Consider the following 288,358-nt stretch of genomic DNA (forward strand, 5'->3'; position numbering starts at 1 on the left):
AACAACAATAACAACAACAACAAAAATACTTCAGTATTATATAACATCAAAGAATGTAGTTCTGTAAGATGTACTTGTGCAAGATGACTTCTTTTGGTTTCCAATTGGGATGATGACGATTTCCAAGCGTACGTCATGGCAGAGAACAAATGGCTCAGCGCATCTTGTGTACCATCATCCATCTTCAGCACTCACCAGTTCTGGCCAGTCAGGCTTCATCTGGATCCTCACCCACATCCCCACCCTCGTGTTAGTTTCAGGTGAACCCAGTACAACGACCAGGCCTGCCACAAGTGCTGATGGTGGGGGAAAACTTGGTAAACAGAGTAACAGAAAATTTTGGAAAAATGCTTTCAAGATTTATGTATTTGAAAGGCACAGTGGCAGAGAGAGAGAGAGAGAGAGAGAGAGAGAGAGAGAGAGAGAGAACCTCCCATCTGCTGGCTCACTCCCCAGATAGCCTCAACAGCCAGAGCTGGGTTAGGCTGAAGCCAGGAGCCAGGAACTCCATCTGGGTCTCCCACAAGTACTTGGGTCATCATCCACTGCATCCCAGGTGCATGAGCAAGAAGTTGGATCAGAAGCAGAGCAGCTAGGACTCAAACTGGCACTCTGATATGGGATGTGGGGATCCCAAGGAGCACGTTAACCCACTAGGCCAGAAGGCCTGCTCCTGAAAAAAAGATGCTTTAAATAGACTTAAACATTTAAATCTGTAGTGGTAAATGTAAAATGTAGAACATATATTTTGTAATAATGAAGTAAAAAGCCACTCATAACTAAGACATTCATAAAAATACAGAGTTTATTATACAAAAGACTTAAATTTTATGTACAAGGAAATACTCTAAAGAGTTAGAGAAGAATGGTCTTGGAGGAAAATTTCACAGTATGTGTAAAAGACAGATTAATATGCATAACTGGGTAAGGCGCTCTGACAAATCAGTGAGGAACACAATAGAAAAATGGGTGAAAGATATGAAACTGAGACAGATAATTTACAAAAGAACTATGAATGGTAAAGAAACATAAGGAGGGGCCAGCACTGTGGCATAGTGGGCTAGGCCTCTGCCTGCAGTGCCATCATCCCATATGGGTGCTGGTTTGAGTCCTATCTGCCCCTTTTCCAATCCAGTTCTCTGCTATATTCCGGGAAAGCAATAAAAAATGCCCCAGGTGCTTGAGCCACTGCACCTGTGTGGGAGCTACAGAAGAAGCTCCTGGTTCCTGGCTTCGGATCGGCCCAGCTCCAGCTGTGGCAGCCATTTGGGAAGTGAATGTTTCTCTGTCTCTTGCTCTCAAGTAAATAAAATCTTAAAAAAAAAAAAAAGAAACATATGGGAAGTTGCTAAGCCTCACAATTTGGGAAATGAAAATTAAAAGACCTATGGAAAGAGGTTTTTAACTATCAAACTCTCAAGAATATCCTGATAATATTGAGGATGGTGAGATTATAATATGAAGGGAAACTCTCATATACTGCTACAATGTTACAATATGTATAAATTGGTAAGATCATTTTGAAGGGCACATTTCCAGAGTGGATGAAAATTAAAAATCCACGTGCTCTTTGATTCAGTAATGTAATTTTAAGGGACCTATCCTCTGGAAACATAAATGCATGTGAAGTTGTATACTCAGGATATGCATTTGAAGTCTTGTTTGAAACAACAAAAACTGGGAATAACCTAAATATTTAATAATCAGGACTGGCTAAATAATAAATAATTACTCACCATATATATGGAATACCATGCATTGGAATTATTTCCAGATACATTAATGAAAAATATGAATGTTATATAGATTATGATATCATTTATGTTAAAAAAAAAAACTAGTATTTGTGGTGGTAGTAAGTTTATGTGTATAGAAAGAATAGAACCTCTCTCATTTTTCTGGTTTCTGTTTTGAATCTCCACAGTACCAGCCTTGTGGATATACTCTCAGTGGATTTGGAATTTCTCATTCCATTTCTCCTGGAATGTGTCTGAGTTCCAATGCACTGGGGTGGCAGCCAGTTCACCGATACTTGAGGTCATCAGTACTTACTTCTTGTCCAATTGGTCATCAGTTTACCCAAGTGTCCCTGTCCTACAGGCCCAGTGATTCTCTAGCCTTATTCCACCCTCCCCACCCGCACAGAAATCATTCTGCAGACCTAGGACTCATCTCAGTGCTCCTACTCTCTAGAAACTTCCATGTCTTGGGGTTGGCGCTGTGGCGGAGCAGGTAAAGCTGCCACCTGCAGTGCCAGCATCCCCTATGGGCGCTGGTTCGAGTCCTGGCTGCTCCACTTCCGATCCCGATCTCTATTATGACCTGGAAGAGCAGATGAAGAAGGCCCAAGTCCTTGGGCCCATGCACTCATGTGGGAGACCTGGAAGAAGCTCTTGGCTCCTGGCTTTGGATTGGTGCAGCTCCGGCCGCTGTGGCCAACTAGGGAGTGAATCAGCAGATGGCCTCTTCTCTCTGTGTTACTCTGACTTTCAAATAAATAAATAAATCTTTAGAAACTTCCATGTCTGAGAGATACTCTACAGGCAACTTCTCCAGGTCTGCCTCAGACCCAGGTTGCCAACCCCCTCGTTCTCAAACCCTCCAAAGTCTGTGATTTTTAGACCACTCTCCATCTCCCCAGGCAATAGTCAAGGGTGGGGAAAATGAGAACTCTCCTTATTTATTGTATTTTCCCAAAGGCTGTAGAGGTAGCAGGATTCATCCTCATGCTGAAGGTTTTTGACTTTGGGAAACCAAAACGTGGTTTTTCTTTCCCTTCTTTTCCTAAGGAAATGAACTTAAAAGAGCTAAGCTATTTGGATTGAAGAGTTGCACCAAGGGACAAATTTAGTTCCTGTTTCTAAATATTTTCCTGCCATATATTTTGCAAATATTTATTTACGTTCAGAAATGCAGAGGAAAGGTCAGGAGAGGTGTACGTGGGAGTCACCAGTGGCTGCCTCTGTGGAGGCAGTGAAAAGCGAGCAAATGCAACCCAGCCTTGTGCCTGAGGGAGACAGAGTCTGACATTTGTGAACCCTACCATGTTTAAAATTTTTAAATGCAAAATTATGTACCTTTATTTATTTGAAAGGTGAAGGAACACACAGAAAGAGACACAGAGAGAGAGGAACAGAGAGAAATCTTCAACCTCTGGGTTCATTTCTCAGTGTCTGCAACAGCCAAGGCTGTGGGCAGGCTGAAGGCAGGAGTCAGGAACTCAGTCTGGGTCTTCCAAGTTGTTGGGTGGCAGGGACCCAGCTACCTGAGCCATCATCTGCTGCCTCCCGGAATGCACATTAGTGTGAAGCTGAAATAAGAAGCAGAGCCAGGACTTAAACCCAAGCACTGTGATGCAGGATGCAAACGTCCCCATCTTAAGTGCTGTGCAAAATATCCGCCCTCTGTGAACCTCATTATGGACTCCACACACTCCAAACTAGAGGTTCAGAACCAAAATGAAGAGTTTCACAACCAGGGGATATGCTTTGTTCCCTGCCTTGCTTGCTGATTGCTAAGAGACGAGGAGTCACCGCTCTTTCATCTCCACCTGACTAGGGATACATTCAATAAATGATGGATCCATCAAGCGAATTTCTGGCTGGTATTTGATTTCCAATGGGACTCTTCAGTGAATTTCAAAGCCCTGTTTATTGTTTCAAATCCCTCTTGCTGAGAAGTAGAAAAGGAAAGTGGTACATTCTCTCCATCATGACTTTTGACTGTCTTTTAGTTCAAGTCTAAGCATGAAGTTCTAAAACGGGAAGAAGGAAAGCAAAGGATAAGGATCCAATAGAACCAGTATTCTCAGAATAAGACTCTTGTGAAGACTTGTGGGAGGGGAAGCAGATCCATGTGTTTGGAGCAAGGTCACACCTATTTCATCGTATCCAAGCCTCCATTCTTGGCCTCAGATGCTTCAGTGACTTAGATGGAAGTAAAATCATATTGATGGAGTCATAGCTGGGAAGGACCATGATCTGGATTAAACAATCAAGACTTCAAAATATCTTTAGTCTAGATCAGAACAACAAAATGCAATTTAATGGAAATAGTGCTGAATTCTATATGTAGGTTTAAAAATTCAGTTACATAGTATAGAATTGGGAACATTATAATAATTTACATTAAAAGATTCTGAGATTTTAGATGATATTGCCCTAGCTCAACCCAATATTAAGAAATATGCGGGGCCGGCACTGTGGTTTAGTGGGTTAAGCCTCTGTCTGCATTGCTGGCATCACATATGGGTGCTGGTTTGAGTCTTGGCTGCTCCACTTCTGATCCAGATCTCTGCTATGGCCTGGGAAAACAGTGGAAGATGGCCCAAGTGCTTGGGCCCCTGCACCCACGTGCGAGACCCGGTAAAAGCTCCTGGATCTTGGCTTCTAATGGGCCCAGCTGCAGCTGTTGCGGCCATTTGGGGAGTGAACCAACAGATGGAAGATCTTTTTCTCTCTCTCCCTCCCTTTTTCTCTCTCACCTTCTGTAATTCTGCCTCTCAAATAAATAAATAGATATTCATTAAAAAAATAAATATTACCCTGGGAGACAATGGTGAAGACTTAAATAACTAAAGGTCTCTGCCATCCATGTAAGAGACCTGGATTGAGTTTTGGTTCCTGGTTTCAGCCAGGGCTTAGTTCTGGCTGTCACAATCATTTGGATAGTGAGCCAACAGAAGAGAGCTCTCTGTCCATCTGCATCTATAACCAGATAATTTTTAGAAAAATAATTAAAGGGTCAGCACTGTGGCATAGTGGGTAAAGCCACCACCTGCAGTGCTGGCATCCCATATGGGCACCTGTTCGAGTCCCTATTGCTCCACTTCTGATCCAGCTCTCTGCTATGGCCTGGGAAAGCAGTGGAAGACAATCCAAATCCTTGGGCCCCTGCACCCACATGGGAGACCCAGAGGAAGCTCCTGGCTTTGGATCAGGAGATGACTTACTACTTGGATCCCTGCCGCCCACAGGAGAGACCCACACTGGGCTCCCACCCACAGTTTTAGTCTTGTCCATCCCCAGCTGTTACAGGAGTAAGCCAGCTGACTTGCTCTCTCTTTTTCTCTTTATTCTTCCAAAATAAAGAAATATAATTTTTAAAATAAATAATAGAGACAAAATTCAGTTGCAGAGTTAACTTTCATGAATGACTTTTTGAACATGCTATGTGTCTTAGTAAACATTGAATAGTTGGGCAATTTCTGAACTCCACAGGAAGGTTCTGCATTCTATTTCTTAGAAGGTTAATATGAAAGAAGAAAACAGTCAAAGACAAAAATATTTGAAAGAGAGTAAACAGGATGTAGAAGGAGCAGAAGGAGGGTGTGAAAGGGCAAAGGTCAAATTTTAGTGTTCACATCTACTGAAGAGCTGTAATGAGCAGCCCAAGCCAGAACTAAGACCTGTGACTAAATACTTTGAGAAGATCTGTGATTAGTACAGTTGTAGCTATGCCATTAAAAATAAAGCTGAGGGGGCCGGTGCTGTGGCGCAGAGGGTTAAAACCCTAGCCTGAAGCGCCAGCACCTCATATGGGTGCCAGTTCTAGTCCCAGCTGCTCCTCTTCTGATCCAGCTCTCTGCTGTGGCCTGAGAAAGCAGTAGAAGATGGCCCAAGTCCTTGGGTCCCTGCACCCACATGGGAGACCTGAAAGAAGCTCCTGGCTCCTGGCTTCGGATTGGCACAGTTCTGGTTGTTGCGGCCATCTGGGGAGTGAACCAGTGGATGGAAGGCCTCTTTCTCTATCTATCTCTACCTCTCTCTGTAACTCTCTGTAACTCTGTTACTCAGCCAATTGGGCTGATGGTGCTTGGGTCCCTGCACCCACATTGGAGACCTGAAAGAACCTCTCGACTCCTGGATTCAGATCGGCTCAGCTCTGGTTGTTGCGGCCATCTGGGGAGTGAACCAGCAGATGGAAGACCTCTCTCTCTGTCTCTACCTCTCTCTGTAACTCTTTCAAATAAATAAAAATATTTTAAAAAATGAAGCTTAGTTCTTCCCATTTTGTCTCTTGCCAGGTGGGAGGATGATCATGAGGTGAACAACATTGGTTACCTATTGAATGCTTGCCAAATATTTTCACGCATTATCTCATTTAATACTTGCAACAATGCTGTGAGGGTCAGAAGGTTTAGGTAATTTGCTCTAGTGTGTGCCCATGCACATGTTGGCAAAAGAGGGGGTCAACACTATTTGTCCACATTTCAAATATTTTTTGATTTAACTATCTAAGACTTTTTAGCGAAATGGTGGTTTAGCCTATTTGAATGAGAACCATTTTTGAAGTAACACCTTGACAGAAAGGACTTCATTTTGGAGCACCTGAAGCTCCATCTTGAGAAAGCACCCCCACCTCCCACCATGAGACTCTGGTATGAAACTATGATCTAAAGCCCTCAGACAATAGCAGTCCCCTACATCACACTTGGCAACCTGCATCACACTTGGCAAAGCATAGAAACCCCCTAGCATGATCACTCCAGCTTAAAAACAGATAGGCTGCACCTGGGTTAATGATAAGATTGTAATTTGTCTATGTCCTATGTATGATTTAGGCCAATACCTGGATTAATGTCAAGATTTTAATTGAAGCCGGCGCCGTGGCTCAACAGGCTAATCCTCCACCTTGAGGTGCTGGCACACCAGGTTCTAGTCCCGGTCGGGGTACCGGATTCTGTCCCGGTTGCCCCTCTTCCAGGCCAGCTCTCTGCTATGGCCCAGGAGTACAGTGGAGGATGGCCCAAGTGCTTGGGCCCTGCACCCCATGGGAAACCAGGAGAAGCACCTGGCTCCTGTCTTCGGATCAGCGCGGTGCGCCGGCCACAGCGCGCTGGCCGTGGCGGCCATTGAAGGGTGAACCAACAGCAAAAGGAAGACCTTTCTCTCTGTCTCTCTCTCTCACTGTCCACTCTGCCTGTCAAAAAAAAAAAAAAAAAAAAAAAGAAAAAGAAAAAAGATTTTAATTGAAATTGTTAAAATTATAACTGATATTAATTTCACATAGGCTTTAGGTTAGCTTGAACCCAGTAACCATGTATTCCTCCCTGATCCTAGCAACCATGTATTCCCTTCCCGATTCTGTGGTTTTTGCCTTTATAAACCCTGTTGCTTTGAGCTTCAGTGTCGAGAGTTCTTTAGGGCATGAGCCCACTCTCCACCGCTGGCCATAAAGGACCATCACATTTTATCAGTGTGTGGTGCTTCTCTGTTTGCACTCACTCAGGTACATGTTAAAGTTCTGACCTACAGCAGGTGTTCATTTATATGTTAGCTAATGGAGAATCTGTGAATGCGAGTGAACCACAGTGAAATAGGAGGGGCTGTGAAATAAAATCCACGCTGGTCTCTGCTGTGATTACAGATCTTGAAATGAGCCTCAGGGGGCCTGAAGCATGTTTTCAGAGCAGAGCTTGTCCAGTAGAACTTTCTGCATTGATGGAAAATGTTCTATCAGTGTGTTGTCCAATGGGTAGCCACTAGTCACATGAGCTATTGAGTACTTGAAATGTGGCTAGTTCAACTGAAGAGCTGACTTTTTAATTATTTAATTCAATTTTTAGTTATTTAATTAGGTTAAATAGCCACATGTGGCTAGTGATACCATATTGCCAGTGTTGCTCTAGAAGCTTCCATTTCCCTTCACACGGACTGCAGGAAGGGAGCAGGCTTTATACATGGTGCAAAGAAAGCACGTGAGAGAAACGATTGTGCTGACAGAGTTAGATATAGTCAACTCACCCTAGCTCATCTGGGAGGTATATCAGACTGACTGTGTGGCCAGCACAGCACCAGCAAAACTCACTTCTGAGGGTGACAGGGACTTGGAACTTGCTGGTATAATACCAGGTGGCACCTGGGGCAGATCAACCTGAAGAATTGGTGGCCGGGAGGCTGTACATAATACTAACAGGGAAGGAGCTCCTCCCCATCACCTGCTGGCTATGGCTCCCTGGGGGCACAGAGTTTATGGTAACAGAACAGAAACCAAGAAGCTTATGAAATTTTAGGGGATTTTACTGACCTATTTCACAGTTTTCCCAGCCTTTTCCATAACAGAATTCCCCAACCCATATCTCTTTTGCTTCACCTTGTGCTACTTCCTCCATTGCTCACCCAGCTTTGGATGCACAGGTTTTCTCTGTGCCCCTCTAGACTGCACTAAGTCCAGAAGAGCAACTTGATTAAGAGTGTGAACTTTGGAGCCAGATCACTTGCTTTGCCGTTCATTAGCAACTTTGTAACATTTCCATGCCTGTTTTTTCCTTTGTAAGATGAGAATCATAATAGTACTTATTTCATAGGACTTCAAGGAGGATTAAATGCATTAATACATGTGAAGTAGTTAGCCAAGTACCTAACACATAGTAAGTATTATAAAAGTTAGTTACTATTGTCGGTAATAGTAGTCCTCCTAGTATTGTTTCCTCTGCCTGGAGTATTTTTCTCCTAGACAACTGGCCATCCTGCATATTTCAAAGATGATGTCATTTTTGTTTTTAAAAAATTCAATCTTTTTATTTTTTGAAAGGCAGAGAGAGGGAGAGAGAGAGAGAGGAGGAAAGAGAGGGGGGGGGTATTCCATCTGCTGGTTCAGTCCCTAAATTCCTGCAATGGCTGGGGCTGGGCCAGTTTGAAATCGGAAGGCAGGAACTCAATCCAAGTCTCCCACACGGGTGGCAAGAACTTAACTACTTGAACCATCACCTGCTGCCTCCCAGGGTGTACATTAACAGGAGGCTGGAATTGGAAGCAAAGCTAAGACTTGAACCCAGGTACTCAAATATGGGAATATGGATGGGGGCACCCCAAATAGTATCTTTGTATTTTTTTATAAAGATTTATTTATTTACTTGAAAGGCAGAATTACAGAGAGAGGGAGAGACAGAGAGATCAATCTTCCATTTGCTGGTTCAACCCCAAATGGCTGCAAAGCCAGAGCTGGGCAGTTCTGAAGCCAGGAGCCAGGAACTTCTTCCTAATCTCCACGTGAGTGGCAGAGACCCCAGGACTTGGGCCATCTTCCGCTGGTTTACCAGGCACATTAGCAGGGAGCTGGATTGGAAGTAGAGCAGCCAGGACTCGAACCAGTGCCCATATGGGATGCTGGCATTGCGGGTGGTGGCTTTACCCTCTATATGACAACACTGGTCCCTTAAAGCAGTTTTTAAAGGAAAGATTTAATGTATGCATATCAGTATCAGAGGAGAAGGCAAACCAAGCTGAGCTCATGGAAGTAAGCGTTCCCAAATACCCTTCTCCACTTTGCAAACACCTTTCTCTCTGTTCTCCCAGTTCACTTTCCTCCATCATCATAGGCAACCCACAGCTGATAATAAAGAATGGTTACTCATGGAAGTGGTCATATAAATCAGTCCATGTAATTCAGAGAAAGTTGTCCTCTGGGGTCTCATCAAATGATCTTATTTGCTTCTCGTGGCCCCTTGGGAGATGTTAATATGCAACTCTAGTTAATCTTCCCTTGGAAGTGTTCATGGGGCACCACGTTGCCGGGGATACCACTCAGAGTTAGGCATTTTTCCCTGGTTGTCCAGTTCTACAGGTATATTCATAAGATTAATTTTTTTTGACAGGCAGAGTTAGACAGTGAGAGAGAGAGAGAGACAGAGAGAAAGGTCTTCCTTCCGTTGGTTCACCCCCCAAATGGCTGCTACGGCTGGCACGCTACACCGATCCGAAGCCAGGAGCCAGGTGCTTCCTCCTGGTCTCCCATGCAGGTGCAGGGTCCAAGCACCTGGGCCAGCCTCCACTGGCTTCCCGGGCCACAGCAGAGAGCTGGACTGGAAGAGGAGCAACCAGGACAGAACCGGCGACCCAACCAGGACTAGAACCCAGAGTGCCGGTGCCGCAGGTGGAGGATTAGCCTAGTGAGCCACGGCGCCAGCCCAGAAGATTAATTCTAACTGCTGTAACACACAGCTGTAGAAGCTTGGCTCTGGATACAGCACACGTGTTTCATGCTCAGATGGCCTTCTGTGCTACTGATGGAGAAGGGGTAGGGATTTGTTTTGTACAGGCATTCAGGGACCCAGGCTCCTCCAACTGGCAGACCCACCAGCCTCCAGGCCTCACAGTCCATTACTGGATTTCGTGCCTCTGGCCAGCTATTTAAACAGAAAGATGGTGTGGAGGGTTCTGTGAGAGATTTGTGTATATTATTTCTCCTCCATTCCTTTAGCCAGACTTGGTCATGTAACTATGACCAACTGCAAAACTAGGAACATCCCTGCACTTGGTGAGCAGGGTAAGGCAAACGTTATCATTCCCAATTTACAGATGTGGAAAGTGAGACTCAGAGAAATCAAGTGATTTGTGTAAGGCTAGTTTAAAATAATATATTTTATCTTTTTCAAGATTTTATTTACTGGGGCTGGCACTGTGGCATAGTGGGTAAAACCGCCACCTGCAGTGCCAGCATCCCATAAGGCACTGGTTCAAGTCCCAGCTACTCCACTTCCAATGCAACTCTCTGCTATAGCCTGGGAAAGTAGGGAAAATTGGCCCAACTAATTGGGCCCCTGCACCTGCGTGGGAGACCCAGAAGAATCTCCTGGATCAGCGCAGCTCTGGATGTTGCGGCCAGTTGGGGAGTGAACCAACAGATGGAAGACCTCTCTTTCTCTGCTTCTCTCTCTCTGTAACTCTGCCTTTCAAATAAATAAATAAATAAATATTAAAAAAAAAAAAAAAGGCCAGCGCCGCGGCTCACTAGGCTAATCCTCCGCCTGCGGCGCCAGCACCCCAGGTTCTAGTCCCGGTCCGGGCACCAGATTCTGTCCTGGTTGCTCCTCTTCCAGTCCAGCTCTCTGCTGTGGCCCAGGAAGGCAGTGGAGGATGGCCCAAGTGCTTGGACCCTGCACCCGCATGGGAGACCAGGAAGAAGCACCTGGCTCCTGGCTTCGGATCGGTGCAGCGTGCCAGCCATAGCGGCCATTTGGGGGGTGAACCAACGGAAGGAAGACCTTTCTCTCTCTCTCTCTCATTGTCTAACTCTGCCTGTCAAAAAAAAAAAAAGATTTTACTTATTTATTTGAGAGGTAGAGTTATAGACAGAGGGAGGGAGAGACAAAGAAAAAGGTCTTTCATCCACTGGTTCACTCCCCAAATGGGTGCAATGGCCGGAGCTGGGCCCAGCTGAAGCCAGGAGCTTGTTCTGGGTCTCCCAGGTGGGTACAGGGGCCCAAGCATTTGGACCATTTTCCACTGCTTTCCAGGACATAAACAGAGAGCTGGATCAGAAGAGGAGCCGCTGGGCCATGAACTGCTGCCCATATTGGGATGCCTGCACTGCAGGCAGAGGCTTGGCCCACTATGTCACACCGCCGGCCCCATGTGTAAGGCTATTAATTTGACAAGTAAGTTAGACTCTATCCACACTAAGCCTGATGCTGTTTTAGCTTCACTCAGTGGTAGAGATGAGGCACAAAGCTTAGTTTAAGTACCATGGTGCTCCAAAGAGATTTCTAGGTTGCTGATGGTTGAAAGTGATTTTATTTTGCCTTGGAATGATTTACTGTAACTTGAGCCTGATTCCCCATTTAGTGGGCCTTTTCCAGAATGCCTCCCTCTCAGGGTGATGAGTCTTCACTCATCCCGATGTATCCGATCCCTGTTTATGAATCCCTTGCTGGTTAACTGGTGAGGACCTGTGTTGGCTAGTCTCTGAAGATGACCTTGGACCATTCTGTCCTCATATGTGCATGTCCCTCCTGCCATCCAGAGTGGAGCTTAGGACTCCTCTCTTGAACAGCCAAGCCTGTGAATGATTTGAGGAGTGTGCAATAAGTTGTTTTGGGGAAACTTTTGTGTTTTTCTTTTTAAAGATTTGCTTATTTTGAAAGGCAGAGTTACAGAGAGAGAGAGAGAGAGAGAGAGAGGAGTTCACAGGGAGAGAGGTTCACAGAGAGAGATATCTTTCATCTGTTGGTTCACTCCCCAGATGGCTGTAACAGCCAGGGCTGGGCCAGGCTGAAGCTAGGAGATTCATCTGCGTCTCCCATGTGGGTGGCAGGGGCCCAAGCACTTGGGCTATCTTCTGCTGCTTTTCCCAGGCATATTAGTAGGGAGCTGGATAGGAAGTGGAGCAGCCAGGACATGAATTGTTCCCCATATGGCATGGTGGCACTACAGGTGATAGCTTTATCTGCTATGCTACAACACCAGTTCATTTTTTGGAGGAACTTTGAGTCAAGACTTTGAGAAAGCCTTGCAGCTCTAATTTCCTGCTTTTGGGGCCGAGCTACCATGCTGTGAGGAAGCCCATGCAACCAAGGCTTGTAGCTGGGCTCCCAGCTGAGAGCCAGAACTATCTTGTTAGCCATGGATGTGAGCCACCTAAGAAGTGAATCTTTAAGCCTTGAGCAACCCCAGCTGACACCATGTGGAAGAGAAATTAGCTACCCTCTCTGAGGCCTTCCTAAATGGCAAGATCATTAGTAAATGGGTGATTGTTACTGCCTGAAGCCAGTAAGTTTTGGGTGCTTTATATCAATAGATAATTGAAAGAAATTGCTTAGAAGCCTTGATCCATTTTACATGAGCAGTTTTCTCTCTTCTTACAGCAGGAACACTGCTGAAAATTTTGTAGCTGGGAAACTTTATGTAGGCATTGTTCTTTCATCTGGTGAACTTGTAGAATTTTATGTTGAAAATAAATTTAAAGTGGAGACTACTCTTGAGTGTTTCATATACTAATAATAATGCCATTGGCATTGCCATTGGGGCATTTGAAATGTGAAACAACACTATTGGTTGCAATGATTCTAGAGGCAGTGTGTTTACTTATTTATCTTATTTTCAATTGAAAACATTTATTTAAAAAGGAGAGAGAAAGGGAAAGAGAGAGAGAGAGAGAGAGAGAGAGAGAGAGAGAGAGAGAGAGATTTTCTATCTCTGGTTCACTCTCCAAATGCCTGCAACAGTTGCAGCTGGGCCAGGTCAATATTAAGAGTCTAATACAGGTCTTCCACATGAATGGCAGAGACCAAAGTACTTGAGCCATCACCTGCTGCCTCCCAGTGTGCATATCAGCCGGGAGGGAGCTGGATTTGGAAAGGGAGGCAAGACTTGATCCCACGCACTGTGGTATGGGATGCAGTCATTCCACGCAGGATCTGAACTACTGTGCCAAATGCCTGCCCCCATCCAGAGGCACTCTAGATGCCTTTAGGTTATATGCTTTAGTGGATAGTCTAGAATTTTTGTAAAGATGGTGGATAATAGAGTCACATGGGCATAATAGAAGAGTGACATAGATTTAAATCATGAAGTTTGAAGAACTTGACTTTTGCCAAAAAGCAGCTTTGTCATTTATCTCTCCTTTCTGTCCATCCATCCACACACATGGTGATTGACTGTTGTGTTGTAAAAATACATGCCATTCCTTTTCGTCTGTCTGTCTAAATTGACATACGATTATAATAAGCCACACTGTTTTGAACCTATTTGATTCTTTGCTTATATAGTGGTAAAATTTAGCACAACTATGAGGTAGGTATTATTTATTATTTCTACTTGACATCTGGAGAAACTGAGATGTAGACAAGTTAGGCCAGCTGGCCAGAGTCTCACAGTAAGTGGCAGAGCCAGGGGTCTCACAGCTCTGCCTACCACTCCTTGACTCACACCACACTTCTCCCCGACCCTCACAAATCTTGACTTTGAGGACTGTCAAAGTCCTTGACTTTGAAGACTGTCATTTTTACATTTCTGGACCTAGTTTTGTAAACACAATGACATGAATGGAATTCAGGGTTTTTTTTTTTTTTTTTTTTCTCTTTGCCCAGTGAGCCAGAGGTACAAATAAGTGGGCTTGTATGTTTTGCTGACATTTGAAAAGAAATTCCATGTTGCTAATGCCCATGAATGTGCTTCAGGGCACCTGGGTGTTTCCATTGTTGGAAGATCTTCTCTCAGCCTACATTCTTTTCCCAGGGACTGGAGGGACAGTGAAGAGGGCTGCCCACTGGATCTGCCTGGAGCAGGCTGTGACCGTGGGAGCCTAGGGTTTCTGGCCTTGTTTCAGGCCCAAGCTGGAAGAGTGCCATGAAGTCACATGATGTTTGCTCTAAAAGGGCAAGCTGAGGAGTGTCCACCCGCCTTTCCCTGATGGGTGAAGTCTAAGCCGTGAGCCAGTAGGTCCCTGCAAGGAGCTGTTTCAGTCCACTGGATTTGCCAGGACAATGGAAGACGCGGTGAGTCTCTAAGACAGGCTCTCCAGGGCTATTCACACTTACCAGGATTTCAAAAGCAGTTAGTGAGCATCAGGATCAACAGGGAAGAAGGGTGGGACTCCTTGGAAGGAAATTTCTAGGTCAACTGGTTACATCCCCTCCATTAATGTGAATAGTGGTGGAGGTTAAAATAGGAAGCCAGGAGGTGGAGGGACATAACCAGTATTTCACAGATGGTTTGGGCAACCAGGAATGGAGCCCAAGTGTCCTTACCCAGGTAAGAAGTCTAGGAGCAGAGGGGAAGCTTGGTCTAGGGAATTAGTTGGTGGAATATCAGCCCTTATTCCTGAGTAGCTTTGTGAATTAGATCACTTCTTCCAAAAGCCTGTTTCTTCAGTTTGGTGCCATGGACAATGAAAGTTGCTGTAGAAGAAAACAGCTTACTACTGAGAGAGAGAAAGAGAGAAAGATGAGAGAGAAAGAGAGAGGCATCTCTCCTCTTTCCAGCCTCTCCTATGTTGCTTATTCATTCCATATTTTTATCTTCCTATTCTTCTGAATTAGAGAAAAAATTTCATAGGGCTGTCCTATAATGAATTTTGGAATGTGACTTATTGAGTCCACTAAGGCCTCATTCTAAGGGGAGTCGTGTAGCCTCCCCCCCCATATACGTTGTGCCCTGTGACCTCTCGGAGTCCTCCAGATCTCTAGCCTGGGACTTAGGGGATGTGCTTGGCCTCCTTCAGTGAATTGAGGGTCACTGGGACATCGAATGTAGCTGTGAATATGCGGGTTTAGGTTGAATTATGGCTGAACCATACTTCAGATTTTGGATTAAACCCTATGAAATTGCAAGATATGCAATTAAAAAATAAATTGTTTTATTTTAAGATAATTGTGGATTCATATACAGTTGTAAGAAATAATCATGTTTCTTTTTACCCATTTTCCCCTAATGGTAACAGTATGCAACACTATCATTCTAGTATCACAGTGTATTGACATTGATACAGTGAAGACACGAGACAGCCTTATGTTCACCAGATCCCTCTGATTACTCTTTAATAGCCACACCCACCTTCCTCTCTCCTCCCTGGTCACCACTATTCTGTCTTCTCTTTCTATAACTTTGCCATTTCCAAAACGTTGCACAGCAACAGTGTGTAACCTTAGAGACTGGCTTTTTTTGCCTCAGCCAAAAAAAATCACCTGGGATTCGTTGAGATTCTTGGGCGTACTGACAGTTCACTGTTTTTCATTGCTGAGGATTATTCCATGGCATAGATGTACCACAGCTTCTTAAACTATTGCTCATTAAACAACATCTGGCTTGTTTCAGTGTTTGGCTATTAAGCTGCTAGAAACATTTGTATGTGGGTTTTTTTTTTTTTTTAAAGATTTATTTGAAAGGCAGAGTTACAGAGAGGCAGAGGCAGAGAGAGAGGGTTCTTCCATCCCCGGTTCACTCCCCAGATGGTCACAATGGCTGGAGCTGCGCCAATCTGAAGCCAGGAGCCAGGAGTTTCTTCTGGGCCTCCCAGACAGGTGCAGGGGCCCAAGGACTTGGGCCATCTTCCACTGCTTTCCCAGCATAGCAGAGAGCTGGATAGGAAGTGGAGCAGCTAGGACTCAAACTGGTGTCCATATGGGATGCCAGTGCTGCAGGCAGTGGCTTTACCAGCTATGCCAGAGTGCCAGCCCCAGTATGTAGGTTTTTGTGTGAGCATGTTTTTACTTTTTTCTCATTTAAGTATCCAAGACTGTAATTGCTGGATTGAATGGTAACTGTGTTTTTAGATTTGTAAAAAACTGCTGGGGCCGGTGCTATGGTGCAGTGGGTTAAGCCATCATCTGTAGTTTGAGTCCTGGCCATTCCACTTCTGATCTACCTCTCTGCTAATGATCTGGGAAAGCAATGGAAGATAGCTCAAGTCCTATACTCACGTGGAAGGCCCTATACCCACATGGAAGACCCTGAAGAAGCTCCTAGCTTCTGGCTTTGGCCTGGCCTAGCCCTGGCCATTGCAGCCATTTGGGGAGTGAACCAGCAGATGGAAGATCTCTCTTTCTCTCTGTGTCTCCCTCTCTCTCTATGTAACTCTATCTTTCAAATAAATAAATTAGTTAAAAAAAAAAAAAGAAAGAAAGAAACTGCTAAATCCTTCCAGAGTGGCTATATCATTTTATATTCTTACCAGTGTTCGGATTTTCTAGATTCTCCCTCTGTATCCTTGCCTACTCTCACTATTTTTCATTTAAGTCATCCTCATAGGTGTGTAGTGATATCTTATGGTTTTAATTTGTATTTTCCTAATGGCTAATGATACTGAATTTCTTTTCCTTTGCTTATTTTCCATCTGTGTGTCCTCTTTAGTGAAATAGCTGTTCATAGCTTTTGCACATTTTATTACGTTTTAATTTTTTTTTTTTTTTAAAGATTTCATCTGTGGATTCACTGCCCAAATGGCCACAACAGCCAGAGCTGGGTCAGGCTGAAGCCAGGAGCCAGGAACTCCATTCAGGTGTCCCATGTGAGTGCAGGGGCCCAAGGACTTGGTCCATCTTCTGCTGTTTTCCTGGGTAGCTTAACACTTTTTATTTATTTAAAAGGCAGAATGACAGAGAGAAAGAAAGGGGCGGGGGGAGAAAGAGAGAGAGAGAGAGTCTTCCACCCAGGGGTTTATTCCCCAAATGCTTGCAACAGCCCAGGCTGGATCAGGCCAAAGCTAAAAGCCAGAAGCTCCATCTGGATCCCCCATGAAGGTGGCAGGAACCCAAGCACTTGGGCCATCTTACAGCATTTTCCCAAGTTCATTAGCAGGTGCTGGATTGGAAGTGGAACAGCACCCACAGGAGATGCCAGAGTTACAGCTAGCAGCTTAATTCGCTGGGCCACAACACCAGTCATAACTGACTTTAATTTTCATCACCTGGTGAAGCTCTTGTGTGAAATTTAAAATTGTGTGGGACCAGGGCTTGTGGCTGTAGCATAGTGGGTTATGCCACTGCCTTCCCTGCTGGCATCCCATGTGGACACTGGTTGGAGTGGGAGACCTGGACCCACTTTGGAGACCTGGAAGAAGCTCCAGGCTCCTGGCTTCCGCCTGGTCCAGCCTCAGCTGTTGCAGCTACTTGGGGAATGATCCTGCAGGTAGAAGATCTGTCTTTCAAATAGATTCAAAATAAGCAAATTAATCTTAAAAAAAAATTATGTGAGCCACCAACAGTTTACCCACCTTAAATTCTTGCAATAGCGATTTTAGATACGCCACCTGCCCTGTTCCATGCTCAGACTCTCCTTTGCTGAGCTTAAATACTAAGAGTGCCCGCATGGCTACCCCTGGGAGGGTTAAATAAGATCAAGTCTTATGCGCTCCATCAGTAGTAGCTATTATTACTGCAGCCAGCCAGTGTGGCGGGGTCTTGGTTTTGATCTTCGTGTCAGTATTTCCCTACTATTACAAGATCGTGGGGGTGGGGAGAGCCTCAGCTGTGCGATTCCAGGGCCCAGGGCCCTCATCCGAGAAATGGGCAAACGTCTGAGGACGTACGCAGGTACAAGTGGCGGGACATAGAACAGGGATTCGAACAATCAGGGGCTCGTGATCCACAATCTCTTACCCGTGTCCGCGTTTTTTTTTTTTTTTAAACTTAACTTGCAACATGTGGTTACACTCCGAGGCAGCAGCGAGGTGTGCAAGCGGAGTTAACCTCTCAGAGCCTCGACGTTCCGGCTCTCCATATGCGGGCAGAGTGAGCGCGCAGCCTCCCGGGCTTCCCCGCGTGGAGCCGCGGCGTCCAGCCGCCCCTGAGCCCTCCCCGTACACCTCGGACCCGGCCAGGGCGAGCGACGCTGGCGGCGAGCGCGGCGCAGCGCTGCCCACCGCCCGCCGCCCGTGCCCGTGCCGGGCCGCAAGCTCCTCCCCCGGCGGCCGCATCTACCCCGCGGCGCCCGGGGCTCTGACAGACGCGCGGCGGCGGCGGAGGCGGCGGCGGCGGCGACCCTCGGGCCGGGAGGCGGCGGGGGAGGGGCGCGGGCGCACCGATGGGCGCCACTGAGAAAGGAGGCCAGAAGAGCCGGAGGCTGTTTCCCTCTCTGCGGCCCTGGAAGGCGACCCGGCGGCTGTGGAGGACGCGCTCGGCTCGCAAGGCGGCGCAGGGTGAGTGTGGGCGCGGCCGGCCGAGACCTGTTACCCGCGCGCTGGCGCCGGCTTCCCGCTGCGGGGCGCCGCGGTGTCTCCGCTGTCCCCGCGGCCTCTCGGGCCGTGTTCTCGGGGTCCCGGACCCGTGGTCGGGAGGCCACTGCGCGGGAGACCCTCGGTCGCGGGGACCAGACTCGCGCCCGAGCCCCTCCTGGGTCGCCCGGCACGGCCGTCCTCCCAACGTCCCGCGGCCCGGGTCTGTCCGTTTGGCTCAGCACTGAGAGAATCCAGGATGACGGGGTCACAAAATTCGGTTTGCATCGCCCCCTCCCCGCCGCGCCCCCAACACCTGGACGGGCGCCCGCAATGCAGTACCTGTTAGGGGGATAAATCCCAGCCCCAGGCTCCCTTCGAGGTCCTCCGCGTCCGGACCCACCCCTTTACCAACCTGTCTGCTGTGACTGCCGGGGATCCCAAGCCGGATAACTCACATCGATTCAGTTACGGACTCACACCATTCATTCATTGCACTATTTTTAGGGCGTCCCTCAGCCCGCCAGCCCCTGTAGAGAACACGACAGGCCAGGCCACTGCTGCTAGAACTACTTGTAGAGAGGGAGACAGGCATTGCACACAGAGAGCAGAAATCCCCATTGCACACTGGGAAGCAGTCAGTTTGCCGGGAGGGGACAGAAGGCCCGGGTGTCCGGCTCCCAGGGCGGGGGTGGGGGTGGAGGGTGGGTGAACGCTGTGCGATCCAGTCTGCAGGACTGACGGGGCTACTCCAGCGTGGAGGGAAGGGACACATGGAGAGGCTCCCGCTGTGCCTGGAGCTGGGCAAGGGGTTAAATGAGGCATGCAGGGCCGGGCTCTAGGTCTGGGCAGGCTGCGAGGAGGAGTTGGGGTTGTAAGCTAAGTGTGCTGGGAAGCCATGAAGTGCTCTAAGCCAGAAAGTAACACGATTTGCTGGCTCATGGCTTCCCTCTATCTGCAATGGCTATGCCCTCCTCTCTCAGCCTGTCCGATTCCTACCCATGGACTCGCACCAGCACACACACAGTCTCCTCCGGGAAGCCATTTCCGGGTTCCTGCCACCTGTAACCTGTCCTTTAGGGTTTGATCACTTGTGGGGCCTGTCACTGTTGGTCAGGTATTGCCCCTCCCACCTTCAAGGCCACTGCATCTCTGCAGCCCCCAGGAGGCTACCTGGTTTGTGTGTGTGTGTGTGTGTGTACTGGCTTGTCCTTTTTGTCTATCCCCATCATCTTCGGCTCTGTGGGCTCCTTCCTCTGAGAGGCTGACAAGCCCTGGTGTCTAAAATGGCCGACCTCATCCCCTCTGCAGAAGGGATGGCACCAAGGTCCTGGCAGTATTGTGTATTGTGGTCCCCTCATCACCCCCCTCCCCATTTTTCGAGGATTCAGTAAATTAAAGAACTAAATGAGTTATGGAGAGCAGGCACACGGTAAGCATTATACAAATTGAAAAAGACCAGCAGTAATTATCTTGCAATTTTCTATTGCCTTGGAAACAAGCTTTTCTCTTGGTGGTAGTCAGGGAGGCTTTGCAGCATGGCAAAAGTGTGCCTTCCTACTTTTAGTCAGTCTGGGCACCCACGGGGCTCCTTCCCCACTGCCACCAAGGACTGTTGCTGACTCGGTAGGCTGAGGGCTTTACCACCTCTTTTCTGTGGCTTGGTACCTGCAACAGGTATTCCTGGAGGGCTGGTCCCAGGCACCGTGTGATTCCAGGTGCTGAGTGAAGTTAGACAAAAGAGCAATAGCCGGATATTGGCACTGTAGTGACTTTGGTTAGAATAAGCATTCTATTTTCACAATTTTAAGAACTCCATCTATCTGCGTGTACAGCTACTCTCTCATCTTTCTTTCTCTGTTCCTGCCCTATTGCTCACCCATGCTTTCCAGGGCCCATGGCCAGCTGACATGCCTCTCTCTTCTTAGGCAGGAGCTTTCCTGCCCACTACTTCTCACTGTTTCTTTTCTTCTTCCCCTATGTGTCCTGAGGATAAGGCCATTATAATGTATTAATGTCATAGTTTATAGTTTATAGGATATCTGCAAGATCTTCTTTAGCTCTTTTAAAGAATTAATTAATTAATTTGAGAGGCAGAGTTGCAGACAAAGAGGGGGAGAGACAGAGAGAAAGGTCTTCCATCTGCTGGTTCGCTTCCCAAATGGCTGCAATGGCCAGAGTTGGGCTAATCTGAAGCCAGGGGCCAGGAGCTTCTACCTGGTCTCCCACGAGGGTGCAGGGGCCCAAGGACTTGGGCCATCTTCTACTGCTTTCCCAGGCCATAGCAGAGAGCTGGATTGGAAGAGGAGCAGCTGGAACTTGAACCAGGCCCCGTATGGGATGCCGGTGCTGCAGGTTACCCCCTACGCCATAGCGCTGGCCCCCTTGTTTAGCTCTTGACAACACCCTTGGAAGGAGGGAGGGTAGATGTTATTTCTGTTTTCCTCATTTTATACCTGAGGGAGGTGAAGCAAGAGACACGGAGTGACTTGCAGGAGGTTGCATGGCTGTTAACTGGTGGACTTGGGCCTGACTACCTGTTTAGTACCCTTCCTGCCACATCTCTGTGCACAAAATTAGCAGGATCTGTATACATGGAAGGAAGAAGTAAAATCAGTAAATGTCAGGCAATGAGAGAATTCCATAGTTCAGCTTTATTTCATTTTTTAAAGATTTAATTATTTATTTGAAAGGCAGAGTTACAGAGAAAAAGAAAGATTTTCCATCCAGTGATTCACTCCTGAAATGGTCACAATAGCTGGGAGTGGGCCAGACTGAAGTCAGGAGACAGGAGCTCCATCTGGGTCTCCCACATGGGTTCAGGGACCCAGGACTTTGGCCATCTTCTGTTGCTTTCTCAGGTGCATTAGCAGGGAGCTGGATTAGAAGTAGAGTAGCCAGGACTTGAACAGGTGCTCATATGGTATGCTGGCATTGCAGGCAGTGGCTTAACCCATTGTATCACAATGCCAATCTCTATTTTATTTTCTAGATGTGGCCTGAATTGTTCATCATTTGGTTAATATGACTTGGGCATCCGGAATCATGTTGCTTTAATGTTAGGCTATGATTTGATTCTGCCACTAAGAAGGGGCACACTGATAACCTGTGGTTCTGGCCAGGACATTTAATCTTTTTAAAATTCAATTATACATCAACTGCAAAAAATCCCTATGTTGTCATGCTGCTGTGATTATTTAATGAGTTCCTGGTACATAGAGGCTCACAGAGGGTGAGTTTGTTATTTTTACTAATGTTAGTCCAGATCTTTGACCATAATATGGTTAGTCATGCGGCTGGAAAATTCAGTGAGCTATGGGGAAAGACTACAGCTGGAAGCTCGTTTAGGGTAGCTCACTCTACTGGGCCTGCATCTGTATCCTTTCTTCCATCTTTTTATTTGTTTTTTCTCCAGGAGACTGCAAGTGAAAAGTAGCATAGTTTCTAGGGACTCCAGCATTTTTTTTGGTTCTAATACTGTGTCCTGAATGTGGCAGACATTGAATAAATGTTTGGAACAAATGGATCCTTCTATTTATATACAAGTATACCTCCAAAGAGAGTGAGTCTAAAATTTACAGTCTGAACACTTACTACTATAATATAGGATAGATATATAAAAAGATAATTACTGGGTCAAAGAGTATGTGCTGTTTTAATTTTGAAAAAGATTGCCAAGTTGACCTCCATACATTTGTGCTAATTCAGTTCCCATCAGCAGTGTGTGAAATGCTGATTCTTTATTGAGCATATCAGATTTTTAAATGCTTGCCAGTGTGATGAGTGGTTGCTTTATATTAAATTTCCTTGACAAATAATGAGGCTAAGTCTCTTTTCATGTGAATATTGGCCATTCCTGTGTGAAACTCCGTGAAATGCCTGTTGATAATTTTTGTCCCATTTTTCACTTGGTTTATCTCTTCCTTATCCATTTATAGGAGTTCTTTAAATAGTTTGGGTACCAGTCATTTGTTGGTTTGGATGTCTGAGCAACTTTTTAAAAATATACCTAGCCATGAGAATATGTGAGTAGTTCTGAATGGGAATATGAACAAGCTTAGCTGAGTGGAAATGAACCCTCCGAATGCCTCTGTCCTTTCCAGAGAACCGTATTCTAGTAAAATATTAAAGCTTTGGGGTTACAGCAAAGGGGCACATAGACAGTGGAAGTATTTTGTGAACTGTAGACTTCTTCAGCCCTTGAGATGATGATAGATAATTAGCCCTGAGTTCCTCCCAGGAGAAGTTACCTTCTGCAAACCCTTGAGGGGTAAAAAACCCTTTTCTGAACTGTGGCATGATCTGGGAAGACACAGGTTGAAGCTAGAGTGTGTTTCCAGCAGCAGGTAGTACATTCCAGGCCAGGTTACTTGGAGAGGAGGACAGAACACTTGTCAGGTGATTGCTGGTTTATTCCTTGTTGCTGTCTTTTACCCTATCTCCCTAAACGCAAATCTCATTGAATGGATCCTTACCTTACCTATTCCCAAAGATATTGGAAAGACCAAATGAGACCATAAATATGAAAGGGCTAAGTAAATACAAGATGAATTACCTAGGTTCTGGGAACTGATCAGCACTTTGCCAGAGCAGGAGCACCTCACTGACTGCCACCTCATTGACTCTTGTGGCCCTATCCCTTCTACTGCCTGTTGTACACAGAGGTACATGATTATTATTATTTTAAAATTTGTTTATTTAAACATTTTTTCAAGGTGAACAGATTTCACGTATTTCACATATACAGATTTAGGAGCATAGTGACACTTCCCACTTTACCCTCCCTCTCGCCCACGCTCCCACTCTTCCTCCTCCTCCCTTTCTTATTCTTTGTCTTAAAGGTACATAATTATTGACCCATGGTCCTCATCAGCATCCCCTGGGAACTTGTTAGTGCAAATTCTCTACTTCCACTTCAGAGCTACCAAATTAGCAACCCTGGGGGTGGGGCCAGAGTTTGAAGAAGCCCGACAACAATGCTGGTGCATGCTAAAGTTTGGCCCTAACCTACGGGGATGAGAAGGGCTTTAAAGCCAGCGAATGGATTTCAATCTCAACTCTCTCACTTGCCAACTTGTGACATGAATAAATTAGCAGACCTGCCCCTCAGCTTTCCAAGCGCTCCCCATTAGGAGGAGGATGATAGGATGACATCATTTCCCTCACTGGGTTGTTGTGAAATGTAAATGACACAAAGCATCCTGGCACTGCTGCTTTTTAGCTGTGTGTCTTTTGGCAAACCCCCTTGCCTACCTCTGCCTTCTTTTTCTCATCTTACACAATGGGAACAGCGAGAGTTAACACATGTGTACTGTTCACTGCGTGCCAACCATTGACCTGAACAGTGTGCACGTTTTTTATTTTTTTATTTCTACAATAATCCTGGGTGACAGCCTCTATTTTACAAAAGAGAAAGACTGAATCAGGGAGAGAGTAGTGTTTCCAAAGTTACACGACTAGTAAGCTGGGATTCAGACCCTGACAGTCTGCTGTGAGTCCTTGCAGGAGGGAGGGTGGGGTGACAAGTATCACTGTGTTCCTAAATCTGTATGAAATACATGAAACTTGTATAACTTAAAAAAAAAAATCCTCCTTGGCAAATGGGAAGTCCTTAATAAACGCATGATGATGTGACAAGGCAGGGACTTTGTTAATGAATCCCCTTCTTGCCTGGTAGCGTGGTTTCCTGGGGGTTTAACCCAGTGTTTTCCGTAGCCACAATGCCCTCTTCTGCAGTTCGCTGTATCATATAACCCACCCCCGCTCAGTTAGCACTTTCTCTGCAGCTCACCTCAGCTGTGGACATTTGGATGCCCTGAGCAAAGCAGACGGAGGCTTGGCTGGATACAGAGACTGACTGTGGTGGTGCAGGTGAAGCCAGTGCCCCTGCTCTCTACCCCGGCCTGTTTGGGGAATGATGGACTAAGCTGGAAGAGGCTGCAGAGAAATCATTGAAAGGTCATTTGGTCTGCCTCATTTGGGACATAACTTCTGAGTCGGTCTTTGTTTAACCTACCCATTAGTCATGAAATCAAATGCTTTGAAGATCTAGAAAAAATGTGAAAGGTCCTCCCCCCCCCCCCATCCTGCACAATTCTTTTCTAAAGTGAAACATGCAATGCAGCTGGAAAGCTTATGACTACATAATATTACAGCAGTATTTTTTGTTTTCTTTCATTTTTGTTTTGGTAGGACAATAAAAAGCCTTATTCCTTTCAGTTCAGGGCTGCACTCATTGTTCTTGGAAATTTTCTTTGGTTTTCCTTTCAAGATGGCCTCGCTGGCTGGGCATGACTCACCAGTCTAGTGACTCAGAAGTGGCATCTAACAAGACAAGGACTGTCAGAGCTGTGCAGGGACTGCATGGGCATGGAGCTCGCCTGAAGCTTGCTCTAAACCCAGTTTTTGAAATTCAGTGTCATGTCCATAATTGGCTGCTCACAATGGTCCTTGGTACCGGTTTGTTTGAAGTTTAGGGTCTGCCAGCCACATTGCCTGTGGAAAGCTACAAGGCTTGAATTCATCGTTGTCCCTCAACTGATGCGACCTGGAAGTTTATGATGAGACCTCTGAGAATTCACCTGCTTAGAATGGCCATAGAATCAAAGGATCTCCACTTTCTGTAAATATTGTGTCGGGAAAGAAAGTAAAGGCTCTTCTTACTTTAAGAGATGCCTTGAAATCTGTTTCAATTTTTTAATTTTTGTAAATAAAAAGATCAATTAAGGATGGGTATAAAGATGGATGAAACTGGAAAAGATCATAGTTAGTAAAATAAGCCAGTCCCAAAGGGACAAATACCATATGTTCTCCCTGATAATAGAGCACCTAAAAGGTAATCTACGGAAGTGAAGTTGCTACTTTGGGATGCAATGACTTTGAACAGCCCTTGTCTTGATTGTTGAGGAACAGTTTTTTTCTTTTTCTTTCATACTATTTGTTGAACTGTTTACTTAATATAGAGTTAATCTTATGTGTATAAAATTAATTGAAAATAGATCTTAGTAAAAAATAAGAATAGGAATAGGAGAGGGAGGAGGAAGAAACGTGGGAGTGTGGGTGGGAGGATGGGTAGGGTGGGAAGAAACACCATGTTCCTGAAGTTGTATTTATGAAATGTGTGAAGTTTGTATTCCTTAAATGAAAGGTTTATGGAGAGGGGGAGAAGGATAGGTAGAGAGATGGACACAAGTGATGAAGCAAATATATCAAAATGTACTTGTATGTAGGCTTCTCTGCACAGTTCTTTAAGCTTTTTTGTATGTTTGCAACTTCCCAAAATACAATGTTGGATAAAACACAAGTATTCCCAGAAATGACTAATGTTTGAAGCTATTATGTGCTATTTAGTACAAATGAAGCCATTCTCCCATTCTCCCACTTCTTTTTTATTTTATTTTATTTTTTTAATTTTTGACAGGCAGAGTGGACAGCGAGAGAGAGACAATGGCCGCCGTGGCGGGCGCACTGCAGCCAGTGCACTGCACTGATCCGAAGCCAGGAGCCAGGTGCCTCTCCTGGTCTCCCATGCGGGTGCAGGGCTCAAGCACTTGGGCCATCCTCCACTGCACTCCCAGGCCACAGCAGAGAGCTGGACTGGAAAAGGGGCAACCGGGACAGAATCAGGCGCCCCGACTTGGGCTAGAACCCCGTGTGCCGGTGCCACAAGGTGGAGGATTAGCCTATTGAGCCGCGGCGCCGGCCCCATTCTCCCTCTTCTTATGACTCCAGCATCAGTGTTGTCGCTATAAGACTGCTTGATCAAAAAGGGCCTGGCGAGGGCCTGGCACTGTGGAATAGCAGATAAAGCCTCTGCCTGTGGTGCCAGCATCCTATATGGGTGCCAGTTTGAGTCCTGGCTGCTCCTCTTCTGATCCAGCTCCCTGTTGATGGTCAGAGAAAGCAGTAGGGGATGACCCAAGTGCCTGAGTCTCTCCACCCACTTGGGAGACTGGAGGAAGCTCCTAGCTCCTGGCTCCTGGCTTTGGATTAGCCCAGCTCTGGCTATTGCAGCCATTTGGGGGAGTGAACCAGCAGATGGAAGACCTCTCTCTCTGTCTCTTCTTCTCCTTGTAACTCTGCCTCTCTAATGAATGGATAAATCTTTAAAAAACAAAAGTGAGGCGGGGGGCTTTGCTAGAGACTAGCTGGTGATTAGCTATCCCTTTATGCCAAGGGCTGTTCTTCATGATATGTGATTCTCACAATAGCCCTATAAACTAGTTATTATGTTCTCTATTTTATGGGGAAACTGAGGCCTGGAGGGATAAACATGACCTGGGTCACAGGTAATAATATTAATCTCACAGCATTTATGAAGGCCTAACTTTGTTTCAGGCTTTGTGCCATGCTCTTTGTGTGTATCAACTCCTTGGAGCATCACCCAGCCATCAGGAGGTAGATGCCATCATCTTCATCTTACAGATCAGGAAATGGAAACTTGGGGAGGTACAAGAACTTGTCTCAGATTATTCTAGGGGCCAGTAAATAAATGGTAGAGTCCACATTTGAATCCAGATTCTTCTGCTGTAACCTGTACGCTGTTGTTCAAACCCAAGCCTGTACTTTCCTTTGCCCAGTTCAGTAAATCAGCATACCTTGGAGAGCTCTTGACCTGAGACCCACAAGCTCCTGAGGACAAAGAAAGAATGTTTTGTTCAATATTGTGTCATTCCCAGTGTTTAGAGTCATGGCTGGCACGATAAATATTAATGAATGAAAGAGTGCGTGAATGTGGCTTCTCATTACATATTTCCTTACCCTCTCAGCCTCAGTAGTGCTAGTGGGGCACATTTTGGCTGTCCTGGACATGGTCCTTGGTGAGGGAGATGCCCATGTCTTTGGTGTGATTTACAGGTCAGTAGCTCATTTTGGTGGCTGGTAAGGAGTTATGTGAAGGTAGATTTTCCTCGTTGGTTTTAAGTCATCAAAGAAAGAAAGATATTGCAGAAAGGTATTATCTACTGCCAAGGACAGATGAAAACCAAAACCAAATACAAACATTTCCCCAGACTTTTAGGAAGCCTTCAGATTGTGGTAGCTAGAAATCAATTTTAGAGCCCCTAGTGACCAAGTTGGTCTCTTGCTATGATAATGAGCAGGTGAACCCTACTAATTAGTTCTTTTATTTATTTTTTAAAGATTTATTTATTATTTGAAAGAGTAACAGAGAGGAGAGAGAGAGAGAAAGAGAGAGAAGGAGAGGGAGAGGGAGAGGGAGAGGGAGAGGGAGAGGGAGAGGGAGAGGGAGAGGGAGAGGGAGAGGGAGAGGGAGGTCTTCCATGTGCTGGTTCACTCCCCAATTGGCTGCAGTGGCTGGAACTGGACTGATCCAAAGCCAGGAGCCAGGAGCTTCCTCTGGGTCTCCCACATGGGTGCAGGGGCCCAACAGCTTGGGCCATCTAATTAGTCCTTTTAAATGTGCCCAACCAGTTGGTAATTCTACCCTATATTTACATAGCACCTAATTTATGAAGTTACTGCATCTGTCTTCCCTTTTGATCTTCCAAACAGCTTGGTACACATACAGGGCAGGTGTGATTAGCACCACTTTACAGATGAGGAAACTGATGCCAGAGAGGTTAAGTCATCCGCCTTACACCACTCAGTTAATAAATGGTGGAGAGAGGTCTTCAACCCTTGTATCTCAACTCCTGGTGCAGCAAATTTTCCATGTCACTGTCACATGTAACCCAGCAATTTCTGGGGATGAGAGCATCATGGAGATATTTTTGTTGCTTTTCTCCCAATTTAGGTTGTGAATTAGACCAATTACTCTTTCTGAGTAATGGGAAATAAACCCCACCCATCAGTGAGGAAGTTGAGAGGGTTCAGAACTGAATTCCTGAGTGAACGTGTTTGGAAGACACTATGATAACCCTTACCCATTTTTATAAAACATATTAAATGTCATCTCACCTAGCCACTCTAAAATGGCACCTGGGACCTCATTACCATGCTTCATTTTTTTCATTTATTGCCACTTATCATATGTTTATATTTGTTTATTTATTGTCTGTTTGAATTCTCCTTCCAGAATACAACATTCACAAGAGCAGGGATTTGGTCTGTTTTCTGTACTCCTAAAACCCTAACAAGTGGAAGGAATAGTGCCTAACGTAACAATTTAAGTGAGTGAGTGAAGCAATGATAGGAGCTGTATAATGATTCAGTTTGCATTGCATTGAAGGATTGACAGACTTGCTTGAATCTTCCTTGCTTTCCAATAGAGGGGTCTCATGGTCTGGCTTCCTCATCCCTATATCTGGCGCAGTGATTCAGTGGCTTATCCTTGAATATCAACAGATGCCTGGGTGAAATGGGTTCAGTAACCTGTGCCCAGGGAGAGACACAGGTCATGGCATTGCATGGTATGCCTCTGTATTGTCACAGCCTTAGAGCAGCTGGAGTCTTGGGGGTTGGTCCTGTATACTATTGTATCTCTAGCTCTTAGTATAGTGTCTGACCCACAGAGAGATAAAAGAAATGTTTGTTGAATAAATGAATGGCTCAGTGAATGAATGTGTAAGAGGAAACAGCACAGGAGGCTTTTAATTGCCCTCCCAAGTTGAGGTTACCATTTGAAAATAAACCTGGCTCAGACATTCTCAAACAAAACCTCTCCAGAGGCACTGAGACACTGAACAATTGGTTCCCTGCCCTGAGGAAAGGCAAGGCAAGGCTGGGCTCCAGATCCGGTTCCATGCCACGTTTTGGAATTTGTGTTTACGTCTCCCTTCATCCCCATCCTTTCGGCTCTAGCATAAGCAAAATTATAACCCCTGCACACCGACTCCGACTCGCATGCAATTAGCTTAGCCCGGGTGCTCCAGTGTGGAGGGACTTTGCCCCCGAGACCGCTGACTGTGAACGACAAATCAAAAGTCAGGGTTGCAGAGTCAGCCGGACTTTCCTGCTCATTTGCAGCAGAGGGAGGAGGCAGAGAATGAAAGATTCTGAAAATAAAGGTAAGGGGCCCGCTGCAAAGGGGGAGGCTAAAGGATGCTAGGGATGCGGTGTCACCTCACTGACAGGCTTAGTCTGTGTTAACGGCTGGCTTGAAATATACTCTGCATATATTTAAGCATCCTAGTTATATAATAAATATGACTTTTTAAAGTGACTGGCTTCTGGTTTCCAAATACTGTGTCACTTAATTTCCCATAATTGTAGTAGTAAATATAACTGTTTTTGTACCCATTGAATCTTGGCTGAGTGTCACAGATTTCTTTATGCTAGCTCTCAGCGTTTTGATAATTTTATTTTGGGGACGTTCACAGTGATCAGGAATTTAAATGTAGGATTTTAATGCATCATTGAATTGGAACACCTGAAATACTTGGGCAGTTTGGGTTCTCAGACAAACGTGCCAGAGAATCCCTTGATGAGAGTTAATCTTTGCAGGAAGGCCCTGCGGGGAGCGTCGCTGACCTTCAGAACTGTTTATCTCGCAGAGATATTCGGAAGGAAGCAAACTCCCTTTGCTCTGCCTGTCGCTAACCTCTCCACATCCCTGAAACAAACACCACTTCATCCCCCCACCCCCCAACAATCTGATTCTGGGGAGGGATGGGTGAGCAGGGAGCCATTTCAATGAAAACTCACGAAAGGACAGGACTTCCTGTAAATGAGCCAACTGAATTTCAACTTCGACAACAAGGCTTTGCAGGATTCTGGGGGTTCAAATTCCGAGGCTCCTTAAATTTTCTGCCGCAGTTGGGGGAGGAGCGCTAGACCCCTGGGTCTCTGGAGGCTACACGTGTTCCCGGATCCTCTTTCCCGGAGGGAGCCTTTCCTCCTGTGAGGTTCGTCCTCCTGCTCCGCGTGCGCGAGAAGGGCGCAGAGGGGCGCGCGCCCCGGCAGACGACTCCATGTCGGAGCCGCGGTGCAGACCGCTAATTTTAGGGTTCACCGCTTCCCCCTCTGCCCGAGGCTTTCAGCTTTCGTGCTCCCTAGCCGCCGCGTAGCAGTTAGCACCGCACCCTCCCCGCCTGCCATGCTGTTTCCAGGAGGTTCCAGCGCTTTGCCCTTGGGCTTGAGGGGCTTGGGTGCATGCAGGTGGAGGCTGGCACACAGCGCCTGGTGCGATGCTCTTGCCGTGCGCCCTGCAACCCTTCACTGGCAACCACACAGGCCCCAAACCTTCCTACACGCAGGGCCGCCGGGTTTGGCCTTCACCAGTCCGCAGGAGTCCCGCCTTGTGATGGGCATATTCCATATTAAAAAAGAAAAAGCAGGGCGGAGGGAGGGGTAGGGACGGGGGAGGGGGGGTAGGCGCGCACAGCCGGATGCCATTGGAGAGACTGCTGTTTTAATCTACTAAATGTGCTTGTAATGAAGGCTCTTAAGCAAGCCCACATTCTATAATTGAGGATGTACAAGGGTCCAGGGTAGATAGGGTTGCTGGTAGACTCTGGATCATTCACTTCCACCTATTGATCTCTGTGGTTTTTGATGTTGAAACTTTAATTTAGCAGCCACCATGGTTAAGCAAATAGCTATGCATGGGCGTGGTGAGTGCAGGGAGGGCCCATTCACTCCTCAGCTAATCTGTCGTAGACAAATAATGTGTGTGTGTGTGTGTGTACCCAAAGTGTTTAAAATTAACTCTTAGAACAATGTTGGCTTTTCTTGTGCTGTTTTCAGTGGCTGGTGAAAAGGGTTTCTGGAAAGAAAAAATTGTGCTCGTTTGCCAAGTCATGGTAGGCCATGGCATGATTTAGAAAAAAATAAAGCTGCGTGAGGTTAAGTTAAGCTCAGGTTGAGGTTAATGTTCACCATTGTTTGGGACTGAAACACTCCCATTTGCTCAGTCTGTTTTAAGGTTCAAATCCCCAACTTCTTTTGAGCTGACTTGGTTTTCAGAATTGTTTTGCACTCTGTATGAGGCAGACCCCTGGGTTAGGAGTCGGGTAGTTTTCAGGAGTCTGTGAAATGCAGCTTTGTATATACCTATATGCACGTGTACACATGTATTTTCATACAATGAGATGTTTTCTTCTAAGACTCCAAACTATTTCCTAGTTCCCCCAACTCTTTTCCCGAGATGGGTATGTGTTGGCATCACTTGAGTGTCATGTAAGGTGTGTGTGTGTGTTAAGGGGAAGATGTGACCATGACCAAACACTGAGGGCTATTGGTGATCTGAGGATGACACAAAAATACACTAAGGATTAGAGTCTTTGTGATGAAAAGAACCACAGAAAAACTATGAAAATATTATGAGTTGTTTGGAGGTTAACTCTCCTTGAAAAGACTGACAAAAATTTGGAAGGTTTGATGTGATAAATAAATCATTAGGATGCTTTGGTAGGCAGAAACTGAATTTTTATCTCCTACCATCACATGACTGGTGTTGAGTAAGTGCTGGATTGTGGTTTAATAACCGCCTCCCTCTCTTTTCCCTCTTTAGCACATCTTAAGATGGTCCAGTGAGGGTTTTTTTTTTTTTTGACAGGCAGAGTGGACAGTGAGAGAGAGACAGAGAGAAAGGTCTTCCTTTTGCCGTTGGTTCACCCTCCAATGGCTGCCGCGGCCGGCGTGCTGCGGCCGGCGCATCGCACTGAACCGATGGCAGGAGCCAGGTGCTTCTCCTGGTCTCCCCTGGGGTGCAGGGCCCAAGTACTTGGGCCATCCTCCACTGCACCTCCCTGGCCACAGCAGAGAGCTGGCCTGGAAGAGGGGCAACCGGGACAGGATCGGTGCCCCGACCGGGACTAGAACCCGGTGTGCCGGTGCCGCAAGGCGGAGGATTAGCCTAGTGAGCCGCAGCGCCGGCTCCAGTGAGGTTTTTAATCCAAAAGGCATTGCATACCATTTATCAGCTTATCTCAAGATGTTTGTAAGCCAGAAGAAAACATTATGTGTGAGGCAACTAAAACGAAAATAGTTGAATGAGTTAATAAGTAGATATTGGCAAACATGACAGCTAATTATAATAATAACCATAGCTCCTATTTAGTGAACAGCTAGTATGTGAAAAGCTCTCTGTGAGGTGCTTTACATATTGTCATAACACTGGAAGGTAGGTAGTATTTTACTTGTAGTGAAATGGATCAAGAATTTGTACAGGGACACATGGTAAGTGGCAGAGCCAGAATTCAAATGTAGATGTTCTTGCCTCTGAATCTTTCACATAGTAGGCAAGGATTTGAAAATAAGTAGCGTTGTAAAATTACAGAATTTTTAATAAAATTGTCAATATTGTTCATTGTTGGAACCAGTCTACGTATTATATAACGGGACATATCAACTGTAGGAAATGATTACTTTTTACTAGTTTTCTAGGATATTTTTATTTGAAAAAAATTTAACTCTTCAAATTCACCTCCAAATTTCCTTTTGCAGGTAAGTTCTTTGAATAATTTTTAAAAGGATTTATTTGGAAGTCAGAATTACAAAGAGAGAGAGACAGAGAGAGATCTTCCGTCTGCTAGTTCACTCCACAAATGGCTGCAACTACTAGCCATTTGTGGGCCAGGTTGAAGCTAGGAGTTTCATCTGGGTCTCTCAAATGGGTGGCAGGGGCCCAAGCACTTGGACCATCCTCTGCTGCTTTCCCAGGTGCATTAGCAGGGAGCTGGATCAGAAGCAGAGCAGTCAAGACACAAACCGGCCCATACAGGATGTAGTTGGTGGTTTTACCCGCTATGCCACGATGCCAGTCCCAGTTCTTTGACTATTTTATGCAGCAAGGTCTTAGAGATATATAAAAGAATTAAAGATATGAAAGAATTAGGAGTAGAGAATTTGAAAATTTGGGTTAATTTTTTTTTGTGCATTAAGAGGTGAGAAAATTGTTCCTTTTAGTGTTCCACAGTTTTTCTGGTTTTTATTTCCAAATAACAAACATGACATTTTGTGAGCAAATTAGGTTATACATGACATTTTAGTAAATCCTGGATATGATTATTGTCTATGCCAGTGGTTCCTGAAAGAATTTTTCAGGGAAAATTATTATGGAATTTAGACTGGAAGGCCCTCCAGATTAAGAATTAGCATGGTGTCCATCTCTCAATCTTTAATTCAAAGTAAGTATAAGGAAATCTCAAAGTGTTGTGATTTTTCTTACCATTATGACTACTTTGACTGGTGGGTTGGTAAATGATGCTTTAGCTGGAGGGGGTCTGTAAGTGAGTGAGTTCTCGTGGTCTCAGACCTAGCTAGTGATAAAGCTGGAACTTGCCCATGCCCATGGTTTTAGTGGGAAACACGTTAGAAATTTTCAGATGTGTGTTTCGATTCTCATAATATTGCGGGGCTGCAGTAACATTCACGTGCAGAAAACCAGAAATGCCAAATGCCCTGCAGCGTTCTGCACTGTTCCGTACAGTGATGAATTAGCTCGGGTCCTGTGCAGCTGTCATAGGTTGTGCTGCAGAGGTACATGAGAACTTTCCATACTTTTCTTTTTTTGTTAAAGTATTGAAGATTTTTTTTTAAGATTTTTAAAATTTATTTGAAAGGCAGAGTTAGAGAGAGAGAGAGAGAGCAGAGAGAGCATATCTTCCATCTGGTGGTTCACCCTCTAAATGGCCACAATGGCAGGAGCTGGGCCAGTCTGGAGCCAGGAGCTTCTTCTGGATCTCCCACATAGGTGCAGGGGCCCAAGCACTTGGGCCATCTTCCACTGCTTTCCCAAGAGGATTAGCAGGGAGCTGGGTCAGAAATAGGGCAGCTGGGGCTTGAACTGGCACCCATATGAGATGCTAGCACCACAAGCAGTGGCTTTACTTGTTACACCATAGCACCGGTTCCTTTCCATACTTTTCTAAGTCTAGAACATGAATTGGTTATATTGATTTTATATATATATACACACACATACCTATATACATATATATGAATTTCCTGACTCAAAAATACTACGTAAATCTAAGAAACACTATATTTAATTTTGTTCAGAGAAATCATTTGCTCAGAGTAGTACTGCATGTGTTTGAGACACCAACACAACACATGTCTCGTTGAATCTACATACAGGCACCGTGTCTGATAACTTTGTCATGTTGTCTAATGGAGCCCTGCCTTACATATTAAAAAAAACATGTTGTTTTCATGTAATGGAATTATTTCCCTTCTCCCTAATGTTACAGTTGAAAAATATGCATACACAGAGTTTAATTTTGTGGTGTTGCTTGGGTTATTTTACCTTTGAATTTCATCTTGAGATACTACACAAGGAAATATAAAATATGTGTATATTTTATGTATTTGTGTTACTAAGAGTTTAAAAAATGGCTTGATTTTGGCCATCTTTATGTTTAAAAGAATTTGTGCCAACATTAAAACTTGGAGACTATACTTGTATATTCAATTCTGTATTTCCTCCTTTTAAAAATTATCAGAACAGTCTTCTCTCTGTCTCTCTCTCTCACTATCCACTCTGCCTGTCAAAAAAATAAATAAATAAATAAAAAATTATCAGAACAGTCGACAACAATGTAGCTGAGGTAAGCATAAGCTACCCTCTATAAGGGGCCAAGATCCTGGGCTGTGAGGGTTAAAAATCTGCTAAAGAGTGATGCTAATTGTCACCAATTTTTTTTTCTATGCTACTGCTGTAACTGGCATTTTTTAAAAAAGGTTTATTTATGTATTGAAAGTCAGAATTACACACAGAGAGAAGGAGAGGCAGAGAGAGAGAAAGAAAGAGAGAGGTCTTCTATCTGCTGGTTCATTCCACAGTTGGCTGCAATAGCCAGAGCTGTGCTGGTCTGAAGCCAGGAGCTTCTTCCAGGTCTCCCATGCAGTTACAGGGGCCCAAGGACTTGGGTTATCTTCTGTTGCTTTCCCAGGCCATAGCAGAGAGTTGGATCAGAAGTGGAGCAGTCGGGACTCGAACTGACATCCATATGGGATGCTGGCACTGCAGGTGATGGCTTTACCTGCTATGCCACAGATCCGGCCCCATAACTGGCTTTTTTAAATCTCATTTTCTAATTGCTTATTCCTAGAATATAGAAATATAGTTAATTTTTATATTGACCTTATTTCAGTGACTTTACTAAATTTGCTCAGTAATTTAAATAGTTTTTTTGATGGGGGGATTTCTGTGTAGACATCTCATTCTGTGAATAATGACAGTTTTATTTCTTCCTTTCTAATCCTTATGCTTTTTATCTTTGACTTACTGCAATAGCTGAGTTTTCTCTTAAAATATTAACTAGAAGTAGTAATGGTGAGTATCTTCATCTTGTTCTTAATCTCAGGAAAAGCTATTAATTTTCACAACTAAGTATAATATTTTATGTGAGATTCATATAGATACTTTACTTTTTAAAATTTTATTTAAGGTGTACCTATTTCATGTGTACAGATTTAGGAACATAGTGATACTGTCCATTCTACCCTCTTTCCTGCCCATGTTCCCACCCTGCCTTCTCCTTCCTCTCCTGAGCCCTCTCTTAATTTTTACAATGATCTACTTTCAGTTCACATTTTTACGTTTCATCAATCTTTTTATATCTAAACATACATACATTTTAAAAAAAGATTTATTTATTTGAAAGGCAGAGTTACAGAGACGCAAAGGCAGAGAGAGAAAGAGAGAAAGAGTGAGTCAGAGACAGAGAGAGGTTTTCCATCTGCTGGTTCACTCCCCCAACTGTCCACAATGACCAGAGCTGGGTTGCTCTGAAGCCAGGAGCCAGGAGTTTCCTCCAGATCTCCCACATTGGTGCAGGAGTCCAAGGACTTGGACCATCCTCTACTGCTTTCCCAGGCCATAGCACAAAGCTGGATCGAAAGTGGAGCAACTGGGACTAGAACTGGCACCCATATGGGATGCCGGCTTCACTCACTATGCCAAAGCTCTGGCCCCTAGTTTACTTTATAATCATAACATTAACTCTACACTAAGTAAAGAATTCAACAAATAAGAAGAAGGAAAAAAAGGGCTATAAACAATCATCGAAGTTCAAAATGTCAGTTTCACTCCTATACATTACATTTTTGGACTCTGTTAATTAACGAAAGATCAGAGAAAACAAGGTATTTGTCTTTTGGGGACTGGCTTTTTTCACTAAGTATAATGATTTCCAGTTGCATTCATTTTGTTGCAAAAGACAGGATTTCATTTGATTATATGGCTGAATGGTATTCCAGTATATGTGTGTGTGTGTGTGTGTGTATCATGACTTCTTTATCCAGTCATCAGTTGATGGACATCTGGGTTGATTCCATATCTTAGCTATTGTGAATTAAGCTACAATAAACATGGGGGTACAGATAACTCTTTCATATGTTGAATTTGTTTTATTTGAATAAATTCCCAGGAGTGGGATGAACTGGGTCATATGGTAGGTCTATATTTAGATTTCTGAGGTATTTCCATACTGTCTTCCACAGTGTCTGTGCTAGTTTACAATCCCACCAACATTGGATTCAGGTACCTTTTTCCCCTAATCCTTGCCAGCATTTATTGCTTGTTGATTTCTGTATGAGAGCCATTCTCACTGGAGTGAGGTGAAACCTCATTGTGGTTTTGATTTGCATTTGCCTGATGGAGTGATCCTGAGCATTTTTTCATGTGTCTGTTGCCATTTGAATTTCAACTTTGAAAAAATGCCTGTTCAAGTCCTCTGCCCATATCTTAACTGGATTGTTTGTTTTGTCATTGTTGAGATTCTTGAGCTCTTTATAGATCCTGGATATCAATCCTTTGTCAGTTTCATAGTTCTCAAATATTTTCTCCCATTCTGTCAGTTGCCTTTTCACTTTGCTGAATGTTTATTTTGCAATGCAGAAGCTTCTCAGCTTGATGTAATTCCATTTGTCCATTTTACTTTGATTGCCTGTGCTTCTGGGATCTTTTCCAATAAGTCTTTACCTATGCCAATACCTTGCAGTGTTTCCACAGTATTCTCTAGTACAGATCATAGATTTATATCCTTGATCCATTGTGAGTTTACTTTTTAAAAAAATATTTATTTATTTGAATGGAAGAGTTATAGGCAAAGGCAGAGGCAGAGAAGAGAGATCTTCCATCCACTGGTTCACTTCCCAAGTGGCCAAAACAGCTGGAGCTGAGCTGATCCAAAGCCAGGAGCTAGGAGCTTCCTCTGAGTGGGTGAAAGGGCCCAAGGACTTGGGCCATCCTCTACTACTTTCCATGGCACATTAGCAGGGAGCTGGATTGGAAGTGGAGCAGCCAGGACTTGAACTGGTGCCCATATGTGATGCTGGCACTGCAGGCAATGGCTTTAACCGCTACTCCACATCTCCGGCCCTGTGAATTGATTTTTTTTATAAGGTGTAAGGTAGGGGTTTTGTTTCATTCTTCTGCATGCAAAGATCCAGTTTTCCCAGCACCATTTGTTGAAGAGATGGTCCTTTCTTCAGGGATTGGTTTTAGGTCCTTTGTCAAAGATTAGTTGGTTGTAGATGTGTAGATTGACTTCTGGAGTTTCTATTCTGTTCCATTGGTCTACATGTCTATTTTTGTGCCAGTACCAGGCTGTTTTGATTGTAACTGCCCTGCAATATGTCTTGAAATCTGGTATTGTGTTGCCTCTGGCTTTATTTTTGTTGTATGAGATTGCTTTATCTATTAAAGGTCTTGTGTTTCCATCTGAATTCTAGCATCATTTTTTCTAGATTTAAGAAGAATGTTATTGGCATTTTGAATGGGATTGCATTGAATCCGTAAATTGCTTTTGGTAATGTGGACATTTTAATGATACTAATTCTTCCAATCCACGAATATGGAAGATTTTTCATTTTTTGGTGTCTTCTATTTCTTTTTTTAATGTTTTATAATTTTCATTGTAGAGATCTTTCACATCCTTAGTTAAATGTATTCCAAGGTATTTAATTTTTTTTGTAGCTATTGTGAATGGGTTTGATCTTAGAAGTTCATTCTTAGCCATGAAGGAAGTTATTTTCTGTTCCTAGAGTATGAATTTTATTTTTTATGAATATCATGAAATGGTAGTCAAGTATCTTCCTGTATTGTTCTGATAGTTGTTCTACTTTACTCTATTAATAATGTTAAGCCTTCACATTTCTGGCATAAATTCAACTTACGCATTCTATATATTTCTGGTACTCACTCGCTAATGTCAGATTGGAGAGTGTCTTTGTTCCTAAGAGAGATTAACGTATAATTTTTCTGTGTTATGGTGCTCTTCCTAGGTGCTGGCATCAAGGATATGCTGATATTATAAAATAAACTAAGAAATATTCCCTCTTTTTCTGTCCTCTGGAAGTCTTGTAATGTTGGAAATTCATTCTTTGAATGTTAGGAAAAATTCACTGGTGAATAATTTGGGCTTGGAAATTTTGTTGTTGGAAACATTTAAGATCTAGATTCAGTTTTTTTTTTTTTTTGACAGGCAGAGTGGACAGTGAGAGAGAGAGACAGAGAGAAAGGTCTTCCTTTTGCCGTTGGTTCACCCTCCAATGGCTGCTGCGGTAGGCGTGCTGCGGCTGGCGCACTGCGCTGATCCGATGGCAGGAGCCAGGTGCTTCTCCTGGTCTCCCATGGGGTGCAGGGCCAAGTACTTGGGCCATCCTCCACTGCACTCCCTGGCCACAGCAGAGAGCTAGCCTGGAAGAGGGGCAACTGGGACAGGATCAGTGCCCCGACCGGGACTAGAACCCGGTGTGCAGGCGCACACCCAGAAGAAGCTCCTGGCTCCTGGCTTCAGATCATGCAGCTCTGGCCATTGCAGCCAGTTGGGAGGTGAACCAGCAGATGGAAGACCACTCTCTCTCTCTCTTTTTCGCTGCCTCTCCTTTTCTCTGAGTAACTCTGACTTTCAAATAAATAATAATAAAAAAGGAATATCTCTTCTTTTTCTAGTAATATTTCCTGCATTAATGTCTGCCTTTTGGTATTTTTTTTAGAAAACTTTTGTTTAATAAATATAAATTTCAAAAGTACAACTTTTGGGTCATAGCAGTTTTTCCCCCCATAACAAGCCTATCACCTGTGTCTTTTGGTATTACTGTAGTCATATCAGTCTTTTTTGAGTTCATAGACGTATGATATATCTTTTCCCATATATACAAATATAAATATTTCAGTTTTTCTTTGCTTTTTTTATTTAATCTTCATTTTTGATAAGCAATAAATGAGTTTTTTTTCTAAGACTTTTTTTTTTTTTGGACAGGCAAAGTGGATAGTGAGAGAGAGAGAGACAGAGAGAAAGGTCTTCCTTTTTGCCGTTGGTTCACTCTCCAATGGCTGCTGCGGCCGGCGCATCTCGCTGATCCAAAGCCAGGAGCCAGGTACTTCTCCTGGTCTCCCATGCGGGTGCAGGGCCCAAGCACTTGTGCTATCTTCCACTGCCTTCCCGGGCCATAGCAGAGAGCTGGCCTGGAAGAGGGGCAACCGGGATAGAATCTGGCACCCCGACTGGGACTAGAACCTGGTGTGCCGGCACCGCAAGGCGGAGGATTAGCCTGTTAAGCCATGGCGCCGGCCAATAAATGAGTTTTTAAAAATCTAGTCTTACAGTTCAGTCCTTAATTGGAGCATTTAAATCATTTAAGGTAATTGTTAATATATTAAGGTTTGGGCTGGCCCTGTGGTGTAGTAGGTTAACCATCTACCTATGGTGCCAGTATCCCATTTGGGCTAGTTCGAGTCCTGGCTGCTCTACTTCCAATCCAGCATCCCTGCTCATGGCCTGGGAAAACAGTGGAGGATGACTCAAATGCTTGGGCCCCTGCACACCCCTGGGAGAAGCTCCTGGCTCCTGGCTTCAGATTGGCTCAGCTCCGGCTGCTGCAGCCATTTAGGGAGTGAACCAGTGGATGAAAGACCTCCCTCTCTATCTCTCCCTTTCTCTCTCTCTAACTGTGCCTCTCAAGTAAATAAACAAATCATACACACACACACACATACACACACATAAAGGTATCCAGTTATTAACTTGTTGTTAACTTGTTTCTTATTTGTGTCCCACCTGTTTTATGTACAACTTTCTTTTTCTTTTGGATTAACCAAGCATTATTTTAAACTTTCTGTTTTTCCTCTCTATAAGGATATTAGTTGTTTAATTGTTGTTTTCGTTATTCTTGTGTGTGTGTGTATGTGTGTGTCTGCATAATGAATATGTGGTGGTACGTGATTACCCTAATGCTCCTGTACTTTGACATAATGTTATGATCTTAGAATTCTAACTCCATTTATCCTGTCTTCTTCCTATTTCCCCTCACCTTCTGCCTTTTGTGTAATTTTCTTTATTTATCCTTTATTTTCTGCCTTTTGTGTTATACAAAATTAATTTTGTATAATTAATTTTAATTATGTAGGTATTTAAATTCTCATAAGACACTGGAATTTATTTTGTAGAATCAATCTTCCTTTAGATTTATCCAAATAGTTATCCTGTCCATTGTTTTTTATTTCTTCCTGAATTTCTTTTTTTTTTTTCTACGATTTATTTATTTATTTGAAAGGTGAAGTTACAGAGAGGCAGAGGCAAAGGCAGAGAGATAGAGAGATCTTTCATCTGCTGGTTCACTCCCCAGATGGCTGCAACAGACGGAACTGCACCAATCCGAAGCCAGGAGCCAGGAGCCAGGAGCTTCTTCCAGGTTTCCCACGCGGGTGCAGGAGCCCAAGGACTTGGGCCATTTTCTGCTGCTTTCCCAGGCCACAGCAGAGAGCTGGATTGGAAGTAGAGCAACTGGGAATCGAACCGGCGCCCATGTGGGATGCTGGCGCTCCAGGCGGTGGTCTTACCTGCTACCCCACAGCACTGGCCCCTCTGTGCTCTTCAAAGATATTGTTCCATTGTCTTCTGGCATTCATGCTTTCTTGGAAAAGCTGGCTATTGGTCTGTTTGTTGCTATTTGATTTTGCATCTCTTTGCTTTGGCTGCTGTTAAGGCTTTTCTCTCTATAGTTGGTTTTCAACAGTTTTTCTAGGTGTGGTTTTTCCTTATGTATGTCTTCCAATACTGTTTTGCTCCTTTCTTACCTGTCTTTCTAGAACTACAGTTACTTTTATGTTGAAACTTTTTTTTCAAGTTTTATTTATTTATTTATTTGACAGGTAGAGCTACAGAGAGAGAGAGAGAGAGAGAGAGAGAGAGAGACAGAGAGAAAAGTCTTCCTTCCATTGGTTCACCCCCCAAATGGCTGCTATGGCCGGCACGCTGCACCGATCCAAAGCCAGGAGCCAGGTGTTTCCTCCTGGTCTCCCAAGTGGGTGCAGGGCCCAAGCACTTGGGCCATCCTCCACTACCTTCCCAGGCCACAGCAGAGACCTGGACTGGAAGAGGAGCAACCAGGACTAGAACCCAGCACCCATATGGTATGCTGGCCCCACAGACGGAGGATTAACCCAGTGAGCCACGGTGCTGGCCCCTATGTTGAAACTTTTTACCATGTACTCTTCCTTTGTTTTCTGTTTTTAGTCCTTCTTCTCTTTTTCAGTTTGGTTATTTTTTGCTGATCTGTCTCAAAGCTCACTAGCTTTCTGTTATAGCTGATTTGTTGTTGTACAATCTTTTAATTTCATAATTTTATTTTTTAGTTCTGGAGTTTTTATTCTTTTAAAACAATAAATCCTTCACCTTGTCATCTATTTTTTTCAAATACAAAAATCATAGTCATTCTAAAAATCATGTTTCTGGGCCACTTTTGAATCTATCTTTTCTGTTTTTCTCTTGATTATCTATCTTCATATGCCTGGAATTTTCTTTCTTTCTTTCTTTTTTTTTTTTTTATTTGACAGATAGAGTTAGACAATGAGAGAAAGAGAGAGACAGGAAGGTCTTCCTTCCGTTGGTTCACCCCCTAAATGGCCACTATGACCGGAGCTACGCCGATCCAAAGCCAGGAGCCAGGTGCTTCTTCTTGGTCTCCCATGCAAGTGCAGGCGCCCAAGCACTTGGGCCATCCTCCACTGCCCTCCAGGGCCACAGCAGAGAGCTAGACTGGAAGAGGAGCAACTGAGACTAGAACCCGGTGCCCATATGGGATGGGGAGGATTATTTACTCTCAAGTAAATAAAGAAATCATACACACACACACACACACATATAAAGGTCTACAGTTACTAACTTGTTGCTAACTTGTTTCTTATTTGTGTCCCACCTGTTTTATGTAACTTTCTTTCACAGGTGGAGGATTAACCTAGTGAGCCACGGCTGGCCCCTGGAATTTTCTTTCCTTTTTCTTTTTTAAAAATTTATTTACTTGTTTGAGAGGCAGAGTTACAGACAGAAGGAGAGACAGAGAAGTCTTCCATCCACTGGTTTATTCCCCAGATGGTTGAAGCTGCGCCCATCTGAAGCTGAGAGCCAGGAACTTCTTCCAGATCTCTCATGTAGGTGCAGGGGCCCAAGGACTTAGGCCATCTTCTGTTGCTTTCCCATGCCATAGTAGAGAGCTGAATTGGAAGTGGAGCAGCCGAAACTCGAACTGGCACTCATATGGGATGCCAGCACTGCAGGCGGCGGCTTTCCCACTATGTCATATAGTCAGCTCCTTGGAATTTTCTTAATTATATGAAAGGCAGTTACAAAGAGCAAAAGAGACAGATACAGAAAAACGTCTTCCCTGTTCTTGTTCACTCTTCACAAATGGCCACAACAGCTGTGGCTGAGTCATGCTGAAGCCAGGAGCTTGGAACTCCATGTAGGTTTCCCATGTGGATTGTAGGGGCCTATGCACTTGAGCCATCTTCTGCTGTTTTTCTAGGAGCATTAGCAGGGAACTGGATCAGAAGTGGGGCAATTAGGACACAAACCAACACCCATATGGGACACAATTGTCACAGGTAATGGCTTAACCCATCGTATTACAATACCAGTCCCATAGAGGTTTTAAATTAAATACCCAACATTGTGTGTGAAGATGCTCTGGGTGCTGTCATCTCTTGGATGAGAGTATTTATCTTTTTCTTTGTCAGCGATGGGAAGGAGAACACATCAGTGCAGTCAGACAGTCCAGTTGAGGTTGCTTTGCAGAGTTCTAAGGTTTGGTCTATTCTGGCTTCTCCCAGCCCTAGGCTCCCAGGGGAATTGACTAGGAACCTGCCTCTTGACAGATCTTAAAGTGCAATTCTTGCTTCTTCGCACTGGGAGTCTGCTGAAAACTCCCGTGTGCAAAATGTACATTAATGCTTTTTGTCTGCCTTTGTCCTAAGCAGCTGAGTCGGTGCTACCACAAGGAGAAAAGTCCTGTTGGTCTACTTCTCTGAGCCACCCTAAGATGTGCCTTTTCATCCCTGAACTCCACTTTTTGTTGCTGCAGTCTAAACTTTCTATTCAAATTCAGTCTGAAATTCTGTAGGCTTCTCTGCCTCTTAGCAGCCACCCTCTGCCAGGGAGCTGCTCAGCTTGTGCCCCATGCCAGAGCTGGCAGAACCCCTGGTAGGAAATGAACTTGCAGGAAATTGTACCCACTTCAGAGAGCCTCTCTTGCTAAGATCTGGCTCCTTAAATCCTGGCTGATTAATAGCTCTCCTATGACTTCAAGCAGATGTTGGGGGATTTTATCTGACTTTTCTATTTGCCCTCAGCAGAACCGTTGGTCTGCTACAATCCACTATGATAGCGGAAGGTTGAATCTGACTGTTGTTTTTTGATGTGAACTATGATTGTGGTGAAAAAACACCCCTCTCTCCCCCTGCCCCCCCAAATGGCTGATATATCAATGACATTGCATGGATGGTGCCAGAGAGGTGGGGGACCCTGGAGCAATTCCACTTTTCCCATAGAGCCAGAGGGCTGGGTAGGGGTGGGTGGCGCAGGTGTCACCGAGACCAAGGATCTGAACCCAGTCTCTGCTGTATGTGAATAGAGAATGAAGGCAATTGATTGCTGGTTATTCTTTCTTGCTTATGGAAAGCTTGTATCTTCTGTATTTTCTCAGAAATGCCTATTTAATTTTCTTTAAAGATTTATTTATTTTTATTTGAAAGACAGTGTCACAGAGAGAGGAGGAGGAAGAAGAGGAGGTGGAAGAGAGAGAGAGAGAGAGAGAGAGAGAGAGAGAGAGAGAGAGAATCTTCTATCTGCTGTTTTACTTCCCAAATGGCTGCAGGGGCTAGGGCTGGGCCAGGCTGAAGCCACAAGCCCAGAGCTGCTTTGGGTCACCCACGTGAGTGCAGGACCCCAAGGACTTGCATTGTCTTCTGCTTTCCCAGATACATCAGCAGGGAGCTGGATGGGAAGTGGAGCAGCTGGGTCTTGAACTGGCACCCTTATGGGAAGCTGGTGTTGCAGGTGGAGGCTTAGCCTACTATGCCACAGTGCTGGCCCTGCCTGTGGATTTATGTTGCTTTGTTCCAGAGACTACACGTGCTAAAAGACCTTTTCATTTTCTTGAGTCTGGTCCTCCATCCAAATGTTTAATACTTTTTTGATTTTTATGATTTGGAATAGTCAGCTCTTCCCTCCCAAGTTCAATATGATTCTGAAATTTCCAAAATCATTTGAATGATTAAGTTACAGAAGGTTTTATACAACTTGACCCAAGGTTTTTACTGTGGCTGAGTTGGATAGCTTTTGACCATCCTTCCCAGGATGCACAGCTGTGTGTAGAGCTAGGTGTAGCCATGAGCTTCACGACACTGCCCTTGGCCTCAGCCTCTCAAATGCAGGTTCAGTTGGGATATTTACTCATCTCAGCTCTTGAGCACTTTTGCCTTCTGCCCTCCTTTCTCCCTAGATGCGTATTAGGGTGTTCTAGGAGTTGGTCAGGGAACTAAGTAGCTCCAGCCGTGTGTGACATAGAGCTGAAGGGTGACAAAGTGATTGGTCCAGTTGTGGAAGTGTTTTTCATATTTCCCCAGAATTTCTGTTAAAATTAAAGAAACCAACTAGTACTTGTTCTTGTCTTTTCAGATGAGCTCCCCTGCTCCAATTCTACTATTTAAAAATATGCTTCTCCAAGGGACTGTGGAATGCTGGTGATATTCTCTTACTTGTTCTGGTTGCTGGTTCTCAACACTTTTTAAATTTATTTTTTATTTGTTAAAGAGAATGAGAATTCATGTGCTTCCATCTCCTGGCTCACTCCCCAAATGTCTTATTTTTTTTTTGAAGATTTATTTATTTATTTGAAGTCAGAGTTACACAGAGAGGAGAAGCAGAGAGAGAGAGAAAGTGTGTGTGTGAGAGAGAAAGAGGTTTTCCATCCGCTGGTTCACTCCCCAGTTGGCTGCAATGGCTGGAGCTGTGCTGATCTGAATCCAGGAGCCAGGAGCTCCTTCTGGGTCTCCCACGTGGATACAGGGGCCCAAGCAATTGGGCCATCTTCTACTGCTTTCCCAGGCCATAGCAGAGAGCTGGATTGGAAGAGGAGCAGCTGGAACTAGAACTGGTGCCCATATGGGATTCCGGCGCTTCAAGCCAAGTTGTTAACCCACTGTGCCCCAGCACCAGCCCCAACCCCGAAATGTCTTAAAGTCAGGAGCCTGGCTCTGGGAACTTGACTGAAATCTCCTGCAAGGGTGGCTGGAACCCAATCACCAAAGCTGTTATCTGCTGCCTCCCAGGGTTTGCATTAGCAGGAGCTGGAATTAGAAGCAGAGTTGGGACTCCAGCATAGGCACTCTAACATGGTATATGCAGGTGGTATCTTAGCTGCTGTGCCAAATGCCTGGCCCTGGGTACGGGCTTTTAAGTACATTCAGTTTGTGAAAATTCATTGAGTTAAACTCATGATTTGTTCATTTTTTCAGTATGTTTCTTACACTAAAATAAAAAGATTGAACTTTTTAAAATGTAAATTAAAAAATAAAGTGCCAAGGATTAAAAAAAAGTTTAAGAGCCGCTGATTTCAGTTAAGTCTCCTCATTTTATGTATGAAGTCGCTGAAGCTTGGCCAGGGGAAATTACCTGGGAGTTCGGGGAAATGTCTCATCCCTGAGACTGGTGGTTGATCTTCTCACTCCTCGTTCTGTCTTTTCTAAACTGTTCAACAGAACAGAGGTGAGGAAAAATCCGGTATGCACTGCTAACTGGATGGAACCGGATGACGTTCTGGGAATCTCAGGTGCGTCTTGTATGAGTCAGCACCTCACTGTCTATTCTTTTTCTGCCTTCCACTTTTCCCTCCTTGGCCATTTAAGAACATAAACTTTTTATCTCATATGAATGTGGGAGATGGTTGCTTTATCACCCAAGAATCACTTGACTATATAAGCTTAGCAAAATGGGAAATTTGTGCCTGTGAAATCTAACAGGAGACCAGCACAAGGTATGTTTGTTCCTCTCTCTAAGCCATTTTTAGTTTGAGGCTGTGTTGTTTAAATTTAGAATACTTTTTCCAGTTTGGGGGTAGCGGGTGAGAGGGGAATGGCATTCAGAATTGAAACCCAGCTGTGACTCCTGCTGCTGAGAGATAAATGGAAAAATCTGGGAACCAGTGTTAAGAGGGCTCTCAAGAGAGGTGCCTAGAGGGAAGGGGACTTACCTTAACGAGGATAGGGGTCGGGTAAGGAGAAAGAAACTGGGGGAGCTCTCCTTCCTTCTCCTGCCCTTGTAAGACTTGGCCTATGGAGATTATAATGAGATTATTTCTGATTTGATCTGGGAATCCAGGATTTAAATATTAAAACATATATTAAATATTTCACGAAACAAATCTAATGCATTAATAATACATGTTAATATATTAATATTTGATGTTATAAAAATATTAAAATGCATGTCTAAGTATATATTCACATGTACATGTACATGCATATACACAGACATATGTACATAATAGGTTAGAATTGGTAGTAAGCCTCCCTGGGTTCATTTTATTTGCTCAAGGGCTAGATTTTGAGTTTCTGGCACACTGTTCCTTCTACCCAGAATATAGTTACCCTCTGTTGCCTAGCTCAGTTCTGTTCCTCTTTGTAGCAATTGCTTCCCCTGCAAGGCTTTCTCTGACCCCTGCTCCCCTCCCCATACCTGCCCCATATGAAGCTCCCAGAATATTCTGTGCCTTGCCTTTTGTGTCACCTCCTATGCTTTTAATTGCAAGGAACCTTGGGTACCTTCTAGTTCCTCATATGGACTGTAAGATGCAGGGAGAGACAGCAAAAGGGCAGCAGAGGACTGGAGGGAGACAGGGAAAACAAACGAAGCTACGTTTGGATCTCTCCTCTTAAACTTAACAAGCAAAGCACCTAGCATAGTGTCTGACACATAGTAGGTAAAAATGTATATGCTCTCAAAGGAAATTATGTAAATTCAGAAAGGCACAAAGGAAACTTTGAAGACCCTCCATTAGTCCATCTTATAGAAATAACTTGATAAAACTTGAATATATCCCCTTTGTGTGCATATCTGTGTATATCTTTCTATCCATAAATATCTGTCTATCCATAGATAGATATACTTAGTTGAAATTATATTTTTTTCACTTAACATCACCTAAACACTATATATTTTTGGAGTCTATAATATTTCTATATTCATGGTGTTTCATAATAATAAAAACTAGATCTTCAGTTATTGAAGAAGATTTGGAAACTGATGGTTTAGCGATTCAAACTCTAATTTTAATGAACAATATGTCTATGAGTTAGAAGAATAACTAAAGTGGGTAAATCACTGACATGATGGGTAAGATACAAACTGTCTTTTCCTCCCTCAGCAGCTCATCCCCCCACCCCATTTTCTTCATGACTTCCTTGCTTATGCCAGTGCCTTGGAGGGTTATTTTAGGTTTTTAAAGAAATGAAGTAGCCTGGTAGAATGAAAAAATCCTTTGGCCTAGAAGTTAAGAGACTAAAATTTTCCTTCTTACTAACCAGTCACCGATGCTCCTTGAGGCAGTCATTTCATACTCTGGTCTAATTTTTTCCATTTGTAAAAATAAGAGCAGTTTTTATTATGAAGATTTTCTTTCTTTTTTTATTTTCTGTACAGTTTTTATTTCATTTTGCTTTGCTTTTGTCAGATTCTTTTTTTTGTCTCATACAATGGAAAAAAGTAGCCCTCAATACGAGTTAAAACAATAGTATTAATAGTTTACTTCATCATTTGCAAAGATAAATAAATACTGAGTGTCCATTCTTTATGCTCTTACACCTCATACTATTATGGCTTTTTTTTCTTTTTTTTTTTAACTTTTATTTAGTAAATATAAATTTCCAAAGTACAGTTTATGGATTACAATGGCTTCCCCCCGCCCCATAACTTCCCTCCCACTTGCACCCCTCCCATCTCCTGCTCCCTCTCACATTCCATTCACATCAAGATTCATTTTTAATTATCTTTATATACAGAAGATCGATTTAGTATTTATTGAGTAAAGATTTCATCAGTCTGCACCCACACAGAAACACAAGGTGTAAAAATACTGTTTCAGTACTAGTTATAGCATTACTTCACATTGGACAACACATTAAAGACAGATCCCACATGAGGAGTAAGTACACAGTGACTCCTGTTGTTGACTTAACAATTTGACACTCTTGTTTATGGTGTCAATAATCTCCCTAGGCTCTAGTCATGAGTTGCCAAGGCTATGGAAGCCTTTAGGGTTCGCTGAGTTCGATCTTATTCCAACAGGGTCATAGTCAAAGTGGAAGTTCTCTCCTCTCTTCAGAGAAAGGCACCTCCTTCTTTGATGGCCCCGTTCTTTCCACTGGGATCTCACTCGCAGAAATCTTTCATTTAGGGTTTTTTTTTTTTTTCCAGAGTGTCTTGGCTTTCCATGCCTACAATAGTCTCATGAGCTCTTCAGCCAGATCCAAATGCCTTAAGGGCTGATTCTGAGGCCAGAGTGCTGTTTAAGACATCTGCCATTCTGAGTCTGCTGTGTATCCTGCTTCCCATGATGGATCATTCTCTCCATTTTTTATTCTATCAGTTAGTATTAGCAGACACTAGTCTTGTTTGTATGATCCCTTTGACTCTTAGACCTATCAGTGTGATCAATTGTGAACTGAAGATGATCACTTGGACTAGTGAGATGGCATTGGTACATGCCACCTTGATGGGATTGAATTGGAATCCCCTGGTACGTTTCTAACTCCACCATTTGGGGCAGGTCCGATTGAGCATGTCCCAAATTGTACATCACCTCCCTCTCTTATTCCCACTCTTATATTTAACAGGGATCACTTTTCAGTTAAAATTTAAACATCTAAGAATAATTGTGTGTTAATTACAGAGTTCAACCAATAGTACTGGAACTCATAGAAGAGTTTGGTAAGGTAGCAGGATATAAAATCAATGCACAAAAATCAACAGCCATTGTATACACAGACAATGCCACGGCTGAGAAAGAATTGCTAAGATCAATCCCATTCAAAATAGCTACAAAAACAATCAAATACCTTGGAATAAACGTAACCAAGGATGTTAAAGATCTCTACGACAAAAATTACAAAACTTTAAAGAAAGAAATAGAAGAGGATACCAAAAAATGGAAAAATCTCCATGCTCATGGATTGGAAGAATCAATATCATCAAAATGTCCATTCTCCCAAAAGCAATTTATAGATTCAATGCAATACCAATCAAAATACTGAAGACATTGGAAAAAATGATGCTGAAATTCATATGGAGACACAGGAGACGTCGAATAGCTAAAGCAATCTTGTACAACAGAAACAAAGCTGGAGGCATCACCATACCAGATTTCAGGACATACTACAGGGCAGTTGTTATCAAAACAGCGTGGTACTGGTACAGAAACAGATGGATAGACCAATGGAACAGAATAGAAACACCAGAAATCAATCCAAGCATCTACAGCCAACTTATATTTGATCAATGAGCCAAAACCAATCCCTGGAGTAAGGACAGTCTATTCAATAAATAGTGCTGGGAAAATTGGATTTCCACGTGCAGAAGCATGAAGCAAGACCCCTGTCTTTCACCTTACACAAAAATCCACTCAACATGGATTAAAGACTTAAATCTACAACCCGACACCATCAAATTATTAGAGAACGTTGGAGAAACCCTGCAAGATATAGGTACCGGCAAAGACTTCTTGGAAAAGACCCCGGAAGCACAGGCAGTCAAAGCCAAAATTAACATTTAGGATTGCATCAAATTGAGAAGTTTTTGTACTTCAAAAGAAACAGTCAGGAAAGTGAAGAGGCAACCGACAGAATGGGAAAAAATATTTGCAAACTATGCAACAGATAAAGGGTTGATAACCAGAATCTACAAAGAAATCAAGAAACTCTACAACATCAAAACAAACAACCCACTTAAGAGATGGGCCAAGGACCTCAATAGATATTTTTCAAAAGAGGAAATCCAAATGGCCAACTGACACTTGAAAAAATGTTCAAGATCACTAGCAATCAGGGAAATGCAAATCAAAACCACAATGAGGTTTCACCTCACCCCAGTTAGAATGGCTCACATTCAGAAATCTACCAATAAAAGGTGCTGGAGAGAATGTGGGGAAAAAGGGACACTAACCCACTGTTGGTGGGAATGCAAACTGGTTAAGCCACTATGGAAGTCAGTCTGGAGATTCCTCAGAAACCTGAACATGACCCTACTATACAACCCAGCCATCCCACTCCTTGGAATTTACCCAAAGGAAATTAAATTGGCAAACAAAAAAGCCATCTGCACGTTAATGTTTATTGCAGCTCAATTCACAATAGCTAAGACCTGGAACCAACCCAAATGCCCATCAACAGTAGACTGGACAAAGAAATTATGGGACATGCACTCTATAGAATAGTATACAGCAGTCAAAAACAATGAAATCCAGTCATTTGCAACAAGATGGAGGAATCTGGAAAACATTATGCTGAGTGAATTAAGCCAGTCTCAATGGGACAAATATCATATGTTCTCTCTGATCGGCGATAACTAACTGAGCACCAAAGGGGAAACCTGTTGAAGTGAAATGGACACTATGAGAAACAGTGACTTGATCAGCTCTTGTGCTGACTGTTGTTGTACAAGGTAATACTTTATCCATTTTAGTCTGGTTTTTGTTATTTCTTTTTTTTTAAAATTAAGATTTATTTATTTGAAAGTCAGAGTTACACAGAGAGAGAGAGATGTCTTCCATCTGCTGGTTCACTCCCCAGTTGGCCGTAACGGCTGGAGCTGCGCTGATCGGAAACCAGGAGCCAGGAGCTTCTTCTGGTCTCCCACCAGGGTGCAGGGGCCCAAGGACTTGGACCATCTTCTACTGCTTTCCCAGGCCATAGCAGAGAGCTGGATCAGAAGTGGAGTGTTAACGTGCTGCACCACAGTGCCAGCCGCTATGAAGCTTTTCAAATTGGGTTTTTCTGAGAGTTCAAGTTCTGGGGAGACCTTTTGTGTATTGAATTAGCTTTCATGTTGGGAAAGAACTAAAAAATTAAGTTTAAAATTTTCTGCGAAAATTGTAGTATACTTTTTTTTATATTGAGATACAATTCACATATGTAAAATTCACCCTTTTAAGACAGTTTAGTAGTTTTTAGTATATTCATAAAGTTGAGCATTGATTATTAGTACTTAATTTTATAACATTTGCATAACTCCAGAGGAAACCTGGTACCCATGAATAGTTATCATCCTTCTCCCGCCTCTCAACCCCTGCCAATCACTAACTGTTTCTGTGAATTTTCTTATTCTGGATATTTCATGATATTTTGTGTCTGGCTGCTCTCATTTAGCACTATTCTTTCAATATTTTCTCATTTTGTAACATGTAAAAAATTACTGTGTTCCTTTTTTATTTATGCATTTTAGGTAAATTTTCCCCAAAATTTGGAAAGTAAGTTGGTCTCACTATAAGAGGAAGTCACATGGCAATAGGGTGCTCTGTCCCTCATGTTCACTGACATGTAAAGCTATTTCAGAGTTTTAAATTGATGCTGTATTTTGTGCATGTGAAAATGTTTTAAGTACATTTAGGAGACTAATGTACTGATTGACCAGTCTTGTTTTCCTCCTCTGGATAAGGAGAAGGACATTGGGTTCAGTCTCATCAGATGAGGGTAGTGATGGTGGTAGGGAAATCAAGACATTAATACTATATCACCAGAATAAGGAGGTTTGGGTGGTGGGCAAGGAAAAACAACAGGTGTCATGTGTACATGTTGAGGGTAGGCTTCATCTGCTGGGCTGCAGGGCATAGTCCCTTCCTTCTATGTGACATTACATAGTGCCTTAGTTTTCTGTTGTGATAATAAAATACTTGATGTTGAGTATTTTATTTAAAAAAGTTTGTTTAGCTCACAGTTTTATAGTTTGAAAGTCCGTGATCATGCAGCCCCATCTTATTGACCTCTGGTGAGTCTTCATGGTGAGTGGCAGTTATCAGAATGGTGGGAGCAGGTGTGGAAGACATCACATCACATAAGGAAGCTAGAGAGATTTGGAGGTCAAGCTCACTTGTTTTTATAACAACCTACTCTTGTGGGAACTAAGTAGAATACCATGAAAACTACATTAATCCCTTCTCAGCGTGATGCCCATGGTCTAATTGCCTTGCCCTAGGCCCCACCTCTGAATGGTTCCACCACCTTCCGACATTGCTACCAGGAACATGTACATACAAACACATGTACATACAAACACATACTCAGTTAGATAAGACACAGAAAGCTCCCATCCACTGGTTCATTCCCCAGATGCCTACATCGGACAGCCAGGGATGGGTTGGGCTTAAACTGGGAGCTAGGAACTCAGTACAGGTCTCTCACATGGGTGGCAGGGACCCAACTACTTCAGCCTTTACCACTGCCTCCAAGGGTCTACGTCAGCAGGAAGGTGGAATCTCAAGGGAAGTCAGGACTCCAGCTTGGACACTGCCATTGGGATGTGGCGTCCCAACCAGTACCTTAACCACTAGTTCAAACACCTGCCCCGATTTTTAATTTTGAAGGGACCTGCCAAGTTACTGTCCATAATGTCTACCACTTTACATTCCTACCTCACTCTGTATGTCTTCTAGTTTCTCCATATTGTTGCCAGCAATTGGTATTATCACTATTTTTTCTTTTAGCCATTATTATGGGTGTGTAGTGATATAGTGATCACTTTTTTCCCCCTTCTCCTACCAAAGAAACATGTAATTTCTTCATCCAGCTTCTAATTCTATTTTTAATAGATTTATTTATTTATTTGGAAGGTAAAGTTACACAGAAGGAAATGGAGATGGAGACGGTGAGGGAGAGGGAGAGAGAGAGAGAGAGAGAGAGAGAGAGAGAATGAATCTTCCATCTGTTGGTTCAATCCCCAAGTGGCTGCAATGGCTGGAGCTGGGCCAGGTCAAAACCTGGATCCAGGAGCTTCTTCTGGGTATCCAACATGGGTGCAGGGGCCCAAGGACTTGGGCTATCTTCCACTGCTCTCCCATGCACATCATTACGGAGCTGGATTGGAAGTGGAGCAGCTGGGGCTTGAACTGTCACCCAGATGGTTTGCTGGCACTGCCGACAGTGGTGGCTTCACCTACTAAGCCACAGCACTGGCCTCCAGCTTCTAATTCTTACTGGGCCTATTCTGTGATTTCCACAGGCCTCCAAGTTTCTATTCTTCTCTTAATCATGAACTTGACTTTTAGTGAATACTAATTTGAATTAGCAGGTTGCCTTGGGAATGTAGTTTGAATCCTGCTTTTTGGTCTGATCAGCTTCATTTTATGCACTCTGACACTCTAACTGCATTGCCTAAATAGTGTCAGTTGCTCCCCTTCCTTGCAAGGAGGAAGGAATATCCCCAGTATGGATATCACTTGCTTTCCCAGCTTTGGCTTCCACCAACCTCTTATACATGAGTCATGTGGCCACCATAATACCTGATGTAGAATTGCCTGCACCCACCAAGTGGCTTTGGGTTCTGTGATTTTGCCTTGGGTTACTGTCCTTGCTTTGAAAGTGCCTCCTCCTATTCGATCTTTGATCAAGTACAATTTATTCTTTGTTAAAGACCCTTTTCCAAGGGTATGTTCTGTGCAGCCTTTTCTGAATCGTGCCATGATCTGTATTTTCATTCGTAACAATGTGTCCTGCACACAAAGATAAGCAGTGTCCTGAATCATGATGACAGAAGTGAGTAGGAAATAATCTTTGCCTCTCCTTGATGTTCCCAACTATTTTTCCCGTCTGCAATCTCCCATAGCTCTGCTTCCCAACCCCTTATGGAATTTACCTTATTTTTAAATTTTTTTTTGACAGAGTGGACAGTGAGAGAGAGAGATACAGAGAAAGGTCTTCCTTTTTGCCGTTGGTTCACCCTCCAATGGCCGCCGCGGTAGGCACGCTGCGGCTGGCGCACTGCGCTGATCTGATGGCAGGAGCCAGGTGCTTCTCCTGGTCTCCCATGGGGTGCAGGGCCCAAGCACTTGGGCCATCCTCCACTGCAATCCCTGGCCACAGCAGAGAGCTGGCCTGGAAGAGGGGCAACCGGGACAGGATCGGGGCCCCGACCGGGACTAGAACCCGGTGTGCCGGCGCCGCAAGGCGGAGGATTAGCCTATTGAGCCGCGGCGCCGGCCTGAATTTACCTTATTTTAGGCTGTATCCTTTGGGGGTATTTTTTGCCTAATCCAGGACCCAATGCTATGCCTGTCCCAAAGTCAAAGTCCAAGGTACATTTGTGGAATAATTTTTCATCTCCTTCCTCACTCATCAGTGCTCCCAAAGCAACTTGGGAGATGAAGGAGGATGTGCTGACTTAACCTGACTCTTACTGTGTTTGCATTCTTCTTTCATATAACCAGCACCTACTTTTTGGGTTGGTATATACTAGTCAGTATTTGCCTTTTGAATAGCGGAATTCCAAGGTATATGGAGTAGTGGTCATCGGATTTTTCTTTTTTGGTTGTTGTTTGTTTTTGTTTTTGTTTTCTGATCACCTGCATGTTACTTGAAAAGTTCATTGGTCATCTCTAACATCTTGTTTGGTAAATGTAGAAAGCCACAATGGAAATAAGGAGGGAATGTGCTAGGTTTTATGTAAATCTAGGAAGGTGATGTATTTAAAATCTTAGATATAAAAAGTAGCTTATTAACACAGTTAAACTGTAAAGTTACTGTTTACTTACCCTTTAATGTTAATATTTAGCTAGAATTATGCTCAGTGCTTAGCATATACTGTCTCATTTACACCTAGCATTAATCCTGAGAGGTGGGTATTGCTACATCCATTTTATTGGTGATGGTATTGCAGATCAGAGTTGCAAATAGCCTGCTTAAAGGCAGTCAGTCAGTTACTTGGTCGATCAGGATTCTAGCATAGGCTTCTTCGATCCCACAACCTATACTCTCTGCAGTTTTGCTTCTCTAGATAAAAGCAGAAGCTGTCATATTGTAAGAGTTATGCCTGCCTGAAAAATTACATTTTCAAAATTACCATCATTAAACTATTTCTGACCCATATGCAAATGCCTGACTCAGTGAGTGAGTGAGTGAGTGAATGAATGGAGTAGTTTGGAGGTGCCACGTGTATTACTCTCCCAGATACACTAATGCACTTATCATATATTTATGGAGGCAGATTTGCTGGAATATCATCCTGAAAGATACTAAAAACCCATTCAAAAATGCAGACAAAGGAGGTCATTCAATGTCGAAACATGGAGAAGATGAAGAACTTATGTACAAGACACTTAAAAATGGATACTTCCAGGCATGTGAATCAGCAACATAGCGAGACGTGGCTGCAGTTCATTTAGTCCTCTCTCCTCTGCATTTCATCTTAAAAGCCCTTCCTCAGTGGCTCTTGAATGAGTAGTGACTTATTCCTCATTACAATGCATTTCTTTTCATTCATTTTATCTTTCTAGTCTCTGGGAAAAGGCCCATTTTGTTAAGTCTCAAGATATTGAATGAACAGTAATTGCTTGCCCATGTGACCTCTTCCATTTGCTAAGCCATTCAATTTAAGAGGATGCCATGGACTGCTGGGAAGAACACCGGGGGTCTTAACATTCAGAATGTGAACATTTATAGAAAGTCTTCAAAAAGTTCCTGGAAAATATATATTATAGAAAATTTATGCATACACTTCAAGATTTGTTCGAAACAAAGGAAACTTCTCTTCCAGCCAATTTTCCATGAACTTTTGGATGTCCCTTTGTATTTTAGCTCCATTTTCATTGTAATACTTCGGCCTTAAACATTGCCTGATGTTGCCCCCACTAGGGAATAATCCTCTGGTCTTCTGCTAGGGTTGGGGAATGGCAGCTTTATATAGATGCATGGCCCAGGGAGGGGATTATAAACACTTTCAGCCAACCATACCTATAGATTTTAAATATCAAATTTTGTTTAGTTATTTGAAAGACAGAGTGATAAGAGAAAGAGACTGACTTTCCCATCTGCTGGTTCACTCCCCAAATGCCTGTAACATCCAGGGCTGGGCCAGGCTGAAGGCTGGAGCCTAGAATTCAATCTGGGTCTCCCATGTAAGTGGCTGCAGCCTAAGCACTTTAATCATAACCTAATGCCTCAAGGATGCATTAGCAGGAAGCTGGATCAGAAGTGGAGTAACTGGGATTCTAACCAGTGCTCCAATATAGGATGCATGTGTCCCAAAGGAAAGTTCAAGTCACTGCACTGCAACACCAGTGCTCTTACTTCTGTTTTTAATCTTGCCCTCACCCTTTACTCCTTTGCTGTGAGTTGGATGTACTGAGTCCTTAGGGCATTCTGTATTGTAATTCAGCATGCTGGATTAGGATTTAGCTTGCTTAATTCTGTTTTTATCCTTCAAAATTTGTTGTGGATTTCCTTTGAATCCATGAGTTAAAAAGTTTGAAGGAAAAGCAAAGCCAAGAAGCTTTAGTTTAACATGATAAATTTATTACTAATCATGGCATTGAGACAAAGCAAAATTGTCCACAAATAAAAGTAAGGACGTTGCACAAATGGTCACGGTCTTCTCAGGAGACAAACTGCTAAACTTTGGCTTTAGAATTCTTTACAGTGATTTGTCAGTATGATTATGCCCAAAGAACATTGAGGAGAGCTTTTTGTGTGTTCTTTCTTTTGGATTTTTTTTTTAATAGAGAGCAAGAGAGAGAGAGGTCTTCCATCCACTGGTTCACTTCCCAAATGGCCGCAACGGCTGGAGCCGGGAACCAGGAGCTTCTTCCGTGTCTCCCACTCAGGTACAGGGGCCCAAGGACTTGGGCCACCTTCTACTGCTTCCCCAGGCCACAGCAGAGAGCTGGATCAGAAGTGGAGCATCCAGGACTCAAACTGGTGCCCATATGGGATGCCGGTACTGCAGGTGGTGGCTTTACCTGCTTTGCCACAGCGCCGGCGCTGGCTCCAAACCACCACTTGTGACACTGGCATCCCGTATCAAGGCCTGTCTACTCTACTTCTGATCTAGCTCCCTATTAATGTGCCTGGGAAAGTAGCAGATGATGTCCCAAGTACTTGGGCTCCTGCCACCATGTGCAAAATCAGGATGAAGTTCATGGGTCCTGGCTTGTGGCCATCTGGGGAGTGAACCAGCAGATGGAAGATCTGTCTCTCTCACGCCACCCTTCCCCCTTCTCACCCCATTACTCTTTCAAACAAAAAAATAAATCTTAAAAAAATTAAATGCTTTTGTTCAGGTATCAACCTGATCTATTGAAAATAGCTAGAAATTTAAATAAGTTTAAATAATGCCTTTGCCTTTGATGCATTTCAATTTTTGTTTTTTGACAGGCTGAGTTAGACAGTGAGAGAGAAAGAGACAGAGAGAAAGGACTTCCTTTCCGTTGGTTCACCCTCCAATGGCCGCTACAGCTGGTGCGCTGCACCGATCTGAAGCCAGGAGCCAGGTGCTTCTTCCTGGTCTCCAATGCGGGTGCAGGGCCCAAGCACTTGGACCATCCTCCACTGCCTTCCTGGGCCACAGCAGAGAGCTGGACTGGAAGAGGAGCAACCGGGACAGAACCGGTACCCCAACTGGAACTAGAACCCGGGGTGCTGGCGCCGCAGGCGGAGGATTAGCCAAGTGAGCCGCGGCGCTGGCCTCAATTTTTTTAATGATTAGAAAATTGTATTTATTGTATACAGCATTATGTTTTGCTATATATGTACATTGTGGAATGGTTGAATCTAGTTACTTAACAAATAAATTACCACACGTAGTTGTGATCATTTTTATGGTGAAAACCTTTACATACACTTTCTTTTTTTTTTTTTCCCCCATAAAACACAGCATGTTTGAATGAATGCATTTCTCTCATTTCATCCCACGTTAGGATTGCTCAAGGACACAAAATCATTGCTTATCTTGATTTGCCGCCAGGAATTTAAAAGAGAGCAACAGAAATATTACACTACTTAGTGTTTCCTAATGAAAAATATTTTACTAACTATGTAAAAAATTCTATTCTTTTGCAGAAATTGACATAACAGTACATTGCCTTTGTATCTTAAATGCTCATTATGCTGAGAAACAGTTCTTCCTTAGAGCAAAATATCCAATGAAATGTGTAGTATTACAAATTGGGTTCTGAATTACTACAGATAGACAGTATGGTAAGAAAAGACAAGTAGGATGAAAGGAATGTTCTGGATAATATGGGAGACCTAGCTTTGGGTGGTATAGATACAGATCACAGTGACTTCCCCAGACCAGATGGGGCTTTGTGCAATGGACCTCCAGTAGTGACGAGGTGGTTAACGGCTTCCAGAGGAAGGTACTCAAGCTGGTGTCCGGTGGCCATTATTTGTGAAAATTGTACACTGAAGCTGAGTTAGCAGTGATTATTTACCCCAAGGCCTAGGTCAGTTTCAGGGCACAAATGCTAAGCCCCAAAAGCCCCTCCTCTCTGTCTCTGAGGGTGGTCTCCTAGCTGCTTGGGGTGCAAATATTTTCCCTGTGCTTCTAGCCCCCTGTCATCACCTGCCTCCCCTTGAATTCCTTCCGTGTTCCTCCAGGACTGGTAGCAGCCTGGCCTAGCTCGAGTGCTGTATGTCAAAGCCAGGTTCACGTAGAGGAGATACAAGTAACCGTAGACCCTACACAAGGAAACTGCTCGGCTTTGGTCTAAATGACTTACATTTTTCCTTGTCCAAATTAGCTGGTAATTGCATGTGGGCAGACTTAGCCAGAATGGTCTAAAAGATCAATTAGAAGGCAAAAAGGAGTTCCTTTCTTCAACGTTCAAGGATCCCTGTCGAAGAGCCCTACTTCCTAAGTTATGCTCCAATGGGCCTGTGCCCAGCTCTCTGCAATGCCTGAATAGACTGTACATTTGCCTAATGATAATGAATTGAGTACTTATTTTGCAGGAAAATATATGGCATTTCCATTGCATGCAGTCAAGCAAAAAGGCTGCAAAATGTGCCACTGCATTAATTCTAAACTGAATTCTTCTCAAATGTCACCTTGAAACGAGAGTATGGGATGATTAGAAATCTGAAGGAATTAAGGGTAATTTTCATTTCTACAAAGAATTTGAAGGACGTGACTCCTGCCACACAGACACACACACACTATTAGTCTGGTTAAATTCGACTTGCTAGTTTCAGTCTGAATCCCTAATCTTGACCTGGGCTACCCTGATGGTGAGAGTATAGGGGTTCTGGTCTTCTCTGAGTCTTTGCGTTCTTTCAAAGATAAAATATATTGTCATTAACTGTGGCCCCCATGCTGTTTGAGAGATCTCTTGAACGTATTCCTCTTATCTAATTGTAATTATGTGACTTTTCACCAGTATATCCCCAACTCCTCCACCCCAGCCATCCCACCTTCTAATAACCACCTTCTACTCTCTGTCCTATGAAATCAACTTTGTAAAATTTCACATACATGTTATTATGCAGTATTTCTCTTTCTGTGCCTGGCTCATGTGACTTAACATAATGTCCTTTAGGTTCATCCATGGCCCTGCAAATGACAGGATTTCCTTCTCTTTTATGGCTGAATAGTATTCTGTTGTGCATCATATACCATATTTTCTTTATCTGTTTATGTGTTGATGGATGTGTATGTTGGTTCCATATCTTAGCTATTGTGAGCAGTGCTGCAGTAAACATGAGAGTGCAGATGTTTTGTCAGCATATTTGTTCAATTTCCTTTGTGTGTGTGTGTATATGTATGTATATATATATGCCCAGTAATGGCATTGCTGGATTATGTGGTAAATCTGTTTTTAATTGAAAATAAGCCTCAGGGCTGGCCATGTGGTCGGGGAGGTTAAGCCACTGTCTCTAACACTGGCATCCTATGTGAGCATAGTTCAAGTCTCTGCTGCTCCACTTCCGATTCAGCTGTCTGTTAATGGCCTGTGAAAGTAAAAAAGATGGCCTGAATGCTCCCACATGGGAGACCGGAAGAAGCTCCTGGCTCCTAGCTTCAGCCTGGCCCAGCCATTGTGGCCATCTGGGGAATGAACCGACGGATGGCAGATCTCGCTCTCTCTGTCTCTTCCTGATTTTCTCAAATAAATAAATAAATAAGTAAATCTTAAAAAAATAGCCATAAAAGAAACAGAAGTGAGATGATATCTTATTGTGATTTTGATTGATTTACATTTCTCTGATGATTAGTGATTTGAGCATTTTCAATATCCTTGTTGACTATTTTTATGTCTGATTTTGAGAAATGTCTATTTAGGTCTTCTGCCTATTTTAAAATCAGATTATTTCTTTTCTTACTTTTGAGTTGTTTGAGTTCTTTGTATATTTTAATATTAACCCCAATCAGATATATATTTTGCAGCTATTTTTTCCTATTCTGCAGATTCTTTACTCTGTTGATTGCTTCCTTTGCTGTGTGGAAATTTATTTGATATAATCCAGTTGTTCTTTGTGTGTGTGTGTGTGTATTTCAACTTTTATTTAATAAATATAAATTTCCAAAGTACAACTTTTGGATTATAGTGACTTTTCCCCCCATAACCTCCCTCCCACCCGCAACCATCCCATCTCCCACTCCTTCTCCCATCCCGTTCTTCATTAAGATTCATTTTCAATTATCTTTATATACAGAAGATCAACTTAGTATATACTAAGTAAAGATTTCAACAGACTGCACCCTCACAGACACACAAAGTATAGAGTACTGTTTGAGTAGTAGTTTTACGGTTAATTTGCATAGTACAACACATTAGGGGCAGAGGTCCTACATGGGGAGCAGGTGCACAGTGACTCCTGTTATTGATTTAACAATTGACACTCTTATTTATGACATCAGTAATCACCCGAGGCTCTTGTCATGAGCTGCCAAGGCTATGGAAGCCTCTTGAGTTCACCAACTCTGATCTTATTTAGACAAGGCCCTCATCAAAGTGAAAGTTCTCTCCTCCCTTCAGAGAAAGGTACCTCCTTCTATGATGGCCTGTTCTTTCCACTGGGATCTTATTCACAGAGATCTTTCATTTAGGTAATTTTTTTTTCACAATGTCTTGGCTTTCCATGACTAAGAAACTCTCATGGGTTTTTTAGCCATATCTGAATGCCTTAAGGGCTGATTCTGAGGCCAGAGTGCTGTTTAGGGCATTTACCATTCTATGAGTCTGCTGTGTATCCCACTTCCCATGTAGGACCATTCTCTCCTTTTTAATTATATCAATTATTATTAGCAGACACTGATCTTATTTATGTAATCCCTTTGATACTTAATCCTATCTTTCTGATCAATTATGAACTTAAACTGATCACTTTAACAAGTAAGATGGCATTGGTACATGCCACCTTGATGGGAGATATAATCCTATTTTTCCTTTTGTTGCTTGTGCTTTTGATATCTTTTCAGAAAAATATTTGCCTGGATCAATGTCATAAAAATTTTCCTTATGTTTTCTTCTAGTAATTTTATAGTTTTAGTCCTTATATTTAAGTCTGTAGTCTAGTTTGAGTTGGTTTTTCTTATGCGGTGATAGATAAGGATCTAGTTTCATTTTTCTTTGTATGGACATCCAGGAGACTGCCCTTTCCCCATTGTGAATTCTTGGAACTTTTGCTGAAGGTCAGTTGGAGGCAAATGTGTGGATTCATTTCTAGGCTCTCTATTCAGTTCTGTTGGTCTAGATGCCTATTATTGTGTGAGTACCATATGGTTTTGGTTATAACTTCATAGTGTATTTTGAAGTTAGGTAATGTGATGCTTCTAGCTTTTTTTCTTTTTGCTCAAGATTGTTTTGGCTGTTGGAGGTCTTTATGTCTCCATATGAATTTTAGGATTCTTTTTGTGAAGAATATCATTGGTATTTTGACAGATTGCGTTGACTCTATAGATTGCTTTAGTTTGTATAGACATTTTAACAATATTAATCCTTCTACTTCATGAACACAGCTTATCTTTCTATTTGTATCTTCTTTAATTTCTTTCATTGGTGTTTTATAGTTTTCAGTGTGGAGATCTTTTATTTCTGTGATGGTTAAATTTAGGTGTCACCCTGGCTGGATTAAGGAATATATAGAGAACTGGTAAGTATGAGTAGGGGTGTGTCTGTGAAGGTGCTGACAGATGAGATTGGGATTTGAGTCAGTAGATTGGGTAAGGAAGATCTGTCCTCACTGTGGGTGGGAACCATTCAATCACCTGGGAACTGGGATATAATAAGAAGACTTTGGATCTGTCTTTTAGGGTTGGGGCACAAATCTCTTCTCTTGGTCTTAGACAGCAGAATTTTGGATTTTGGGATTTGCACCAGCAGCTCCTCTCCTCACCTGTCACCCCCACCCCCATGATTCTTAGGCCTTCAGTATTGCACTATGAGTTACATTGTTGGCTTCTCTGGTTCTGAGGCTTTAGGATCTGAACTGAGCTGTCCTAACGGCACCCAAGGTACATAATAATTAAAAGAATTTTGAGTCACTTATTCTATCTTGGAATGGGGGGTGAACATGAATTAAGAATAAAATATAAGCAGTAGCATTGCATGCTCAAATAAGATAAAGCTAAGCCATCAAAATGTAGGCATAGTAGGAAATATAAGGAAAGAGAAGGTAAGGAAGGGACCTGAGATGTACTGAGTGCCATTAAGTGTCAGATACTCTGATGGGTGCTATAAATGTTACCACCTTTCATTTAAAAAGTTCTGTGAGGTAATATTAGAAAAGTTTGTTAAGTGTTGGCCGGCGCCGCGGCTCACTAGGCTAATCCTCCGCCTTGCGGCACCGGCACACCGGGTTCTAGTCCCGGTCAGGGCACCGATCCTGTCCCGGTTGCCCCTCTTCCAGGCCAGCTCTCTTCTGTGGCCAGGGAGTGCAGTGGAGGATGGCCCAAGTGCTTGGGCCCTGCACCCCATGGGAGACCAGGAGAAGCACCTGGCTCCTGCCATCGGATCAGCGCGGTGCGCCAGCCGCAGCGCGCCTACCGCGGCGGCCATTGGAGGGTGAACCAACGGCAAAAGGAAGACCTTTCTCTCTGTCTCCCTCTACTGTCCACTCTGCCTGTAAAAAAAAAAAAAAGAAAGAAAAAGAAAAGTTTGTTAAGTGTTGAATACTTAATTAACACAGCTGCTGGATGGTGGAAACAGGATCTGAAACCAGTTCACATGTTTGGTTTTCTTTCCTTCCTACTTTCTCCCTCCTTCCCTCTGATGTTCTTTTCCCTGCTCCTTCATTCCCTTTCCTTTTATGGTTTTCATTATACCAACTCTGGAACACACATACCTATCAATTAGGTTTTGCTGTATAATAAGCCAGCCTAAAACTTAGTGGCTTAAGACACTATACATTTATGTAGGTCACAATTCTGCTGGCAGTAATTTAGGTGGGCTCAGGTGGGCATTTCTGCTCTGAGCCCAGTGGGACTGCTGCCCAATGGGGCTCACTCACATATCTGGAGTGTTCACTGGAATGTTGGGGTCAGCTCCTGTGTGTGAGCTCTCATTCTGTAGTCATCTAGTTTGGGCAGCCCCTGGAGAAGGAGCAGAGGACCCAAGAGAGCAAGCAGAAGTCCACAAGCCTCTTGGACCTAGGCTCCGAACAGGTACAATAGCACTTCCCCTATGTGAGGCTGGGATGTCCAAAGATCAAGGTGCTGGCAGATTTGGTTCCTGGTGAAAGCCCTCTTCCTGGTTTTCAGAAGGCTCCATTCTTTCTGTGTCTTCATGTGGTAGATGCTCAAGTATTTATGTCCCTCCCTCCCTCCCTCTCTCCCTCCCTCTCTCCCTCCCTCTCTCCCTCCCTTTCACTCTCTCTTTCTTCTCCTCTGTCTTCCTTTTCTTCTTCCTCTTCTTCTTCTTCTCTTCCTTCTCCTTCTTACCCCCTCTTCCCTCCCCCTCCTCCCCTTCTTTCTTCAATTTATTTATTCATTTCAAAGGCAGAATTAGAGGGAAAGAGAGTCACACACACACACACACACACACAGGTCTTCCATTCTCTGGTTCACTCCCCAAATGGCCGCAATGACCAGGACCAGGCCAGGCTGAAGTCAGGAGCCAGGAGCTTCTTCAGGATCTCCCACATGGGTGCAGGGGTCCAAGCACTTGGGCCATCTGCTACTGCTTTCCCAGATGGCACTAGTGGGGAGCTGGATCAGAGGTGGAGCAGCCGGGAAATAGCTGCCCATATGCAATGTTGGCATTGTAGGTGGTAGCTTAACCTGCAATGCCACATCATCGGCTCCTCTGTTTCTTCTTATAAGGACCTAATGCCATCATGAGGGCCTAACCCTTATAGTCTCTTCTAAATCTCCCAGAGGCCCCCCTCTCTAAATACCATCACACTGGGGAGTAGGGCTTCAACATTGGAATTTGGAGGAATCTGAAGATATTGAGGGAAAACAAACTCAGTTCTACTATCTGCTCACAATACAGATCAATTTCATGATCTGTGTATGTATGGGAATTTCATCCCACCAGCAATCAAGCAGTCAATTTTACAGCAACACCAGCTGGGCATTCTCTAATTCAATTACATTCTACACTGTCTTCCTGGAGTAGTGTCTGATCCCACAGGTTGAAGCCTCAGCCTTGTAGGATTGCTGCATTCAGATATCAGTTACCCATGGAGTTGGTCCTCTGTATATAAAATCAAACTAAAATGAACCATAAGGAAGAAGGGGATGGGAGAGGGAGAGGGAGGTGGGATGGGAGTTGGGGTGGGAGGGTGGTTATGGGGAAAAAAGCCACTATATTCCTAAAGTTGTACCTATGAAAAATGCATTTATTAAGTAGAAACTTAAAAAGGTATGTTACCAATCTGGGCCACTGGAACTTCTTCTTCTTTTTAAAGATTTATTTATTTATTTGAAAGAGTTACACAGAGAGAAGGAGAGGCAGAAAGAAAGAGATCGAGAGATCGAGAGAGAGAGAGAGAGAGGTCTTCCATCTGCTGGTTCACTTCCCAATTGGCTGCAATTGGCTGGAACTGTGCCAATCCGAAGCCAGGAGCTTCCTGTGGGTCTTCCATGTGGGTGCAAGGGCCCATCTTCTACTGCCTTCCTAGGCCATAGCAGAGAGCTGATCGGAAGTGGAGCAGCCAGGACTTGAACCGGCACCCATATGGGATGCTGGCACTGCAGGGAATGGCTTTACCCACTATGCCACAGTGCTGGCTCCGCCACTGGAACTTCTGACTGACCTAGTTCTTTGGCCCGACTAATGTGCTGTAGCTGAGGGGACTGAGGGAAAGACGCTTCCTGGTTTAGAGTGAAGGAGATTTTCAAGGCTACAATTAAATAGCTACATTGGATGGGAAGGCTCCTAAGCACAGGACCTTTTGTCCCTGTGGAGTTGGCATGTGCAGCCTTCCTGGAGCGTAGTTCTTAGCACTGTCCTGCAAGCCTTTATGTGTTCAGTGTTCAGAAGTTCTCTGAACTCTGTCCTTTGGGTTTTATGGAGAATTCACTGGAAAGGCACGAGTGAAGCATGTACAAATGTGATTGGATAAAAAAGTGAACAGCTAATAGATGAGGTGGGGAAACCTGGCAAGGCCTGTCTGTCCAGATTCTTCTTGGCTTCTCTGTGCAGCATTCCTTCCTGCCAAGTTTAGGGAAAGACCCTTTCTGAAGTGGGAGTCTTCTAATCTATCATTCAATGTAGGTCAGAGATTTTTCTTTATGTATCAAGAAACAAAGGTGCGGGAAGATTAGTGTGTATTTGTCATTTTTTATGACCTGCCTTGGGTTGGACAAATTCTAGTTTCTATGACCTGCCCTGGGGAGGAAAAGCAGCCGGTAAAAGGACAGCAGGAATAGATCAGAGAAAAAGATTTTGCTTTCTGAGTCCTGAAGGGTTCTGACAGTATAACGAAAGCCAGTCTTCCCCCTTTCTCACACTGAAGCTATTCTATTCTGCTACAGCATCCAAAGACAAAAGTCAAAAGCTTAAAAAAATATGCTTATTGTTCTAGTCATGCAGGAAATAATAACAGCCATGGGAGTGTGAGCCAGGAATTGTGGATGAAAACCAGACTACATAGACTATTACGGGGGCACACAAATGTTCTGTCCACGACAGCCTCTGTTGTTCAGAGCAAGTCACAAGGCGAGTCCAAATTCAAAGAGTAAAGAAGTACACTTGGTGTGTTGATGGGGAAAGATGGAATGATGCAGTGTTGGTGAATGAGAACTGCTGGTGTAATGCGAGTGAAAAGGTGGGGGTGAGTGACCACAGCCATTTTCTCAGAGAGTCTTCCAGGACACACAAAATAAATGTCCTTTCAGTCATTCCTAACAAGAGCTGAGTATTTTAATAGGTTGGTATATATATATATATTTTTTTATAAAATATTTATTTGAGAGGCAGAGTTACAAAAAGAGGGAGAAGTCTTCCATCTGCTGGTTCATTCCCCAAATGGCTGCAAGAGCCAGTGCTGGGCCGATCCAAAGCCAGGAACCAGGAACTTCTTCTGAGTCTCCCATGTAGATGCACGGGCCCGAGGACTTGGGCCATCTTCTGCTGCTTTCCCAGGCCATTAACAGAGTGCTGGATTGGAAGAGGAGTAGCCAAGACATGAACTGGCTTCCGTATGAGATGTCAATGCCGCAGGCAGAGGCTTAGCCTACTACACCACAGTGCTGGCCCTCTTTATTTTATTTATGCACATCTAATCATATTCTATTTTTAAAAACTATAATTCACATTTTAGAATCATATTTCTATTCTGTTGGTGTTATTTAATATTACATTGTACATATTTTTCCACACATTAAATTTTCCTTGAAAAACGTGTTTGCTTTATAATGCAAGGGAAAACCAGCATAAATTGCTGTGTTCCAGGCACTTTGCTAAATAATTTTGCATAGTTTTCTTCACTAAAGAACAGATTTCTCAATTTGAACCAAACAAGGAATTCATTTATTGCTGTAAAGAAAAAGCAGTGAATGGATTTCATGAAAAGGTCTTGAGGAAATAATAGTGAATATGTATCAGCAGTGTCCATTTTTCTTTTGAAGCCTGACCTTCAGATCCTAACTGCTTAGGATAGGGAAGTTTCTCTTTTGTAAATGGTGGGGGGTTGGTGCATTGGCAGTGGATGAAGGTATGTGCTCTCCTTTTCTCCCTGTTGCTTACAGAGTGCATTTCGCTGGACTAACTCACATGTTCAAATTACATTGAAGTTTGTTGTAGGCTGTTTCATCACACAACTTTATCTGCAAAAGTTTTGACTTTGTGCACAGATGAATAGCTTGTCAGAGGAAAAGTTGTGGTAAAGAGAATACCTCTGTGATGTTTACTTTCATGAGTCAATAAAGACGTGTGGAACTGGGAGGGTTGTTTTCATTTAAACGATTCTGTCCCATTGGCAGGCTGTGTGGCCTGAGTGATCAGATCACTATAGTTTATACCTATCGACTGTATGTCCAACCTTTTCATTTTATAGGTGAAGCTTTGTTATTATTTATTTGATTAAACTAGTTATACTTCAGGGTAATATTAGCCATCGGCTCTTTTTTTTATTTACTTATTTGAAAGTCAGAAATCACAGAGAGAGGGAGAGACAAAGAGAGAGATCTTCCATCCACTGGTTCATTCCCCAAATAGCCACAACAGCCAGGCCTGGGCCATGCTGAAGCCTAGAGCCAGGAGCTTCTTCCAAGTCTCCCACGTGGGTATAGGAGCCCAAGTACTTGGGCCATTTGCTGCTTTCCCAGGTGCATCAGCAGGGAGCTGGATCAGAAGTGGAGCAACCAGGACTTGAACTGGTGTCCATATGGGATGCAGGCATCACAGGTGGTGGCTCAGCTCGCTATGCCACAGCACCAGCCCCGACCATGAACTCTTAGTTATATAGAAAGCATAGTGAGGGCCGGCGCTGCGGCTCAATAGGCTAATCCTCCGCCTTGCGGCGCTGGCACACCGGGTTCTAGTCCCGGTCGGGGTGCCGGATTCTGTCCCAGTTGCCCCTCTTCCAGGCCAGCTCTCTGCTGTGGTCCAGGAAAGCAGATGGAGGATGCTTGGGCCCTGCACCCCATGGGAGACCAGGAGAAGCACCTGGCTCCTGGCTTCAGATCAGCGTGGTGCGCCGGCAGTGGTGGCCATTGGAGGGTGAACCAATGGCAAAAGGAAGACCTTTCTCTCTGTCTCTTTCTCTCTCACTGTCCACTCTGCCTGTAAAAAAGTAAAAAAAAAAAAAAAAAAAAAAAGGCATAGAGAAAGCAGGAACAAAATGTGGAATCCATGGGCCAGGGTTTGATCCTGAGCTTTGCATTGTTTAGCTGTTGACTGAGAGAAAAATTACTTAATTTTGTTGGACTACAGTTTTCTTGTCAATAATTACAAAAGCTTTAACCTTAGACTTGTTGGGAAGATTGACCCAACAGTTGGCTAATGGTACCATTAATGATAAGTGGCTACTGAGCATTTGGAATGTGGCTAGTCCAAATTGAGCTATGCTGTAAGTGTAAAATGCACAATAGATTATAAACACTTAGTATGAAAATCATATAAAATATTAATTACACACTGAAATTATAATATATTTATTGAGTTAAGTAGCACTTATTGTTAAAATTAATCCTCTCTGTTAATGTGACTACATTAAAATTTAAAATCACAAATGTAACTCACATTTATGGCTTGCATAGTATTTCAACTGGACAATGCTATACTTTGTGAAAATTTTCTATAGACCATAGAGTTTTGCATGTTAGTTAAAACCAGAAAAATGTGTTGAAACTTAAGTTGAATGGATAGATTTTAAGTGATAGCATGAAGCTTATTATTTTTAGTGAATTTTTAATGTAAGCTTTTATTCAAGCACCTTAATTTTTTGTCTTTGCATGTAATAGAGAAGTAGGAGTGTGAATGACAGTGCATTATATAAGCAAACAATAATAACGTCATGCATTAAGCTACAGTGATGAAGGCATTGTGCTGTGTGCTATGTTAAAAGTGGAAGAGAAGCAATGTGAATGAATGAAGTGAAAAAAGGACGTCTTGTAATTGTGGAAAATAGCAGAGCTACCCATGGTCTTCCTGAATTTCTAGAATGTAAACACTGTCTTCCCTGTGTCCCTCTCTCAAATGTACTTTTTCCTCCTTGGCAACATTGTTCTTCACATTCACCTGTACCTGCTTCTTGGAAGCAGGACTTTACAACTCCTGTCTGTAGCTGCTCCAGGGAGAGACCGATTCGCTCTTTCTGATTTAGAGTTGCAAAGTCCCATGACAAGGCCATGCTTGACCTCACTTGGAGTCAGTACCATTCATTCCTGGGTGGTGATAGCTCTAACTCCAGGCACAGAGGGGGAGACTTTCCCAGAAAGTGAATGCTCTTGGTTGATAAGATAATAAATTTCCAGACATCTGCTGATATTTGGTGTAGTATGTTCCCCAAAGGTTGACTTGCTGGAGCCATGGTCCCTAGTGTCGCATTAGTGGAACATTTATGATCTGGGGCCTAGTGGAAGTAATTAGGTCAGGGGGATTCATCCTTCTGAACAGATTACTGCTGTCTCCAGGGAGTGGGTTAGGAGTGGATTAGTACCTGAGAGAGCAGGTGCTTGTGGAAGTGCGAACCTGAACCCTCTCCAGTCTTTTGCTTCCTACTAATCCATGTGCTCCTTTGGCCAGTACCTAGTTCCCTTTCTCTCTTTCTGCCATGTTGGGATGCAGCCAGGGGACCCTCACCAGGACGCTGACATTATACTCTTTGGATCTGTCAGCCACCAGAATCATGAGTTAAATAAACCTCTTTCCTTTAGACAGCACTGTTTTGTTATAGAAACAACAGCAACAACAACAACAAAACGGACTAAGATACCTACACTAGATAATTTTTGTCCAGCCAATCACTGGGGAAATACCTCAACTTAGAAATGAGGAAATCAAATCTCAAAGAAGTTGCCCAAGTTCATATGTCTATTCTGGAAGCTCAGGTCTGTCTGTTTCCAAAACCCACATTATTTATTTATTTATTTATTTTTAAAGATTTACTTTATTTATTTGAAAGACAGAGTTACAGAGCCAGAGAGAGAGAGAGAGAGAGAGGTCTTCCATCTGATGGTTCACTCCCCAGTTGGCCACAGTTGCCGGCGCTGTGCCTATCCAAAGTCAGGAGCCAGGAGCCTCCTCTGGGTCTCCCACGCGGTTGCAGGGGTCCAACCTGGGCCATCTTCCACTGCTTTCCCAGGTCATAGCAGAGAGCTGGAAAGGAAGTGGAGCAGCCAGGTCTCGAACTGGCACCCATATGGGATGCTGGTGCCGCAGGCCAGTGCTTTACCCCACTGCGCCACAGCACTGGCCCCAGCTTACATTCTTAACCATTAAGAGTTCTGGTAAAATTGGTTTGTGTTGACTTAAATTTTACTGAATTAACTTTTTCTATTTTTAGCCTTACCAGATTTCTTCCCATTGAAACTTATGATGGGAATGCAGATAAGGGAACTGGCTCTGTGATAGCACTCAGTAAATATTCCTGGAATTGGGAGCCAGCACCACCGCACTCTCCAGTCTTGCAACCAAAACTTAAAGGTGGTAGAAAAGTACTGCAATTGCTATCTCCATACTAATGAGTTCAAAACATATCTACTGCTGTTTGGACATTCATCTTTATAATTTTCAACTTTCTACCTTTTGAAATATCACCATCTTATTTTCCACCAGCGCATGGTTCTTTGTAGTCTATATCACATGGGCATAGTGATTTCAGAGGCAAAGATGAAAGAATCATCTTCTGTTATCCATAAACAGTATTTGACCCAAAGAAATAGTCTTTAAAAATGGTAATCTAGGGTTTGGCATTTAGCACAGTGGCTAAGCTGTCACTTGTGATGCCTACACCCCATATCAGTGTGCCTGGGTTTGAGTTCTGGCTCCGCTTCCAATTCCAGCTTCCTGCTACTGGGCACCCTGGGAAGCAGTGGTTTATAGCTCAAGTACTTGGATATCTACCACCCACTGCGAGACCTTATATGAGTTTCTGGCTCCTGACAGCCACTTGGCCCAGTCCTGGCTGTTGCGTTTGGAGAGTAATGGGATATCTGTTTTTGTGACTCTCTGCCTTTCAAATAAATTTTTTAAAGTTTTTAAAAGTGATGATCCATAAGTATTTCAGAAGAATGGCCTGGAGTATCTAAATCTTCTATTCAAGTCAAAAGTAAAATAAAAAATATCAAATAAAATGATTTCAAAGGCCACAAGTCTGTCATCTTTAATATAGCTAAAGTAGAAAATAACAGCATGTGATAGGTTTCTTGGCTGACTTAATATTGCACAGTGTGATGAAATGCTTAGAGTTCTGACCTGGACTCAGAAAATCAGTTTCCTGTATAGGGAGTGTTGTGGTCTTAATCTGTAGCAAATGCAATGGTTAGATTTAGTATGCAGAGCACTTTCCTATAGGTTGTTCACTGACTTTCCTGTGGCAGCTATTCATTGATTTAACAAGTCTTTATCAGGTGTCTACAATGTGTCAGGCATGGATTTGGGTACTAAACTTGACCCTGCCACTGTAGATCTTACAGTCCAATGTGGGAAGTAGTACACAAGAATAGGTAATTTCAATGTAATGTGTTGCAAGTCTGTGTTGGAAGATGTACAGTGTTCTATGGGACTTCACAAAGTTCTATGTAATCTGTTTTTTGAGATCTTTATTTTTAAATTTTTTTTTTTACTTTTATTTAATGAATATAAATTTCCAGTGTACAGCTTATGGATTACAATGGCTTCCCCCTCCCAAGGCTTCCCTCCCACCCGCAACCCTCCCCTCTCCCGCTCCCTCTCCCCTTCCATTTGCATCAAGATTCATTTTCAATTCTCTTTATATACAGAAGATCAATTTAGTATAAAGATTTCAACAGTTTGCACCCACATAGAAACACAAAGTGAAACATACTATTTGAGTACTAGTTATAGCATTAAATCACAATGTACAGCACATTAAGGACAGAGATCCCACATGAGGAGCAAGTGCACAGTGGCTCCTGTTGTTGACCCAACAAATTGACACTCTAGTTTATGGCGCCAGTAACCACCCTAGGCTGTCGTCATGAGTTGCCAAGGCTATGGAAGCCTTCCAAGTTTGCCGACTCTGATCATATTTAGACAAGGTCATAAAAGACAGAGTGAGGATAGTAACCAATGATCCTAAGAGTGGCATTTACCAGGTTTGAACAATTATACAGCATTAAGTGGGGAAGAGGACCATCAGTACACACAGGTTGGGAGTAGAGCCATTGGTGGTAGAGTAGAGGTTATGATTACGAAGGAATGAGGCCCAAGTGCACTAGACAGGGTCTAGAATAAAGGACAGAGTCATTATTAGAGGAGCTAAGAAAGGTGCTGTCTAAGCTACAATTAAGTTTTCTGATTTAGAGGCAAATAGAACCTGATAGAAGGGGCTTGATAATAATCTGGTGGGCTTTAGTTAATTTTTTTATTTATTTGAAATGCAGAATGTCACATAGAGAGAGAGAGAGCGAGAGCGCGAGCGAGCGAGCTTCTTTTTGTTTGTTCCCTTCCCAAATGCCCAAAAACAATTAGGGCTAGGACAGACCAAAGCTAGGAGTTAGGAACTCCATCCAGGTCTCTCACAAGGGTGGTAGGGACCCAAGCTCTCTCCAAGGGTTTGCATGAGTAGGAAGCTGGGTCAGAGGGAAGATTTGATCCCAGGCACTCTGATAGGGGATACAGGTGTCTCAAGCAACAACTTAACCTTCAGTGCCACAATGCTTGCCCTGATTTTGAGAACTTTGACAGTTTCTTGGGGAAAGAGCTTTCCATGCAGGGATCAGATGAGCATGCTTGAATTTTTAGGCAGGGGACTCACAAAGAAGCTCTGTCTAGATTAGAGAGACGATGAGGAAAAAGAAGTGGTGAGGGCTGAGTCTTGAGGGGGAAGTAACTGATTCTAGAATACCAAGGGTCCATCATGCTAAATACCATAGACTGACAACAATAGGAAATCCTTGAATAGTTTTAAGCAGTTGACTTACATAATAGGATTTGTATTTTAGAATGTTCAAGTGTGAATCAATTTGCTCACTTCTCTGAATTTTCTTATCTGTAAATTGAATGGGATAGTCTACCCTTCATAGCTCCTTTAAACTTTAATATTCTATAATTTTTTTCTTCATTCTGGAACAGTTTAATTCCATGCTGATTTCCAGATCTCTTGGGTAACTGGTCTTAAGGTTGCAACTACTGCTTGAAGGAAATGAGTTTTGTGGGGATAGAGTGGGCAGGGGTATGAGTGAGCTAGGGACGGGAAGCTGAATGGATGATGTATCATTTCCACTGAAAGTCAGGCAAGGGGAAGGCATACAGCTTCCTCTGATAGTCTCTGGAAAGAACCTGACGGATAGCTTTGGCCTCTTAGCAAGCAGGTAGAATGGCACCTTGCCCTGGTTCTAGTGCAGAAGATATATGATAGCTTTTACTCAAAATTAAAATGCTGCATACTGTTATATTTAAATGAAAATTAAATGATATGAAATCTGGAATTTGCTTAAAAGTAGTTAGGGGTCTTTACATATGAAATAAGGTTGGCCTGCTGATTGGTATGTACGAAGGGGTCCATTATATAATTTCTGTGTTTTTGTATATGTTTGAAGAGTTCCATAATAGAAAGTAAAAAAAAAAAGAATGCTCTCACTCATTACCTAAACTCTTTGTTTACTTTTAGCACAGTGGAGAATGAGTCAGATTCTCTAACATGGCCATATTGAAGCAAATTGTCTCAGAATCTCTGTATCATAAACAATGACATTTTGCTTTTAGATCTTTATCAACTTTGATGGCTTAAAATGGTCCAGACTGCATTGAGATTGTATAGGTGATCAAATAAAAAGAATTATACACAAAGAGACGGGGCAGGGGCCGCCATTGTAGCATAGTGAATAAAGCTGTTGCTTGCAATGCTGGCCTGCCATATGGGCTCCAATTCAATTCCTGGCTTCTCCTTTTCTGATCCAGCTCCCTGTTAATGTGCCTGGGAAAGTGGCAGAAGATGGCTGAGAGTTTGGGCCCCTGTACCTACATGGGAGACCCAGAAGAAGCTCCTGGCTTCTGGCTTTGGCCTGGCCCAGCCCTGGCTGTTGTGGCCATTTGGGGAGTGAACTAGCTGATGGATTATCTTGATGTTGAGGTCCTTTTCTCCCTCTGTCTCTGTAACTGTGCCTTTCAAATAAACTAATAAATCTTTTAAAAAGTGGAAAGGAGTAGCTTGACTGGAGAGTTCTGATGACATGGCAGGGCTCTGCAGCTCTGGGCCAGGTCCTGAGAGACAATCTTTGCATAGGTGAAAAGACCATTGGTTTTTGGAGTCGGGCATAATAGACTCACTTATGTATCTGTTGAAGGGTGATGACAAGAAATAACAAATAGGTGACATTCATTGAACCCTCACTACATGGCAGGCAGAATATAAAACTCTTAATGAACTTTGTATCATGTAGTTTTAATGACTGCCCTGTTAGTTAGATGTACCTATTTATGGAGGAGGATATAGACTTAGAGAAATTAATTTGTCCATGACTACATGGACATGCAATTCCCAGTAAAGATTGTAATATAAATAAATAATTAAAATTCTATGGTTAGGCTACAGTTTATATCCCTGTAAGGATTAGTTTTGCTGCACATAACAGGAATAAGCAAAGTAACAATGGCTTAAAAGAAACTAGTTTGTTTCCATGTCGCCATTAATTAATCCAGAAGGAATTAGACCAGGGCTGCCATAGCTCTCTGGGGCTCAGGATCCTTCTATTTTATTGCTTCACAATGAAAGTCTTCCATATTCAAGGTCACTGCATGATCCAAGATTCCTGCTAGTGTTCCATATTCCAACAAGAAGAAAAGGAAGAGGATTAAAAGAGGGTATAGCACCTACCCACCTTCTCTTTGAAGGATGCATACCAGAAATTGCATGTGTCCCTTCTACTTATATTACCGTGGCTACAACTTAGTCCCATGTACATACCCAAGAAAGGGAAAGAGAATTAGAAATATATTTTCTATTTTACATAGCTATGTGCCAAGTCAAAGGAGTTCTATGAGCATACAAGATGGAGGGCACTACCAGGGGTCCCTAGCAATGACTGCTTAGCCCACAGTCAGCTACAGTCCGGAGCTCTGGCCTCCCTGACTATGAAATAGGCATAATAATCCTTCTCATGAAACCTTTTACATTTCCTTAGGTAAGTGCATGAAAAAAACCCAGACATTTAGTTTAGGTTTCAGGAAAGGCTGGTTCCTTCCAACCAGTTAGGTGTGGTGAAGTGGGCAGCAGAGGAGACTCTGCCATGGAGATGCTCAGCACCCTGAGAAGACTGCCTGAGTCTGGTTGCTCACTGTCTTCTGGATCATCATCATAGAGGATATGCCACGGGAGTTGTGTGCTCTAGAGCCTAGCACTTTTTTAAGCACAATGGCATTACAGAGAGTAAGATTGCAAATTTTAAGGATCTTGGATATAAAATCGTATATAATAAACTCAGGGCCAAACATAGGAATATCCAAGACCTAAAGAAACTTTCACTTCAGTGTTGGTTTGCATCTGTCTTTGGGAACTGTTTACCACAGAAACACTTTCTGTCTGTTTTCTCCCAGACTGAGAGCAGTTGAGCACAGGGCCAGCCTGTGATAGTCTATTAGTGTCTGTCCCTGAGAGAAGCTGATTTGCAAGGTAATATATGCAAAGGACAAGTTACTCTTGAAATGATGATGTAGGTGTAACATTGTTATACCATGAGCCTGTCCTTGAAAAGTCAAGGATAGCTCAAATGTTAGCAAATGGATCTATGTTCTAAGGGAGCTTGCTAAGAAAACCCAGGTGAAACATTTTCGTAAGTAAAATGATCTCCCACATTCAATGAGCAGATAGTGACTAGTTACTTATTACTTGGCAGGTACTATGCTAGGCCTGGCAAAACATGATGAGCGCTGTCTGTCTACCAGAGCTGCTCAAAATGCTTGAATTGTAAATGGATAAATATGTTTGCAGGCTAATATATGTTCAAATAATTATAACATTTGTTAATTCTCAGGTTTTAAAAACAGGTTAATATTTATGAAATCTTGAGGCATCTAAAAGTGATAGTATATCCTACTTTCATTGGTAGCATATTTTTCTTTCTTAATGTTATGACTTAAAATGAATGGTTGATTTGATAAAATTCAGTATTTGAGTAGGGTTTTAGTATTCACTGTGTGCTTTCATATAGTTTATTTGACCTTCCCAACAAGATGAGGACAGGTAGTCTCCTCCACCACACAGAAAGGGCACATGGCTCTGAGTGGCTAAGCAGATTCTATAAAACTTGCATATGGAAGGCCTATAACTCAAGCATAGTTCTAATTCCTTCTCCAAAGCTTGGGTTTCCCACTATAGTTTGATGTCTCTAATCAGTCACACATACAAACACAACAGAGGTGAAACTTCTTTTAAAGTTAGGAGCTGCCACTGAGTCATTGCAGCCATCTGGGGAGTGAACCAGCGAATGGAAGACCTATCTCTTTCTCTCTAACTCTGTTTTTCAAATAAATAAATCTTTCCAAAAAAAAAAAAAAAAAAAAAAAGGAGCTAGCTTTAAAGCGAAAATAAAGATTTTTTTCTCCTCTGGTGATTTCAAACTAGACCATAGAGTAGCCAGTATCAGTTTTTAGGAATACACATTAAAAAGTCTTTGAGCCATTTGTTTGCAAAAATAAAATTGCCCACTGGGAAGCTACATTAATTGAAAACTTTCAGGTATTACTGAGTAGGAGTGGATAGCAAAGCAAGGGTGATGCCCATAAAGTTTCTGGATCAGTTTTCTTTTAAGATGTATTTATTTGGAGAAAGAGGAAAATGACAACTAACATTCTGAGAAAGAGAAATATTTGAGAACTGGAGAGGATCCTATAATTTAGTCCCTTGGGTTCTACTGCTAAGAGAATGCAAAAGAGTCAAGGCCACCTGCTGATTAGGAATGTGTTCTTAGTCTCTTTCTTTTGCACTGTGGTCCAAGATGTGGCTCTTGGCAACAGTATTGGTGATGTTGCTCCTTCAGCTTTTAACATCAGCTTTAGCTGAGACACTACCCTGCAGGTCTCAAAATCTAATGCCCGCAGGGCTAATTGATAGTGGGAATGAGTGGAGTGACCTTGGTATCAAACATTGGAAAATGGTGGTGAAGTATGGCACTCATACTGGAACCTGTGTACCCTCTGTACAGATGTCTAAACAAAAAGTTTTTTTTTTCTTCATTTTTTTTTGTGACGTACTGGACAAATAAAATGTTCTGGGAGCCAGATATGGCGTGTTGCTATGCCTTGTACCATCTTATCCATAGGCTTTCTTCAGTAACCTGAATTATGATATAACCAAAGTATGTTTTTTTTATTAAACTTTTATTTAATGAATATAAATTTCCAAAGTATAGCTTATGGGTTACAATGGCTTCCCCCCTCCCATAACAAAGTATGTTTTACTACTATTCATTGGTTTATGTTAGTTAAAGCAGAAAAATTAAAGGAATGTGCTTTAGAAATCTCAAAATACATTTTGTAATAGAAAGGATACAGTGCGAGCTGGCTGGCATTTACTATCTGGTTAGCTAGAACTCTGTTGTCCACTTATCCACAGCAGAAATACATTTATATAATTTCTGAGTAGAAACACACACAGACACACACACACACACCAAACAAGCCACAAGCAGTATTTTAAGAAACTGGTGCTGCCGTTGTGATGTAGTGAGTTCAGCCACTGCCTGAGATGTAGGCATCCCATATGGGCGCCAGTTCAATTCCTGGCTGCCTCACTTCTGATCCAGCTCCCTGCTAATGCACCTAGGAAAGCAGCAGAAGATGGCACAAGTATTTGGGCCCCTGCATCCATGTGGAAGGCCTGGAAGAAGCTCCTGGCTTTGGCCTGGCCCAGCTCTGGCCACTGGAGCAATAGGGCCATTTGGGGAATGAACCAATGGATGGAAGATCTCTGTCCCTTTATCTCTGTAACTGTGTCTTTCAAATAAATAAATCAATCTTTTTAAAAAAGAAATGACATCTTACCATGTTCCAAAAACTTTTTCTAGTTGATTTCATTTTTATGAAAATAATGGTCATGAATTTCTAAGTTTATTTTATAATCTACTAGTAGGCCACAACATGTAATTTTGTTTTTTTTTTCTAATTTTATTTAAAAATGTTTATTTTCATCTATTTCAGAGATAGAGAGACAGAGATTTTCTATCTGCTGGCTCACTTTCCAGATGCCCTCAACAGCTATGGCTGAGCTAGTCTGAAGCCAGGAGTTAGGAACTCCATCTGGATCTCCCAAGTAGGTGGCAGGGACCCAACTACTTGGCCCATCATCTGCTGCCTTCCCAGATGCATTAGCAAGAGGTTGGAATGGAAATGTAATGTACTGGAGTGAAATTGACGTTTTGAGATTAGATGATTGTGTACAGCCTTTATCTCTACTGTTGAAGAACAGTGTTTTTTTTTTTTTTTCTCCATAATATTTGTTGAACTCTTTACTTAGTGTAGGGTTAATCTTATGAGTATAAAGTAAACTGAAAATAGATCTTTCTAACAGTTAAAACTGGGACTAGGAGAGGAAGGAGGAAGAAGGGTGCAGTGCAGGCAGGAGGGATGGTAGGGTGGAAAGTATCACTATGTTCCTAAATCTGTATATGTGAAGTACATGAGATTTGTATGCCTTCAATAAAATTTTAAAAAGAAGTTGGAAGTGCAGAGTAGGTGGGATTTGCACCAGGCACTCCCGAATGGGATGCAGGAGTTCCAAGCCGTGGCTGAAGCCCCGGCACTACAATGCCTGCCCTTTGTTTTATTTTTAAAGAAAATCACTTCACACAGGTGATGTTTTGACATTCTGTTTATTTATTAGTTCGTTAGGTATTTAATTAAATGTCTAATGAGAGTGAGGTGCTATTCTGGGTTTAAGGGGGAATACAAACTTGAACAAAACAGAAGTTTTTGTCCTTAAGGAGTCCAGATCCCAAAGGAAAGACAGACTTGAAAATATCTAAAAATTCAAGGCAGAATATTCCCTTTATATTATATAAAGTGCTTTTATACTATCATACATCATAATGATAACAAATCTCTTAGGCAGGCAGGGCAAACTTTAGACTAATTTTATAGACAGGAAATAGCTTTTTTTTTTTTGGAAAAAGTGACTCATTCATATAAAAATAGAACAGTAATAGTAATAATCACATTTGATAAGCACTCACTATATATTAGGAACTAATTTAATTCTCACTACAACCTTATATGATGGCACTATTACTACACTCATTCAACAGAGTAGAAAAATGATGCAGAGAGGTTAGGTAACTTGGCCAAGGTCATAGAGCCAACAGTTGATGGATTCCAGAATTCAGTCATAGATGATATGGGCCCAGGGCCTAATGTATTATATATTTTGGGAGTCAAAAAGCCCAGATCTTATTCCCAAATAGGTTCCAAGATGGCTAGGTCATCATAGACCCACTGCAAAAACTGTGTTGTGATTGCTGTGGGAGGAGAGCATGCTGGGGCTGGGGTGTGTGTGAATGGGATGAGGAGGAGTGGAAACTGGCTCCTGACTGTTCCTCAGCTGGATAAGGTTCCTGGCGTTAATTGAAGCAACTGAAGCTAGCAATAGAGAAGACAAAGGAAAAAGCATGTTCTCCGCCAAAGAGGGTATCTTGACCCTTGCCTCTGACCCAAATACAATGTGGTATTTTTGGGATAAAATAAATTAAGGAGCAGTCTTTTTTTTTTAGCACTAAAGTTTTTTTTAAAGATTTATTTATTTATTTGAAAGGCTGAGTTACAGAGAGGCAGAGGCAGAGAGAGAGAGAGAGAGAGAGAGAGAGAGTCGGTCTTCCATCCACTGGTTCACTTCCCAGATGGCCTCAACGGCCTGAGCTGTGCTGATCTAAAACCAGGAGCTAGGAGCTACATCTGGGTCTACCATGTGGGTGCAGGGGCCCAAGGACTTGGGCCATCCTCTACTGCTTCCCCAGGCCATAGCAGAGAGCTGGATCAGAAGTGGAGCAGCTGGGACTCTAACCAGCCACCCATATGGGATGCCGGGCACTGCAGGCGACAACTTTACCCGCTAGGGCGTAGCTCTGGCCCCTGGAGCAGTCTTGATCCTGGAAAAACAGGAGATTTAGCTTCTGAATGTTCACCTTGGATTTTTGCAGTGCCACCTCCCTTCATTAAGCCCAGTTCTTATTCATCATCACATAGACTTATCATCCTTCTGGAAAAAATACTTAGCCTTGAAAGCTGTCCTGCCACAGGAGGCACTAGGACTGCTAGGCACTGAGGATAGTGCTGTACTTAAGACAGATGAATACTAGTAATAACAGAGAACGTTTGTTAAGTACTTACTATATATGTTAGGTACTAATTTAATTCCTACTTCAACTGTATAATGATGGTACTCTTATTATTGCCATTTTATAGAGAACAGTGAGATCTTCATGGATAAGTGAACTCTTTATGAATTTGATCTTTATAATTGTAAAGAAAAAAAATTAGTGCTGAAATTGGTACATGTTCTACATGTTCCACTTTAGGCCCCAAATTCTAGGTTTTACACTGTTGAAAATTAATCTAGTCATTGTATTTCCATGCTGTCATGTGTTATTTATATTCTTAATTTGGGAGAGCTATTAGTAGTTACTGATTTTATTAATATGAAATTATGTGTAAAGATTAAAAATAAAATGATCTTTGGAACTTATTCATGTTTTCCTTTAAATTTTCAAACTTATGAGATGGATATGCAAAAATACAAAGGCATGTGTATCTTCCAGCAACTGTGAAGTTGAGCAATAATAGCTAAGAGTGCTCTTTTTGAAACTAATAATTTTTGTATTTCAAGAAACAATCTTGTCTAAATTCTCTATTTCTAATTATTATAAACCCATCATTTGAGGAATTTTTTAAAGTAACAATTAGATTTTTTTTTTCATTTTATTTGAAAGGCAGAGAGAGAGAGAGAGAGAGAGAGAGAGAGAGAGAGAGAAATCTTCGATCTGGTGGTTTACTCTCCAGATGCCCACAACAGCCGGGGCCAGGTTGAAGCAAGGAGCCCCAGACTCAATCTGGGTCTCCTGTATGGGTTGCAGGGACCCAAGTACTTGAGCTGTCATCTGCTGCCTGGGGAAGGTGGAGGAAGGTATGGGGTCCCAGAAAGCTGGAATCTGAAGCAAAGCTGTAACTTGAGCCCAGGCACTCTGATATGAGATGTGGGTGTTCCAAGTGGTGTCTTAACTGCTGCACCAAGCACCATCTCAGAAAAAGCTTTTAAATAAAATGTTATTGGGAAAGATTTCTTTACTAGACTTTATTGAGTTATTATTGTAATCAAGTAACTAAAAGAGCTGAATCAGATAGATTGGGAAAATTGAAAGTATAAAATTTGTGTTTAAAATTCTATTAGAGTCTCTCCCGCCACCATTCAAGTTTTTTGTTCTTGTTATAAATGAGCATTAACTCTGATTAGTGATTCAGGTGACTCCACACCTTGATCAGATAACACAGTTGGGAAAACAATTGATCAGGAAGTTTAGCTTTTCTCCTAAGGTGGCACTCTTGGCCTTTCCTGATTCGTCTTCTTTCTACAGGAGTCTATGTTCAAGTGACACCCGAACAGGAAAATGCCCATCAATCCAGTTAGGTTATTTTTATTTAGGCCTTTGTGGAGCTGGAGCTTCCAGGAAACCCTTGGGTCCAAAATGATCTGGAGTGAAGCCTCTTGGATGCTGTCCTTTGGTTTTGTGTTCTTAGATGATAAAACAATAACGGCAAGAAGAAAGTCTTGTAAGGTGAGCAGACAGTAAAGCTGGCATCCTGTATGGACTCCAGCAAACTTTACAAGCAGGCACTTTTTTTTTTTTTTCCTCCTGGTGAGGAAATGCTGTCAAAACACTTTGAAAGGTTCCTCTTGTAGGGACTCAGAATTTTTAACCAAGATGCATGGTGTCCACCTGAGACACTGGGAATGAGGATTCTCTAAGATCTTATTTATAGGTGAAAATTAACATTAGGTAGGTGACTTTTGAGACTGAACAGAGTTTATTCGGGTTTTCCTGTAAGGACTCAAACTTTTACAATGCTGAGATCTTATTTAAGAATACAATATAAAATTAGGTACACATGGGGACTTGGTGTTGTGGTGCAGTGGGTTAAGGGGCCAGTCTGCATGCCAGCTGTTCCTTATCAGAGTACAAGTTTGAGTCCTGGCCACCCTGCTTCCCACCAAGTTTCCTGCTAATGTGCCTGGGAAGTAGCAGCTAATGGGTCAGTATTTGAGTTCCTGCTACCCATGTGGGAAATCACCTTGGAATTTCTGGTTCCCAGGTTGGGCCTGGCCCCGGCCTGGCCCAGGCCTGCCGTTTGCAGGCATTTGGGAGTGAACTAGCAGATGGAAGTTCTGCCTGTCAATAAGACAAATAAATCTTAAAAAAAAAAAATAGGTACCCAACCTTTAAAAGGGTCTTTTGTCATAAAGGGACCCTGGCTCTTCAACTCAGTTAACTTCGGGATAAATTCTCCCATGATGATAAGTGACTGCTTTCTGTACCAGACTTATGAAAGAAAAATAAGGCATTAAGACAGAGGATGGAAAGAAATCCTTGTCTATCTTGTTTCCCAACCAGCCCCTTAAGCTGGCTGAGTGATACAGTTCTTTTCGTGCCAACGTCAAAAATAGCAGCTCTGAAATTGCATATTTATTCATTCACCAAATAGATAACAAGCAGTCCGAGCTACTCACTGTGCAGAATGGGCCCTGACCACCTTGTAGCATTAGAATAGAGGACTCTGCTCTCTCAGGGATCAACCCTGTTCCGGCGAATGTGCAAAAACACTGCTTTCCTTATGTACCAGCATACACAGAAGGCTAGCATTTAACGTGCATTCTTTTTCTGTTCAGTCGAGTTACAAGTCCAGGCTGTCCAGGACGGTGCCGGTCGGCGTGGCTTTGGCTTGCCGAACCTTCCAGCAGATGTAGGCCAAGTTATACGAGATGGGCGTGTCTGGACCTCACCTAGCTCCTTTCTTCCTTACCACGCGCGAGCGCACCCCCTCCCACCCGCAGCGTAGGCGGCCCCTCCCCCTCCCACCCCGCCCCGCTTCCAGCCTCCCACTTCCCTCCCCGCCACTCTCCCCTCTCCTGCTCGCTCCTTTTTATTCCCTGCCTGTGGGCCAACCGCTCTAGGAGCTACCCTGCTGCGCGGCAGGACAACGCAGCGACACCTACACGATTGCTTCCGGCCGTTCCCCTGCCCGAAGGTGCCTGGCCCGGGGCCCACGCTCGGCAGGGCCGGCGGCTCCGCGCGGGGCGGCCCCGAGGACGCGCGCACCCGCCCGCGCCCTCGCTCCCTCCCTCGCGCCCGTCGCCCTGAGCCGCGCTCTGCCCTGGGCGGTGGCTTTGCCGCGCCAGGCAGGCTCCTCTCCAGTGGCCGCTCCTTCTTTTCCTTCCTCCTGGCGTCATGTCGGGCACTTGATTTTTTTTTTTTTCTTTTTAATTCCTCCTTCAGCTCTTTGCACCTTCCACCTCCCCCTTCGTTTCCCAGGTTGACTCCCCCCCCCCCCCTTCTCCGGGCTTGCCCATGAGCCTCCTCGGGAGCTACCGGAAAAAGACCAGCAACGATGGTTATGAATCTTTGCAGCTGGTGGACAGTCACGGGGACTTCAGTGCGGGCAGCGGCGCCGGTGGCGCCAAGCAGAGAGTGAGCGGCGGCCCGGCGGCGCGCAGCCCCGCGCGGCTGCCCCCGGACCGCGCCAGCACCATGGACAGCTCAGGTAGCGCGGCCCGCGGGGCGCGCAGCGCTGGCTCCACGCGCCCTCCGGAGTCGCCAGGCCGCGGACCAGGGGCTCCCAGGCCAGCCCTGGCTCGGGAGAGGGCCGGGTTGGAGTCGAAGGCGATCCATGCCACAAGGGTGTCATTTCTCTGGTCGGGGGGCTAGCTGTGTCCGGAGGCCCAGTGACCGCAGCGAGTGCCTCTTAATCTCTCCAGGCTGCTGACTATGACAGCTGGGGGCGGGGAGGAGGGGAGGGGAGGCGAGAAGAGCGGCCTGGAAGGAGGGCGGGAAGAAGCCACTGCTGCCACGGCCCAGCTGGATAAGGGGGAGAGGTGAAGGAGCAAGTGCACGGATTGTTTTCACAGCCTGTGGACGGTATTTATTCCCGCTGTTACTCTCGTAGTACTGGTGGTGTGTGTGATTCTGCTGCTGCGCCTGACTCAGACATCTGTGAGGGTTAATGCTGTTAACTGTCTCAGGAGGTTTTACCTGGGATCTAGAGCTTTTGTGATTGGTACAATGCAATTTATTTCATTTGTTGTTGGCTTTGATCTTGTTTATCCTTTTGCATTGGTTGTACTCACATTTCATAAACCTTTACATGTAGATATAGTGGAAATGTCTCTGAACTTCGTATCTGGGCTTGTCAGTCTTGCATACAATGTTTTAAACAAGCTGAAGTTCTCTCATGGGAATGCTGTTAGCATTTAGGGATTTTCATAGTAAAGCAACCACTTATTTATATAGCTAGTATTTGCTTACCATTCCAGGGAGCCAGGGTCAGAGGATTGCTTACACAGAGATAATTTATAATTGAAGTGCTCAGTGAATTGTTCTGTACTGGAAACTTTAACTTTGGACAACCAAGGACTCCAAAGAAAAGATTCATGGTGGGTTGTTTGGGCAGTAATGAAACCAAACTGAATTTAATTCTCATGCTTTACAAATGTTTGTTTATTTTAATCATGCAATGAATGGCTATCCCTGGGATATTGCTATTTTTTTTTCATTTCTAAAGTGGGATGACATATTGTCCACAGATGTTCAAATGTTCTGGGCTGAAAGTGAAGTTTATCCATTCAAGCTCCTGTTGAAGCTAATTAAATTATTGGTGGGACCCTCTCTCAGGCCATTTTATTTATTTTTTAAAAGATTTATTTATGGCCAGTGCCATGGCTCACTTGGCTAATCCTCCGCCTGTGGCGCCAGCATCCCATATGGGCGCCCGGTTCTAGTCCCGGTTGCTCCTCTTCCAATCCAGCTCTCTGCTGTGGCCTGGGAGGGCAGTGGAGGATGGCCCAAGTGCTTGGGCCCCTGCATCTACATGGGAGACCAGGAAGAAGCACCTGGCTCCTGGCTTCGGATCGGTGCAGCGCCGGACATAGTGGCCATTTGGGGAGTGAACCAACGAAAGGAAGACCTTTCTCTCTGTCTCTCTCTCACTGTCTATAACTCTACATGTCAAATAAATAAAAATAAATAAATAAACCATTTATTTATTTATTTGAAAGGCAGAGTTACAGAGAGGCAGAGGCAGAGGGGGAGAGAGAGAGAGAGAGAGGTTTTCCATCTGCTGGTTCACTCCCCAAATGGCCGCAACGGCCAGAGCTGGGCTGATTTGAAGCCATGAGCCAGGAGCTTCTTCCAGATATCCCATGCAGGTGCTCTCTACTGCTTTTCCAGGCCATAGCAGAGAGCTGGATTGGAAGTGGAGCATATGCGACTAGAACTGGTGCCCATATGGGATGCCAGCACTGCAGGCCATTTAAAATAAAACTATGCCACAGCGTCGACCTCCAGGCCATTTTAAATAAAGCTGAAATTATCCCCAAGGGACTTATGGTTTCAACATTTTGGTATTGATACTGTTTGTGGTTATTTGATTTATGCTTTTCCAAATTATTGGTATCAAAATTAATTTGTCTTTGGATGTGATCTTTAAATCTGAAACAAAAATTCACATACAGTCATCCCTCATTATTTTAGATAATTGGTTTCAATATCCCCATGGATACCAAAATCTTCCTATGCCCAAGACTATTATATAAAATATACTGGCATATAAGCTATGCATGTCCTCCCATAAACTTAAAATCCTCTCTAGGTTACTTACAGTAACTAGCACAATGTAAGTGCTGTGTAAATACTTGTACTGTGTTTAGGGACTAATGACACAAAAGGAAGTCTGTACTTATACAGCACAAGATATTTTTTCCAAATACCTTCAATTTGTGGTTGATTGAATCTGTGGGTGCAGAGGGCCAATTGTACTCTGCACGACACCACCACAGTCATTTCTGGAACATAGCATGGGTGTAAAGAAAATGAAAGTGAATTTTTTTTTTTTTTAAGATTTTTTTATTTACAGAGAGAGGGAGAAAGAGAGAGGTCTCCATCTGTTGGTTCACATCCCAAATGACAACAGTGGCTGGAGCTAGGCCTATCAGAAGCTGGGAACCTGGAGCTTCCTCCTGGCCTCCCACATAGGTGCAGGGACCCAAGCATTCAGGCCATCCTAAAATGCCTTGCCAGGCCACCAGCAGGGAGCTGGATCGGATGTGGAGCAGCCAGGACTCAAACCATCACCCACTTGTCATGCCGGCACAGAGGCTTAACTAGTACAGGCAGAGGCCTAACTACTATGCTACTGTCCTGGCCTGAAAGTGAATTCTTTCAAGTGAGTCTGGAAGAGCCTCACTTCAAGGAAATAAGAGAAATATGGAAATCCATGTATTTTAATTTCTCACAGAAATTAGCATTTTAGGACTTTTTTTTCCCCCCCAAATGTGTTACAGTATAGAATAAATTCAACATATACTCATATTTCCTGGGCCGGGCTTTGTACCCGCACTGTGTTGAGCACTGGGGTAAACACAGTAGTGAATTAGATCTTTTCGGCCTGCAGAGGTCAGTTATTTAGTGAGGGGCAGTAACAGAAGAGCCCGTGGTTATGAACTCCCGGTATTTGAGTTCTGCCTTTTTGACTCAGTCATATTCTTTTCAGTAGGTTGAGAGAATGACTTGTATTGACAAACTGTTGTTATGGGAAGGAATTTCCATTAAGAAAGTGTGACCTCAAAAGTGCTGTTGCCACGAGTTTGTTCTTCAACTTGCACTGCTTGCAGAGACTTCTGGGATTCCCTCCTGTGTCTGGTCCTGGGATTGCTGTGGCCTTGTTGCAGCAGTGCGGTGTATCTTACGACTCTTTTCATGCGTGTTTGCCATTGAGAATGCAGTTTGGAATGATGCTGTTTGTTGGCTTGGAAGAGATTGGACTTTGAGAGCAGGTTTATTTAACTAGCGCAACTATATCTGTCTTGTTTAATGTGGTTCTTTCAGCATCCTCAGAATGTGGCCTGTGCAGTGTAGATGTATCCATTTGTTTAGGAAATTTAATTAAATACATAGATCATTGCTACAGCAGTAGTAATCTCCCTCATTTATTCTAGTGATTGTACCATGACATGCTGGTTAGGATGGGGTCTCATGAAGCTTTTGCTCTGGCAGAAATGTTTATGAATAGAAAATATATGTTGATGTCCCTCTAGAGAATTTAACACTCAGTCTTAATACTTTACACTTGCATGGTGATTTATAATAGAAACTTGGACACTTACCTATTTCATTCCCCAGAATTTATTAAATAGTTAGACTAAGCAGCATGTGTCTGTGCAGGGAGACTTGAGACTAAGCCTCTACCCTGTTGTTATTAGCTGAAAAACCTAATAGCCTTTTTAAACTTTTACTTAATAAATATAAATTTCCGAAGTACAGCTTATGGGTTACAATGGCTTCCCCCCCATAACTTCCCTCCCACCCACAACCCTCCCCTCTCCCATTCCCTTTCCCATTCCATTCACATCAAGATTCATTTTCAATTATCTTTATATATAGAACATCAGTTTAGAATATATTAAGTAAAGATTTCAGCAGTTTGCACCCACATAGAAACACAAAGTGTAAAATACTGTTTCAGTACTAGTTATAGCATTAATTCACATTGGACAACACATTAAGTACAGAGATCCTACATGAGGAGCACAGTGACTCCTGTTGTTGACTTAACAAATTGACATTCTTGTTTATGGCATCAGTGATCACCCTAGGCTCTTATCATGAGTTGCCTAGGCTATGGAAGCATTTTGAGTTCGCCGACTTCAATCTCATTTAGACAAGGTCATAGTCAAAGTGGAAGTTCTCTCCTCCCTTCAGAGAAAGGTACCTCCTTCTTTGATGGCCCTGTTCTTTCCACTGGGATCTCACTCGAAGAGACCTTTCATTTAGGTCTTTTTTTTTTTTTCCCAGAGTGTCTTGGCTTTCCATGCCTACAATACTCTCATGGGCTCTTGAGCCAGATCCGAATGCCTTAAGGGCTGATTCTGAGGCCAGAGTGCTGTTTAGGACATCTGCCATTCTATGAGTCTGCTGTGTATCCTGCTTCCCATGTTGAATTGTTCTCTCCTTAATTCTGTCAGTTAGTATTAGCAGACACTAGCCTTGTTTATGTGATCTCTTTGACTCTTAGACCTACCATTATGATCAATTGTGAACTGAAATTGATCACTTGGACTAGTGAGATGGCATTAGTATATGCCACCTTGATGGGATTGAATTGGAATCCCCTGGCACGTTTCTAACTCTACCATTTGGGGCAAGTCAGATTGAGCATGTCCCAAATTGTTCTGCTTTTATAAATGGGGAACCATAGTAGTTATTCTTACCATACAGCTTTTGGTGAAGCTTAAAATAACATGAAAATGAATTTACAATTCTTTTAAAGATTTATTTATTTTGAAAGGTAGAGTTACAGAGAGAGGGAGGGAGGGAGGGAGGGAGGGACGGACAGAGAGAGATATCTTCCATCCGCTTGGTTCACTTCCCAAATGGCCACGATGGTTGGGACTGGTCCCATCTGAAACCAGGAGCCAGGAGTTTCTTCTGGTTCTTTCATGTGGGTACAGGGACCCCAAGCACTTGGGCCATCCTCTGCTGTTTTCTCAGGTACATTAGCAGAGAGCTGGATGGGAAGTGGAGCATCTGGGGCTCAAATCCGAACCCATATGGGATGCAGGCACTGCAGGAGGCGGCTTTACCTGCTACTTGTATTTGTAACTTTTTATCATTTTGCCTTGTGCCCTCTCAGTTTATTAAATGAAAGTGATATAGTAGGAGAGGGCAGAAGACTTGGCCAAAGTAAAATGGCCAGGTAGTGACAGCCAGATTATATCTTCTGACCCTAAGGTCTGAGATTTTTTTTCTTACTGAATGAAACTGTGTTTCTCTGTAGGCATAATATCAACTGTCTGTTGAAAGGGAAACAATGTTATATGCTTTCCTCCTCTGCTTTTGGATAAAAGCAGGACAGATGTTTGGAGAACTGTAATAGCTTTCTAAGCTATCTTAAGCAATTGATTTCAGAGCATTCCTGAAGCTGGATGTGTCTTGCAAAGTTCTCTTTCTTGGCTCACTTTCTTATCATTCAAATTATTCTCTAGAAAAGACTGTTATTCAAAGATCACCTTGTCATACCCTACAGGCTCTAGAGTTATCCTAATCCATTAGCTCAGAAACCTCATATTTCTTTTATGTGCTCCTTTCCTTCCAGGGAACCCACAAAACTAGAATCCCCAGTATTGAGCCACAGAGTGTTCTAGCACTAGACATAATTCACCAAGTTCATAATAACATACCACAAAAGAGTAGTTCAATTAAAATCTGGAAACGGACATTAATGAAGTTTAAAAGAATAAGTACAATGAAGAGTGCTAAAATGCTTCCCTGTTTAGTGTATATTTTGGTGGAAACAAAAATAATCTTTAACACATCCTATTCTAGGTAGTGTTCAAACACATTTTGATTCAGGTATTTTGTTTTTTGTTTGTTTGTTTGTTTTGACAGGCAGAGTTAGAGAGAGAGAGACAGAGAGTAAGGTCTTCCTTCCGTTGGTTCACCCCCGAATTGGCCACTATGGCCGACACTGCGCCGATCCAAAGCCAGAAGCCAGGTGCTTCCTCCTGGTCTCCAATGTGGGTGTAGGGCCCGAGCACTTAGGCCATCTTCCACTGCCCTCCTGGGCCACAGCAGAGAGCTGGACTGGAAGAGGAGCAACCGGGACAGAACTAGCGTCCCAACTGGGACTAGAACCCAGGGTACCTGCGCCGCTGGAGGAGGATTAGCCAAGTGAGCCGCGACGCCCGGCATCAGGTTTTAACATTATAAAATATTTGTTTGAATAGCTTTAAACTTCATTAAAATATAATAAGCATGTATGTATTGATAATCCTCTAAGAATACCTGCCTATATAGGGCCTCGTAGGTTGGAAGCAAAATTTATTCATCTAACTTATTTTAATGTGTGGCAATAGTTTGGATGGTTCTGGAAAACTGTTACTGGATAACAGAGTGAGATGTCAATCTAAGTGTCAAATTTCAAATGCTTGGAGCCTGCCAGGTTTCATAGGCTTAGAAGGGAAATCTCTTCAATCAACCAAAGCTCAGTAACATGGCCACATAGTCCATGATGAACATTTTTTTTTTTTTTAAGATTTATTTATTTGAAAGGCAGAATTACAGAGAGAAAGAGCCTCCATCCACTGGTTAATTTCCCAGGTTGCCACAATGGCTGGAGCTGGTCCAATCCAAAGCCAGGGGCCAGGAGCTTCTTCCGGGTCTCCCACATGGGTGCAGGGGCCCAAGGACTTGGGCCATCTTCTACTGCCTTCCCTGGCCATAGCAGAGAGCTGGGTTGGAAGTGGAGCAGCCAGGACTTGAACTGGAGCCCATATGGGATGCCAGCACCACAGACGATGGCTTTACCTGCTGTGCCACAGTGCTGGCCCCATGATGAACATTTTTTTTTTTGTAACAGAGTTTTACTCCCTCTGTGGTAGTATATTTTGACTGCTGTCATCAGTATAAAATTCTTTCACTTGAGCAAACTCAACCTTTCTGCTTTCTGTGTACAAAATAAATCCAATCCTTCTTTCACATGGCAATGCTTTGACAGTTTGAGAACAGATAATCTTTTGGTCTGGTTTTCTTCTTTTTTTTTTTTTTAAGATTTATTTATTTATTTGAAAGGCAGAGTTAGAGAGAGAGAAGTTAGAGAGTTAGAGAGAGAGAGAGAGAGTTAGAGAGAGAGAGAGAGAATGAGAGAGAGAGAGAGAATATCTTCCATCTGTTGGTTCATTTCCCAAATGGCTGCAGTGGTCAAGGCTGGGCCAGGCTGGAGCCAGGAGCCAGGACCTCCATATGGGTCTTCCACATGGGCGCAGGGGCCCATGTACTTGGGCCATCTTCTGCTGCTTTCCCAGGTGCATTAACAGGGAGCTTGATCAGAAGTGGAGTGGCTGGGACTTGAATCTGTGCCCATATGGGATGCTAGCATTGAAGGTGGTGGCTTAACCCACTATGCCACAGTACCAGCCCTGAGTTTTTCTTGTTTCTAGGCTAATGTAACCTGGGCTGCCTTTTCTACATAAAGTGGTTTCCATGTAATTATTCTAAACTTTGGGAATAATTAATTTTCTGATTTTGTATAACAAGATTTTTTTAAAATCAACATTTATTATCTTGGTTAAAAAAGAAAGATTACAAAAGGGGGACCAATGTTGTGGCATAGTGGGTAAAGCCATTGCATGTGACATTGGCATCCCATATAAGTACTAGTTGGAGTTGTGGCTGCTCCACTGTGGTCCAACTTGGTTTGAATTCTGGCTGCTCCACTTCTGATCCACCTCCCTGCTATTGGCCTAGGAAAAGCAGCAGAAGATGGCACAAATGTTTAGGTCCCTGCCACCCATATGGGAGACCCAGATGGAGAACCTGGCTTCAGCCTGGTCCTAGCACTGGCCATTGTGGCCATCTGGGAAGTCAATTAGCTGATGGAAGATTACTCTCTCTTTCTCTCTCTCTCTGTCCATCTGTCTCTTGCTCTCTCTTTCCCTGTAACTCTGACTTTTAAATAAAAATAAATTTTTTAAAAAAGATTATTGGAAAGAATAAAGTGAAAAAAAGCAAATTACCCTGTCATATCTCTGTCTAGGCCCTTGCCTCAAAAATATCTTTCACTGAAGGTTTCTAGAAGGACTTTGAAAAAATATGTGTGTGAACATTAATATTGTACATATATGTAAATGTGAATCTAAAAAGTGTCAAAAACTCAGTTTATGTACACATGAGCATATTCAAAAAGTTCATGGAAAATGGAATTAAGTGCTTATTTTCATGCAAAACATTTTGAAATCTGCATACAAGGGATCTTCAAATAGCTCATGAAAAATGTATGTTATGAAAAATCTGTGTATGGATTTCAAAAATTTTTTGCACTATAATAAACTTTATTTTTTTAAAGTTTTCCTTTTTTATATTTAAAGCTTTTATTTAATTAATACAATTTTCATAGGTACAACTTTAGGAATATAGTGGTTTTCCCCCCTATAACCACCCTCCCTCCCCCACTCCTGTCCCACCTCCTACTCCCTCTCCTATCCCATTCTTTTTTTTTTTTTTTTAAGACTTATTTTATTTATTTGAAAGACAAAGTTACAGAGAGAGGTAGAGCCAGAGAGAGAGATTGAGAGAGAGAGGTCTTTCATCCGCTGGTTCACTCCCCAGCTGGCCACAACGGCCAGAGCTGAGCTGATCTGAAGCCAGGAGCCAGGAGCTTCTTCTGGGTCTCCCATGTAGGTGCAGGGGCCCAAGGGCTTGGGCCATCTTCTACTGCTTTCCTAGGCCATAGCAGAGAGCTGGATCGGAAGTGGAGCAGCCAGGACTGGAACTGTTGCCCATATGGGATGTCGGCACTGCAGGCGGTGGCATTACACTCTAGGCCATAGCACCGACCCTCCCATTCTTCTTTAAGATTAATTTTTAATTAACTTTATATATTGAAGACGAACTCTATACTAAGATTTCAACATAAACTTATCTTTTAATTCCACTTTCCATGAACTTTTTGAAGTTTCATCCTATATGTACGTTACTCAATAATGTTGAATGATAAAATAGCTGCAATTTAATGATCATAATCCAGGAATCATGTTCAACACTGTAAATATGGTATCTCATTTAATCCTCATAAGAATTCTATAAGGCAGGTGAGAATTCCCTTCCTCTTGCACTTGAATAAACCAAGGCCCAGAGACGTTAAAGCAAGCTGCCTGAGGTTGCACAGTCCTCACTCATTTTAAAAAGCATAAAATGCCTTACAGAAATGTAAGACTGCAAATGAAGGATTTAGTGGTGAATTTTTCTGTTTAATTCTTTGTGTGAGACAAGGAGAAATAGTGATTGAAGGAACTGAAAGGAGTGCAGTTGTTTCTCATTTTGAGTCTCATGAAACAAAGCAAATGTATCTTCTTAAATATAGAGTTTAAAAACACTGGAAATAAAGGGAACAGAATAGAAGCAGCATCAAATGAGGCAAATTAAGCCTTGATATGACCCTGAGAGAATAATACAATTCAGACAGCTTTATACATTTATGGGCCAATATTTTGCTAAGAAAAATGTCTCTGCTGCCCTCGGGATCAAGTTGAGTATTCTTCAGTGGACTTCGAAGTCTGTTGTGATGCCTTGGAAAGCCAGCCCAACCAAGCTCCTTGTCCTTTCTCCACTGGTGGATATCACCTCCCACCATCTCTGTAGTTTATGCACATTGTTCCCTCCACTCAGGACAGCTTGTCCCATAGCCATCTGGATGCTGTTTTTCTAGGGCATGTCCTATTCCCTCTTCAGAGCTTGGCTTAGCTATTCCTGCAATCCTGTAGGCTGCATGAGCTGGGTCTTCTCTGTGCTCCTTGGCAGCCTGTGCTTCACCCTCTCATCACGTTGAGTTGTGCTCTGCTGCCCAGCCTCTCTTGCCCCTCCCTAGAGACCATAAATAAAAGTTCAGAATAAGCCTTGTCTTATTTGCCGTTGTGTTCTTGTCACTGCTTGGCATTTATTAGTAGCCTGATAAATTCTTGTTGAATGAATGAAAGCATGAACAGATTCTGAATTTTTTAAAAGGGCATTTATAATGAAATATGCCCATCCAAACCTAAAAATAAGCATTCAGCTAGATTGTAACAGAAATGAGGCCAGGCTTGCAAAAATGAAACTGTTGGCAAAAAGACTAATTCAATAATGAGCATTTTTTTATATGCAAGGATGCTAGAGGGGAGAGAGTAATGGTTAGTATAAATCTCAGACCCCTAGAGTTTTCTAGTGCAGAAATGTAGAAGAATAATTAGCTTGCCAAAAGAGTGCCCTTTCTTGATCAAAAATGCAAGCTATTGTGTGACTCATCATCAAGGTAGCTTTTTTTTTTTTAGCAGAAAAACAGTAACTTGAAATTTATTTACATAAATATTTTAAAACAAACTTAATTGATGGATTTGATCTATAACTTTGTTTCTTAATTAGTATCTCAAATTGAATCTTAACTCATTTTCAGGTTTAATATTAAAATCTCATTGTATCTTTTTTGGCCACCTTCACTTATATGTAAGCTTCTTGGTAATTTAATGGTTTTTATATCCTGTGCTCACAACTTTGAAATCTTTTTGGACCAAAGCTATAATTTTGAGGTAGATTGAAGAATCCTGGTGTTTAGATTGTGCATTTCCTTATTGCAACATTTATAATTTAAGAACAAACTTAACTACAGTTATATGTTAAACAGCTACTCCTGAAATTCACCTGGAAGCTTTTGACAGAGCAGCTCAGTGTCTGAGGAATAAATCCTTCACAGTTCAAGGAATTAGGAAATTTTTAAACATGTACCAAGAGACCTAGTAATTTCCATGACCTTTCATTGCTTTACCTGACATGTCACAGGCCATAGTAATAGAGATCTAAAATATCTTTTTATTTCAATAGTGCGTCAGGGCATCAGAACATAATTGTAGAAGGTACCAAGGTTAGAAACTTCAAATTAAAATTCAACTGTGTATGCTGTTAATGATGCAAATACCACTAACAAGCAAGCAACCAGGTGACCCAGTGGCTTCTGCACGTTGGTGGATGTGCATGTACAGAAATACCCTCGCAGGGTAGTACTCTCCCTGGTAGCTGGCAAGGGTATTTGGTATTGTATGCAACTTCCTGATTTTAGAAATATTGTTCTGTGAAAGCAATACCCTTTAAAATTGGGAGTATTTGGCAAAAGACAGGGTGAATAAGTGATTTAATAATAGAACATGAAATTCTGTGGGGGGTGCAAAAGAAGGATCCATGGCTGCAATGAGAAACACCAAGGAAGGCCACAGAGAAGGGGTGTTGGAACCGGAAATGACTAAATGGAGAAGGAAAGAGCTGGGTGCTGAGGCACAAGGGCATGCACAGAGTCCGTGGTGCATTGAAAGAACTGCATATAGGCCTCGAAGCTGGAGTCCAGATGGGTGGGAAGTGGGAAGTGTGATAGCAGATGGTGCTGGGGAGAGACTCAACTCAGGTCAGGGGGAGCCTGCTGGAGAGGCTGGATTTTGTTCTGTAGGCAGTGCAAGGCCACTGAAGATTGAGAACAAAAGTGCTGTAGTGCTGACTTATCCATAATTTTAGGGTGCACACACATGTTCTAATTTTAAAAACCACAGTAAAATAAATAAATATAACAATAATGGAATCCTCTTCATAGCAGTAAGATACATCTTTTATCTTCTGAAGTTGAGGAATTGGGTTCCTGAAGATAAAAGTGTCTAGGTCCCCAAAAGTCATACTGCAGCTCGAGGGAAAAGAATGTTAGGTGTCAATACCAGAGATATTTCGCAGCTGTGTGAGTGGATCCCAGCTCTAGTTCCCAATTGTGTCCTGGCTGTTTCTGATTTACCTGAGGTGCTGGTAGCACAGGTCCTGGGTCCCAGGGATTTCTGATTTATTAGGGAGGAGACACAGCATTTGCCTGGAGGACAGGGGGCACAACTAAGGGGGCAATTTAGTTGATGACCTGAGAAGTAGTGAGGGGCGAAGCCAGGGCAGTGCCAGCAAGACTAGGGAAAAAGGAGGGAGCTCCAAGAAGTGCTGCATAGGTGAACAGACAAGAGCGCCAGCTGAGCTGATGTGGGGTGTGAGATCTAGCTTGGATGGCAGCAGGAGAGGAGGTGGTAGTTGGTGTCTGTGGTCTTGACCAGAAGTGAAGAAAGTGCCCTCACTGGCTCCCCACGGATAAGCTGAGTGTACCACGAAGGGCTGATGTACTGTCAGCTTGGCATAAGTTCTCACTGGGCTTTCAGCGTTTTGGCAGGCTGCGCAGATCCCCATGGGAGGGCTGCCTGGTAGAAAGGAGGCAGGAGCAGGCCCTGCACTTGCCTGGGGGGAGGAGGAAGATAATCAGTGGAAACGCTAGAACTGCAGCTCTGTGGCACTGGGCTGAGTCCAGGCCTGAGGCCCGTGGCCAGGATGGTGTAGGGTGGCTGGCCTGCCCTTCTGCCTCTTCTCATTGCGTGATCCCTTGGCTCTGGTGCCTTGCTTGGTGATGGAAGTACAGCAAGGAAGATTAAACACCAGAGGGACCTGGAAAAAGGTTATTGAAAGCAGGAATTCTTGGTCTCTATGGAAACAGACAAATGCCTGAAAAAAAAAAAAAAAAGCCTCACAAAACCCTGACCCCAGAAATTCTTAAGGACTGCAAAAAATCACAGCAGGATAATAGTCCTCGTCTCTCCTTGCCCCGTGTTTTTCTGTTGGTTCTCCCTCTTGCATAGTTCTCCTGCCCCTGACTTCAGCTTGTTAAAGCCCTTGCTCTTCCTTTGCCTGTGCTCTTCTCCCTTCTTTTCCCTCCACTTGCCCTTTGCTGTCGGAGTCTCGCGCCCTTCTCTCTGGGCAGTGGGTCAGCATGTGTTTGGCAGCCTGGGAGCGCTGTGCCATGGGAAGTGTGTGGATGACCGTGGTCTCAGGGTGTGTGGGTACATGTGACTTAGCCCCCAGCCTGCTGTGTGTAGCTCAGTAGGCACGAGCCCCGGTGTTACTTTCCAATTTGGGTAATTGCATCTGATCTACCTAAAATTTCACTTGCTGCTTCAATTAGCAAAGTGTTCCACACCGCGACTGGTGATGAGAGGTTTCACAACCTCTATCCTACAGGCAGCTGCATTTCATACAGATGAAGGGAAAAATTATCCTTACTAATTCACAGCCTGATAGTGCAAGTAAACAACTTGCCATTTTTTTCCAACTCTGTCTTCCCTACTTTACCTCTGCTGGAGAGCAGATCTTTGTCTTCCCCTCCCCCACACCCAGGGCCTAGATACACTGCTGCATCCTCAACCTGTCCAAGCCCGAATTTGTGGACGCTGTTGAGCAGGGTGTGAGTACCAGGCAATCAGGAATTGGAAACTCCCCATAGAAGCCTTGGCTTTGTCAGTTACAAGCTGTGACCTTGGGCAGATCATTCAGGCGAGGAGAAGCACACTGACCCTGCCTGTTTCTTTGGTGAAAGGTGAGAATGTACATGGAAGCGCTTGGTGGCACAGACGCTTCATTCATCCACTGCGGAACACCTGTCTGCCTGTTCTGTGCTCTGTGTTCTGTCTGCTCTGGCCCCGAGGGGCACAGGAGAGGACGAGGCAGACGAGGCCTTGGCACTTAGCAGCTTGCAGGCTAGTGCGACACCCTGTAAGCAAAGGTGATGATGTGCTTTGCTAGGTGCTGTGGAGGCACTAAAAGTAGGAGAGAACAACTCAGAATGGTGGTGGGAGGGGCGCCTGACAGAGGGGGCCAGCAAACGCCTTTTGGAGGCAATAGGCTTTGAACAGACACCCGAAGAAACAGAAGCAAGGAGGCAAATGAAAAGAGCTGGAGCTGGGGCATTTAGAGTACCAGATAGGTACAGCAAATAGAGACCTGGAGAGGGGACAGCTTTGCAGAAAGGTGTATATTGCTGGTATAACTGGTGCTTAGTGAACTAGGATGGAATGACAGATGTGTTGGGTTTTTAAGAGACTGTCTTGGCTGCTTGTTTTGAGACATAATCTGAGATGACTTCCTCGGTTTTTGAGGCTGTAGACAGGATTTGTACATCACAGCCAGGGTCAATGACTGGTACTACTCTAACATTAAACACCAGACTTTTTTAAAAAAATAATTTTTAGGAGTGGCTCTTTGGCATGGTGGCTAAGACAGTGCTTGAGATGCCTGCATCCCATATTGGAGTTCTGGCTCTGCTCCCAGTTCTAGCTTCCTGCAGATGTGCACTCTGGGAGGCAGCAGGTGATCACTCAAGTACTTGTGCCCTGGATAACCACATGGGAGACCTGGCCTGAGTTCCTGGGGCTTCTGGCTTGAGCCTGCCCAGCCCCAGCTGTTGCAGACATTGGGGGAGTGAACCAGTGGATAGAATGTCTCTGTCTGCCATTCAAGTACATTAAAAATATTACTCTGAAAATATTTTTAGAGCAGTTTTAGGTCCACAGCAAAGTTGAAAGGAGAATAGAGATTTCCCATGTATCTCTGATCCCCATGCATGCATAGCTGCCCCATTACCAACATCTCTCACCAGCAGCAAGCTTTTTTCTTTTCTTTTTTTTAAATATTTACTTATTTATTTGAGAGTAAGAGATACACAGAGAGAAGAAGAGAGGCAGGCCAGGGGGGAGGGAGCATTTTCCATCCGCTGGTTCACTCACCAATTGGCTGCAACGGCTGGAGCTGTGCTGCTCTGAAGCCAGGATCCTCTTCCAGGTCTCCCACGTGGGTGCAGGGGCCCAAGGACTTGGGCCATCTTCCACTGCCTTCCCAGGCCATGGCAGAGAGCTGGATTAGCAGTGGAGCAGCCGGGACTTGAACTGGCACGCATATGGGATGCCGGCACCACAGGTAGCAGCTTAACCCACAACACCACAGTGCTGGCTCCGCTTTTTTCTATGTTATATTTAGATCTTACAATGATCCAGTGAAGTAAGTGGCATCAACAAAATGTTTTAGAGAGAAGCTCAGTTAGGTTTAATGAGCACATACAAAAGTATTTCTTTTCTTTCTTTTTTTCTTGTGTTTAAGATCTGTTTTATTTGTATGAAAGGCAGAGTGGCAGAGAGAGACAACGTCCATCCACTTGTTCACTCTCCCATGGCTGTGCCTTGGCCAGGGCAAGGCACTTGGGCCATCTTCCATTGTTGTTCCAGACACATTATCAGGGAGCTGGATCAGAAGCAGAGTTGCTGGGACTCACACTAGCACTCTAGTATGGGAAGCCAGCATCACAAGTGGCAGTTCAACCTGCTGCACCACAATGCCAGCCACTACACAAGGCATTTCAAAAAGTTTGTGGAAAAATGCAATGACAAAATAAGCTTATTTTGGTGTAAATTTTTTGAGGTATTTGAATAGTTTTTTTTAAAATGCGTGCATTTTCTGTGAATTTTTGGAAGGACTCTGATATGTAGCAAAGTCAGCAGCCAGCACCCAGGACTTCTGATACTGAAGCTTGGCAGAGATTTTTAAGAAGGAGAGTTTAAATCTCGGGCACCCCTTGGCCAAGATGTATCAGCTGTTTAGGAAGACACAAACCTGGAGGAGTAGAACAGGAAGAATTGGGTTTTAACTGCTAGAGAAATTGGCTTAGGTTGCCCTGCAGGATTTTACTATCACTACTATTGTTAACATCCAGGCATAAAATCCCCTAAGAGGGTGGGAGCCTGGCTTTGTCTTCTGAATGTGCCAGGAGACAGCTGTCTCCATTATGCCTCTCATTGGCACACAGGGGCCGGGAGGGTTTCACACACTGCCTTGTTTTGTGAGCATTTGCGGTTGTAACAGATGACAGCCCTGTTTCGCATCTTGCTTTGTTTTCAAGCCACTGCATAAGAGCTGGGCCTCCTGTCTCTTAAAAACCAAAACCCAAAACACATGTCTTACTTTACATGTGTTTAGCTTCTACATGTTAATCTATAGGATTCATGTTCATGAAAGAAATTTAAAACAATTTCGAGTGGTATAAAAATTAACAGTAGAAAACATTGTTTAAATACAAAATAAAAATCCATTTTCTTTCTTCCTAGCTTTGAGTCCTACTCTCCAGATATAACTAATATTAATGATTTCTTGCATACACATCCTTTTACACCACATAAATACATGTGATTTCCTATATGCCCACATATGCATATACAGCCATTCTCATCTAATGTATACATGTATACCCTTGAATCTTTCTCTGCATGCCATTATACAACTAGATTGCTTTACTTAACACTGTGTTAAACAACTTTGTATGTTAATAACTAAAGAGGTACCTCATTTTCTCAAAGGACTGCTTTGAGTTCCAGTGTCCCAATTCCTCTCTGATTGGCAGTATTTCTAAGCATATATTTTGAATATTATGTTTGTGGTATACCTCTGGAAGAATTCTTAGAAGTGGAATGGCAAAGAGGAGGAGCAGATGCTGGTCACATTGGGATAGGCCTTGCCATGTTGCTGAGAGCCTAGTGCGAACCCGTGTGAGAGGTGTTGATAATGGCTTGCTGGAGACTGGGTGTCAAGTGTTCATATCTCTGCGAATTCATTTTTGTTGTCAGAAATGGATTTTAGTTCCTGTCTATTGGGTAGATAATATTCAAGGCAAGACAGTAAGGCGAATGCAGAAAATAAAAAAGAATAACTGATAAGGTTGTTTGCCATGGCTGCCCTTTGTTTGCATTTGGAATAGCCTTTTTTATTTTATGCATAACACATGCTTGAAAAGACCTTTGGTTACCATCTTGGCTGTTCACTGGCTTTCACTGGTTTTCTTGTAGAATACTGCAGTGCAGCATGCAGAGGGCACTGGAGTTGGATCCAGGGCTTGTGCCAGATTAGGTCTGGAGATGGCTGACTGGCTTTGTGACCTTAGACACATCATTGTACCCCTCTGAGCCTCCATTTCCCCCTCTGTAAAACAGAGAATGCTGTTCGTCAGATTAAGATCAAATTGGAGAAGGGGTAGAAAAGTGCCTAGCACAATCCCTCCATATAGTAGATGCTTGGTGAGTGGTTTCTGTGCCCAAAGGTTGAAGTGAAGTAAGTAAGGCAATGTTGGGAATATTTTACTATCCTGAGGTTCCTTCAAGGTAGGTCATTTTACTTCATCATTTTACAAGGCTGTGAGTCTTTTCTTCATCATATTCCTTCTGGGATTGTTTATAAGCTTTGAGGCAATGAACTGACATCATGAGTTCTCATAAATGTGCAGGACACTTGATCACCAGAACTCTTGGTTGAGGCAGGCAAGAGGCAGTCAGTGACTTACACAATCAACAGATAATGATGCTTGATATGTTATGGGGTGCTCACAACAGCCCAGTTTAAGGGGAATGCTGAGGGTGGAGCATGAAGCCCAGGAACTTTCCAAGGATCATTGGCATTTATGTTCTAAGCATGCTCAGGCTTAGAATCTCACTCTAAATTACAGAGTGAGAATATTGGAGACACACACACAAAGAGAGACAGACAGACAGATGGACAGACACCTATCTTCTATCTGCTGGTTCACTCGCCAAATGGCTGCAAGGTCGGGGCTGGGCCAGGCAGAAGCCAGGAACCTGGAGCTTCAACTCCACCTCTCACATGAGTTCGGGGGTCTATGTACTCCAGCTATCTTCTGTTGCTTTCCCAGGCACATTAGCAGAGAGCTAAATTGGAAGTGGAACAAACAGGACACAAATTGGTGCTCATACTAAATGCCAGTGTTCCAGTCCTGACTTACTATGTCACAACAATGCTGGCCCCAGGCATTGCTTGTTTTAGTTTTTTCGAGGGTTTCTGAGGGAAATAAAAGCTAGCATGTATGGCAGTGGTTGCTAATGAGGGACTGTTTTGTGCCCTTTCCCCATCCCCAGGAATTTGGCAATGTCTGGAGACATTTTTGTTGTCACAATGGTGGAAGAAGTTGTTAGTGGCATCTGGTGGGTAGAGGCCAGGGTGTTATTAGAATCCTCCTGCACACAATACAGCTCCTCACAGCAAAGCATGATTTGGCCCCAAATGTCCGTAGTGTTGATGTTGAGAAACCCTGATACAGGGAATAAGTTGTGAGTTGAAGATAATGAGCTGGATGAGGTGTGCATCCCTGGATCCACCAAGACAGGGGTATTTGTCAGCACTACAAATTAAACCCTGCCTGGAAGGAATTTCATCTAGGCTTCAAGAAGGTCCTTTGCTTTTCCAGGGAAATGGTGTAGAAAAGGCCCAAGTTACAAAGTAACTCTGGCTACAGCTAGCTCCTGGAGGCAGCTGGAAGGTTCAAGTTCATGTGTCAATCTCCATGGACTCCAGGATAAACTTCTTTTGTTTGTCCAAACATTTATTCATTCAGCAAACATGCTTAGTGACTAGCAGCCCCAGTGCTATACTATGGGAATTAAGAAAAAAGAGACAAGAACCATGGTGTCTCCTTGAAAGAGCTTGGGAAGACAGTATTGTGGTTAAGAATTCAGATTTTTTTTTTTATTAAACTTTTATTTAATGAATATAAATTTCCAAAGTATAGCTTGTGGGTTACAATGGCTTCCCCCCTCCCATAACTTCCCTCCCGCCCGCAACCCTCCCCTTTCCCACTCCCTCTCCCCTTCCATTCATGTAAAGATTCATTTTCAATTCTCTTTATATACAGAAGATCAGTTTAGTATATATTAGGTAAAGATTTCAACATTTTGCCCACATAGCAGTGTAAAGTGAAAAAACTACCATTGGATTACTAATTATAGCATTAAATAGCAATGTACAGCACATTAAAGACAGAGATCCTACATAATTTTTTTTTTCAAATTAATTAATTTTCTATGCCATTTCCATTTTAACACCAGGTTGTTTTTTTTTTTTTCATTTCCAATTATCTTTATATACAGAAGATCGATTCAGTATATAATTAGTAAAGACCTCATCAGTTTGTAGCCACACAGAAACACAAAGTGTAAAAATACTGTTTCAGTACTAGTTATAGCATCACTGCACATTAGACAACACATTAAGGACAGATCCCACATGGGGTGTAAGTACACAGTGACTCCTGTTGCTGACTTAACAATTTGACACTCCTGTTCATGGCGTCAGTAATCTCCCTAGGCTCAGATTTGATTCTGTATCTTCCTGGGCTTAAAGCCTGGCATTGCTATTCCTAACTTGTGAGATCACACCCTCATTTAGGATGGGGTTAAAAATGATTGCTGTGATAGTTAAAATGTTGTTGAACATCAACTGCTTAGAACAATGTGTAGCTCAATAAAATTTTACTTTTGTTTTGTTATTTTTACTGCACAGTTCCTACTGCTATGGAGTCTTGGAGCCTTATGGATTTTCTAGTTTAACATTTTCAAATTTGATTCCTTTCTCAATAAAGCCTTATTCAAGCACTGAATGTGTGAAATATGTAAAAACAGAGTAACCCTGGTTAAAGTAAGGGTGTGACTTTGGGCTGCTTTTTGGGGGACCACCCCCTTCTCACTCTGCCAGCAGTGTTATCTCATCCATAGCTGCAGAACCTGGGCCTGTGTCAAATCCAGTTTTGACAATCACCAGTATCCTCTAATCATCTCATTTCAAGAGCAAGGAACCTGAGGCCCAGAGAGAGGAAGTGACTCAAAGGAAGCAGGGAGAAGGCAAGAACAAGAGTCACTCTAATGTACACCTGCCAAACATGCAGATGAAGCTTTCAGGGAAGGACAGAGACTGCAGAGATACGTACTCCTTGGTTGGGTTGTACATGAGGTTGACCTTGAAGGATGGGTAGGAGCCAAACACTTCAGATGAAGTTGAAAAGAATATTTTCAAATGACAAAATAGAATGGTTAAGGTATGGAAAGAAAAGCGTTGATGTTTTTACCCTTGTCTTGGCAAGTTTTCTTTTGTTGCAAGTAATCAAAGCTGTTTTAAAGTGTCCTAATTAAAAATCAAAGGGAAGGAGTTGCTATAAAGTTACAGGGTAACATCTGGGTCCCAGGGCAGAGAGCCCAGTCTCATATGAACCGAGAATACTGGAACTGAGTGCCTCCTGGCATGCCCTCCCTCTCCAGTACTTCATGATCTCTGTTTCACCTCTCTGTATATTTTTCACAGTCCTTTACTCTCTCTAAGCAGATTTGTCCTGTCTTCTCTGGGCACATGGCTTCCTCAAAGATCCTGAGTTTGCATGTCACTCTTTGAAGCAACTCACTCACTGATCATCTATCTCACTGATCATCTATCTCTGAATCCCAAAATTTTTTCTAAAAAGAAATTTATTTGTTTATTTGAAAGTCAAATTACAGAGGGAGAGTGAGAGATACACATGCAGAGATCTTCCATTCACTGGTTCACTCCCCCAAAATCCTACAATCAGAAAGCACTGGCCCAGACCAAAGCCAGGAGCCAGGAATTCCATCTGGGTCTCCCATGTAGGTGGCAGGGGCCCAAGTACTTGAGCCGTCATCTACCGCTTTCCCAGGTGCATTAGCAAGGAACTGGGTCAGAAGCAGAGCAGTCAGGGTTGAAACCTGCACTCCGATGTGGGATGCTGGTGTTGCAAGATGGCAGCTTAAACCACTGTACCACAGTGCTGGCCCCTGAATCCCAAATTCTGAATTCCAGAAGGAAATAATCCTATTGGCTTATAGATGTTGTTTGTGTACCTCTTGTCCAGTAGCTGAGCAAGAGATGCCGATATGGGGAGCCTCTCTTATGTCAACGTGGTGGGTAAAGCTCTACTTAGAGATGAGGAAGGAATGCAGCTGGCCTTCAACTTGCTCCTTTAACAGCAGTGGAGACAGAAGTCCTGTAGGTGCAGCAAAGTCTGAAGCAGACACAATGGGCAGTAAGCAAGTTGGTTGATGAAGACTTCTCTGAAGAGGGCCACCGGTGCTGGTCTTGCAGGGTAGGCAAGCTTTCCCCGAGTGGAAAAATGGAGAGGGGAGGGCTGTCCACTCTGGAAGCTTGGAAGAATACTGAGTGAGCAATTAAATCCCGGTGTTTGCCAGTATTTCATTCATTCCCTTATAGAAAAATACTTATTGAGGGCCTGGTAAATAGAGGGCATACTTACAGATGAAGAAACAAAGCTAAAATAGTGAAATTGCTTCCCCAAAGTCACAGAGAATGGGAATATGAACCATATCTATCATGTCTTAACCTTCATTTTTTTCTTTTTCCTTCATTTATGTCTTCTATTTGATTCTACAAGGTCAAAAATGACTTAGAGCAAGGTTGGCAGCTTATGCTGTTTTTCTTTCAAATAGCTAACTTTTGAAATTGCCCTTCCTAAAGTAAGGACAGGTGAATAATTTCCATAACTATAGACTCTTTGTGTGTATATCTGTGTTAGGAGTATTTGGGCAGGGGATTTCTAAGGTCTGTTTTAACTTTTTATCATTTTATACCCAGGGACTTGTTCTTGTTCATCTCAGTTATGTTGACAACCAGTTTAACCTATCACAAAATTATTTATAATACAAAATAACTTCAAAATAGTCTAAAATATCTTAAGTAGGAAATTGGTTCAAAAATTATGATATGACTGTATAATGTTACTGAATAGCCATCAAAAATAATGAATTGTTCAAGGATTTTTTCATATAATGGAAAATCTTCAAAATATAAAATTAGTAGGATAAACAAAAAACTATATTAATAGTACATAAGCTATGTGCAGATATATACATATAGGAAAACTTTTTTAAGGATATATACTGGTCTAAAAATGAAGGAACTAGATCAAATATTATAAAATAATATGTAGTATGGTACCAGTAACTTAAGTTTTTTATATGTTTTGCTAAAGTTTCAGCAATTTCATATGACTCTTATTTTTCTGTGACTACTTTTGTAACTGAAAGTTTTGTTGAAATAATTATAGATTCACATGAAGCTGTGAGAAATAATACAGAGAGATATTTGTCAACATTGCCCTTTTCTCCTAGTAATGATATTTTGCAAAGTTATCATGTACTATCACAGGATGCCAATATTGATGTGTCTCATAGTTTTACTTATTTATATATACACACATGTTTTGTGTGTGTATGTTAAGTTCTATACTGTTTTGTCCTGTGTATGTTCCTGAATCCACAACAGCAGTCAATGCACCGAACAGCCCCCAAACCTCAGGGAACCCCTCCCCCCCAGCTTGTACTTTGATAACTACATCTATACCCACCACCATTCTCCAAAAAAGTGTTTAACCTCACTGTGTAGGGTGTTTCTTTGTGTATTTTAATCCGAAAGCTTAACTGTAAAGCCTACAGTTGGAAAGGCTCTGGCAGTCTCTGTGGCCACTCAGAGTGTGGCGATTTTAGAGGGATGCTGGGAGAGGTCTTATGATTCCCTGCCCCTCCAGACACATCATCAGCTTGTGATCTTTCCCCACACTTCACTCTCCAAAAGCGCTGCTCAGAAACACAGGTTGAGTTAGGCATCATTTCCTCTGGAAATGCTGATCTGATCTCACAGCCTGATTCTGGTGTGTTCTCTCTCTACCCTGATGCTAGTCTGTTCTTCTTGACGTGGCACTTTAATCAATACATTTTGGATGGGGAGATGGAGGTCTGGCACAGAGCCCTGCCCTGGTCTGATGAGTCTGCAGCTGCCAGCCTTCATTTCTCTCCCACCCTTTGAGTGGCTTTGGATCCTGCCGGCACTTCAACCACAACATTTAGTAGGAAAATGTATACTGTGAAAAAAGTAAGCACAGATTCCAGAATTTTTATGCATCAAAATAAACTTACCTTTTAATTCCATTTTCTCTTTGAAACGACCTTGTGTTCGGTAAGTCCTAGTTTATTTTGACCATGCAACTCCTGGGCCACTCCACAAATTTCAGCCTCCTGCCCCCTGGTGCTTCTACCAGCGGGACTGACTCCCATCTCTGAGCAACTCACTTTTTCCACACTTTTCTCCCTTCATTTACAAAACTAGTAAGATGATGATGACTACTGTAAGTAGCTACCAGCCTAGCATTGTGCTTTGCACTTGATATGTACTATCTCTTTTAATAAAATATGCCAAAGTTCTATTTTACTAACCCCATTTTTGAAATGTGGAAGCTAAAGCTCAAGAAAAGGTGAATAACTTTCTCAGGATCATGGAATCAGGTAAATAGCAGAACTAGATTCAGACCTCGCACTGTCTGTTACAGAGCCCCCTTTCCTGACCGGCCTGTACAAAGGAGGCAAGGGTCCGAGGCCCTGTTTTAAACTGCATGGTCGCTCTGAGGCTCAGTGCTCTCTGCAGGGGCCTGGATCCCATTCGAGCTCCTGATTAAACCCCTCTGGCTCTTGGAAGGTGGCCATTCTATTGCTGGACAAGAAGCATTGCTAGGAAGTTGTCTCTTGATGGTCAGTGGAAATCTACCCTTCACTCACTCAGTGTACTTCTGGCCTTTGGTGCAACATAATTCCCCTAAATTTGTAGATTGTATGACTAAAAGGGATTATTTTGGTTTTAGCTACTTATTTTACAGATGAGGAAATTTGAATGCAAAGAGAGAAGCCCTGTTCAGCTTACCACCCCTGAGCTACCTGAAACCTGATCTTGTCCTTCGGGCTTACCTTTCTCCTTCTAGCTCTTCCAGTCTTTCCTCCTGAGATGGGTTTTCTTGACCTTTCACTGCCCTAGTGATTCTTTGCATGGCCTCTCTCCAGCTGGCTAGTGAGTGCTCCTCTAATTTTGGAGCTGACCTCCATAGTCAAAGTTTGGGTTGATTGCCTGTAGTCCTACAGACGATGATGTTTAACTCTACGCGTGATTTTGAGACTGCGGTATGCAAGGGAAATGCTGTAGCCGTTGATCACATTCTGCCTCTCTCCTTCCTTTCTCTGCCTTGTCTTCAATGTGAATGAAGCAATAGGTTTGACTGTATGTGGCAAAGACCATTATGGCTGTTCCTGAAACAAGGGTAAACTTATTTCGTATTCATACAAAAGTCTGATCCAGAGGGGTACTCTACTCTGTGAAGCAGTGAGAGTCTCAAGCTCCTTCTGTCTTGTCACTTTTTGATTCTTAGGGTGTTACTGTCTTCCTTATTATCTTAGAAGGGCAACCAATTTTTAACTTTCCAGCCAATGATAAGGCAAAAGGGAAAAGCATATGTCTTTTTAAGAAGTAGCAGTCGTAATTTTTTTTTTTCTCCCCACAGGCAGAGTTAGACAGTGAGAGAGAGAGACGGACAGAAAGATCTTCCTTCTGTTGGTTCACCCCCCTCAAATGGCCACTACCGCTGACACGCTGCGCGGATCCGAAGCCAGGAGCCAGGTACTTTTCCTGGTCTCCCATGGGGTGCAGGGCCCAAGCACTTGGGCCATCCTCCACTGTACTCCCGGGCCACAGCAGAGAGCTGGACTGGAAAAGGAGCAACCAGGACAGAATCCGGTGCCCCAACTGGGACTAGAACCCTGGGTACCGGCGCCACAGGTGGAGGATTAGCCTAGTGAGCCATGGCAACGGCCAAAAAGTTGCAGTCTTACTTCTACCACTTTCCACTGGCCTGTCAGAACTTAATCACATTGTCACACCTAGCTGAAGGGAAGCCTGGGAAATGTAGTCTTTTATTCTGGGAGGCCATATGACAAGCTAAATATAGGCTGAAGATGAAAAAAGGGGAAAATGGTTGGCAAATATTTGTCTTTTTCTGCTACATCCCCTCTGGTTTAACTCCAGGAAAACAGGCCCTGGTTGGTGCTCTATAGCCACTGATTTCCCTGGGGTATGAAGTTATATTCCTAGGAAGAATGGCAAAGCAGTACATTTCAGAAATTCTCAGGACCCTAGGAAAGACCGAACTTCAGAATCTTTGGCAAGGAAGTCACAATGATAAAAACATATGTCATTTATTTGGAGCTTATTATTTATCTGCCAGGCTTGTGTTGAATCTTTTTTTTTTTAAAGATTTATTTATTTATTTGAAAGAGTTACAGAGGGTAAGGAGAGAGAGAGAGAGGGAGAGAGAGAGAGAGTCAGTCTTCCATCAGCTGGTTCATTCCCCAAATGGCCACATTGGCCAAGGCTGGGCCAGGCCGAAGCCAGGAGTCAGGAGTTTCTTCTGAGTCTTCCACATGGGTGCAGGGCCCCAAGAACTTGGGCCATTCTCTACTGCTTTCCAAGGCCACAGCAGAGAGCTGGATCAGAAGTGGAGCAGCTGGGACTCGAACCATTTTGTTTGGAATGCCAGCACTGCAGGTGGCGACTACCCGCTATGCCACAGCGCTGACCCTGTGTTGAATCTTAAGGGGCATTATCTTAGTTAATTCAGAGGCCTCATAAGGGACAGGTACCATTTTTATCCCCAATTTACAGAGCAGGCTTTCCAGAGAGATAAAGTAACTTCCCAAGCTTTCACAGTGAGTACATGGTGGAACTGCCATCTGTGTGTCTTGGTGCATTGATGGGGGCTTGGAGTCATTGCCTGCTCACTTTGACACCAGACAAGTCCAAGTTGGTCATTACCACTTCAGAAAGCCCTCTCATGTTTCTCGTAATAACAGATGTTTCTAGTTGTAACCCAAGCAGGAAGTGTTCTTTTAAGTTGTTTATGAGCCCCAAATTGAAGGGGTGAGTCTTATACCCTGTTTGCAAAGAATGAGCTCAGGTCAGACAAAACACTTGGTGACCCAAGTGGCAAAGGTTTATCTCTGTGTTTCAGCTTGCTGTCAGTGGTGCTCCTTGGGGTAGGTTTTTTTTTTTTTTTTTTTTTTTCATGCTGATACTGAAGTATAGAGTTATCATGGGACTTATTACATGTGGCAGGGATGGGATTTGGCTTTATATCACTTTGATGCCACTCTGGGAATCTTCATATGCCTCACTGATGTGCCTGGACCTCCAATGCTGCTGCTTCTGGATCCTCTGAGTATGCCCGGGGACCTGGAGTCCCAGGCCTGTTGGGTGGCCTTGATGCACATGGCTGAAGGTCATAGGCACCAACTTCCCTATTCCCTAGAGTCTTCTTTGCTGATAGCTTGGTTTAATTTTTTCCTTTTTTCTCTTGAAAGAATGGTGGATGGGTTATGCACACAGATATTAACGGTGGGACACTCTCTGATGAAAATCTGTCTTTAGGGTCAATTCTTTTTTTCAACCCAACCAAGATATATAGACCGTAGGAGGAACACTGAAAACTGAATTGTGGAGTTGAGGTAGCAGGGAAAGGCCTTTCTGAAAGAAGGCAGTAGGGTCTTCTGAAGGATGGGAAGGCGTTAGTTACACAAAGAGCCAGGAATTCTTTCCTAGAAGGAGGGATGGCACAAACCCTGAGTGGGGAAATGGAAAAGAGGCAAAAAAATTAAGGTAGATTCAACTTGGAGCTTTACGTATTTTAAAGTTTTTGGTTAGAGAGGATGAGGCAGAGGTTATGGCTATTTTTAAAATTTTTGTTTAATTGTTTGCTTATTTACTTGAGAAGAGAGAGAACACTCCCCTCTATAATTATCTATAAAATTCTATAGATATGTTTACATGATAGTAAATATATACTTTTAAAAGATTTATTATTTTATTTGAAAGAAAGAGAGAGAGAGAGAGAGAGAGAGAGAGAGAGAGAGAGACCTTTCATCTGCTGGCTCATTCCCCAAATGGCTGCAATGGCCAGAGCTGGTGCTATCCAAAGCCAGGAGCCAGGAGTTTCTTTCAGGTCTCCCACATGGGTGCAGGGGCCCAAGCACTTGGGCCATCCTCCACTAATTTCCCAGGTGCATTAGCAAGGAGCTGGATCAGAAGTGGAGCAGCTGGGAATTGAACTGGTGCTCATATGCGATACCAGCTCTGCAGGCAGCAGCTTAACCTGCTATGCCACAGTACTGGCCCCAATAAATATACATTTAAATCATGATAGGTAGCAGATTATATTTAAAAGTATATCATAACTTATTTAGAAAATTCTTTATCATTGGACATTTAGGTCATTTCTAAACTTTGCTATTAAAAATATACCATGTTGTACATACTTGTGCAAACTCCCTGTACCCTTTTTTCTTCTTTAGGATAAATTTTGAGAAGTGAACTCATTCACAACAGATAAAACTGGGAATGGGGACTCAACCCAGGTCTCCCATGTGGGTGAGAGAGACCCAACCACTTGAGCCATACCTGAAGCCTCCCAGGGTCCACAATAGAAAGAAGCCAGGTTTCAAACCAGGAGGTCTGATATGGGGCCTGGGCATCTTAACCACTGTCTCAAACGCCCACCCCCATTGCTAATTTTGCAAGAGTCTCAGTGAAGGTAGGGTTTGATGTCTTCCCACTTGTCACATTCCACTTTCAGTGTCTTCAGAAGAGTGATCAACAAGTACCGTGTTCTCTGTCACTTCATTAAACTCACCTTTGGAAGTGCTTAAACCAATAGTGTTCCTTTCAGAATTCTTTTGCGGTGTTTCAGGGGCTTTGGACATAAGAAAGCAGTGATGTTTTTAGTGTTAACAGTGGCTTATAAAAACATGTAGATCACTCTTAAAATGGATTCAGGCACTTAAAGGATTGGCAATCAGGTGATTGCATCAGCATCTCAAGCTTGGAATTGATAAGAAATTGGCAGATGCTCAAAGGATGTTCTGTCTGCAGAGGAGTTGAGCTCTCTGAAAACAATGACAGCTTCTTTTATTTACAGCCGCGAGAGGCTCACAGATGTGCATCAGCTGGCTGCAGTCCATCAGTTACTAGCAGATTTGTGCATTGTTCTGGTGTGGGCACTGGGTTTCTTAGTTTAATGTTAATTTAGCTGTTTATAGTAAGGATTTTTTTAACCTAGCAAGAGGTTTTTTAAAAAAGCAAGCAAAAAGAACACAAGCCTGGAAATTAATTGAGGAAATTTAACAGTACATTCTGGACTTATTTGTTACTTGTCCAGACTCAGCAGAGATCCTTTTGATGTACTTCCAACAATAGTAAAAGCAACAGCATGGTGAAATAAACAGGCTCTTAGGTGGAGAGCTGAGCTTCTGGGAAGAGCTGCATCTTATAACAGTATTGCTGTGATTTGTCATTAGCCGTGAGTAAAAACCATCAATGCCCTATTTTTAGTTTATAAAGTACTTCCATGGAATCCTTTAATTCATTTTTCCTACTGTGTAGGACTGGGTAATTATCTTCATCTTGTGGCTGAGGTGATGGGCTCACAAGCCTTCAGTGACATGCTCAAGGTCACAACATAGGCAGCAGGTGCCAGAATCTGGATTCCAACCCAGATGTTATTGTACAGATAACTCATCATAACTCCTGAAAAACACATTAGCATTCAAAGCGTTCAAACTGCAGTGCCATCTTTAGAACCATGACTTAGAATTGTTTCTTCCTCTGATACTGTTTTAGGCATTGAAGGAAATAGCTGAAAATCCTGTTGCATTCGAACCCCAGTACTGTTTTCTGTGATGTTCCTGGGCCCATAATTCTTCAGGGATATTTGATTCCCCCTCTCCCAAGGTTCAGTTTTTAATATTGCCTTGTGTCTCATTATATCAAGTTGAAGGGAGATCTTGGAGAATCATTATTAAGAGTAGTTTCTGTGACCTTTTGTAAGAAACGTAGAAATGAATTACCATTATTTTGCAAAGTAACCGAGTCTTAAGTCCTGTCTGGGTCTGATTCATTGCCTGTAAGAAGTTCTGCTGAAGATATAATATATTTTGAATCTGTCAGACTAGATTATTGAGAAAAAAATGTTAGTTTTATTGTTAGGTTAATATAGCTATCCCTTTGTTGGAGAGGGTGATAGCAAAACTGAATCAAAAGATAGGAAGATTCCCAGAGGAGATTATACCTGCAGAATACCTGCAGACTTTTCTAGGAAGATATGAAAATTGCAAATATAAAATGTAATCATGTTTGACAGAAGAACCAGGAGAACATCGGCTACAAAACCCTTAAGTTTGACAGCCTCTGGCAAGGTGGCAGATTATGGGAGGTCTTTCAGAGTGACTTTTCTTGGGATAAAGCACAGAATGTGATGCATGCAATATGCGTTGTTGCTGGACAGCAGATAGCAGAACTCCCTTGAGACAGTGGAGGATGCCTAGGAAAGCAAGCACCAAGTTCCAGAAGAAAGCAAGAGTGTAGGCTTTTGGCAAATAGATCCCTAGGATTGGATCAAAGACCTGTAGGATGTATGGGGAGGATTTAGGGGAAACTGGGGAGGGATGCAGCTCTCAGATTGTTCAAGGCAGTGTAGACCCTGTTACCCTGTGCCACTAAGGTTTCTAAAAAGGGCAGTGATGACACTAATCTTGCCCTTTGAAACCTCCCTCTGGAGAGGCTGGGAGGGGTCCAAAGCTGGCTGCAGAGGGATCACTTAGCAGGACTCTTAGGAGTCTAGAGAAGAAAAGGGACTGAAGTAAGATGTTAGTTCATAGTGCTGTGTAGAAAGGTGGATTGATTTGGTTTTTGCCTGTGGGCCCCAGGGAGGAAACCACATACTCTCGGATCTTCATTCTTACACTGTAACTTCTCAGCCATAAAATTGTACCCCCCACCCCACCTTGGGCTTGTGTGGCCAATGGAGTTCCCAATTCTTGAACAGGTTATTTTCTAACAACCACCCTCACCCCAAGTTGCTAATGTCCTTGAGACTTTTTAATTTAATTATCTATGGAAGGGCCAGCATTGTGGCATAGCCAGTTAAGTCTCTGCCTGTGACACAGGGATTCCATATTGGAATGCTAGCTTCATATTGATGCACCTGGGAAGGCAGCAGAAGATGTCCCAAGTACTTGCTCTCCTGTTTCCCATCTGGGAGACTAGGATAGAGTTTGGGGCTCTTGGCTTCAGGCTGGCCCCACTGAGGTTTTTCTGCCACGTGGGGAGTGACCAGCAGATGAAAGATCAATGTCTCTCTTTCTCTCCACCTCTTCCCCATGCTTTCAAATTAATACATAAATACATCTTTTAAAAAATAACCTATGGGGCCGGCACTGCCGTAGCTCAATAGGCTAATCCTCCCCCTGCGGAGCAGGCACACCGGGTTCTAGTCCCGGTCGGGGCGCCAGATTCTGTCCTGGTTGCTCCTCTTCCAGTCCAGCTCTCTGCTATGGCCCAGGAGTGCAGTGGAGGATGGCCCAAGTGTTTGGGCCCTGCACCCACATGGGAGACCAGAAGAAGCACCTGGCTCCTGGCTTCGGATCAGCGCGGTGCGCCGGCTGTAGTGCGCTGGCCGCAGCGGCCATTGAGGGGTGAACCAACGGAAAAGGAAGACCTTTCTCTCTGTCTCTCTCTCTCTCACTGTCCACTCTGCCTGTCAAAAAAATAAAATAAAATAAAAAATAACCTATGGGAAAATGACCCCCTCCTTTTTTGGTGTTTTATTCTAACCCAAGGGGGAGAAACTGTCTTAAGTGGCTAAGAAGCATAGTGGTTCATTTTTAATGAGGCCATCAACCTTCTAATATATATGCCATATAAACATCAACAAATCTATTTCTTTTAATACAATAATGGCAGTGGTAAGAGTGTCCCTCAGGTTTGTAAAACTCAAGGGTCTTGGCCGGCGCCGTGGCTTAACAGGCTAATCCTCCTCCCTGCGGCGCCGGCACTCCAGGTTCTAGTCCCGGTTGGGGTGCCGGATTCTATCCCGGTTGCCCCTCTTCCAGGCCAGCTCTCTGCTATGGCCCGGGAAGGCCTGCACCAGCATGGGAGACCAGGAGAAGCACCTGGCTCCTGGCTTCGGATCAGCATGATGCGCCAGCCGCAGTGGCCATTGGAGGGTGAACCAACGGCAAAAAGGAAGACCTTTCTCTCTGTCTCTCTCACTATCCACTCTGCCTGTCAAAAAAACAAAACAAAACAAAACAAACAAACAAAAACCCTCAAGGGTCTTAAGGAGCACACAAGCCTTCCATAGTGTGGTTCTCGCCTGCCCCATCACCCTTTGCTCAGCCGTTGGTGTGCAGTTTGCTGAATGCTTGTGGTTCAGAATTTAATGTCAAAGTTAACAATATTTATTGAGCCAGACACTCTGGGAAATAACGGTGGCCAAATCTTTTCTGGAGCTTCTTTTCTAGCATGTGGAGATGGGGAAATCAGGATAAAAAGCACCATGAAGAAAAATAAGCTGGTATTAGGAGGTTGAGGGTGCTTCTTTAGGTTGGGTGGTGTGGAAAGCATGTCTGAGAAAGAAACATTTAAGCAGAGGCTGCAGGAAGTGAGGGAACAAACTATGGGATATTAGGGAAAGGGGAAGGTATGGGAAAAGTGAAACAGTACCTGGAGCCAAAGTCCCTGTGGAAGAGAGGAATAGTGTGGCTGCAGCGAAGAGGGGAAGAGAGGCAGAGAGAAATCAGAGGCCAACTCCTGTAGCCATCTAGGCTGTAGTAAGAACTACTATAACTCTGAGATGGGAAACCATTGGAAGATTTTAAGCAGAAGAGTGACATAATTTACCTTATTTCTTAAAAGCGCATTTTTGTTTCTCTCTATTAACCAGACCTAAGGGAGACAAGGGTGGAGGCAGAGACACCAGTTAAGAAGCTACTGCAGTAATTCAGGTGAGAAATGATCGTGGCTTCAAACAGGTTGGTAGCACTATAGGTAGTGAGAAAAGGGGGATTATATCTTTATGTATGTATAAAATATATACCTTGTATATAATGTGTATATGTAAATATATGTAACTTTCCCAGTTGAAATCTATATAAGAGAAAGAAGTAGAAACTTTACAGGAGAAAGCACAAACCCATGACCCCATTACCCAGCTTCAGCCACTGTCTACTCATGACCACTCTCCTTGCTGCTACCTGTACCTGACCCTCTAGACTGTTGTGAAGTATAGCCTATCATATTTCAATAAGTTCCTGAAATACAGGGGCTTCTTTTACAAACACTATCACAATACCCTCATCTCTTCTAAAATTTTAATAATTTGTAATATCATCAAATATCCAGTCTGTTCAAATTTTCCTGTAAGTGGGAATTTTATTTATTTTTTTCTCTTTAGAATTGGTTTGAACTGGGTCCAAATAATGCTCGTGCACTGAAGTTGATTGATATACTCTTGAATCTTTCCGTTATTTTATTTTTTGCCTACTTGCAGTCCTGTTGTTGAAGAAACAAGGTCATTCATACTGTAGGTTTTACCAAAGTTTGGCTTTTTCTGACTTTATCACTTGGGTAGAATTTAACCTATTCCTCTGTCCCCTGTGCTCAACTCTAGAAGTTTGATCAAATATTAGATTCATATTAGATTTTAAGCAAGACTTTCTCATGGTAGTATTTTGTTTTATCATTGGAGATACATAATGTGTAGTTGTTGCTGTTGTTATGATCATTAGCTCTATTAATTTATAAGCATTTGTAGATTCTACCATTCCCCCATTCCCTCTTTGTCAGCTGGAATACTTCTCCGAGGAGAAGCTCTCCTTTTTTTTTTGACAGAGTTAGACAGTGAGAGAAAGAAAGAGAGAGAGAGAGAGAGAGAGAGAGAGAGAGAGAGAGAGAAAGGTCTTCCTTCCGTTGGTTCACCATTCAGATGGCTGCACAGATCTGAAGCCAGGAGCCAGGTGCTTCCTCCTGGTCTCCTATGCGGGTGCAGGGCCCAAGGACCTGGGCCATCCTCCACTGCACTCCCGGGCCACAGAAGAGAGCTGGACTGGAAGAGGAGCAATCGGGACAGGACCGGCGCCCCAACTGGGACTAGAACCTGTTGTGCCAGCACCGCAGGCGGAGGATGAACCTAGTGAGCCGTGGTGCCAGCCCGAAGCTCTCCTTCTTTAAATCCTTGATGATCCTATGGAACAGTTCAGATAGCAAAGGCAGGAGAAACTTGCTTTTTTTTTTTGGTAAGTTAAAAAAAAAAAAAAAAAAAAAAGGTCTCCCTAACCTCCAAGAGTGACTAATGCAGTCTTTCTCTCTCTTTTCCTCTCTTTTTAAAAAAGATTTATTTTGTTCATTTGAAAGGCAGAGTTACAGAGACAGAGGGAAAGAGGTCTTCCCTCCTCTGGTATACTCCCCAAACAGCCACAACATTTAGGGCTGGGCCAGACTGAAGCTAGGAGCCAGGAACTTCATCCAGGTCTCCCACGAGGGTGCAGGGGTCCAAGCACTTGGGCCATCTTCCACAGCTTTCCCAGGCACATTAGCAGGGAGCTGGATCAGAAGTGGGCAGCTAGAACTCGCACTGGCATCCATACGGGATGCCAGTGCTACAGGCAGCAGTTTATCCCACTGCACCACAACACCAGCCCCTTCCCTTTTCTCTTTATCTTATTGTTATGGACTTATGTTTTAAAATATGCACTTCTGGCCAGCGCCGTGGCTTAACAGGCTAATCCTCCTCCTTGCGGCGCCGGCACACCGGGTTCTAGTCCCGATTGGGGCACCAGATTCTGTCCCGGTTGCCCCTTTTCCAGGCCAGCTCTCTGCTATGGCCAGGGAGTGCAGTGGAGGATGGCCCAAGTGCTTGGGCCCTGCACCCGCATGGGAGACCAGGAGAAGCACCTGGCTCCTGTCTTCAGATCAGCGAGATGCTCCGGCCGCAGCGGCCATTGGAGGGTGAACCAACAGCAAAGAGGAAGACCTTTCTCTCTGTCTCCCTCTCTCTTACTGTCTAACTCTGCCTGTCAAAAAAAAAAAAAAAAAAAGCACTCTGTTTTGGCCCACTGCAGTTGCTGTTTTTACTGAAGCTCAAATGGACCCATCTTTGGCCCATGGCAACCTCTTCTGTTGTTTCTTGTGTCCTTCTTATCCAGCCCAGTTGTCTTTGATCCTTTGCTTGCTTTCTGGTAGCAAGGCTCATCTTGAGCACTTTCTGCAGAGTTCTGCAGAGTTTAGAATCAGCCACCTTTTGAAGTGCCCTGGTTTTCCTTTTCTTCTTCTTCTTTTTAAATATTTATTTATTTATTTGAAAGGCAGAGTTACAGAGAGGCAGAGAGAGAGAGAGAGACAGAGAGACAGAGAGGTCTTCCATCCACTGGTTCACTCCCCAAATGGCTGCAAAGGCTGGGGCTGAGCCGATCTGAAGCCAGGAGCCTCTTTCTTTCTTTCTTTTTTTTTTTTTTTAAAGATTTATTTTGTTTATTTGAAAGACAGAGTTACAGAGAGAGGTAGAGACAGAGAGAGAGGTCTTCCAACCACTGGTTCACTCCCCAGATGGCTGCAATGGCCAGGAGCTTCTTCTAAGCCTCCCACATGCGTGCAGGGCCCCAAGAACTTGGGCCATCTTCTACTGCTTTCCCAGGCCATAGCAGAGAGCTGGATTGGAAGAGGAGCAGCTGGGACTAGAACTGGCACCCATATGGGATGCCAGCACTTTAGGCCAGGGCTTTAACCTGCTGTGCCACAGTACCAGTCCCTCCAGGAGCTTCTTCTGGGCCTCCCACGTAGGTGCAGGGTCCCAAGCACCTGGGCCATCTTCTGCTTCCCAGGCCTTAGCAGAGAACTGGATTAGAACTGGAGCAGATGGGACTCTAACTGGTGCCCATATGGGATGCCAGCACTGCATGTGGTAGCTTTACCCACCATGCCAAAGATCTGGCCCTGTGACTTGGTTTCTTTTGTAGAGAAGTGATGTTTTATGATTACAATCTTTTTGTTTGTTTGTTTGTTTTTGGACAGGCAGAGTGGACAGTGAGAGAGAGACAGAGAGAAAGGTCTTCCTTTTGCCGTTGGTTCACCCTCCAATGGCCGCCGTGGTAGGCGCGCTGCGGCCGGCGCACCGCGCTGATCCGATGACAGGAGCCAGGTGCTTCTCCTGGTCTCCCATGGGGTGCAGGACCCAAGCACTTGGGCCATCCTCCACTGCACTCCCTGGCCACAGCAGAGAGCTGGCCTGGAAGAGGGGCAACCGGGACAGGATCGGTGCCCCGACCGGGACTAGAACCCGGTGTGCCGGCGCCGCAAGGCGGAGGATTAGCCTACTTAGCCACGGCGCCGGCTTTATGATTACAATCTTGGTGCGAGGGATACCCAGTGCTCCTGGGTTGGTCTTTGTATCTAGGTCTTTTCAGCAGACAGAGCTAGAAACAACAAAAAATTTTTTTTGACAGGCAGAGTTAGACAGTGAGAGAGAGAGGGACAGAGAGAATGGTCTTCCTTCTGTTGGTTCACCCCCTAAATGGCCACTATGGCTGGTGTGCTGCGCTGATCTGAAGCCAGGAGCCAGGTGCTTCCTGCTGGTCTCCCATGCAGGTGCAGGACCAAAGCACTTGGGCCATCCTCCACTGCCTTCCCAGGCCACAGCAGAGAGCTGGACTGGAAGAGGAGCAACCGGGACAGAGTCCGGTGCCCCAACTGGTACTAGAACCTGGGGTACTAGCGCCACAGGTGGAGGATTAGCCTAGTGAGCTGCAGCGCCGGCGAAACAAAAATTTTTTTAAAAGATTTATTTATTTACTTGAATGTCAGAGTTACACAGAGCGAGAAGGAGAGGCAGAGAGAGAGAGAGAGAGAGAGAGAGAGGTCTTCCATCCACTGGTTCACTCCCCAGATGGCCACAATGGCTGGAGCTGTGCCATCTGAAGCCAGGAGCCAGGAGCTTCTTCCTAGTCTCACACGCAGGTGCAGAGGCCCAAGGACTTGGGCCATGTTCCATTGCTTTCCCAGGCCATAGCAGAGAGCTGGAAAGGAAGTGGAGCAGCTGGGACTTGAACTGGTGCCCATATGGGATGCCAGCACTGCAGGCGGCGGCTTTACCCACTACGCCACAGCACCAGCCCTGAAACAAAATTTTTAAAAGAAAAAACTTCATGGAGTTGTCAGGATACTGCTTTCTCTCACACCTAACATCCTGGTTCCCAGTAATGCCAGTGTGATTACTTACCTGCTTAATGCCGTGGTATGTAGTCAGAATAATACCAACACTAACCAAGATAGTTTCAAATGGTTTGTGTATATGGGGGGAGGGCAAGAGAAGGCCTGAGCATAATTTGCTCAAAGAGAGTTACTTTGTGTATTAAAGTCACTTGAGAAAGATTGTATCTGGTTATAGAGTCAATTTGATACATAGGTGAGTTAATCAATTTCATTTTGCTTTCACTTTTTTAGGTTGTTTTTGATCATGTAGAATAATCACATAATTCCAAATTCAAGTCTGCAAAGCAAGTTTTATTTGAAGAAATCCAGCTGCTCTCTATCCCCTGTACCTTGTTACCTCCCCCATAGGTAACTCCTCCAAGTTTTTTATTTATTTATTTATTTATTTATTATACTTTGTAAATGTGAATGTATGTGTCTGTCTTCCACCTTCCTTACTATTTCCCTCCACTGTTAGAGAGTGAGAGCTCTATACTGAGTTTAGATTCTGGATAAAACCTAAAGGTAGGACAGACAGTATTTTCTGGGACATTGGAGGTGAGGTCTGAGAATAAGGTCAAGTTTGATACTGAAGGGTACAGCCTGATCAGTTGGTGATGGAACCTGGTCCTGAATGCTCTTCTTCTATATGTGCACATGGTGGACCTCATTTACCCCTGTAAACTCTATCCTTGCCCTTGAGTGCTCTCCAGTGGTACCCTGCGCACAGCACTTTCCTTCCCACCTAGAATTGTCCATGTCTGTGTTTCTGCTTGGCAGTCAGTAGGCTGCAAGCAGCTTTCCTCTGCCCTGCCACTGTTGATCACAGCGCTCAGTAGATGCAGGAGTGAATAAATAGGCCAGGCACAACACCAGGTTCTTTTACATGTATTTATCTTTTAATTAATTAATAATTTGAAAGAGTTACACAGAGACAGAGGGCGAAACTGACAGAGAGAGAGAGAGAGAGAGAGAGAGAGAGAGAGAGAGAGAGAGAGAGAGAGAGGTCTTCCACTGGTTCACTCCCCAATTGGCCACAATGGCCAGAGCTGCACTGATCTGAAGCTGGGATCCAGAGCTTCTTCTGGGGCTCCCATGCGGGTGCAAGGGCCCAAGGACTTGGGCCATCTTCTACTGCTTTCCCACGCCATAGTGGAGCGCTGGATCGGAAGTGGAACAGCCAGGACTCGAACTGGCACCCATATGGGATGCCAGCACTGCAAGCAGCAGCTTTACCCACTACACCACAGCTCTGGCCCCTGTATTTTTCCTTTAGCTTCACATTACCCACACAAGATAGATGTTGTGGTCCCATTTTACAGGTCAAGAAATAGGCACAGCACTTTACCTAAAGAAATAGTTAATAAATGCTGAGCCAGAGTGTGGACCCAGGTCTTTCTGACACCAAGGCTATGCAGCCCTAACTGTTGGATGTTATGACTCAACAGTTGTGTAGTACTGTCCGTGTTTTGCCTTTACTAACCGTGTCACCTCAGTAACTTAGCCTCTGTAAATCTGTTTCCACATCTATAACACATGGTTAGTAACTATAGAAACCTCATAAGGTTGTAAGGCATTTAGAATCATGCCTGGTACATAGTAGACAGTCACCTGTGAGCTCATTTTACTTACAATTTAATTGATTAATTTATTTTTAGAGATTTATTTGAAAGGCAGGATCTCTCTCTCTCTCTCTTACACACACACATACTCACACACACACACAGATCTGCCATCTCCTGGTTTACCCCCCAAATGGCTGCAAAGGCTGGGGCTGGTAAGCACCGAAGCCAGGAACTCCATGTGGGTCTCCTGTGACAGGGGCAAGGGACAAAGCACTTGGGGCATTCTCCATTGCTTTCTCAGGCACATTGGCAGGGAGTTCGATTGGAAATGGAACAGCTGGGACTCAAACCAGCACCCATTTGGGATGCTGGCATTGCAGGCTGTGGCTTAACTTGCTGTGCCACAATGCAAGTCCCCACTCTTCATTTTTCATAGGAAGAGACTTTGCCTAGGAAGAGCGAAAGCATTTGCTGCAGAGCACACTGATACTTGAACCTGAAATTCATTCAGTGTTCTCATGGGTCAGATAATGCAGATTCCCAGGTGCCTGTAGTCATGTCTGGGTGGAAGAGATTCCGTATGTGGAAGAGGACTGGGAGGGGGACGATGGCTGCTCTTGTGCTGTTCCATGGTGCTTGGTGAGTCCAGGCTTCCTCCCTGATCAAAGGAACCGCCGAAGTGGCTGCTGAAGGAAGAGCTAGGTGGAGGCATTCCTACTGCCTGGGCCTTTCCTGAACTGCAGCTGTTGTCAACAGCACCAAGACTTTTACTCAAACAGGGGAGATGAACTCTGTGATAGTACAAGGGCATGGGATTTAGAGCCAGGCCAAGCTGGATCATTTTTTGACCTTGCTGTTTGTTAGGTAGGTGGCTGTTATCTAATCATTTTGCTGAGCCTTGATTTCCTCCTCTGTAGAATGGGCATGATAATATCCGCCTCAGTAGGCTGTTGTGAGAATTCAGTGTGATAGCCTGTATGCAGCGCCTGGCAGTAGTGTTTGGTAGATGGTAGCTCCTCTGTATGTCCCCTACTCCACCTGACCCTCACTCAGTGCTGCCTCTTGTCAGGGAGACAGCATGGCATAGGGCTGGAGCTGTGCTATTCCACTCCCTGTTATCAGAAGCTCTGGAAGGGTGTTGAAAAATACAGCTTTGGGGCCCTCCTGTAGGGATTTTTGATTTGGTAAGCACCTGGAATTTTGTTTTAGGTGACACCCCAGGCTATTTGGATACAGTGACCTGTCTGATTCAAGTCAGGCTGTCTGGAGTCAGACCTGGCATTTCATCTTGGGACACATTGGCACCATTGCTGGCCAGGCGTCTCAGCTTGGGCAGGTTATATAACCTTACTGAGCCTCATTTCTGCATCAAAAGAGTGGGGCCAACTTGGCCTTTTCTGCAGGGTCCTTCTAAGAGTGAAGTGAAGTGAGGTGTGTGGGAAGCATCTGGCTTGAGTTAAGTGCAGAGTGGGAGACCAGAGAAGGTTAGTGTCTCCCGGGCTACCACGTCTGCTTATACAGATGGCACACAGCCATCTGTCCCAGGGGTGGAGTGGGCACTGATACCAGACATGGAGGGGCTGCATCACCCTCTAACAGTGTACACAAAGCTTACAAGCCAGCTGTAGCCTTGCTTCCTCTTTTTAAAGAAGGAAACCAAACCTCTAAAATGCATTCACCAGCCCATTCTTACTATTCTTTGGACTTTGCAGAGAACACATTGTTCATGATGGAAAGCCACCTGGCTGCAGCCTCACCTGTCTTTCCCTTTTACAAAGAACCTTTTTGTGGTTGCTAGTGCCTTTATTTGAAGCTGCAGAGCCTTTGAGCTCTAATCATGTTACCTGCCAGCTCAGAGGCACCAAGGGAGGCCAGATGCTGCTAATGACTTATCAGCTCTCTTGGCCACGGCTTTCTCACAGAAAGACCGCTAGACCCTGGGCTTGTCAGTACTAATGTGCTTTTCTTCCCCCAAAGGAACTTGACAATGGACAAAGTCTGTAGAACGGTTCGTTGAGGAAGAGGGAGAGCATATTTGCAGTTGGGTTCTTTGGGATTTTGCCCTTTCCCCTGCCAGTGCTCTGCAGCCTCCCCAGAAGTGCTGTGCACAGTGCATGGTGAACATGAGAATCAAACCTGAGCAGCTGTTGACCTAAGGTCTGTGTGTACCTGTGGGGTGCGTGGGATTGGGCAGCACAAAGAGGCTAATTCAGGAAAGAGCATCTTGAGCTGTTGCTGCCATCCCTTTGTGAGACCAAGTCCACACGAGGGACCCGCATCTTAGCTGGACCGTGGTTTGTCTCCTACTTGTTAAGTCTTCATTAATCTGTGCCTTCCTAGCAACTGGTGCTTAGCAGTTTTCACCTGCTGGGTGCCTAGTTTTAAAAAATCCTTAGATCATTCACAGAGCAAACGTCAGGCCATGGTCTGGCTTTCCTACTCCCCAGCAGAGCTTTTGGGCTTGACTGTTCCTTTTACGTTTTAACTTTTTAACAAATACACAGGAGGCAGCAAAATGTTGTGTGAAGAATACAGATTTTCTTTTTTTTTTTTTTGGATCGAACCATTTTACCAATTAACTTAATATGTAAGTATTCATACACATCCATACTATTTCTCTTAAAAGGTAGAATATTAATATCATATCACATGGGATTCATGACAAGGATCACACATTGAGAAAAAAGGGTGTATTATAATAAAAGTGGTATAATTCAATGTAGACAACATTTATAAATATCCACAAATTAACAAATACAGCATCCACACATTTTTATTATATATTATAGACACATATATACACACACATAGACTTTCACATATGAGAGAAATCATGTCAAATTTGTCTTCCTGTGTCTGGCTTATTTCACTTAGCATAATGATCTCTAATTCTGTCCATTTTGTTATAAATGTCAAGATTTTATTCTTTTTTTAAAAATAGATTTATTCATTTAAAAATTTATTTGAAAGACTGAGTGACAGAGATAGAGGTATATATATATATGTAGAGAGAGGTCTTCATCTTCCATCTGCTGGTTCATCCCCCAAAAGGCCACAATGGCTGGGGCTAGTGTTGGCTGAAGCCAAGAACCCAGAACTCCATCTGAGTCTCCCACGTTGCCCACTTGATAGGGGCCTAAATACTTGGACCATGTTCTGCTGCTTTCCCAGGCACATCATCAGGGAACTGGTTTGGAAATGGAGCAACTGAGATTCAAACCCATACTCCAGTATGGGATGCTGGTGTCACAGATGGTGGCTTAACCTACTGCTCTACAATGTGAGCCCCGATTTGACTCTTATTTTTATGGCTGAGTAATATTCCACCATGTATATATTCCACATTTTCTTTGTTCACTCATCCATTGATAGATGTTTAGGTTGAGAACACATCTTTGCTATTGTGAACTGGCATGTAGGTATCTCTGTCATATGCTCACTTTATTTCCTTTGGATGTATTCCCAGAAGTGGGATAGCTGGATCATATGGCATATCTATTTTTACTTTTTTGAGGAATCTCCATACTGGTTTCCATAATCACTATACTAATTTGTATTTCTAACTACAGTGTACTAGGGTTCCTTTTCTCTACAGCCTTGCCAGCATTTGTTATTTTTTTTATAGCCATTCTAACTGGAGGGAGATACCTCATTGTGGTTTTTATTTGCGTTTTTCTGATGGCAAATGATCCTAGCATTTTTTTCATGTTTTTTAGCCATTTGTATTTCTTTTGAAAAATGTGACTCAGACCTGAGGAAGAGCCTTAACTGCATGGCCTGGATTTTTGCCTTGGGCCATGCACTATTTGTACCCCAATCCCAACCCCCCGGATTCCCTTGCTGAGACCTAATCCCCAATATGATGGTATTTAGAGGTGGGGTGTTTGGGAGGTGATGAGGTCCTGAGAGCAGAAGCCTCATGAAAGGGATCAGTGCTCTTATGAAAGGGACCCCAGGTAGCAACTTGCCCCTAGTACTGTGTGAGGACACAGAGAGAAGTTTGCCATCTTTGAACCAAGAATTGGTCCCCACCAGCAATGGAACCTGTTGGCATCTTGGTTTTGCACTTTTGAGCCTCCAGAACTGTGAGAAATACTTTTCAGTTATTTATAACTCACTGAGTTTATGGTGTTTTGTTATAGCAGCCCAAGCAGACCAAGATGAGTCCTCAGTTGGCTCATCTGTGAAAGGGGTGGGGGTGGGGAGATAATAAATCCCACCTGGCAACATAATTGGGGGGATTAAAGAAGATTTGGATATAAAGCTCGTAGTCCAGTTCTCAGCTTTAAGAAGGTGGTTTAATAAATGATGGCTACTCCTGTGATCACCTTGCTGTATTTCCAATTGCAATTGGTTTAAAGTGAATTGGAGCTCTTGGTTTCTTGACTGATTCAACTCAGTTCAATTAAGTGTTCTTTTTTTGGACTGTTTACCCTGGTCAGTACCATGCAAGGTGCTTGACACAGATATAAATTATGCACTATCTTCTCACTAAGCTCATCTTACTCATTCTCAATTAATTTTGTCTTGCAACTATCAACAAAAGCATGCCCACACCCTTCCCAATAAATACCTTTATCCCTTCCTTTGAGTTAGTTTGACCTTCCAGCCCTTTGGAATTTGAGGACCACTCAGTTTCCAAGTCTCAGCTCTCCCTGCTCTTTGTCCTCCCAATTTGGTGAGGAAACACCAAAATGTCTTGGATCCGTTATGAACTGTAGTTGGCACCTTATGGTCATCTTTCATGCTAGAATTCTGCTGTGGAGACTGTAATCGCCGTCATCTCTCAGGGTGAGGAATCATCTCTCAGAGTGAGGAATCATGCATATAAGTCTTTGTCCCAAGAGCAGATGGAACCTCAGAGACCAGATAGCAGGCAATTGGAGAGACCTATTGAAATCTGCATTTGCCAAATGCCAAGTAGAGGCAGAAGCTGCCTTAAAGTCAGGGACTCCCTGGGTATACAGTGGTGTTGCTGTGCCATTTGTGGTGCAATTTCTGCAGCCAGTCATGGTGCAGCCTGCAGAAGAGAATCCCTACAGCTCTTTTCTGTGTCTGGGCTTCTTATAATAATGGATGAGGGCAAAGAGATGAAGATGGAGTGGTGATATTGGCCCCTTCTTATTATGCACTGTGTGTGTGTGTATCTGTCTTTCAGTTATCAAGCATTATCTCAAAACTGAGGTACACAGAGGTTATATACCATACCTGAGCATATAGCAGACAGGGAGAGTGGGTAGGCTAATGGTGATGGCCCCTCCAGAGCATGACTTCAGCCATTTCTGACAGGCAGCTAGTGTTCAGGGAAATAGTCAGTTATTTGTCTCCTCAACAACAAACAATATTTGATTTAGTTGTCACTGGTGCATTTTGGTTATCTTGATGTGATTGAACAAACAAATCTCGGAAAATCTAACCCAGCTGGCAGTGCTATACCTAGAATTCAATTAAGTCTATGGCTTCTAATTTAATGGCCCTTTGTGCCAAGATTGAGGTCATATCATTAATCTTGCTTTATTTTAGGATTTCCACTGTCATGATTTACAGTGATCCCCAGCCAGTCTTGTCAGGATTATTGGGGCATAATTAAGCAAGAAAGACAGCAGAGCAGCTAGTTAACATGGCAGCCAGCGAGGGACCCTTTGGAAATGGAGCAGAGCCTTTGCTTGGTAGGCCTGCCTCAGGCAGGCTGGGTACATGTGAGGGTTCCCATCCGAGGACATGTCCTGGATACCTGCTTTCTGTACAATTCAAATCCCCAAACGATAAAAATTTCCATATGAGGAAGAGATGTCTGTGTCCCAGTTGCTGACCTGTTGTGAGCAGGGTTTAGTGCTCTCACATACACTTCCACTGCAAGTTATCCTTTGTAAGTTGTCAGTGTAGCGGACAGCAGCTTTGTAGATGATGTGTCTAGTCTCTATGGTGGCTCTGTGAGGAAGGTGTAACAGGCTTTTTCTTCTTTCCTCTGAATTGATGGAAGAACATGGCATTTCCAGATGCAGACTGTTCCTCTGTTTCTTCCCCCTTCTTGTGGTCTATTTATTTTTTCCTAGTAAGATCCCCACTTGCCCAGACAGGAACAAGAAGTTAGGTGTGCATCAGCAAATATGAGTTATTTTGACAGCCTACTTGGTGACAGATGCTTGCTCATCATTATCTCATTTAACCCTCATTACAAATGTGGGAGGATGCTATCTATCCCCATTTTACAGTTGAGGAGACTGAGGCTTAGAGATGAATTAAGCTGTTACACCGGTAGTAAGGAGGAAGCTCAATGTCATGAATCCATGTCTGCTTATTCAGAAAGCTTGGGTCCTTTTAACTGCATCATGCAGATCCCACGTGCTTTTTCTCTTCTTGGTTCTCCAGGAGTGGTTCTGGCTAAGACTGTTTTGGGAAAAATAAGCACAGAGGGTCATGTTTTATGTGGCACTGGTGTGAAAAGATGGTAGAACCAAGTTATTACTACCCAGCAGTTAAGGGTTTGCCTTTGACCCTTGGGAGTTAGCCCATATTGGCCATATGTAGAGTCCAGAGCCTGCTAATCTACCCAGGCTGGCCAGCACAGAAGCCAGCCCTTCTCATTGGCCTTGAATTTGCTGTTTGGTTTTCCCACACAGAGGGGAGGTGTCAGACATTCATGAGAATGTCTCTGTAAGTGAAGCCCGTGCCAGAAGCTGGGCCCCAGTGAGCAGTGCTTTCCTTTGCCCTTGAGACCCGTGAGACGGAGGAGGAGCAGGTTCTCTTTGCCCTGAGACAGCAGATTTTCTTCCAAATGCTTGCTTTAATTTTTATTTTGTTCCCAACATTCACCTAGAGAGCACATCTGTCTCTTGTTCAGATAACATTCAGATGTGCCCTCAGTCTGAGTTCCTTAGCCTCGTTCAGCATTTTTATGCTTGTCATGACTTCCCACAGAGACTGCCCATCAGAAGCTCTACAAACACCTTTATCTGATGGAAGCTGAAGACTGCCTTGAAATTTCCTTCAGGTATCCTGGGATAGAATTCTGGCTTTTGAAATATGCCTAAAGGATGTGCCAACCCTGGGGAAATCCACTTGTTTGAGGCAATATTGATCTGCTCAGTAAACAGCTTCTTGGAAATCTACTGATATCCATTTTTTTCTTGGGTCATTTGTTATGTCAATGTTGGGACCGAATCCTCTAAGCAATTATGCAGGGAGTTTGGTAACAGTAATGACTCTCTAGCCTCACCCTCAAGCCTTCTGGGATCTGAGTAGTGTTATATGTCCAGTTTCCTTTCCTTCCCCTCTGTAACACACCCTCTATGTCCTCTCGATTCCCAGAGGGCAGACATAGTGTGAGATCCTGGCTCTTTTTTATTTTTTAAATTTTTAAAAAAGATTTATTTATTTATTTGAAAGTCAGAGTTACACAGAGAGGAGAGGCAGAGGGAGAGAGAAAGGTCTTCCATCCCCAATTGGCTGCAATGGCCGGAGTTACACCGATCCGAAGCCAGGAGCCAGGAGCTTCTACTGGGTCTCCCATGCGGGCTCAGGATCCCAAGGACTTGGGCCATCCTCCACTGCTTTCCCAGGCCATAGTGGAGAGCTAGATCAGTAGTGGAGCAGCTGGGACTAGAATCGGTGCCCATATGGGATGCCGGCGCTTCAGGCCAGGGCATTAACCCGCTGTGCCACAGTACCACCCCCCCTTTTAAAAAACATTTATTTATTTATTTATTTATTTGAAAGGCAGAGTTACAGAGAGGCAGAAGCAGAGAGAGAAAGAGAGGTCTTCCATCTGCTGGTTCACTCCCCAGATGGCTGCAACAGCAGAGCTGTGCCAATCCGAAGGCAGGAGCTTCTTCCGGGTCTCCTATGTGAGTGTAGGGGCCCAAGGACTTGGGCCATCTTCTACTGCTTTCCCAGGCCATAGCAGAGAGCTGGATCAGAAGTGGAGCAGCTGGGACTTGAACTGGCACCCTCATGGGATGCTGGCACTGCAGATGGTGGCTTTACCCATTACGCCACAGCCTCGGCCCCTCTAGAGTGTTCAGTAGTTGGTGCCTTAGACATATTATGTGCTTAGAGTCCTCCTCCTTTCTCACATGAGTGGACACTGTGGTTTCCACCTTTCAGGGTTGCTAGTACAGTTATGGCTTGCTCTCTGTCAGCCTGAGATGCCCTTCGGCCCATTTCCATCCAAACTGTAACTCAGACAGCACCTTTTCATTACAGCTGTCTTGTCTACTTCCAGCAATCTACACCACTTCCAAGCTGAACTCCCACCCATGTTATATGCACTTTATAATACTTGACAAGTTTTACCAGTAAAAAACATCAGCTAAGAATTATGATGCAGCCAATGAGAGATGTTTGGAATAAAATGTTGCTGACTTGGCATACTACTTTAATTGCCAAATGGAAAAAATGGAAGGTTCAAAATTATGTACATTATGATGTTTCTATGGTTTTGAGCAAGGCATGTAAAATGTGTTTGTGTGCATGTACATAAAAGAGCATTAAAACGCAAGGATATGCAATCTCCAGAATATTAACAGTGGTTATCTTTACCTATTGCTTTATATTCATCTGTCTTAATTTAATTTTCTTTGATTTTAGTGGACCTCAGGTGAAATGAGTTAATCATACTGCTTTGTGTTCTGTAAGCTATTAAAGGCCCACCTTGGATTTTCTTCTAGATTTTGTTTCCTTTCTTTTATCCCCAATTCTATCCTCTTTTCTCTTGATGTTCTTGATATGTTCTTTTTATAAAAAAATATTTATTTATTTATTTGAAAGGCAAAGTAACAGAGAGGCAGAGGCAGAGAGAGAGAGAGGTCTTCCATTCGCTGGCTCACTCCCCAAAGGGCTGCAATGACCGGAGTTGTGCCCATCCAAAGCCAGGATGCAGGAGCCAGGAGCTTTTTCTGGGTCTCCCATGTGGGTACAGGAGCCCAAGGACTTGGGCCATCTTGTATTGCTTTCCCAGGCCATAGCAGAGAGCTGGATCAGAAGTGGAGTAGCCACAACTCAAACCAGCGCCCATATGGGATGCCAACACTGCAGACTGACTGGAGCTTTAACCTGTTACACCATAGTGCCAGCCCCTTGATACGTTCTTAAATATGCTCATATATTCCACATTAATACAAGTGACTTTTGTATTAAATACAATATATACTATCATATATTAAATATATGAAATACTGTGTGACAATATTATACATATATGTATATATGTATGTATTGTGTGTGTATATTTCAAGTAAAAATTGGAATTCATATTTCTTGCATACCTTTCTTTCTTCTACCCCACATTCACACACACACACTCACATACACAGAAATTTTCTTGACCAGTTTCACTTCCAGCTTCAGAATCCCAGCATCGTTTACTACATAACATTGGTTGATCTCTTCCTTGAGCTCAGTAATATATGGTTATACTGGTAAGTCTACTCTGGCTTTTTGCAAATAATACAATCCTGGGTCCTTAGTTCTTAGTATTGTACAGTTTTAAGAGTGGATGGCCAGAGAATGGGTGGTATTTTGTCTTGATTCATGTGTTTATTTTATCTTTCTCAGCCTAGGCTCCCTGCAAGCGTAAGGCAAAAAGGACATAGTTTTTGGAGTTAAGGTAGTATTTGTTCTTGCTATGCCACTTACTAGGATGCTAAGTGACTTGAGCCTTAATTTCCTCATATACCTTTAGATATCTCAGTGAATGTGGGCTAATACCCCAAAATATGTATTTTTTTTAACCTTTTGAGACTTGAGACTTATTTTATGGCCTAGTAGATGTAAGCACTTGATAAGAAATTGTGCTGCTCCCGATTTTCTTTTTGCATCCTATATCCCAGCTTCTTGGCTGCTTTTGTGTTTTTGATCCTTGCCTCCATAGTTCAGCAAAAGCACTTTTCTCTCTGGTCTCCAGCTTTCTTTATGGTAGCAGGAAAGTACCTGAAGTACCTGTGAGCAGACAGCTGGAACTACTCCAAGCCTCATGTTGTGTGTTTTCCATCTTTCAAAGATCGCAGTCTTGTTTGACCTGTTTAATGCCAGAAAACAAATATTCTGTCTAATTATCCGGTGTATCATAGGAGATCAAACCCGAAGCAATTTGCTCTATTATGATCACATGTGAAATCAGGAATATGTATTTTAAGTAAGAATCTCAGATAATTCTGAAACTGTTGTTGGTAGATAACATTTAAAAATACTGATATAAACTGTCTAAAATAGGTGGAAAGTGTTCAAAATAGCCCTGGCTTTGCAAGGGATGCTCAGGGGACCTTATTCCCCAGGAGGTCTAGGTATTTCTTATTGAGTGATCCTCTTCTGAAATGCTTCTGGTGGGAGATCCCTCTGAGCATGCTGTGTTCATGTATGTCTGTAATTGCTGCAGGGCTGAGTTAGTACAGAAAATTGCTTCATAGCTGAATCGTTGATTACATATTACAATAAGAATACATAAATGCGTATGTGTGTACATATACATATATGTGTCAAAACTTAGAAACTTTGTGTTTTATGTTTGTAGTTTATTTCATGTCAGTTTTATATATGTTAATAAAGTTGGTTTTTTAAAAGTTAATAATGGCAGTAATTTGGGAAGTCATTTTATCTTCCTGGTGTGTCCATTTGAGACATAGGAGATACATTGCTTATACCCCCCTGAGTGTTGAAGTGTTACGGGTCTGAGTTGCTTCTCAGATGGTCTGAAGAGGGCTTCCACCTCTATGATGTGCAGACCTGACTGTGCCTGATGAAATGAAAAAAAGCATGGGCCTTGGCATCAGACAGGCACCTGTATAAATCCCAAGCAAGGAACCCTGGATGGGTGGATTTGCATCTTTGATACTCAGATTCCTTGGTTTTATTGTGTGGGATACTCTACATTCCTAGCATGATGACTAGCATGTAGTAAGGTTACATATGGTAAGGCTGTGTACAAATGTGTAGCATATGTGTGTAGCACATGATATCCTTACATCTACCCTCATCTTGTAAACAGCAAGCAGTGTCTGTCCACAATAGGTGCTTCTCTCTTCAGAGCAACAATTCTATGTTTCTCTAAGAAGCTGGCTTGCAGTGGCAGCTCTGGTATTTCACCCAAGAGCTAAGAGAAGACAATCTTGTTGGAAGGGGAGGGACCTGGGAAACTCTTTAAAACTGTTTGTGTAACAAGCTTAGTGGGTTTATAAGATTCTACCTGTATGTGGGGCTATTTGGGACAGTTGATACAGTTCTCTTAGTCTCCCTCTGGAACTCCCTTGCCTCCATTAAATGGAGTTGAAATGTTGAAAAGAAGATTTTTGCCTTATTTTTTTTCTCTGCAGTTTTCTTAGAATTGGCCATAATTCCCTGCTTTTGCTCTTGTCTATCGTAGACAGGTCAGATAATAGTGAGGACATTTTCTCTCTTCCAGGCAGCAAGGCTGATAATTACGAGGCAAATGTTGTAGTCCTTTTCATGTAGCTGAAGTCCTAATATATTGATTAGAGAAGGAAAAAGAAAAGTTTGTGGGCCCTCACTTCCAGGCGTTGAGAGGCTGTGTGGTAGACAGAACCATTGCATTTCTTTAGATTTCTGTTGAGGGTCCTGATCTCATTAGATAGATTTGAGCATTACTTTTCATAATGTTGAAACTCTTTATTTGACCTAAGTGTTGGAATAAAAATCCATAAGTATTTACTATATGTGTTCAATCAAATTAAGTAATACCCATGAATTGTTTTTTATGGGAGTTTATTGGGTAGACTCTAGACTGGAAACGGCAGCCTGCTTTTGATAATCCTGAAGGAACAACACATACTATTTCCATTTGGTAGGCATTTCCCTTGCACTGTCAGCCTTAATGACTGTGTGCCTTGCCTTTTTTATACAGAGTCAATTTTGGTCTCAATGTAGTCTTCATCTTCACTGCCATTTCTCACTCTTCTCATTCTTTCTACTCTTACCCTTCTCCCCCCCGCCCCCCATGGTGTTGACCCTTTTGGGAAACAGGAGATGGTGCTGGTTTCTTAATGAACTACTCTTATCTGCTTGAAAACAAAAAAAAAATTCTCTCTGGTCTTATGGCCAAATGTTAGTCTTCCATATAATAAAGCTCTTATTGTGTTTCGTGAAATTCCTGTCCCTTTGGCCAGCATGCCCAGTGGATGCTGCAATCAGAAATCCAGAGATGTACTAGCAGACAGTGAAGCATCTGGTCATGTTGGCTGCCTACAGTTAGGCAGAGACAGGCCTCTGCCAAGGTTGATCTGTTTGGTGTTCAATGCCATTCCTGCCATGTGCTCTCTGATTCTTGCCTTCTACAGGAGCCCTATTTCATACATTTATTGAGTGCTTACTGTATGTGCTAAGACCTTAGGAGGCTATGAAGAAGCTTAGAACATGTTTCCTGTTATTAAAGACCCAAAGTCAATGGGTTAAAGGGAAGCAGACCTCATCAGACAGTAACTGTAATGCAGATCAGACTACTCTGGATTTTTGGATTGAGGTGCAAAGTGAAGTGGGAGAATGCGAGAATGAGAGACAAAGTCCATTAGGAAAAAAATGCAGTGTGGGGAGGCGCATAGCAGCACTAATCCAGACAAACCTGGTTCATTTTCATTCTGCCATGACTGTTACTAAACTTCAGTAAAACCTGACTTTCCTCAATGAGACCCCCACCTGCCACCATGCTTAGTGTGTGTCTGCTTTAATAATTTATGAAAATTGCTTAGCAGAGTGCTTAGCCTAGAGTCTCTATTTAATAGATGGCCTTGGGGCCAGTGCCGGCAGGCATCCCTTATCTGAATGCCCATTCCAGAGCTGGCCGCTCTGCTTCTGATCCAGCTTCCTGCTAATGTATGGTAGATGATGTCCCAAATCCTTGGGCTCCTGCTACCCATGTAGGAGACCCACATGGATTTCCTGGCTCCTGGCTTTGGTCATTTCCAGCCCTGGCTGTTGTAGCCATTGGAGGAATAATCAGGGTGTGGAAGATCTCTCTCTCTCTCTCTCTCTCTCTCTCTCTCTTTCTGTGTGTGTGTGTGTGTTTCACTCTGCCTTTAAAAAAAATACATAAATCTTTAAAAAAAAAGATGGCCTTTATACAATGAGGATTTTAGATTTACGAGAGTTAAGTAATCATTTATTCCTAGATTTATATTATCTGCTATTCTCCCATGGCTACCCAGCTTAGGAAGCTGCTGGGGGTACAGACGTGTAATCAATCTAGTGCTGTTCCCACCAAACACCTGAAAACTGAGTGCAGATTTTAAAATGTTATCTGTAGCGATAATAAAATATTTAATAATTGGTATATAGTGTAACATATATAATATAAAGTGTAGCCATCTTTGTTCTGTAGATAAACAGATATACACAAGCATATGTTTTGTAACTATCAGATGATAAAACTTACAGCAGGAACTACTTATCACTCTAGTTTCCAATGTTTTTTGTTGACTTTCAGACATCTTTAAGAGACTTATCACTAGATCCATGAACTCCATATTTGAACCATGGTTTGACAGAGGGAATGGCAGCAGATCCTTCCACAAAATTGCCCATTAAAGAAATTGTCATGGGAAGGATATCTTGTTCAGCTCGAGGAGGGCTGGGCCTGCTGTTGAACCGTAAGAGCCGTAAGGCACTCGGATGCCAGTGCTGCCCATGTGGCCTGGACCCAGCAATCCTGTCACTGGCATCCCCTCCTTGCTAGGGCTGGGCTCCTTAGAAGCTGCTGTTGAATACTGCACATGCTACAGGTTCTGCTGCCTGGGCTGCTGAGTATTGTCAGACCTGTCTATGTCCAGGGCCACTGCCATGCACTATCACCAAGGGACTTGTGATTTTTAATAGCTCCCGTTATATGTCAGATAGTACAGGAGTGTCACAATATTTAAAAATCCTGCATTTCTGCTCCTTGTGAATCTGAATATCAGTCCTGCAAATGGCTCATAGTAGGTGCCCCACACCAGGCACCAGATCACTTCAGAATGGGAAGTAGAAACCTGAGAGCTATCAGAAAGTTCATCTTTGTTAAACACTTGTGATTCTGAACTCCCCGAATTGGAGGGTTTGTACATGTCATAGCTGGAAGCCCCAGGAAGAGATTCTGCCCCCATGTCTCATCTGGCTTTGTCAGCCTTGAAACTGAGCAGTGTGGCGTTTTTATGCTGAGGCTGCTTAACTTTGCTGGAGGCAGCATTTTTCATGGATTTATCCTTTCTATCCCCACAGCCACCTGGTAGCTGTCATTTATTAAGTGTTCATGTTGCACCAGACCCTGTGTAAAGGGTTTGCTATAATCCTCACCACAGTCCTGTGTGATATTCTATTAATGTTTCTATTCTGCAGATAAGGAAATCCAGACTTGGACCATTTTCTTCTCTGGACTGTATGTCCTGCAAGTGGTAAAGTGGGATCCAAGCCAGTCTTGGCTGATGTAAAGCCTGTATTTAACAATGGTGGCTTTGTCCAATGTCTAACCTTTTTATTTTGGCCTAGGGAGTGTTGATGTTTTTATTTATTTGTTATGAGATATTTATTTCTAGTTCTGTTCTCAGGCATTCTCAGGTAGGGAGTTTGTGGACTCATTACCATGAGAGCTCAGTTTTTCAGAATCAAAGTTTTTGAGCATTTAAAAATGTTTCACAACTTAAAAATCGGATCAATCTCGATCTCATTTGATCCTGTTGATATTATGATGGATGCGAGAAATTTTTTTAAATGTTTATTTATTTATTTGAGAGACAGAGTAACAGAGAGAGGGAGAGACAGAGAGAGAAGTCTTCCATCCATTGGTTTACTCCTGAAATGGCCACAATGGCCGGAGCTGGGCTGATCTGAAGCCAGGATCCAGGAGTCAGGAGTGTCTTCCAGGTCTCCCACTTGGGTGCAAGAGCCCAAGCACATAGGCCATTTTCCACTGCTTTCTCAGGCTGTCAGCAGGGAGTTGGATTAGAAGTGGAGCAGGGGTGCCTATATGGGATGCCAGCACAGCAGGCAGAGGCTTAACCTACTATGCCACAGCACCAGTCCAAAGTTTTTGTTTTTAATTAGTTCCAGTTGTAGGCTAGGAGGTGGCCTAGAGGAATATAATGACATGGTCAACATCAGACAACTTTAAATAAAAAAATTATTTTTTTTTTGAGAGGCAAAGAAACAGAAAGAGCGTGTGTGCTCCCATCTGTTAGTCTAATCCCTAAATGCCCACAATGGCTGGGGCAGCACCTGGCCAAAGTTGAGAGCCTGAAACTCTATCTAGATCCTCCATGTGAATGGCAAGGACCCAAAAACTTATGCTGTCACCTGTTGCCTCACGGGGACTGTGTTAACAGGAACCTAGAATCAAGAACAGAACCAGGATTTATATCCAGGCACTCCAGTATAGAATGCAGGAGTTCTTTTTAAAAGATTTATTTATTTATTTGAAAAGGAGAGAGAGAGAGAGAGAGAGAGAGAGATCTTCCATCTGCTGGTTTAGTACCCAAATGGCTTCAGTGGCCAGGGCTGGGCCAGGGCTGGGCCAGGGCTGGGCCAGGGCTGGGTCAGGAGCCTGGAACTCTGCATCTGATGTAGGTGGCAGAGGCCCAAGCATTTGGGTCATCTGCTGTTGCCTTTCCAGGCACATTAGCAGGGAGCTAGATTGGAAATGGAGCAGCCCGGACTAGAACTGACACTTAAATGCTGGCATCACAGGCAGTGGCTCAAGCTGCTGGAATGTGGGCATCTTAATGAGCATCTTAATCAACAGACCAAGTTCTCACCCCTCATGCACGTTTTAGGCGCAGAAACCAAGTCTTGAGTCTGAGAGCTGTCTCCCCAGTCCCCTCCTGTCTCCTCGAAGCTCCCCTGCTTAGGGTGAGTGGGGAATGACATTGAACTGTCTGACTTCAAAAGCCAAGACAGTGGGCTTTTAAGTGTTGTTTGTTATCCCCATGTAATTCACTCTCTAACTGCTGGGAAGCAAGAGCTGAAACACTTGTGATAAATGAGTATGAGGAAGCCTTTGCATGAAAGGTGCTGGTCCCTTACCCATTGCAGAGCACTGTGGAGAAGGGATGACGTTCTCCCAGGGCAAGGAGAATAACATTTTTTATTTAAAGTTGTCTGAATGTTGATCATGCAGGGTCACTTTAGTTTTGGGAATGTCTGTCCTGCAGTGGGCAACTCTACAGAAGCCAGGACAGGATGTTTGTAGCATTGTGATACTCAGATAACCATAGAGGCAAATGCCTGCAGGAAAGAAGCACGACTGTGACCAGATCCTGATGTTGGCATTCAGCTGTCAGCCATCCCTCAGGCCTCCGGAATGCTGCAGAATTGTAACTCACAACTGCTAGAACCAGATGGCAAAGACCGTCCTGAAAGGGGGAAGGCCATGTTCTAGGGCAGTGTCTTTGAGGAGCCCTAGAGTACCTGTCGAGGAAGGCGGGTGGCCCAAGAATAGCAACTGCAGCCAAGAACCCTCTGCTGGCTTCCCTGCCCCTCTCACACTGGGTGATCTTGAGGGTTTACACCAGAGCATGATGGGTCTCAGATCTGAGCATGAGTCAAGCATAGAAGGATGTTCTGCCCTGCCCTCCACCTGCTGGAGCAGAGGGCCACACAGTGCTGCTGCAGGGATCATGGGCCACCTTTGCCACCTCTCCCAGGCTGTGCTGAGACACAGTCAAGTGCTCACTGTGATGAACCATGCAGGGGAGAGGTCTCCACAGCTGCTGAAAAAGGACATCCTGAACCTGAACAGCATAGCACCTGCCTGTGGTCTTCATTTTATATGGCATGTCTGAACTGTACAATGAATGTAAACTGTACAATAAATGTAACTAGAATCACATAAACAAAAGTCACTCATTCGCTCACCTGGATATACTTGCTGGAACTCATTTGGAAATGTAGTACATGAAAGCCTGGGCTCTGGAGCAGTGAGTGGATATGAATGCTGCATTTCTGACTGTGGGTCCTTGGGCAGTCCTTGATGTGGCTGTGCTTTTTCCTCATGTGATAAATGGGGAGCATCTGGGACTGCTGTGCAGAATCAAGGTGTTACTGCCAGTAGAGCATTTGGATCAGTGCCTGGTATGTAGTAGGTGTTCAGTAAGTTTGAGTTGTTATATTTATTATATCATCTGCATTCTTTCTATAGACTTAAATATTTTTCTCTTACAAAAGATAGATTTACTGTACATTCTTTAAAAAATTTATTTCTCTCTTTTAAAAGAATTTTATTTGTTTTACAAGTTTCATATATTTCATTTATATAGATTTAGGATCACAGTGACACTCCCCCCACTCCTGCCCATACTCCATCCCTTCCTCATCCTCCCTCTCACATTCCCACTCTTAATTTTTACAAAGATCTATTTGCAGTTTACTTAACAATCATAGAATTAACCCTACACTTAGTAAAATAGTTCAACAAATAGTCTGAATAAAAAAAAGAAAAAAAAACCCACTGTTCCTCAAAGAAAGAGGGCTGTAAACTATCATCGAATCTTGAAATGTCTGTTTCTCTCCAGTGTATTACATTTCAGGTATTCTATTAGTTAGCTCAGATCAGATAAAACATATGATATTGGTCTTTTTGGGACTGGCTTATTTCATTAAGTATAATGGTTTCCAGTTACATCCATCTTGTTGCAAAATACAGGATTTCATTTTTTTTTTATAGTTGAGTAGTATTCAATAGTGTATATATACCAACCGATCTGAAGCCAGTAACCAGGTGCTTCCTTCTGGTCTCCCACGTGGGTGCAGGGCCCAAGCACTTGGGCCATCCTCCACTGCACTCCTGGGCCACAGCAGAGAGCTGGACTGGAAGAGGAGCAACTGGGACAGAATCTGACACCCCAACTGGGACTAGAACCTGGGGTGCTGGCGCCACAGGTGGAGGATTAGCCAAGTGAGATGTGGCACTGGCGTATACCATAATTTCTTTATCCAATAAACAGTTGATGGACATCGGGTTGATTCCATATATCTTGGCTATTGTGAATTGTGCTGCAGTGAACATGGGGGTACAGATAAATGTTTCATATGTTGATTTCTTTTGGTTTGGGTAAATTCACAGGAGTGGAATGGCTGAATAATATGGTAGATCTATATTCAGATTTCTGAGTTATCTCCATACTGTCTTCCACAGTGGCTGCACCAGTCTACATTCTTACCAACAGTGGACCAAGGTACCTTTTTCCCCACATCCTCACTAGCATTTGTCATTTGTTGATTTCTGAATGTGACCTATTCTACCTGCACTGAGGTGAAACCTCACTGGGTTTTAATTTGCGTTTCTCTGACAGCTAGTCATCCTGAGCATTTTCTCAAGTGTCTGTTGGTCATTTGAATTTCCTCTCTTGAAAAATGCCTGTTCAAGACATTTGCCCATTGCTTAACTGAGTTGTTTGTTTTGTTGTTGTTGAATTTCTTGAGCTATTTATAGATTCTGGATGCTAAGCTTTAATCAGTTGTGCAGTTTGCAAATATTTCCTTTCATTCTGTCGGTTGCCTCTTCACTTTGTTGAGTGTTTCTTTTGCAGTACAGAAGCCTCTCAGCTTGCTGTAATCCATTTGTCCATTTTTGCTTTGATTGCCTGTGCTTCTGGGGCCATTCCAATAAGTTTTTGCCTATGCCAATATCTTGCAGAGTTTCCCCTATGTTCTCTAGTAATTTGAGGATATCGGGTCATAGATTTAGGTCTTTGATTTATTTTGAGTGGATTTTTGACTAAGGTGTAGATATGGGTCTAGCTTTATATTTCTGCATGTGGAGATCCAGTTTCCCCAGCACCATTTGTTAAAGAGACTGTCATTCCTCCTGGGATTGATTTTAGCTCCTTTGTCAAAGATAAGTTGGTTATAGATGCCTGGATTGATTTCTGGAGTTTCTGTTCTGTTCCATTTGTCTACCAGTCTGTTTTTGTGCATTTACTAGGCTGTTTTCATTATAAATGCTCTGTAGTATGTCTTGAAATCAGGTGTTGTGGTGCGTCTGGCTTTGTTTTTGTTGTAGAAGATAGCTTTAGCTATTCAGGGTCTGTTGTGTTTCCATATGAATTTTAACATCATTTTTTCTAAATACGAGAAGAATGTCATAGGTATTTTAATTGGGTTCACATTGAGTCTGTAAATTGCTTTTGGTAGTATAGACATTTTGATAATGTTGATTCTTTCAGTCCATAAACATGGACAACTTTCCATTTTTAATGTCTTCTGTTTCTTTCTTTAGTGTTTTATAATTTTCATTGTAGAAATCTTTGACATACTTGGTTAAATTTATTCCAAGGTATTTAATTCTTTTTGGAGCTATCGTGAATGGAACTGATCTTGAAAGTTTTTTATTCAGCCAAATTGATTGTCCAGACACCTCTCCAACTCTCAGTTTCATGACAGAATAGAACTCTGAGGCGCCAATCTATTAACAGATATAAATATCCCATTATCTAAAAACTACACTCTAACCATCACTCAGGCTGTGCACTCTGCTCATTAGCACCCTGTGATGCTGCAGAAACCAGACCAGCTTGTCAGAGCCCATCTGTAGTTTTCACATAGCCAAATGATATGTCCAAGTAGCCAGGATACCAAGAAGAGCAGAGGGTCATGATTTGATTTTTGCCCAAATAGTTCTTTTAGGTAATCATGTGCTCTGACTTTTCCTGATGAGTTATATAAGTGCCAAAAGCACATATTCTGCCTCTACTAGTTGAAAGGACAGAGAGGTTTCAAAACAGGACACAATGAAGAGAGAAATGATGCAGTCAGAAAAGAATGTGCAGAAAAAAATAATGACTCTAGAGAGATGAGGGATGAACAACTACAGCCTGTGGGCTGGATCCAGTGGGCTGCTTGTCTGTGCACACTGGGGAAGAACAATGGCCTTTACATTTTGAAATGACTGAAAAAAGCCAAAGGCAGAATTACATGAAAAGTGAATTCTAGTGTCTAAAAGTGGTTTTATGAGAATACAGCTGCACCTGGATTTACGTCTTGTCTTGGCTGCTTTCATGCTAAGCTGGCAGAGTTGGGCAGTTGTGGTACAGATATTATGGCCCACAAAGTCTGAAGTATTTATCACCTGGCTTGTTACTGGGAAAGTTTTCCAACCTCTTTACTAAATGATAAGAATACTTGCTGTCTCAAGAAAGGAAAGTTTCTCACCTCCAACACTTTTCTAAACATGTTGGCTAAAATGGCTCCCAAAAGGTTACTAAGTGGTGCTCAGGGATTTGAGGAGTCAGACGGTCAGTGTGGTGACAGCATGACAGTTCTGGGGCTGTCTGAAGAGAAAGACCCAGGCCTCTGTCTCTAAGGCAGTGAGTTCTTGTTCCATGTCATCTTGTCATTTTAGAATGTAAGCCTGGGGCAGAGCCATGGTGCAGTAGGTTAATCCTCCACCTGTGGCACCGGCATCCCATGAGGGTGCTGTTTCTAGTCCCGGCTGCCCCTCTTCAAATCCAGCTTTCTGCTGTGGTCTGGGAAAGCAGTGGAGGATGGCCCAAGTGCTTGGGCCCCTGCACCTGCATGGGAAACTGGGAAAAAGCACCTGGCTCCTGGCTTTGGATCAGCTCAGCTCCAGCCATTGCAGCCATCTGGGGAGGGAACCCACTAGGGTGGAGGAGCTTTCTCTCTGTCTCTCCCTCTCACTGCCGGTAACTCTACCTCTCAAATCAATAAATAAAATCTTAAAAAAAAAAAAAGGAATGTAAGCGCACCAAAGACAAATGTCAGAGAACCACATTCTGCCCTGTGTCATTTCTAAGCACAGAGTAAGTTTTCTTTGGGATTCCTAATGTTTAGAAGACCAGAAGCAGGGGTCTGCACTGTGGCACAGGGGGTTAAGCTGCTGCCTGTAACACCAACATCCCATATTGCAGCCACGATAGATTCCCGGCTGGTCTGCTTCCAATCTGCCTGCATAATGAGATTGGTTTGGTTGGCCTGACAGATGCAGTGATTTATGTGGTTGCTTGTTGCGGGGACATCTGCTGCTGCTGGGAGCACCCAGAGGATAAGCATACAGGTGGGAAGTGGAGGAGAAATAGCAGAGGCACAGTTGTTTAAGAGGCAGGTAGGAACCTGGCTGGTGACAGTTTTTAGAAATGTGAGATATGGAGTTGTGGAATAACATGAAGCAGTAGATGACCATGGGCTTCGGAATTATAGAGATCTGGGTTTGATTTGCAGGTTCTACAGGTTGTTAGCTGAGATCATCAGTGAGTTGCTTCTTTGAGGCTCCATTTCTTCATCTGTAAAATGAGGATGATAACTCCTTTCCTGCTCTTCCAGTTGTATTATCATAAAGGTCCCTGCAGAGTTTCTACTGCAGAGGAGAGTTCAGTAAGTGGTAGATACTATTATTGGTTGTTCACACATCCATTCTTTTGTTTATTTGCCAGCATTCATTCTACGCTATTTCTAATAGAACCCATTTGCAAATAGGTGCCTAATGGTGACATAGGTGATTGGGAGGGAAGACCATGACAGTCAACATGTATTTATAGGTCTATGAATGAGCATCAGCATGGCATGCAGGAGTGTAGCAGGTGCTTTCAACATGATTTAAAGATCAACTGTCTGGCCAACAAACACAATAAAAAATACTCTACCTCATTAATAATCAGGAAAATCACAGGATAAGACCAGAATGAAATACTGATTCATACTTAATCAAACTAGCAAAATTTCAAAGCCTGATGATACCAAGTGTTAAGGAGATTATAGAGTGAAAGAGCTCCTATGTTCTACTTGGAAAAGTCTAACTGATATTACTTCTCTTGAAAATAATTTGTCAATACTGAGAAATTTGAAGATGTGCATACTTTACCTACTAGCAAGTTCTAGTCCTAGGTATAACCTAGAATTTCCCATATGTAATCAAGGCGATGTGTTCATAAGTACACGGCTTCTTGTAACAAACAACCTAAGTGCTCATCAATGAGGTATTTGATATTATATTAAGTGAACTAAGTTACATATGGTATAGCATAGATGAAGTTTGAACTATGATAAGTAAGAAAGAATACAAACAGAGTACCATTTGTGTACAGCTGTAAAATGTAAAATATTATCAATGTATTGCTTATGGATACCAGCATTAGTAATGACTTGCAAGAAATTAACTGGAATTATAAATATAAAATTCAGGATGATAGTAGGAGAAGAAAGAAGGGTGGATTGGAAGGGCTCACATTACAGCTATGACGTTTATTTACTGGTTTGTTTGCCCTTAGAGAAGTTTCTTGACTTCTGTGCCTTAGTATTCTGGTCTATAAAGGGGGAATAATAACATGAGTATTATTTACTTCATATGGAAGTTATGAAGAATAAATGAGTTGAAAATAAATGCAAAATGCTAAGAATAATACCTGGCAGGTAGTAGGTACTTTATGTAAATTTTAGCAATTACAGTGGCTATTTCATGAATATTTTTATTACTTTTAATTTATTTAAAAGTCACAATACTGTATTTAGAACAAAGAGTGAATGTTATTCTTGCCCTTTGTCATCTTCTGAATGAAAAGTTGACAAAGACTAGACATAACATCAACATAGGAATTTCAGGATGTGGAATACTATTATTATACCTACACTCTCTTGACCCCAAGGTGCACTAGATACTCTACTAACAGCTTTATATGTACTCATGTAACATTTCTCTATGAGATAGGCACTGTCTTTATAACTATTTTATAGATAAGAAGAAAGAGGCTTAGAGTGAGGTTTTATTCCTAGTAGCAGGGCTGGGCAGGAACCCTGTTGAGAATGACCCAAGCTCTTGTCTAGAGGCTTTATAGCCCCTGGCCATGATTCCATTAACTTCATCGACGTGGATTCCTGCTGCCTTAATCTGTCAGTCCTTGTAGATATCCTAGATTGTGCTGGGGTATTTAACATTTTCCAGATATTGGTGGCTGTTAATAACATGATAATTTTACTCATGCTAAATATTCATCAAATGTCATCTGTGAGCTCTGCCATATAACTCCTCACTCTACAAACCAGGAGTCCTAGACACAGAATTTGTGATCCTAAACCTTGCCCATTTCTGTGGAAACAAGAGAGGCAGAGACAGAGAAAGTAGAGAAGGGGGTGGAGAGTCTCCCTTGGTAACACTGTCTCATTGGCAGTTCAACATTTTATCCCAGAAGTGATACACAGTGCTTCCCCTCACACTTTATGAACTTGAGTGGGGGTTTTCAACCAGGGGTAATTTTTTCCCTGCAGGGGATATTTGCCAATGTCTTGAGACATTTTTAGCTGTCCCAACTTGGGGGTGAAGGTAGGGGCAGCTGCTGTTGATGTCTGGTGACTAGAAGCCAATGATGTCACTAAACCTCTTGAAATGCACAGAGCAGGTCTTTCCAGGCAGGCACACAACCAAAAAGTATTTGACGGCAAATGTCAGCAGTGCTGAGGCTGAGGAACACTTGTAAAGTTGTAAGGAAAGAGAACCTGAAATATTTGGAAATAACACTAGCAACGGCCACGTGTTCTCAGGCCTAAAGCTCCGATCACAGTTTCAGAGGACGTTTCCCATGGTGGAGATAAACTGCTTTGAAGGACAGCCATGGATGGGGACTTTCATGCAGTCTGCTCCATCAGAGGACAAAGGAGGCCCCTGGACTCACTTAACCCAGTGCTGCTCTTCCTGGGCAGTCTGCCTGGGCAGCACTGTCCAAGAGCAGTTTCATGCAGGTCACATGTGTCATTTAATGGGATCCGCACTAGTAAAGTAAGAGGAAACACATGAGACAAAAATTTTTTTTTAAGTTTTTTTTTTTTTTTTTTTTTTTTTTTGGACAGGGAGAGTGGATAGTGAGAGAGAGAGACAGAGAGAAAGGTCTTCCTTTTGCCGTTGGTTCACCCTCCAATGTCCTCTGCGGCCGGCGCATTGCACTGATCCGAAGCCAGGAGCCAGGTGCTTCTCCTGGTCTCCCATGCGGGTGCAGGGCCCAAGCACTTGGGCCATCCTCCACTGCCCTCCCGGGCCATAGCAGAGAGCTGGCCTGGAAGAGGGGCAACTGGGATAGAATCCGGCGCCCCAACCGGGACTAGAACCCGGTGTGCCGGCACCGCAAGGTGGAGGATTAGCCTGTTAAGCCACAGCGCTGGCCGAGACAAAATTTTTTTAAAGATTTTTATTTATTTATTTGACAGGTAGAATTACAGACAGAGAGACAGAGAGAAAGGTCTTCCTTTCTGTTGGTTCACTCCCAAAATGGCTGCTATAGTTGGCACTGCGCCGATCCGAAGCCGGGAGCCAGGTACTTTTTCCAGGTCTCCCATGCGGGTGCAAGGGCCCAAGCACTCAGGCCATCCTCTAGTGCCTTCCCAGGCAAGAGCAGAGAGCTGGACTGGAAGAGGAGCAACCAGGACTAGAACCCAGGGGCCAATATAGGATGCTGGCGCTGCAGATGGAGGATTAACCTAGTGCGCCATGGCGCTTTTAATAGTGTATTTTAAAATTCATATACCTGAAGTATTGTCACTTCAGCATATAGCCAAAATAAAAATCTTGAAATAGTCTACACACACACACCCTTTTTTTTTTTTTTTTTTTTTTGCATCAAGTCTTTGGAATTTGGTATGTGTTTTGCACTTACAGCACACTCTGTGTGGACTCATCATATTTCAAATGCTCAGTTGCTCCATGTGGCTGACTGGTGGCCACAGGGTTGGGCAAGGCAGCTCCAGAGGTTTCTGTCTCAGGGCCTCCGTGGGGGACTGAACTTGCTCCCCTGCGAAGACCAGAAGCCTTGCCATCATGGAGTTGGAAGATTTTGAGAGCAGGGTGTTCCATCCAGGAATGTCTGCCCCAGACTCCCAGAGACGGTCTCTGCAGGTTTAGGAAAGGAGAAGGATTGGTTTGGGTGTGGTCAGTGCTGTGACCTTCTTTTCTGTTTTTCCTTGGCAGGTGCCTCTTCTCCAGACATGGAGCCCAGCTACGGGGGAGGTCTCTTTGACATGGTGAAAGGAGGCGCAGGGAGGCTCTTTAGTAACCTCAAGGACAACCTGAAGGACACCCTTAAGGATACATCATCTAGAGTTATACAATCTGTGACCAGGTACGTACGTGTTTCACGGTGAAGGGCGTTGACCTCTATGCTCCCAAAGAAACTGGTTTCCTGCCATCTGCATGTTTGGTTCAGAGTGTCCATTTTGTGACCTAATCGCATGGGATCTGATGAGCTGGGGAATGTCATTGAAGCCTGGAGTCCTTTAGGAACAAAAGCGTAGGCAGGGAGAAGTCAGCGCTTTGGTACATTAGAGTGTCATGGTTGCTATTCCTGGTTTTAGAGTTACGCATCCTGGGCTTTAATGCAGTATCTACCCTTGTGAACTGTGTGAGTGAAGGCAAGTTAATTAATTTCTCTGAGCTTTAATTTTTGTACCCTGGTAGGATTTATCTCTTTGGGTGAATTGAAGGTTAAATGAGATATAATACACTGCACTCTGAATGAGCAATACCTATGGATTATAAGTTAAACAGAACTTTGCTTTTGCATTCTACTAGCCCTTTAAAATTTGTTCACTGGGAGAAGTTTTATGCTTTTCCGTTGTATGAAAATTCTTACAAGTAGGCCATACAAATTATTTTGTTTTATTCTTGAGTATTTGAAAATGCTAGGAGCATTTTTAAAAATTTATTTGTTTGAGGCCAGCACCGTGGCTCACTAGGCTAATCCTCCGCCTTGCGGCGCCGGCACACTGGGTTCTAGTCCCGATCAGGGCGCCGGTTCTGTCCCGGCTGCCCCTCTTCCAGGCCAGCTCTCTGCTGTGGCCAGGGAGTGCAGTGGAGGATGGCTCAAGTGCTTGGGCCCTGCACCCGCATGGGAGACCAGGAGAAGCACCTGGCTCCTGCCATCGGATCAGCGCGGTGCGCTGGCTGCAGCGCACCGGCCGCGGCGGCCATTGGAGGGTGAACCAACGGCAAAGGAAGACCTTTCTCTCGGTCTCTCTCTCTCACTATCCACTCTGCCTGTCAAAAAAAAAAATTTATTTGTTTGAAAGACAGAGTTAGAGAGGTCTTCCATCCACTAGTTCAGTCCCTAAATGCCTGTAAGAGCCAAGGCTGGGCCACACTGAATTCTAGAGCCTGGAACTACATCCTTGTCTCCTACATGGATGGCAGGGGCTTAAGGACTTGGTCCATCTCCACTGTCTTCCCAGATGCATTAGCAGGGAGCTGGATTAGAATTGGAGTAGCTGTGATTTGAGCCAGCATTCTGATATGGGATGCTGACATCACATGCAGTGGCTTAACCCACTGTGCCAGCACTTCTAGCATTACTTTTAAGTAACAACATGCAGTTTTGAATCAGAAATTCAAACATCAAGTCCAATTTATAATCAGCATTTTAATTTGTGTTCAAAAGTAAAATTAACATTTACTTCCAGTTCCTAATCAGGGCCTGGTAGGCAAAAAATAAATAAATAAATAAATAAACAACGAGGGGTGTCATTTGTTCTTATTCAATCACATCTTCCCTTATCTCTTAGCAACTCAGTTATAGGAGAAATTTCCACACAGGAAGAGAGGAACAATCAGAATTAATGAGTAAGCTGTGTTTCCTATTCTGAGATGGAGCCTCTTCCTGAAGCAGCCTCTGTAGGGCTCTGGGTTGCACCTGTTGGGTGGTATATTTATTTATCCCCTGAGAGTTGGGTTGTCTTCTCTCTCAGTGATGCTCCTTGTTAGGGATAAGGGCTTCAGAGGAGTCAATGGGTGCCTCCTGGACAAAGTGTCCAATTTGTCATGAAAAAGTGATTGAGAAAGATGTCTTGGTGTATTTGTGTCATTTTAATGAGTTCCCTTTCCTGTTTCACCTTTAGCTATACGAAGGGAGATTTAGACTTCACTTATGTAACCTCCAGAATTATTGGTGAGTGTCTCCTGTTTATCAGCTGCTACTTAGTTCAGCTCTCAGTGCCCGCCATAGAAGCAGACTTAGGTGACCTGTTCTCTTTCTGTATAATCTCTCCTAGTGATGTCCTTTCCTCTGGACAGTGTTGACATAGGATTCAGGAATCAGGTAGATGACATTCGAAGCTTTCTGGACTCCAGACACCTTGACCACTACACAGTCTACAACCTGTCGCCTAAGTCTTATCGAACCGCCAAGTTTCACAGCCGGGTAAGGATTGTTAGCCCTGGGATGGCACTGTCGCAGGCATAACACATGTTTTTCCTCTAAGACATGCCCTGAGAGCCTTAGGCATTAGACAGGTGAAGCTGGAGAACTGTAAACTCTGGATACTTCTGTCCACAAAATACTTTTGGGGCTATCGTGAGATATTCTGAAGTTTCTCCTTAAGTGAGGGTTTTTGCAGGAAAGTGTGCCAGTAATATACCATCTGAGTTGGGGTCTCAGATCATTTGGTTGGTTTCTCTTTGGTACATTGTTCCTAAGGTTCAAGTTGGAGAATGAACTACTGTGTAGGGCAGTTGGCTACCCTTATGCTGTAACACTAACTTTGCCTTTGACCCTTTCTTATTACTGCTTGGGTATCAAAATGAAGCAGTGTGGCCGGATCAGCACAGACACACCAGAATGAATGGAAATACCTCTCTGACATTCAGTAAAGGAGCTTCTTTCGTAAGTGAAGGATAGTATGTTAACAGTTCACACTGGAGGCTTGATAATACTATTGCTAGTATTAACAGCAGCCAACATTTATAGAGCATTTTCATTGTGCTGAGAATTTTGCATGCAATACTGCATTTAATTCTGTTTTTTAAAAGATTTTATTTATTCATTTGAGAGGTAGAGTTACAGACAATGAGAGGGAGAGACAGAGAGAAAGGTTGTCGTTCCATTGGTTCACTCCCCAAATGGTTGCAACAGCTGGAGCTGTGCGGATCCAAAGCCAGGAGCTTCTTCCTGATCTCCTATGTGGGTGCAGGAGCCCAAAGACTTGGACCATCCTCTACTGCTTTCCCAGGCTACTGCAGAGAGCTGGATTGGAAGAAGAGCAGCCGGGACTAGAACTGGCGTCCATATGGGATGCCAGCGCCACAGGCAGAGGATTAACCTACTGTGCCATGGCGCCGGCCCCTGCATTTAATTCTTTCAACAGTCCTTTTAGGTAGATGGAGAAACTGAGGCACCAAGAGATTCATAACCACACAACTAATAAGTGGCCTGGGGCTCACTACCCAGGGCTGTCAGGATTGCCTGGAAAATCTGGATTATCCATTAAAGGAGCTTTTCCATCTATGCAGAGAAATGTTGCTAAAATCAAGTGGTTAAAGTAATTCTGAGAGCTGGCTTAGGTTTCAGTTTTTTATTTAGCCTAATATTTATGCCACTGAATTCTTGATTTACTCACTAAAATCAGGCTTTTTCTCTCTCAAGAACTGTCTCATCTATTTTTTTTACTTATCCTGTAGATGTGAGTATTTTGTAACTTCCTCAGTGTCGATTAATCAGTAGAAAGAGCAGTCTGCACATGGACTTGTAAAAAGTAAAAGTTCATCTCAAGTGCTATGTGCTTAGTGGTAGCTGGTTGTCAGTGTTGTGTGCCTAGGATCTCAGCTTTGTTCTGGAATATATTTGCTCCAGATAACTGGTTGCCATTGATAATCTCTGGGTCTCAGTTTCTAAACACACAAGAAGGTGGGCTTCTATGCTCGCTGAGCTCTCTTGGGGGTGCTTTGTTAAGAACTGGTGTTTCAATGTGTTCTGAGAACAGCCTCAAACTGTAGTGTGCACAGAATCACCTGGAGGGCTTGTTAATTCCTGATTAAGCAGGAGAAGGGTGGAGTGAGAATTCTCATTTTTAGCAGCCTCAGGGGATGCTGTGCAGTTGCTGTGGGGACCATTCTTTGAGAAAAGCTGATAAAACCATTCTAAAGTAGTTTGTTCTAAATAGCACAGATTTTAAATGCAAGGTTTTAAAATCCACTGTAATAGACTAAACTTGTGTTCTGCCTATTACCTAATTTAGAATGAGTGAATTAACAAAAACTGTGTGCAGATATTTTGTTTCTAACTTGTTGCTAATCTTTTAAATTGATTTTTCATGTTTATAGACTGAGCAGTGCCATCCTCTAAAAAAATGTCATTTTGCTCCATTTTTTTAAAGAATTATTTATTTAAAAGGCAGAAACTGGGGGCAGGGGGGAGAGAGAGAGAGAGAGAGAGAGAGAGAGAGAGAGAGAGAGAGAATGAATCATCCATCTGCTGGTTCACTTCCCAAATGGCTAAAATGGCCAGGCCTGGCGCCAAACTTAAGCTAGGAACCTGTAACTCCATCAGGTCTTGTGGGTTGCAGGGGCCCCCAAGTACTTGGACCATCTTCCACTGGTTTCCCAGGTGCATTAGTTGGGAGCTGGATTGGAAGCGGAGTAGATGTGACTCTGGCATCCATATGGGAGGCTGATGCTGTATGCGGTGGTTTAACCGCTGTGCCATGATGCCAACCCCATGCCATCATTTTCATAATTGAAGGACAGTGAAACATCCTGTAAAATAGTTCTGGAAGTTTTATATGATCTTGAAAGATCTATGACCATCTGGGACATTTTTCCCTCCGAAAGTAAGTAAAGATATGATGTCACTATAGAGACACTCATCTGGATGAAAGTGTCTCTGAATAGTATTTATAAAAAGCAGTCTCCCTAAAGGTATCTTGAAAGAACATATCCCTCAGTATAACTAAAGATTGTGTGCCTGGACCTAACAGTTTCCCAGAGGAACCAGCAATTACACACGGTGCATCTACCCTGGCTGGCTCTCTTGCCCCAGAAGAGCAGGAGGCAGATTTATTTTCCTTGATACCTGGAATGGGGCCTGGTTTGGCTAATAAATGTCTCCTAAAGAATGAATGTAGCAAGAATTGTTAAACATGGCAGACAAAAGAGAATTAGTTGGGTCTTGTTCTCAAGGCACTTAAGCTTAGCTGGAGGAAGAAGCAAGGGCATTCTAAAGGTAGGTGCGAATGGGATTTACAACAGCTGCTAAGGGGGTTCAGTGAAAGGAAGCAGCAGTGACAGCTGGACCTTGAAGCAGGAGGAAGGCTTGTCTTGTGAAAGGAGTGAGGTCATTTCTGTTCATGCACATTATAGAATGTATCTTACCAGGTGTTTCATGGGCTGGCCTCTGCCTGCCTCTGTAGTTTCATTTTTTATTGTTTTTCATGGCCCCAGTACCCCAGATTCCAGCCAGGGTTGCACATGCACTCTGTCTCTGCACAAGCTTCTCACTGGCTGTAAAAAGCTGTCCATGTCACATACCCTCCACCCCCTCCTCTGTAAGTCTGACTTCATTGAGAGGAGGACTTCCACACACCACAAGGATTTTCCAGTTCTTTCCCTTAAGACCCAGGATTGCACTGTATCCTTAGCTCTTCCCAAGGAGGCCCACAACTTGGCAGAGTGGAATTGGAACCCTCATCTATCTCCCTCAACCCTCAGCTGCATCTTGGGAAGATAGTCCCAAAGCCTTTGTATTATTTTCATCTTCCTTCTCTTTTCCATTGGGTTAGATCACTTTTCAGGCCCCTAGACCCTTCTCTCCCCAGGATTACTCTGTGGTTTGATTTGCTTCTCACTATTGCATTAATTAGAAAATGTTTCTTAGTTCCCATCTTCTAGTCCACAAGGAATAGAATCTTTTCTTCCTTCTTCCAGTTTAGGGGAGTGGTAGGTCTGCAATGAAACCTTATTTCAATAAATGTAGATGGCAGAATCTTCCATAAATACAGATGATGCAAAAGACTAAACATGGTACTGGTTGTTTTTACAGGTTCATGGAACCCAACTCTGTCTTTATTGCCTATCTCTGTGCCTGGGAACCTGAACTCAGTATACACTGTGATTATGTGATTGCTTGTTTGGGGAATCAGAGGATGGCAGCAGAGACAGGCTGTTTTCAGTAAACTTTTACTTTGTTGAGAGTTGTTATTCTATATTTTGATTAACTCCTTTTTTAAAAAAAGACATTTATTTATTTGAAAGGCAAAGTTACAGAGAGAGGGATAGACAGAGACAGATCTTCCATTCGCTGGTTCACTTCCTTAAATGGCAACAAGGGCTGGAGCTCAGCCAATCTGAATCCAGGAGCCCGGAGCTGCTTCTGTGTCTTCCAGGTGGGTGCATCTTCTGCTGCTTTCCAAGGCATCTGGATTGGTAGTGGAGCAGTTGAGACTTGAACTGGCATCTGTATGGGATGCTGGCACTGCAGGCAGCAGGTTAACCCACACCACAGTGCTGTCCCCCAGTTTGATTAATTCTTATGCTTAGAAGCCATATGAGGTGACAAGCATTGCATAAAATAACCACATAGCAATTTTATTCATATTTATATATGTACCTACGTTAAAATGGGATTCTGTGTAGTCAGTTTAGCAGAGGCTCCAACTCAAAACAGCACATGACAGATAGCTCCGCATTCTAAGGACTGCAGAATAGGTGTTGAATGTTAGTTTTCCGACTCTTCATAGCCAACATCCACCTTGAGGAAATAAAAGCAGTGAAACTGACAGTGAAGTCCGGAACACAAGATGCATCATCTTTTTCTTTTTTTTTTTTTTTTTTTTTTGACAGGCAGAGTGGATAGTGAGAGAGAGAGACAGAGAGAAAGGTCTTCCTTTTGCCGTTGGTTCACCCTCCAATGGCCGCCGCGGTAGCGCGCTGCGGCCGGCGCATCGCGCCGATCCGATGGCAGGAGCCAGGTGCTTCTCCTGGTCTCCCATGGGGTGCAGGGCCCAAGCACTTGGGCCATCCTCCACTGCACTCCGTGGCCACAGCAGAGAGCTGGCCTGGAAGAGGGGCAACCGGGACAGGATCGGTGCCCCGACCGGGACTAGAACCCCGTGTGCCGGCACCGCAAGGCGGAGGATTAGCCTAGTGAGCCACGGCGCCGGCCAGATGCGTCATCTAAACCAGGTGTTCTTAATCTGAGTCACAAAGACCCACAGGGGCTGGCGCTGTGCACAGTAGGTTAATCCTTCACCTGTGGTGCTGGCATCCCCTGTGTCACCGGTTCTAGTTAGTCCTGGCTGCCCCTCCTCCGATCCAGCTCTCTGCTATGGCCTAGGAAAGCAGTACAAGATGGCCCAAGTGCTTGGGCCCCTGTACCCACCCACTCCTGCACAGACCTGGAAGAAGCTCTTGGCTCCTGGCTTCTGATTGGCTCAGCTCCGGCCATTGAAGCCACTTAGGGAGTGAACCAGCAGTTGGAAGATCTTTCTCTTTGTCTCTCCGTCTAACTAACTGTCTGTAACTCTACCTCTCAACTCTTAAAAAAACAAAACAAAACAAAACAAAAAAAAACCACCAATCTTGGTTCATATCTCAGCTGTTTTTCTTACTGTGTAAGTTGTATCACCTCTCTGTGACTCAATTCTCTTTCATCTCATTGGTGTATGATTATATAGCAATATAAGCATCCACCTCACAGGTGCTCTTAAGATTTTTTTTTTCTGTAGCTCCAGAGAGCTACAAAAATAGCTTGCAGTTATTGAATGCCTTACTGCAAGGAATAAAGTTAAAAGCATTGTCTGTCTTAGAGCCAGCATTCAGTAAGTGGTAGCTATGATTAAAATGGATAATAACAAAATGCCACAATAGGTGACTGAATAAAATACTAGTTTCCAAAAGAGGGAAGAGATTCATAGAACATTGGATATAGCACTCAGTCAGATGATGTAGCACTTTTGCTTCTATACTTAGAAGTGGGATGCTTTTACTCATCTTGCCTTATTCTAGGGTTGATGGAGAGCTGAAACTTGAGTGACATCCAGTCCTGGTGATGTTTGGCCTCTTTCCCACCAAGGGATGTCGTGGTAGCATGTAATCTATAGGATCTTCCCTCATACTCAGTGACTCCAGGAGGCGTTCAGGGAGACTGGAGGTAGCACCGTGAAGGGTTGCATACTCAAGGATTATGTTTACTACATGAAGCTGTAGGCCCCAGAGAGCTACAAAATTAGCTTGCAATGATTGAATTCCTTAAAATTTTTGTTTTGTTTTGTTTATGCATTAACATTTTATTCCTTTAGACAAAGCACATGCTTTTAAAAGAAAGTCTAATTGTGTGTTTGCTTAATGATGTGTAATTATAGATCAAGTAAATATACAATTATGGAGTACTTGAAATTATTTACTTGATTGACTTCATGATTCTGGAGCTATTAGCCTATTGTACTAAGAACAATTTAACCGACTTTTAGCTGAGACTCATTACAGACACTGACATTTTTTTGTGTGTGGGGTAATATACGTGTTCAAAACCTTCAAAAATATTACCTAAGAAGTATTGCTTGTCGCTATCCAAATTATTTAAAAAACAGCAAAATGAATTCACTTAGTCCTCTTTTAAGATATTATGCATGTAGACAGATCCTATTACCAAGAAGCTGCCAAATGGAATTTACTCCTTTATTTTTTCATTCATTCATTCACTCAGCAAATGAGTACTGAGCACTGAAATCTGAACAACACTGGGGTTACACAAATGAAGAGGTTGTGATCTGTCTTCTCATGGAACTCAGTTTCTGGAGGAGGAAACTAGTACCAGCTATTCATTCAGTACAGCCTGACAATAAGCTAGCACATATTGTGTTTATGTTATGCTACTTAATTTTCACAATTCTGTCATTTCTGTTTTATACTCAAGAGATTTGAGTCCTGGAGCAGTTAGTAACTTGGCTGAAGTTAATCAGATAGTAAGTAGAAAATCTAAGCTGAAAACCCAACCTGTGGTTCTAAACTTTTGCTCTGCTAATAGAGGCTATAATAGATGAAAACAGACAAGGGTATGGGCATGAAGATGACTAAGGATTTCTGTCTGTGTTAGAGAGACCATCAGAGACAAGAAAGCACCTGTACTTGGATTTTGAAGAATGGATAGGAGTTTACCAGAGGAAGAAAAAACATTGCAGTTACTGGCGTTGTGGTGTAGAAGGTTAAGCCACCACCTGTGACACCAGCATCCCATATGGGTACCAGTTCGAGTCCTGGTTGCTCCACTTATGATCCAACTCCCTACTAATGCACCTGGAAAAGCAACAGAGGATGGCCCAAGTGCTTGGGCCCCTGCACCCATGTGGGAGACCTGGATGAAGCTCCTGGCTCCTGGCTTTGGTCTGGCCTAGCCCTGGCCATTATGGCCATTCAGAGAGTGAACCAGCAGATCTCTCTCTCTCTCTCTCTCCCTCTCCCTCTCCTTCTCTCTCCCTCTTCCTCTCTCTCCCTCTCCCTTTCTCTCCCTCTCTCCCTTTCTCCCTCTCTCCCTCTTGTCCTGCCTTTCAGAGAGGTGAATAAATCTTAAAAAGAAAAAACCTTGTATCCCAAGAGAGAGAAACTGCATATTTGCTTTTAGATGTCAGCTCTGTAGAGGTCACAGATAATTTCCCACTGATATTTTGATTAGTTGTTATCTTGTTACCAGAAAAGGGCCTACTGAACAGATTCTTCCTGCTCCCCTTCCTACTGTCAAACATAGGGAACTTGAGACCAGTGGTGTCAGCATTGCAGAGTACATTCTGATGATGCTGTCCGTGTAAAACCTGTTCTTTCCCAGGATTCTCTGTCTCTGTAAACAGTCCTTGCTTCCATCCTTCTGTGCAGCCATTCAAGCTGGGCAATTGGGCGTCATCCTTAACCCTCTCTCCACCTCCTCCTCTTAAGTCTGCCTCTCCCCGAGTGTGACCAATCACTGAGGCTTGTGTCCAGGTGCACCCCTGTTTTCTGCCTCCTGACTCCCTCAGGGATGCCACTCAACCTAAGCCACCAGCCTCTTGACTGGTCTTCCTGCCCTTAGTCTATCATTGTTTAGCTCCATTCTCCATACTGGAGCTGGAGAGATCTCATGGAAATGCAGATCTGAGAGTCATTGTCCTTGTTAAATTTTCTTCTAGCTCTCTTAAAGGGCCTTGCCAGATCTGGCTCTTCTGTCTAAACTCTCACCATGCAAGGCTTCATCCTTTTTACTTCCTTCCAAGTAGAGCCAGTTCAATCTGACCTCAGGGCTTCATGTTGGCGAGTTACCTGATAAAATAATAATCATAATTACTAACATTCCTCTGTCACTTTGTATGTGTCAGATACTGAGAAAGCTCTTGAAGTGCATTCTCCAGGAATATGCACAGCCCTATGAAGCAGCTGGGGAAGCACCCATCACCACATTTTATGAAGAAAATAAGATTTAAAGATGTCACGAGGAGCCAGTGTTGTGAATCAGCTGGTTAGGCTGCTACTTGTGAACCGGCATCCCCTCTCTGAGTGCTGGTTCAAGTCTAGCTCCCTGCCAAAGCTCCTGGGAAGGCAGTGGAATATGGCTCAAGTAATTGGGCCCCTGCAACGCAAATGGGAGACCAGGAAGGAATTCCTGGCTCCTGGTTTTAGCTTAGCTCCATCCTGGTTGTCATTGTGGCCATTTGAGGAGTAAAGCAGAGGATGGAAGATGTCTCTTTCTTTCTACTCTCTTCCTCTCTCTCCTTCTCTATCATTCTTCTTTTCAAATAAATAAATCTTTCAAGAAAAAAAGCAAGGTGTCATGACATCTGCATAGGTCTAAGCTTCTGTTTATTAGTTACATTAGAAAATATATAATCAGTTGGGGTTCATGCCTAGTGTTTGCGTAAATGATAATCGCAACCAGTACGATGTAGCAAAATGACTTATACTTGGGCTGCAGCACTAGCACTGATCAGCAATGCAACTTTAGACAAAACAACCTCTGAGAGTCAGCTTTGTCATCTGCAAAATGGGGATCGTGTTCCCATCTCTCTTCTATGGTTGTTGTAAGGGCCAGGCCAGGCAGCAGTCGAGCCACATAGCTGATGTCCTGTGATGTGCTAACTGAATCTGTGTGTTAAATAAGTGAAGGTGTCAAGGATTGCCCCTGTGGAGCTAAGGGTCTCTCCATTAAGGGAGAAACCAAAACCAAGGAAGACCCATGCACAAGCCTGCCCTGGCTCAATCTGCAGCACCTGTTATATTATCTTAAGCGCTGAGATAAAATTAGAGGTAGTGTAGGACCTGCCAAATAACTCTATAATTACCCATCTACTAGGCAGGTAAAAACATTTTATATTTAATAGAAATTAAATTTTACTTAAACTTTCAGAATAGAAAAAAACCAAACATGTAGTCTCAATGTTCTAATTTAAAATGTATTTTAAAATGAGTTTTCATACCTTTCCTGAAGCAGAACTTTTTAATTAGAAAAATTGATGTATTAAACGCCTCTTCTTCCTGCATTTAGAACCTGTTCCCAACTCCTCCTGGCTGCGCTACTACTTCCAGAAGTTTTTGGTTCAATGTTTGCCTATGGCGAAGAAGTCATAGGGGGATTCATTTCCCTTTGCTATGTTCCCTTAGGTCTCAGAATGCAGCTGGCCCATTAGGCAGGCCCCCAGTCTGCACAACCTCTTTGCCGTGTGTCGGAATATGTACAACTGGCTGCTGCAGAATCCCAAAAATGTCTGTGTTGTCCACTGCTTGGTGAGTAACTTTTTCTGGGGTTGTTGTTGGTGGTTTGGTTTGGTCAAATGCAGGTTTGGTCAAATGATGGACAGGTAACATCTGAATTGAAAAGATTTTACTGAGTCCCTACCTGGGAGTTAGGTAATGGGATATGCAAAAAGGAGAGGGGAATTTGTTATTTTTGGCTTCAGTCTTGAGTTCTAGTGTGAGAAGCAGATGTGCACACAACCTACATCATGCATGGAATCTCAAGTATTGTGAAAGAGGTAGAAACAAGCACTGTGGGTGCACAGATCATAATGTCACTGAGTTTTATATGAATAAAATTGGCAAACATTTGTATATTTATTCTTTCTTACTACTTGTACTTGAGTAAAAAGAAAAAACACCTATGCTCCTGTGATGGCATTCACAGATTGTATTTTAGAGCGATTCCTCATAGGAAAGATGATTTTTTGACTGTTGTCTTCCTGGGACACTTTTTTCCTGACTCTTTCTCTCAGACCTCTTACTTATTCTTTAAAATCCAACTTTCAATAAAATCTTCCTGAGTCTTTCGAGTAAGTATTTTCATAATGCATTCCTGCTGTACTCATAGATCTTCATGCCTTGTGTGGTATTTAATAAATGCCTTATAATAATTTCTTATCCTGCCTGTATTCCCACTGGACAATTAACATCTTGCAGGAAAGATCTGTGCCTTTTAACTTTTAAATGCCAGGTAAGAAATATTTGAATAAATGGTTGAATATGTGAACAAAGGACTATACAAATGGAATCAGAGCATAAATATCAGAACTGTTTGTTACTTCTATAAAATTTAGGATACACACACATGCACGCACACACACACAAACCCACATGCACACACACGGATATGTAGTACTGCTTGATGATTTCCTCCTCCTTCTTTTGAGCCAGTTGGCTAAAACTAAAGTTGAAGAACTCATTTTGTTTTCTACTTCAATCTTCCTACTGTTGTTAATAAAGGAAAAGCGCTTGTGTTTGTAAGAATTTAATATTAAAGGCCAAAGGATTTTCCTTTCAGAGGCACAACAGACTGTGCAGCAGCAGAGATGGCTTTGAGGGGTTAATAAACAGCCTTAAGCACATTGATGATTTTCTCTTTGCTCAATACTTTTCTGAAAGCTCAGAGAGCCTAGGTCTGACAACTGCTTAAGGGAATAGGGTTCAACTCCCAGTTCTGACAATACAATCATAAAGAATAAAAACCCAGGAGTGGATGTTCAGCCTAGCAGCTGGTTAAGATGCCCCATGCCAGGTACCTGGAGTACCCAGGTACGACTCCCAGCTCCGTCTCTTGACTCCAGCTTCCTTCCAATGCGACTCTGGCAGGCAGTGGTGGTGGCTCAAGTCATTGGGCTCCTGTTGCCCACATAGGAGACCTGGAATGAATTCCTGGCTCCCGACTTCATCTCAATCCTGGCTATTATGTGCATTTGGGCAAGAACTACTAGATGAGAGCTCACACTCTCTCTTTGTTTACAAATTATTTTTTTTCTAAAAAGAAAAACTAATAAAGAAGAAAAGAGACAAAGGATTATGATTACACAAAGTGTTCAATAGGTGTTCTACGCCTGAAAAGGACATTCATGAGTTGGAAGTTTATGCCAGCTCTGCAAAATGAAATTGAAGCTGGTGTTGGGAGCTTTCATTTTTATTTTGTATATATACAGGCTTGTTAAAGATAATAAGTACCTTTTAATCTTGTAATTACAAAAATAAAACTTTTAAAAAAGACATGCATATCATATAAAAGGAAAACAAGAACCATAGACCTGTCAGAAGAGTGTCAGGAAGGCTAAATTCTAAAAAGTGTTAATAATGGGAACATTATGTCTTTAAAAAACTGCATTTGGAATAAGGACAACCAGAAGTTCTTGAGACACATACTTTAATCTTTACAGCTTTCTTCTGTGTCCTTTATCAGAGACAAATGCCTTGCTGGAAAGGGAGGAGTAATGATAATTAAGAAAAAGCTGATAGGTAGCAAGATAGTAAGAGAGCTTCACAGTGCTTGAAATAAATCTTTTCTCTGGACACCAGTTATGTAACAGGATGTTGAAAGCACTTGAAGTTACTGTGGATTCCCTAAGTACTGTGAGGAGACAGGAATAAGAGGTGCTAGGCAAGTGAAGAGAGGAGATTGTCCTCAAAAAAGAATGTTGATCTTGGACAGTTACAGGCTGTTTGAACCTTGATAGAAATTCAAGGGGAAATTTTGATAAATTTTTGCACAGATGACTTTCAACTCTCTATCTTTGACTCTCTCTTTCTCTCTCTCTTTGGTTTAGTATTTTTGTTATTTAAAAAGTTTTTATTTATTTATTTATTTTTATTTTTATTTTTGACAGGCAGAGCAGACAGTGAGAGAGAGAGAGACAGAGAGAAAGGTCTTCCTTTTGCCGTTGGCTCACCCTCCAATGGCCGCCACGGCCGGCACGCTGCGGCCGGCGCACCGCGCTGATCCGATGGCAGGAGCCAGGTGCTTCTCCTGGTCTCCCATGGGGTGCAGGGCCCAAGGACTTGGGCCATCCTCCACTGCACTCCCTGGCCACAGCAGAGAGCTGGCCTGGAAGAGGGGCAAACGGGACAGAATCCGGTGCCCCGACCGGGACTAGAACCTGGTGATAAACCAATTTCATGTAGATTTTCAACTCTTAAAGTCCACATTAATTCACTAAGATAACGTATATAAAACTAACTGAACATTTTGTGACAAGACTAATAGATGAATTGAGATAGTTTATGGAATACCTGCAACATACTTCCTAGTTTCTTAGAGTCAAGCTGGAGAAATGTACACATTAATTGGATTGTGGCTGAATATCCGCTTCCAAAAATAGGTGATTAATAGATTAGTATCCTCATGGGTGAAGATTTTATTTAGTTACTCTCTTAATTAATAACTTTGCTAAAGATATGGAAATCAAGCTTAGCAGTTGTCTCAAAATTGGAAGGATCACATAATGAACTCAGATTTTGGGGAGTGTTGTTGTGGCATAGTAGGTAAAGCCTCCGCTTGTGATAGCAGCATCCCATACGGGCACTGGTTCCTGTCCTGGTTGCTTTGCTTCTGACCCAGCTGTCTGCTAATGGCCTGGGAAAAACAGTGGAAGATGGCCCAAGTGCTTGGGCCCCTGCCACCCATGTGGGAGACCCAGATGAAGCTCTTGGCTCCTGGCTTTGGTCTGGCTCCGCCCTGGCTATTGTGGCCATCTAGGGAATGAACCAGCAGATGGAAAATCTCTCCCTGTTTCTCCCTCTCTCTCCCTGTAACTAATAAATCTTTTAAAAAAGCTCTTATAGATTGGTTAACAGAAACTAAGTTTGGTTAAACAGAAATTCTCTAAACTGATATTAAGTACAGTTTATAAAAAAATTAATGGGTTTATTAACTTTGCAGATTGTTTGAAACAGCACTTAAGGGTTTAATGATTACAAAAATCAGTAAGAGCTATGGTATGACTTAGCCTGTGTGTCAACTAGTTTGGCTTGAGGTTCTGTTAATAAAAGCATAGTCTCCAGACTAAGGAAGATGGTTCCTCTCAAGTTTGGTCAGAACCCATTTCATACCTGGAATTTCACATCTGGACAGCACACTTATGGCTATTGTTTTAATCTGAGTTTGCTCAAAGGAAGTATACTAAATGATATATCTGAAAATGGAATCTCAGATGAGGAAGAATTAAAGGCACTGGGTTTGTTTTAACCTGGAAAACAGAAGTGAAAAAGGAGAGTATTTCAGGTGTATGATGGGTTGTCACAGGCAGAGTGGGGTGGGTTTATGTTTTGTTCTCACAGAATAAAAGATCATTGAGAAGTTACAGAGGAATAGACTAACCAGCTTTTTCAATCTAAGGAAGCACTTTGTAAATGGAGGAGATTACCTCAAGTAGAAGTAATTTTCCTGTCCCTTATGTATTCTAAAGAGACTGGGTTACCATCCATCGGGAATGTTACTGGATATTGTCTTAGCTCAGGCTACTATGATAAATATACCACAGACAGGGTGGCTTGAATAACAGAAATTTATTTCTCACTGCTCTGGGCTCTGGGATGTCCACTATCAAAGAGTCCATGGATCCAGTGTCTTGTTAGGGTCCTGCTGCTTGGATGACTGATGGCTGTCTTCTTTTTGTATTGTTATATGGCCAAGAACTGTAAGGGGGTGGAGATAACATTAAGTTCACAGCAGATTTATTTCTGTACTGGATGATGTTGAATTAGGTGAAGAGTCTTTCTTTTAGATGAATCTAGTAATATAGTTTGAGTCAAGCATATATATACACATATATGTTTATATATACATATATGTATATTATATATAATAGCATATTCCAATAAGCAGCATTTAGTTAACCTGTGAGTTCTTTATTTCCAATCCTAAACCAACTATTAATAATGATTCTACAAGTCCATAGTTACTTTGAAAATTACATGATATTTTCATTAAATATATACAACTCAAATTTATTTTGCTGGATTTCTAGGGTTAGCATAGAGTCAGTTGTGTCCTATGAAGAGACCTTTTCTTGATGTTTTGTGATTTAAATAGCTGAAATAGGTTTTGGTTTTCAAGTGAACAATTTTGAAGTGAAAGTCACCCTTGGTTAAGACAATTTCTTCTCTCCTGCCTTACTCACAAGTTGATCATGTTCATGAAGAGTTTGTGAATTTCCTTTGACAGGATGGACGAGCAGCCTCGTCAATTCTGGTTGGTGCTATGTTCATTTTCTGCAATCTCTACTCAACTCCTGGCCCAGCTGTTCGATTGTTGTATGCAAAGCGACCAGGAATTGGACTTTCACCATCCCATAGGAGGTAAAGTAAGCTAGATGCAGGCTGGGCACGGACATGGTCTAATTGGTATCATGTAGTGTTTGAAATCTACCTTGAAAATAATTTTGTAAACTTTCTTTTAATTCATCTGGCATTATCATGAACTATACAGACTGTTGAATTGGGTTAGGATATTCAGTTTTTGTAGTTTCATAAGCCCCCATATGAAAATTTGTAATTTTAAAACTAGAAGGAAATTTTAAAGTTGACTTATATCCACTCCCTGAATTGTGCTGGCGACGAAACTGGACCCAAGCAGGTTGTGATTTGCTTCAGGTCTGACAATGTCTAATGGACATGGGCAGAACATCACCCCGACCCCAACCTCTAAGAGCAGCCCCCTTCTCTTTCATTATATGCCATCGAAATATAAGCAGTACCTTGCCATGCTAGCCACTGATTTTCATTCTGTGGAGGACAGAGTTAGCTAAAGGAAGTTAAAACCAGAGAGAGAGAATTTTTTTTTAACTTTTATTTAATGAATATAAATTCCAAAGTACAGCTTATGGATTACAATGGCTTCCCCCCCCCATAACTTCCCTCCCACCCACAACCCTCCCCTTTCCCGCTCTCTCTCCCCTTCCATTCACATCAAGATTCATTTTCAATTCTCTTTATATACAGAAGATCAGTTTAGTATATATTAAGTAAAGATTTCAACAGTTTGCCCCCACATAGTAACACAAAGTGAAAAATACTGTTGGAATACTAGTTATAGCATTAAATCACAATGTACACACATTAAGGACAAAGGTCCTACATGATATTTTTAAAAAATTGATTAATTTTCTATGCAATTTCCAATTTAAAACCAAGTTTTTTTTTTAATTTTCAATTATCTTTATATACGGAAGATCGATTCAGTATATACTAAGTAAAGATTTCATCAGTTTGCACCCACACAGAAACACAAAGTGTAAAAATACTGTTTCAGTACTAGTTATAGCATCACTGCACATTGGACAACACATTAAGGACAGATCCCACATGAGACGAAAGTACACAGTGACTCCTGTTGTTGACTTAACAATTTGACACTCTTGTTTATGGCGTTAGTAATCTCCCTAGGCTCTAGTCATGAGTTGCCAAGGCTATGGAAGCCTTTAGGGTTCGCCGACTTCGATCTTATTCCGATAGGGTCATAGTCAAAGTGAGATCTTTCATTTAGGTCTCTCTCTCTCTCTCTCTCTCTCTCTCTCTTTTTTTTTTTTCCAGAGTGTCTTGGCTTTTCATGCCTAAAATACTCTCATGGGCTCTTGAGCCAGATCCGAATGCCTTAAGGGCTGATTCTGAGGCCAGAGTGCTATTTAGGACATCTGCTATTCTATGAGTCTGCTGTGTCTCCCGCTTCCCATGTTGGATCGGAGAACAGAGAATTTTAAGATTCACATTTTTTTATGACTTTGATATTAGGAATAAGAAAATAGACTACAAAAGATAATCTGAAAAGTAGTTTGAAGAAGAAAACTCTTTGTAGATGACTGATTTATTTATTCCTTTCAGTCATAATTTTATTTCTTATTTAAACTTATCTCCTTTTTTGGGGTTAAAAATGCTTTTGGTGATAAGATTCTAAAAGTATCTAAAACCAGCCATTAGCTGATAAATTTAGCCTGCTAGATAAAGTATAAATATACTTTTAAATATTGAGCTGGTTGAAAGTTCCTATAAACTTTTTGATTTAATAAATACCCCCTTATGATTTCTGTGGGGAAATACAGCTATGATAATAGATAAAAGCTTTCTGAAATTATTGTCCACATTCTCTTTTGCTAGTTGATAATTAAAAAATTAACAGTAAATCTTTATTGTAACTGAATAATTTGCAAGACAAACTTTATAGAAAAGATTGCTTTTTTTCTCCGAATGTGATGGGCCCCAACAGAATGGCCACCTTCTTTTTCAGATACCTGGGCTATATGTGTGACCTTCTAGCTGACAAACCCTACCGCCCTCACTTCAAGCCTCTCACGATTAAGTCGATTACTGTCAGCCCAATACCTTTTTTTAACAAGCAAAGAAATGGGTGTCGTCCTTATTGTGATGTGCTGATTGGAGAAACCAAAATATATTCGACCTGCACAGATTTTGAAAGAATGAAGTAAGTCGGGTGCTTTTGTTCACTTATGTGTTGCTCCGTTCAACATCAGTGGTTACTAGAAAAATGCAACTGAATCAAGAGATGCCATGGCCCATTTCACAGTGAGCTGAATGACACGAGTTAAGGGACAAGCACAGTGAAGGGTAAGACAGTGATAAAGGTCAAAGGACCTGGACACTTAAGAAGGGGATGGCTTTAATGGGATTCGATTAATGATGATTCTAGGTCAGTAAGTAGGTAGATGGTAATATACTTATATAAGTTATAGAATCCATAGTAAAGAGCAGGTATCAATAGTATGTTGTAGGGGTATGAAGAGAAGACAATGAATGGTAACCTAAAGTGAAATTAGGTGAGAATAATTTGAACTTGGGATTGATATCCAAGAACTTCACAGAGCATGACATTTCTATTTCTGTGCTGATCTTGGTTGGATTTTTTTTGTTCCTTTTGTCTCTGCTTTTAATATTAATTTAAGATTAGACCAAAGAAAACATGTATATGAGGGGTCTTCAAAGAGTTCCTGGAAATGTGCATTAGAAAAAACTGTGCCTGTATTATCTTTTATTCCATTTTTCCATGAATTTTTGGTGTTCCCTCATACCAGGACTGGATGTATTTGAGGAAAGCAAGCAATCTGCAAAGCTAGACCAGGCGATTAGACTTCTGGAACTTCAGACAGGGTGAGAGAGAGGGTTTGGTGTCAGACCAGTGCCATTCCATTGAAGAACCAGTTTCTATTCAGTTGACCTTGGTTGTACTCCTGGTTTTGCTCAAATAAGACAGTGGTTTCTGGGTCCAGGCCTGGGAAAACAGATCCCCAGTCCAGAGGCACAGAGGATTATACCTGTATCTGTGTGATTGTACCAGACTGGACTCTCTTTCAATACATGTTTTGGTTTCTGTTTAAAGAGAATACCGTGTTCAAGATGGAAAAATCTTCATTCCCTTGAACATCACTGCTCAAGGAGATGTGATTGTTTCCATGTATCACTTGAGGTCAACCATCGGGAGCCGGCTGCAGGCAAAGGTATGGTTTTGAGAGGAATCATGGCATTAACTCATCTGAGTTTTTATAGGGGCACTTCTGAGTCTTCTCCAAATCAATTTGGATGTAAGTGACTTACTTAATTTTTTAAGATGTATTTATTTATTTGAAAGGCATAGTTATACACAGAGAGAGAGAGAGAGAGAGATAGAGACAGAAATAGAGATAGAGATAGAGAGAGAGGGAGAGGGAGAGGGAGAGGGGGAGAGGGAGAGAGAGAGAGAGAGAGAGAGAGAATTGATTGATCTTCCATCTTCTGGTTCACTCCCCAAATGGCTGCAGTGGCCAGGGCTGGGCCAGGCTGAAGACAGGAGCCTGGAACTTCTTCCAGGTCTCCCACATGGGTGCAGGGGTCCAAGCACTTGGGCCATGCTAAGCTGCTTTCTAAAGCAGTTAGCAGGGAGCTGGAGGGAAGTCGAGCAGCAGAGACTTGAACTGGTGCCTGAATGGAATGCTAGCATTGAAGGTGGTGGCTTAATCTAGTATATCACAATACCACTCCTGGCTTATGTTTTAAAATAAGAAAGAACGTCCAAAATTGCTAATGTCTATCTTCTTTGTTTATTGGCAAGGAAAGTGAGACTTGGAGAGGTTGTAACTTGCCCAGAGTCCTGGGCACAATGGCTGTGCCAGCAGTAGCAGCTCTAGAACTTTTAGCAAACCATGGTCTTTAGAAACTGTGCCTCTCTCATAGTGTCCCATTTGGATCAGTATAAAGAGGGAGATTTCTACTAGGGATGTGGAATTAAATAATTATGTATATTTTTCAATTTATATTTTACAGAGATAAAATAATATAAAGGTCAGTTTTTTTTAACTTTTATTTAATGAATATAAATTTCCAAAGTACAGCTTATGGATTATAATGGCTTCCCCCCTCCCATAACTTCCCTACCACCCACAACCCTCCCCTTTCCCACTCCCTCTCCCCTTCCATTCACTTCAAGAATCATTTTCAATTCTCTTTATATACAGAAGATCAGTTTAGTATATATTAAGTAAAGATTTCAACAGTTTGCCCCCACATAGCAACACAAAGTGAAAAAATACTGTTTGAGTATTAGTTATAGCATTAAATAACAGTGTACAGCACATTAAAGACAGAGATCCTACATGACATTTTAAAAAATTAATTTTCTATGCAATTTCCAATTTAAAACCAAGTTTTTTTTTTAATTTTCAATTATCTTTATATACGGAAGATCGATTCAGTATATACTAAGTAAAGATTTCATCAGTTTGCACCCACACAGAAACACAAAGTGTAAAAATACTGTTTCAGTACTAGTTATAGCATCACTGCACATTGGACAACACATTAAGGACAGATCCCACATGAGACGAAAGTACACAGTGACTCCTGTTGTTGACTTAACAATTTGACACTCTTGTTTATGGCATCAGTAATCTCCCTAGGCTCTAGTCATGAGCCTGTGGAAGCCTTTAGGGTTCGCCGACTTTGATCTTATTCCGATAGGGTCATAGTCAAAGTGGAAGCTCTCTTCTCCCTTCAGAGAAAGGTACCTCTAAAGGTCAGTTTTTAAAGTGCACAATGCGGTGGTTTTTAGTATGTTAAAAACATTGTGTAACTATTACCACTGTCTGATTCCAGAACATTTTCATCACCCCTAAAGTAGACCTATAGCCAGTAGCAAACACTGCTCATCCCTTCCCCAGCTCCGCCCTCTGACAACCATGAATCTACTTTCTGTCTCTGTGGATTTGTTCATTTTGAATGTTTCATATGTATGTGTATAGTCATACAGGGTCATTTTTGGTTGCTTTTGAGATTCATCTGTATTGTTGCACAAGTGCATACTTCATTTCTTTATACTCAAATAATATTCTGTTGTATAGCTATACCATACTTTGTTAACCTCTTCATCAGTTGATGGACCTTTGGGTTATTTCTATATTTGGCTGTTATGGATATTGTTCCAAGTAATCGTATTTTGATTCATCAAATATTTAGTAAGTGATTGGTCTGTTCTAGCCTTTCCCTTGGTTGTTATTGACAAAAATATGACTATGTTTCTACTATTAAGGAACTCAGACTAGTAGGGGAAATTCACACATGAACAAATATCCATGGTACCATATTAGAGGGAGGATGAAGTGCTGTAATGGGAACAGTGTTCCAGAAGGGCTACAGATAGGAGATGACGTTTCAAAGTGGATCTCAATGGATGGGCTCACCTGGTTGGAGTAGGGCATGCTGAGTAGAAGGAATGTAGAGTCAAAGTGTGGCAACGTGCAAAAACTTGGGATGTTAGGGAATAGGGAGGTGGCTTGCTAAGCATGGAGGGGAGAAGCTAAGCAAGAAGCTAAAGGTTGTTTATTTTTTTATTTTTTATTTATTTTTTATTTTTTGACAGGCAGAGTGGACAGTGAGAGAGAGAGACAGAGAGAAAGGTCTTCCTTTGCCGTTGGTTCACCCTCCAGTGGCCGCCGCGGCTGGCGCGCGGCAGCCTGCACACCACGCTGATCCGATGGCAGGAGCCAGGTGCTTCTCCTGGTCTCCCATGGGGTGCAGGGCCCAAGCACTTGGGCCATCCTCCACTTCACTCCCTGGCCACAGCAGAGAGCTGGCCTGGAAGAGGGGCAACCGGGACAGAATCTGGCGCCCCAACCGGGACTAGAACCTGGTGTGCCGGCGCCGCAAGGCGGAGGATTAGCCTAGTGAGCCGTGGCGCTGGCTTAGAAGGTTGTTTAGTCATCACAAGAAACAAAGGTTCTGATGTTGAAACAGTTGAAGGTGCATGGATTTCCATAATGTAACCCTTGGTTAGCTTCCTTTTCCACTGGTTGATTGTAATATGCTTCTCTCATGTATTTTTAGGTGACCAATACACAGATATTCCAGCTTCAGTTTCATAGTGGGTTCATACCACTGGAAACAACAGTCTTAAAGTTCACCAAGTAAGTATTGCTCAAGCCCAGAGTCTGTTTCCATTCCTGCTGCTGTGAAAGGCTCGGGCTCTTCAGTGCTGTGCTGCAGGTGCCCCCAGAATCCTGGGCTCCTGGGCCATTGAGTGTTGCTTCACCACACAGAGAGGCTGGGTACATTTTTAGACTTCTGTGGGATATGGTTGTCTTGAGAAGTTCACATGGATTAAAGACGTCAAATGGAAAGGTCTAAAAACTCCACGTGAGGAAACAAGATTGAACAAAGAGCATAGTGTGTCACTACTTTTACCCTTTGAATCTGCGTGTCCCTCTGTTTTTTCCAACAGGAATGACAGTAAACAGTTGTATAATATGAGAAATGACTCCTCAGAATGGAGACCCAGCCATAGCACTGAAGCAGGCTTCCTGGGGGACCCCTCTGCACCCAATATTAACCCCTAATTGTTATAACAGTGTGGCCAGGGAACTAAGAGGGGTGGCAGAAGCTGGAGAGATAGGTGGGAGTTGCTGGGGTCAGGATACCGTAGGCATTCAAGGGCTCCAGATAGTGGCTGTGGGCCCCTGTAACTATTTTAACAACTGATTCTGGCCTTGCCAGTGCATTCTGGTTGGATGCATCAGCTCTGTGTTCCCGGATACTTTCACATGGGGATATCCAAAATCCTTTGAGCAGGGATTAGTCTCCCCTTTTCTATAGATGTGGAAACTGAGACTCAGAAATCAAGTAACAAATCCAGTTGATGATTGACTCTCCCCTAGAAATGACTCTCCAGTTAACCTAAAATCTGACCTAAGATAGTTTCTGTACTAAACATCATGCTGGTTCCATTGTTGTTCACTGGTCTTACTCTTTTAAATCCCTATTTAGGCCTGAGTTAGATGCATGTGATGTACCAGAAAAGTATCCTCAGCTATTTCAGGTGACACTGGATATAGAAGTACAGCCTCATGACAAAGTGATAGACTTAACCCCACCATGGGAGCATTACTGCACAAAAGATGTCAACCCCAGCATCCTCTTCTCTTCTCACCAAGAGCATCAAGATACTCTGGTCTTGGGAGGTATGAGTTACATGGCGGTTTGTTTTTTCAGGACAAAGCCTCTGTGTTCTTTGTCCTATTGCCTTATTCTCTAAGTTTCACTGATGTCACTCTCTTGACTGTTTTCCTTGCAGGACAGCCTCCAATAGATATCCCTCCAGACAACCCCAGACATTTTGGGCAAGGTGGCTTTTTTGCCTCTCTCTGTTGGCAAGGTACTTCCAAGCATTTATTTAAGTTACATTGTCCATTAATCTTGTTTTTCATTGCTAAAATGAAATAACTGATTCAAGTTAACTTTATAAGGAAAAGAGCACATACTTTTGGAGATTGAAAGACTAAATCATCATGTGATGCTGTTGATTCAGCCTTTGGTGACTGCCAAATTGTGTGTGAAATCACATCATAGTAGAGTGTGTGTGGGAGGAAAGAATCGTGTCTTGGAACAGGAACTCAAGACTCCATCTCTTAAAGATCCACCACTTCCCACTACCACCACACTGGGGCCGAACACATGAACCTTTAGGGGGACAAACAACATCTAACCCATAGCAGACAGTCAGATGACTAAATGACTAAATGACTTGGTTCTTCTGTAAATTCAGTTAGCCTTCAATGCAGCCTAAATTAAAGTAGCACTTAGAAGTCATCCAAGTCCTTTCTCCCTTTATTTCATGTCCTTCCTGCTCATTCCTTTTTCAAATCAGACAACTCTCATCTTTCAACTCCATGAGTGCTCTCAGACTGACATCTGCCTTCTTTTAAGGCTGTGTTTTGGGCCACATCTGCCCTGGATTGACGATGAAGTGTGATGTTTATTATGATCTCCCTTCAGGCTACTGACAACACAGAGAGCTTAACAAATACTCTTCTCTCCTGCCCTCAACTATTCTAAAAACATGAAGTTAGGCATTTCTCCCAGGGTGCTGTAACAACCAGCTGAACAGAGCTGAGCTTCCCCTGGAACAGGGAAGACAAACACTTCTCCGATATGTCTTTGCTGCTTGCTTTATCTCCATAGCAGAAATTGGGCCTCTATCATTATATTATTTTCTCTAAATCCTGGAGATATTTTCTAAATTCTTCTCAATACAACACTTAGCCTTGCTGCTATCAGTAGGCTGGCTCTGGCATCCTGATCAATATGCACTGGCTGTCCTTGCTTTAGAATTTTCTTTCTTTAAATATTTTTTATTAATCTAAAGAGAACAGATTTCATGTATTTCAAAGATACAATTCTAAGAACATAAAGATACTTCCCTCCCTCCCTCCCTCCTCTTTCCTTTCTTTTAGTTTTCATGATAAAACCCTTTCAGTTTACTTTTTAATCACAGGCTTAGTACTGCACTAAATATAGTGTTTAACAAGTAAAAAGTAGAACGACTACTGTTCCACAAGAATATAGCCAAAGGTCATTAACAATAATCAAATTCAGTTTGTGTTTTAGTGGGTTCATTTATTTATTTATTTATTTTGGATACTATCTATGTTAGCCACTTCTCTGGAGTTTGCTAAGGCAAATGGCAAGATTTGATAGAGAATTGAATAGTTTGTTTTATACTTGATCTTAGCCAAAAGGCCAAGAAGCGATGAATAGTTTCATGTAGAAAAGGAATTGGACTGACTTTGGGGGTGATCTAGTTAAAATTCTCTTGATTGACCTTCCTTTAATATGTGAATATAAGACTATTTTTTTTGCCAGAATTTTTCAGTGTTTGGTGAGAAAAATTATGACATTCATTTGGATTAAAAGGCTTCATGCGGGCAGCATTTAGTTTAGCAGTTAAAATGCTGGTTAAGATGTCTACGTCTCACATTGGGGTACCTGAGTTTGATATCTACTCTGGCTCCTGACTCTAGCCTCCTCCTAGTACAGACCCTGGGAGGCACTGGGGATGGCTCCTGTAATTGGATTCCTGCTATCCACGTGAGTGACCGCAATGAGTTCCCAGCTCCCAGCTTTGGCTCCTGCTGGGGGCTGTTGTGGACTTTTGGAGACTGTGACTAGCAGATGATATCAATCTCTTTCTCCTTCTCTCTCTCTCAAAAGCAAAACAAAACCAAACAAAAGACTCTAAAGACTGCCTTTCACAATTTTCTTTTGAGAAATAAAACTAGCTACTTCAAAACTTGGAAAACCCAGTGAAACTCAGATAGCATGGAATTTCTCAGGCCCCTGTTGATTTTCCTTTCCTGTTATCTTCTTATACTAAGGACTTTTGATAAAACTTCCCTCTTCCCTTTCCACTATCATTTTAGTAAGTAATTTAGAAATAATTCCTGTAGACTCTGAAATCAGTTTTAACACAGGTGCATAATCTCTTATCTGAACCTCTCTGAGCCAGATGTGTTTAGGAATGCAGATTTTTTGGAAACACTTATATGGTATATAAACTCTGTGTTACTTAGCATTCCCAGTGGCATCTTAGACAACAACCTATACTTAAACATAATGGTGGCAGAACATATAAATAATAACCTGGAATCAGATAAATGTGGATGATTAATGATTTCGCAGGCATCCTGGTCAAGTTTTCCACCAACAGTTTGTGCCAAACTTAGGAAAGAATTAGGAGTAAATGATGTGGACCTGTTCGTGATTTGGAACATGGATCTGTCTGCCCTTAAGTAGCAAAATCATCTCAATGATGGCCTGGAAGGTCATTCTGCAGCCTTTCCTGGAGCTTATTACATGATGAAAGTATGATGGTACTTCACAATGTCCGTGAACAAATGGAATGAAAAGATTCATTTTGGTACCAAAAGAAGTGGAAATCCGAGGGGCGAAGCCAAGATGGCGGATAGTGAGGACGTGTGCCGTAGTTTGGGAAAATAAAGTTTCATAAAAGTGGAATTACTGTAGCCTCAGGAAAAGATTCAAGAAAAAAACTGCAGAGGAAACGCTTCCGGATATAGTGGATGTGACACAGAGGACCTACAGGGAGCCCACCGCGTGGAAACTCAACCGCGGGAGACCAGCCTCAGAATCTCCCCAGCGCGGAAACCAACGGGAGTCTCAGGAAAAGATTCAAGAAAAAACTGCAGAGGAAACGCTTCTGGATCTAGTGGATGTGACACAGAGGACCTACAAGGAGCCCACCGCATGGAAATCCAACCATGGGAGACAAGCCTCAGAATCTCCCCAGCACGGGAACCAAGGGGAGGTAAGACAAAAGCCCCAGAAACTCGAGACATTAGTGGGGAAAGGCAGAGGCCCCTCCCTCCACTTAAGCAAAACAAAGAGCAGGCACCATTTTACATATGTAAAGCAGCAATGAGTACACAAACACAGTAACTTTGGGTCTAAGGTGAAACTTGAGAACACATTGAAGGCTGCATAAACTCTGTGTGTGGTCCCAGGGGTAGTTCAAACAAATACTCACAGGGGCCAGATTTCAACTGCCCTCAATTCCACTCAGCCATTTGGAATTAATTCCCAACTGAGTCAAAAAAAAAAAAAAAAAAAAAAAAGAGAGAGAGAGATCCAGCAAGCAGCAAGGTGAGTCACTTTTTGCACAGCCTTAAACCTAAAGAATCAAGCAGAGCTCTCTGGCCACACCCATCACAGCCTCTAAGGATCCATCAAAGCAGACAGCCCACTTAGAGGCATAGTATAACGAGAAAAAATCACCACAGCAAAAAACAAAAACAAAAACAAAAACAAAAAAACAACAACAACAACAAAAAACCATAAATTATCTCCAACATGCCAAACAACAAATGTAGAAGCCGAGGTAACAAGAGCAAGGAAGACACTATGATGCCCCCAAATGAAAAAGACACCCCAATCTAAGATTATGAAGATGAAGAGATAGAGGAAATGCAAGAAGCAGATCTCAAAAAACTGATAAGAACATTAAGAAGTTCTCAAAAACAAATTCTTGAACTACAGAAATCCTTAATGGACAAGATAGAAAATCTCTCTCGTGAAAATGAAATATTAAGGAGGAATCAAAATGAAATGAAACAACTAGTAGAACATGAAACTGTGATAGTGACAAAAACCATAATGAAATGAAGAACTCAATAGATCAAATGACAAACACATTAGAAAGCCTTAAAAACAGAATGGGTGAAGCAGAAGAGAGAATATCGGAATTAAAAGACAGAGAACAGGAAAGGAAACAATCAAATCAAAGAAAAGAAGAAGAAATCAGAAATCTAAAAAATACTGTCAGTAATCTACAGGATACTATCAAAAAACCCAACATTCGGGTTCTAGGAGTTCCTGAAGGCATGGAGAGGGAGAAAGGATTAGAAGGCCTTTTTAGTGAGATACTAGCAGAAAATTTCCCAGGTTTGGAGAAGGACAGAGACATCCTAGCACAGGAAGCTCATAGAACCCCTGATAAACATGACCAAAAGAGATCCTCACCATGACACGTCGTAATCAAACTCACCACAGTGAAACATAAAGAAAAGATCCTAAAATGTGCAAGAGAGAAATGCCAGATTACTCTCAGAGGATCTCCAATTAGACTCACAGCTGACTTCTCTTCAGAAACCCTACAAGCTAGAAGGGAATGGCGAGATTATAGCCCAGGTACTAAGAGAGAAAAACTGCCAGCCCAGAATATTATATCCTGCAAAGCTCTCATTTATGAATGAAGGTGAAATAAAGACCTTTCACAGCAAACAGAAATTGAAAGAATTTGTCACCACTCGTCCAGCCCTGCAAAAGATGCTTAAAGATGTGTTACAGAAACGCAGAAACACGGTCACCAACATGAAAGAAGGTAAAGGAAGGAAACCTCACAGCAAAAGATCACAGGAATCTCAAACCAGATATTAGAAAATATCTTTGGCAAATGGCAGGGCAAAGTTACTCCTTCTCAATAGTCACATTGAATGTTAATGGCTTGAACTGTCCAGTTAAAAGACACCGATTGGCAGATTGGGTTAAGGAACAAAACCCATCTTTTTGCTGCTTACAAGAAACTCATCTTTCCAACAATGATCCATACAGGCTGAAAGTGAAAGGCTGGAAAAAGATATACCACGCCAACAGAAATGAAAAAAGAGCGGGCGTAGCCATCTTAATATCGGACAACATAAACTTTACCACAAAAACTGTTAGGAGAGACAAAGAGGGGCACTATTTAATGATTAAGGGATCCATTCAACAGAAAGATATAACGATTATCAATGTATATGCACCTAATTACAGGGCACCAGCTTATTTAAAAGACTTGTTAAGGGACTTAAAGGGAGACTTAGACACCAATACAATAGTACTGGGGGACTTCAATACTCCACTCTCAGAGATAGACAGATCAACAGGACAGAAGATCAACAAGGAGACAGCAGATTTAAATGACACTATAGCCCAAATGGATCTAACAGACATCTACAGAACATTTCATCCTACATCTAAAGACTTTACATTCTTCTCAGCAGTACATGGAACCTTCTCTAGGATTGACCACATACTAGGCCATAAAGCAAGTCTCAGCAAATGTAAAAGAATTAGAATCATACCATGAAGCTTCTCAGACCATAAAGGAATGAAATTGGAAATTAGCAACTCGGGAATCCCTAGAGCACGTGCAAACACATGGAGATTGAACAACATGCTCCTGAATGAACAATGGGTCATAGAAGAAATTAAAAGAGAAATCAAAAATTTTCTGGAAGTAAATGAGGATAACAGCACAACATACCAAAACCTATGGGATACAACAAAAGCAGTGTTAAGAGGAAAGTTTATATCAATAGGTGCCTACATCAAGAAATTGGAAAGGCACCAAATAGATGAGCTTTCAAGTCATCTCAAGGATCTAGAAAATCTGCAGCAAACCAAACCCAAACCCAGTAGGAGAAGAGAAATAATTAAAATCAAAGAAGAAATCAACAGGATTGAATCCAAAAAAACATTACAAAAAATCAGCCAAGCGAGGAGCTGGTTTTTTGAAAAAATAAACAAAATTGACACCCCATTGGCCCAACTAACTAAAAAAAGAAAAGACCCAAATCAATAGGATCAGAGATGAAAAGGGAAACGTAACAACAGATGCTACAGAAATAAAAAGAATCATCAGAAATTACTACAAGGACTTGCATGCCAGCAAACAGGTAAATCTATCAGAAATGGACAGATTCTTGGACACATACAACCTACCTAAATTGAGCCAGGAAGACATAGAAAACCTAAACAGACCCATAACTGACACAGAAATTGAAACAGTAATAAAGGCCCTCCCAACAAAGAAAAGCCCAGGACCAGATGGATTCACTGCTGAATTCTACCAGACATTTAGAGAAGAACTAACTCCAATTCTTCTCAAACTATTCAGAGCAATCGAAAAAGAGGGAATCCTCCCAAATTCTTTCTATGAAGCCAGCATCACCTTAATTCCTAAGCCGGAAAAAGATGCAGCATTGAAAGAGAATTACAGACCAATATCCCTGATGAACATAGATGCAAAAATACTCAGTAAAATTCTGGCCAATAAAATGCAACAACACATCAGAAAGATCATCCACCCAGACCAAGTGGGATTTATCCCTGGTATGCAAGGATGGTTCAACGTTCACAAAACAATCAACATAATACACTACATTAACAGACTGCAGAAGAAAAACCATATGATTCTCTCAATAGACGCAGAGAAAGCATTTGATAAAATACAACACCCTTTCATGATGAAAACTCTAAGCAAACTGGGTATGGAAGGAACATTCCTCAATACAATCAAAGCAATATATGAAAAGCCCACGGCCAACATCCTATTGAATGGAGAAAAGTTGGAAGCATTTCCGCTGAGATCTGGTACCAGACCGGGATGCCCTCTCTCACCACTGCTATTCAATATAGTTCTGGAAGTTTTGGCCAGAGCTATTAGGCAAGAAAAAGAAATTAAAGGGATACAAATCGGGAAGGACGAACTCAAACTATCCCTCTTTGCAGATGATATGATTCTTTATTTAGGGGACCCAAAGAACTCTACTAAGAGACTGCTGGAACTCATCGAAGAGTTTGGCAAAGTAGCAGGATATAAAATCAATGCACAAAAATCAACAGCCTTTGTATACACAGACAATGCCACAGCTGAGGAAGAACTTCTAAGCTCAATCCCATTCACAATAGCTACAAAAACAATCAAATACCTTGGAATAAACTTAACCAAGGACGTTAAAGATCTCTACGATGAAAACTACAAAACCTTACAGAAAGAAATAGAAGAGGATACCAAAAAATGGAGAAATCTTCCATGCTCATGGATTGGAAGAATCAATATCATCAAAATGTCCATTCTCCCAAAAGCAATTTATACATTCAATGCAATACCAATCAAGATACCAAAGACTTTCTTTTCAGATCTGGAAAAAATGATGCTGAAATTCATATGGAGACACAGAAGACCTCGAATAGCCAAAGCAATCTTGTACAACAAAAACAAAGCCGGTTGCATCACAATACCAGATTTCAGGACATATTACAGGGCAGTTGTTATCAAAACAGCATGGTACTGGTACAGAAACAGATGGATAGACCAATGGAACAGAATAGAAACACCAGAAATCAATCCAAACATCTACAGCCAACTTATATTTGACCAAAGATCCAAAACTAATCCCTGGAATAAGGACAGCCTATTCAATAAATGGTGCTGGGAAAATTGGATTTCCATGTGCAGAAGTTTGAAGCAAGACCCATACCTATCACCTTACACAAAAATTCACTCAACATGGATTAAAGACTTAAATCTACGACCTGAAACCATCAAATTATTAGAGAGCATTGGAGAAACCCTGCAAGATATAGGCACAGGCAAAGACTTCTTGGAAAATACTCCAGCAGCATAGGCAGTCAAAACCAAAATTAACATTTGGGATTGCATCAAATTGAGAAGTTTCTGTACTTCAAAAGAAACAGTCAGGAAAGTGAAGAGGGAGGTAACCGACAGAATGGGAAAAAATATTTACAAACTATACTACAGATAAAGGGTTGATAACCAGAATCTACAAAGAAATCAAGAAAACCCACAACAACAAAACAAACAACCCACTGAAGAGATGGGCCAAGGACCTCAATAGACATTTTTCGAAAGAAGAAATCCAAATGGCCAACAGACACATGAAAAAATGTTCAAGATCACTAGCATTCAGAGAAATGCAAATCAAAACCACAATGAGGTTTCACCTCACCCCGGTGAGAATGGCTCACATTCAGAAATCTACCAACAACAGATGCTGGAGAGGATGTGGGGAAAAAGGGACACTAACCCACTGTTGGTGGGAATGCAAACTGGTTAGGCCACTATGGAAGTCAGTCTGGAGATTCCTCAGAAACCTGAACATAACCCTACCATACAACCCAGCCATCCCACTCCTTGGAATTTACCCAAAGGAAATTAATTTGGCAAATTTAAAAGCCATCTGCACATTAATGTTTATTGCAGCCCAATCCACAATAGCTAAGACCTGGAACCAACCCAAATGCCCATCAACAGTAGACTGGATAAAGAAATTATGGGACATGTACTCCATAGAATACTATACAGCAGTAAGGAACAATGAAACCCAGTCATTTGCAACAAGATGGAGGGATGTGGAAAACATCATGCTGAGTGAATTAAGCCAGTCCCAAAGAGACAAATATCATTTGTTTTCCCTGATCGGCGACAACTGAGCACCAAAGGGGAAACCTGTTGAAGTGAAATGGACACTATAAGAAACAATGAACTGATCAGCTCTTGTCCTGACTCTAGATGTACAATGTAATACTTTATCCTTTTTAGTATTTGTTGTTGTTTTTGTTATTGTTGTTCTAGTACTAGTGGTTGAACTCTGTAATTAACACACAATTATTTTTAGGTGTTTAAATTTTAACTGAAAGGTGATCCCTGTTAAATTTAAGAGTGGAAAAAGAGAGGGAGGAGATGTACAATTTGGGACATGCACAATCAGACTTGCCGCAAATGGTGGAGTTAAAAATGTGCCAGGGGATTCCAATACAATCCCATCAAGGTGGCATGTACCAATGCCATCTCACTAGTCCAAGTGATCATCTTCAGTTCACAATTGATGGCTCTGATAGGTCTAAGAGTCAAAGGGATCACACAAACAAGACAAGTGTCTGCTAATACTAACTGATAGAATCAAAAAGGGAGAGAAAGATCCAACATGGGAAGTGGGATACACAGCAGACTCATAGAATGGCAGATGTCCTAAACAACACTCTGGCCTCAGAATCAGCCCTTAAGGCATTTGGATCTGGCTGAAGAGCCCATGAGAGTATTGTAGGCATGGAAAGCCAAGATACCATGGAAAAGAAAAAATGAAGAAGACCTAAATGAAAGATCTCTGTGAGTGAGATCCCACTGGAAAGAACAGGGTCATCAAAGAAGGAGGTACCTTTCTCTGAAGGGAGGAGAGAACTTCCACTTTGACTATGACCCTATCGGAATAGGATCAAAGTCAGAAAACTCTAAAGGCTTCCATAGCCCTGGCAACTCATGACTAGAGCCTAGGGAGATTACTGATGCCATGAACAGGAGTGTCAAATTGTTAAGTCAGCAACAGGAGTCACTGTGTACTTACATCCCATGTGAGATCTGTCTTTAATGTGTTGTCTAATGTGCAGTGATGCTATAACTAGTACTGAAACAGTATTTTTACACTTTGTGTTTCTGCGTGGGTACAAACTGATGAGATCTTTACTAATTATATACTGAATCGATCTTCTGTATATAAAGATAATTGGAAATGAAAAAAGGAAAAACCTGGTGTTAAATTGGAAATGGCATAGAAAATTAATTTTTTTAAAAAAAATATATTATGTAAGATCTCTGTCTTTAATGTGCTATACACTCTTATTTAATGCTATAACTAGTACTCCAACAGTATTTTTTTTTCACTTTGTGTTGCTATATGGGGGCAAACTGTTGAAATCGTTACCTAATAAACACTAAACTGATCTTCTGTATATAAAGAGAATTGAAAATGAATCATGATGTGATTGGAAGGGGAGAGGGAGCGGGAAAGGGGAGGATTGTGGGTGGGAGGGAGGTTTTGGATGGGGGAAGCCATTGTAACCCCATAAGCTGTACTTTGGAAATTCATATTCATTAAATAAAAGTTTAATTAAAAAAAAAAGAAGTGGAAATCCATACATATCTCTTCATGATATGCATTTTCCATGAACTTTTTGCAGGGTCCTTATATCTCTTTCCAGGTTGACGTGAGGGGCATCTGAGGGGCATTCTGTTCACTTACTAGGTGTGCGGTTCGCTTATGCTTCAGATGGAGAGAAGGACCTTACTTTAGGCTGCAGGACATGTGAAGAAGACAATCAGAGACAGATATCAGCAGGGCCCTGGGAGACGAGGGAGCTGGAAAGCAGTAGTAGTAATGATCAGCATTTAATACTACCCACCATTGATCTGAGCACTTTATTTTTAAAAATTTTTAAAAGATTAATTTTTTATTAGAAAGGCAGAATTATAGAGATAGGAGGGAGGGAGAGAGGTATGGGAGAGAGAGAGAGAGAGAGAGAGAGAGAGAGAGAGAGAGAGAGAGAATCTTCTATCCACTGGTTCACTCTCCAAATGGCCACAATGGCCAGGGCTGGGCCAGGCTGAAGCCAGGAGCCTAAAGTTTCTTCCAAGTCTGCTGTGTGAGTTCGGAGGCCCAAGGACTCGCGTCATCCTCCACTGCTTTCCCAGGCACATTAGCAGGGAGCTGGATCACAACATTTGAGACTTGAATTAGTGCTTTTAAGAGAAGCTGGCATCGCAGGCAGAGGCTTAACCTGCTACGCCACAATGCTGGCCCCGATCTGAGCACTTTGTAACATCATCTCATGTAATTCTCATAGTAGTGTGTGAGTTATGGACTGATTGTTACCATGGCTTACTGAGAAAGGAGGCCAAGACACAGAGAATTAAAGTAACTCTGGAACTGGGATTCAACTCCAGGCAACCTTGGTCCAAATTTCCTGCTCTTTTTTTTTTTTTTTAATTAAACAATTATTTGAGAGGCAGAGAAAGAGAGAAGAGAGAAAGGGAGAGGGAGAGGGAGGGAAAAAGAGAGAGAGAGAGGGCACTCCTATCTGCTGATTCATACTCCAAATGCCTGCAGCGGCAATGAGTAGGCTAGGCAGAAACTGGAAGCATGGAACTCCGTCCAAGTGCTGTCTCTCAATGTCTGTATCAGCAGGAAGCTGGAGTCTGGAGCAGAGTGAGGTATCAAATCCAGGTACTCTGATATAGGATGCAGGTGTCTTAACTGCTGGCAAACGCCCATCCTAGAGTTCTTGCCTGCCCTTTACCACCATGGTTCTACCTTTATGTGCTCAACAAATGGTGGTTGAATATAATGTGAAATATCAAGTTCCCATTGGCAAGGGTCTGAATGTTTGTTTGCTCAGGGATGGATCTGTTCTTTCTGGAATTATATGTGTATAATACAAAAAACTTCATCGATGCTAACCACGTACTGACATAACTCACCTTCCATAGATCAGAAATCAGAGAAATCATTCTGTGAAGAGGACCACGCTGCCCTAGTGAATCAGGAAAGTGAGCAGTCGGACGACGAACTTCTGACCCTTTCTAGTCCTCATGGAAATGCCAATGGCGACAGACATCATGGAGCCAAGAAGCCCAGCAAAAAACAGCAGGAGCCAGCTGTCCCTCCACCCCCAGAGGAGGTGGATCTGCTGGGCCTAGAGGGGTCGGAAGTGAGTAAGAACTTCTCACCGCCGGCAGCTCCTCCCACCAATTCTGAACTGCTGAGTGACCTGTTTGGGGGCGGAGGTGCAGCTGGTCTTGCCCAGGCTGGACAGTCAGGGGTGGAAGACGTGTTTCATGCTAGTGGACCTGCATCTGCCCAGTCAACACCACGCCGCTCTGCCGCTTCCACCTCTGCATCTCCAACCCTGAGAGTGGGGGAAGGTAATTTTTCCATGTTGCCCTGTACCTCCCAGTTTTGAATTCTAGCCTTTGGGCCACACTGGCAGAAGTGGACTTTCCTAGTCAACCAGGGGAAGCTTTGCTAGTGAACTGGTTTCTCTGTCCTTAGAGGCTTGTCTCTCCATTGAAATGGAGAGCACAAGAGAAAATAGAAGTATTGCCCATTTTGCTGGGATGGTGTAAGTGTGGGTATTTGAGTCCCACACTCCTAATTTTAGTTTTCTTTTTCAGGGCTTTAATTCCTAAGCTGCTGTGTCTGCTCCTGCGTGGAGACATAGGCTGATGAATTATTGTTAATAATAGCTAATATCAGTGGGGTGTTTACTATTTTCCAGACATGGAATTTAACACTAAACATGATTCATTTCTTCCAAAAACCCAAGTGATGGGTGCTATTAGTGTCCCTATTAATGTGTGGTTGAGGAAGTGGAGGCTTAGAGTTAAGTTAGTAGCGTAAGTTCATGTAGTCAGAAATTGATGGAGCCAGGGTTCAAAACTAGACCATTTCACTTCAGAGCTCCCCTGCAGTTTTCCTGTAAATCTTCCTGGAGTTGTAGTTTTCTGAGTACACTTTGGCTGTTCAGAGAAATGTTTGGTTATTTCAAAATATACAGGACTCTTGCCAGCAGCACAGCTGACTGGAGTACAGCAGTTGGTACCACTCTGATCATAGCTATGGACTCAACCCTTCCCACCACTGCTTATCTATAGATTTTTGACATTTGCAAGACAGTGTAATTGGGTAAGTTCTTTAGAAGCCATCACAGCTTCTGAAAAACTGACTCAAATGAGTTGCCTCTTGTTACTGTCACTATTAACCAAGGTGACATCACATTGCAAAGAGCAAAGAGCAGTGATTCAAGTCTCCTGGCCTGCAGGATACTGTGGAAACTCGCCCCACCCTCACTGCCCAGCTTCTCCTTTACTTTTTTTTTTTTTTTTTGACAGGCGGAGTGGACAGTGAGAGAGAGAGACAGGGAGAAAGGTCTTCCTTTACCGTTGGTTCACCCTCCAATGGCCGCTGCGGCCGGCGCACCACGCTGATCTGAAGCCAGGAGCCAGGAGCCAGGAGCTAGGTGCTTCTCCTGGTCTCCCATGTGGGTGCAGGGCCCAAGGACTTGGATCATCCTTCACTGCCCTCCCGGGCCACAGCAGAGAGCTGGACTGGAAGAGGGGCAACCGGGACAGAATCCGGTGCCCCGACCGGGACTAGAACCCGGTGTGCCGGCGCTGCAAGGTGGAGGATTAGCCTATTGAGCCATGGCGCCGGCCTCTCCTTTACTTCTCCGAAGGCTCCAGGCTGGTTTTGATTGATGGTAATTCAGCTGGAGGCCAGTGGGTATCAGCACCAGAGAAAGTAGGGACTGAGGCTCAAGTTCCTCCACTGGTCATTGGTGGAACCAGGCTGTGAAGCCAGAAGCACTGAGTTCCAGCCCAAGGATATTTTCTCTGTACTTCATTTCCTTTCATAAGTTCTGACTCACCAAACTGAAAAAAAGTTCTATCAGGTTAAAGAAAAATCCTCAGGATTCAAGATAGCAAGGTGCTCAATGTTGAGGTTTTAGGACAAAGCTGCTTGCATGACTTTCAGTGATTTAACTCATCATAGTCTCATGTTGAGAGTGTTGTTCAGTGTCACTGTAAGAGTATTGCACTCAGATATCTACTCTTATACCAAAATGGACAAGACTTCTATTTTCTCTTGTGTTTGACATCACCTGTGTCTCAGGTTTTAGACAGTGAAATTGAAGCCTAGATACACTGACTTATATCTGAAGCTACCCAGTTGATGAGTGGCAGACCCAAGTCTAGAACTCAAATACAGTGAAAGAAAATACTGGAAAAGAAAACTAGATTAAACTAAACCTGGTCAATATTATTTTCTGCTTCTCATCTTAGCAGCAGAGTTGCCTTGACTGGTATTGATCAATTAATTCATTCATCATGAGCATAATTGGTTGATTGATGATCAGCTCCTGTGGTCCAGTCATTGGTTCACCTTGGTTGATCCAGTCTGAGAGTTTGGTTGGCTTTTATCATGCTGTTAAGATGTCCAAAGGCCAAGGACCTTCATTTAGAGTCTTTGTGGTTCATCTCACAGATAACCCAAATGCTAATTTTTTTTTTACAAAGATGAAATTATTGTTATGTGTTAGCCTGGTAGGAATTTGTAAGTGGGCCTGGAAGCAAACATTATCCTGTTTATTCAAGTATTTGGCCTAGGACCAGGCTTTAGTGGTAATTCTTCAGTATTATTTATTGAATAAATAAGCTTGCAGGACAAAGAAATAGATTGTTCCTGTTGTTTTCTAGGTGCCACCTTTGACCCATTTGGCGCACCTTCTAAGCCTACAGGTCAAGATTTGCTGGGTTCTTTTCTAAACACTTCCAGTGCTTCTAGTGACCCCTTTCTTCAGCCCACAAGAAGTCCTTCACCTACAGTGCATGGTAAGAAAATATTTTTTGTTGTGTTCTGTGGGACATAATTTTCTGCCATGTGAGTGCATACTTTTTTTAAGTAGCTACTCAGATACAAAAGCATTCTGTAGGTGCTGTTTTTGGAAAACTTACATAATGTATCTGTCTGTTGGAAATTAATGATTCACATTAATACATTGAAGGCTCTGGGATATCTTATAGGAAAGAAACCTGCTTCACTTTATTATATTCAGCTTCCCTAAAACTTTTTTTACTGTGGAATTATTTTTTTGTTGTAGAGTGTATTATTTATTATGTAACAGTAAGAAAGAAAAATTTGCCACTTCTAACTGATTGGAAGATGCATCCTGGTGGGAGCATCTCTGAAATATGGAAAAACATCAATCTCAAGCTAGCAAAATATATTTCCTTTTTATGAAATGAGTCTTCCACAAAGCAAACTTTGGAATATATTACCTTGATGTGTTAGAGATATTCTGTCTAATATGATGGCCATTGGCCAATTGTGGCCATTGAGCACTTGGAATATGGTTAGTCTGATTTGAGATATGTTCTAAGTATAAAATATATATATATATATATATATATATTTTAAAGGTGAGTACAGTAAAAGAATGAATAATATCTCATTAATATTTTTATAATGACATCCTTTTTTAAACATCTATTTATTTACTTGAGAGGAAAGTTACAGACAAAGGGAGAGACAGAAAGGTCTTTCATCCTCTGGTTCACTCTCCAAATGGCTACAATGGCCAGAACTGGGCTGATCCAAAGCCAGGAGCCAGGAGCTTCTTCCTGGTCTCTCACATGGGTATAGGGGTCCAACCACTTGGGTCATCTCCTTCTGCATTCCCAGGCAGGCCATAAACAGAGAGCTGAATTTTAAGAGGAGCAGCTGGGTCGCAAATTGGTGCCCACATGGGATGCCAGCACTGCAGGCAGAAGCTTAACCTGCTATGCCACAGTGCCAGCCCCTATAATGATCTCTTAAAATACTATTTTAAATAGATTATGTTAAAATATGTTGCAATTAATTTTACCGCTATCTTTTTGCCTTTTTTAATGTGAGTACTAGAAACTATAACTTGTCTAAACAAGAAATCAGTTCAGGAGCAATCTTTAGGAGTGAGGTCCAATTAGTCTTTAATCTCATACTATTTGAAGTGTGTCCATTGAATAACATAGAAGAAATTCACCACTTACCCATGAATAGAGTCCACTTAAGAGAGTCTCCTGATTGGGTGTTGGCTGCAGATGGGAGGAAAGATGCAGAGATGGAAGCTAACACTTTTGCTTACTCCTTTACAGTGTAAGTCATGCCATTGCTATTGCTTGGCTCCTGGGGGTCCCTCTTGCACTCAGCATGAAAGCCCAAGTCCTACGTGCCTTAGAACCCCATGTGACCTCATTTTCCATTGTCTCCCCCTTGCTCTCTTCATTCCTGCAGTCCTGGCCTCTTTGCTGTTGCACTGGTGGTTCCCTCTGCCTCCAGCACTCCTCTCTAGACATCCACATGGCTGACTCCTTCACCTCCTTCACCGCCTTCGAGTCTTGGCTTCAATGGGGCCTCCTCTGATTTCAAATCACAGCTTATTCTATGCCCTCTACCTTTTCCTTTCCATTGAACTTACTAACTTCTAATATATGGAATATTTTTAAAAGGCTTTATTATTTTACTTATGTGAAGAGAGAGAGAGAGAGAGAGAGAGAGAGAGAGAGAGAGATCGATCGATCTTACATCTGCTGGTTCCCTCCCCAGATGGCTGCAGTGAGTCAAGGCTGGGTCAGACTGAAGCCAGGAGGCTGGAACTCCATCTAGATCTCTCACCTGGCTGGAAGAGGGCCAAGTGACTTCAGCCATCTTCCACTGCTTTCCCAGGCACATTATCATGGAGCTGGATTAGCAGCAGAGCAGCCAGTCTTGAACAGACACTCATATGAGATGCCAGCATTGCAAGCAGCAGCCTAACCCTCTGTGCCATAGCACCAGCCCCATGGAATAATTTTCTTGTGTGTATGTTTATATTTTACTGTCTATTTTTCCCTGCTGGATCAAAGACAGAGGTTTGTGTTCATTTTGTTCATTAATGCATCCCTAGAGCCTAGAAGAATTACTGGTGAACAGCAGGTGCTGTCATCTTTCTTTTTTTCTAATATAGTCAGTCCTACATAGCAACAGATTATGCATCCACAGATCTGACCAACCACAGATCAAAAATATTTATTAAAAATTACATCTCGGCAGGGCGCCGCGGCTCACTAGGCTAATCCTCCACCTTGCGGCGCCGGCACACTGGGTTCTAGTCCCGGTCGGGGCACCGGATTCTGTCCTGGTTGCCCCTCTTCCAGGCCAGCTCTCTGCTGTGGCCAGGGAGTGCAGTGGAGGATGGCCCAAGTGCTTGGGCCCTGCACCCACATGGGAGACCAGGAGAAGCACCTGGCTCCTGCCATCGGATCAGCGCTGTGCGCCGGCCGCGGCGGCCATTGGAGGGTGAACCAACGGCAAAGGAAGACCTTTCTCTCTCTCTCTCTCACTGTCCACTCTGCCTGTCAAAAAAAATAAAAAAATAAAATAAAATAAAAAATAACATCTCTACTGAACATATACAGACCTTTCTTTCCCTGATCTCATTCCCTAACTGATACAGTGTAACAAGGATTTATATGGCATTTACATTGTATTAGTATTAAGTAATCTAGAGGGTGTGGACAGTGTGGCACAATGGGTAAAGCCGCCGCCTGCAGTGCTGACATCCCATATAGGTGCCAGTTCAAGTCCTAGCTGTTCCAATTCTGATCTAGCTCCCTGGTAATGTATTTGGAATAGCAACAGAAGATGGCCTAACTCCTTAGGCCCCTGTGCCCATGTGGGCTACTGGGATGAAGTTCCTGGCTTTGGCCTGGCCCAGCCCTGACCATTGCAGCCATTTGGGGGAGAGAACCAGTGGGTGGAAGACCTCTCTTTCTCTGCCTCTGCCCCTTTTTCTCTGTAATTCTGACTTTCAAATAAAATAAATAAATGTTTTTAAAAATAAGTAATCTAGAGATGATTTAACCTATACAGGAGGATATGTGTAGCCTATATGGAAATACTATGCTATTTTATATTAGAGACTTCAGCATTCTTGGACTTTTGTATCTACAGGTTTCCTGGAATTAATCCCTGAGGATATTGAGGGATGACTGTATATAAATATTAAATAAATTAACTCATTTTTTCCTATCATAATTTCTTTGGTGCATAGTGATGTCTGTGAAGGTATACATTCTCCTGATTTTAGTACGTAAAACTGTCTTTTTTTTAAGAGTTATTATTTATTTGAGAGGTAGAGTTACAGACAGAGGGAGAGATAGACAGAAAGGTCTTCCATCCACTGGTTCACTCCCCAACTGGCCACAAAGGCCAGGGCTAGGCAAAGCTAGGAGCCAAGAGCTGCATCTGGGTGTGGGGGCCTAAGGACTTGGGCCATCTTCTACTGCTTTCCCAGACCACAGCAGAGAGCTGGATTGGAAGTAGAGCAGCCGGGACTTGAACTGGCACCCATATGGGATCCCAGCACTGCAGGCAGTGGCTTAACCCGCTATGCCACAGCACCAGCCCTAAACTTTTATGTCCCATGGACATGAGTGTGAATACTTCAGCAGGGCACTTCTCTTTCTTGCAATGTGGTTAAAATATGGTGTTTATCACCCACTTTAGGCCAGCCATCACTCTTTTGTCCTGTAGCCACATTTCTCATTTTGATCTGTACCACACAATGAGTGAAGAGAACATTTTATTATCCTTGTTAAGAAAACAGTGATCATTCCATGGTTAGTGGTCAGTTGCATCATCTTCACGTTGGAGAGTGGTAAGGTGAGACTTAGCTGTCACCTTGGGGACAGATTGCCCACCTTCAAATCCTTGAGGTGCTACCCTTAGGTTTCTACAAGGCATCACCAGTCTCTTCTGAAAATCAGGAGGTACCACCTTTGAGTTCAACAAATAGTTACTAAACATATATTTTAAAGAGACTAATCACTTGGGACATAGTGTTAGAAGAACAAGTAAGCAAATAACCATAATGAAAGGCAAAATAAAGATTAAGATACTCTGTAGTTACATTTGGTCTATTCCTGTCTCCCCAAAAGATTATGTTTCTTGAGGAGAGACATGCCTTTCAGTTCTCTAATCCCTGGTATGGTACCTTGCGTTTATTAAGTAGTCCTAAGGATCTATGGGCTTGGTTATAATAAGGTTGAAGTTCCAGAACCTAGTTCTATGTCCTAGTTGGATGTAAGACTAAGATCAGGGTTTAAAGGGAATCACACAGCAAATGATAGCAGAGTTGTTTAATCTTCACCCTAGTTTGCATGGGCTATTGTGGAACACGAGAAGGGAGTAACAGAAAGGAAAGAACTGTTATTGTTGATAATCGCATGTTCTTTTTAACTTAATGATGAGACAGTATACGATGTCTTGGTTGGAACTAAGTAAATGAGACAGATAAAATATAAAGCCCAGAATGCTAATTTTTGTGTCTTGATGATTCTTCTGGTGGTAGAGTCTGTGTATGACTGTGTGTGTGTGTTTCCAATCACTTGTCTTGTTAGTTTAGTATTAGCATTTCACTCATTGATTTTTAAGGATAAAACCTAGAAATAAATTTTGTCCAATAGCATTATGCTTATGGATTTTTGAGGTATAACAAAAGCTTACTGCTACTGTATATGCCTTTATTATACCTAATTCTCTTTAGTTGAGTATTGCTTTTAAATTTTACATCTGGAACTTTTAGAGGAGTCACAGTGGTCCGTTTTGAAGCTGTAAGGAGTTTATTTTGAGTGACAACAGACATATCCATCACACTAGTCTACTAGATGTGTGTGCCCCATATGTGCTCTGAGTGACTCGGCCTTCTCAATTATGTCACAGCAGAGGAGAAAATAGCGTTTTGGCTCTAAGTAGATCATACCACTTGGTATACTTGCCAATGCTAAGCTAAGGTGAATTAAATTTCAGGTGGCTTTTTCTTTTTTCCTTTTTGCACATTCACTCTCTGTTAAGAGATAGGACATACAGGGGCCAATGCTGTGACGCAGCAGGTTAAAGCCCCAGTTTGCAATGCTGGCATCCTACATGGGCACCAGTTCGAGTCCTGGCTGCTCCCCTTCTGATCTCTCTCCCTGCTAATGTACCTGGGAAATCAGTGGAAGATGGTCCAAGTGCTTGGACCCCTGCAACCGAAGGGGAGACCTGGAAGAAGCTCCTCATTCCTAGCTCAGCTCTGGCCATTTGGGAAGTGTGAACCAGCAAATGGAAGACCTCTGTCTCTGTCTCTGTCTCTACCTCTGTAACTCTTTCAAATAAATAAATAAAATCTTTAAAAAAAAAAAGAGGTGGGACATACAAAGATGAATGAGATAATTGTTGCTTCAAGGGATTCACAATCGAATGGAGACAGATACATGCAGTCATAATTCAAAGCGCATGAATATGGAGGTTAAACAAAGGAGGAAAGGCAAATAATATATGGCTCCTACCAAGACTCTTGTGAACAACCACAGACAAAGACAACATCAAGTGTTACTGGGTGGTGTGGGAAGGGCTCAGAAGGAAGACTGAATCTCTTGGGATTGTAGGAAGCTCTGCAGGCTTCATGGAAGGGACAGCATTACCTTTGTGAGCTCTAAAAGAGTGGGTTTGGGCATAGCTTGTCCTCATTCTGTTTCTTCTCCCGTTTGCAGCTTCTAGTACACCTGCCGTGAACATTCAGCCGGATGTTTCTGGAGGTTGGGACTGGCATTCTAAACCAGGTAAAGGTCAGCATGTGATTTTTGTGTACATGTTTAATCAATTGCAAAGCAGAAGCCTCCACCCAAGATGAAGTGAGGACTCCTGTAGCCCATCTATGTCATTTATCATGTTTCCTAAGGACTCCTATTCTGGAGGGACTTTCTCATTGCACTTGGCATGACGGTGCTGCTTGTTCTGTTACTTTTCTAAATCGCATTTTGCTTAACTGTAAACTCAGACAAATACAGTAACAGAACAAGCGGCATCAAAACTCTTGCATTTTTTAAAATATTTTTTATTTATTTATTTGACAGGTAGAGTTATAGACAGAGAGAGAGAGAGAGAGAGAGACAGAGAGACAGAGAGACAGAGAGACAGAGACAGAGAGACAGGTCTTCCTTCCATTGGTTCACTCCCCAAATGGCCGCTATGGCTGGCGCTGTGCTGTTCCGAAGCCAGGAGCCAGGTGCTTCTTCCTGGTCTCCCACATGGGTGCAGGAGCCCAAGGACTTGGGCCATCCTCCACTGCCCTCCCGGGCTACAGCAGAGTGTTGGACTGGAAGAGGAGCAGCTGGGACTAGAACCTGGTGCCTATATGGGATGCTGGCACTGCAGGCGGAGGATTAACCAAGTGCGCCATGGCACCGGCCCCAGCTCTTGCATTTTTTGACAAGTCTTTTTGCCCCACCTCCTCACCCTCCAATTGTGTAAGTTTAAATGAAGTAACTTATATGAGACTTTCTGGAGTAGAGCAGATGCTGAGTAAATGTGAATATTCTGCTTTTCTTCATCAAGTTCTTAATTCAGGGGCTGGATTTGTCAATAGTAAAAATGGTGTCTTTCTCGTGGTTACTCTGATGTTTGTTGAGTGCTGACTTGTGTGATTTATCCTAAATACTGGAACTTAAATGCACACACGTCTATACCTACATCCATACAATGTTCTTATCACAACAATGCTCCAGTGTAGTTGATGTTACCTTTTATTTTTAATGTGGAGAGAAACCAAGATAAAATTCACTGTTCCTATAATTTCTAAGGATACAGTACAATATTCTAAACTACCTGCATAATATGGTACCATACCCTCCCATCATGCGTAACTGAACCACCACCTGTACCACATAGCCACTCCCTACCTTCTCCCCTCCCCAGCCCTTGGCAGCCATCATTCTTCTGTTTCTATGAGCCTCACCACTTAGATTCCTCATACAAGTGAAATCTACAGCATTTGTCATTTTATGGAAGGCTTATTTCACTTCACATCATGTCCTCAGGGTTCATCTGTGTTGTAGCAAGTAACAAAATGTTCATCTTTTTAAGACTGAATAACATTCCATGGTATTTATATGCTGCAGTTTCTTTGTTCATCTCTCAATGGGTGTTTAGGCTATTGTGAATCATTTTGTAATGAGTCTGGGTATGCAAATACCTCTTCATGATCCTGTTTTCAGTCCTTATGAGTATGTACGCAGAAGTGCTAGATCATGTGGTAGTTCTGTTTTTAATTTTTTAAAAAAGATTTATTTATTTGAAAAGCAGAGTTGCAGAGAGAGATAGTTTTCCATCGCTGGTTCACTATCCCAAATGGCTGCAATAGCCAGAACTAGGCTTATCTGAAGCCAGGAGCCTGGTGCTTCTCCTGGGTCTCCCATGTGGGTGCAAGGGCCCAAAGACTTGGGCCATACTCCACTGCTTTCCCAGGCACATTAGCAGGGAGCAGGATCAGAAGTGGAGCAGCCAGGACACAAACTGGTACCCATGTGGGATGCTGGCACTGTGGATAGCGGCTTTACCTGCTATGCCACAACGCTGGCCCCTGTTTTAAATTTTTGAGGAACCTTCATGCTACTTTCCATAGTACCTGCACCTTTTACATCCCTACCAACAGGGCTACAGGGTTCTAATTTCTCTACATCCTTGACAACACTTGTAAGTTTTCTATTTTTCTGTTAATGACCATCCTAATGGGTTGTGAAGTGATATCTCATATGTGATTCTGATTTGCGTTTCTCTGATGATGGGTGATGTTGAGCATCATTTTATTTGCTTATTGGCTATTTGCACATCTCTGGATGTTTATTCAATTACTTTACTCACTTTTAAATTGGTTTATTTGTTAATTTGTTATTAAACTGTAGGAGATTTTTAAAGTATTTTCTGGGTATTAAGCTCTTATCAGATATATAGCTGGCAAACATTTTCTCCCATTCCATCGCTTGTCTTTCCACTCTGTTGATTGTTTCATTTGTTGTGCAGAAGTTTCTAAGTTTGATGTAGTCTCATTCTCTACTTTTACCTTAGTTACCTATGATTTTGGTTTCATGCGTTTCCTTTTTGTTTTTAAGCCAGTAGTGAAATATTGAAGCTCAAAGACATTAAACGTGATGCCCAAGGTCATTCAGATAGGAAGTGACAAAGCCAGAATTTAAATCCAGACCTGATTCCAAATCCACAGGAAAAGGTGCAGTTGGACAGCAGGAGAAGTGAACACTGGAAATAATAGTTCACACATGTGGCCATGAACCAGCACGTGCCTTTTCTATGTCCTGTTGTCACTCCAGGCCGCCATTCACCCAAATCAGAGAAACAAGGTCCAGCTATGTGCTACACATTTTCTAATCTTCTCCTAATTTTCCTCGGAGATGGATGGGTGGTAACTCTGCAATTCAGAATTTCCAGAATTCATCCTTGGACTGCTAACTCATTTTCAATGATCTTATTCTTTTTCAGGAGGCTTTGGAATGGGAAGCAAATCAGCTGCCACCAGCCCAACAGGGTCCTCACACGGCACTCCCACCCATCAAAACAAACCCCAGACTCTGGATCCTTTTGCTGACCTTGGGACACTAGGTATAAACTTAGCAGGTGAAGATATCAGTAACATTTACTTCTGGCTGCACAGCCTCGGATCTAAATCTTGGGTGTCACAATAAGCTGGTTTTGCTAACTAGGACATAAAATAGTGTTCGTAAGCTCTGTTCTGAAAGCTGAGATTGACTTCTTAAAAAAAGGAATTAGGAATCAAATAATAAAACCAAAAAATTATTAAAAAACTTAAAAGGCATAAAATTACACATGTCTATTGGGTACTGTGTAAGGTTTTTAAAAGATTTTGTTTATTTGAGAGGCAGAGTTACAGATAGAGAAAGGGAGAGACAGAGAGAAAGGTCTTCCATCCACTGGTTCACTCCCCATATGGCCACAAAGGCTGAAGCTGGGCCAATCTGAAGCGAGGAGCCAAGAGCCTCCTCTGGGTCTCCCACATGGGCGCAGGGATTCAAGTGCTTGGGCCATCTGCACTCCTTTCTAGGCCATGAACAGAGAACTGGATTGGAAAAGGAGCATCTGAGACATGAATGGGTGTCCACAAGGAATGCCAATGCCACAGGTGGAGGCTTAGTCCACTATGCCACAGCACCGGCTCTGTGTGCAATGTTTTATTACATGTATACATTATGTAATGTCCAATTAATATATTTTCAAACATTTGACATTGCTTTACAGTGAAAACATTAAAAAAATCCCATTTTCTAGTTTTTCTAAATACAGAAATATACAGTGAGTCAACATCTTCACACTACTGTGCAACAGAACCCCAGAATTTCTTCCTCCTGTCTAACTATGACCTGTTACTTGGCAACCTATTTATTCCAGTCCTTTCCCCCTGCTTCCCTCCCCAGCTTCTGGTAGCTGCACTTATATTTTTAACTGTAAAATCATTCTGTTTTTTAAAATTACACAAATGAGTGAGATCATCTGATACTTGTACTTGGCTTATTTCACATAACACAATGATGTTCAGTTCCACCCATGTTGTTGCAAATGACAATATGCATCCTTTTTAATGGCTGATGATATTCCATTATGTGTATGTACCACTTTCTCTGTTCATCAGTTGGTGGACACTTAGGTTGTTTCCATTTCCTGGCTATTGCTAATAGTTTACTACAGTAAACAGGGGAGTGTAGATGTCTCTTTGACAGATGCATTTCATTTCCCTTGGATATATACCCAGAAATGAGATTTCTGGATCATATGGTGGTTCTATTTTTAGTTGTTTGAGGAACCTCCATACTGTTTTCCTCAATGGCTGTACTAATCATAAAACTTTTAAAAATTAAGTGACTTTCATAAAGTTACACAGTGAGTAGGTAAGAGCTGCAAGTCAGAAGGCTTGACTCCTTAAACTAGCTGTCTGAGAGTAAAAAACTTCCAGACTATATGGCAGCAACTCAGAAAAGGTAAAAGAGCGCCTTTCTCCTTAAGATATCTTTGCATTAAACAAGAGTGATAAAACACCAATGCCTTGGTTCCTTCCGTAGACAGTCTGGTATGATCGGTCTGGATGTGGCTTGGGTGTTTTAAGAGCTCCCTAGGGGACTATGTCTGGTTCATGGCAATGGCAGTATAGCTTGAAAGCAGCTGGAGGACTCAATGAGTTCGCTGAGATTCTGAGGTCATGACCCAAGCCAGAATGTAGGGGATCAGGAAGGGCTGGCGGAAGTGGCTCTAAGTTAAAACCTGTGATATGATTAGGGTATGGCGCAGGGAAAGAGAAGGGAATTTTCTTCCCTCCCAGACTTTCTGCGAGGTCTTGGAAACTCTAGAGCAAAAACAGGTGGTTTGGAAGTTAGGGAAGCTGAGATAGGGAAGGAGGATCACTTCAGCTCACCCAGGCAACCGGTTTCTACCCTTGCATATGAACTCCCTCATTCAGTAGGTTTGCTTGAGCACGTACTGTGTGCCAAGCATCCAGCATGCAATAAAGAATAGCATTCCTGCTCTTTGAAGCTTACTGTACAGTGGGAGAGAGAGAAACCTTAATCAGTTGGAAAATATTTGCTATAATAGGGGATACATAAGGTGGGGCATTAAAAAAGAAAAGCTCGCCAGGGGTAATTCTGATGTGCACTCAAGGTTGAGAACTTGCTTTATTTTAATGAGGGTAGCAGTGGCCTCTGAGCTTAGCTACTGTTTTGTATGTCTGTCATTTCTTTCTTTCTTTTCTTTTTTTTTTTTTTTTGACAGGCAGAGTTAGACAGTGAGAGAGAGAGAGACAGAGAGAAAGGTCTTCCTTTTCCGTTGGTTCACCCTCAAAATGGCTGCTATGGGCAGTGTGCTGTGGCTGGCGCTCTGAGCCCATCTGAAGCCAGGAGCCAGGCGCTTCCTCCTGGTCTCCCATGTGGATGCAGGGCCCAAGCACTTGGGCCATCCTCCACTGCTTTCCCGGGCCACAGCAGAGAGCTGGAGTGGAAGAGGAGCAACGGCAACAGAATCCGGCGCCCCAACCGGGACTAGAACCCGATGTGCTGGAGCCGCAGGCGGAGGATTAGCCTAGTGAGCTACGGCGCCGGCCTGCATGTCATATCATTTCTATGCTTCAATAGCATTAACAATTAGAATTGCTGAACACAGGTAGAAAATATCCTACGAGGGTAGACATCAGAAGGTCCTGCAGTGTGGATGAGCCCCAAGACAGCAGGGTCAGCATCTGCCCTTTCACTGTTGAGTCTCAGCCGGGCATGTGCAGTGCTCTACAGTGTGTCTGAAGTAAGAGAATGAATGACAGAGTGGCAGGAATATGCAAAGTTTTAGCTTTTCTCATATTTACTGAAGTTTTTTTATGTTTTTAAATTTGTACTTGCTGAATTTTAAAAGAATAAACATATGTATTTAGAATAGAGTGAGCACCCTTAAAATAGGAAATGAAACTCCAGTTTGATTGAATGAATATTATGCAGAATGAATATCAAACCTTCAGAGTGTGTTGATGTGCTCTTGGCAGGAGGGCCCTGAGCCACCTGGAAAACGCTTCCTTCTGTGAGTCACAGAGTGGTGGGGGCCCTGCCAAGCCCTGCCATTACTTTTTCTGTTACCAAGTATTTACTGTGCTCTTGTGATGGCTCAAGCATGTACTTGGCATATGAACTTGGGATTATTTTATTATATGTGATGCCTCTTAATTGCTTAAATCGGAGTTGTGAAGCACTTTGACATAGTTGTGTTTTTATAGTAGACCTGTGATGCAGACATAGTTTTGATTTCACAGATGAGGAACTGGGATCAAAGGGGCAAAGGATTTCAAACAGCTTTAGAAGAGCAAAGATGCTGTTACACCCCATTTTCAGCTATATGCATGTTCCTACCTGCCAGCATAGTACCATGCACTTAGTAAATGTTCAGCAAATTCTGGTGAATGAATATGTGAATAAGTGATTAAATGCATGAGTAACAGAGCTGGGACTCAAACCAAGATTGGCTCCAAGTCTAGTAACTGTAGTACAGCATTCTCAGTGGTGAAGCAGACAGGAGACCCAGGACTGAGATATAAGGGAGGGGCTGGCATTGTGGCATAGTGGGTAAAGCTGCTGCCTGCAGTGCTGGCATCCCGTATGGACAGTGGTTCGAGTTCCTGCTGCTCCACTTCCAATCCAGATCCTTGCCAATGGCCAGGGAAAAGCAGCAGAAGATAGCCCAAGTGCTTGAGCACTGCCACCCATGTGGAAGACCCAGCTGAAGCTCCTGGCTTCGATTGGGCCCAGTGCTGGCCACTGTGGGAAGTAAACCAGAGGATGGAAGTTCTCCTTTCTCTCTCTCTCTCTTGGTCTCTCCCTCCCTGTCTGTAGCTCTGACTTTCCAAAATTAATAAGTCCTTTTAAAAAAAAAGATGTAGGGGAAATATCTTCAGGAAAAAGAGTAAATGATGAGTTGTAGTGAAAGAGATTTGGAGAGGAATTAGAAATTGTGGTACAGCAAATGTGCATGACATTTGGAGATATGGTACAATATGATCAAGTCCCAGCTCCACTGACTACATGTGTGTGATCATGAGCATATGAATAAGCCTCTTGAAGCCTTGCTTTCCTTGTCTTTAAGTGGGGCAAGAAGTACTACTTACCTCTCAAGTGTGTGGTGCAGATCAAAGGCAGTATTGTACACACCCACATGCTGCGTTACTGTTAGCTATTTTATTCTCACTGTTGCTTTGCATTTATTAAAAAAAAAAAAAGCGGGGGGGGGCACCTTGGGAGATCCCATTTCTGCTGCTGCTTTTACCTCCTTAAACAAAGCCACAGCTGATCCACATATTTTCGAATCAGCCCACCATACCTGCAGTGAGAAGTTAAAAGTTTGGAGGTTGTAGAATAAGGATTCTACTTAAATTCCTGGAACTAAGTAACACTTTAAAAAAAAAAAAAACGCTGAATAAGATCTGTTGTCTTGTTCAAAGTTGTCAAGAGTGTTGTCCATTTTTGCTCCCCTGAAATGAAATGGAAACCTGCTTGTGAAGTTTCACAACACCTTTACTTACTCTTGGGCACTAGCCCTGCTTGTACTTAAACAATGCTTAGTCCTGATCCTTGAAGTTTAAGTAGCTCCTTAAGGAGTGAACTTACTCTGTTTTACTCCCTGTTCTTGTTATTTGGTGGTACCTGTGAAGAACTAACAACTGCTTTAGAAGGTGGGAGTCTAGAGAGGGTTGGCACTGGTGGAGGAGCCAGGGCCCTTCTGATTCGGACTCAGAGATCTAGGGGAAGTCTCAGTTCTGCCACATGTTGGTGGGTGACTTTGAGAAAACTGACTTAATGACCCCGGGCTGCAGCTCTTTCATCTGAAGAAAAACTGAGCTTGTGAATACATGCCTAAAAGTGTAATTGGGAGGATTAAGGAGATAACATATATGCCTGCCATTTCTTTACTTATTAGGAAGGATGAGTACGCTATCAGCAATTTATACTGATGTAGAAGCAGACAATATTGGTTTTTTAAAAAAATATTTATTTATTTGAAAGAGTCACGGAAAGAGAAAGAGAGAGGGTAAGAGATATCTTCTGTCCACTGGTTCACTGCCTAAGTGGCTTCATTGCATGGGGCTGGGCCAGGGTGAAGCCAGGATCCAGGAGCCAGAAGCTTCAGCCAGGTCTCCCATGTAGGTGGAGGGGCCCAAGGACCTGGGCCATCTTCTGCTACTTTCTCAGGCCCATGAACAGAGAGCTGGATTGGAAGTGGAGCTGCCTAGTCTTGAACCGATACCCATATGGGATGCCAGCTCTGCAGGCAGCAGCTTAACCTGCTGCAGCATAGCGCCACCCCCCACAGATAATATCTTGAGACGGAAGAGTGAGCGGCTGCCCAAAACAGGCTTATTTTTTCCTTGCCTCCTTTCCTTTCTGTAGGTAGTTCTTCATTCGCCAGCAAACCCACCACCCCAACTGGATTAGGTGGAGGATTTCCACCTCTGAGCTCACCACAGAAAGCGTCTCCCCAGCCCATGGGTGGAGGGTGGCAGCAGGGAGGCGGCTACAGCTGGCAGCAGTCGCAGTCCAAGCCACAGTCCAGCATGCCTCACTCCTCGCCCCAGAACCGACCCAACTACAACGTGAGCTTCTCAGCCATGCCTGGAAGCCAGAACGAACGTGGAAAAGGATCAGCTAACTTGGGTAAGGATGATAGTTTGGGCCCTAGATGTTGGATGTCTTGTCTGTGTTGCCCTATTGCCTATTGTGTGTCTGAAGGAGACAGAAAACAATTCCGGTAGTTTCTGAGGCAATCTTAAGGTTGTAGAGATACATTTGCCCTTGGTTTGCAACTAGAGCTTATGTCTTAGGTATTTGGTCTTTATTATGCCATGGTTGGTGGATTCTTGGAATGAATGGACCCCTTGTGATGGTGCCAACACCTAGTTTTGGAGGATACTTTGGCTGGGATTTTTGACATCAAGTAAAAAATAATATATTTTGTGTAGCCAGGAAAGTTAGATTTGAGTTTGTTTAAAGTCCTGTTTTGATACAGTTTACATCCCCTACACTGTAGGAATATGATGAAGGAACAGGCCTTTGTGCAGGACATGAAAAAGGCAATTCTTCCACTCTTCATAGTGTCAGTAGCTGACATTTGCTGAGTGTTTATGTATACGTGCCAGGTGCTATTCTAGGCATTTTTCATGTATTGTTTCATATATTCTTCAAGATCAATCTCATGTTGTAGATGAGGAAGCTATGACATAAATCTGTAATTTCCTAGGACTTGGATCTCAGCGGTCTGATTCCAGAACCTGTTCTCTTAACTACCACTCTGTTGGCTGTGACACAGATGTGTTCTCACCACATCCACGTGATAGGAATTCCATCGTTGGGATTATGTAACATTATATTTTTATCGTTAGTAGGTGCTGTTCCTTGGGAATTCAATAGAACCACCTGGTTTCCTGAATAGATTTGAGCTATCCTCAATCAGAAAATATTTATGGAACATCTTGAGTGTAGAAAACATTGAGGACAGGACAGAAAAACATCCCTAGCCTTGGAATACTTACACTTCAGTGTGTGCTCCTATGCATTTATAATGATGGCAAAAGGATTTCCACTAAAAGTGATTTCGTTTGGTGGGCGTGGACTATATGGACTGCTGGTTTTGGTTCTGTTTTGTTTTGATTTAACAAACATTTAGATAGCCATGCAGCCTTCTCATTACTGAAAATGTTACCTTCTTTGCTCTTACAGCAACTGTACCAGGCAAATCATATTACAAACGATCCTCATTTTACAGATGAGAAAATAGAGGAATGGAGATGGTGAGCAGCTTGCCCAGGGTCACACCTAGGAAATGGCAGGGCTGGAATTCATACAGGGAGGTATCTGGCTCCAGACTCTGTTGTTCACCACTGCACTTGGCTGTCTCTCCAAATGGACCTAGAAAGTCTGCGAGGCCGCATCTACACTTGAAGGGAAAGAGCACCATGACCAACTAAAACTGTCAGCTTCGTGTGGGCAGGGAAGTGGTAGCATGCATAGGTTTCAAGTGCCAAAGCCCAGGTCCTAATCCCATCACTGATCCTGATTAGTAGTTAAGGCGGGCAAATGATGAGTATCCTCATCTGAAAAGAAGGTATTGTGGAAATGAAACTGGACTTAGTGCGATGTTCCAGCCTCCAGCCCTAGTATTGCCAGGCACATGTTATCTGATTCTGAGCAGATAGTGTAAGTTCTTCAGACTCCATTTTCCTCATCTGTAAAATGAGTATGAGAATCTTTTACCCTACTCACAGGGTAAGTGTGAAGGGTAAGGGCCTTAGCACATGTAAGAGCATTAAGTGGTGTGAGATGATGATGCCATTTTATGCTTAAGAATAAAAAATAGAATGATTTTCAAAAATTGTATTGCAGAAGGAAAACAAAAAGCAGCTGATTTTGAAGACCTGCTCTCCAGTCAAGGTTTCAATGCTCACAAAGACAAAAAGGGGCCTCGAACAATAGCTGAGATGAGGAAGGAGGAAATGGCCAAGGAGATGGACCCTGAGAAATTGAAGGTGAGTGAGCCCCTCACTCAGTGTGATTATCCTGTATGACAAGTGATTATCCTGTATGACAGAGTTGTGTGTGGTGTGTTTGTGTGTATGTGTAGCCATCAGCATGAGAATGACTATTGTTTTAACCCCTTTAGGCTACTATAACAAAATACCATACTAGTATGTGTGACTTAAAAACAGCAGAGGCTGCAAGTCCAAGATCAAGGTGCAGTAGGTTTGGTGTCCGGTGAGGAGTCTCTTTCTGATTCATGAATGGTGGCCTTTTCCCTGTACCTGCCATGGCCCTCTCTTAGGCCTCCTTCACAAGGGCACTAATGCTTTACATGAGGGCTTTACCCTTGTGGTCTAATCACCTCTCAGAGGCCCTACTGCCTAATAATAAAATCTCAAATTCATATTTTTTTCCCTTTGGAGACAAACATTCAGACCAAAACACTTATGAAAGGCACTGAGAACCTTATTATGGTTGGTCCTCGGCTGTGTATTATTTTTTTAAGATTTATTTTATTTATTTGAAGGACAGAGTTACAGAGAGAGGTAGAGAGAGAGGTCTTTTCATCTGCTGGATCACCCCCCAAATGGTTGCAATGGCCAAAGCTGAGCCAGTCCAGAGCCAGGAGCCAAGAGCTTCTTCTGGCTCTCCCACATGGGTGCAGGGGCCCAAGGACCCGGGCCATCCTCCACGGCTTTGCCAGGCACGTTAGCATGGAACTAGCTTGGAAGTGGAGCAGCCATTACTCGAACTGGTTTCCATATAGGATGCTGGTGCTACAGGCCAGGGGTTTAACCGCTGTGCCACAGTGCTGGCACCCGGCTGTGCTTTTTAATAGCTGAGTAGCGCTGGGATTGGGCTATACATCCTGTTTAATTTCTTCAGTGATGTAAGTTCTAATCCATAGTGTGGCAAAATAGATTTCCTTTGTTTACTTGTTCGCATGACAAGGGTACTCTTTAAAATGTGATTTTTGGTCAATCATATGGCATTCAGATTCTAAAAATAAATCACTTGAATTTGGTAATAAGAATTATTTATGTTTCTTCTTCTGCCTTGAGAGCTTTTAATGAAACCAGAAGTTCGCAGGTTCCCCTGTAACATCAGAACTGCAGGTGTGGAAGGTGGAGGAGAGGAAGGCTTTAGGAAACCCTCCCCATGGACTCCTTCAACCTTTAGCCAGAGCAGGTTTACTTTTATCTGTTTTTTTTATTTTGGTGGTCTAGGTAAGATTTGCTTTTGGGGAAAAAAAGACTGTTTCTATACTTAATTTTTTTTTCTTTTCAAATCAGCGACTTGATAAAGTTGATGACAGTGTGAAAACATGGGAGTTTGTAAAGACCAAGTGAACTGGAATGCTAGGCGGAACCCCTGTGTGGTGACTCAGTCCGCTGAGCACCTTCAAAACCAGGACTCAGGATCTGACACATTTAAAAAAAAAAAAAATCACCACTGTTCTCCATCATTTCTTGACAGATCAAACATTTGTTCTAAATGTATAGGTTCCCTGATATTTTGAGAAATAGAGAGCTTGCATTGGCTAGTTCTTCACCCAGCCACCCAAAATAGCCTAGACAGGATTGGCCAAAGCCTGGAGCCAGGAACTCAGTCCAGGTCCCTTGTGTGGGTCGGCCCAGTTCCTTGAGCCATTGCCTCAGCCTCCCACAGCCTACATTAGCAGGAAGCTGGCATCAGGGGCTGGAGCCAGGTGTGGAACCCAGGCACTTCCATATGGGATACAAGCATCTTAGCCAGCTTCTTAACTGGTAGGCCAAACCCCTACTGCTTTGATACTTTTTTTTTTTTTTTTTTTTAATTTGAAAGGCAGAGGGAGAAAAGGAGGCGGGGTGGGGGAGAAAGAGTAAGAGAGTTGTGGGGAGTGGGGGGAGAGAGACAGAGGTTGAAAGACTGAGTCCACAACCAGAGTTGGGCCAGGCCAAAGCTAGGTGCTCCATCCAGGTCTCCCACATAGGTGGCAGAGATCCAGGTACTTGAACCATTACCGTTCCTTCCCAGGGTGTACATGAGCAGGAATATGGATGAGAAGCCAAGCAGCTGGGACTTGAACCAGGCAGTCCTACGTGGGATGTAGGTGTCCTAAGAGGCAGTGTAACCGCTGCACCACAAGCCCACCCCTTGATACCTTTTTTTTTAGTCTAGTGTAGGATCCTCTATTTGTATTTGCCTTTCACCTCACATAACATCACAGAGGCTTAGTATTCACTCCGAAAATACTGTGCTGCTCAGTAACCTTTATTCACCAGGCAGACTCTGACAGTTTTCTCTAAAATAAAGTTGTGAATTTCTTTCTTTTCTTTTCTTTTTTTTCTTCTTTACTCAGAAACCTTTTATTTAAGATATACAAACTTCATGCATTTCATAAATACAACTTTAGGAACATAGTGATTCTGTGTATTTCTTTTAAGCCATTTTTAGTGATTATTTAATGATTTGGGAAAGGAGCCATGATTAGCCATGACTAAACCATTCATGCAACAACAAACACTCACCCAACTCCTCTGAGCTTCTAGATGCTGGTGTATCATTCCCAACCCTTCCACTATGGATGGTCTCAGTTTGAATGAATGATTAAATGGTTCAATTCATTCGACAAGGCTTTTTGAGCTCTATTCTATGCAAAGTATATTATTTCATTCTTGAGACACAGTGATATATTAGGAAGAATCCCTTTCCTCAAACAGTTCTGCCCAGTGTCAGGAAAAGACAGACAATTACAATAGAATGTGACTCTTGTTACAACAGAAACATGTTTAAGATAGAATGGCCCAGAGAAGTTTGGACTTTTTTCTTCAGGGATATGTAGTTAGTGTAGGGAACAATACAAATGGAACACGAACCCTCACACAGTTTATACCCTAGGAGTGAGCAGTAAATTGGGAGTGGGGAAAAAGAGAGGAAGGAATTCAAAGTCTCCAAGATGAATGATGCAAAAGTCCTGAGCAGGCATTTGAAGGAGTATGAAGGCTTAACCAGAGCCACAGGCAGGAGGTGGAGGTGGAAGAACGTTCCACGTGGAGTATGCAGGGCACTGGGGCAGGAAGCATTGCTAGAATCCTGGTAGAAACCTTCTGGAATAGGAAGCATTGGAATTCTCTAATCCCCTCTGCATTTACAGATTCTGGAATGGATTGAAGGCAAAGAGAGAAATATCAGAGCTCTTCTCTCCACGATGCACACTGTGCTGTGGGCTGGGGAGACCAAGTGGAAACCAGTTGGCATGGCAGACCTGGTAACACCGGAGCAGGTGAAGAAGGTGTACAGGAAGGCAGTGCTGGTTGTGCACCCAGATAAAGTGAGTTGCATCCCATGGCTAGGCCTCACTTCATTTTTATGGGCATGGATTAAAACATTGTATTTTGAATTTGCTTGTTGATTATGCCATATTTTCAGTAACACTAAGTCCCTATTTAAACAAATAGTCATACTCCAAGAAGTGGGCAAAAAGAAATCAAAGTGCATATTACAGATAGTTAGAGGGGGTGTGATATTCACCAAGGTGTTACTTTTAGGGCTCAATGTCATCCTGGATTGCTGTGGTAGAGGAAGGCTGAGACCTGGAGGGACAAAACCTTCTGTCTGGAATACAGGTGCATCCTCAGCCCAGAGTTTAGTGGGAAAGCCTCAGGATATAGTTGGCAACAGTGGTGGGAATCAATAAAATATTCAAAATGGAATAAAAGTCATCATTATTTTAGTTATGTCAGTCTGTTTTTATTGAAGTGCTCCATAGAAATGTCCACTACTTCCTGGCCCAGTAGAAAGCATTATACTACAGTAGAAACATCTCAGACAGAGTGAGTCATGTTCTGTCATGTGACAGGAAGCCATGCTGTAAGTGCCACTGGAGCACACAAGCTTGGATTCAGTGCATTAGGTTTCCACTTCTCCACACTTTCGTGACTGGTCTGAAAGCATGAATTAACTATAAACAATGTTAGCACTTGAATTTTGATGGCCAAAAGAGAAACAGGAACCCAGAAAAATCCACAAACTCTATGTCCCTATTAAGGGTCTTAATGTCCCTATTAAGTACAAGAACTTAACATGTTTTAGAAATGAGATAATGGGAGTTTAGAAACACAGATAACAGTTGGAGATGGGCTGTTATTTGGTAGATGTTTCTGGAGAATGAAGATGCATCTTTGCTGTCTAGTGAGCTGTCTGATGAATACTGCCCTACGTGAATTTCTCGGGGAAGGGCCTTCTGGGAAAGTAACAGTAATTATCGTCATATATCTGGCGGTAAAAGAGGAAATGGCATGATAGAAAGCATTTCAGTTGCTTAGAACCCACATGTTCATGGTGAATAGCTTAATAAAATTTGGGTCTGTGGTATCTAATGCATGTTTTTCTTTTTTATGTAGGCTACTGGGCAACCCTATGAACAATATGCAAAGATGATTTTCATGGAGCTGAATGATGCCTGGTCTGAATTTGAAAACCAAGGCCAGAAGCCCTTGTATTAATTTATGAGCTTTCCTGTCTTTGCTGCAGACCTGTGCTAATGCTTAGTGTGTATCACAATTCCGAGGTTTTCACAGATGAACCAAAAACTCCAGTAACATGTTTCCAGTACTAGGCTGTTAAGTTACTCTTGAATTAATTTCTCATTGATAAGAACTGTGGATGTTTGGTTTCTGGAAGTCCCTAGCAGAATAGGTCCAAAGCAGGAGAGAACTTTCAGTCAGAGGACACTACCGAGTTCCCACATTCCAGCTTGCTCTCTGGGGAGCCTACTCAGTATTTTGCATGGGGGGAAATGGAAAACAGAGCCCACCAAAGGTAAAGGCTTAACACCCAGCTGTCTGAGAATAGAGAATAGGATTAGGAGGCTGAAGTTACCAGAAGAGGAGTACGTGATGGTTTTAAATAATGGTTTTTAGATTTTCTTGGAAAGATAGAATTTCAGCAATGGCTTTACACAAACTCCAGGAATACAACCATCAAGTGTTTTTGTTTTAAAAAATGAAATTTACTATGGCCTTTAGCATAATACTGTACATGTCTCTTGGTAAAGAGGCCTAAAAAAAAATCAAAGAACTTGAATTGTTGGAAGTAATTACACTACAAATCTGATGGTTACCACCAACTCTTCCTGGATACGCTCACAAACTAGTGGAAATGCTGACGGGAGAAAACAGTCTGAAGATGTAGAAATCTGTGTTCCTGGACAGGATGTTGGGCTGCTACCCTCCTTTCCTTTCAAAAACTGTGGTGATTAAAGCAAAAGTCTCAGCTCCATAACAGCTCTAGACCTGATTTGGAAAAAACTTCTAATTTTGCCATAAGGTGTAATACTCTTCCTTTTGCTTAGCCAAAAAAACCCATTCTTAACTGGAAATTGTAAAGCAGTTGGGCCCGTTCACAGTTTTTCAGGGCCCATACGTAGCTTGGAGTCAGTGGTCTCTAGGTTTGTGGGTGGTCATAGTGAGACACTGGGAGATAACCCTGAGAGAGTACTGCTCACAGGAAAGGTACAGTGGCAGTGAGAGAGCTGGCGTGCCTTCAAACCCAGGCAGGTGCTCTCAGTATTTGGGCAATCCAAGTCCCCGCCAACCCGGTCTGGAGCATCTGGACCCTCTGGTCCAGATTGTTACAGTGGGGTTTATTATTTATAAAGTGGCAGGGGGCCTGCAGGGACCATACTCAAACAGGGACCTTTGTGAAAGCAACGCCAGAACGAAACCTTTTCAGACCCTAAACTGGCTGGATTTCAGTTCAGTGTTTTGGCTGATTCTTGTTCCGGAGAGTGAGCGGTTTGCTGTCCTGTGGCTGGAGTAGATCTCTTTGGATGTGCACATATACAATATGCCATAGAGAGAGAGAGAGCAGATGGGCATACAGAGTTTCATGCTAATCTTAAAAGGTTTATGCTCAATATTGTGAAAGGCTTTCAAAAGTTGTTTTTAAGACAATCATGTTTTGTTTCTGTTTAATTTTCTTGTGGCAAACTGTACCAGAAAAGCAGCATGTCAAAAATACTTTAGGTTCTCTCTAGAGCTCTTTTTTTTTTTTCATTATAAAGGTTTATTACTTGTTTTACCTTTCATTGACAATGTGAAACTTGCAGAAAATATTCTTTTAAAATATACAGCTGTAAACTGTTCAAGATAACCATATCTAGGTGTTATTTATTAACATACTATAAAATAATGTTTGATCCGATATGTGCTTGTCTTATTTAAAATTGGAATGTGAGACATGTTGCTGTGATCTTTTTTCCTCGTTTACATTTGTAGATATTGTGTGAACTACAGTATATAACAATAATTAAAGGATATTATGTGGATGTCACGTACATTTTGAAATGATAGAACTAAATTAGCTTTGTATCATGTTTGGATAATTCATCAATGTTCACAGTTTAAAACCATCATTAAACTTTATGTAATTAGCAATGAGAAAGAATCTTACTTAAATTTGGGAACTTCCCCCTTCATCTCTTTCCCAGATGAATTATAATTCTGGACCCCTATTTATCTCAAAACTATTAACATGTGCAGACCAACAGGTTTTTTCGTTACTTTTAAATACCTGGTTGTGTCAGAGCTTGTTGTTGATCACATTCACTGTTTCATTCATATTTATTGTAATATATTTTTTGTTTTGTAAATATGTTACACACAACAAAATGTGATTGGTCTAAAATATTTGTAATGTATATTAAAAGGCTCAAAAATATTTATTGAAGCCCAAGTTATTTTTGCACTTGTAGGAATATGATGATAAACTTGAATTATCCTCCTGATGTGATTCAGGTTTTTTAAAGAAGTTTTTTTTTTTTTTTTTTTAATTTATTTGAAAGGCAGACTTACAGAGAGAAAGAGGAAAGACAGAGAGAGAGATCCTCCATCCACTGGTCCACTTCCAAATGGCCATAACAGCTGGAGCTGGGCCAGCCTGACGCCAGGAGCCAGTAGCTTTTTCTGGGTCTCCCACATAAGTGCAAGGGGCCCAAGGACTTGATCCATCATCTGATGCTTTTCCAGATACATTAGCAGGGAGCTGGATGGGAAGTGGAAGTCAGGACTCGAACTAGCACCCACATGGGATGCTGGGGATGCTGGGGTTGCAGACGGCGGCTTTACTGGCTACACCACAGCACTGGCCAGACTTTTTTTTTTTTTAGATTTATTTATTTATTTATTAGAAGGGCAGAGTTAGAGACAGAGAGAGAGAAAGAGAGGGAGAGCTCTTCTATCCTCTGGTTCACTCTCCAAATGGCACAACACATGGGGCTTGGCCAGGCCCAGGCCAGAAACCAGGAACTCCATCCAGGTCTCCCACATTAGAGGCAGGAGCCCAAGGATTTGGGCCATCTGCTGATGCTTTCCCAGGTGCATTAGCAAGGAGCTGGATCAGAAGTGTAGCAGCTGAGACTCGAACCAGCAACCATATGGGATGCTTGTTGATTGCAGCCGGCAGTTTAACCTGCTGCATTGCAGTGCAGGGCCTAGTGATTCACTTTAAAGGACAACAAATAACATACTTGTACCACAATGTAAACCAACATAATATTGCTGGGTTTATACTTTAGCAGCCTCTGTCCTAGCATGCGTGAGCGCATGAGTAAGCACACACACACCTTTTTATTATGCTAAATGAATATCGTGTTTCACAGACAATCAGCATAGAAATCCTGGGCTCCTACCTGGAATTTCAGTTGATTTTCATATGTAAATCTGTGAGCTGAGGCAAAGGGATTGATAAAAAGGAGTCTGGGACTTTACCATAGAAACAAAATCCCAGATGTTTTAGTTTTTTTAATTATTTAAACAATGCATCTTTTTAAAAAAAATTATTTTTTTATTTGAAAGAGTTACAGAGAGGCAGAAACAGAGAGAGGTCTTCCATCCACTGGTTCACTCCCCATTTGGCCACAACTGCCAAAGCTGCGCCGATCCGAAGCCAGGAGCCAGGAACTGCTTCTGGGTCTCCCACGCTGGTGCAGGGGCCCAAGGACTTGGGCCATCCTGCACTGCTTTCCCAGGCCGTAGCAGAGAGCTAGATTGGAAGTGGAGCGGCCGGGACTTGAACTGGCACTCATATGGGATGCAGGCGGTGGCTATGCCACAGTGCTGGCCCCATGTTTTAGTCTTTTAAGGAGATGGCATTTTCATTTGGAAACAGACATGGCAAATGTAGATTCTGTCATCTACATTGGCCAGGGTTGAGTAAGGCCAGGGTTGAGGAGCCTGGAACTCTCCCTGGGTTTCCCATGTGTGTGCCAGGGGCCCAAACATTTCTGCTGTTTTCGACTCATTAGCAGGGAGCCAGATCAGAAGTGGAGCAGCCGGGATTTGAACTGGTGCCCATATGGGATGCCAGCAATGCAAGTAGTGGCTTAATCCACTGCACCACAGTGCTGGGCCCACATAATTGTTTCTAATTACTAAAATTCCTGCGTTTCTGGTGCATGAGATCTGTGGGGAATGATCTCTGCTTCCCTATTCATTAGTTACTACCCAAGCCTTAGTTTTCCCATCTGTAAAATGGAAGACAACAAAACCTACCTCAGAGAATTGAATGCAGGGAGAGAATATGAAAATTTATCCTGGAAAATTCACTCTAGTCCTAGGCAGCAGGACAGAGGTCACAGATCTTTTATTTTATTTATTTTTTTGACAGGCAGAGTGGACAGTGAGAGAGAGAGACAGAGAGAAAGGTCTTCCTTTTGCCGTTGGTTCACCCTCCAATGGCCGCCACGGCCAGCACACTGTGCTGATCTGAAGCCAGGAGCCAGGTGCTTCTCCTGGTCTCCCATGCGGGTGCAGGGCCCAAGTACTTGGGCCATCCTCCACTGCACTCCCTGGCCACAGCAGAGGGCTGGACTGGAAGAGGGGCAACTGGGACAGGATCGGTGCCCCGACCGGGACTAGAACCCTGTGTGCCGGCGCCGCAAGGTGGAGGATTAGCCTGTTGAGCCGCGGCACAGGCCAGATTTTTTTTTTTTTTAAGGTTTATTTATTTGAAAGAGTTACGTAGAGAGAAGGAGAGGCAGAGAGAGAGAGAAAGAGATCTTCCATCTGCTAGTTCACTCCCCAGTTGGCCGGAACTACGCTGATCCGAAGCTAAGAGCCAGGAGCTTTTTCCAGGCCTCCCTTGTGGGTGCAGGGGCCCAAGCACTTGGGCCATCTTCTACTGCTTTCCCAGGCTATAGTAGAGAGCTGGATTGGAAGTGGTTCGAGTCCCGGCACCCACACAGAATGTCGGCACTGCAGGCAAAGGCTTTACCCTGCTACTCCACAGTGCTGGCCCCTGAGGTCACATATCTTATACAGCCAAGCATTTGATGGCAGGTTTGGGGACAAGGATTCAGCTACTAGAGTTTGACTTTCTATTTGAGGACTCTTATTTTTGAACAAATGCAGAGTGAGTGGCGAAAGAACAATTATCCCAGGGCAACATCTGGTAAACGAAAAGCAGACTTTCTCAGGATATGGGTTAAGCCCCTGGCAAGATGACTTTCTCTTTTAAGTCTTTGGTAAGTTGGAGTTGGTAAAGCCACTGCCTGCAATGCCGGCATCCCATGGGTGCCGGTCCGTGTCCCGGCTGCTCCACCTCCAATCTACCTCCCTGCTAATGGCTTGGGAGAGGCTGCAGAAGACCCAAGTGTTTGGGCCCCTGCCACCCATGTGGGAGACCCAGATGAAGCTCCTGGCATCAGCCTGGCCCAATGCTGGCCATTAACAGCCATCTGGGGAGTGAATCAGCAGATGAAAGATATCTCTCTCCTATTGTCTCTATGATTTCCATAACAAGTATATTTTTTTAAAAAAAAAGCGTTCAGTTAATTGGCAATGACAGTTGGTGTGAGCAGAACATGTGTTGGAGATACTTCCCACTTTTCTGATTCCAGATCTTACCCTGGGGTGAACAACTCAATTTTTTGCTTCTCACCATCTTCAAGTATCTTACTGCCAAGCCCAAGACACTCAAACCAAGATGTGCTTCTGAAGTGTTGTTCATCTTCTCCAACATCATGTCTGTTCTGTGGGGCAGTCAGCAAGCAGATAAGGAAGGCTCCTGCAAACCATGGAGGGGCATATGGCTTTCCACAGGCCCGCTGGGAGAATGGGAGGGGACATGGAGAGCAGTCTCACCCATCGCAGTGACGAAAGCCCTACTCCCTCATCAGGGGAGGTTGGCACTGCATGAAGATTACAAGCCACAGGTTTCCAGGGTCTGGCTGATGTGCAGGTGCCCTGAATGATTTAACAGGTGACGGAAACAATAGGATCCTCAACATAAGGAAACAAAGGTTCTATTAGGGGAAGGAATAATCTCTTCCTTTACACATCTTAGTTACTCCAGCTGCAGTCCTGTTAATTAGACTGGCCAAAGACACATTAACCGGAGAAAACCAAACAGAAGTCTATCAACAAGTGCATCGTGTGTGTAGTATGTGGGAGTTCCTAGAGATGAGTAATTGACAGGTTTGGTTAGCACATGGGCTTATGCAGCATCTTGGCAAAGGAAAAAGACTGACCAAAGGAAAAACTTGCATTTTCTAGGGGAAGGTCCTATTTAGGAAACTCATGGTAGACCAAGGCTAAAAGTCAAGTTGGTAGCTGTAGATTGCTCCGGGGCTCACTCTGGACTGGTAAGGGCCTAACATGCTTCACCTTTGTCCCTCCCAGTAGTGTGGGCAGGAGCTTCACCTCTGCAAATTTATGTCCTTTCAGGCAAGTAGGTGGAGAGCATAGAGCTTTTCTTTCTTTTTTAAAGATTTCATTTTTTTTTATTTGAGAGGCAGACTTGCAGACAGATGAAGAGACACAGAAGAAGGTCTTCCATCCGCTGGTTCACTCCCCAAATGGCCGCAATGGTTGGAGCGGGGCTGATCAGAAGCCAGGAGCCAGGAGCTTCTTTGGAGTCTCCCACACTGGTGCAGGGGCCCAAGCAAGCACCCAAGTGCTTGGGCCATCCTCTACTGCCTTCTCAGGCCACAATCAGAGAACTGGATCAGAAGAGGAACAGCGGGACCATGGTGTCCCCAGAGAGCTTTTCCTGTATCCACTTCTCAATTGCCTTCAGCTCAAAATGCTTATGCCAAAGTGGAGTATGTCACCCCACTCTCAGTGATGTTGAATAGATGGCAGGCTATACAGCAAAGTACGCAGTGCAGGCCTGGGTCTGCAAGCATCCGACCAAGCCTGCTATTAGCAGTAAGTGTGCCATCCAGCTACGAGGAGAAATGAGAGGAGCTAGAAGAATCAACCCACAGATGATGAAAACTTATTGAGACAATAACATGCTCAGAGTGCAGTTTTGAAAAAGCAAACCCAGAAAGCATCCTGAAAGCTGGCGGTGAGAATTTCTCCCCATTTCTCAGGGAGCCAGGGGAACCCGAGTTCCCACAGGGACCTTGTTCATTTCAGTCCCATTGAAAATGGAGAAAACAAGAGAAGAGAGGGACAGCTTGGTAAGCTGAACTGGCTCTCAGCTGGAATGAGGAAGAAGTGGAGCCACAGCCAAGCTCCTCCAACGAACGGTGTGGCGGAATTTCGGAGTCTCCTTAAAGGTAAGATGAAGCACCTGGATCAGGTGGTTCTGAAGGTGTCTTAGGGATTGTCCTCAGCAAGACAAAACTCCCATCCCCGCGAAGAAGCCAAGCACAAAAACGTTGGCCTTGCTTCCCCACAACTCTGAGGCCCCAAGATACAAAACAAGTAGCTACTTAAAGTGCATGAAATAATATATATTTTCCATGAATGTTTTTGAAGACCTTTTGCATGCATAGATCTCAAAAAAAATTTTTTTTTTGCACCACAATAAACTTATCTTTTAATTTCAATTTCACAAACTGGGCTACTCTCAAAGCTTCTCACCAAAATGATGCAGAAATTCTGAAGCTGTTTTATTCTCCCAAGATCATTGCTTATTAATTACACATTCATAAGTTTTGGATAAAGAAGCACTATTTTAAAAAAATCATGAAGGCCTCAGATACAAAAAGACATTTGGAGTGGATGTTTGGCGCAGTCGTAAAGACGCTGCTTGGGACACCCACATCCCATACTGGAGTGCCTGGTGACAGTCCGGCTGCCCCCGCTTGGGAGACAGCTTCTTAATGCGCTTCCTGGGAGGCCACAGGTGATGCTCAAGTCTCCTGCGCGGGAGACCCGGATTCAGTCACTGGCTCCAGGCTTCGGCTGCCCAGCGGCACCTGTTGCAGGCAGAGCTCTTGTTCTGCCTTTCAGATACATTTTTAAAAATTAAAGCACTTAAATTTTTTTTTATTTTAAAAAATTATTTTTTTTTAAAAAAAGGAACAAAAGGATTCTACATGGCCTTGGAATCCACAAATGAACCGGGCAGCAGAGGGGCAGGGGCGCGTTTTCATACACTGTACCGTGGTTCCACCCTTACCTGGCCGCCGCAACCCCGACCTTCGGGCGGGACGCCCCGAGCCCCGCCGCCGGCTGAACCGGACGCGCACATACCTGCGCGCACGTCGGGGCTAAGTGGGCGTCCCTCTGTACCCACCGACCGGAGCTCTCCCCGCCTCCGCCTTCACTCAGCCAGGTTTTCCAGCGGGCGGCGAACCCCAGCTCCGTGCCGCCCGCCTCCAGATCTGCCTCGGGGAGCCTCTGGGCCCGAAGTCGGGGTGGGGCCGAGGTTCCGGCTCACAGGTGGAAGTGCAGAGCTTGGGGAGGGTTGGGGGAGTGCTGCATGGGCTCGCGGCCAGAGTTACTCGGAGTAGATCTGGCTACGGACGTGGATAACCCCGGGAGCCTGACTCTGCCAGCCGGGCGGGGGTTTCTGGCCCGGCAGGGACGGGGCTCTTCCTGGCAGCGATCACGCCCAGTAGGGAGCGTAGCTCCGCGAGGCGTGTAGGCAGAGGCGGGGCTCTGCGAGCTGTGGGCGGGGCTCTGCCTGCCGGGCTTGAAGACCAGTAGGCGCGGACGCTGCAGGCTGTGGGCGGAGTTCTGGCCCGGCGAGGGCGGGGCTAGGTCAGGATCCGGCCTATTAGGGGCTGGGCTTCGGGGGGGGGCTGTAGGCGGAGTTCTGGATCAGCAGAGGCGGGGCTCTGCCTGCTGGGAACGGAATCCTTGGGAGGCACTGGGCCTGGCCTGGGCGGTGTCCGGGGCTGGGGCCGTGGCAGGAAGCCGGAAGCAGCCGCGGCCCCAGCTCTGGAGACATGGCGGGCGTTAAAGGTACATCCACGGCCCCCCAGTCCGCTCGTCATGCGGTGGGGTCCGCTACCTCGGTTGCGGGCTAAGCGTGGAGCTGTGCCTCCAGCGCGCTAGCGGGGAACGGCTTTCCGTAGGCCCGACACCTTTCCCGCCTCTCCGGGAGGGGAGGCAGGCAGGCGCTCGCTCCTTTGCCCCCTGAGGTGCGGGTGGAGGGGCGTCTCGGGGGACCCTCGGCCATTCTTTGCAGGGTCACTGGCGGCAAGCTGTGGCCTGGGTCTCCCGGAGCCCCCGCGCGGAGGCGTGCCCTGGCAGCGGCGACCCGAGCTGGCCCCGGAGCTTCGCCTCCCCTCAGACGCCGCCTCAGATCCGCGGGCGTCTCCTGCGCCCGGGCCGGGCTGTGAAACAGGGTCCCCACCCCGCGCAGGTCCGCTCTGGCGCCTCTCCTCCCGCTTCCTGCTCCTCCAGTTTTCCCTTTCTCACAAAGGAGGCTTTGTTTCCAGTGGTCATCGACACCGGGAAAGTGCAGCCTGTTTTTCCTAAGGCTTTTTCCAACGGGGCAGAGTTGGCTGCGGGCAGGCGTCTGTGGGAGGCACTCGGCCGCGCTCCGTTTCTTTCGCGTTCGCTCTGTTAGCTTAGGATCGTGTTGGCGTGGTGTGTGTTTTCGAATGGGGCACTTGTTGCAAAACGGGTACCAAGAACACCAAGAGGACTGGGAGTGGAAACACTGGAGAAGTTATTGGAAATCTTCCCCTTTAGTAGGAAAACTCTCCGTTTCTTAACCTTTCGGGAAGAGTAGCGTTGCTTGTTTCTCTGTTGGGGTTCCTGCCTTCCTTGAAGTTGGTGCACAGAGATCTCCCCTCCCTAGTTTTATGCGACATCTGCCATAAACACGTTACCGTGTGCTCGAACTGTATGCGTGTTTGCTATGCATTTATCTGGCTGTGTGAACCGTTAGCAGCAGGCACGTCTTATCATTATTGCTGGCTGACTTTTGTGCTATCAGCGTAGTAAACATGGAGTTTACTTGAAAAGTGTCCGGTGTGTAATACATACATTTGCAGCCAAGGCAGAGAATAAATTGACAAGTCGTATCTCAATACTGCATAGTGCTGTCAGGACTAGACACTACCAAATCATAATGTTCTTAGAAATTGTGGTGTAGTGAGAAGGAAGGTAGGTATGAGAAGGAAAGGGACCAAGGGAGAGGTGTTTTTTTTTTTTTTCCGTGCTTAATTTGTGAGGGAGAGCTTTTATTGAGGAACTGTTGTAGGTTGGAAACTTGGGATAAAAAGATAAATGAGCAGTTATTCTTAGGTGACAGAGCTGGAAATGAATACATTACTGTCATGGTAGAAGATGTGCTCAGATATAGTGAAAGCACAGGGATGGTATGGTGAGTCAGATTGTGTCCCCAAAACAGATAAGTTCGAGTTCCAACTCCATTATACTTGTGAATGTGACCTTGTTTGCAACTAGGCCTTTGCAGATGCGGTTGATTTAAGATGATGCTGGCTGAGTGTGTACCCTAATCCAATGGCTGGTGTCCTTATAAGAGAGGAAAATTTGAATGTAATAATGTGAAGATAGAGACAGAAATTGGGGTGATGCAACTCCTGGCCAAGGAGCACCCAAATTGCCAGCACCCACCTGGTGTTAGGAGGAGGCAAGCCAGGATGGTTCCCTGCAGCCTATGGAGGGAGCATGGCCCTGCCAGCACCTTGCTTTCAGACCTCTGGCCTCTGGAACTGAGAGAATACATTTCTATTGTTCTAAGCCACTCAGTTTGTGGTACCTGTAGTGGCAGCACCAGGACACTAATACAAGACAGGGTTATCTTCTCTGCTCCAGGGAGAAAAAGCATGATTTCACTAAAGACACAGTGCTTGAACCAAATCAGAAGGGGTCAGTAGGGCTTCACCTTGTAAGGGATGGGGTGAAGGCAGAGTAGCAACTGGAGAGGACATTATGTGACATGGGGCAGGGGACATGCACCAGGGGATTATCGGGAACTTAGGAGGAGAGAAGGGAGAGTTGAAACTGGAAAGGCAGTTAGGGGTCAGATCATGGTGAGCCTTGGGTGCCAGAACAAATTTATAGGCCATGAACATGACTGCAAACAGTGGCACTGTCTGGAATGAGGAGGGTGTATTGGAAGGGTCGCCACTGGAGGCAACATGAGATGATAAGGGCCTATGCTAGGGTAGAAGCAGAGTTCAAGACCCAAGTCAGTTTGAATGAGGTCTGGGAGACGGAGTCACCTTGACTTGCTGATTTGCTGGAAGCTGGATCGCAGTGATGATGTCCGTTATCTTAAGATAGGCCCCCCTACCCCCAAGAGGAGATGAAGGAGGGTGTGTTTGGGAGGAGTTCAGGGAATGGTAGCTGGGTTTCACATATGTTGGATTGGAGGCCCTCATTGCCTGCTGAGGCAGAGAAGTCCACACTGGAGGTGGGGGTCCAGGCCTACTTTTTAAGACGTATTCTGGGCTGGAGCTTCAGCTGCAGCTGCACCCTAGTGGTACTGAGAACTTTGGGTTGAAAGCAGTTTCTTGGTAGGAGAGTGTGGAGTGAAAAGAGAGATGGGATTAGGTTCCTGATCAACCTCAACTTTGAGAAATGGCATAGGATGCAGCTCCTGATAAGGGGGGAAAAAAAAGGCCAAAAAGAAGTAAGCAGAAATGTGATTGTGAACCTTGGGAGATTGGTGTCGGGACAGAAAGCAGAGGTCTGCAGTTCCTAGCTTTGGCAGATCTTGTGGAGGGCAGACTCGCAGATGGTCAGGTGCAGTGGAAGGGAGACAGCCAACTAGGAAAAGGCCATCTGCAGTGACGCAGTGCATGAAAAGTTACCTTCTCTTTATGTGTGGACATGTTTCCATTAAAATGTGGCATATACTGAATTGAAAATGATATAAATTTTTTTAAAGATTTTTATTTATATATTTGACAGGTAGAATTACAGAAAGTGAGAGAGAGAGAGAGAGAGAGAGAGAGAGAGAGAGACAGATAGAAAGGTCTTCTTCCTTCTGTTGATTCACTCCCCAAATGGCCACTACGGCCGGCGCTATGCCGATCCAAAGCCAGGAGCTGTATACCTCTTCCTGGTCTCCCAAGTGGGTACAGGGGTCCAATCACCTGGGCCATCCTCCACTGTCTTCCCAGGCCACAACAGAGAGCTGGACTGGAAGAGGAGCAACCGGGACTAGAACTGGAGCCCATGTGGGATGCCGGCGCCACAGGCGGAGGATTAACCTAGTGCGCCACAGCACTGGCCCCAAAAATGATATAAATTTTAACAGTCTTTCCTTGTCCCCTAACATCTGTATAATTCCAGATGGCTTTTAAAAAGCATTGTAGCATCTTCCTTTAAAATAGTATTCCTGCTGGGGCTGTGATAGAGCCAGGAAAGCCACCGCCTGTGGTGCTGGCATCCAATATGGGTGCCAGTTCAAGTCTTGGCAGCTCCATTTCCCTTCCAGCTCCCTGCTAATGTGCCTGGAAAAGCAGTGGGTGATGGCCCAAGTACTTAGGCCCCTGCACCCATATGGGAGACCCAGAAGTTCCTGGCTCCTGGCTTTGATCTTAGTACTGGCTGTTGTGACCATTTGGGGGGTGAACTAGCAGCTGGAAGAACTCTCTCTGTGTCTCTCCTTCTCTCTCTCTCTTTTTTTTGACAGGCAGAGTTAGACAGTGAGAGAGAGAGAGACAGAGAGACAGGTCTTCTTTCCGAAGACCCCGAAATGCCCCCGAAATGGCCGCTACGGCTGGTGTGCTGTGCCAATCAGAAGCCGGGAGCCAGGTGCTTCTTCCTGGTCTCCTATGCGGGTGCAGGGCCCAAGCACTTGGGCCATCCTCGACTGCCTTCCTGGGCCACAGCAGAGAGCTGGACTGGAAGAGGAGCAACCGGACAGAATCGGCGCCCCGATCGGGAGTAGAACCTAGGGTGCCGGCGCCGCAGGTGGAGGATTAGCCTAGTGAGCCGTGGCGCCGGCCTTCTCCTTCTCTTTTTCTCTCTGTAACTCTGCCTTTGAAATAAATAAATTAAATCTTTAAAAGAAAAAAAAAAAAACTATTCCTAAATCTCCTCTTAAAGTAAAAGGAAGAAATGGAAAATATTCTTTAGTTTAATCAATAACTAGTTGTGAGTATTATGAATTTTTTTTTAGAAGAAAATTTGGATAACGCGGTGTCTGTGTTTTTGATTTATGCTTTTATCAAACAACACTGCTAAAAAGAGTAGATATGTGCATCACTCCATATTTATTTGTTGAACACCTCTTTTGGCCAAGAACTTTACATGGATTATCTCACTTAATTATCATAAACTCAATAAGGTGGCATCATTCCCATATTACAGATGAGAAATCAAGTTTTAAGAGGCTTGGCTTCTATCCCAGGGCACATAACCAGTTGGTGGTAGTATTGAAATCTACTAGTAGGTCCAACTAGTATCTGTGAGCTGGGAATTGTTTTCTATGAATATATGAAAGCAGTCTTCAGATACTTGAGTACTATGGTTTGCAGAGGCGAATAATCAAAAGTGTGTTTTACAGGGAGGCAGTTTGGGATGTACAACATAGGAAAGGAGGCCTTTCAAAATTTAGAGACTTGAGGCAAAATGACCTGCTCAGCTGGTCGTGAGTTTTTCACTGGAGTTGTGTAGGCCAGCTGGCTGCCTTTATGATAAATACAGAGGGAGTTCATGCGTTGGCTAGGGTTTGGGTACTGGAACTGCTTGAGACCTTGCTCCACGTTGTGATTTTAAAGTGGCAGGCGTAGGCAGGCACCTTAACTAGTTTGAGCTGCTTTAACAAATATGCCATAGGCTGTGTGGCTTAAGCACCAGCATTTATTTCTCATAGTTCTAGAGGTTGGGAAGACCAGGGTCTGGTGAGGGCTGTGGTCCATTACCGCAGTATTTTCTAGTCAAATTTGGCATCAGTTACTGAATACATTCATTGCTACATTTACTTAAATTTACTTTCTATTGAGATATGGTACACATACCATAACATTGATTCTTTTAAAATATAAAATTCCATGACCTTTAGAATATCCATAAGGTTGGGCAACCATCAATACTAATTTTAGAATATTTGACTACCCCCAAAAAGAAATCATACCCTGTATTAGTGACCCCAGCTGCCATCTTTCCAGCTCTTAGCAACCAGCGACCTGGCTCCTTTAACTCTTGGTTTTATTTTTCACAGCTCTTGTGGCTTTATCCTTCAGTGGGGCTATTGGGCTGACCTTTCTTATGCTGGGATGTGCCTTAGAGGATTACGGGTAAGTTTTTGTTTCCAAAAGAACCATTCTTTTTTTGATGTGTGTGTGTCTTGGTCACTGTTAGCAAGGGTGTTAGAGAGTTTGGTTAATTCAGCACCATGCTCTAACCAGTGAGTTAGTGAAACTCGGGTTGTGAATCCAGTTCCTTCATGGGTCAGGTGTATTTTTACAGGAAAGAGCCCTCTTCCCAAGTGATAAATCCATTTAATAACATTTGTTAAGCATCCGCTCTGGACCAGCTGGGCTACGATGTCCTCAAGGAGCCTACAGTTCTCGTTGTGAGTGAGACAGGCCAACAGCACACTCCATAGTGTGACAGTTGTCATGCAGATGTGTGCAGAGTGCAGAGGGAACTGAGAGAAAATGCATGTGAGTTTCCTTGGGAGGGAACCAGTCAGAGAGGGCTGCAGAACAGAGGTCATATTGCAGCCAAGGCTTGGTGGATAAGCAAGAGTTTCTCAGGCTGATGAGTCAGACAGAGGCGTTCCAGGCAGAGGGAATAGCCGATCTTTTTTTTTTTTTTTTTTTATTCAACAACTATTGGTTGAATGCTTCCCAGTGCCGGCCACTGTTAAGGGCCTGGGGGTTCATAAATAAGAAAGCAAAGACACTGCTCTTTCAGAATCTGAATTTCAGCGGGGGAGACAAAGCACACAAAATGATTTGCGTTGTGTTGGGGTGGAGGTGTGATGAGGAATCAAGGGTGAGGACCAGAGGGGTAAGGTGGGCAGGGAAGGCCTCTCTGAGGGGCTGACATGTGAGCAGAAGTATTAAGAAAGTAAGGACACAGACCATATGGCTCCCTGGGGGAAGAGAGCTTTAGGTTGCGAGACAGCTGTTTGCTGAGGCCAAGTTATGAGTTTTAGTTGCCTTTTTGTCTCTACAACAAGAACATCTGAGGCAGCTAACTTCACAAAGAGAAACGGCTTCTTTAGCTCACGGTTTTGGAGGTTGCAATCCAAGATTGAGGGTGGCATTGGTGGAGGGCATGTGGAGAAGGCATCACGTGGGGATCTGTGCAGCAGAGAGACAACAGCTGGGCTGGTCTCAGGCCTTTCTAACCAGCCTTTTAGCAGGAATTATCTCCTTGGGCCACCCTTCCCAGTGACCTAAGGATCTCCCAAGGGCCCACCTCCCAGACACCATAATTAGATAAAATTTCTGCCCACTTAGGACCATTAACTTATGACGTTGGAGTTTATAATCCTGTTTGAGTTCGGAGGCAAATAACGTCGAACCATAGCAAAAGCGCATAGACTGTTCAGGGAACCACATGTCGTTCATTATGGTTGAACATAAATTGTAGTTGAGAATAGAAGAGTTTGTCACGAATGTAGAAGCAGCCCGTTAGAGATCCCTAGTCCATGAAAAGGAGGTTGGACCTTATATTTGAGGCAATAGGAACTGGAAAAATAGTTTGGGAATGGTCTTGATGGGAAGGGGGTTATGTTAAAAAGTCATTCTGGCCAAAATGTGAAACTAAATAGGAGAGTGTTGAGGCTGCAGTAGGGACCAGTAGCGTAGATCAAGCAAAGTGGAAGGTCCTGGTAATGGTATTGGAAAGAAAAGAGGGAGAGCCACACAGGGACAGAACAGGCAGGTTTTGGTAATGGATGTCAGGGCTCAACAAGGGGAGAGAGCTGTTGGGTGTCTGCTAGGTGGTTGGTGTGAGCAGCTGGATAGATGAAGATGACGTGTCTGGTGCGACCAGCTGGAGCCAACTGTTATGACACTGATGAGCGCAAAACTATCACGAAAATTATTTCAGCACAAAAGGGATCCAAATCTAAGCAATAACTTGATTTTGTCTGTAGCTATCACTTTCTTTTCTAGCTTGAGGGATGTAAGAGTTATTATTATTCTCATTCCTAGCTTGGAAATTAAAGCCCAGAGTAAGTTAAAGACTTACCCAAATAGCACAGCAATAAATGGCAGAGAAAGAAATGGAACTTTTGTCTTCAGTATCTCAACCAAAGGTTTTCCCATTATTCCAAAGCAAACTCCATGTCCAGGTGTTTTAATTCCCTGTGATATATCATTTTTCTAGAGTGTAAGAAAATGAGCTATTACTGCTCCTACAAAGAAGCTGATTTTATATTTTAATGATGGTGGCTTAAGAAAATCCCCATATCAGAAGTCAGCAAGCTGGCCCACAGGCCAAATGTGACCTGCTGCCTGATTTTATAATTAAAGTTCTGTTGGGACACAGCCACGCATGTTCCAACACACATTATTTGTGTTTATGTATTCTCTTCACCTGCTTTTGTACTGTAGTGGCAGAGTCATTTGGACAGAGAGAGACATTATGGCTTGCAAAACCTAAATATTTACTATTTGGTTCTTTGTTGAAAAAAAATTTGCCAATCCCTGACCTACAAGTTTGTTGAATACTATCTATTTAAACCTTAAGTTTTGCATATGAATGAGTTTATTATTATTATTATTTTGGTGGCTTATTGTGAATGGGAACACAGACTCTCTTAGATTGTTTTTCAGAAAACAGTCATTGTGTTCCAGGAAGAATTGTGGGCCCTTGGCTGTGGGCATGTCAGATGACAGTAGATCTATTCTTGGCTTTTTCCCCTCTTTGTATCTGATATCTTCACTGGTAAAATGCAGGCTTTGAACTAGAGAATCTCTAAAAGCGCTTTCTGACAGTATTGTTTGGTGATTGTTGAGATATGTAATGATCATTCTAGTTTAGAATTAGGGAGTCCAAACTCGGTATTTCATTCCTGAGTCCTGGTGGTGGTGGGCAGTTTTTCCCTTGGATTTCTGGGTACCATCCTGACCTCCTGGGTCTGTGGCTAAAATAGCAAACTTTCACTGGTGTGGCTTCATTCCAGACTACTCCTGCTTGTAGGTGCTGACCACAAGAACATTGTACTGTTGTGATATGTGTTATTGTGGAGTCTTCCTGGACTCCTACATGGGTGGAGGGACCCAAGCACTTGGGACATCTTCCACTCAGGCCATAAGTGGAGAACTGGATCAGAAGAGGAGCAGTTGGGACATGAATCAGTGCCCATATGGGATGCTGCTACAGCAGGTAGAGGTCCAACCTACTACACCAGAGCACAGGCCCCAAGACTATTTTTTCTTTTTAAGGAATGAAGCATGTCTTGATGGAGGAAAAGATACTAGTTTATTTCTGAAGTATTTATAGAGAAAATACAATTGGAAGCCAGATGGTGATGTTTTATAAGTGCAAAACATTGGAATTTAGGAAGAAAACCGTTTGTTTTTGCATTGCAGTATTATTGTGATCTCTTGTAATAAAGGTTAGTGCCCATCTAAAGCTTTTACCAGTTAGTATATTTATTTTCATGGTTTCCAGTCTTGAAATCCATTTATTATTTTGCTCAATGAATAAGCATAAATGGAACACCTCATTCTAGGCCCCAGAGATAATTGGTGACTAAGAGAAATCAGATTGTTTTTCTCATAAGCAAGAAAAAATGAGAGGTCAGAATAACTGCAGGCAGAAAGTTAAAAGGGTCATAAGCTCAAGGTGACTCGGGGTACTTTAGAATGGATGGTTAAGAAAAGCCACTGGGTGGGGGTGTCACAGTGTACACTACAAGGTGTAAAGGAGCCAGCCAATGAGAAGTTCAGGGGAAGCGCGTTCCAAGCAAATGACATAGCTAGTGCAAAGGCCCCGAGGTAGGTTTGAGCTCAGAGTGTTCAAGGAACCAGAAGAAGGCTGGTATGACTATAGATTAAGCAAGTGAAGGGAGAGTGTACAAAATGGATACAAGAAGTGGACAGTACTAGATCATGGAAGGCATTATAGGCCAAGGCAAGAAGCTTGGGTTTTATCCTAAGCCACTGAGAGGTTTTAAGCATGCCTGCACTCAAGAACATCTTTATTGAATTAGCATGTGCGTAAGCCCCATTGTGCTATGTTCTATCAGGAGAGCAAAGATGACTTAGTTAAGATTCTATCCTTAAATAAATTATAGCTCAGTGATACAGAAAACGGTATCATTTCTAGATTATACATAGATAGTTGACACAGCATATGTTACCTTCATATTAATGAATTAGTACTTTTAAAATTATCACTACCTCTCTGTTCTTGGTAGAAATCACGTTATATTCTGATTGTACAGTTGATTGAGTAACTTATTGACCTAGACCTTGACAGTAACAATGACTTGGAAATGTTATATGTCTTTCATTCAAAATGTAACTGTGGCTTTTCTTTTGGGATTTCTTCTGGGTCCGGTCCGTCTGACAGCGTTTACTGGCCCTTGTTCGTCCTGATTTTCCACGCCATCTCCCCCATCCCCCATTTTATTGCCAAAAGGGTCACCTATGACTCTGATGCAACCAGTAGTGCCTGTCGGGAGCTGGCATATTTCTTCACTACTGGAATTGTTGTTTCTGCCTTTGGATTTCCTGTTATTCTTGCTCGTGTGGCTGTGGTAAGTTTTTTCTATTGTTTTGCTCAACTGTTGCTGAGTTTGTTTCAAAGGCTTGTTGTGTAGGACCTCAATTTTTTTTTTCATTGTTTAGTTTTTATACTCAAGGCCAGATGCATTTCTAACTTTTCTCTTCCTCCACTTTAGATCTACCTATCAGTGCCTTGGCCATATTTTCAGAATGCTTGCTTTGTTTCTCTTACAACTTTTAACCAAATCAAATGCTTTCTAGCTTTTTCTGCCTAATTCTTAAATCCTTGCTTCTTAAATCTTAGGGCAATCCATGAAGTCTGTACTGACAATGCTTTTCTATTTGTGAAGTAGAATCATATCAAACTCTTCTGCAGATGGGATCTTGGACTCAGTTATCAATAGAGGAGGCATGTATTTTGAGGGACAACTAGCTTGCTTCTAGAAGATACAGTGAATAAGATGACATCTTTACATCTAGTATAAAAATACTCCTTTTCTCTCCAAAACACATGTTGTGGGTTATTCAGTTCTTTGATGTTCACTGTCTTCCTACTATTTGCTTTTATTTTGTCCATCTGCATTCTGTTTCAGTTTCACAAAATTCTTACTTGGGAGACTGAATATCAACTATGTATCAGTTTTGTTTACTCATTCAATAAATATCTTTGGAACATTTTGCAATTTATAAAATACCAGGAATAAGAGCCAGATACTGTCTCTGCTCCTACAGAACACAGAAACTAGCCTGATGGGTAAATATCCTATAACTGTACAATGTGTGATAATTGAGACATTATTATGACACAGCAGGAGCACCTGCTGGCCATCTAAGGCCTGTGAAATCATTTGGTCTGGTCCTGCCAAGGCAACCTCAGGCTGGACTCGAAATTCAATGAATCTACAGTGAGTTAATTTTTAAGTTGATAATTTTGTGTGGCCTGAGAATGATGTTATAAATATCCAAAGATCTCTCAGCAGATGAAACCTTCCCCAGCCCTGATGATTACAGCTAGAAAGGTTGAGGAAGCCCGAGTAGCATGGTTGAATGCCATGCCAGTCTGAACCTTAGGAAATGCAGCAGCACAGAAAGATTTTGGATAGAAGACTATCATGAACGTGTTTTTCTTGTGCCTTAGACTAGCCTTTCTTGAGTATTGCTGTAAATACATTTTCCCCCTTTCAATAACACCATTGTATTTTAGGAGGAAACTTTCATTGATGTTTCTTCTGATTAAATTAAAACAGAAATGCCCACTAGAGGGTACTCTCACCCCCAGTTGTGCTTCTGTAAAGCCTGCTGCAAAGCTAGAAAGCTGCTTTCATTTATTTGCAGATTATTATTTAAAATATTTTCTTGCCTAAAAAAGAAACAAAGTAATCCATAACTCTCCAGTTAATGTGTGCAGAGCATTCAGTACCTGATATTGGATATCGTTGTTGGACCATTCATAATCTTTCTACATATATTTTGTTGGATGCAATTGCTGTCAACTAAAAATCAGTAGAGAAATAGGTATAATAAGGAAAATGTTAAGGATTATACTGAATGTAATTAACAAGCATCAGGAAGTACTTTGGATAATTAGTGAATAGCTCACTGTCTCCTGTCTTATATTAGGAAGTCTTTTACTGGCTTTGCATAATATTTCATTGGAGGTTTCTAATGTAGAAAATTGTATCAGAGATTTGCAAAGAGTATAATATGAAGACAGAATAGATTTAATCCCTCTTTTCCTGTGTTTCAGATCAAATGGGGAGCCTGTGGCCTTGTGCTGGCTGGCAACGCTGTCATTTTCCTTACAATTCAAGGTTTCTTTCTTGTATTTGGAAGAGGAGATGATTTTAGCTGGGAGCAGTGGTAGCACTTTATTCTGATAGAAGCATTGAGTTTCTTAGAATTTATACTATATATGTGTGTGTGTGTGCACATGTGGCATTTTACTATGGAATTTAATACGCTGAATTTTTTATACTTTTCTATCATGTTCATTTTAAGGAAGACTTCCTGAGGATTAGTTTTATTTCCAGAAAATAGACTTCTCCATTTACTGAAGTAAAATTATGTCATTTGTTCACACAGTCCTGATGCTCTCAGGAATCATTAACATCATCTTACTGACAGCTGTCCACTTAGGCATCTGTCCTTTGGCCTGGGCCTGTACCTGGGCAGGCAGGTAACACCGGAGCAGCTCTCTTATGGCCCAGAAAGACAGAGGTGGTGCTCTTTATGTGTTGTAGACCCTTGCTTCCCAAGTGTGGTCCACAGACCAAGCACATCCACAGCTCTCAGAAGCTTATTTAAAATGCAGAATCCGAAGCCCCACCCTGGACCCAGCACATTTTGATGAAATCCAGAGTGGATCAGACCCATGGTAGAGTTCGAGAGGCATTGTCGCCAAGGAATAAACACAGCACTCCGCTTTCTTGTCTACCCCTTGGCTGAGCCACTTCACCTCTCTGGGTGTAACCTGCTCATCTGTGAAAGGTGTCTCACCTGCGCTCCTGTTGTGACCAAGCTCAGACTGTCTGGTGTTTGTGAGATGTTCAACCCTATCATAGGTGGACTGCTCCTCACCTTTGTGGAAAGTCTTCTCAGTGGGGACCAAATCTGTCGTTCCATCATCTCAAAGGGAAGTGGCTGTTTTCACAGTGCCGGGAGCACAAGAGAGCCCACGAGCCTCACCGGGATGCAGGGAAGGAGTCTGGGCTGGAATCGGGAGAACAGACAGGTCATGCTTGTTCATTTCCCTTTACATGCCGGCATTTCTCCCTGGTTTCATTCTCGTGCCACCCTGCCTGCAGTGGTTCCTGGTGACCCTGGCTTCTTCCAATCAGCAAGCAGAGTAGAAACTGTACTCCTTGTCTTTCATGTCCTGTGTAAACACAGAACTTTATGCTGCCTTTGGATCAATCATTGGGCATACATGTCTTGTTGGATCTCACAATCCCAGGTGTCTTTTTCAACTTATCTTTTTGTCCAAGACTTATTGAGAAAGGGGACTACAGGAAACAGAAGCAACTGATCAGAATATTACCAGTGGTATTTAAAGGTTGTTGATGTACACTAGCTGACATAAATGCAAACCTTCAGACTTTGAAGTGCAAGATTGGAGTAATTATCATGCCCTTCAGATGCTAACACGGTGCTGGGACCAGAAGATGAAAGTGAAACCTAAAAGGACAAAGTGCAATGTCATTTTTTTCCTACTTTTTTTTTTTTTTTTACTATATTGTTGTTGCTTGTGACCTTGTTTTCAATGTTCTACATACATACAGAATTGTTAAGCTGTTGTTTCCAGCATTGACATTGAAACATCATTTAGATACTTTACACTGTTAGCCAGCATTTTTGATAATGGCACATGTACCTATTATATTGTAATACATTTCACTTTTAACACAGAAGAAAAGATTCGTTGTGAAAGTCTTTATTCTGATGTGGTCTTGCTTACGAGATAAAGAAGTGGCATTGTCTTGGTGCTTTTGAAATGGGCAGTTTTAGCAGTAATCCCTCCTACCATGGAATAGGAGCAATAACTTTGGATTGGATGTCCAGTTAGCGGTCATAGCTTTTCTTTCCCTACAATGGCAATGGAGATGTATTCACACTACATTTGGGGTTTAAAGCATTACCTCTTGATTGTGTTTCTAGAATGATGTGCTCATATTTGGAGTATGTGAAGTAATAAGTTCTTAGAAGTGCCATGTGTCTATAAAGAGAGACATTTGTTCCACAGTACCTAAGTATCATTTAAATAATAAACATCAACAAGAAATCTTGCTCTAAATGGATGTAGAATACAAAAGTTTTGTCCTGGTGTCAGGATACAAATGGTGGGCTTTTTTTCTCCTTTATTAAAGGCTCCCTTTTTTCTCTAAAATGTAGAAAATATTTGAAGATTCAAAGCATGTTGATTACATTTTAAAACTGCGAGTGCACTTCAAACATTGCCCACCAGGAAGTCATCTTAGGAGGGGAGTCCCCATGACATCACAGTTGTCCCTGTGGTGACTACTCACAAGCAGAATGGAAATGTGTTTTCTGCAGAATTCATTCCACTAAATGGCAGTGGTGCTCCTGGGCCAACTCTTGGGAGCCATGCATCTGGCTTGGATAGAGGAGGTAGCTGCCTGCATTTGGGGTCTCAACAACGGGCTGGTGTGGACAGTTTGGGAAGACAGTGGAGAGTGCCACCTCTTTCCTAAGAGCAATGTGCTTCTCCCCTTACTTCTGCACCCCTCTCCCGTCCCCTGCTGCCCTTGTGGTGTAGGCGTGCTGCTGTGAGTTTCACTCTCCTCTGGTACCAGCTGGGGGCCTTCCTTTTAGGCTGCCCCTGCTCCTCAGGTTCTTCATATTCCAAAATCAGCCCCCTTCTACACCCTCTAACCAGTTTTCTTTCTTTAAGATTTATTTATTTATTTGAAAGTCAGAGTCCTAGAAAGAGAGGGAGAGACAGATCTTCCATCCACTGTTTCATTTCCCAGATGGCTGCAATGGCCTGAGCTGGGCCAAGCCAAAGCGAACAGCTTCATCTGTGTCTCCCATTGGGGTTGCAGGGAACCAAGGACTTGGACCATCTTCCGCTGCTTTCCCAGGCGTATTATCAGGGAGCTGGGTTAGAAGGGGAGCAGCCAAGACTGGAACCAGCACCCATATGGGATACCTGCATTGCAGGTGGTGGCCTTACCTGCTACACCGCAATGCTGGCCCCTTGTGACCAGTTTTCTAAGTGCAGCTGACAACAGTGTGGTGTTGGAAAGAAAGCAGTCTGATCAAAGGTCTTCCCAGAAAGTAAACGAAGCTCTCGCCAGTGCCCGAGATGGCCACCACCTGCTGCGGCTGTGTTTCTCTAACAAAGGGTGCCTCATAGCCCGCTGACTCTCATGCACAGAGAAAGGCAGTGTTTCCAAGTAAGCTGGAAGCACGTCCCAGAGGGCAGAGCCATCCTATCCCATGCCCTCCTCAGGGGAGCCCTCAGCCTGCCTTGCTTGTCACAGTTGTTTCTCCTCCGTAGAGGCCTCAGGAGTCTCTGCCTTGAAGGTGTCCTGAAGACTTCAAGAGGCTGACAGGCTTCGTGATGTTAGTGACGTTCGCTGTGTGCTCAGGGCAGTGTTCAGGTGGAGTCCAAAACTGTGCTTTTTCAAAAATCAGATTTCTTTTCTTGTAATTTGAAAAGCAGAGAGAAACAGAGAGAGACGCAGAGGGAACTTCCATCTGCTGGTTCACTCCCCCACCTGACTGCTACAGCTGGGGCTGGTCAGGCCAAAGCCAGGAGCTTCACACAGAAGCCTGGTCTCCCACCTGTGTAGCAAGGTCCGGAGCACTTGAGCCATCACCTACTGCCTCCCAGGGTGCATATTAGCATGAAACTTGAATGAGGAGCAGAGCCAAGACTTGAGCCCAGGCCCTACAATATGGGATGTGGGTATCCCCAGCAGTGTCTTAACTACTGCACCAAATATCTGCCCTGCAAAAGTTAAATTTTTTTTTTTTTTTTTTGACAGGCAGAGTGGACAGTGAGAGAGAGAGACAGAGAGAAAGGTCTTCCTTTTGCCGTTGGTTCACCCTCCAATGGCCGCCGCGGTAGCGCGCTGCGGCCGGCGCACCGCGCTGATCCGATGGCAGGAGCCAGGTGCTTCTCCTGGTCTCCCATGGGGTGCAGGACCCAAGCACTTGGGCCATCCTCCACTGCACTCCCTAGCCACAGCAGAGAGCTGGCCTGGAAGAGGGGCAACCGGGACAGGATCGGTGCCCCAACCGGGACTAGAACCCGGTGTGCCGGCGCCGCAAGGAAAAGTTAAATTTTGTACCCTAATAGATCCTAACTATGCATAAGCATGCTAGCGTTTTCCAAGCATAGTAATTAGTTCACAACTGGAGCACATTATTTTTGTAGATTAATATGTTATGCATTTTAATTCTTTTCCATTCTGCTTCATGAATACTTTATTTACAGCTCATGAGCTGTAATCTACTTTCAAAGAGCTGTGCTGCTGGGGTGGAGCAGTGATGAGAGTTAAGCCCAAATGTGAGTTGAGAAAGATCTCTGAGATTGCCTTAAAACACATTTTATATGTGTGATGAGGATCATTACATTTATATAAAACTTGTCATTTATACTTCAATAAAAGCTTTTATATAATTATTTTTCAAGGAATCAGCATTGTAATGCAATGGGTTAAGCTGCCACTAGCAATGTTGGCATCCTGTATCGGAGCATCGGTTCAAGTCCTACTACTCGGCTTCTGTTCCACCATTCCTGCTAACGCACCTGGGAAGACCTGCCACTCATGAGGGAGACCAGCTTGGAGTTCGTGACCCCTGGCTTCCGCCTGGCCCAGACCTGGCAGTTGTGGCCATTGGGTAGAGAACCAGTGGATAGAAAATCTTCGTCTCCTCCTCTCTATCTGTCCTTCTACCTTTCAAATCAGTGTTTTTAAAAATGTTATTTGAAAATCAGAGAGAGAGAGAATTCCCATCCTCTCTTTCCTCAAGGACACATCAGCAGGAAGCTGGATCAGAAGCTAGCCGGGACTCAAACCACCCAAAGGGCAACCTGTCCACTGCATTATTAAATGAAACAGTTTATAAATTGACTTTGGCATACATATTGTATTTGGAAAGAAGAGCAGGCCGGCGCCGTGGCTCAACAGGCTAATCTTCTGCCTTGTGGTGCTGGCACACCGGGTTCTAGTCCCGGTCGGGGTGCTGGATTCTGTCCCGGTTGCCCCTCTTCCAGGCCAGCTCTCTGCTGTGGCCTGGGAGTGCAGTGGAGGATGGCCCAAGTGCTTGGGCCCTGCACCCCATGGGAGACCAGGAGAAGCACCTGGCTCCTGCCATCAGATCAGCGCAGTGCGCTGGCTGCGGCGGCCATTGGAGGGTGAACCAACGGCAAAAGGAAGACCTTTCTCTCTCTCTCTCTCTCTCTCTCTCTCTCTCTCACTCACTGTCCACTCTGCCTGTCAAAAATTAAAAAAAAAAAAAAAGCAGAAGATTAATTTTTCTAGTGCTTTAGTCTGGACAATCTAATTGTGGATTTGACTATTTTTGAGCCTGTGCTTACTGATGTTGAAGAGAAGCGGGTGAAGAATGTTCTGCTGCCTAGAGGCCATCCGGGCCTTCATTGTACCCTTGCTGTGGCCAACCCTTTCCAAAGTGGACATGAAAGATTGTGGGGGGGAGGCTGGAGCAAGCTGGTTCATCCAAGAATGTGCTTTATTGGAAAACAGTGAGAAACGAAACACTTTCAAAAAGCACTGTACATATTCTGGAGTATTTCTGGATCACTCTAGGAAAAAAAGTGCACTAATGTAAAATCTCACCTAAGGAAATCGTGCCCTACTTATGTATGAAAAATTTGGAGAAGATGCCATCTGATGTTTTACAAGTGAATTTAGGTAACTGGATTATAAAGAAATTGAACTAGCTTGCTATTTGTTTTCCCCAACTAAGTGTGGTTAAGTTTTAATAGATAAAACCAGCATAACTCTAAAACTTTCAAAAAGATAGAGTTCCCAAATGAGATTAATAGGTGATCATTTAGAAATAATCATTCATTTTCTGTCCTGGATATAGAGGGAAAGTGGTCTTGATCCTAAGATCGCTCATGTGGAGAACACTCTTGGAGACTTTGCACGTTAGATCTTCACTGTTGGTTATATCTTTTTCTAAATTGGATAATGATGTGTCAAAATGGGATCATTTCCTACAGTTCCAGATATTAAGCTTATGAGTTTTGTTTTCTTCTCAAAATAAATAATGAGACCTTCGGTTCAATTTTAGCAGCCTAATCATTTCACTTGTAATGTGAAGCATAAATGTACACATGGCATCTGCCTTAACACTTCCTTTCAGTTGAGAAATGAAGTCTGTCACCATGTGTATACTTGACTATTACAGGCTTCGCCTCCAATCTGTGCACTTCTTGCCCTTCCAGCCATCTTTGCTGCAGTCCCCCATTTAATGGTTCCTTGACAATACTTTTGCTAAAATCAACTTGCTGCAGGTTGTTTTTGTTTTTATAAAATATTTGTGCCACTCTCAATTTAGTTTTTTTTTTTTTTTAAGATTTATTTATTTGAAAGGTAAAGCTACAGAGAGATAGAGAGACAGAGAGAGAGGTCTTCCATCTTCTGATTTACTCTCCAAATGGCCGCAACAGCCAGACCTAAGCTGATCTGAGGCCAGGAGCCAGGAGCTGCTTCTGCTTCTCCCACCTGGCTGCAGGGGCCCAAGCACTTGGGCCATCCTCCATTGCTTTCCCAGGCCATAGCAGAGAGCTGGATCAGAAGGGGAGCAGCCAGGACTAGAATGACACCCGTATAGTATGCAGCGCCGGCCCTTGAGTCCACAGATTTTAAGCTGAGGCTCAATTTACTCAAGATAGCAAACATGGTCATGGCGGTGCATCTCCCAATGGTTCCCAAGTTGATGCACGGCAACCTGAGCCCCACCTCCTCACTTTGCCTGTGTCTGGTGTTTCCTGTTATGGAAACTGATGTTACCTTGAGACCATCTAGCCAGAGGCTCCAAGCAAATGTACCTACATTTATCTTTTCTTTCCCTGTAGCTTATCAGTAAGGGGAAGCTGAGGGTTGTGAGACAGATATACACAAACAGTTTGAAAGTAGGACATTTTTTGACCTAAGACACATCAATAAGAGATGGGTGCAAAGTGTCACAAAAAACATACTTATGAAGGATAATTAGTGTTGTGTGTAGCTATATTAATGGACTTCCCACAAATTTAATTTGAAATTTATGCAGTGGGAAATTATATGTATTATACATTAAAGGAATGCATTTTTTATTTGTTTCACAAAAGCCTCTCCTATTCTTTTCTATTAAAGAGACAATATCGGCCTGCGCCACAGCTCACTAGGCTAATCCTCTGCCTGCGGCGCTGGCACCCTGGGTTCTAGTCCAAGTTGGGGTGCCGGATTCTGTCCCGGTTACTCCTCTTCCAGTCCAGCTCTCTGCTGTGGCCAGGGAGTGCAGTGGAGGATGGCCCAAGTGCTTGGGCCCTGCACCTGCGTGGGAGACCTCAAGGAAGCACCTGGCTCCTGGCTTCGGATCAGCTCAGCACGCTGACTGTAGCGGCCACTTGCGGGGTGAACCAACGGAAGGAAGACCTTTCTCTCTGTCTCTTTCTCTCACTGTCTAACTCTGCCTGTCAAAAAAAAAAAAAAAAAAAAAAAAAAAGAGAAAAAAAAAGAAAAGAAAAGAAACAATATCATAATGGATCTTAATGCTGTCTTGCATCTTTAAATACCTTTTGTATGCAGCTGACTTGCACTTCAATCTTCATCCCAACCTTCATCTAAACCTCAGAATTATATACCCAACTGCCAGTATGACCTCTCCACTTGGATGCCTAAAAAAACCCCTCAAACTTAGCATGTCCAAAATTAAACTCTTGATAGTCCTCTATTTTTCCAGTTTCTTAGGCCAAAAGATTTGGAGTGATTCAGTACTTCTCATTGTTGCCCCATATGCAATCCATCAAGAGATATTGTTGCAGGGCCGGTGCCGTGGCTCACTTGGTTAATCCTCTGCCTGCGGCGTCAGCATCCCATATGGGTGCCGGGTTCTAGTCCCGGTTGCTTCCCTTACAGTCCAGCTCTCTGCTGTGGCCCAGGAGGGCACTGGAGGATGGCCCAAGTGCTTGGGCCCCTGCACTCTCGTGGGAGACCAAGAATAAGCACCTGGCTCCTGGCTTCGGATTGGCGCAGCACCAGCCGTGGCGGCCATTTGGGGAGTGAACCAATGGAAGGAAGACCTTTCTCACTGCCTATAACTACCTGTCCAAAAACAAAAAAAAAGAAATATTGTTGTTTCTAGCCTAAAAATGTATCCATAACCAAATCAGGTGTTTGGCCAAGTGGTTAAGATGCCCACATCTTATATCCTTTCAGCCCTGGCCATGATGGGTATTTGAAGAGTGAACCAGTGGATAGAAACTTGCTCTGTCCATTTGTGTCTCTCTTTGGGTCTGCCTCTCAAATGAATATTAACTAACTAAATAAAAAAAGGTTTTAAAAATATATACCTATAGCCAAAACACTTCTCATGCCTTCAGTGCTATCACTGTGGTTCAACAGGCTGTTGTGTCTACATTATTGCACTAGCCTCCCAGTGGATCTCCTTACTTGCCTTTTCCCTCCTGTTGTTTTAATACAGCAGAGTGAGCCTGTGAAGATCAGATCAGATCACATTGCTCCTCTGTTCCAATGGCTTCTTCTCACTTCAATGTAAAAGACAAATAACCCAGTTAAAAATGGGCAAAGATCTGAATAGACATTTTTCCAAAGAAAATACCCAAATGTCCAATAAACACAAGAAAAGAAGTTCAATATCATTAATCATCAGGATAATGTAAGTCAAAACCAGTATATCATTCATTTTGCATCTGCTACAATGGATATAATTAAAAAGAGCATAACAAGAGTTGGCAAGGGTATGGAGAAATTGGAGCCCTCATAAATTGCTGGTGGGAATGTGAAATAGTAAAGCCTCTTTGGAAAAGTTTATCAGTTTCTCAAAATGTTAAACATGGAGTTAAATGTGAATTAGCAATCCTGTTCCCACACAAGAGAGATGAAAACATGCATCACACAGAGATTTGCACATGACTGTTCATAGCAGCATTTTCATAATAGGCAAAAAGTGGAAACAATGCAAATGTCATCATCTGACAAGTAGGTAATGTAGTCAATGAATACAAGAGAAGGTTTTCAGCCATAAAAAGGAGTGCGGGATTGATATGTGCTACAGCATGGAAGAGCCTGGAAAACTGAAGTGAAAAAAGCCAGCCACAAAAGATCATACACTGTACAATTTTGTTTATATAAGTTTACACAATTAGCAAATCAATAGAAATAGAAGGTAGATCTATGGTTGCCAGGGGCTAGAAGGGAAAAGGGAATGATTTCTCAGTGGGCATGGGGTTTTTGGGAGGGTGATGAGAATGTTCTCTAGTGGTGATGCTTACACTTCAAAAAGTGACTTCCATAGTATGTGAATTTCATTTTACTAAAAACCACAAAATGGGCCAGTGCTATGGCATGGTGGGTAAAGCTGCCGCCTGCAGTGCTGGCATCCCATATGGGTGCTGGTTCAAGTCCTGGCTGCTCTGCCTCTGATCTGACTCTCTACTGTGGCCTGAAAAGCAGTAGAAGATGGCCCAAGTGCTTGGGCCCCTGCACCCACATGGGAGACCTGGAAGAAGCTCCTAGCTCCTGACTTTGGATCTGGTCAGCTCCTGCCACAGCCATTTGGGGAGTGAACCAGCAGATGGAAGATGCCCCCCACCCCAGCCTCTGCTTCAATAACTCTGCCTTTCAAATACATAAACAAATCTTTAAACACACACACACACACACACACAAAAACCATAAAACAGTAGAATCAAGTGTCTGTTGACTGATAACAAATTTATCATGGTTGATGTAAATGTTCTAACTTGACTGTGGTGATGTTTGCACAATATTGATATAATAAAAACCATTGAATTGTACATTTCAAATGGATGAATGTTACAGTATGTGAATTATGTTTCAGTAAAATTGAAAAAATATGAATAAATGAATTAACTCTCTTTGAACTACTAAAGTATAACAGTTAATCCTAGGCTTTGTGTGAAGACATGAGAGGGTTTTCATTTACTTGTATTTTCATTTGTCTAGCATTTGTAATGCTTATATTTCTCAGATTTTTTAAATTTGAAAATTTATTAAAAACACTTAGTTTTCTTAAAGAGGACTTCAAAATTGCCTAAGTATAAGGCTCTACAAGATGTAAGATTGAGCCTGGCCATATCAGAGACCATAACAAAAAAAATGAGGGTACTTAAAAATATTTGTGGCAAATTAAATTAAAACATACTTTTATTGGGGCTGGTGCTGTGGCACAGTGGGTTAAAGCCCTGGCCTGAAGCGCCAGCATCCCATATGGGTGCTGGTTCTAGTTTCTGCTGCTTCTCTGCCGATCCGGCTCTCTGCTATGGCCTGGAAAAGCAGTGGAAGATGGCCCATGTCCTTGGGCCCCTGCACCCATGTGGGAGACCTGGAAGAAGCTCCTGCTCCTAGCTTCCCTATGGCCTAGCCCTGGCTGTTGTCATTTGGGGAGTGAACCAGCGGATGGAGGATCTCTCTCTCTCTCTCTCTCTAACTCTGCCTTTCAAATAAACAAAATTTTTTTTTAAGGGATGTCTTTATTTTTCTATTTGCCTCTTTTAGCCCAAAGAGACAATCTTTTTTTTTTTTTTTTTTTTGGACAGGCAGAGTGGACAGTGAGAGAGAGACAGAGAGAAAGGTCTTCGCTTTGCCGTTGGTTCACCCTCCAATGGCCACCACGGCTGGCGCGCTGCAGCCGGTGCACCACACTGATCCAAAGCCAGGAGCTTGGTGCTTCTCCTGGTCTCCCATGTGGGTGCAGGGCCCAAGCACTTGGGCCATCCTCCACTGCCCTCCTGGGCCATAGCAGAGAGCTGGCCTGGAAGAAGGGCAACCGGGACCGAATCCGGCGCCCCGACCAGGACTAGAACCCGGTGTGCCGGCGCCACAAGGCGGAGGATTAGCCTATTGAGGCATGGCGCCGGCCCAAAGAGAAAATCTTGAGTTCTCCCTTTGCAGCATTTTTGGGTTTGACGCAACTTTTAGCAACATGGGAATAAATAGTGTCCAAGTTACCAGCCAGATTAAATTAACTCACTGGTAAACTAGGGTGTATGTGCTCTGTTGTGTTGTCTAGTTGCTATTCAAAAATGCATGTCTACTACTTTTTATATTATTTTAAAAATAAAATGCTTCTTTATTAAGCCTTTTTACTGTAATGTAAATTTAAAATATGTTGTCTCAAAAACAAAGAAAAGGAAGAAAAATAAGAGAGAGAGAGGCAGGGAAGGAGAGAGAGTGAGGAAGGAAATATTATATTCTTAGAATTGTGTATATGAACTATGTTGAATCTGTTAAAAACTAATTAAAATTTTAAAAATAATTTAAATGCTTCTTGAAAAATGCTGAGTAATTGTAAAAAAGATAAAAAAAAACCCTGCCTATGTATATCAGTATTGAAAATTTAGTGTTTTGTCAAATTTGTTTTAAATCTTTGTCAAATTGTTAAGAATTATATGTTACTACAGTTTTAATGACTTTGTGACCATTTTAAAATTAACTTTCTATGAATGAAATTCAACGTCTTTTCATTTAATTATTGTTTATATCCCTTGCGTATATTCCTGCTGCACTATGGTCTTTTTACTTTTTATTTGTTGATTTCATGGAGCGCTATGTCTTTGTAATGTAAATCAAAAATATGTTATCTCAAAGATAATAAAACATTAAATAAAAAATAACTATATGGGTAATATGTATAATAATTAGCTGGATTTAATTATCTCAATGTATGTATATTTATTTTTTTATAGTTAGAAACTTCATACACATCATAATTACAACTTTAGGAACATGGTGATTCCTCCCACCATGCTCTCACTCCCACTCACACTCCCACCCATCCTCCTCCCTCTCTTATTCTCACTCTTATTTTTTACTAAGATCTATTTTCAATTAACTTTATACACATATGATTAACTATGTTAAGTAAAGAGTTCAACAAATAGTATATAAAAAACCAAGACTGTTGCGCAACAGTCAAGACAGGGCTATTTAAAGTCATTGTTTCTCAAAGTGTCAATTTTACTTCTACAGATTGCCTTTTAGGTGCTCTGGTAGTTATCACAGATCATGGTATTTGTCCCTTTGGGACTGTCTTATTTCACTAAGTATGATGTTTTCCAGATTCATCCATTTTGTTGCAAATAACCAGATTTCATTTTTTTTTTACCGCTGTGTAATATTCCATGAGATATATATCCCATGATTTATTTTTTTAAAGATTTTTATTTATTTATTTGAGAGGTAGAGTCACAGACAGTGACCATTGGTTCACTCCCCAAATGGCTGCAAGGCCAGAGCTGCGCCAATCCGAAGCCAGGAGCCAGGTGCTTCTTTCTGGTCTCCCATGTGGATGGAAGGGCCCAAGCACTTGGGCTATCTTCTACTGCCTTCCCAGGCTACAGCAGAGAGCTGGATTGGAAGAGGAGCAGCTGGGACTAGAACCGGTGCCCATATGGAATGCTGGCACCACAGGTGGAGGATTAACCAGCCCCTATCCAATGATTTCTTTTTTTTTTATTTTTTTATTTTTTATTTTTTGACAGGCAGAGTTAGACAGTGAGAGAGAGAGAGAGAGACAGAGAGAAAGGTCTTCCTTTCTCCGTTGGTTCACCCCCCAAGTGGCCGCTACGGCCGGCACACTGCGCCGATCCGAAGTCAGGAGCCAGGTGCTTCCTCCTGGTCTCCCATGCAGGTGCAGGGCCCAAACACTTGGGCCGTCCTCCACTGCCTTCCCGGGCCACAGCAGAGAGCTAGACTGGAAGAGGAGCAACTGGGACAGAATCCAGCGCCCCAACCATGATTAGAACCTGGGGTGCCGGCACCGCAGGTGGAGGATTAGCCTAGTGAGCCGCAGCACCGGGCTATCCCATGATTTCTTTCTCCAGTCTTTAGTTGTTGGGTATTTGGGTTGATTCCATGTCTTAGCTATCATGTACTGAGCTACCATGAACATGGGAGTACAGATAATTCTTTCATATGCTAATTTTATTTCCCTCGTGTAAATTCCCTTGCGTCGGATGACTGGGTCATAGAGTAGATCTATGCTCAGATTTATGAGGTATCTCTATCCTATCTTCCAGAGTGGCTTTACCAGTTTATATTCCCACCAACAGTGGATTAGGGTACCTTTTTCCTCACATCCTCTGCAGCATTTGTTGTTTGTTGATATCTGTATGGAAGCCATTCTAATGGGGGTGAGGTGAAATCTCATTGTGGTTTTGATTTACATTTCCCTGATGACTAGTGATTCTGAGCATTTTTTCATGTGTCTGTTGGCCTTTTAGATTTCCTCTTTTGAAAAATGTCTGTTTAAGGCCTTTGCTTATTTCTTAACTTGGTTGTTTGTTTTGTTGTTGTGGATTTTCTTGATCTCTTTATATATTTTGGTTATCAATTTTTTAATCAGTTGTATAGTTTGCAAATGATTTCTCCAATTCTGTTGGTTGTCTCTTCACTTTGCCGAGTGTTTCTTTTGCAGTACGGAAGCTTCTCAATTTGATGTAATATCACTGATTCACTGATTTCTTTTTCTTGCCTATTGGCTCTGGCTAAAACTTCCAGGACTATATTGAATAGCAATGGTGAGAGTGGGCATCCTTTTCTGGTTCCGGATCTCAGTGAGTGTTTCAAACTTTTCTCCAATCAATAGGATGCTGGCTGTGGGTTTGTTATAAATTGCCTTGATTGTGTTAAGGAATGTTCCTTCTATACCCAGATTGCTTAAGATTTTCATCATGAAATGGTGTTTTATTTTATCAAGTTCTTTCTCTGCATCTATTGAGATAGTCATATGGTTTTTGTTCTGCAGTTTGTTGATGTGATGTGTCATATTGATTGAATTGCAGATGTTGAACCTTCCCTGCATACCAGAGATACATCCCACTTGGTCCAGGTGAATGATCTTTCTGTTGTGTTGTTGGATTCAATTGTCTAGAATTTTGTTGAGGATTTTTGTGTCTATGTTCATTAGGGAAATTGGTCTGTAGTTCTCTTTTTCAGTTGTATGTTTTTCAGGTTTAGGAATTAGGGTGATGCTGGCTTCATAGAAAGAATTTGGGAGGATTCCCTCACTTTCAATTGTCTTGAATAGCTTTTAAAGAATTGGAGTTAGTTCTTTTTTTTAAATGTCTGATAGACTTGAGCAGTAAACCATCTGGTCCTGGACTTTTCTTTGTTGGGAGTGCCTTTATGACTGATTCAATTTCTGTCTTGGGTTTGGGTCTGGTTAGGTTTTCTACATCTCATGGTTCAATTTACTTTGTATGTGTCCAGGAATCTATCCATTTCTTCTAGATGTCCTGGTTTGTTGTTATACAGCTCTTTTGTAGTAGTTTCTGATGATAGTTTTATTTCAGTGGTGTCTATTTTTGTTGCATTTCATTTTTCATCTCTAATTTCATTAATTTGTGTCTTCTCTCTCCTTTTATTGGTTAGTTGGGCCAATGGTGTGTCAATTTTGTTTATTTTTTCCAAAAACCAGCTTTTTATTTGGCTGATCTGTATTTTTGTTTCAATTTTGTTTATTTCTTCTCTAATTTTAATTATTTCTTTTCTCCTACTAGTTTTGAGTTTAGTTTGCTGTTGTTTTTCTAGGTCCTTGAGATGCTGTTGTTTTTCTAGGTCCTTGAGATGCACTGATAGCTTATTTGTTTGATTCCTTTCCAATTTCTTTTTCTTTCTTTCTTTTTTTTTTTGACAGAGTGGACAATGAGAGAGAGAGACAGAGAGAAAGGTCTTCCTTTTTCCGTTGGTTCACCCCACAATGGCCGTTGCAGCTGGCGTGCTGCGACCAGCGCACCACGTAATCTGAAGCCAGGAGCCAGGTGCTTCTCCTGGTCTCCCATGCAGGTGCAGGGCCCAACGACTTGGGCCATCTTCCACTGCACTCCTGGGCCACAGCAGAGAGCTGGACTGGAAGAGGGGCAACTGGGACAGAATCTGGCACCCCAACCGGGACTAGAACCTGGGGTACTGGCACCGCAGGTGGAGGGTTAGCCTATTGATCCGCGACGCCGGCCCTCCAATTTCTTGATGTAAGCGCCAATTGCTATAAACTTTCCTCTTATTTATTTATTTATTTATTTGACAGATAGACAGTGAGAGAGAGAGACAAAAAGAAAGGTCTTCCTTCCATTTGTTCACTCCTCAACTGGCTACAATGGCTGGAGCTATGCAGATCTGAAGCCAGGAGCCAGGTGCTTCCTCCTGGTCTCCCATGTGGGTGCAGGGGTCCAAGCATTTGGGCCATCCTCCACTGCCTTCCTGGGCCACAGCAGAGAGCTGGACTGGAAGAGGAGCAACCGGGACTAGAACCCGGCACCCATATGGGATGCCGATGCCGCAGGCGGAGGATTAACCTAGTGTACCACGGCACCGGCCCCTAAACTTTCCTCTTTACACTGCTTTTTGCTGTATTCCATAAGTTCTGATATGTTATATTGTCTTCATTTGTTTCTAGAAATTTTTTGATTTCTCTTTTGATTTCTTCAATGACCCACTGTACATTCAAGAGCATGTTGTTTAGTCTCCATGTGTTTGCATATGTTCTAGAGACTCCTGAGTTGCTGATTTCCAGCTTCATTCCATTGTGGTTTGAGAAGATGCATGGTATGATTTTGATTTTTTTGAATTCGATGAGACTTGCTTTATGGCCTAGTATGTGTGGTCATTGTTAGACAAAGTTCCATGCACTGGTGAGAAGAATGTGTATTCTGTGGCTGTGGGATGGAAAGTTCTGTAGCTATGTTAGGTCCGTTTCATCTATAGTGTTGATTAACTCTGTTGTTTCCTTGCTGATTTTCTGTCTGGTTGATCCATCCATTGCTGTAAGTGGAGTATTGAAGTCCCCCATTACTATTGTATGGGGGTCCATATCTCCTTTTATATAAATTGACATTTCTTTTACATAGCTGAGTGTCCTGTAATTAGGTGCCAATACATTTATATTAGTTACATCTTCTCTTTGAATTGATCCCTTAATCATTTCATAGTGCCCTTCTTTGTCTCTTTTAACAGTTTTGTGTTAAGGTCTATTTTATCTGATTCTAAGATGGCTACACCAGCTCTTTTTGGTTAGCAAGGAATATCTTTTTCCTTTCTTTCCCTTTTGTTCTGCATGCATCTTTATTGGTGAGATGTGTCTATTTAGGCAGAAAATATATGGGTTTTGTTTTTTAATCCATTCAGCCAGTCTGTGTCTTTTAACTGGAGAGTTGAGGCCATTTACATTCTAGGCAGCTATTGATTAATAACGACTTGGCCCTGCCATTTTCCCATAAATATTCCTATTTTTTTTACTTTGGATTTCATTTGTACTTTTACTGGGAGATTTTCTGCCTTCACCTTTTTTTGTAGTGATGACCATGTTTCTGTGTTTCTTTGTGCAACACATCCTTAAGCATCTTTTGCAAAGCTGGTCTGGTGGTGACAAATTCTTTCAATTTCTGTTTGTTATGGAAGGTCTTTATTTCACCTTCATTCATAAATTAGAGCTTTTCAGGGTACAGTATTCTGGGCTAGCAGTTTTTTTTTTCTCTTGAGTCTTGGAATATATCTTACCATTCTCTTTAAGCCTATAGGGTTTCTGATGAGAAGTCAGCTGTGAGTCTAATTAGAGATCCTCTGAAAGTAATAGGACATTTCTCTCATGCACATTTTAGAATCTTTTCTTTGTGTTTTACGGTGGAGAGTTTGACTGCAATGTGTCATGGTGAGGATCTTTTTGGTCATGTCTATTAGGAGTTCTATGTGCTTCCTGTACTTGGATGTCCCCTTGTTTCTCCAAATTAGGTAAGTTTTCTGTTATTATTTCTCTAAAAAGGCCTTCTAATCCTTTCTCTTTCCACACCTTCAGAAACTCCTAGGACCTGTATGTTGGGTCACTTGACAGTATCCTGTAGATTCTCAACAGTGTTTTTTAGTTTTTTAATTTCCTCTTCTTGTTTTTGGTTTGAGTGTATAATTTTCTGCAATTTGTCTTCTAAATTGTATATTCTTTCTTCTACTTTACCAATTCTGTTGTTATGGCTTTCCACTATATTTTTCATTTGTTCTATTGAATTCTTCATATCCAAGATTTCATTTTGATTTTTCTTTAAGATCTCAATTTCATGGGAGAAATTTTCTTTCACGTCATATACAGATTTCATTAGTTCATGTATTTGCTTCTGATTACTTGAAAATAATCCTTGATCAATTTTTTGAATTCCGTTTCTGGCATTTCTTCAATCTCTTCATCTTCACAATCTAGTATTAAAGTGTTATGTTCTTTTGGGGGTGTCATGTTGTATTCCTTATTCTTGTTTCTTAAATTGGTGCATTTATTATTCAGCATTTGTGGAGATATTCATTGGTTTCTTCTTTGTTTTTTCACTTTGGCAGCTTTTATCTTTGGACTATGCTTTGTGGATTAATGTAGTGTCTACTTTAACTATCTTCTTCTATACTAGAGCAGTAATCTCCCTCCCTACTCTGCCATCTTAATCCAATCTCTGTATATTTCAAAACATCATGTTGTATGTGGTTGTCAGCTTAAAGCACAATGAAAATAAAATGCTTCAATAATTTATTTCTTTTGTCATCTTCTCCACTTTTCTATCAGGTTAGTCTATGGACATCTATATCTTCCTGGACAGAGTTAGAAAAGTGATACTTTAGGGGTGGTGCTGTGGTGGAGCAGGCTAATGCACCTGGGAAAGCAGCGGAAGATGGCCCAAGTATTTGGGCCTCTGCACCCATGTGGAAGACCCAGAAGAATTACCAGGCTCCTGTCTTCTTCCTGGCATAGCCCTGGTCATTCAGGCAATTTGGGGAGTGAACCAGTGGATAGAATCTCCCTCTCTCTGTCTCTATCTCTGTAATGCTGCCTTTCAAATAAATAAAAATAAAATATTCTAAAACAAGAAAAAAGGAAAGTGATACTATTGTCAGAGATATCAGACATAGTCCAGAAATTCAGGTGCAGGAATGATCCTATTTGAGAGTTAAACTTGTGTATCAACCCATCTGGGCCCTGGGGTGCCCAGATATTTTGTTAAACATTTTTCTGGTGGGTCTATGAGGCATTTCTGTATAATATTAACCTTGAATCATTAGACTCAACAAAGTAAATTGCCTTCCCTATGATGGGCTTGCCCCAACCGAACATGTAATCCTGAACAGAACAAAAAACGCTTGACTGAAAGAATTTGTCTCTGCCTGACTGTCTTTGAACTAGAACATTCAGACTGGGTTCTGGACTGAGATGGAACTGTACCAGTGACTTTCCTGGACTTACAGCTTGCTGACTTCAGTGTTTGGAACCTTTCTTCCTCCCCTATCTGTCTATTTATGTCCTACTTTTTCTAATTCTCTTGAGAATCCAGACTAATCAACCTTGTTTTTTATTTTTCTTATGTCACCTGAACGTAAGCTCTCTGCCTCATCTCACTGGGTTGGTGAGAAATTCCACTCCATATTTCTCAGTGTTGAAGGCTGGGGAAGCGCAGAGAACCCAGACCAGAAGCCAAGATGAAAATTTCCAATCTTTCTTCATTGCTCAGTATCCATCACGAGTTACTCATGAGGGCCTCCTTGCCTGTAGTACGTGATTTCTTCAGGATAAGTGGTTTTTGCTTGAAGCAAGGGCATTTCTGGTGAGGCTTGAAGCCACAAAGTGGGGTAGCACTTAAGATGCTGCTTGCGATGCCTGTATCCTGTATCAGAGTGCCTGGTTTCAAGGTCTAGCTCCACTCCCAATTTCACCTTTCTATGAGTGTGTACGCTGAGAGGGAGCAAGTGATGGCTCAAATAATTGGGTCCCTACTACCCTTGTAGGAAATCTGGATTGAGTTCCCAGCTCCAGGCTTTGGCCTGGCCTAGCTCAGGCTGTTGCAGACATTTGGGGAATGAACCAGCAAACAGAAGATTGTCTCTCTGTCTCTCTCTCTCGCTCTCTCTCTCTCTCGTGTGTGTGTATGTGTGTGTCTGCTTTTCAAATAAATAATCAATAAATTAAAAATTACCCTTCATCCAACCTACTTCCTTCCCCTTTCAAGGCTTGCCATTCCTCCCCAGGGAATAGGGCATGGGTCTCTGTTGTTCATGGCATCTTCAGCTATCCCCTCAGTAGACTGCACACGATACTGTTAAAATGTCAGTTTTCCCCACCTGAATTGTAGAAATCAATCCCAGCAATATGTACTACAGTACCTGATTTCCAGACTTAATACAGTTATATATTAGTTAAGGCAACGTAATATTGGAATATTCCACATTAATCAGTGGAACAGAACCAAGGGTCCAAAAATAGACCCACACATCATGGCCAAATGATTTTTGAGTAGAAAAAAAAAGAATGATTCTAAGCTGGAGAGATACAGGACACATTCTTTGCCCTCTGGGAACTCACCTTCAGATGTGCAAGATGAATAATTTTTTTTAAAGATTTATTTATTTATTTGAAAGAGTTACACAGAGAGAGGAGAGGCAGAGAAAGAGAGAGAGAGGTCTTCCATCCGCTGGTTCACTCCCCAGCTGGCTGCAACGGCCGGAGCTGTGCTGATCTGAAGCCAGGAGCCAGGAGCTTCTTCCCAGTCTCACACATGGGGGCAGGGGCCCAAGGACTTGGGCCATCTTCTACTGCTTTCCCAGGCCACAGCAGAGAGCTGGATTGGAAGTGGAGCAGCCAGGACTTGAACCGGTGCCCATATGGGATGATGGTGCTTCAGGCCAGGGCATTAACCCACTACACCATAACGCAAGCCCTGCAAATAATTTTTTAAAGGAGCAAATATTTGAGTAATGACATTTGATAGTAGTCAATACTGTAAAGTAATTAAAGAGGATTAAGGAACAGAGAATGACTTGCAGGAGGGGCTGTTTTAATAGGGTGGCTAGAGATAACTGATTTTAAGCTGAGATGTGAATAAGAAGAAGGAAAAAAACATGATGGAGTCTCCTTTTTAGGTTTACTCATTTCATTCTGGTGTTTTGTGTGTTTACTTATTTTTTTTTAAGATTTATTTGAAAGTCAGAGTTACACAGAGATAGAAGAAGAGGCAGAGAGAGAGAAAGGGAGAGAAAGAGAGAGGTTTTCCATCCACTGGTTCACTCCCCAAATGGCTACAACAGCCAGAGTTGCACCAATCCAAAGCCAGGAGCCAGGAGCTTCTTCCAGTTCTCTCAAAAGGGTGTAGGGGCCCAAGGGCTTGGGCCATCTTCCACTGCTTTCCCAGGCCAAAGCAGAGAGCTGGATTGGAAGTGGAGCAGCCAGGACTTGAACCAGCGCCCATATGGGATGCCAGCACTGCAAGCGTGGCCTTATACACTACGTGACAATGCCAGCCCTGTATTTACTCATTTGTTTAAGAAACATTTACTAGGCCAGCGCTGTGGCTCACTAGGCTAATCCTACGCCTGCAGCACCTGCACCCCGGGTTCTAGTCCCGGTTGGGGTGTCGGATTCTGTCCCGGTTGCTCCTCTTCCAGTCCAGCTCTCTGCTGTGGCCAGGAGAGCAGTGGAGGATGGCCCAAGTGCCTGGGCCCTGCCCCCGCATGGGAGACCAGGAGGAGGCACCTGGCTCCTGGCTTTGGATCAGCGCAGCAAGCCTGCTGCAACGCACCGGCCGTAGCAGCCATTTTGGGGGTGAACCAATGGAAAAAGTGAGACCTTTCTCTCTGTCTCTCTCTCACTGTCTAACTCTGCCTGTCAAAAAAAAAAAATTTACTGAACACCTACTACGTGCCAGATACTACTCTAGGTGCTGGAGATACAGTGAATAAAATAGACAAAAATTCTGCCCTTATGCAGCTGACATTTTTGTAGGGAAGTAAAGGCTAAGTTACACAATCGAGTAAAATGTCTGAGGGAACTTCTAAAAGTTGCTTTGGTTGTGCTATATCTGCAGGGTCATATTGGTAAAGCATGTTTCATCTCCTGTTCCAATTCTTTGCAGAAGTACACTAGCGTCTTAACCCCACTTGTTTAAAATTTCCGCTTAAAGTGTTGTTCTTGTCTGCAGCTGGTCTGAGTGCAACGGTTTTGGCACCCATAGAGCAGAAAGTTTGCTCCTCTTTAATTTCTGTCATAATTGTGTAAGCTAAGCCAATTCAGATGCCTGTGGTATTGGTTATTGTTTCTGCTGTTTCTCATTGGTTATCTTTAATTAGGGAACAAAAAAGACTCACCTGTTCCTGGGGAATTGATATGGATAGTTTCCTGCTGTAGGCTTCATCTTCAGTATCATCTTGTTCCTCTGTAAAACAAATTTTCCATTTGTAAACTGCTGATGTCTTTAGGGCACCGTTTTTATTAAACGTTTATAAGGCATTAGTGACTTCACTATTCTTCCAATCAACTTTATCATAAATTTGATGTTTACTCTTGCTTAATTTTTAGCAGAATTTATGTCGCTCTGGTTGGGGTTCTTTTCAAGTCGATGATGTCTCATCCTTCTTAGTGATTCAAACTGTATCTTGTTTAGGCACAACAAATTAGTATATGTTTATTTTGGTGCAATTTAAAAAATCCCAAGAGTTTTTAATAATATAATTTCCACGAACCTTTTGAAAACTCCTTTCTATGGTATGTTAGTGGAAATGTGAGAAAAAGAAAAGGAAGAAAGAAAGGAATGCGGAATGTCAATGAGCGTGTGTGTGGGTGATGGTGGTTTTAATTTATGATACAGTGGCCAGGAAGGGCTTACTAAGAAGATGGTATTTGAAAGAAGTGGAAAAGGACCCAGGCAATTATGGGGGTAGCAGTGTGGAAGATGATCTCCCCCCCAAAAAAAGAAAGAAGTACAAAGGTCCTGCCTGGGGCACACCTGCTGGTTGTCATGGAGGATGAGATGGAGGGGAGGGATGAAGGGAGGGAGATGGAGATTGTGGGAGATGGAGAGTAGGGGCAGACAGAGAGTGGGGGAGATGGAGAGTGGGGGGAGATGGAGAGTGGGGGAGACGGATAGTAGGGGGAGATGGAGAGTGGGGGGAGATGATATAGTGTGCGGGGGTTGGACAGGTTGTAGAGGATCTCACAGGTCATGGTTAAAAAGTTTGTCATTTGCTTAGAGATGAGAAAAAGCTAGAGGAGTGGCATGATTTTGAAGGACCCTAATCCCCGCTGGGCCCTTTAGATTGTGACCCCAGACTCAAAAATCCTCAGACCAGACGATGCAAATGCAAGAGGTGGCTTTATTTCACGAGCGCTCGCGGACGCCGTCTCCAGACCCAACTCAACGGGAGGCAGGAGAGAGGCATGAGTAGCAGTGTCTGGGGAGCGCTTATATACCTGGGAGATAGCAGAAGCGGGTGATACAGAAGCAGAAAAAAGCGTGGTTACAGGGTTTCAATAAGACAATGGGGTGGGGGCATGCAGAAAATACCTTGCATACTTTTGCCGGTGCGGTTGGGTGCTTCCCATGCCTTTATCTGGCGCCTTTATCTCAAACCACCGCAGCTGCCTGCCCTTGACTTAAGGTTTCGGCCCAATTTCCAGGGAATGTTTTACTAGAGTTCCCTAAGATGGTGCTGGGGTAGTTAAAATGGCGTGACCATTGTCAGGGTTGTTCAATTTAAGTAGCTTTGAGATTATTCTAGTTGTGTTTTAACTGAAACCATTGTATAAACAGAAACAAAGACAGTTCTGCTCTTCTAAATCAATTATGTTTATGTCTGAAACATGGAAACAAAAGAAAGCAACAAACCACAGAAAACATAATTAAATGCATTTTGTTTGCGACAGATGCCTGAAGCAATAAGGGTGAATCAGAGTCACAGAATCGAAGCCATGTCTAAAGTACCCAGGAAATGGCTTGGTCCCTAATTAATCATTCTATGTTGTTAAACTCTGTGGAGATAAATTTAGCCAGGAGTAGGTGGAATGAGTTGAGTGCTCATGAAAACATGTTTTCAAAGAAGTTGGCAAAGAACGCTGAGTAAACCCAAAATAACTGAATCTGTGTCTAGCAGTGTTGATCTTGGTGTGCCAAATCCCCGGCAATGACCACTTGAGTCATCTGTTCCCAGGGCATAAAAGACAGATGGATTTACAGAAGGGAAAGAGGAAAGAGCTAGTCCTGGAACATGTAGGTTCCTTGGGGCTACTGCCCCCTTGTGGTGATCCTAGAAGCTAACTTTGTGGCACGCTGCAGGCATACATATTTGTAGTTAGAGCTCACACTTGATTAAGTTGTAGCTATCGTGAAAAAGAAAGTGATTTCTAAATACTAGCCCTTCGGCTGCATTCCTATGGTAAATTTGGTGGAGCAAGGGGGAAATAGTAATTTTAATAGCTGGAAGCACAATTCTTCTAAGGAGAAAATTTGTTTATTTAAACTAAAATGAGCTATTCAGGACAGAGAGAGGGGGTTTGAAGCGTTTCGCATAATAAAGTAAGAAGAATTTGGGTTTGGCATTAGAACAATGAAAGGGCAGTTGGGGTGGTGTGGAGGAGTACACACTAGTAGGAGTTGGGGAGCGGGGAGAAGGAGAGAAATCTTGATCAGGAAAGACTGGGGCATGAGGCTACAACAGTGGCAGTGAGAGTTTCCTTTAGGGATGATCCTCTTCCCTTTTACACATTGCCTCTCTATCCTTTGCCTGAATGCCCACCAAAAGTCTGGGATACACGTTGTTGTTGACTCCAGTGTTCTGGTTATTGAGAGCATGGGAGTATTGAAGAAAAAGAATGGTTGCATGTTGAGATTAATGTGGGCTAAGAGAGAAGGGGCAGCAAGGCCTGCATGAGACACAGGAGATTGATGAAGAATGTAGAGTAAAATGGACCAAGAGGTGAGTGTGAAAGACTAACTCCACCAAATGCTTCCAAGGTATTTATTGGGCAGAATTCTGTTGAATCTGGGTTAAGACTCAATCCAAAAAATATAAAATGGAAAGATGAGCCCCAAAATGTTGGTGACGTTTGGGACACTGAAGAATTATTAGCTAACAGGTTGCCATGAAGAAATTAAGAGGAAAGATATTGTTTAAAACTATGAAATTCTTAGCAGCATCATTTGCAAGAGCTCAAACTTGGAAAGATTCCAGTGTCTGTCCATCAGCAGGATAACTGACAAGTAAATGGTGGAAATTTTATGTGTCGGAATAGTTTACAGCACTAAGAATGAATGTGGTGCAAACACACACACACACAGATCTGAGTGCATAATGTGGCATGAAAGAAACTAGATCCAAATGTGTATCTTTTGTGTGATGTTCATCTGTGTACCAATACGGTTCAAAATGAGGCAAAGCTAAGCCATGCTGTTGGAGATCAGAACAGTGTTTCCTCTGGGCTACAGGAACAATAACAGCAAGAGTGTGTAGGGGGTTCCTGGAGTGCTGGAAGGTCTGTTTCTTGATCTAGTGATGATTGCATTGAAGTTCCAAGTTTGTGAAAGTTGATTCAGTTGGGTATTTACGACATCTACACTTTTCTATATGTATGATGTCCCTCGAAAAATGTAAAGCCAGCAAACACATCTTGGGAACACAAAGATCCGAAACCTGTGAAAGCTTGCTACTCACTTCAGCACACATTGTGGAGGATACCAGACACGGGAGACTACACACATAAACTGTAGGGGGCCTTCCCTGGGTATCCATAGGGGATTGGCTCCAGGAACCCCACATGCTTACCGAAGTCAGCAGCTGCTTAAGTCCCTAATAGAAAATGGGGTCTAACCCACGCATTTCTCCTGGATATTTAAAATCACATCTAGTTTACTTATAATACTCTATACAATATAAAGCTAATTTTTAATAAGATGTGTTTATTTACTTGAGAGGCAGAGCTACAGAAAGGGAGGGAAGCAGAGAGAGAGAGGGAGAGAGAGAGAGAGAGAGTGGGCCATCCGCTGGCCCACTCCCCAAATGGCCTCTATGACCTGAGCTATGCTGATCTGAAGCCAGGAGCCCAGAGCCTCCTCCAGGTCTCCCACATGGGTGGGCCCAAAGACTTGGGCCATCTTCTACTGCTTTCCCAGGCCATAGCAGAGAGCTGGAAGTGGAATAGCTCAGACTTGAACCGGTGCCCATGTGGAACCAGCACTGCAGGCTGTGGCTTTACCAGCTATGCCATAGCGTCAACACCTGTTATACTGTATTGCTGAGGAAATGACAAGTAGAAAGAAGTCTGCATCTGTGCCATATAGACACAGTTTCTTTTTAGTGTTTTCAATTTGCAGTTTGTTGAATCCGTGGCTACCATGGGCCAGCTAAACAGCAACTTGTGACACACGCACTCTCTAAAACACTGAGCAACTGACCTGGAGGAGTTAGCAGCCCTGTTCCCAAGAACCTCAGACTGTAAGGCAGGGATAGACATGCATAAACTCATAGTCTGATTCTGACAACATGACTGCTTATGCTGTTACCCTGTGTTCAACATTGTATGAATATTGTGTAGGTCATAATACATATAACTGTTCATAGACTGTGTATGCACACATATCTGAGTGATAAGTCTTAAAAAGATGTGCAGTACTTGGAGAAAAATTTAAGTTCATTGCAGGAATATAAGCTCTAAATATATATAAAATATACTATTTTTATATTAAAGGATTTTATAGCAAGTACTCATAAATATTGGATAAATGATTAAATAAGTTAATATTTGAAGGGGCTGCATTTTATTCTCTCTCTTACTCTTTTTTGTATTCTGCCTTCATTTAACACCTAGAAGACTGCTTGATGCATAGTAGTGACTCAAAAATATGGAAAGGAAAAAGAAGGAAGGAGAGGAGGTGAAAAAGGGGTGAATAACTTTATTTGTTGGAGGTATGACGTGAGAACAAAAATTATAAAATGTTTTGAATTCTTTGTTTTCTATTACAATTGTTACATTTCTTTTTTAAAAAAGTTTTATTTTAGGGTTGGTGTTGTGGCATAGTGGGTTAAGCCATGCCTGCAACGTCAACATCATCTGTGAGCACTGTTTTGAGTCCTGGCTGCTCAACATCTGATCCAGCTCCCTGCTAATGTACCTGGGAAAAACAGCAGAGGATGGCTCAATGCCTGGGCCCCTGCCACCCTTGTGAGAGACCTGGATGAAGCTCCTGTCTCCTGGCTTCAGCCAGGCCCAATGCTGGTCATTCTGGCCATCTGGGGAGTGAACCCATGGATGGAAGATCTCTGTGTCTCTTCCTCTCTCTCTCTCTCTCTCTCTCTCTCTCTGTAACTCTGACTTTAAAATAAATAAATAAATATTAAAAAATAAGTTTTATTTTTATTTGAGAGACATAGAGAGTTAGAGTGCTCTCATTTGCTTGTTTATTCTGCAAATGCACATAACGACCAGGGCTGGGCCAGGCCAAAGCCAGGTGCTGGAAACTCATTTGGGGTGTCCTACACGGGTGGCAGGGACTCAACCCCATGAGCCATAACTGATGCTTCCTAGGGTGTGCATTCACTGGAATCTAGAATCAGTAGAATCTAGGACTTGAACCCAAGCACTTCACTATGGTATGCAGGTGTCTCAAGTGATGTCTTACTGGACCAAGTGGCCACCCTCCCCCAATTTTTGCTGTTTCTAACATTCTCTTGCTTTTTTGTTGTAATAAAGTGTGCTTGCATAGTTATTTGTAGTTTCAACTACTTTTCATCTGCATGCTTTCATGGGGCTCACACAGCACTGAGAAAAAGCACCCTCTCTGGAGCATCTGGGGGCTCTCCAAGGTCAAGGGACTTGTTTTACATAAGAAATAATCTGAGTGTTACTCAGACACAAGTTTTCTGACCTCAGAGGTAGTGACTTTGCACTCTGCACATGTCAGTGGACGTGGCCAGCAAGGCCGATTGCAATCCTAACCGGGACACTTGAGAATGAAAGTAGGTGTCATTCCCAAAACAGGGACAATGCATGGGGATTGGGATTATCTCAGGCACATCGGTGGTACGTGTCGCCTGTGGGTAAAGACAGTATAAATTACCCTCCTGACAGACAGCACATGTCAAAAAGTCCTTTACGAAGCACAGAGATTATAAATGCTGCTTCTGGCTTGTTTAATGCATTTTTGGATGAAATCAATACCAAATAACTTAATGAAGGTCAACTACACATTATGGCTTTGTTTTTGCAAAGGGAGGATCATTTGCTTTGGCAGGTGAATGTATGGCATGAGGGGCAGAGTTTCTGGGAAGTATTGTCTTCCTTTGCCATTTGTTGGAGGCTGTGTGTGTGTGGGGGGATGGTAGACATAAATGGCCATGCCACATTGGAAAACAAAGTGACAGTCTAGTATACAGTTAATCCCACACTTACCATTCAACTCAGAAATATCACTTTTAGGTATGTACCCAAGCGGCAGTGTGATTAAGATATCCCTGGGCACTAGCTGTAATTTTATCTTCCTTCTTAAAGTCTTTTATAATGAGAAAATATGAATGGATCTGTGGGTAAGCCCATTACTAAGATCAGTGAATATATTTCTCCACCCCGTGGAGCTTTCAGTGATTACTTAAATTCTAGAGTTTTCTTTAGCTGCAAATCTTTCAATATATTAGCAGTTTTAAGTAAAGATCTGGGGCCTGTGCTGTGGTATAGTAGGTTAAGCCTCTGCCTGTGGTGCTGGCATCCCATATGGGCACTGATTGGTGTCCTGGCTGCTCCTCTTCTGATCCAGCTCTCTGCTAATAGTCTTGGAAGGAAGATGGCCCAAGTGCTTGGGTTCCTGCACCCACATGAGTGACCCAGAAGAAGCTTCTGGCTCCTGGCTGTGGATCGGCCCAACTCCATCCACTGAGGTCATTTGGGGAGTGAACAAGTGGATAGAAAACCTCTCTCTCTCTCTGTAACTCTGCCTCTCAAATAAATAAATCCTTTTTTAAAAATAGAAGGCAACTTTAGCTATAAAGATACTAAATTTATGGATTTTTTAAAATGTTACATTCTTGCAAAGAAGCTTAAGGAAATTTCAACTTACAAATAGAACATTTCAGAATTGATGTGGTGCAGCACATTAAGCCACCTTGGGCAAACATTTATCCCATATCAGAGTGCTGGTTAGAGTCCCATTTACCCCGTTTCTGATCTAATTCCCTGCTAATGTTTTTGGGAAGGCAGTGGAAGATGGTCTAAATACTTGGGTCCTTGCCACCGTGTGGGAGACCAGGATGGAGTTCATGGCTCCTGGCTTTGGCTTGGCTCAGATCTAGCTATTGTTGCCTGTTGAGGAGTCCAGCAGAAAACAGAACATCTCTCTCTCTCTTTCTTTCTTTCTTTTTTTTTAATTAAACTTTTATTTAATGAATATAAATTTCCAAAGTACAGCTTATGGGTTACAATGGCTTCCCCCTCCCAAAACTTCCCTCCCACCCACAACCCTCCCCTTTCCCGCTCCCTCTCCCCTTCCAATCACATCATGATTCATTTTCAATTCTCTTTATATACAAAAGATCAGTTTAGTATAAGTTAGGTAACGATTTCAACAGTTTGCCCCCATATAGCAACACAAAGTGAAAAAAAAAATACTGTTGGAGTACTAGTTATAGCATTAAATAAGAGTGTATAGCACATTAAAGGCAGAGATCCTACATAATATTTTTTTAAAAATTAATTAATTTTCTATGCCATTTCCAATTTAACACCAGGTTTTTTTTTTTCATTTCCAATTATCTTTATATACAGAAGATCAATTCAGTATATAATTAGTAAAGATCTCATCAGTTTGTACCCACGCAGAAACACAAAGTGTAAAAATACTGTTTCAGTACTAGTTATAGCATCACTGCACATTAGACAACACATTAAGGACAGATCCCACATGGGATGTAAGTATACAGTGACTCCTGTTGCTGACTTAACAATTTGACACTCCTGTTCATGGCGTCAGTAATCTCCCTAGGCTCTAGTCATGAGTTGCCAGGGCTATGGAAGCCTTTAGAGTTCGCTGACTTTGATCTTATTCCGATAGGGTCACAGTCAAAGTGGAAGTTCTCTCCTCCCTTCAGAGAAAGGTACCTCCTTCTTTGATGGCCCTGTTCTTTCCACTGGGATCTCACTCACAGAGATCTTTCATTTAGGTCTTCTTCTATTTTCTTTTCCATGGTATCTTGGCTTTCCATGCCTACAATACTCTCATGGGCTCTTCAGCCAGATCCGAATGCCTTGAGGGCTGATTCTGAGGCCAGAGTGTTGTTTAGGACATCTGCCATTCTATGAGTCTGCTGTGTATCCCACTTCCCATGCTGGATCTTTCTCTCCCTTTTTGATTCTATCAGTTAGTATTAGCAGACACTTGTCTTGTTTGTGTGATCCCTTTGTTTCTTAGACCTATCGGAGCCATCGAATGTGAACTGAAGATGATCACTTGGACTAGTGAGATGGCATTGGTACATGCCACCTTGATGGGATTGTATTGGAATCCCCTGGCACATTTCTAACTCCATCATTTGGGGCAAGACTGATTGTGCATGTCCCAAATTGTGCATCTCCTCCCTCTCTTTTTCCACTCTTAAATTTAACAGGGATCATTTTTCAGTTAAAATTTAAACACCTAAGAATAATTGTGTGTTAATTACAGAGTTCAACCACTAGTACTAGAACAACAACAATAACAACAAATACTAAAAAGGATAAAGTATTACATTGTACATCTAGAGTCAGGACAAGAGCTGATCAGGTCATTGTTTCTTATAGTGTCCATTTCACTTCAACAGGTTTCCCCTTTGGTGCTCAGTTGTCGCCGATCAGGGAAAACAAATGATATTTGTCTCTTTGGGACTGGCTTAATTCACTCAGCATGATATTTTCCAGATTCCTCCATCTTGTTGCAAATGACTGGGTTTCATTGTTCCTTACTGCTGTATAGTATTCTATGGAGTACATGTCCCATAATTTCTTTATCCAGTCTACTGTTGATGGGCATTTGGGTTGGTTCCAGGTCTTAGCTATTGTGAATTGGGCTGCAATAAACATTAATGTGCAGATGGCTTTTTTGTTTGCCAAATTAATTTCCTTTGGGTAAATTCCAAGGAGTGGGATGGCTGGGTTGTATGGTAGGGTTATGTTCAGGTTTCTGAGGAATCTCCAGACTGACTTCCATAGTGGCCTAACCAGTTTGCATTCCCACCAACAGTGGGTTAGTGTCCCTTTTTCCCCACATCCTCTCCAGCATCTATTGTTGGTAGATTTCTGAAGGTGAGCCATTCTCACCGGGGTGAGGTGAAACCTCATTGTGGTTTTGATTTGCATTTCTCTGATTGCTAGTGATCTTGAACATTTTTTCATGTGTCTGTTGGCCATTTGGATTTCCTCTTTTGAAAAATGTCTATTGAGATCCTTGGCCCATCTCTTAAGTGGGTTGTTTGTTCTGTTGTTGTGGATTTTCTTGATTTCTTTGTGGATTCTGGTTATCAACCCTTTATCTGTAGTATAGTTTGTAAATATTTTTTCCCATTCTGTCGGTTGCCTCTTCACTTTCCTGACTGTTTCTTTTGAAGTACAGAAAATTCTCAATTTGATGCAATCCCAAATGTTAATTTGGTTTTGACTGCCTGTGCTCCTGGGGTCTTTTCCAAGAAGTCTTTGCCTGTACCTATATCTTGCAGAGTTTCTCCAATGCTCTCTAATAATTTGATGGTTTCAGGTCGTAGATTTAAGTCTTTAATCCACGTTGAGTGAATTTTTGTGTAAGGTGAAAGGTATGGGTCTTGCTTCAAGCTTCTGCACATGGAAATCCAATTTTCCCAGCACCATTTATTGAATAGGCTGTCCTTATTCCAGGGATTAGTTTTGGATCTTTGGTCAAATATAAGTTGGCTGTAGATGTTTGGATTGATTTCTGGTGTTTCTATTCTGTTCCATTGGTCTATCCATCTGTTTCTGTACCAGTACCATGCTGTTTTGATAACAACTGCCCTGTAGTATGTCCTGAAATCTGGTATTGTGATGCCACCGGCTTTGTTTTTGTTGTACAAGATTGCTTTGGCTATTCGAGGTCTTCTGTGTCTCCATATGAATTTCAGCATCATTTTTTCCAGATCTGAGAAGAAGGTCTTCAGTATCTTGATTGGTATTGCATTGAATGTATAAATTGCTTTTGGGAGAATAGACATTTTGATGATATTGATTCTTCCAATCCATGAGCATGGAAGATTTTTCCATTTTTTGGTATCCTCTTCTATTTCTTTCTTTAAGGTTTTGTAGTTTTCATCGTAGAGATCTTTAACGTCCTTGGTTAAGTTTATTCCAAGGTATTTGATTGTTTTTGTAGCTATTGTGAATGGGATTGATTTTAGAAGTTCTTCCTCAGCCGTGGCATTGCCTGTGTATACAAAGGCTCTTGATTTTTGTGGATTGATTTTATATCCTGCTACTTTGCCAAACTCTTTGATGAGTTCCAGTAGTCTCTTAGTAGAGTTCTTTGGGTCCCCTAAATAAAGAATCATATCATCTGCAAAGAGGGATAGTTTGAGTTCTTCCTTCCCGATATGTATCCCTTTAATTTCTTTTTCTTGCCTAATAGCTCTGGCTAAAACTTCCAGAACTATATTGAATAGCAGTGGTGAGAGTGGGCATCCCTGTCTGGTACCAGATCTCAGCGGAAATGCTTCCAACTTTTCCCCATTCAATAGGATGTTGGCCGTGGGTTTTTCATGTATTGCTTTGATTGTATTGAGGAATGTTCCTTCCATACCCAGTTTGCTTAGAGTTTTCATCATGAAAGGGTGTTGTATTTTATCAAATGCTTTCTCTGCGTCTATTGAGAGAATCATATGGTTTTTCTTCTGCAGTCTGTTAATGTAGTGTATTACGTTGATTGTTTTGTGGACGTTGAACCATCCTTGCATACCAGGGATAAATCCCACTTGGTTTGGGTGGATGATCTTTCTGATGTGTTGTTGCATTCTATTGGCCAGAATTTTATTGAGGATTTTTGCGTCTATGTTCATCAGGGATATTGGTCTGTAATTCTCTTTCAATGCTGCATCTTTTTCCGGCTCAGGGATTAAGGTGATGCTGGCTTCATAGAAAGAATTTGGGAGGTTCCCTCTTTTTTGATTGTTCTGAATAGTTTGAGAAGAATTGGAGTTAGTTCTTCTCTAAATGTCTGGTAGAACTCAGCAGTGAATCCATCTGGTCCTGGGCTTTTCTTTGTTGGGAGGGCCTTTATTACTGTTTCAATTTCTGTGTCAGTTATGGGTCTGTTTAGGTTTTCTATGTCTTCCTGGCTCAATTTAGGTAGGTTGTATGTGTCCAAGAATCTGTCCATTTCTGATAGATTTCCCTGTTTGCTGGCTTACAAGTCCTTGTAGTAATTTCTGATGATTCTTTTTATTTCTGTGGTGTCTGTTGTTATGTTTACTTTTTCATCTCTGATCCTATTGATTTGGGTCTTTTCTCTTCTTTTTTTAGTTAGTTGGGCCAATGGGGTGTCAATTTTGTTTATTTTTTCAAAAAAACAGCTCCTCGCGTGGCTGATTTTTTGTAATTTTTTTTGGATTCAACCCCGTTGATTTCTTCTTTGATTTTAATTATTTCCCTTCTTCTACTGGGTTTGGGTTTGGTTTGCTGCAGATTTTCTAGATCCTTGAGATGACTTGAAAGCTCATCTATTTGGTGCCTTTCCAATTTCTTGATGTAGGCACCTATTGATATAAATTTTCCTCTTAACACTGCTTTTGTTGTATCCTATAGGTTTTGGTATGTTGTGCTGTTATCCTCATTTACTTCCAGAAAATTTTTGATTTCTCTTTTAATTTCTTCTATGACCCATTGTTCATTCAGGAGCATGTTGTTCAGTCTCCATGTGTTTGCACGTGCTCTGGGGATTCCCGAGTTGCTAATTTCCGATTTCATTCCTTTGTGGTCTGAGAAGTGGCATGGTATGATTCTAATTCTCTTGAATTTGCTGAGACTTGCTTTATGGCCTAGTATGTGGTCAATCCTAGAGAAGGTTCCATGTACTGCTGAGAAGAATGTAAAGTCCTTAGATGTAGGATGAAATGTTCTGTAGATATCTGTTAGATCCATTTGGGCTATAGTGTCATTTAAATCTGCTGTCTCCTTGTTGATCTTCTGTCCTGTTGATCTGTCTATCTCTGAGAGTGGAGTATTGAAGTCCCTCAGTACTGTTGTATTGGTGTCTAAGTCTTGCTTTAAGTCCCTTAACAAGTCTTTTAAATAAGCTGGTGCCCTGTGATTAGGTGCATATACATTGATAATCGTTATATCTTCCTGTTGAATGGATCCCTTAATCATTAAATAGTGCCCCTCTTTGTCTCTCCTAACAGTTTTTGTGGTAAAGTTTATGTTGTCCGATATTAAGATGGCTACGCCCGCTCTTTTTTCATTTCTGTTGGCGTGGTATATCTTTTTCCAGCCTTTCACTTTCAGTCTGTGTGGATCATTGTTGGAAAGATGAGTTTCTTGTAAGCAGCAAAAAGTTGGGTTTTGTTCCTTAACCCAATCAGCCAATCGGTGTCTTTTAACTGGACAGTTCAAGCCATTAACATTCAATGTGACTATTGAGAAGGAGTAACTTTGCCCTGCCATTTGCCAAAGATATTTTCTAATATCTGGTTTGAGATTCCTGTGATCTTTTGCTGTGAGGTTTCCTTCCTTTACCTTCTTTCATATTGGTGACCGTGTTTCTGCGTTTCTGTATGTAACACATCTTTAAGCATCTTTTGCAGGGCTGGACGAGTGGCGACAAATTCTTTCAATTTCTGTTTGCTGTGAAAGGTCTTAATTTCACCTTCATTCACAAATGAGAGCTTTGCAGGATATAATATTCTGGGCTGGCAGTTTTTCTCTCTTAGTACCTGGGCTATATCTCGCCATTCCCTTCTAGCTTGTAGGGTTTCTGATGAGAAGTCTGCTGTGAGTCTAATTGGAGAACCTCTGAGAGTAATCTGACGTTTCTCTCTTGCACATTTTAGAATCTTTTCTTTATGTTTCACTGTGGTGAGTTTGATTACAACATGTCGTGGTGAGGATCTCTTTTGGTCATGTTTATTAGGGGTTCTATAAGCTTCCTGTACTAAGATGCCTCTGTCCTTCTCCAAACCTGGGAGATTTTCTGCTAGTATCTCACTGAAAATGCCTTCTAATCCTTTCTCCCTTTCCATGCCTTCAGGAACTCCTAGAACCCGAATGTTGGGTTTTTTAATAGTATCCTGTAGATTCCTGACAGTATTTTTTAGATTTCTGATTTCTTCTTCTTTTCTTTGATTTGACTGTTTCCTTTCCTGTTCTCTGTCTTCTAATTCCAATATTCTCTCTTCTGCTTCACCCATTCTGTTTTTAAGGCTCTCTAATGTGTTTGCCATTTGATCTATTGAGTTCTTCATTTCATTGTGGTTTTTTGTCACTATCTCAGTTTCTTGTTCTACTAGTTGTTTCATTTCATTTTGATTCCTCCTTAATATTTCATTTTCATGGGAGAGATTTTCTATCTTGTCCATTAAGGATTTCTGTAGTTCAAGAATTTGTTTTTGAGAACTTCTTAATGTTCTTATCAATTTTTTGAGATCTGCTTCTTGCATTTCCTCTATCTCTTCATCTTCATAATCTTGCATTGGCGTGTCTTGTTCACTTGGGGGCGTCATAGTGTTTTCCTTGCTCTTGTTACCTCGGCTTCTATGTTTGTTGTTTAGCATGTTGGAGATAATTTATGGTGGTTTTTTTTTTTTTTTTTTTGCTGTGGTGTTTTTTTTCCTCGTTATACTATGCCTCTAAGTGAGCTGTCTGCTTTGTTGGATCCTTAGGGGCTGTGATGGGTGTGGCCAGAGAGCTATGCTTGTTTCTTCAGGTTTAAGGCTGTGCAAAGAGTGACTCTCCCAGATTGCTCACTCCCTTGCTTCTTGCTGGCTCGCTCTCTCTCTCTCTCTTTTTTTTTTTTGACTCAGTTGGGAGTAGAGTTGAGGGTAGTTGAAATCTGGCCTCTGTGAGTATTCGTTTGATCTACCCCTGGGACCACACACAGAGTTTATGCAGCCCTCAATGTGTTCTCCAGTTTCGCTAAAGTTACTGAGTTTGGCTGAGCTTTACATATGTAAAATCGAGGTGCTCTTTGTTTTGCTTGGTGAGTGAAGGGAGAGGCCTCTGTCCCCCCCCCCCCCCCCCCCGCAATGTCTCGGGTTTCTGAGGTTTTTGTCTTACCCTCCTCCGTTCCCGCGCTGGCGAGATTCTGTGGCTCTGGCTCGTCTCCCGCCGCTCGTCTCGTCTTGGTTGGTTTTCCACGCGGTGGGCTCCCTGTAAGTCCTCTGTGTCACATCCACTAGATCTGGAAGCGTTTCCTCTGCAGTTTTTTTCTTGAGTCTTTTCCTGAGGCTACATTAATTCCACTTTTATGAAACTTTATTTTCCCAAACTAAGGCGCACGTCCTCACTATTCGCCATCTTGGCTCCGCCCCCCTCTGTCTCTTTCTTTCTCTCTTTTTTCCCTCTCCCTCTCTCTCTGCCTTTCGAATAAGAAAGTAAGTAAGTAAATAAATAAATCTTTAAGAAAATAGAAAACTTCATCAATTGCTCAATGTTTCAAATTAGCCTGTAACTCTTTAACAGGTGAAACACAACATTATAAACACACAAAGTATCAAATAAGCAAATTTGATACAAAATCATAAATATTATGGACTTGATTCTCTTTAATATTTCTTTGCTTAATTTTAATCTTTCTGGGGATAAACCTCAGATCTGCAATTTCCAGAGTGCATGGAATTGTCAGCTTTTAAATAATAGCCATCACAACAGGGACATAGCCATATTTCCTGGTGGTTTTAATATGTATTTCCCTAATGATTTATGAATGATAACGTTGAGAATCTTTCTATGCACTTATTTATCATCTCTCTATATTTTTAGGTATGTATGTATGTATTTGAAAATGCACACACACACACACAGAGTGAGAGCAAGAGCAAGATAGTGAGAGAGCAAGAGAATGCTACCATCTGCTAGTAGTCAGAAATGCAATCCAGGTCTCCAATGTGGGTGGCACTTAAGTTATCACTAGCTGCCTCACAGGATCAGAATTAGCAAGAAGCTGGAATTGGGAGCCAAGAATTAAACCCAGGTACTCTGATGTAGGGTGCAGGTATCCCAACAGTTGTCTTAACCAGAGACCAAATGCCTTGTTCTCGTCTTTGTCTTAAGCAAAGTGTTGAAACAAATCTTTGGCCTATTTCTTCATTGAGTTGTGTGATTTTTTTAATATGGAGTTTTGAAAGATCTTTATACATTCTGAATACAAAGCTTTATGATATATGTGATTTGCAAATATTTTATCTAGCTTATTGCTTATCTTTTCGTTTTCTTAACAGCCTCTTTGGAAGAGTAGAGGGTTGAAAGTTTTTTCATTTAAATTACTTTATTTCAGAGAGTGATCTATTATATTCACCATTTTTTTTTTGGGAGGGGGATCACTTCTAATTACAAAAGGAAGGGAAATTGACTTATAATGTAGCAGGTCACTTCATGATTATCAGTATATCAATCTTGGACAATAATTTAAGAAAACAGTAATTGGAATATTCTTTAGGGGTCAGTGGACAAATACGTAGTCCTCACTGCAAGGAGCTTACAGTCTACACAGGGATATGGACAGTTAAGTAGACAGAGCCCCCACAGAGGCAGACTGGAGAGCAATGGCCCAGTAACCGCTTGGTCAAGCAATGAGAGGAATTCTATCCAAATCTCTTCCTTTTTCTCTTTCTATATAAAACATTATAGCTCATATATTAGGATTATTCCCCCCATTTTCCCTTGCCCATTTTCTGAGCAAGGGCAATGCCATCTGTTTTTTAAAGTTTCATTCTATGTTTCTGTTCTACTCAATATTTATAAGGACCTGGACCTTGAGGGCTGGAGTCTTAAAACAACTACATGATCATCAGGAGATAGGCAGAATGAATTGCGTATGTTTCTCTGTTCTTGGGATTCCAATCAATGCAAAGAAGTACAGCAGGTGCTATTTTTCTCGAACTTTTCTGTTGTCCTCTGTGGAGACATTCATGTCAACTTTTTAGAAGTTAGAAATTTTGATGACGTTCAATTTGTCATTTTTTTTCATTGATGAATCATGCTTTTGACATCCTCTAAGAAATCTTTGCCTAACCTGAAGTCGTGAGGATTTTTTTTCCCTATGCTTTCTTCTAGAAGTTCTATGGAATTTTTAGATTTAGGTCTAAATATGTGTAATTCATTTGAGTGAATTTTTTTGTGGAGAGTATGAATCATGAATCAAGACTCTCTTTTTTCTTTTTATATGATTATCCAGTTTTTCCAGCACCATTGGCTGAATGTTCCTATCTGTGAACATGGCCTGTTTTCCAATTAATTTATTTCTTTAAGTTCTTTCATCAGAGTTTTGTAGTTTTCCTATATAGATTTTGTACATATTTTTAGATTTATACCTTTTTTTTATTGGGGAGCTAGTGTAAATGATATTGTGTTTTTATTTTTAAGTTGCACTTGTTTATTGCTGGCATATAAGAAACAGATTATTTCTATATATGAATCTTGTTTCCTGCAATCTTCTATAATTGCTTATTAGTTTCAGGAGGTTTTTTTTTATTATTGCTGTTATTGATTCTTTAGGATTTTCTACATGGACTATTATGTCTTCATGAGTAATGACAGTTTTATTTCTTCCTTCCCAATCTGTATACTTTTTTTAGATTTATTTTATTTGAAAGGCAGAGCCACAGAGAGACAGAGGGAGATATAAAAGAAAGATCCTCTATTGGCTGATTCACTCCCCAAGGGCTGAGCCAGGCAGAACCCAGGAACCAGGAGTCTCATGTGGGTCTCCCCCATGAGTACAGGGGCCCAAGGACCCTGGCCATCCTCTAATGCTTTCCCAGGCTCATTAGCAGAAGCTGGATCTGAAGTGGAGCAGCAGGCACTTCACCCAACATCCATATGGGATGCCAGCGTTGCAGGTAGCAGCTTAACCCACTATAGCACAATGCTGACCTTCAAAATCTATATACTTTTTGTTATTTTTTTGTATCCTAGCATTATATGGATCTTACAGTATGAAGTTGAAAAGGTGTGGTTAAAGGGGCCATCACTCCTTTGTTCATCTTAATGGCAAACCTTTGAGTTTCTCATCATTAAATATGTTAGTGCCAGGTTTTTTTGTAGCTATTCTTTATCAAGTTGAGAAAGTTCCCTTCTAAGTCCTAGTTTACTAAGGGTTTTTTAAAAAATTATGAATGTGTATTGGATTTTGTCTAATACCTTTTCTGCATCTTTTAATATGATCATGAGATTTTTCTTCTTTAATCTGTTGATGTGATTGATTACATTGATTTTCAAATGTTGAAGCAGCCTTGCATACCTGGAGTAAATGTTTCCTGATCATGGTGTGCAATTCTTTTTATACATTGCTAGAATTAGTATGCTAATATCTTGCTGAGGAATTTGCATTTATGTCCATGAAAAATATTGGTCCATAGTTTTTATAAAATTTGTGATGTCGTTGTCTAACTTTGATATTAAGGTGATGCTGGCTTCATAGAAAGAGTTGAAATATTCTTTCTGTTTCTATATTCTGAAAGAGACTGTAGATAACTGTTACAGTTTCTTCTTTAAATATTTGCTGGATGATACCAGTGAACCCATCTAGGCCTGGTGCTTCCTGTTTTGGAAGGTTATAAAATATTGATTCAGCTTCTTTGATATTCTCCAACTAGGGTTGTCTATTTCTTCTAAAGTGAGTTTTGGCAGATTGTATCTGTCAAGCAGTTGTTACATTTTATCTAGGTTATAAAAAAATGTATGCTAGTAGCAGCACTGTTCATAGTATTCCTTTATTATTTTAGTGTCCATGAAATCTGTAGTGATGTCCCTTCTTTCATTTCTAATCTTAGTAATTTGTGCCAGCTCCTTTTTTTTTTTTTTAATTAGGCTGCCTAGTGGATGTATTCCAGAGATACAAGGTGGTTTAGCATTCACAAATCAATAATGTCATAAATCATATAAACAGAAAGAACAAAAACCATATGATCATCTTAATAGATGCAGAGAAAGCATTTGATAAGATTTGACATCCCTTCATTATAAAAACCCTCCACAAATTAGGAATAGAAGGAACATACCTCAAAATTATAAAGGTAATATATGACAAAATAACAGCCAATATAATACTGAACAGGGAAAAGCTGAAAGCATTTCTCCTCAGATCTGAAACAGGACAAGGATGTTCACTTTCATCACTCTTGTTCAATATCATTCTGGAAGTATTAGCAGGAGCAATTAGGGAAGAGAAAGAAATAAAGGGAATCAAAATTGAAAAGGAGGAAGTCAAAATATACATGTTTGTAGATGATGTGATGTTGTACATGGAAAAACCTAAACACTGTACCAAAAAGCTGTTAGAACTGATAAACCAATTCAATGAAGTTTCAGTCTAAAAAAATCAATATACAAAAAACAGTAGCTTTTTTATATGCTAATGATGAATCTACCAAAAGAAAAATCAAGAAAGAAATTACATTCATAATAGCCTCAAAAAATAATTTTTTAAGAATAAATGTAGCCAAAGAAGTGAAAGATCTCTAAAATAAAAAGTATAAAGCATTGATAAAAGAAATCATCAAGGACACAAAAAATGGAAGGATATTTCTTGCTCACATAAAATGGAAGGATTGGAAGGCTTACTATCCTTAATATGTCTATACTGCCTAAAACAATCTACAGATTAAATGCAATCCCTATCAAAATACCAATGACATTCTTCACAGAATTAGAAAAAACAGTCCTACAATTCATATGGAATCACGAAAGACCCAGAATAGCCAAAGCAATCCTGAGATAAAAAGATATCAAACTAGAGTCATTACAGTACCTGACTTCAAAGCATACTGCAAAGCTATAGCAATTGAAAAAGAATGGTATTGGAATAAAAACTGACATAAAGATCAATGGAACAGAGTAGAGAGCTCAGAAACTAATCAACATACATACAACTAACTGATTTTTGACAAAAGTACCCAGACCATACATTGGAAATGGATAATCTCTTCAATAAATGGTGCTGGCAAAACTGATGTATATATGTAGAAGAATGTAACTAGATCCCTACCTCTCACCATATACAAAAATCAACCCAAGTTGGATTGAATCTCTAGATGTAAGACCTGAGACTGTGAAGTTGCTGGAAGAAAAAGTAGGGGAAACTCTTTAATATATTGATGCAAGTGATGACTTCTTGGATAAGACCCCCAAAGTACAGGCAGCAAAAGCAAAACTAGACAAATTGGATTATGTAAAACTCAGAAGCTTCTGTAGAGCAAGGGAGACAACAGTAGAGCAAGAAACGTCCAACAGAATAGGAAAACATATTTGCAAGCTACTTATCTGGCAAAGGATTAACATCCAAAATATCAGAAAATCAAAATATTTACCAGAACAACAACAACAAACCCATACTGATTCAGTGAAGAAATGGGCACAGGACCACAATAGACAAAGAAATACAAACAACCAAGAAATATATGAAAAAATGCACCACATCACTAGCTATCAGGGAAATGCAAATCAAATGTATAATGAGTATTACCTCATCCCTGTTGGCTGTTATCCAAAAGAGAGAGTAACAAACACTGGCGAGGATGTGGAGAATGAGGAACTGTTACCCATGGTTGGTGGGAATGTAAAGTAGTGCAGTGGAAAATAGTAAGGAAGTCCCTTAAAAAACTAGAAATAGACTTGCATATTACCCAGCAATCCCAGTACTTGATATATACCCAGAAGACTTGAACACAATGTTATCAAAGAGGTACCTGCACCACCAAAATTACAGTAGCACTGTTCACAATAGCCAAAATATGGAATCACCCAAAGTGTCTATCATCAGACGAATAAAGAAAATGTGGCGAATATACACAATGGAATATTATTCAGCTACACAATTTGATGCCATTTGCATCAAAATGGATGCAAGTGAAAAGACTTCATATTGGGTGAAATAAGCCAGACACAGAAAGACAAATACAGCATGTTCTCCCTTGTGTGTGGGATCTAAAATTAAAAAATAAGAAAATAAAAAAGAGAAATGCTTGTGTATCAGTATTGCAGCAAATATAGTCTTGTAAAACTTTGTTTTATACCTTTGTCAAACCAATGGTTAAGAATGTTATACAACTATAGTTTTAATGATCTTGATTATTCTAAAATTTAGTATGTATGAGTTAAAAAAAAAGGAATAAGTTCCTAAAGTTGCATAGCATAGTGGGAACACTGTCTTTCACAATACCCTAGTGGGCCTGGTATGAACAACTAGAGAGAAGAAGCTCCAAGCTTCTAATCATTACTGTAATGTTAAAGAAAAGTATATTACCATGTTTTCGTAAGTACACATTGTATACATCCACTTAAATAACACACTGCAGCCCATAAAAATGTAATTACTGTTAACTAAAAAATTAATAAAAAATTCTTAAGAAAGAAACAGCCATAGAACTCACATTAAAGAAATCCTATGAGGGGCTGGCATTGCGGTAAAGTAGGTTAAGACACTGCCTGTGATGCTGGCATCCCATATGGGTGCCAGTTCAAGTCTCCGCTGCTCCACTTCTGATCTAGCTCCCTGCTAATAGGCCTGGGAAAGTAGCAGAAGATGGCCCAATTACTTGGGCTTCTGCAACTGTGTTGGAGGCTTAGATAATGATCCTGGCTCCTGGCTTCAGCCTGTTCCAGCCCTGGGAGTGAGTCAGAGGATGGAAGATTTCTCTTTTTTTCTCTCTCCTCTCTGTAACTCTGCCTTTCAAATAAATAAAAAAGATCTTTAAACAATCCTATGGGCATTAAACAGATAATAACAACATAAATTATATATCTAAATAGATAAAATGGACAAATTCCTTGAAAGACACAAGCTGACAAAGATCACTCATGACCTTTGGAATGAAGAAATGTCTTTGATGGGTGCATCAGTACCTTGGATATGGCTGAGACAAGAATTGCTGAGTCAACAGATATGTCACTGGAAACTTCCCAAATTGAAAAACAAACAAACAAAAAACTGAAAAACAATGGTGCAAATATCCAAGAACTGTGGGGTACTTGCAGAAAGTACACAGATCCAAACCCTGTAAAGAAAAAAATGGGTAAAGAGATAACACAGGGACCAGAGCAAGAGCTGGCTTATTTTGGAAAATCCACTGGTACATGTGCATCAGATACACCCTTGGCAGCTCCCAGGGAGGCCACACACAATGCAGAGCAGTGAAGCCCAGAGGCCCAGGGGTCAGGCGGATCGATCCGATTGTTGCCTGATCCTGGCACTTGCCAGCTGTGTCCTTGGGGACCTCACTGCATCCCTCTGAGCCTCAGATTCTTCAGCTATAAACTCACCCATTCATACAACAACTGCTTTTGAGCACTCACTATACACCACGTTCTTTTCTTAATGCTGATGTGTAGTATAGGTTAGGTCCTAATTCTCATTTGGCTTATATTATGTAAACAGGGATATATAGCTTAAAAAAAGAGATAATTTAGTGATAAGTATTATGAAGCAAACTAAACAGGAAAACAGCAGTGGTTAGTAGAGACACCAGGGTTCTGTTTTAGATGATCTGGTCATGAAGGTCCAAATGAGACTTCCGTCAAAATAGGACAGCATTGAACAGGAAAAAAATAATTTTATTGTAGAAAAACCTGGTAAATACTCTGCCAGGGGACAAAAGTCAACGTCAACAGGAGATAGTCTTGATATGATGTAATGACAATGGAACTTTATTTCTGTGGTCTTTCTCACTAAAGCTCATAACCCCCTTGGGCCTCTCCCAGTTGAAGGCCATTCTAGAAAATGCCTGACCAGTAGCCCTCAAGTCTGTGGTGGCCATAGAAAACAAGGAATGTCTGAGAAACTCTTACAGCCAAGAAGAGCCCGAGGAGACATGGTGACATAGTATCACGTGGTATCCCAGACAGAATCCTAAGAATAGAGAGAGGACATTAAGAAAAACTGAATAACTAAGGAAGTCTGAATAAAGCATGGGCATTAGTTAATCATGTGGTGTATCTGTGACCACGCAGTATTGGTCACAAATAAGACATTCTAATGGAAGATGTTAATAATAGAGAAAACTGGATATGGGATATAGTCATGTGAGAGCAATCTATACTATCTTAGCGGCTTTTCTCCGAATCTAAAATAATTCTAGAACAAAAAAACAAAACTTACTGAAAAAATGGATGGAAGAACAGGAAGATGGAAGAACATATTTTTGTCTTGCAACCCTGGGAAAAAGAATTGAAGCCAAGTCCATCATGGTGCTTGGTATGGGGGAAGGAGATAGCTTGCGACTGGGCGAAGGGCTGGAGCCCATTTAGGGTGTTGGGCTTGTTTCTCCTCAGCTGCATCATGGCTTTTCCTTGGCAGAGCCAAGGGCTACAGAGCCTGTGTATGAGAGTGAGGTTTAATGATTCCTTGTGGGGTGGTGGTGGTGGTAGAGGTGTGTGTGAATGTGTGAGTATGTGTGTGTGCACTGTGTGCTTGCAAACTCAAGTGCTCTTAGCATCCAGATAAGTAATATAAATGAATAAAGCAAGCTGGTTGAAGACATAAGGTGGTAGAGGGCATGTTTGGTGAAGTGGTTAAGATTATCTTGGGATGCCTGGATCCTGTATTAGAGTGCCTGGGTTTGAGTCCTGGCTCCACTCCTGATTCCAGCTCCCTGCTAATGTACACTCTGGAGGCAGCAGCTGATGCTCAAATAACTGGGTTCCTGCCACCCACTTAGAAGAACCAGATTGTGTCCCCAGATCCCAGCTTCAGCCTGGCCCAGCCCTGGCTGTTTCGGGGATTTGGAGAATGAAATAGCAGATGGGAGATGTCTGTCTAACTTTCTGTCTCTGTTTCTGTGCCTTTCAAATAAATAAATAAATAAATAAATACTAAAAAAAGAGTTGCTGGGAACTATACCAACGAGGGGACACTAGCCTCAAAAGAAAGAACTCTGCTACTCCAGTGCTAGCAGATTTTTGCTCTGCAAAAAATGAGCTGAGAGGCCTCATTTTCTGATGTTTCAAAAGAGGCCTGAAATCCAGCTTTTTTGGAAAATCGTGGAAATTCTATTTTTTGAACATTGGTAACTGTTTTAGGAAGTTTTTGTTGCCATCATACACACCCAAACTGAGAATAAGTGCCTGAGGCTGTCCCTGGACGTTTGGGACAGTGTGGAGCAGAGCTGGAAGGTAGCAGTGACGAGAGGCATGGGCAAAGGCCACAGATTAGAACATCACCGGGTTGTTTGGGGGACTGGGTGATTGGGGTAAGGATTCATGGAGAGGAGTGGTTACTGGGCTAGAAAGTTAGGTGGATCCCTATTCTGATGGGCCTGGGAATTTTGGAGTTTATGCTGTTGGCAACAGATGACTAATCCTCAGCTTCTCTTGAAGGAACATAGGGCAGGAATCAGAAGTTGCAGTGAGGCAGTGAGACATTTGACATTTTCCCCTAAGCTTTCTTTCCAGAAAGAGCATGGCAGAGTAAATTAATAAAGTATATTAATACATTGGGTCAAGTTAGAATGAATGTTTTCTGGTGAATGATCAGTATAATAGGTAACAGTGTGTGTGTGTGTGTGTGTGATGTGATATATACATACATAATTTTTCTAGCTGGGTTAAGCTTGCCTGTCTGGGTGCAGTCAGAAGAGTTCCCAGGGGCACCCCATCTTTATAGCAATAAGCAAACACTGTAGCCTTCCTCATTCTCTTTCCCTCATTAGTGTCTCTTCACTCTCTAAGGATTACTGGACTGATCCAAGCTACTGAAATGGAGAAACCCAGGCACGGTATATGCACACTGCGCACAGCTGTGATATTTGACCTGAGATTAAGCCAGAGTCAGCAGGAAACCTTCTAAAGCGAGACATACGGCCAACACAATGAAAAGGGTTATTCTGGGAGGAAATTTCCCCCTTTATGTTTGGCTCTCTTTCCTTAGGCACCCTGGCATCCTTTGCCTTAATTTCTAGTCTGTGGTTTTTATTTGAAACTCTCCAATCCCACTGGGCCACTAGTTGAGCATATTCCTCCCTAACCAATAGCACTGTACTTCAAAATGTCATTGTGCTAATGTTGGCACTTTAATACCTCAAGAGAGGCTGGAAAAGTGACTCCCTATCCACCACCATCTCCAAGGAGATCAAATATCACCTCAGGATTTACAGTAAGCCCCTCTGGTAAATGCACAAAATCCAGAGGCCAAGAAATTGGCAGCACACATTTTAAGTAGGATTTTGTTATTTGTTGGCTCTTCTTTACTAACAGTGAGTTGAAGTTGGTATTTTTCTGACTTCTACCTACTGGTTCTAGTTCTGCCAATGAGGGCAGCTCAGATCATTTTATATATGAAAATTTATATTTATATATAAGAGAGCATTTATTAAAAGTAGCAAATATTAGCATCCCTGACAGAATTGTAAATGAATAGTGTAAATGCCCTTTCTAGTCCCTTGCTGCCTTCCCAAATAAGCAAAGGGAAGTTGGAATTTAAGGGATTTAGTGGTGATGATGTACTACGATAAGCCAGTGTTGTTTACAACTTTGCTGATAAGATTTGTAATAAAAATCTCATGTATATGTGATAAGAATTAAAATTTTTATGAAAAGATAAGCAATGAATATTCCCAGTATCCAAATGAGTGTTTTCTCTATCCAATAATTGGCATGGTGGGACAGTTCTACCCGATTTCAAAAATGCCTAAAATATTTTATAATAATTGGATTATTTGAAGTCAAGTATAGTAAGTAAAGTGGATAGTCATTTGATGGCAGTGTGGTTCCTACCGAGGAACTCCAAAAGTGTCCTTATATAACAGTAAGGGACAACATTCATGGTGATCAATAAACAAGTAATGCAGGCATGTTTTATAATGAAACTTCCCTTGCTGGCTTCATCATTCCTAATTTGCCTCCATGTAAGGAGAAGCAGACTTAGGGTGGGATACATTTATTTGCTCCATGATTGCTTCTTGAGAATGGGAACATTTTCTGGGCTGGCCATCGGGAGTAAGATGGAGAACACCATGGGATTGATCCCTGTCCTCATAACTGTACAGTGGTAGGTTGTACCATCTGGGAGTGGAAAAAAACAAAAGCAGATCTGTAAGGCAAATGATTGGAAACATTGTCCACATTTTTTAGTTAAATTTTTACCTTTTCCCAAAACATTATCTTGACAACAGTGTAGTTCCGGAAAATATTCGAGAATGCGGCAATGAAGCAGTGGCAGATCTTGTGCCTTTACAATGTTTGTGTTGTTCATGACCTTTGTGCTTGAATGCTTTTGCCCACGTGGCCAGTCCAAAAAAAAAAAAATGATCTGATTGACCTGTTTTCCTAAAAGACCTTTGACTGAATCTTTGATGGACAAACAGAAAATCATGTTTTCAAGGATCTACTCACAAACAAAATTCTATATGCCATACTTTTAAAGAGATGAGGACTAAAGATGAAAAAAAAAAGCTGAAGTGAGGGGCTTACTTGAATTTTTTTAACTTTTTTTTTTGACAGGCAGAGTTAGACAGTGTGAGAGAGACAGAGAGAAAGGTCTTCTTTTTCTGTTGGTTCACTCCGCAAGTGGCCACTACGGTTGGTGTGTTGTGCCTGGCGCGCTGCACCGATCCAAAGCCAGAAGCCAGGTGCTTCCTCCTGGTCTCCCATGGGGTGCAGGGCCCAAGGCACTTGGGCCATCCTCCACTGCACACCCAGGCCACAGCAGAGAGATGGACTGGAAGAGGAGCAACCGGGATAGAATCTGGTGCCCCAACCGGGACTAGAACCCGGGGTGCTGGTGCCACAGGTGGAGGATTAGCCTAGTGAGCCACGGCGCTGGCCTTTTTAAAACTTTTTGCTTATAGAGGAGATTTAATATATTAGGAATTTAACTTAAAATTTTTAAAAAGATTTATTTATTTATTTGAAAAGCAGAGTTACAGAGAGCAGAGTCAGAGAGAGAGAGAGAGAAAGATCTTCTCTCTGTTGGTTCATTCCCCAGATGGCTGCAATGGCTGGAGCTCTGCCGATCCAAAGCCAGGAGCCAGGAGCTTCCTCTGGGTCTCCCATGTGGGTCCAGGGGCCCAAGCACCTGGGCCATCTTCTGCTGCTTTCTCAGGCCATAGCAGAGTGCTGGATCAGAAGTGGCACAGTAGGTTAATCCTCTGCCTGTGGTCCCAGCATCACATATTGGTGTTGGTTTCTAGTCCCAGCTGCTTCTCTTCTGACCCAGCTCTCTGCTATGATCTGGGAAAGCAGTAGAAGATGACTCAAGTGCTTGAGTCCTTGCACCTGCATGGGAGACCTGGAAGAAGCTCCTGGCTCCTGGCTTCAGATTGGCCCAGCTCTGGCGTTTGCGGCCATTTGGGGAGTGAACCAGTGGTTGGAAGAACTTTCTCTCTGTCTTTCCCTCTCACTGTCTGAAACTCTATCTCTCAAATAAATAAATTAATAAAATATTTTTTAAAAAATAGAGTGCTGAGTATGCTGTCTGGCACTGTTTAATAAATGGTATTATTATTATTTCTTTATTTGCAGTAAACTAGAACATGTATGACAGTTATCCAGATTTCCCTATATACTATGTTCATAAATTTGAAGTTTATATAAAATTAAGAAATTTAAAAACCTGTGCTAAATTTTATTATGGTTAGATTTCAGCCAATAATTCCAGCCAGAATTCTTGGTTCTGTCATTCAATATTTTATTAGACCTTTCCAGTTTTGCAACATCTGCAGAATGATAAACATAATTTCAATATCTCCAAGTTGCTGCTTCAAGCAATTGAACAGAGAAATCAGTGTTCCCATTTGTAGGCACTGTTACCAGAGCTGCATGTGTATTTCATGGTTTTATTTTGAATTTCCCCTGTGCTTTTCTGTGTGTATCCTATACCTCGTTTATTCTCTAATGATCCCCTGAGTTTTAAGTTGCCCCTGACCTATGATTCTGTAGATCGCCTGATATTGACATAATGAATAGAAACCAAGATAGCTGAGGCTTGGCAATAGCTTTTCCACTAAATGTATTTAAGCTTTCTGCATGACTCTATTTTTATACTTGTAAAATTGAGCAAATATTTATCATTTCCTACCTTTTAATGATATGGTGAAGGTGAATTTTAAAGTATACAGGACTTTGTGTCCTTTTAAAAATATTTATTTATTTATTTGCGAGGCAAAATTACAGAGACAGAGAATGAGAGACAGAGAGGGAGAGATCTTCCATCCTCTGGTTCACCTCCCATCAAATGGGCTTTGGGTCATGCCAAAGCCAGAGGCCAAGGAACTTCTTCAGGGTCTCCCACAAGGGTGCAGGGTCCCAAGTACTTGGGCTATCTTCTGCTGCTTTCCCAGGTGCATTAGCAGGGAGCTGAATCAGAAGTGGAGCAGGGGGATGGTGCTGTGGCACAGCGGGTTAAAGCCCTGGCCTACAGCACTGCCATCCCATATGGGTGCTGGTTTGAGTCCCGGCTGCTCCACTTCTGATCCAACTCTCTGCTATGGCCTGAGAAAGCAGTAGAATATGGTCCATGTCCTCAGGGCCCTACACCAACATGGGAGACCCGGAAGGAGCTCCTGATTCCTGGCTTCGGATTGGCTCAGCCCTTGCTGTCATTTGGGGAGTGAACCAATGGATGGAAGACTTCTCTCCTTCTCTCTTTGGATCTACCTCTCTCTGTAACTCTGTCTTAAAAAAAAAAAGAAGTAGAGCAGCCAGGACATATTCAGGATGCTGGTGTTGTAGGCTGTGGCTTTAACCCACTGAGTCACAGTGCAGTATTGAACATTGTGTTCTTAAAATTTGTGATATACCACATATAAAGAAATTTATCATCTACTTACTCTCTAATTAGCCAAACAACTAAATATTAGCAAAAGAAGCCACTGAGTAGGCAGTGTACGGTGATACCAAATTTAGATATTTATCATATGCATTTCACTCATAGATTCATTCTCATTTACAGCATATCATTTATACACATCTAAAAAACTTGGTTCTTTTAGTAGAGGGAGAAAATGGATAGAGACTGTTAAAGGCAAGTAGATTAAGAGTGGCAAGAAACAATCATTTTAAACGAGCTGGAATGGTAATTTGGGTACACTAGTTAAGATGCTGTTTGGTTGGGAGCCTTCATCCCATGTTGGAATGCCTGGGTTAAAGTCCTGCCTTTGCTTCCAAGCCCGCTTCCTACTAATGTGAATCCTGGGAGGCAGCAGGTTATGGCTCAAGTAATTGAGCCAGGTGGGAGACCTGGGTTGAGTGCTTGGCTCCTGACTTCAAGTCTGGTCCCCTCTTGGCTATTGCAGGTATATGAGGAGTGAACTAGCAAACCAAAGAACTTGCTCTCTCTCTGCCATTCAAATAAAATGAAAATAAATAAAAATTCAGTGGATGAAGGGAATTATAAAAATAGAAACTCAAAAATTAGAGAAGTCTAAAGTCCACTAAGTAACAGCAAAAGTAGCTTTGAAGAGTTAAATAGGTTCCAAGAGCATCACAGAATTGTAGCTTAGTACTATAATTGATGTTCAAAATGATCACCAATTCTTTTGTTAGAATTCTTTGTTTTTGCATATCTAGCTTTCATTTTGTTCTCTTCTGGAAGCAGTACTGTGATTTTCCTTTGGTGAACTGCCCTTCCCAAGTTGTACTTGGGTCCAGATGAGGTATTCCTTCTCTGGGCAAGGTTAAGCCTGTGGCCTGTGCCAGGTCAGTCTTCTTGTTGTGAAAATTTGTTTGTTGACACAAGCTGCTGGGCTAATTCATCCGTATGTGGTACTCTGAGGAGATGCTCCAGTCTTCTTTTCCATCTAAAACTCTGACCTTTTCCAGATTGGGTGTCTAATTTTTCTTTAATTTGGGGGACTATTCTAAAGCATTGTTTTAAGATATTTGTTTGCTTAAATTAGCCAAAGGTACTTGTTGGAAGCTCACAACTTAATGATTCATGACTGCCACAGATTCACCAAAAGAAAGGCTCAATTTTGTTTCATATTCCATGTTTGAAGAGCCACAGATCATTGTAATAAGAATTAAAATATTTCCATCCAGCTTTGCTAAAATAACATTGAAAATTTTACCATTAAAGGGATGTTTCCATCCTAAAAAAATTAATTAACTTCTAACCAACCAAATAAATAAGTTGTTAGTCCATACAAACCCAGCACATGGTAACATTTTGTTTTTATTGCTTGACCGTATCTTGGTTAACTTGTTCTCTCAGCATGGCTCTGGTTGTGCTTTATTAAAATGACACTGATGTCACAGAAACTGCTTGAGGACGCATCTCAAATGAATGTGCTTTTAGTTCTGGTCAAAACACTTTGAAAATTCAGCAAATATTTATACGTGTTTTTGTGTAATGTGCTGTGCTAAGAGCTAGTATAAAGCCATGAGCAAGGTGGGCACAGTCCCAGGATACATGGCGCTTGCGCTGCAATAGCCCAGTAGGTATATGCTGCATGAGAGGAAGAGCTGCCTTTGTTTGCGATGAGCTCATTCCCTATGTCTGTGGCTGTGCATTTCTCCTGGCTAGAAAATTCAGCATCTGACATTTGTTCACATCCTTTACCTATTCTTTACCCACAGCCCGTTCCCTTTTCAAGGTCTAAATCAAACAGTGTGTTCTCCATTAAGCTTCTCACAGTCATTACAATGGCAGTAGAGGGCAGCTGAGCATTCATTGAGCTTGATGCTAGCTTCTGCCATAGACTACCCCACTTATTTCTCACAATCACTATGAGATATTTGTTTATGACTCTTCAGTAATCCAGCTGGTGGAAATGTCAGGAAGATTTCAATACATATCTAATTTAAAATATATCTTAAAATATTGAATTTAAATATACCCAGATTCACTAATGGTTTTGGATCAGAGAATCTAAAATGTAAGACAGGAAGAAAACAGCTTACCCAGATCATTTCACATTGTTCTCTTAATTTTCTCATGTTTGGAAAACATATTGGCAATATATGTGCTACCCTGCTCTCTGGCCTTCCCTCACTTCAGTGGCTATGTTGTTATCATATGGAAATTCACTGTTTTCCATCTCATAGGTTAACATTTGCCATCTTTTCTTTATTTTTGAAAATTTCTAAGTTAAAAATTTTTTTCCATCTATTTATGAGGCTGAGAGATGGGGAAAATTTTTCTAAGTTTAAAAAAATCTACTTATTTATAAGGCTGAGATTGTGTGGGGAGAAAGACCTGGGAGGATGGAATACAATCTGGGTCTCACACATGCATAGGAGTAATCCAACTACTGGGGCCATCATCTGCTGCCTCCTAGGGTGCACATGAGTGGGAAGCTGCAATTGAGTGTGGAGCTGAGACTTGAACCCTGGCACTTTGATATGGGCCCAAGGCATCCCAGGCCATGTCTTAACAGCTGTGCCAAATTACCCCCCTCATCCATCTTTTGAAACTCTCTTTAACCATCATATTCCCCATGAAGCTTTTCCAGATCTCTCTCCTCCTTCTTTTTCAGCTGGTTCATGCAGTTTCTTTCCTGGCGTCAGCGTTCACTACCAGACTAGGCTGTGCATCACGATTGCTGGAAGAGGTTGTAAAAAACAGAGATGTCTGAGAACCTTCTTAACGTTTCCTGTTAAAAACACACAAGCACATGAGCAGAACACAGCACATAAAAATGTGCTCCAAATCCTATCTTCTAAAGATCATCACAAGCAGCACTTTGTTATGCTTCAGTTTTCCTTTGTGGAGCTATACACATTTAACCATAATGTTAGGGTGAATGTTGCCTTATCAGTGAGCTCTTCCCAGCCATCTTATCTCAGATTATAACATACCTCCATTTTCAGTTTCCACTACTCATTCGTTTTTTTTTAATTAAATTTCTAACCTTCTACTTATTAGTTTATTTAAAAAAAAGATTTGTTTATATTTGAATGTCAGAGTTACAGAGAGAGAGAGGGAGAGTTGGAGAGATATCTTCCATCCACTGGTTCACTCCCCAGATGGTTGCAACAGATGGCGCTGGCTTAGGTGGAATCCAGGAGCTTCTTCCAGCTTTCCCATGTAGGTGGCAGGGACCCAAGCATTTGTGCCATCTTCACCTGCTTTGCTCAGGCCATTAGCAGAGAGCTGGATTGGAAGTGGAGCGGCTGGGACACCAATTGGTGCCCATATGGGATGCCGTTATTGTAAACCCACTTCGCCACAATGCCAGCTTGAATTAGCTTTTAATGAATTGTTTTCTCTCCCCAAGAGTAATTTGTTTCCCACCCACCCCCATCCCTGCACATACTAGCGTGTCAGCTCCTTCAGGGCAGAGATGTTTGTTTGCTTTGTTCCCAGCAGTTACCTCAGCCCCTGGAGGGGCTTTTTGTCCCATGATGGAGACATGAATGAGTGGAACAGCCAACGTGCCCTTCGGAAATGCTGCACTGTTTCCAGTCCTAGCAGAGGTGAAAGGCAGAGCCCTGCCAGAGCCCCAGTTTTTTTTTTTTTTTTTGGTATTTTTGACAGGCAGAGTGGACAGTGAGAGAGAGAGAGAGAGAGAAAGGTCTTCCTTTTGCCGTTGGTTCACCCTCCAATGGCCGCCGCGGTAGCGCGCTGCGGCCGGCGCACCGCGCTGTTCCGATGGCAGGAGCCAGGTGCTTCTCCTGGTCTCCCATGGGGTGCAGAGCCCAAACACTTGGGCTATCCTCCACTGCACTCCCTGGCCACAGCAGAGAGCTGGCCTGGAAGAGGGGCAACCGGGACAGGATCGGTGCCCCGACCGGGACTAGAACCCGGTGTGCCGGCGCCGCAAGGTGGAGGATTAGCCTGTTGAGCCACGGCGCCGGCCAGAGCCCCAGTTTTAATGAGCATGGTGTTGAGGCAAGTTTTGAAAGCTTCCTAAGATCCCGATGGAGGGCACTGGGGACAAAGAACCTTGGCACACCAGAGCAGTACCCACTGTGGGGGACACCTGGCCAACAGCAGATGCCACACACCAGGAGACCCCTGCTTTCCAGTGGATTCTGTAGGAATGCCCAGCTATTTTTCAGTACTTCCGCACATTACTTGTCCCCATTACAAGTTCTGGAACTTGTTCAGTGCTGTGTCCTGGTTCCTTTAGATCTCATCTTTCTGCCTCCAAGATTGCCAATTTTTGAACTTGTAAAGAGCAGAGTACTGTGATCAGAGCTATTTACTCATTTCCCACAACTCTCTATCCGTTTAGAGAAAGCTTTTAAAGTTACTTGGGCCATTATGGGTAGAGGACATTGAGTTTCTGTTTTTATTCAATGAAATAAATGGAAGGCTTCTTGGTATTATAAATGCTCAAGACATGCAGCAGGTCTAAGGCAGTGCACAGGACAATGATGGTGACAGGCAGCAGGGATCTGCAGGCGAGCTCGGCCTCTTCTTTTTAAGATTTATTTATTTATTTGAAAGACATACAGAGGAGAGAGAGAGAGAGAGATCTTCTAGCCACTGGTTCATTTCCCAGATGGCTGCAAGAGCCAGGGCTGGGCCAGGCTAAAACCAGGAGCTTCCTCCAGGTCTCCCACGTGGGTGGCAGGGGCTCAAACAATTGTGCCATCTTCCACTGCTTTTCACAGGCCATTAGCAGGGAACTGGATCAGAAGTGGAGCAGCTAGGACGTGAACCAGTGCCTATATGGGATGCTGGTGCTACAGAAGTTGGCTTTACCCACTATACCACAATGCTGGTCCCTCAGCCACTTGTAAATTTCGAAATGCAAATACTTCCAAAGCACTGAGAGCAGCAGAACACAAGCACAGAGGATAACAGCAATTGTTGGGGGTCTTCGTGAAGACTTGGAACTACACAGCCCATTTCTGTCCTTTAAACAATTGCTGAGGTCTGTAGCTTGATGCCCCAGAAGCAGCTTCCTGTTTGAGTTGACCTTTTTGGGCAGTCTTTGGACAGAGACTGCTGAGAAGTTCCAGATCCTGATCCCAAGCCTGGAGGGGTGATTGAAGAGGAGGAGCTACAGCGGATTCTTGATGATACTCAGTCCACACATGCAGCTTTCAATGCTGTTCTCCATGTGCCAGCCTAGCACCACCCTCTCTGGGTCTGAGGCTGCCTTGCAAGGAAATGCTGTTGCAGTAGACACATGGGGCTTCCTCCTGCGGGAACAGCCCAGCTTCGCTTGGCTTCAGTGGCTCCTCAAGTGTCACTGTTAGAGCTGGATGGCCACGTAATCTTTTTTTTTTTTTTTTTTGACAGTGAGAGAGAGAGAGAGAGAGAGAGACAGACAGAGAAAGGTCTTCCTTCCACTGGTTCACCCCCAAATGGCCTCCATGGAAGCCAGGAGCCAGGTGCTTCCCCCTGGTCTCCCATGCGGGTGCAGGGCCAAGCACCTGGGCCATCCTCCACTGCCTTCCCGGGCCACAGGAGAGAGCTGGACTGGAAGAGGAGCAACCGGGACAGAACCAGTGCCCCAACCTGGACTACAACCTGGAGTACCGGCGCCGCAGGTAGAGGATTAGCCTAGTGAGCCGTGGCGCCTGCCACAGGTCATCATCTTGAAGTGGCCTTGAAGTGGCTGCCTGTGGCTTCCTCACGGTACCTCTCAGAGAGGGGACAGAGGAGGATGAGGTATAAGCTGTTGACTACTTCATACTATGTTTTTTGGCTCCCACATAATTTTTTATCCCTGAAGTTTCATATTAATTTAAATGTATTTATAGTTTATGGAACCAGACTAGGTTGTAGAAAATTTATGTAGGGAAAAAACAGTCTTACCTAGATGGGAAAGGAAGACTTAAACTCAAGTGTGCGGAAGAAAGCAGTTAGACTGGGGACCACTGTGCTAAGTTTTGTGGGGCCCTTCACCTTTGGGTACACAAATACTTTGGGCTGTCTTACAGAGGGAATTGGATTAAATGTCTCTGAAAGCTCTCATTTTGTTACCCTCAAATTAAGATGTTTCCTTCATAGGCCAGACCTGAAGGTGTGGACTTTGAAGTCAACTCTTCATCCACTGGCTTAACACTTAGCAACAGGTGTTCTATGATTGGGGTGGTAGAGCAGGAGGGAGTGTCTCCCTCCTGAGCCACTGCAGTGAAGTCACTTGACCTCTGGCTAGGGAGGGAAACACTATAATAGCTAAACATTCTAGCCGGATTTTTCTAAAGGAAAATAAATCAATTTTCTACATACACACAAAACATGTAACTCACGCTTGTATTAACTGAAGATTATTTTGAAGTTGTTCTTTAGTTATAGATGTCTTAGCAAATAAGATAGTATATCTGAAAGTAGAAATCTGGAACTAAACACACAAAAGAGCATGAAGAGCTTCTTATCAAAATTAAGAGGAGTAGTAAAGTTTCTCAGACAATCACCAGGAATAGGATTTAGGAGACTGAGTGAAGTAAAGATAAAAGAGTAGATGGACATATAAATTTGGGAAGCTCTATGTTAATAATAAGATCAAACAGATTTATTTATAATAAGACTCCTCAGAGTCTTTCATATACCATTATATGCACATTGTGAAAATCTAAGAGATTGGCAAACTTTTGAAACATGGCCCCATTTTTTTCAAAGGATATCTGTGAAAGTTCATATTAATATTAAGTACACAGTAACTAACAGGAATTATTTTTCTTTCTCTACTTCTTGAACAAGGGAAACCCTTTTGTATTTCATAGAACTAGATTTTTACTGAATACTATTGGAAATACCATCTCCAACTATGCAATTACTATCAAATGCCTAGCTTTGGATCAAATATACCTTCCTCCTTTTCCTCCTTTGACTTCTGACTTGGGAATTATTTTAAGTGTCTGGAATTCATGGAGTAGAGGCTAGTTTGTAGTAGGCTGAGCTATGACTCTGGAAAATGGAGTTGGTTGTGTCACTTGTCCTGTGGCTGTGGAAGTAAAGAAGTAGGCCTTGGGGTGAGCAGTTGGTGTAGCAGTTGAGACACCACTTGGCACACCATATCCCATACCTGAGTGCCTGTGTTTGAATCTCAGCTCCATCTATGATTTCAGCTTCCTACTGATGCACCCCCTGGGTGGCAGCAGGTGGTGGCTCAAGTGGTTGGGTCCTTGCCACTCATGCACTCATGTGGGAGACCTGGATTGAGTTCTTGGCTCCTGACTTTGGCCTGGCACATCCCCAGTTTGTGTGAGCATTTGAGGAGTGAACCAGTGGAGAGATATCTTTTTTCTGTCTTTCTTTGTCTCTCAGCCTCACAAGTGATTTACGTAAGTAAACAAAAATTAAAAAAGAAGTAGCCCTAGCAGATTGGACCCAACAGAATATGACTGAGGGTTCTTATGCTAGATTCTTCACAAATATGGTAGAAATTGTGCTGTTGTCACGGGATCAGGTGTGACTTAGGTAACAGAGGACAAAGCCTCAGCCTGGTAGAATTCTTGAGTGTGTGATTTGTGGTACCAGACTCACTTCTTTCCCTTCCCAAGTATCTTTCACACCTATTTAAAGATGCTTGAGATTTTTTTTACTCTTTTTGTCCTCTTTATTTAATCTTGTAATTGGTCTCAAAACTCTGTGGTAGATTGTTGGTCAAGTTGCTTCCATTAAAAAGCACTGGTAGCAGGGGCCGGTGCTGTGACACAGTGGGTTAAAGCCCTGGCCTGAGGCTCCGGCATCCCATATGGGCACCGGTTCTAGTCCTGGCTGCTCCTCTACTGATCCAGCTCTCTGCTGTGGCCTGGGATAGCAGTGGAAGATGGCCCAAGTCCTCAGGCCCCTGTACCTGCGTGGGAGACCCGGAAGAAGCTCCTGGCTCCTGGCTTTGGATCAGCGCAGCTCCAGGCGTTGCGACCAATTGGGGAGTGAACCAGTGGATGGAAGACTTCTCTCTCTGTCTCTACCTCTCTCTGTAATTCTCCTTTCAAAATAAATAAAATAAATCTTAAAAAAAAAACACTGATAGCGAAACTAATAATTAAAATTGTTACACACACAAAAAGCAAGTGGTCCACAGAACATTCTCCTTTTGTTCACAAGGTGCACTGTTATCATTAACCCAGTGCTTTACTATTACACTTAAAGGGTTATTTAAGACAAACAGTTCCAAGACCATCTTTTGATTCCCAATTCAGACTGGGCTTATTTAGCCCAGCTGAGTTTTCTGGGCATAGCTGGAGACCTTGCCAGCCCCAGCAGCCTTCTTATACCTTGCTTTGATGACACCCCCAGCCACTGTCTGTCTTCTATTCCAAGGACCAAACAGAAGTTCTCAACACACATGGGCTTGCCCTACACCCTACCACTGATGGCAGCATCACCAGATTTCAAGAAGTTAGGCTGTCTTTCTGCTTCCTACCAGATCAGCAATTAATCTTTTTCTTCAGCTTGGCAGATTTGGGCAATGTAGACTTGAATTGTTCAAGGACAAGATTGTTCAAGGACATTGCCTGTCCTAATTTGGCTGGCATGATTCAGGATAATCACTTAAGCAGTGGAGCCAGCTAAAATTTTAGATCCTAAAATGAAAAATATAGACATGCAAGGTAAACATACTTTAAAAATTTTAGGGAAAAATAAGGAAATATATGTGACTTATGGGAGGTAAATATTTCTTAAGATGCAAAGAGCCTGAGGACTGATTCTCTCTCTCTCTTTCTCTCTCTCTGAGTATGTGTATATTTGGCAAAAAATTAGGTAATTAGTATAATTATGAATTTTTGCAATATGCAATATTTTTATAAATAATAGCATAAAAACAGGTAAAGCCATGAAAGTGTTCTCAAACTCACCAGCAATCTTGAAAATGCAAATGGAAGCCACAATCAGATACCATTACATATCTGTCAGATGGAGGAAAAACATTTTAAAAAGATTTGTTTATTTATTTACTTATTTATTTGACAAGAAGAGTTACAGAAAGGGGCAGAACAGAGAAAAAGAGCTCTTACATACCCTGTTCATTCCCCCAAATGGCCTCAACGGTCTGGGCTGGGCCACACTGAAGCCAGCAGCTTGGAATTCCACCTGGGTCCTTCACATGGATGCATGGGCCTAAGCACTCTGCTACCTTCCCAGACATATTAGTAGGGAGCTGGATCAAAAGTGGAGCAGCCTGGACTTGACTTGACTCCCATATAGGATGCCAGTGTCGCAGGAAGTAGCTTAACCCACTGCACTACAACGTTGGCCTTGAAAAACATGTCACAAGCAACTTGTGATGAAATTGAATGATGGGAGCCCTTAAACAATGATGGACTTAACGTGAAATTAATGTGAAGGAATGAAGCCTAAATATATGAAGTTTTGAGGGACTTGTGATGTCCCAGCAGCCCTACACTGGTTGCCATCAGACCTTGAGTATCAACCACTACCAAGACCATTTACCATAAATTCAGCATGGCATCCATGGCCTCTCTAATCTCATATGCTACTATGTCTGCTCTCCTGTCTTCCATCTTTCTTGCTACTTCTCAACTATCACTTCACACTTGGTGTTCATCTTACTAGAATGTTCTAGATACGCACATGGCTATCTCTCTCCAATCCAATGCTTGCTGAGAGGTTATGCCTTGGAAGCAATTTACTGATCATTTTGTCTGAAAAGTGACCAAGTCCCATGCCTCTCACCATCTCTTTTCCTGTTTCAGTTTTTTTATACCCTGTATCACTGCCTTATACATGTTTTTTTATTGCATGTTCATATTCCCCCACTAGACAATTAGCTCAAAGAGAGCAGGGACTTCCTTCATACTCACTACTGTAACCATAATTCCTAGATAGTACCTGGCCTAATGGAGCTTAATAAATGTTTGTGTAAGCATGGAATACATAAAATTAGATAAGGTCTTATCTAATATGTTCACATCAACAAGGCATTTTATTTCTAGGTGTTAAAATCCAGCTTACTAACATTATAACATCAGTGTGGGCATTCTATTACATATAAATGCCCCCAAGACTTTTTTCTTCCTAATTAATTTATTACATACTTGTTTTTATTTATTGAAAATTATTTTAATATCACTTGAACTTTGGATACTGAGAGAGATCTTTCATTCATTAGTTCACTCTTCAAATGCCTACAACAGCCAGGGCTGGATTAGCTGAAGTCAGGAGCCTGGAACTCCACCTGTTCTTCATGTAGGTGGCAGGGACCCAACTATTTTAGCAGATACTTGTTGCACATTAACCAGAGCTGTATTGGAAGTAGAGGGGCCAGGACTCCAACCCAGGCTCTCCAATATGGGATGCAGGCATATTACTGTGCCAAATGTCCACCCCTATACACTTGTTTTTAAGTGATGATCTGTTCCCAAGTCTATGTTGTCATACTTCCACTTTTTGTCAATATTTGTCTTGTTTGATTGTGGTTTATACAAAGAGAACCTCGTCAGTGACTCTTGGAACACTGATCCTAGTCAATAAAAAGTAGGAAAAAATTGTAATACAGGAACCTGAAGTCCGGAGTGGGGGTTGGATGAGGCATAGAGACATTAGGTCACAATCTTAAGTGTTCCATGTAACTGAAAAGGCTTGGGGGCTGGCATCGTGGCAGAGTGGAATAAGCCATTGCTTAAGATGCCAGCATCCATATCAGAGTGCTGGTTTGAATTCTTACTGCTCCATTTCAAATCCAGCTCCTTGCTAATTTATCTGGAGAGGTAGTGGAAGACATCCCAAGTACTTGGGCCCCTGCTGCCGATGTGGGAAACCAGGATGGAGTTCTTGGCTCCTGGCTTCCACCTGGCCCAGACTTGGTTGTTGCAGCCACTTGGGGAATGAACCAGAGGATGGATGTCCTCTGTCTCCATTCAGCTCCCCCTGATTCCTCTGAAGCTCTGCCTTCCAAATAAATAAATAAATGATTAAAATAAATCTTAAAAAAGAGAAGGGGGACCTAGTGGGAGGTCATGGGGGTCTTCTCCCTTGGCAGGACCCTGGTTGGTTCTCCTGAGGGTGAGTTGTTGTAAAAAGAACAAGACTTGCCCCTCCTATCTCTTTGACTTCTTGCCTTACCATGTGATGCTCCTCTCACATGATGCCTTCTGCCATGATGTGGTATAGCTAGAGAGGCCCTGGACAGAGCCAGCGCCACACTGAACTTTGAGTATCTAAAACTGAGCTAACTCAACCAGTTTTCTTCACAAGTTATTTTACAAGGATTTCAATGTAGTAACAGAAAGAAAATGGACTATTATGAGGGTACTTCAAAAAGTTAATGGAGAATGGAATTAAGAAATAGGTTTATTTTTGGATGAATATTTTTTAAAATCCATGCATAATTTTTCATAATATGAATTTTCCTGAACTTTTTAAAGACCACTTATATGTGTGGATTTCAGTTTTTTTTTTTTACCAAAATAAGCATCCTTTCTTTATTTTTAAGTCTTTCAAGATGTGAGAGTGGCTTGGAGAGAGAGAGAGAGAGAGAGAGAGAGAGAGAGAAAGAGAGAAAGAGACAGAGAGAAAGTTCCTATATGCTAGTTTACTCCCCAAATGCCTGCAATGGTTGGAGTTGAGCCAGGGTTGTAGTCAGGAGCTGGTAACTCAATTCAAGCTTCCCACATGGGTCGCAGTAACCCAATCACTTGAGCTATTATTACTCTTTCCCAGGATCTGCTTTGGCAGGAGGCCAGAGTAAGGAGCCAGAGCTGGGAATCAAACCCAAGGACTTGGCAAGGCTACACATGCACTCTGTAAACTTCTCTTTTAACTCTAGTTTTTTTTTTTTTTTTTGACAGGCAGAGTGGACAGTGAGAGAGAGACAGAGAGAAAGGTCTTCCTTTTGCCGTTGGTTCACCCTCCAATGGCTGCCGCGGTAGCGCGCTGCGGCCGGCGCACCGCGCTGTTCCGATGGCAGGAGCCAGGTGCTTCTCCTGGTCTCCCATGGGGTGCAGGACCCAAGGACTTGGGCCATCCTCCACTGCACTCCCGGGCCACAGCAGAGAGCTGGCCTGGAAGAGGGGCAACCGGGACAGGATCGGTGCCCCGACCGGGACTAGAACCCGGTGTGCCGGCGCCGCAAGGCGGAGGATTAGCCTAGTGAGCCGCGGCGCCGGCCTTAACTCTAGTTTTTATGAACTTTGTGAAGCACCCTTTTATAGACCTCAGTAATAACTCATGGGAAAGGAAGGTTGTTTCACACCTAAGCAGGGTTCTAGGTCAATGAGATCAAGATTTTTTGGTCAGTTTCAGAGCAAACATTAGGCTTATAATGTATCCTTCATTGTGGCTTACTAGAATCTGAAAATTCCATGCTTCTTTTGAAGAAAAGAACAAAGGAATGGGATGAATGGTTCAAGGATATGGCTATGAGTTCTATTTTTTTAAAAAAGATTGTATTTATTTATTTGAGAGGTAGAGTTACAGTGAGAAGGAGAGACAGAGAGAGAGAGAGGTCTTCCATCTGCTGGTTCACTCCCAGGTGGCCACAATGGCCGGAGCTGCGCTGATCTGAGGCCAGGAGTCAGGAACCTCCTTCAGGTCTCTCACGTGGGTGCAGGGGCCCAGGGATTTGGGTCATCTTCCACTGCTTCCCCAGGCCACAGGAGAGAGCTGGATGGGAAGTGGAGCAGCCGGGTCTCGAACGGGCACCTGTATGGGATGCCAGCGCTTCAGGCCAGGGCGTTAACCTGCTGTGCCACAGGCGCTGCCCCTGTGAGTTCTATTTTGAAATTAATCACAGAATATGTAAAAGTGTCTACTATCTGGTCAGTGAGAGAGACCATCTTTTAGGAAATTAAGTTCATGTTCATTTCATGTGACTGAAATTCCAGTATTAAAGATGGCAGCCAGAGAGGATACACTTGAAGTACAGCCATATTTAGTAATTAGAAGCTACTTGAGTTTAAATCTTTTTTTTAAGAATTATTTTATTTATTTGACAGACAGAATTACAGAGAGAAATAGAGCTAGAGAGAGAGAGAGAGAGAGAGAGAGAGGTCTTCTGTTCTGCTGCTTCACTTCCCAAATGACTGCCAACAGCCAGAGCTGAGCCGATCCAAAGCCAGGAGCCAGGAGCTTCTTCCAGGTCTCCCAGAGGGTGCAGGGGCCCAAAGACTTGGGCCATCTTCTATTTCTTTCCCAGGCCATAGCAGAGAGATGGATTGGAAGTGGAGCTGCCAGAAGTCAAACTGGTGCCCATAAGGGATGCCGGCACTGCAGGCTGGGGCTTTAACCCGCTGTGCCACAGCGCTGGCCCCAAGTTTAAATTCTTTTTTTTTCTGGAGAAATAACATTCATTTATTAAAATTAAAATTAATCTTGTATGCCTGTATAATTATATTTGTCTAGGTTTTGGATATGTATTATGATATCTTCCTGTGACATAGGTTTATAATAGTTTATACAAAAATGGAAAGTAAATTTTGTATTTTCTCTAGCATTGTTGATTTTTTTAAACAATTATTTAATGAACATACATTTCCAAAGTACAACATATGGATTACAATGGCTTTCCCACCCCATAACTTCCCTCCCACCTGCGACCCTCCCCTTTCCCACACCCTCTCCCCTTCCACTCACATCAAGATTCATTTTCAATTCTCTTTATATACAGAAGATCAGTTTAGTATATATTAAGTAAAGATTTCATCAGTTTGCATCCACATAGAAACACAAAGTGAAAAATACTGTTTGAGTACTGGTTATAGCATTAAATCACAATGTACAGCACATTAAGGACAGAGATCCTACATGAGGAGTAAGTGCACAGTGACTCCTGTTGTTGACTTAACAAGTTGACACTCTTGTTTATGGCATCAGTAATCACCCTAGGCTCTTGTCATGAGATGCCAAGGCTATGGAAGCCTTTTGAGTTCACCGACTCTGATCATATTTAGACAAGGTCATAGTCAAAGTGGAAGTTCTCTCCTCCCTTAAGAGAAAGGTACCTCCTTCTTTGATGACCCATTCCTTCCACTGGGATCTCACGTGTGGATATCCTTCATTTAGATCATTTTTTTTTTTGACAGAGTGTCCTGGCTTTCCATGCCTGAAATACTCTCATGGGCTTTTCAGCCGGATCCAAATGCCTTAAGGGCTGATTCTGAGGCCAGAGTGCTGTTTAGGACATCTGCCATTCTATGAGTCTGCTGTGTATCCCGCTTTCCACGTTGGATCATTCTCTCCCTTTTTTATTCTATCAATTAGTATTATGCAGACACTAGTCTTGTTTATGTGATCCCTTTGACTCTTAGTCCTATCATTATGATCAATTGTGCACTGAAATTGATCACTTGGACTAGTGAGATGGCATTGGTACATGCCACCTTGATGGGATTGAATTAGAATCCCCTGCTATGTTTCTAACTCTACCATTTGGGTCAAGTCAGCTTGAGCATGTCTGAATTGTACATCTCTTCCCTCTCTTATTCCCACTCTTATATTTAACAGGAATCACCAAGTTTAAATTCTTTAAAACTACTTGGGCTAAGTTTCAGCTGTGCCATTTGCCATTTGACTTGGAACATTTTACTTAATTTCACTCAATCTCAATTTCCATAAAACAGTTTTTTGATCTAAAAAACAGGAAATAGTAATGAGAAAATTTAGGTAAAGCAGTTAGCACCTGCTCTTTTTTATATTAATTTTACAGCAATTGTATATTGAGTGCTCGCTATGGGCCAGTG

At 42.7% G+C, this 288,358-nt stretch overlaps 2 protein-coding genes across 6 annotated transcripts; both read left to right on the plus strand.

Moving 5' to 3' along the window:
• The first annotated feature begins 18,237 nt into the window (after positions 1-18,237).
• Positions 18,238-207,024, plus strand: DNAJC6 (DnaJ heat shock protein family (Hsp40) member C6). 5 transcript variants are annotated; one of them, XM_062191487.1, is made up of 20 exons: positions 18,268-18,357; positions 115,675-115,735; positions 146,421-146,571; positions 148,340-148,389; positions 148,493-148,641; positions 157,836-157,958; positions 162,652-162,785; positions 164,710-164,904; positions 165,817-165,934; positions 168,792-168,871; positions 169,728-169,921; positions 170,035-170,115; positions 181,363-181,797; positions 184,129-184,263; positions 189,985-190,059; positions 192,767-192,901; positions 198,214-198,477; positions 200,203-200,345; positions 203,474-203,650; positions 204,723-207,024. In XM_062191487.1, exons 3-20 carry the CDS (start codon positions 146,438-146,440, stop codon positions 204,822-204,824), a joined length of 2,724 nt encoding a protein of 907 aa, XP_062047471.1. In that variant the 5' UTR covers positions 18,268-18,357; positions 115,675-115,735; positions 146,421-146,437; the 3' UTR covers positions 204,825-207,024. The 5 variants fall into 5 exon arrangements, with proteins under 5 accessions (XP_062047467.1, XP_062047469.1, XP_062047468.1 ...); XM_062191483.1 differs by lacking the exon at positions 115,675-115,735 and having other exon boundaries at positions 18,238-18,357; XM_062191485.1 differs by lacking the exon at positions 115,675-115,735 and having other exon boundaries at positions 18,238-18,357; positions 192,767-192,886.
• Positions 207,025-213,417: 6,393 nt separating this feature from the next.
• LEPROT (leptin receptor overlapping transcript) lies at positions 213,418-228,673 on the plus strand. The gene is made up of 4 exons (XM_062191494.1): positions 213,418-213,518; positions 218,707-218,782; positions 223,023-223,209; positions 224,925-228,673. The coding sequence occupies exons 1-4, from the start codon at positions 213,503-213,505 to the stop codon at positions 225,039-225,041; spliced, it is 396 nt and encodes a 131-aa protein (XP_062047478.1). The 5' UTR covers positions 213,418-213,502; the 3' UTR covers positions 225,042-228,673.
• The last annotated feature ends 59,685 nt before the right edge of the window (positions 228,674-288,358 follow it).

Source organism: Lepus europaeus, chromosome 5 (genome assembly GCF_033115175.1).
Source record: "Lepus europaeus isolate LE1 chromosome 5, mLepTim1.pri, whole genome shotgun sequence".
NCBI lineage: Eukaryota > Metazoa > Chordata > Mammalia > Lagomorpha > Leporidae > Lepus > Lepus europaeus.

Excerpts from the sequence above, each read along its gene's own strand:
- LEPROT (XM_062191494.1), top strand. Across the intron at positions 218,783-223,022 it reads TGTGCCTTAGAGGATTACGG|CGTTTACTGGCCCTTGTTCG; the intron begins GTAAGTTTTTGT and ends TCCGTCTGACAG. Across the intron at positions 223,210-224,924 it reads TTCTTGCTCGTGTGGCTGTG|ATCAAATGGGGAGCCTGTGG; the intron begins GTAAGTTTTTTC and ends CCTGTGTTTCAG.
- DNAJC6 (XM_062191483.1), top strand. The coding sequence starts at position 18,243 with ATGGGCGCCACTGAGAAAGGAGGCCAGAAGAGCCGGAGGCTGTTTCCC. Across the intron at positions 192,902-198,213 it reads ACTAGGTATAAACTTAGCAG|GTAGTTCTTCATTCGCCAGC; the intron begins GTGAAGATATCA and ends TCCTTTCTGTAG. Across the intron at positions 198,478-200,202 it reads AAAAGGATCAGCTAACTTGG|AAGGAAAACAAAAAGCAGCT; the intron begins GTAAGGATGATA and ends ATTGTATTGCAG.